The 288,358-nt window shown below is 44.6% G+C and overlaps 3 protein-coding genes, 1 long non-coding RNA gene and 3 pseudogenes across 5 annotated transcripts; 2 read left to right on the top strand and 5 right to left on the bottom strand.

The window, feature by feature from the left end:
* Positions 1-23,447: 23,447 nt before the first annotated feature.
* On the bottom strand, positions 23,448-184,242 carry Colec12 (collectin subfamily member 12). Its single transcript, XM_021659651.2, has 10 exons — positions 184,120-184,242; positions 167,183-167,233; positions 49,947-50,069; positions 40,794-40,892; positions 38,584-39,630; positions 33,328-33,816; positions 32,543-32,679; positions 31,849-31,958; positions 25,341-25,486; positions 23,448-24,014 (listed from the first exon to the last, which is right to left on the bottom strand). The coding sequence occupies exons 1-10, from the start codon at positions 184,124-184,126 to the stop codon at positions 23,995-23,997; spliced, it is 2,229 nt and encodes a 742-aa protein (XP_021515326.1). The 5' UTR covers positions 184,127-184,242; the 3' UTR covers positions 23,448-23,994.
* LOC110562772 (ER membrane protein complex subunit 8-like) lies at positions 54,051-54,501 on the bottom strand (annotated as a pseudogene).
* On the bottom strand, positions 125,247-128,741 carry LOC132652244 (disks large homolog 5-like; annotated as a pseudogene).
* On the bottom strand, positions 128,593-128,979 carry LOC110562775 (translation machinery-associated protein 7-like). Its single transcript, XM_060376911.1, has one exon. It carries the CDS (start codon positions 128,968-128,970, stop codon positions 128,764-128,766), a length of 207 nt encoding a protein of 68 aa, XP_060232894.1. The 5' UTR covers positions 128,971-128,979; the 3' UTR covers positions 128,593-128,763.
* A 312-nt stretch (positions 184,243-184,554) lies between the features above and the next one.
* On the top strand, positions 184,555-201,651 carry LOC132652387 (uncharacterized). Of its 2 annotated transcripts, none has more exons than XR_009589899.1 (4): positions 184,555-184,731; positions 185,143-185,338; positions 196,229-196,314; positions 201,372-201,651. It is a non-coding gene; the product is annotated as an uncharacterized LOC132652387 (long non-coding RNA). The 2 variants fall into 2 exon arrangements; XR_009589900.1 differs by having other exon boundaries at positions 201,407-201,651.
* A 25,941-nt stretch (positions 201,652-227,592) lies between these two features.
* LOC110562773 (large ribosomal subunit protein P2-like) lies at positions 227,593-229,301 on the bottom strand (annotated as a pseudogene).
* A 31,188-nt stretch (positions 229,302-260,489) lies between these two features.
* Positions 260,490-261,526, top strand: Cetn1 (centrin 1). The gene has a single exon (XM_021659649.2). The coding sequence runs from the start codon at positions 260,536-260,538 to the stop codon at positions 261,052-261,054; it is 519 nt and encodes a 172-aa protein (XP_021515324.1). The 5' UTR covers positions 260,490-260,535; the 3' UTR covers positions 261,055-261,526.
* Positions 261,527-288,358: the final 26,832 nt, after the last annotated feature.

Genomic DNA, 288,358 nt, shown 5'->3' on the forward strand with positions numbered 1-288,358 from the left:
CACCATCCAGAAGCTCACGGGATAACTAATCAGTTGCTATGTGGCCCAGTCCAGTATGTGACAATGAGCATATGACATGAGAGCCACATATTTGTCAGCTATCTGATCAGCCAGAAGGAGTGGGCCTCCTGGGAGAGAGGAAAGACTGCTGAAGGCTGGAATGGTAGCTCTGGGGCTCTGGAGTTGATGTTCGCCACTGTTTGTTTCTATGGCCAACTATAAGACCTAACTTAAGGACAAAAGATTATCTTGGCTCTTGGTTTTAGAACTTCCAACCAATAGCCCTTGACTGCACTGTTTTGGGGTCACGGTGAGAGAGAACGCCATGGTGGTAGTTGTGTGTGGAAGAGGCAGTTCATCTTGCGGCAGACAGAAAGCAGAGAGAGAGAGAGGCAGGGACCAGGACCACTGACAGACTTCCTCCTAAAATTCCCCCAAAACTCCCAAGCTAGCACCCCCAGCCAGGGGCCAAGTGTTCAACACACAAACCCATGGGGGAACATTCCATATTCAAACCACATACAAGTTCAGGTGCCGAGAGGTGAAAATAGAGTTGGACTCCTATAGGCATTGCTTCACCTTGTTGCCTTAGGTTCTGCCATATTATAATCCCGGTTTCTACAGGGAAAACCAGGCAATGACCACACTTGAAACCAGCTGCTGTGTGGTTATTTCAGACTATGCGTCAGTCAGAGTTACTAGTGTTGTGATGAATTACCATGATCCAAAGCAGCTTGGGGAAGAAAGGGTTTATTCATCCTATGCTTTCACATCACTGTTCGTCATCACATGAAACCAGGACAGGAACTCAAACGGCAAAAGCCTGAAGGCAGGGCGGATGCAGAGAGAATGGAGGCTTGCTTGCTGGCTTGCTTCTTATAGCTTGCTTTTATAGGACCACCCGCCCGGGGATGGCACCACCACAATGGGCTGTGCCCTTCCTCATCAATCTCTAATTAGGACAATGCCCTACAGACTTGTCTCTAGTCCAACCTCACAGAGGCGTTTCCTCCACTGAGGCCCCCTCCTCCCCAGCGAGTCTAACTTGTATCAAGTTACCATAAAAATATCCATCGTAGTCTATTGTGTCAGTGGACAATCTAGCAAGGAAAAAAATAACTATAAACCAAGTATGGTTGCACAGATGTGTGATTCTAGCTTTTGGGACATTTAAGTAGAAGGATGGTAAGTTTTGAGGCCAGTCTGGGCTACACAGTGAGGTTCTGTTTAAAAAAAAATTTTTTTTTAAAGCAGAAAAAATATAATGATAGATAGAAGTAACCCTCATATTAAGAGGAGCTGGAGTTGTTGCTAGATAATGGAGCACAAACACTTAAGCAACAGTAGGGGCTGGTGAGCCAAGCATCTGAGGACTCTGGGCTGAGGTTCTGGGTCTGGCACCAGGCAGGAGGCCTGAGGAAATCATGAGTGGTGGAGGGGGAATTCAGTACCTGACTTGGGCTATTCTGTCTCAGGAATCACAGGTGAGAGCAGGAGCCCCATGTGGAGATCCTCTGTTTTTGACCCCAGCAGTCTCTGAGGAATGAGTAAGTGAGCACTGTGGACTGTGCTCTGCAGGGAAGGTGCTTATGTTAGTGCCGAGGAGCCTCCGGGACCTGAGTTGACATGCTCGCTTCCAGGCCCTGACGCTGTAAAGTTTTCCACGTGTCCTTCCCACAGAACTAGGGCTCACACACAAATCTGGAAGGTCACCAAGACAACTTCACAAGCCACCGTGTCACCAGCAGAGGCTCATTTCTTCAAGTGGCGTGACAGAGAGAAATATAATCCCAAGTAAAACAGCCAAGTCACACACATGGCCACAATTTAGATGCAGTGTTGCTTTCACACTTCATTGCTCAAAGCACAAGCCAGTTGCATGTTTTTGTAAGTGATCAAATGAATTTGATTTAGAAATTATCCCGTGTACTTTATTCTGATTAATTACCAGATTAAAGCAGCAAGCATCGTATAATTATAGTGTTGACAGTGGTCCTAGGTTCATCAAGATGAAAATTTGTTTCCCTTCCACTCTTCATTTCTCCCCTGAGATGGTGTGTTGGAGCTCAGCACATGAGCTGTTCAGATGGAGTCCCAGGACTGAACAGGCCTGATGTGCTTTAGCCTAGTTCAGAGTGGTGAAAGCTTTGCAGAGAGGGATGGCTTTTTCAGCCTTTCACAATAGTCCATATATATATATGTATACATATATATATGTATACATATATATATATATTAGGATGATCCTGTATCTATTTATGTAGCTTTTTTCTAGTTAACTTATTTCTTTGAATATGTATTTTAAAAACAACTTCAGCTCCATAGGAAGATGGTACAGAAAGTTTCCTCTACGCCGCATTTGGTCCCTCCCGTCTACATTTGCCCTCCCAGCCCCACCTGTTTGTTTTTTGAGATACAGTCTTTGCAGACCATGCTGGTATGAACTCATTATATAGCTCAGGACGACCTCAACGTCATAACAATTCTCTTTACTGACCCTTCCAAGGCCTGGGATTATACACACAAGATTACACCCAACTAATTTCTCATGTTCTTAACATCTATTTATTACAGTTAGTGAACCAAAATGATCCAGCCGTTATTAAATGAAGTCTACATTTTATTCAGGTTTCCTTAGATTTGACCTAATGACCCTTCATGTGTCTGGATTCTATCCAGGGCACCACATCTACAGCCTATTTATTTTCTTAGGTTTCTCTTGGCTATTGCAGTTTCTCAGGGTTTGTTTTTGAGGATTTGATTCTTTTGAGGATCAGTATTGGTCAGGAATTCACAGGATATCCCTCCCCTGGAATTTCCCCAATATCTTGTGATTAGATAGAAGCACAGAGGCTAAATCCATTCTAAGAATACCAGATGCATATTGTCAGCAGCTTTCTAACTGTTAGTGCCGACCTCGATCTCCTGGCTGAGGTGGTATTTCTCCATAATAAAATCTCTCTTTTCCTCTAACTTTTCATTGTGTTCTCCTTGGAAGAGAATTATCAAGTGGGGAGTCAAGGATAGACTATGTGAAATTCTTTTCCTTCCGTCATTTATCATTTATTTATAGCAACATAAATTCCTGGTTTCTGGATACTGGGTTTACTTGGTCCTGAAGTATTCCTCTTAGGTTCTCAGCTGGTGCAACACAGAAAAAGATCTATCTGGGTTATATATGTGCATGCTTCTTTTTTTTATCTATCTATCTATCTATCTATCTATCTATCTATCTATCTATCTATTATTATTATTATTATTATTTTGAAACAGGTTCCTGCTATGTATTCTATGTAATCCTGGCTGTCCTGGAACTCAGAGATTGGCTTGCCTCTGCCTCTTAAGTGCTGGGATTAAAGGTATGCATCACCACATTTGGCCATGTTTTGCTTTATTGATATTTCTACATGGAGCTCTCTGTATATTGTCAACCATGAATTCATACTCCTGTCTCCAATGCTACCCAATTAATACGTAGATTATTCTGTCCTCCTTCTCTCCTTTATCTATAAAATCCCACTGGGGAAGGGATAAGAAACCCACCTCCAACAATCTGCCATATTGTATCTAATGATTCAGTTTCAGTGCACATGATTAATAGTGCAAGAACGGCTAAACTATTTCTCATAAAAATAAGGGCAGTGCTTAGATGTATGTTTTTTTTCTTCTTCAGTATTATATCCATACACATACTCTTCAACAAAACTGCTTCACATATTTAAAACACAGATACTTTTTAACTTCAACTGGTATTACCTTTTGATAAACCCATCACAAGTAGAAAATATAGTAAGTTAAAAATGTGTTCAATACACCAAAAATCCCAAACTATATAGCTTTATATAGCTCATCTTAAATATGTTTAGAACATTTAACATTTACCTATAGTTATGCAAAATTATGTACTATAAAACCTGTTTTATAATGAAGTCTTGATTGCCTCTTGTAATTGATTGAATTCTGTACTGAAAGTGAAAACCAGAATATTTGTATGAGTATAAATTGGCCTCATTGTAAAGTCAAAAATTGTAAGCTGAGCCATTGTAATCATCTGCATCTCTTCTAGAGATTCTTTGATTTAGAGTTTTGTGTTTTTTGTTTTTTTTTTTTAAATTTGTATATATTGTGGAATACTCCTTGCGTTGGAAGGTTCTAAGGATTTTGACAAATACATGTCATCTATCTACCAGGGTATCTGCATCATTTCCCAGAATCCCCTTATGTTCTGCCTACTCATCTTCTGCTCTTCTCTCTCTCTCCACATATAAATGACTGTTCTTGCTTAGCAATGGATAGTCAAGTCTCTTTCCTATCTTTTTATGCATTGGCAGCTCGTTTCTTTTTATTGTTATTTAACGTTCTGTTGTAGAGACACATCACTGCTTGGTTTTCTACTCAGCTATTGAAGGACATCTTGATTACTTCTAATTGGAAGCATTATAAGCATTTGTGTATCTTTAGTTTGGGGACTTTTTGAGACAAGAGTTTCATGATGTTGTCTCAGCTGGTTGCCTCAGTCACCATGCCTGGCAAGACGTATGGATAAGGCTCACATTCATGGCATGCTTTCCATACATAATATCTTGAGTATGTGAGGACTAGACACCCATGTCCTGTGCACCTGGAGATACTTTTTCCATCCTGTTACCTCCTGCTGAGTTGGGAGTGAGGATTAAAATCAATAAACTAACACACAACACACATGGGACTTTTCTGAGAGGCTCCAATGGAGAGATTAGACTCGACCAGCCAGCAGCCTGACTTTATTGCAGAGAGCTTTTAAGCCAGAGTAAAAACAGCTCAGAACAATGGGTTAAATTTACAAGGAGGTGAAACAAGAGGTGTGATCTTGACAAGCAAACCCACCTGCTGTCACAAACAGAAGGAGATGGACTTGCAAATTCTTCCCTGACTTCAGTGAAGGCCTGGTAAAAGCAGTCTTTCCACTGAGATTTAAATATCAAAGCAGCTGCCAGAGCAATGGCTCCCAACAGGTCTCCTTTTTTTATTTTTTTAAAATTGGCCATAACTTAAGAGTTATAGAGCAGAAGACTGTGCCTGTCTTAGGTTGTTTCTCTCGTAAGATATATTCTTACCTGTCATCGGTACATGAATTCCATCATTCATGCCCTGTCTTGGGTTGAATAAATCCCAGAGAAACATTACCCATCTCTGACTACCAAGCTCTGCTAGGGTAGACACTGGGGTTTGATTTTAAGCAGATCAGCTCAGCTTTAACATTCTAAAAGGCCTTCAGGCAGGTTTTAGTTGTTGCTGATAGGAGCGCATCTCCTATCACAAGCCAAGTCCAAAATAACACTCCATCAAGGTGACTTAACAAATGACTCCTTGTGTAAATTACCAAGTCTGAGAAACATTCACAGGAACCATAGTAAAAGGCTGTCGAGCAATCAGAACCATTTGAAACCTTACAAATACAGTTTGTTAGTTTACATTGAAGGCAAGAAACATTAAAGTTTGAACCTTGTTAACATTTCCAAACAACAAAACAAAATGAGAATTTACTTAGGCAGTTACAGGGCCTCCCAAGAGTTTCTGAAGCAAGCTTGTTTTCGTCTGCTGAAAACCAGAGTCAGACCAAAGTTTCACAGTTAGTCCTCTTTTTTCTTCTTTTTGATTTTGTTGAGAATTGTCCTTATAACAGAACAATCAAGTCCAGTCCATTGTATAAGAGGTTTCTCTGCATGATGTCTTCTCCCAGGAGCAGAATGAAACAAAAGGTGGGTCAGGAGCTTAAGTCTAATGCAGCTTTTCGGTCTCAGTCAGGACAGAATTTATGATTGTCTGCAGCCAGAACATCCTCCTTCTGGGGAACAACTCCTGCAAATCTTACCAGCCTTTCTGGGATCCACCTGGCTCCTTCTGCGTCCTGTGGAAAAACACAAACATGCCCTCTTCCCTATATTAATATGGGGTCGGGGCCCTGCCATATTCCAGTAATCGGATCTTTCCATTTTACTTGGGCATTATCTTTGGTATTAGGATGCCACAACCGATTTGCCGCATAATGGCCTTGTATATCCACGTTCAAAAAATGTAAAATAAAGAAAGCATGATTAATATTTGGGGATATGACTCCCCCCTTTTTTATTTTTTGCAAATGGTTCTTAAGAGATCCGTGGACTCCGTCCACAATTCCTTGGCCATGAGGATTATATCGAATGCCCGTTTTATGACTTATACTCATTTATGCACAAAAAACGCTGAAAAGTTAGACTCGTATATCCCGAGCCATTATCAGTTTTTATAATGGAAGGAATACCAATTGCAGCAAAACACTTTAAGCAATGACTTATAACATGTTTGGTGGCTTCTCCTGTTAAGGGAGTTGCCATGATAAATCCTGAAAAAGTGCCAATTGTTACATGAATATATTTTAGTTTCCCAAATTCTGGGACATGAATTATGTCCATTTGCCACAAATGATTGGGAGTCAAGCCTCTAGGATTGACACCATAATGAGGTACATTAAAATGTTCAGGACAAGAGGAACATGATCTTACAATTTGTCTAGCGGCTTCTCTGGTAATATTAAATTGTTTTCTTAAGCTCTTGCTATTTTGATGATGTAATGCATGAGAATTTTGAGCCAATTCTTGTTGAGTTGATCCAACCAAACATGTGGCTTGATCTGCTAAATCATTTCCTAAAGTTAAAGGCCCAGGAAGCCCTGAATGAGCTCTAATATGCCCTACATAACAAGGCTGCACACGGCTCCAAATACTTTGTTGAATCATTCTAAATAGATCTTGTATTTGTTTATTAGCTGTATTAACATGTGCTACAGTCTCTAGGACTTGCAAAGCTTTAGCTATATAATGGCTATCAGTGTACAAGTTGACAGAGGTAGAAGCCATATTTTTAAAGACTGCAGCAACAGCTCGTAATTCTACAAATTGAGCTGAGGCTGGCAATGTTTGCAAAACAAAAGTTTGTCCCTGCAGTACATATGCAGCTTTTCCATTTGAAGATCCATCTGTGAATACTGTTGGAACTTGAGGTAATGGCTTTTGTTTAATTATTTTAGGAAATACAAAAGCATGCTCATTGGCAAATTGAAGTAATTTATCTTTTGGATAATGATTGTCAATACGTCCTAAATAATGAGCAAAAGCTATGGCCCGACAATCTGCATTTTGAAATAACTGATCTACTTGCTGTTTGATAAAAGGGACTCCAATTAAGGAGGGCTCTCTACCAAAATACTTGCAAGATTCTGTGCGAGCCATTTGAACTAAACTAGCCACTGCTTCATAATATGGTGTCAGAACTCGAACAGGAAACACAGGCAAGTGCAACCATAATAATGGTTCTTCTTGCCACAATACAGTAGTTGGAATAGGAACAGTAGCCAAAACATATGCACCCCATTCTTTTGAATAATCAATATATTGAACATGCTGCTTTTCAATAGCTAATTCTATCTTTTGCAAAGCATCATGAGCTTCTTTGGTAAGTTCCCTTTTTGATGAAGGATCAGCCTCTTCTTTTAAAATGTCAAAAAGTGGTTTTAGCTCTCCTGTAGTTAATTTTAAATGGGGTCTTAGCCAATTAATATCACCTATCAACTTTTGAAAAATCATTTAAAGTTTTTAGGTTTTCTTTCCTTAATTGAATTTTTTGAGGCATAATGGTCTGAGGATATAATTTATGCCCCAAATACAAATAGGGTGGTTCTGTCTGCACCTTTTCTGGTGCAACCACTAAACCTAGATCCTTTAAAGCTTGTTGTAAGTGTGTAAAAGCACTTAATAAGATCCTTTCATTTTTATGAGCCAGTAAAATGTCATCCATATAATGAATAATATACACAGAAGAATATGCCTCTCTAGTTTTAAAAACAGCTTGAGCCACAAATTTTTGACATAAAGTCGGACTTTTTGCCATACCTTGAGGAAATACAAGCCAATGATACCTCTTCATAGGTTCTTTAAAATTTACTGATGGCACGCTAAAAGCAAATCTTTTACAATATTAAGGAGCAAGAGGAATGGAATGAAAACAATCTTTTAAATCTAGTATAATTTTAAAAGTATCTCTAGGTATAGCAGAAGGGGTAGGCAATCCAGGTTGTAAGGCTCCCATTAATTCCATGGTTTCATTTACTTTTCTGAGATCTTGTAAAAGTCTCTATTTTCCTGACTTCTTTTTTTATAACAAAAATAGGGGAGTTCCAAGGTGAGTTTGATGGAGCAATACTGCCGCTATCAAGCTGTTCCTGTACCAACTGCTCAGCGGCTTTAGTTTTCTCAAGGGAAAGAGGCCACTGATTCACCCACACAGGATCATCCGCTTTCCATGTTATTGGATCTGCATGGGGTACAGGTTGTTCAGTGATCTCCCCTAAAAATGACCTAACTGTTAGGAAATATAGAAAATGTGGAGGTTACACGCGGGTTCACGGATCACACCACGAGATCGTTCCACGTGGGAGATTTATTAGGGGAAGGGGGTAAGGGGTCGCAGGGAGAGGAGGCAGAGAAGAGAGAGAGAAGCGGGGCTCCTGTTCTCTTTATAGTGTGATTCAGAGCATGCGCGGGAGGTTCCAGGTGGTCAGCAGGTGGTCTGGGTGTCTTTCCAAATGCCTGATACCCGGTCTGTCAGGCCCCAGGGGCTGCCCGTAGAAGTGCCTGCTTGCTGATCCCAACATTCCTCCCTTTTTGTTTTATTAAAAAGTGAGGAGCCAAGAAGAAGTGATGGTGGGGGAAGGGCATAGGGACGACTTTTGCTCTTTAAGTTACTTCCTGCTGATTAGGGGCGTTGTCTATCTGGGGGTACAGCTGGTCCACACCATCAGAGTCATAGTCTTCTGGCTCTGTGGGCAGAGGTTGATAATCCTGTAAGAGTAACTGATTAATGGTTTGGTTAGAGATTTTTTGTATTTGTTGTTGGAAAAGTGTAGAGAGGAAGTTAATTAAGCAGGGTGCAAAAAGCAAAAGCAGAAAAACTAGCAAGAAAGGTGAGATAAGGGGCAGAATCCATTTTCATATGGGGTTTTGAAAGGCCCAAGAGCTAGACGCCTCCAGCTCTTCCTTTCATTTTTGTAAATCTGTTTCGAGTTGTTGGATTTTGTCCTTTACTATACCCGACTGGTTGACATAAAAACAGCCTTCCTCCTGGAGGAAGAGGCAGAGGCCACCTTCTTCAGCTGTGAGGAGATCCAATACGCGTCGGTTTTGAAATACTACTGCTGCCAGTGAGTCAATCTGTCCTTGCAGGGTTAGTATTGTCTGAGCCACCCTTTGAAGGTCCTGGATGAACTGGGAAGAAAGCTGATAATACAGAGTTAGTGAGGTGGCTAATCCTGCTGTTCCGGTCCCTAGTGCTGCCGTAATTCCTGTGGCAGCCAGCAGGGGTAGGATTTGAATTGCCCTCTTTTCCTGCCAGGCAGATTTTGAGTCCACAACCGGGATTGGTAGGAGCTCTCTGTCGCTTATTACCCCCAGCTCAGGGAAAAGGAGTACCAGAGCGCAAACTCCTGACCAACAAGCAGGCAGACGATGATAGACCTGAGTGCCACAAAGAATCGAAATATTATTTCCGGTAGGGCATTGGGGTTGAGGTGAGGTTTCAAGGATTACAGTTTCATTACAGTCTAAAGAATTTAGCATTCCTACAGAGTGTGTCCCAGATGCCTTGAAACAGCTTGCCACGCCAAAGAGGGTGATATGAGAAAGGTAGGGGGTTGTGGTAACAGTAGAGTCAGGGCAGTTAGTAAATGGTGAGGTGAGGATGCTTGACAGAGTCACTGCAGAGGCTGTCAGCGGTACCTCTGACTTGGTCTTCTGTGGTACACACAGCCAACAAGCTTCAAATGGCCTGGTTGGGTCACATTAAGGAGCTTGTAGGCTGAGGTCAGAGTCTGGAGTAGGAGATTAAATGACAGGTTTGTGTCATTTATAAGAGGGGATGTTAGAGAGGTAATGATCTTAGAGGAGTGTTTAATTATCTCTTCTACTTCTCCCATTCCCAAATTTTGGGTAATTGGAACATATTTTCTTTGGATATGGATATTACTTATCGGTAGACCGGGTGTGTAGTGGTGGTAGTTTTCCAACGACGCCTCCTTCCCATCTGGCATCCCACGGGTCTTGGATGTGTAAGTAGAGAGTTTTTTTATACAGGTGAAGAAATTTTTTCTGTGCTGGTAAGTGGATTTGGCAAGACCAGTATGGGCAGCCTCCATACATGTCTGGCCATTTTTTGCAATAATCCTTTGTTTGATCAAAGAGAAAGCAAACAAAAACTCTATCAAATAAGGGGGGAGGGATAGAAGTGGGGGTGATGGCTATCTCAATTGGCTCCCAACAGCCTCCTGTAGAGCAGTTTGTTGACCCTACTTGGAGAGATTTTTTATTATCAATGATAGTTTCTTGAACCTCAAATCTCCATACGAAGGGATTACCTTTAACAGAAATAGGCAAGAGGGAGAGGAGGAAAGATGCATATCTAATCCAGTGGAGTCGAACACTGCTCCTGTGGTGAGGCCTCATTCTTCTGGAACTGGAGACAGGGTGGTTGATCTTGGCATCCTTTGGAGCTTGAGGGAGCAAGGCCCTGTTGGGGTTGATATGTAGGAAGGGGCATTGTCTTGAGAGGGGGTGAAAGGCTTAAGGTGGGATAGATGAATCCAGTGAGGGAAACCCTCAAGTTTAGCAGCTGTGGGAGTCACAAGAATCACCTTGAAAGGACCCTGCCATTTAGGAGAAAGAGTTGGGGAACTTTGGTTTGGAGGGGAGAAAAGGACCTGGTCCCCAATGTTAATAGGAGATGGACAGGGGTTAGTGTATGGCCGTGGTAAACAGTGGTCAGTGAAGATCCTTAGAAGGGAACGGAGATGACAGAGTAAGGGGGTAAGCAGGTGGTCAGGGAGAGGAGAGGATTTAGCTGAAAGACCAGGAGTTAGGACCGGTCTCCCGTACATGAGTTTAAAAGGTGAAATAGACAAGGGTTTTTTGGGGAGAGCTCGCAGCCTGAAAAGAGCCAGGGGGAGGAGTTTTACCCAATCGAGGTGGAGCTCTTGTGATAGTTTAACGAGAATGTTCTTTAGGGATCAGTTAGTTCATTCTATCTTTCCTGAGGATTGGGGATGGTAGGGGATATGAAAATACCAAGGAATGTTAAGGGCTTTAGATAAGGTTTGGGAAATCTGAGAAGTGAACTCAGGGCCATTATCTGACTGAAGGGAAATAGGAATTCCAAAGCGTGGGATAATCTCACGGAGAAGGAGATTAGTAACTGTCTGAGCTCTCTTGTTGGTGGTGGGGAAAGCCTCCACCCATCCCGAGAATGTGTCCACCAGAACCAGGAGATACCAGACACATTTGACTGCTGGCATATGGGTAAAATCAAGTTGCCAGTCAGTCCCGGGGAGGGAGCCCCTAGCCTGGTGGGTAGGGAAAGGGGGGCTATGATATCCTGAGTTAGGATCTGAGGTCTGGCAGATCTTACAAGAAGCAGTAATGGTCTTTAGGAAGCGCAAGTCCTCAGAGGTAGGCTGCAGGTGAGCTCTAACAAAGTTAGACAAAGCTTGGCTGTTAGGATGGAAGAGCTGGTGTAGGTAAGACAGGATCTGACGGGTGTCAGGAGAGGGCGGAGGAGATGTGGGTTGTAGTGTGAGGATGTTTTGTGGTGGGAGGGAGGAGTCTAGGCCTTTTACCGCCGCAGCCTTAGCTGCCTCATCAGCCTGGCCATTTCCTTTGGAAACTATGGAATCGTCCGTCCAGTGAGACCGGCAGTGGACTACTCCAATTGCTGTGGGAAGGTGGGAGGCTTCCAGCATGGCCATAATTTGGCTTGCATTGGTTACCGATCCTCCCTTTGCTGTGAGCAAGCCACGCTCTCTCCAGATAGCAGCATGGGAGAGAAGAATATGAAAAGCATATTTAGAGTCTGTATAAATGTTGAGGGATTGTCCCTGGGCTAACTGAAAGGCTCGGGTAAGGGCTATTAATTCAGCCTGTTGGTTAGTGGTATAGGCAGGGAGGGCTTGTGCCTCATTCACCTCAGTATCCGACACTATGGCATAACCTGCTTTTCGAGCTCCCTCATGTACAAAGGAGCTGCCATCTGTATACCAGGTATAGGTAGCCTGAGGCAATGTGCCCTCCTGTATATGTGAGGGGTGGGGCAATAGTTCTTTTAAAGTTTCAGTGCAAGAGTGAGATGGGGAACAGTCAGAGTTAGGTCGGGGAAGGAGGTTTGAAATATTAAGGGGTGGGCATGGTTGGAAAGTGAGGGTAGAGTCCTCTATTAGCGCCACCTGGAGGGAAAGGACCCTGGAAGGAGGTAAGGTTTGTAAGCCTTTGTATGTTAAAAGGTGAGACAGATTGTGAGAAGAGAAGACAGTAATAGGTGACCCAAAAGTTAGTTTTTTTGACTCTCGAATAAGGAGCTCTGCAGCCGCCAGGGCACGAATACAGGGTGCCCATCCCTGGATTGTCAGGTCTAATTTTTTTGATAAATAGGCTACAGGTGCAAAAGAAGGTCCCAATTGGTGGCCCAAAGCCCCAAGGGCATATCCCTCTTTTTCTGTTACATAAAGGGAGAAGGGACGGATTAGGTCTGGAAGAAGTAAGGCCGGGACCTCAAGAAGAGCCTGTTGGAGCCTCCGGAAGGGCTTAGTAACAGGTTTTAGAAGGGGTTCCTGTAAGGGGCCTAAGGCTGCCTCATATAAGGGGCGAGCAAGAAGGGAAAAGGAGGGGACCCAGGACCGTAAGAAACCGGCCCTTCCCAGAAACGATAAGATTTCTTCTTTATTAGAGGGAACTGCCAGCGATCATATTAGTTCTTTCCTGTCTAGGGTAATACCCTTGTGAGTTTGATTTATTGTTAGTCCAAATAGGTGACCTCAGAAGTGGATAGCTGGACCTGGACCTTGGAGGGTGAGATCCGATAGCCCTTGCTGGATAGGAAATTTAGAAGAGCAGAAGTGTTACTTTGGCTAACTTTTAGGGAGGGGCTACAAAGGAGAAGGTCATCTACATATTGTGTAAGTTTAGACTTAGGGAGAGATAAGGAGAGTAGGTCAGAGGCTAGGGCCTGGCCAAAAAGGTGTGGACTGTCCCGGAACCCCTGGGGTAAAACAGTCCAGGTAAGCTGAGTAGAAACCAGGGTGTCAGGGTCAGTCCAGGTAAAGGCAAAGATATTTTGTGATTGGGGAATAGAGAAAAATGCATCCTTGAGATCTAGGACTGAGAAATGGGAAGTGCCTGAGGGGATGGTGGAAAGCAGGGTGTATGGGTTAGCTACCACAGGGTGGAGGGGAATGACTGCAGAGTTTAGTAGGCGAGATCCTGAACTAGGCGAAAGGTTCCATTGGGCTTTTTAACTGCCAGGATGGGGGTATTAAAAGGGGAAGAGGTAGGGTGGAGGAGTTTTTTCCTTAGAAGATCAGAGATAATAGGCTTAAGTCCCCTAAGGCTCTTAAGGGGAAGAGGGTATTGAGCCTGAACAATATAATGGGTGGGATCTCGCAGCCGAATGGTTACGGGGGCATGGTGGCTAGCCACAGAGGGGTTTTGGACATCCCAGACTTGGGGGTCCACTTGAGAGGCTGGTAAGGGAAGCGACATGTCAGAGCTGGTAGGTAAGGTGGCTAGGAGGAGGAGGAGAGAGGACGCTGGCGAGCTTGGGGTCAGGCGGATGGGCGGAGTGAAGGAAATAGAGGCCCCTACTTTGACTAAAAAGGCCCTTCCCATTAGGGGAACTGGACAGGCTGGCATTACTAAGAAGGAATGAGACAAGGGGACTCCCCTAAAAATACAATTAAGTGGTGGAGTCTGGCAGGGCTGGCAAGGCTGTCCCCCTACCCCGACAATAGAGGAACTACAAGTTAAAGTGGGACCCCAGTACTCCATTAGGACTGAGTAAGTGGCTCCGGTGTCCACAAAGAAGGAGATGGCTCGCCCTGATACCATGATAATTACCCGAGGCTCCCTATTTGTGATGGTAGTGGTCGGGTCAAGGGAACCCGGGCACCTTCAATGGTCTGTAGCCAGGCCTAGGATATCGGCCGGAGGGCGATCTGGGGGTGATGCCCCCATATCACAGGAGAAATGGTGGCAGTCAACACCCCAATGTCCCTCTTGGTGGCATTTTGGACATGGCCCCGGTGGCTTTTGGGGGTTAGGGCAAGCCTTGGCCCAGTGACCTTTTTGACCACATTTGAAACAGGGACCCGGTGGTACTCATCCCTTAGAGCGAAGGGAGCCCGGGTAGTGCCCGAGACCGGTCAGATAGCCTGGGCCAACATTTGGTATTTTTGTCTGCGGGCTTTTTCATCTCTCCCATTGAATACCTTAAAGGCCAGCACTAAGACTTCTGCCTGTGGAGTCAGAGGTCCCCTTTCCAAGGATTTAAGTTTTGCCCTGATGTCGGGGTAACTTTGGGAGAAAAAGTAGGTCATTAGGAGTTGTCTGCCCTCTATACTCTCGGGGTCTAGATTGGTATGTTGTAAGAGGGCCTGTGTAAGGCGCTCTAGGAACTGAGACGGATTTTCATTCTTGTCCTGAATGACCTCCTGAAGCTTTTGATAATTAACTGGCTTAAGAGCAGCCTTGCAAAAACTAGCCAGGAGGCAAGTTGTAAACTGATCCCTAGCTAGAATGCCCTCTGGGGTATTATAATTCCAATTTGGGTCCTGGTCTGGTACTGCCCCAGCCCCCACGGGGTGTGAGGCGTTTGTTTGGTGAACCTCATCTGCATACCGTCTAGCCTGTTCCCAAACTTGCCTGTGCTCCTCAGGTAATAGGTTATTGGTAAGGATCATATAAATGTCATGGAAGGTGAGATTATAAGATTGAGTGAGATACTGAAATTCTTTAATGAAGGTAGAAGGATTAGAGGTATAGGATCCTAATCTCTTTTCTACTTGAGAAAGTTCAGTTAATGAGAAGGGAACATGTACCCTAATTAAGCTGTCTATACCTGCTACTTCTCTTAAGGGAAGGATGGAGGCCGGCTTAGGTTGAGATATCAGATTTTGTTGAAGAGCGGGAACGGGTTGTGGGTGGGGTGAAAGTGGGTGCCAATGTGAGAGGAGTGGGATGGTCTGTTGATGAAGGAAGGAGCGAGGATTTTGGAGAGACCGAAGGAGGGGGGATAGGAGGGGGGGAAGGGCCCGAAGGTTGTGAGGATTTTAGAGAAGCAGGAGGAGGAGAGACTGGGACAGACTCTGGAGGTTGTGAAGATTTTGTAGAGGCCGGAGGTTGAGGGCGGCACGGTGGAGCTTCATCCGCTGGGAGCTCCTCAGATTGAGGCTTTGTTGTTAGGAGGAGTTGAGTAGGAGAACAGGAGGAGCAGAGGTGAGGTTTAGAACGAAGGAACAGGAAAGCTTGAATGTAGGGCACCTCCTTCCATTTTGCAGTTTGCTGACAGTGTTTAAGAAGGTCCCGTAAAATACTGGGATTTAACGTGCCGTTAATCTGCCAATTTGGACCCTTACCTAACGAATATGTAGGCCAAGTCTTATTACAGAGGTGTATGAGTTTGGAAGTCTTTAGCTGGGGATGTAGACCCAAAGTTTTAAAATTATGTAGAAGACATCCCAGCGGAGAACTTGGGGAATAGGCGGCGCATGGGTGTTACCCATTGAGAGCCGAAGGAGACGAAGCCTTGCAATGGCGTCCCAGAATAAGGCAAGTCTCTGGAGACAGTAATCCGGTCTGGCCAATCTCTCGTCAGAGTTTTGGCCAGGGATCAAAGGCTTGGTGCCCCGTGGGATGGCCGAAAGGACGCGCTTCTTTATTTGCCTAGCTAGGACTCTGTGCAGGAGCACGTAGAGAAGAAGCGCATGTAGAAGGCTCCCAAGGGGAACTGAGACCCTAGTGGAGATACGTTGACCCAAGGGGAAACTCACCAATGTAGCCGGTGATGGGCGACTTTGCAGTGAACTGTAGGCAGGAAAGTGGGGATCTCGGGCAGATCTGGAAAGAAATAGGTCCCCAGAAGCTCCGGCGCGTTCGGTAAAACTAATGGGGGTCACCTAATCCGGCCCTTGCACCAATGTTAGGAAATATAGAAAATGTGGAGGTTACACGCGGGTTCACAGATCACACCACGAGATCGTTCCACGTGGGAGGTTTATTAGGGGAAGGGAGTAAGGGGTCTCAGGGAGACAAGGCAGAGAAGGGGGGGCTCCTGTTCTCTTTATAGGGTGATCCAGAGCATGCGCGGGTGGTTCCAGGTGGTCAGCAGGTAATTTGGGTGTCTTTCCAAATGCCTGATACCGGGTCTGTCAGGCCCCAGGGGCTGCCCATAGAAGTGCCTGCTTGCTGATCCCAACACTAACCCCTTTTTAAAATTTCTTGGGGTAGGTATTAATTGCTGAGTTATGCCTTGTCCAGATTTTTCCAATCCTGAATTAAGCATCTGATTGATAACTGCATTGCTAGGACTATAAAGATATACTCCTATGTTACTCATCATATCTCTCCCCCACAGATTAACAGGAAGGCCAGGGATAATGTATGGTTTAAAAGTTCCCTTGTGTCCTTCCTCATCTTTCCAAGTTAACTCATCACTACTTTGTTCAGGACATTGGCTTTGTCCTATTCCTCATAACTGTGTACTAGAGAATTGTTTAGGCCACTGATCAGCAGTTAAGACAGAGACATCAGATCCTGTATCCAATAACCCTGTAAATTTTCTTCCATTAATTTGTAACACTAGCTCAGGCCGATTGGGACCGATAGCTTGTACCCAATAAGTATCAGAGGATCCAAAACCTGCATCTCATCTCCTATCCTTTTTACTTGCATTTTTTTGGTCTGAACTTGGGGGAGCAATATTAATTGAGCTAATCTTTGACCTTGATTTATTTCATAAATTCCATTTGGAGAGTGCGTCATAATTTTTATCTCCTCTCCAAAATCAGCATCAGTTACTCCAGGAGCTACTAAAATTCCCTGCAGAGTAGTACTACTTCCTAATAATAATCCCATAGTCCCTCTAGGTAATGGACCATAAACTCCTGTAGGTAGGGCCTGCATCCCTATTTCAGGAGTTAACACTGTGTAGGCAGAGGAACTGAGGTCCAGTGTTGCACTACCTGTGGTTGCTCTACAGAGGTCCTGAATGGATTTCCTTGCTGAGGGACCATGTTCTGTAGTGCCCCATAATATTGTTGTGGGGCTTGGGGCTGGCCCCCTTTCCAGTTTCCCTGTGTTAAAGGGTTTCCTGCAGCATCTCTTTTAGATTTACAGTCATTAGCCCAGTGCTTTCCTCTTTTACATCTTGGACATAGACCAGCTTCCTTTTGACTCCCTTCTTTTTTACTAGCATCAGGACAATTTTTTCTTTGATGTCCCATTTGCCCACAACCATAACAATTTCCAGATACTTTATTCTTTGGGCCTTTCTTTTGCTGAAATGATGTTTCTTTAATAGACTTCCCTTGTAGAGCTGCAGCCATAGCTACTCCTTGAGTATAAGATGGCCCAATGTCTGAACATAACCTGAAATAATCAGAAATATCTCCTTTCTTTCTAAAGGGTCTCAAAGCTGCTTGAAAAGCATTGTTAGCATTCTCATAAGCCAATTGTTATACTAATAATAATCCAGACTTTTCATCGCTTCTAAGTCTGTTTGCTGCTTGCATTAATCTTGCCACAAAAACTTGAAATAACTCATCAGGTCCCTGACAGATTTTAGACAAATCCTCCACCTGTCTACCTGCTCGTGGAAGTTTATTCCAGGCCCTCCGGGCAGCAATATTTACCTGAGCATAAATGGCCACATCAAAGTCCAACTGTTGTCCTATTTCCCTGTAGATTCCTTCTCCAGCAAGCATGTCATAAGTTATAGGAATTCCCTGAGCTCAATTAAGTTCAGCTGTAGCTTGACAATGCTCTGCAAATTCTGACTTCCATAATAAATTATCTCCTCCTGATAAGCATGCTCTTGTTAACTGTTTCCAGTCCCCTGGGCAGAGGGCTTCAGTAGACAAGGACTCCAACAGAGCCTGAGTGAAAGGCGCTGTAGGACCATATTGGGAGCATGCAGATTTTAATTCTTTTAATTGTTTAAAAGGTATAGGAGCATGGACTCTCACCATATTACCCTGTCCATCAGGTTGCTCCAGAATTGGAAAACCATAAAACTCAGTTATATCTTCTCCATTCTGCCTAGCTTCTTGTAAAGAAGCTTGCAAAGAGGATACAGTTGCCTGTACAGTGGACAAAGGAAAAGGTCCCCTTGTCTTTTGGGCCACTGCTACTGTAGCAGTCCCAGGAGGAGGGTCCAAACCTGCAATCAATGATGGAGTTGGAGTGGGGGATTGAGCCTCATTTTCCCTAGTAGTTAATTCTCCAATTTTCCTGTTTATTTCCTCCAAGCCCCATTCCAGTCTTTTAATTTCTTTTTGCCAAGGCTTATGCTTTTTAACATGCATAGCCTGAATTGGAGGGTATCTCTCAGAATAATACTGATCTGGTTCTTTCTCCAACTCTGCAACCTCATTAAGATGTACGTTTTCCTCAAAGTCTCCTTCTGGCAAGAAATTACTGTCATCAGGAGGGAAATACAACTCCGGAGGAGCTGATGGTATAATATCATTTTCTCTTGAAGCCTGCCATCTTTCTAACCTCCTTCTCTCTGAGCCTGAAAGTTTAACTTTCTCAGTTTCCTGCTGCTTATACAGACTATCTTTAATTAAGTTCCATACAAAAAACACTAGGCTAACGCGTTGTCCCATTTTTATTCTCAGAGTTACTCACCACGCCCTTTCTACTTAATGATTCAGCAAGCTTGCCAACAACTGAGGTGTCCTTCACTGATTCCCTGTATCTCAAGTCCCACGTCCGGGCACCAATCTGCCAGAGCCTGCCAGCAAGGTCGAACAGTTCTTGAGTTGGGAGTGAGGATTAAAATTAATAAACTAACACACAACACACATGGGACTTTCCTGAGAGGCTTCAGTGGAGAGATTAGACTCGACCAGCCAGCAGCAGCCTGACTTTATTGCAGAGAGCTTTTAAGCCAGAGTAAAAACAGCTCAGAACAATGGGTTAAATTTACAAGGAGGTGAAACAAGAGGTGTGATCTCCACAAGCTATCCCACCTGCTGTCACAAACAAAAGGAAATGGACTTGCAAATTCTTCCCTGACCTCAGTGAAGGCCTGGTAAAAGCAGTCTTTCCACTGAGATTTAAATATCAAAGCAGCTGCCAGAGCAATGGCTCCCAACAATTACTGACCCATGTTGTTATGGGCAGTGATCTCACAATAGCAGCTGTGGCAAGAACTATTTTGTTTTTAAAGTTCCTTAAGATGACTTTGGGTGCCTTGAGGAGTTATCAAGTCACATGGATTCCTAATTATTGTTGTAAGTTGATGTCATTATTTTTTAAAATTTGTTTAATTTTTTATTTTATGTATGAAGGTGTCATATCCTTTGGAATTGGCAGTACAGACAGTTGTGAGCTACCATGTGGGTGCTGGGAATTGAATCCGGGTCCTTTGGAAGAGCAGACAGTGCTCTTAACCACTGAGCCATCTCTCCAGCCCCAGTTGATGGCATTATTATAATTATTATTGTAAGGAGATTTTTGTCAGATAGACTAGAAGCAGGGCTGGTTGAAGGGGTCTGCTACTCAGCATCAAGTCTGTTAATATTGGGAGCTTCACCTCTTTTCATGAAGGATGAACTGTGATAGCCATATCTTAATACTACTTATTATCTTTATATGCATACTTAATTTCTTCATCTATATGGAATTGCATAGTCTAAAATAAATGAAAATATGTATATTTTTCTAAGCACTTTAGAGGAGCAGGCTTTAAGTTGATCCTGAAATTGGCAAACTTTGGTATAGACAGAATCGGATAGATTGTGGCTAATGTTAGCTTTGTGGGCTGTGGTCGCTTGTAACCCGCTCATCTCTACTGGGATGGTCCAAAAGCAGCCGCTACAAGCAGTGTGTTACTTTTCTGTCACTGTGACAGCACACTCAAATTAATGGAGTTGTAAGAAGAAAAAGATTGTTTTGGCTCATACTTTTACGTGGTTCAGAGGTCTCTTGTTCCTGAAACATCGCAGTGGGAATAATGTGGCATAAAGGGACTTTAGTCCAGCAACATGGCTACTCTATGGAATACAGACACCCCCTTGGTAAATAAACCTGTAAGTGAACCTGTGTTTTAATAAGTTTATTTGTAAAAACAGACTATAGGTCGTATTTTCTGATTCCTAGTCTAGTGTGAGCATGTACAATATAAACAACTCGCTACAGTTTTTCTCTTACTACCCCTGTGTGCCTGGGAAGGCATTCATTGATTTTCTCAGAGTATTAATTACCTGAATGGAAAGTCCCTAGGTGGGGCTCCAGCTATGATTATCAGCTTGGCGCTGACAAAGCAAGATTTCTTCCTTGCTTTCTACTCAAGGTCCCATCTTTTCTTGTCACAGAACCCATCCTGCTTTAATGGGAGCTACCGCTCTCTAAAACTGCCCATCCACTTGCCTGGGCCATGTCATTAGGTGTCTGGAATGACTTAAAACCTGTTATTTCCTCAGCTCAACCAGACACTTGAAAGGTCTCTAAAGAAAGGAAGGGACTAAAATCATGGCATGTGTCTCTGGAGCCAGACAGTGTAGCAGGCGATTTTTCCATATCACCCATTAAAGTTTGCAAATTTTTGTGAGACAGGTATTCATCTATCCAGTGAACTTTTGGCAAATTCAAACATCATCGTTAATATATTTGTTCTTTCCTGTTTTGTTCTTTCATTTTTATTTATTTTAATACATTGACAGCAGTTTCCCTTCCTCCACTCCTACCATTTCCTGACTCCCCACTGCCCCCCCATCCACTTCTCCATTTCCCTTCAGAAAAGAGTGGGTCTCCCAAGGACCGCCACCGAACAGGGCATAACAACATACAATAAGACTAGGCACAAACTCCTTTTTAAAAAGATTTAATTTTTACTTATATGTATGCGTATGTCAGTGTGGTGTATGACAGGTGTGTAGGTGCTCATGGACGCTAAAAGACGGCATCTGAGTCCCTTGGATCTGAAGTTACAGGAGGTTGAGGAGTCACCAACATGGGGGCTGAAGCTGAACTCAGATGCTCTGTAAGAGCAGTAAACCTTTTGAGATCTGGTTACAGTTGAGACTGAAGAACAACTGAATACAAACACATTTCATTGTTTTTGTGTGCTGTGTTAAAGGCTGAAGGTCTCTGTCGAGGTGGTTCACCTGTTCAATTTCTCCATTACGGTTTTTTGTTGTTGTTAAGTACGGCTTTGCCTTCAGATGACATACTTACCTTGTCCAGCATAAAAATTAATATCCAAAGAGGTTATGTACATCTTAGAACTTTAAATTCCTTTTCTTCTGGCTAACATGTTGCATCCCGGATTTCCAAGCTCACTTGAAACGACTATATTGTGACCATTTCTTTGGACACTTACGCTTCGTAATCGTAAGAGAAGAAAGCATGTAGGCGAGATGGGACAGCTGTGTGACAAACTTGCATCCTTTGCCTCAGCTGTAAACCAGCTGCGAAGGCTCAAAGGAAGCTGCTTTCAGCATTCTGGCGTGTAGTGTTAAGATGATTGTGTCTGTACTGGAAAGACTCAAGCTGTTCTTATTTAGCAGGTAAATGTTTCCCTGATGACTAAGAATGTGGAATACTTCTTAAAATGTTTACTGGTCATGTGTGTGTGTGCGTGCATGCGTGTGTATGTTTTGAGAGCTGTCTGTTCAGCTAATCAGCCCATTTACTGATGAAAAAATTTGGAGTTTTGTTTGTTTTGTATTTTACCTTTTGCAGATTTTTTTTTTTTTTAAACGATATTCTAGATTTTAGGCCCTTGTTTGGAGTCTGGGTGGAAATGATTTTCTCCCATTCTGGCAGGCTGTCTTTTCACTCTGCTGACTGTTTTTTCCAATTTACCTTTTTAATTTCCTGTATTCTTATGGGCCAGTGTTTGTGGTTAGAGCAGTATTACTATCATTCGACTCATGCATGATAGAAGCTGGCAGAGTTTTCCCAGTGATGGCATTTGATCCTTATTACAAGTCTCCTCCTTGCAGTGCTGGGGATGTGAGTCTTGTGTAGGTAAACTACTATTGAGCTACATTCCTGCCCCAGTAGACAAACCTTAATTAACACTTGAAAGGAAATGCATAGAGTTTAGTCTGTAAATGTTCTTGAACTTGAGGACTTCTTGGAAGTCCAGTGCCTGCCTTGAATTTCAGACCTCAGCAATTTAGGCTCAGATAACACTGGGGCCTGGCAGCTTGTCTAATCCAGTGTGATCTTCTGGGGCCATGGGTATGAGATTATACTCTGTGTATGCTCTATCATTTTACTTGGGTTCGGTAGGGACACTACGCAGGAAGACACTTGGGAGGTGAGATAACAGTAGCTGGATAGATCCTCGTTATAATGAGTTCTTCCCTTGATCGTGATCACAGTAGACTCAGGTGACAAGACAAGTAAGTGCAAGCAAGTTTCAGGCTCACAAGGGAGGACTGCTCAGTGCAACGAATGGCCAGAAGTTTATTTTTGCATTTCATTTAGACCATGTCTTGGAGTTATGTTTTAGGAACCCTACTTTTCAAGCTGTATGTAGGTGGCTCTGTCCTGCAAGCATCATTGCTACCTTTGACTGATAGGATGACGTTATAATCTCCTGTCCATTCTGGTGTGGGTGACATTATGCCTGTTCACACATCAGCTACAAACCAGGGCCTTCTAAACATCCAGATTGAGGTGCTCTGTCCACCCTCACAGATGTTTCTCCATCACCCCTGCTCCACAAAATTAGAACAAAAGCACATCCCGAGTCAACACTTCCTCTTATATTAAGGGCAGTGGCCGATGCTTGTGCTCATAGCACACCCCACATGAATGAGCCATCATGATGCTCACAGGCTTGAGCTTCATCTACCACCAAAATGTGCAAGGGTAATTCTAGATGCTTCATGTCATTTGCTATTCTGAAGAAATTTCTTTCTCTCTACCTTCTGCTCTCTCTCTCTCTCTTTCTCTCTCTCTCACACACACACACACACGAAGGTATAATGTGGTTGTAGCTGAGGGAGGAGGAATTCTGGTAGAGAGAGTGAACAGAGTGAAGAGCATGGGGAATTCTTCCCTGAGGAGGACAGACAATGAAACCTGAGCAGAGGTAACCAGCCACATGGCAGAACTTAGACTAGAATAAACGACATATTAGTTATGAGCAAGTCAGGGAACATGCCTAGCTATGTTGGCCTAGACTTTTGTAAATATATTTAAGATTCAGAGTTGTTATTTATGGGAATAAGGGCATGGGTAAAAAACCAGGGTTAAAGAAAATCCCTTTCACACACACACACACACTCCGAGCGCACATACACATGCATGCGTGCATATACATGCACACAAACACACTCACCACAAATGAAAAAATTCACTACAGCTGGACACATTAAGTCTGAAGAGAAACTCCATGAAATTTTATTAGTACCATTATTGTTTTCTTTGGTTTTATGTATTATATAGGTAAAATTTAAAAAAGAAAAATGATTGTAAAAGGCAAATATTTTGTACAAAAATACAATGTTTAAAGCTCTTTAGGTATATTTCATATTATTACTAAAAGGTGGCCTATATATCTGTATGTCTGCATATTCTTCCTACATTTGGGATTTTAGAAATGCACTGATAACATGGTGATAGTCTTTTTCTGATTGGAGCATTCCACATTTGGGAAGATATAATTTGCATAAATTGTATGGTTAATGGCTGAGAAAAATCTATATGATTCAGTCCATTTGCACACTGGAAATCAACAGATCAACTTGGGGGAACATTTTAACTCCCTAGTCCTTATGTTACAGTAGGTGTCCATTTGTTTTGAATAACTGCTTTTCAGGGCTTTTCTCATCTATGCTGGTGAGAAGTGATGGAATCAGAAAGGAGTCTCCTTCACCTTTCAGAGGCATCCAAAAATATGTTCCTGCCATTATATCACACTCTGTTATAATGTGGATGATGGTACTGAAAGAGACAAATAAGAATGGGCATTAGTTATGTTTAAGTAATAAAATTATTTACAATTTAAAACATGAAGAATTGCTGGGTGTGGTGCACGCCTGGAATCCCAGCAGTTGGGGAGGCGGATCTCTATGAGTTTGAGGCCAGCCTGGTCTACAAAGGGAATCCAGAACAGCCAAGGCTACACAGAGAAAACCCTGCCTCGAAAAACCAACAAAACAAAACAAACAAACAAAAAACCCCACCACCATCACCACCACAAAACCCAAGAAGCAGGCAATCTCTAAGAAAGAGTACAAAAGATAACATTCAAAGAAAAATGTTGGGAAGGTTTTCTTCAGATTAAGTAAAAGTTATATTTCATTTGAAGGGCCAGTTCTGGGGAATCCTGTTCCCTGCTTAACTCCCTCATGAGCAAACAAGGTGAACACATGATACCTGATTGTCACCATCAACTGTAATCCCATGTTTAGTGATCCATGTTTCTGTCTTTAGCTAGCCAGACTGTGTTCCTTATTTGTTTTGAGACCCCTAGCAGTCACACTACTATTTGACACATCAAAAGTATTCAGTAAATGTCTTGAATGTGTATGTGAGTAATTTGTGTTCTAAAAATAATGTGAACAAAGTATACTGGGTTTTTCTTTACCACTAATTAACCAAAATGGATTTACTGAACTCTAATTCACAGATCATGCAGATTATCCATGCAATTTTTTTTTTTAACTTCAGTGGGCCTTAGTACATGTCTTTCTTTTTAATTTTATTTACATAATGTGTGTGTGTGTTTTCCTGTATGTATGTCTGTGTGCTACAGGCCTAGTGCCTGCCGAAGCCAGGAGAGAGCGTAGTATATTTTCAAAGTTGTGCGATAGGGTCTAAAGATTGCCATTGTCTCCGAAAGAAACCCCATTCCTTCTGCAGTCTTCCACCTGCTACCACGAAAGAAAGATACCCTACTCTAAAGAGGGTCACATGGTATATGAAGATTTAGATCAACTTCCTGTCAAGTCAAAAGGAATCTCTACAGGAGTTTTTGACTTAAGCATTTTTAAGATATGCTGATTATAACCCGCTACCGTACTAGCACAGAGCCTGGCCTGTACTAAATGCTCACTTAAGTATATGTGGATTGGCTGGCTGAACTGGCTGCATGTGGATGGCCGTACTGCCCCAAAGACACCACAATGGTGCCGTATACTAAAGGACAATTATGGACAATATTAGAAATAGCTCAGGCTTGAGAGCCTGCACTCGGAGCCCTCCCTGCCTGCCCTCGTTTAACAGACTGTGCCCTGCAGCTCCCTAGTAAGCTGCGAGGCTGCTCACCTGCTTCCCTTTCTTTCTCGCAAATGAAGTTGTTGATTTCGTCACACTGGAAGTCGTTCCACTGCCCGGCGTAGATCAGTCCAGCACAGTCTTCTCCTGGCCCATGGCCGCTGCCCCAGTTATCTGGCTGTCCAGCTTTCCAGTTTCTTTTAACAAAACAGAAAAGGGATGTTATCCTTTTCCTTATCCACAGCATGCAGAGGTTCTCTTTGCCCGAGAACAATGGAGGAATGAAAGAACACCGAAGCATGCCATTTGTTGTGAAATGCTTCGTTTAGAAGCAGCGCACGCCTTCATTTGGCTGTTTGCAGAGAGGTCAGGACAGCCTGTCCTTGCAGCCTTGTTCTCTCTGCCATATGGGATCAACCAGTGAGCCTCCTTTTTACATTATGGATGGGACACAGTTGGGGGATTGGCTTTCAGTTGTGGCCTGCAATGGGGCCTTTTGGGCACATGTATAGAGTTGTGTACAGAAAATATGCACTCTTGGGATATCTCACACAATGTGCATGCATTTCTGCTTTTGCGAGAATGCACAGGGATCCATGGACATCAGTGTGTCCTGTTTATAACATGACAAAAGGTCAGGAAGAGAAAGGGAGAGTACCTTGATACACACTTACAAAAACCCATGATCACAAGCAACTAGTTGTGGCTCTGGCCAAGCTGTACATGGCTGACAGCTTCAGAAAATAGTAATTTAACCTTACTGAAAAGGACGCAAACATTTTTCTCCCTCTTCTGGAAAAAGAGCTTTTATTTTCGCGTGCACGCGTGCATTTGTGTGTGTAACCTACAGTGTGTGGAGGTCAGAGGACAACTGGAGAGAATCAAGTCTGTCCTTCTACCATGTGGGTCCCAGGTCATCAGGCTTGGTGGCTGAAGCCTTTACCCACTGAGCCATCAGCCATTCCGCTAGCCCAGAAGAGAAGATATTTATTTATTTTGAGACCTGGCTGGCCTCAAACTCAGAGAGATCTGCCTATCTCTCCTCCCAAATCCTGGGATTAAAGATATTCACCACCATGCCTGATGAGAAGAGGATTTTTTTTTTTAATTTTTTTAAAGACAGGGTCTCTCTATGTAGCCCTGGCTGTCCTAGAGCTCACTTTGTAGACCAGGCTGGCCTCAAACTCACAGAGATCCCCCTGCCTCTGCCTCCTAAGGGTGACACTGTGCTTGGCCAGAAAGATGATTCTTAAAACCAAATTTTATGAGGTTTTTTTTTTCCCCCAGTTTTTTTTCCCTCCAGGGGGAGTGTGTGTATGTGTGTTTCTGTGTGTGAAGGGGGGTTAGGCAGTCCTGAGAATTGAACAAAGACATTGTGCATGCTAGCACGAGTCCTCCTCTGCCTATATCCATGTCAAGGCTTCTTTTTACTTTTTGTTTTGAGACGAGGTCTCATTACATTGCCCAGTCTGGCGTTGAATTCATTCTGTAGTCCATGCTAGCCTTTACTTAACTTGTGATAATTTTCCCTCAGCTTCCTGAGCAGCTGTAATTCAAGCTGAGAAAGTTTTATTTAGGATGTGTTCACCTCAAGCCCCTTAACTTGGATGCTGCTGCTCCCAGCCGGACTTCCCCTGACTTTTATAGTTCTTGGTTCTGTTTCCATGCAGTAAGGTAGGTGTGACTCCAGACTCTATTCTGGAAGGTCCTTCTTAAGAGGCAAGTTCATGCTTGTGGTTTCTGCTTAAGAAGACAAACTCTTCTTAAAAAAGGTTCCCTAAAACTTCCAAGTATTCATTACCCCAGGAGCTACAGGGTGTCTGAGGGCCACCAGAAATGAGAACTCACATTACCTTCCATCTTTTGACGAGATCATCAAGACAGAGAGCGGTGGGAAAGAAGAGATGATTAAAGTTAAACAGTAGGATAGCAAAATATAAGTAATGCTCAGTTAACTGCAAACATGTGGGAACTTGACAAAAATCGTGACCCCAGTGAAAACTAATGATGCAAAGATAATTTCGAAGAAACCATCCACTGATGAGAGGAAGCTATAGGTAAGAATTAGAAAATATTCACTCAGTCCACTGATCCTCATAAACAATGTACTATGAACTGGGTCTAATTCGGGCAATGGCAACAGGAGCACAGAACAAAGTTTCCGTCCTCATGGGACTTACATAATGGACTTGAGGATGAATCAAGACTCAGTGTGTCAGTGGTACCAAAAAGAAGGCGGGCTTGGCAAGAAGAGCTTCCTTTCATGGATGCTCTCTTGTACATTCCTATCTGCCATGCAAACGGCAGGGTGCCCAAGTAGCTTGTTTTTAACAACATAAATTTTGTTTGTGTCTAACGGTAATGGTGAAAGGGAAGGATTCTGATTTTATTTCTATAATTCAATATCTCCGAATCCCAATGTATAATATGCATTTGATATTCTTGATTTCTCAGTTAATTGTAAAAACTGTATGTACACACACATACACAGAGCCATATATATTATACACACACACACACACACACGGTTTATTTAAATTCAGAGGGCCTGCTTAATATGATTCTTTTGCATTTTCTTTTAAGTCATTTAAAGTTATACAGTTAAGGACTTGCTGATTAAACAAAAAGTGAACCTTTTCCCAAGTCACTATAATTCTTGCTGCAGAGTACTCAAGGGTTTCCTGACTAAAGTCAGCACACACTCTGGTGCAGAGGTGACAAAGATAGCCAGCTTGGCCTGGAGTGAGGCTTGCAGAGTGAGAACCTGGATGTCAAAGCATCTCTGGAAAAGCTAAAATCCCGCAGAACAACTGTGGCAAACCCCTCTCTATGCTTGTAGCAGAGAACAGAACCTTGACTGCATTCACAGGTAGACTCAAGAAGGAATAGCTTAAGCTTGGCCATTTTATAACACATACATGACAGCAACACAGTGCTTCCGAGCACCCCAGGGACTGTGGGAACACTGAACAGACAGTTGTAGTGACTTGCAAACTCACAAAACATGAGCTATGGGGAGAAGAGCACCCCAGGATTCGGGGCTCATCCTAATGACAGCAGAGCACACACTATCTTGGGAATAGATCCTTCAAATATCACAACTTAATATGTTTTCATCAACCACAAGTCTAACCAAGAGTATAGCCAAGAAGCTTCTGTTTGTAACGGCCTGGCTTCCAAACAGGAAAATGTTACTGGCGGGAAATGTCTCTTGAAGCAAGATGTTCTCCACTACGAGGGCCTGTTGTGGAAGATTCCTCTCTTGTGGCCTGGGCCAGCGCCACCCTGGCAGGAACACCAAGTGTTGACTCGCATGGGCTATTGTGGAAGCAGTAGAAACTGAAGAGCCCCTTCTGGTCCCCAGAGACCCGAACAGGACAGCAACCCATTTTATCTTTGTAACATAAAAATAAGAGCAACTATGTGAAATGTGTTATCACATTTCTACCAACTGGTATCTGGTGGAAAGGAGAGAGGGGAAAAGAGAATATACAGGGGTTTTTGGCAGACTCGGAAGGCAACTTCGGCAGAGTGGGCAGAGCCTTGCTCCGTCCCGTATGAATCTGGTTTCCCCAGCAGCCTTGGCTTGGTAACAGTGACAACTGGCCAAATGCCACATCTGCAATTACTCCACTAAGAATTACTATGGCCCTGGCTTCTCCATCATTTCTGATGATTCCTATGTTGCTGCTTTCCTGGTTTTTTTGTTTGTTTGTTTTTGTTTTTGTTTTTGTTTTTTTCTATTCCCTTTCTTCTATTTATTCTTTGGTCTGAATCATTTAATTTTCAAATACTTTATAGATCTTTAATTATTACTTGTTGGGGCTGCAGGACATCTTTCTAATCCTAGTTCTTTAGAACTTATTGAGACTTGTTTTATAGTTTATTTGTTCGAGCAAGGAGAACACCCCTCACTCATACTCCTATCATCATGCCCCAGCTATCACTTCCCTGGGAACACCTCGGGATAATGCAGTCACTGCTGTCACGTGACTGTGGATGGATCCTGATCTAGTCAGGGTTTTGCTACCAGATATAAATGAGTCACAAGGTTGTGGTAACATGAGAGAAACAAAGGTGCTGTGTGTAAGGTAGGGGGTTGTCTTTGCTCTGAAAGGATTATATTATTTTAAAGCCGCGTCTTCCGCCGGCATGTCCAGGACTCTACGTAGTCCTCCAGTGTTTGTGTTGAAATCACACTGGTATCTAGGCTTATGCACATGAGGACCTGGCCATGGCCCCAGCCCAGGGCGTCTTACACACTCCCCTCCCTCGCTGGTCCTGACCTCCTTCAGTCTGGTGATGTGAACGGCTCTGTGAGTCAGTGTGTCTATGAAGAATACACCCGTCAGGTCTGACTGTGCCCTGAGTGGCTGGCATTGCTTCTCTTTCACCTCAGCTTTTTTTTTTTTTTTAAATCTGAATGAATCAGAGAGGCAGAGGAGGAGGCCTCAGAATCAAAAGAGGGCAAAGGTGATCTGAGAATCTGGGGAAATATTTTGGGGTCTCCATCTGGGAGGCCCCTGAGGTGATGAAGCCTGTTTCATCCCTAAGCCATGACAGAGAATATATTTGGCTTCTTCACCAACTTCTTGTAAGATTGTGTATGTGTCTCTAATTAAGATCCTACAAACTACAAATTCTGGGGAGTAATATTCCCCAACTCAGTATCATTTTACTGTGCTAACAGTCACAGTGGTGACAACAGTGATCACGCCAACACCCCAACCCGTGGGGTTTCCCCAGTGCTTCCTGGGGGACAAGCGCTACCCTGAGTCCCTTCTCTCTCTCCGCACGCACATGTGTAGAAGTAGTAACAGTCTTTTTGTTAACCTTATTTTACCTGACGGGGACATGGAGGTTTCATGTGACTGAGCAACACATAATGGCATCAGGTCCAGGCCTGGATCCAGTCCTCCTTCAAGTCTGAAGTCTGCACTCCGTCCCCTGGATGGTACTGGCTCTTTTTCTAGTTTGTGCAGTGCTTATTATGGTATGTCAAACTAAGTTAGCCATTGGCCATTGAGATCACATACAACGTCTACCTAATTTATTCTTGCTTTTAGAATGTGGTCCTGGGGAGTTTTCCATGTATCTGTCTCTCTTTGGGTAAAACACGAGACAACACGGTCTACGTGGTGGCTCAGGTGCAGGAGCCTAAGCTTACAGGGGCCTCCAGGGTGGCTGTGGCCAGTGACAAAAATCCCAGTAAGGTGTGTGATGTCACCCCTCTCAGGGACGAGGAACCAATTCTCCTACTTCCCTCCCCTGTCACACAATTCCTGGGTCCCAGGGAAAGGGGCAAAGTTCACCTTTGAGAGCTGGTATACTTAGTAACATTCCAGCTCAAGCAATCCCACGGGAGGCAAATAAAGGTTAAGACTGAGTTTTTAAGTCAAACCCAAAACTTTCTTTCCATTTACAGCAGCGAGAAAAGTGGGAGATGACATTTTCTTGGTTCCTCTTGACTCCCATATAGCTACCCTGGCTCTCTTGATTGACAGGCTTGCCTTTTCTTTACTAACCCTGCCTCCTTCCTCCAAATCACAGCTCCCGGCTTACAACCAATCCCCACAGCTGTGTGGAGTCTCATACCCCTGCCATCCGGGTGCTTCCCCGAGTCCCTCCCAGGCCAGTAAGGAAAGAGCAGATACAGCACTTGGCAGGCCAGGAGGCCAGCACGGTGTACCTACAGGGCTCCGGGGCAAAGCGAAGATCTTTCAGTATCTGTCCACAGTTGGTTTTTCCTCAGAGATGGCCTCCTGATTCTACCTACCTTCTCTCATCACGTTCTTCACGTGGAGGGTTTAAAAGTACAGAACTGCCCAGCACTGAAGGCAGAAGACTGAAAGTTCCGGGCCAGTGGGGATCACATATGTAGGGAAACCCGGTCTGGCGATTCTGTCCATCACCTGATTCTGTCCATCACCTCGGCCCCTGGGTGACTTGCGTCTTACCTCAGTGCCTGGAGACTACCTCAAACTGGAAACATCCCTCCCCCATGGGATAGCAGCTTCCTGTCATATGCTGCCGATGTGCCTGGCTTCTTTGTTGCTAGCAAACTGACGGTCCCTCAGAGGTGGGATTTAGAAGTTATCCACGTATTCTCCACAAGTCAGGGAGGGTTTGAGAAAAGAGGAGAAACTTGAGTTGGCAGAATTTACTCATCTTTTATGCTGAAGAGGATGGCTATTCTGGGACCCACTGTGCAGTACACTTGGATTTCCTGTGTATGAGATAATCCAAAACCTTGGCGCGCACAACTGGACTGCTCCTCAGACCAGTGTTGAGGGTGAACACTGACCACCTGGAGAGGCTCTGGGAATCCTTCCTCACGATACTTAAAGACCACGCTTTGGTCAGAAGTGACGTGCCTGACAGTACGTGACTGTCCACCACTGCTTCCCCACTGGAAAAGGCAACTAGTACCAGGAGCCTAAGCCCGCAGAAGGATGGTCTACGGCGCCAGGTTGTTACGGGAGAAGCTGGGAGGCAACCGGGCCAGACTGAGCATGCGCAACGGTGAGCGCACGCCCGCGGCCTGGACCACTCTACTCACTGGTAATCAACAGGAGTCCCGTCCAGCCACTTCCACTCGCTTTCGCGCTCGGAGTCTGTGAGGCCGATCCACTGGCTCTCTCTCCCCACCGTCTGCCTTTTTATCCATTGCTGGAAGGGAAGCCAGGAGGTGTGCTCATTATTAGCCCCCACAAAAGAGGTCCTGTTTGCTTCATAAAACCGACAAATGTCACTTCTCAGAGTTTTTGGGGGTCCGAGCTGTCCACTTTGTATTGCATGGACACTGGTTGTGGACACTGGTTCAGGGTCTTTGACCTTTTCGGCCGAGATTAAGAAATAATAGTAAAGTCCTTAGGAACGTCTGCTGTGGGCTCCGTTTCCCAGCAACCACGCATCCGTGAGCCTCTACCGGAAGCGATGTACCAAAGACTACCGCTTTGGTATGCTTCCTGCTCAGATACTACAGAACCAGATTTCAGGGTGAAGATCACCATCAGCCAGCTCTGCTGTGCTGCAATTCTCCAGAAAGCCACCAGGGAGCGCTATATATCCGTGGCCCTAAGCACGACAATTCATGTGCTGTAGTCCCAGGATAAAGCTTGGGTCTGAAAACTGCAGCCTTCCTTGTTTATGACACCATGCTTTTTTTAAAATCTCTTTGACGCCCCCAAAGTATGCAATTTCTAGGTATAACAGGTCTCTAAATTATAGTTTTCTCCAGCCAAGTACCATACCTGTTCCTCTCTTGAGTTTATGAACACGAGATGAGAAGATTTGTCTTCACAGAAAAGCTTGGCATCCTCAAAAATTTCTTTCTCCACCGAAAAATAGTAGCATTTGTCTGTGAAGTTCTTCCAGCGAGGTGGACAGCCTAGGAATGCAAAGTTTTTAAATGTTGATTAAAAAAACTAACAAACAAAAACCAGAAAACAACCTGCATTTCCTCAGCTGTGTTTAAGATACCAAAATGACAACCTTGCACCACTTTTATGCCAAAGGAAGCCCGCGTGTCCCTGTGCAGAACCTGGAAAGGTGTTCAAAGATGTGGTCTGCAGAGTACACAGCAGTAAAACCACACAACCTGGAGAGGTGTGACTGGGTTAGGGTCAGGCTTTGTCATGACAGAAGGAAGAAAGCGGAGTGGGCACTGATACTCACTGCTAGCCCTGGATCAGGAGCCTGTAAACAAGTGCTCCCTGGTGGAGTTAACTGACAGAACAGTCTGCTTCTAGGGAGAAAGCAGAGCGATGAGGAGGGATGGCTGGTCAGAGAGCAGCCGGTGCAGGGTGCCCTGAGGACGTGTTTGGGGGGAATGTGTCTTCTGAGGGCCTGGCTCAGCTAAATGAGACCTGATAATGTTTGAGCAGGAACACGGGGTCCTGAGTGACAGCACTGAGGCATCAGGGGGACACAGAGGCCCTCTGCTGCTAGTGTAACCAACACTCAGGGTTGGTTCAGCCAAGTGCACACACTGCCCTGTTTGTCCTCAGTTCTGGCTGAAAGGGCGATTTGGACTTACCGTTCATCTCTGATGCCGGGGTTGGCTCATTCTGCAGGGCTAATGGCTCCATTGCTCCCGAGGGTCCGGGGGGGCCGGGTGGTCCCTTGGGCCCGGGCATGCCTGGCACCCCTGGCAAGCCTGGCAGTCCGCGAGGCCCAGGTACTCCAGGCTCGCCCACAGTGCCCTGCAGTCCCTGGAAGCCAGGAGGGCCCTGAGGGCCAGGGAGTCCATCCTTGCCCGGTGGACCTGCTGGACCTGGGTCCCCACTAGGCCCTTGAGGGCCAGGCTTCCCTGGGGACCCACGGGATCCTTTGGGACCCTGTGAGCCTTTGGATCCTTTGCTGCCACGCTCTCCGGGGGGCCCTGCTGGCCCAACTGGGCCCCTCTCGCCCGCAGGGCCGGGTGGACCAGGCTCTCCCTTCTCTCCTTTTTGTCCCTTGTTGCCAGTTGGACCAGGTGGTCCCTGAGATCCTCTGTCACCTTTTGGACCCCTGGGGCCAGGAGGACCTAAAACATAAAAACATGTATGAAGTCTGTTGTGAGTGCCTATCTACTTATATAGCCTACAACTTAAAAACAAAACAAAACGAAAACCTAGCACACAAACATAGGCATTAGGGAGTGCTTACTATTTGTAATGCACTGCTGGCCTCAAGGAAAAAGAGTGAGTAGCACTTCACCCGACATCTTCCTCTGGCCTCCATGTGTGTACACGGCTATGCATGCCGCTCCTGCACACACGAATCACACACATGTGCCACCCACATGCCTACACAAACAAAAAGATCAGGACACGGAGGGAGAAACAGGTGGAGACACAAGGAGGAGATAGATCTCGGAAGAAATCAACCTGGCCAAGACCTTGACTTCTGAACTCCAGAGCTGAAAGGAAAGACATTTTGTTGTTTCAGCCGGTTTAAGTCTGTGCAAAGCAGTACAGGGATGTCTTGGTTTATTTTTCTGTTTAATAACCCTCCCTTTCCTGTCCACACTGGTCAGGAACTCAGTGGTGCTCACTGGTGGGGTCCAGGCTGACACCAGCACGGCTGTGTTGTCGCCAGCATTTCCCCTTTTGCTTGCTTGCTGAGACCACCTCAGCTTCGCCTGGCAGCTTTGTCTGGCAGCGTTACTCAGGAGTGTTTATCAAATGCATGTGCCTCACTGTCAAAAGCCTAGCACGGGACTCTAATGGCACTGAAGAATGGGTCCATTGGTCTCATCTGCAATCTGAGTTTTCTCTTTAATCTGAGGGAAAGCACTGTCCAACCCACGTCACTGAGGAACGAACGGGAAGACCTTCTATGCCATATGTGATCTCCTTGAAGTGAGTTAGTGCCTGTGTCACTGCAAAATGGTGTCTGTCATACAGGCTTATGGTGGGGAAGCTCCCATGACATCGCCCTGTGATGGGGGTATCATTCTGCAAAGCTCTGCTGAAACAGGCACATATTAAAAACATGTAACTTCTCAACTGTGTGCCTCATTCAGGGTATAGGTAGGCCTCAGGAAATCCATCAAAATAAAATCCGTTAGAAAATCCAGTCACGTTAGCACCTCTTAACCCTTACTCTCTAAACCTTCAGCTAACAATTAGCTTCTCACCTCATCACAGGGGGCGATGCTCTCCTGCAAGCTTCAGGAAGTGAGTTTATCTGTGAGGATGAACAGTGGCTCTGCAGCGCCTGTCTCCCCACTCAGACTCCCTGCTGCATTCTCGGGCCTCACACGCACACAGTTCCCCTCTCAGACCCAAATCTACCTCCCTCATTTAGGGTGGCAGCTTATTTCTGGGTAGGCTAGTTTTATAGGATCTAGCTGATCCTCACCCCAACTGGAACCGGCTGAATGTCCTCACCTGGTGCGCACCCAGGCACAGACAGACGCTGCCACTGAAGGCTGTGTGAGGGAGGGCATCAAACATGGGGGCAGAGGAAGCACGAAACACTAGCAGATGCTAACTTCTAAGTCACACAAGCTGAAGGGTAGGTATGGGGCGTGGTGCAAGCTTTTGCCTTTAATAAGAACCTAACTTTCAATGGATTTCCAGCTAGGGCAGTACAAAACCAAGCCTCTTCCTGTAAAGCTCTGCGCTTACCCACCATACAGCTTTACAGCAAGCTTAAGCTCAACATCTCTGACTATGCATAAACCGACAGGCATGTAATATTGATGTCCTCACTCATAGCTGCCTTCACCTTGCAAAAACCAAAAACCGCTTACAAGCAGGTGCTTGCTCCATCAAGATGCTGGGGCAGCAGGATTCATATGATGTACGCTGCTCACTAGAAGATGCGATTTTTACTTTTCTCTTTATTTAAAAAACTTTGATGGAAAGAGCCATGGCCATCTTAAAAGCCAGCCCTGGACTGACTCGGGGGATATTTTCCTCTTGGACCCAAGACTGTCATTGGTTAGCCTCTGGATTGTCTCAGGGCTTCTGGTCCTACTTGAGTCTTTTATTGGGTGGCTGCGAAGTAAAAATAAAATGAAACAAGGGGCCGGGGAGATGGCTCAGCAGATAAAGGTGCTAGCTGTGCAAGTCCGACGACCCAAGTGTGACCCCTGGAACTCATGTCAAAAGGCAGCTGCAGTGGCTCGCATCTGCGGTCAGAGCTTTCATGCAGTGAGCTCAGTGGCAGGGAGGCGGGCATATCACCTAGAGGCTTATTATCATGCAGGCCAGTCACAGCACAGCAGCAGCAGAAACAAGGGAAAGCCTCTCCACAGGACGGAGAGCAAGAAGGGGCTCCTGAAAGTCATTCCTCGACCTCCCCAAGTAAGCCGTGCCACACGTGTGCCTGTGTGCAGGCGCACACATACACACACAAACAAAAATTAAATGTTACCTATTCTTACCCTCCATGTAAGCTGGGAAAGTATGAGTATGTATTCAACAACCTGAAGCTAAAGTCAAGAACATCGTTCTGTGGAGCTATGTGGATGGTCATGCACAAGTGCAACTGAGATTTGCCTTCAGAATGATGGAAAGGCAGCTAAATGTCAAGGCGGAGTGGGGTTCTCAGCCTTGAGAGTCTAAGTTACCAAGGTCCCCATATGGCTGGTAAAGCCATCACAAGCTCCCAAAATGTACGCAACCATCAGCAAGACGCTGAGTGATAGCTTTACCAGCCATTCAAGGCTCCACCCTGGCCAGATAGACAGAGACAGGTGTCTTGCTGGCTTTGCAGAAACTGAGCCATTGTGACATGGCTGCCTGACCAAGAACTGAGCAGCCTCCGAGAGCTGAAGATATTCCTCAGATAAAAACCCTTAGGTTCCAGACAACGAACTGTGTGAAGAGCTTGAGGCAACATGAAAATATGGGAATATAAGCCTCCCCAGAACAGGTTCTGACGAACCCACAACTCCTTGGGAAACCGGCAGCTTCCTGAAGTCCCTGAACAGATGGCCCATCAGCACTGCACCAGGACTCTGGCTGACAGAAACCGAGATGAAATATGTGTTTGGTTTTACCTCATATAAGTATGTACCAGAAAACTATTACCATCGATGTATCCATCCCACTGTATTGCAATCCACCTTCTTCTTCTTCGTCTTCTTCTTCTTTTTTTTTTTACATTGTTCTTAATAGTATCAGTGTCCTATGGTTTGTGAACCCCAGACATGTTGTTTTCATTCTCCAAGGTTAACTAATCTAAGAGCTCTGTTGTTGTAAAGAAAGAAATTTAGGTTACCTGCCTCCTTTTTTGGCGAACTTGTTGTGACAGCAACTTTCCTGAAAGCTCACAAATTATCTCTCTCTAATCCCTTCTTAAAATGTTCCCAGGGTTGAAGACAAATCCCCCACTAAATACAGTGTGTTAACTCCACCTTTTATTTTCCTTCTGAAAATCAAGAATTATTACTTGTCCCCTATCTTTGGAGGCTTTAAAATTCTCTCAAGGTTAAATTACCAAAAGGTAACCATCTTTGTATATCCTGGATAGTGGAGCAGAGCATCCAGTAATTCCTGTGTCTTAAAACCTACCATGGCAGTTTTTTGTTGAAAGTAAATCTGAATCCAAGACAGTGTTTCAAGAGCACAGATGCTCCGGATGACGGTAAAGCTCACTTTCTATGCCAGTCATCTTCTCTGAACTCAGATATTGTGATGGCCAACTATCCTACTGGTAAAATGTGTAAATAGAAATCCCTTCGTGGTAACCTTACGACCTACATGAATTAACTGTGCTTTCACAGGATCTCAACATGCATAGGTATTGAAACAGCTCAGATACCGAGAAAATTTAAAACAAATCTTTAGTCAACAAACTATTTAATCACACAATTTTATACCATTCTTCAAGACGTGGAGCTTAGTTCTCCTCTTTCTGGTGACTTTTAACTCAAAAACGGAATATGATGGGATAGGCTGTCACGCAACCCAGGCTAGCTTCAACTTCTTCTTCTTTTTAAAGATTTATTTATTTATTTTGTGTATGAGTGCTCTAGCTGCATGTACACATGCATGCCAGAAGAGGGCATCAGATCACGTTATAAATGGTTGTGAGCCACTACGTAGTTGTTGAGAATTGAACTCAGGGCCTCTGGAAGAGCAGTCAGTGCTCTTAACTGCTTAGTCATCTCTCCAGCCCCTAGCTTCAACTTCTTTATGTGAACAAGAATTACGGACCTTCAACTCCTGATCTTCCTATCTTTGCCTCCTTAATGCTGGGATTACAGGCATCTGAATACATTTTTTCCTCCTTGACAAAGGGTCTTGCTATACAGCCCAGATTGACCTTGAACTTAAAGTCCTCCTGCTTGAGGATTTTATAGAATCTATAATCCAGATGACCACTACTGCTGAGAGTGTCACCTTTGAGGTGAAGTTACAAAGTGGTTTCCACTGTTCTCTCTTCTTTGGATCCCCTACTTTGGAGGCTGCCAGCTGCCCTGTTGTAACAATACTACGGAAGCTCACTTGGTAATGGCCAAGTGAGTAAGTCATGTTGGAAATGGATGTCCTACACCCATCAAGCCTTCAGATAACTGTAGCCTCAGCTAACATCCTATCTGCAACCACACACACAGACACAGACAGATACACACACAGACATAGACAGACAGACAGATACACCACACACACACACACACACACACACACACACACACACACGCCAGTAAGGACCCATCTATGAAACTGCTTCTGAATTCCCAAACCATAAAACCTATTATATAACACATATTTGCTTTAAATTGGCATATTTTAGAATGATTTGTTTTATAGCAATAGATAATCAATACAAATCCAAATACAGACTTTATGATTACCTTGTAGAATTGTAAAATTCTTGATGAGCTGACCATGCTTAGAGTCAACCAGCTTCATCTCTTCCATAATCACTGATAAATTGGCCACTTCAGTGTCTAACCTTGCTCTCATCATGTCTTGCTGCAGCCTGAGGGAAACAGAATCCAAACGGATGTTGACGAGTGTGTTATTCAAGGAAGTCAGGTCATCAGTGTGTCTGGTTAGCGTGTCTGTGCAAGCGGTCCTGACTTCATTCAGGTTGCTGGTCAGCGTCCTCAGGTGATGTGCTGTGTAGCTGATGTTGCTAATGATGTTCACAATATCTGTCTCAAAGACCTGGAAGCGTTCCTCTAGTTGGCTAAACTTGACTGCTGTCCTGTTTTCTGCATCCTTGTGTAAGTCCTGGAGGTCTTTCAGGCTCTGCTCATTGGCCTGTGAGACAGTGGTGATGTTGTCCATCTGACCTGTGAATGAGCTGAGCTGGCTACTCATATCCTCCAGCGTGTCATTGTTGGCTTTGGCCAGAGCAGAGTTGTTGGCAGCTAATGTCTGCAAGTTCTGTATTTTATCCTTTAGCCAATCGGTGTCCTTCTTGGCTTGAAGGAAAACCTGCTGCAGATTTTGGAAGTCATTCTTAATTCGCTGGATAGCCTGGCTCGTGTCATCCACAGACCTCTGCAGATTTGTGATAAGATTCCTCTGCTGAAGCTGGGTGAGGTTCAGGTTGTTGAGGCTCATGATAACCACGTTCTGGGAGTGCATTTGGCTCTGCAGATTGCCCTGGAGCGCACTGGTATCTTGTTGCAGATTTGTGACATAGCCGTTATATGCCTGCAGGGTTTTGTTGACAGCGGTGATGAGGAAAGAATTGTTCTGCAGAGTTTCTTTCAGTTGACTCTGCCTGTCCACCAGTGAATCCCCACTGGCCTGTAACTTCTCCAGCGTATCTTTGTTCCTGCTGGTTTTTTCTGTGATTTCCTGAAGTTGTTGACGGAGATCCAGTATATCTGATCTGAAGGTAGAAAGTTCTGAGTTGGTGCTTATAGCCTTCTTCCCAGTTTGGTCCCCTGGAATAAGAGATGTTTATTACTTAGACTGGATATATAGAGATGTTCAGGCCAGAGACCCAGATATGGGCCAGAGAGTAAATATGGGCTCAGTGAATAAAGACATTTACTGCCAGACCTGACAACCTGAGTTCAATTCCTGAACCTACACAGTGCAAGAAGAGAACATACTCTGATAAGCCATTTGTCCTCTGACCTCTATACACATGCTGTGGCTTGTATATACCTCCCCAGTGAATAAATAAAAACAAACAAACAAATAAATGTAATTTAAGAAAAGATCCCATATACTTCACTGGTAGTACTGTGTTTTAGATGTAAAGTTTGCGGTCCACGCAGCATAGGCGTGTACTATGAATCTATATCTATTTAAGATGGGCTCTGCAGAGTCAGCCGAGGCGTTCAGCAGAGGACTTACAAACTTGGGTGGACATTTTTTTTTTTGTTTTTTGTTTTTTTTAAGACAGAGGGGGATTTCCCAGATGCTAGGATACCAGGCAGGGTGTACTTTTAAGAAATTAACTTTACAAATTTATCAGAATTCATTTTTTTTACTGTCAATAAAAATGATGAACTATACTAAGGATTAAAACTGTCACAAAGTTCATCTTAAAAGATTTTGCAATGCAAAATTCGTTCACTCAGTGGGTATTTAATAATTTGAATGCTAGAAATTTCTGGCAATTTTCAAAAGCGGAATCATGTTCATAAATCTTAATATATCATTTGAACCAAAATTCACTTTTTAAGTAAGTGAAAACAAACACCAACAAGTTAAACAGGCTGGAAGCTTTAAAGTGAACTCTGCTGGGTAGAGAGGAACCCCAGCTTTCCGGAGGCAGAGGCAGGAGGATCTGAGTGTGAGGACTACCTGTTCTACACACGGAATGAACTCCCAGCCACGTGTCCATGCAATTTAAAAATAGTTCAAGTCAGAATCTACTGAGTGGTTGACCAAAGTGCCTTTGATAGAGGCTACTTACTGGTCCCGTTCAGTCACGAGTGGGGTGCAGGTTTTAAGGGGGGAGCATTTAAATTAAATGGCCAGGAAAGACACAGAATGCAACAGCTCCAAGTGCATGACCGTTCTGAAAAACTGTCAGAACAGAGGCTGCTGCAGGGGAGCTCCCTCCGCTCAGTGGCTCACTCCTGACGCAGCTTACCTAATTTTTTCAGGTCACTCTCCACTGCAGTGAGCTTGTCGTTGTAAGTCTGGCGAGACGTCTCCATGCCACCTGTGACATTGTCCATTTTCTCTACAACTAAGATTTGGGAAAATAATGCATCAGTCGGCTTATCTGTTTGTGTCTGGTTTTTGGTTTCAATATGCGTTAACTTCATTATAGAAGAAAGCAGATTTGAAATACCAAGGTGGGATCCAATATGGAGGAAGCTGTTCTTCAGAAAAATAACTGGTCAAAAGCCCAGCGATACAACCTACCTGGTAAAAAGAATCATTTATCTGTAACTGTTCTTTTGATCCCTTAGTATCTTAGGAGCTTTAACGTGTTTGGACTAATTTTGATGTGCTAGAGCCCTCTGTTCTGTATCAAACCCCCTGTGTAACCCCTCCGTCCATTTGACACGTGGAGACACACAGGTCTGTAATTACTCATCAAATTCTATAACTTTCCAGCCTCCCGACTGTCTCTGCAGGTGTGAACTCCACTGGCAGAACCAGCCCACTGGGTGTGGGGGCTCAATCCTCTAACCCGAGCACTCGGGAGGCAGAGGCAGGCAGAGCTCTGTGAGCTGGAGGCCAGCCTGGCGTACACAGCAAATTCCAGGGCAGCCAGGGCTACATATTGACAACATGTTTTCAGTAGATGAATAAGCGAGTAAACAAACGGATGAATGAATAAAAGAATACTGGGCTCAGATGTACACACAAAGATGGCTGAGACGGAAAGCCCAGCCCGCCAATCACATTTGCTACTAAGTTCTACCCCGAGGCCTAAAATCTATTTTCATTAACGACAATACTCTATAGCTTGTTAATTCCCAAGGAGATGTCTAGAGGATGATTCAATGATTTAGCGGGTTTGTTTGTTTGTCTGTTGTAACATTTGCTTGATTCCACAGCAGGGAAGTGATGCAGTTGAATGAGGCGTCACTTCTCAGTTCTCAGGAGACAGTCGTTCTTTATGCTCAGGATTCATATTTCTTTCTAAATGACTAACAGACTATTTCTCTAGAAGTGACTTCCACGACACCCACACACCTCATCCCCCATCAGCTTGGCATCAAGAGGTCTGGCTGCTATACGTGTGTGTGTGTAAGATGTAAGTTTGTTTTAGAGATGATGGCTCACTCTGTTGCCTGGACTGGTCATCAACTAAGCCGCACCTTGGAGAATTCCCTAAGACAGTAGTCTTCTCCTTATTCCAGGACCTACACACCGTGCTGGGTCATGGCTTGTTTACTAGGAGATTCTTCAGAGGTATTTAACTTATGATGGAACTATGTCCGATAAATCCTAAGTAAAAAGTGTAGTTAATACTTCTGCCTCAGCCTTCTGAGTCGCTGGAACTATGGGCATAAGTCAACATACTCAGGTTATGAGTGCCTTTTTTATCAGAGTAAATTCCAGGACAGCCAGAGCTACACAGAGAAACCCTGTCTCAAGAGAGGGAGGAGAGGAGAAAGACACACACATACACACACACACACACACACACACACACACACAGACAATGAGCGAGAAAAAGAGAGACAGAGACATACACAGAGAGAGAGAGACACACACAGAGACACACACAGAGAGAGAGAGACGCAGAGAGAGAGGCTGCTTTAGAAGCAGGTATGTTTTGTATACTACTTGTGAGCTCAATGGCCCAGGTCTTGCTACCTAAAATATGTTCTATCCATGCATCACTGTATGGGGATATTCTCCTGACTCCTCTCAAGAAGCACCCCATATGTGACCCCAAAACCGAACTGGCTCCTTGGATCTTGGAACTGACCCCTGGAGAAGCCTACACTGCTTTCCATCAAGTGTTTAAAATACACTGCCCTCAACACTCTTTCTCTTTTGAGCTTTTCCATGTGCTCTTCTTCACTGTGTTTGTTTTTGTTTTTAACTGATTTAAGTCATGGAGGAGCATAATATGCAACACTAGCCGGGGAACAAACAAAATTCAAAGGGTGTTTTTATTGGGTACATATTGCCTTACACTCTATAAGGTGACAAACTGGTAAACTGAAGAGCATCTGCAGCCACTTCTCCGGCTCTTAGCTCATTGTGTGGTGTGTAATATATAGTTATTATGACATTTATTTAAAAAAGTGAGAGTTTGCTGAGGTCTAGGAAACCTAGACGAGCTATAGGTTATAGAGGCCGATCTATAAACCAACCAGCCAGGGATGCCTCAGCATCGGCTCAGTATGACGTTTTGTTGAATTATTATTACTATTATTTCTAAAATTGCCACACAGGAGCTGGAGAGCTGGCTCAATTGTTAGGCCTGAGCCCTGCTCCTGCAGAGGACCAGGATTCAGAGCTCAGCACCTATGGTAAGTGGCTCACAGCTGCTTCTAACTTCAGCTCCGGGGAATCTGACACCCTCTTCTGGTCTCCATGGGTACTGCACACACGTGCACATAATCCACCCACCCATATACATATATATATATGTATATATATATATCTATATATCTATAATTAAAAACAAAAATTTACTATGTGGACACAGAGATCCAGTTCTAACTTGGACCCCGGGGCTGTGTGATAGGCACACATGCTCCTGATCCCTGGGAATTTTGTAGAACTAAATATATTTTATGCATTTACCAAGGCTAAATTAAAAAAACTGTTTACAAGCTTAGACTCAGTTTTGACTCTGAGATGAAAACATATGTCTCATTCTGTCCTCAAACCACACACAGCATCTCAAGTCCTGGCTCCTTCCTGGAAGCCAAAGAAATCTGAAATATGTTGACAGTTGGTTGTTTTCCACCCTCCCTCATTTTTCTTCCATTTTAGTTTATGAAAACACATAACTGTTGTGGACAGATAATTCCAGTGTTCATAGAATGAAAGGAATAATGCTCTCACTTTTAAAAAAGAAGAATAACAGAGCAACTGCTAGTTTTGCTTTCCACGAGGAAAGGAAATGATGTGTCTTGCCCACAAGTGTTAATGAACCAGCCCCATGCGTGTGTGTCTGTGTTTAAAAATAGCACCCTGGTAGAAAGCTGTAAACTGGAGGGCTGCGACGCTGGCAGTGTGCAAGTGTCTAAAAAACCTGAGCTGACAGGAATCCAGAACTAACACTGCACTAGCACACAGCATCCTCCTCAGTTTTCCCCTAATTTATAGCACAGATCTTCAACCAGAAGCATAATGGCCGAGCTTCCTGTCTCACAGGCAATTCCAAGCCTATACAGACCTGTTCCTAAACCATTCTCCTCAACAAAAACAAAGAGGCAGTGCAGAGCGGGCACCAGCATTCCAGCTATCCGTGAGGACCTTCAATTTGGAACTGTTTTCTGGTGTAGAATTCTTTTCATCAGAAAAAAAATTTCATCAGTAGGGTTTCAGTAAGTACCCCTGAAGACCCGCCCCTCTTCAGGCATCCAAGCACAGTTCCCTAAGAACAACTGAATGGGAGCACCGTTACACCTCGGCTCCATCCCTCGGCCGGACACTAACCTCCTCCTCACCTGTTTTGTTTCCACTCATTTCTTTCCTCTTTCTCTCTTTCCTTCTCCTTCCTTCTTCCTTTTCTTTTCCTTCCTTCCTTCCTTCCTTCCTTCCTTCCTTCCTTCCTTCCTTCCTTCCTTCCTTCCTACCTTTTTTTGGACACAGAGTTTCCCTGTGTATCCTTGGCTGTCCTGTACTCTCTTTGTAGACCAGGCTGGTCTCAAACTCACAGAGATCTGCCTGCCTCTGCCTCCCAGGGTGCTGGGATTACAGGTGTGTGCCACCATGCTTGGCTCCACTCATTTCTTCAGGTCCACCCCCTGGCATTAAGCATTGTCTCTCACCTGAGTCTGGAACACACCAACTGAATCTCTGAGTGACAATAACAACAGCCTCTTTGTTCTATGCTAGGAAATAATAAGAAAAATCCCTAGTTTGTGCTCTGCATACTGTACCAGCATTGCAGTTAGTTCCTATTACTCCTATTTTACAGAGGAGAAAAGTGAGTTTTAGGCTAGAAGTTGAAACTCTAAAATCCACGTCTTCTTCAACCCCACATAGATTTTTCTTTACTATTTCTTTTCTTCAATCTGATTTTCTCTAATTAAGGAAAATCCTTAAAGGGGGACATAGTCATGGCTTCATTCTATTTTCTTTAAAGTTACCATCAACAGATATTTATTATGTATCTGCCATAATAAAAAGACAGGTCATGGCGCCTCCCTGTGGGCAGGGAACAAGTCCAGAGATAGAGCTCCCACCTGCTGCTTAAAATGCTTGTGCCATACTGACAAAGACACAGGGAAAGGCTCTCTCTCACCAGTTCCTAGGAATTCTGCTATCAGCAGTTACACAACCTTGGAATGCATCAAAGACATCAAAGACATTTCTGCCATGAACACTATCTCAGGATTCATTACTGAGAAACAGTCTGGAGGGCGTCACTCCAAGTTCTCTCTCTTTTTTTTAAACAGCTTTTTTAAAAAAATATATTTATTTTATGTATACGAGTGTTCTACCTGCATTTATACCTGCATGCCAAAAGAGGGAATCAGTTCACATTACAGATGGTTGTGAGCCACCATGTGGTCACAGGGAACTTAACTCATGACCCCTAGAAGAGCAGACAGTGCTCTTAACTGCTGAGCCATCTCTCCAGCCCCGTCACTCCAAGTTCTAAAGGGCTTTGATGTGTCCCGGTATCCGCTGTTGTCCTCCCTATGCTGGCAATTTAGCAGCCAGGTGTCAGACAAAGGCCAAGACTTGCTGATTCCGATTGTGCCCTTCCTCACTCTACGCATATTAAGAAGGGCCTGCTGGGTGGGATTTTCATGGTTAGGGGATGTTCTGGGAGGAACAAGAAGAGCTTCATGTAGACTCACTGACTAATAAAAAGAAGAGTCTAGCATGGAGAATGTATCAAATTGCAACTGTCCAAAAACGTTTCCACAACCTGAGCAGCGTGTCTCGCGGTCACAGCCACTGTACAGACTGCGTCTGAGTGACTAAGTGATCCTCCAGCTTGCTCAGCATATTCCCTACATGAAACTTCGTTAGATTCTAACACATAGCTACGGAAGTAACATAAAAGGAGAAGCAAAGAACAATTTTGAGGAATATAGTGCAGACACAGCCTTTGCCAGCCCCGACTAAGAAGTTTTGTTTCCTTTCATCATCCTCAGAAAGATACCTTCTGGGACTATTTTCACTGTATATTTTTCTTCTTTCATTTAATGGAGAAGGGCTTTTCTAGCCATCCAAAGTGTGTGTGTGTGTGTGTGTGTGTGTGTGTGTGTGTGTGGCGAAAGGAGGACTGGGGCTTATCTCTCTGCCTCCTGCAACATTGGGGTCACCAGAGTCTTATCAGCAAGAAAGAGGAATCACATCCCATACAGAGAAAGTATATCTGGAAAATGTCAGCTTTGAGCTCACGAAGGCTGGGTTTGGGGACCAGAAGTACACACGGCATTACCTTCTTTTCATCAGCGGAAGCCCGAGGAGTGGAGGCACTGAGGAAGGGAAAAGAGTAGCAAGCTATGACCTACTCCCCAGATCTCTTCTCCCTTCACCCTGGTAAGATTATACCTCAGGGCAGGCTAAGTTGATCTCCAGGTTAGGTGTCTGGGAGAAGCCTGGGCACGTGTTCTTTATAGTCATAGAAACTAGTCCCAATCTACTAGTGGGAGATTTCCTAAGTCAAAGACAGTTTTCATAGACTCCTATAGTTTGGGTGTTAAGCCAAACAAGCCAGACGTATCTAGCTGTAAATGCATGGTTTATCAGGGGCTACAGTGAAGAACACTGAGAACAAGTAGGAGGCTCCACGCAGGAGCTTCCGGTGAGACACGATTCAGAAACATGACAGCTAAGGAGAGGCCCTTGAGGGACAACACAGTGCAGGGACCACAGGCCAGTGTCCAGCATGTGGACTTGCTAGAGCTGTGCCAGTGTGTAGGGAGGCGGGCTGAGAAGACAGCCACAGTCTGGGCTTTCAGAGGTAAAGTTAACAAAATGTATCCACTATGCCCCTCTGCTCTCTCTTCCAGCACTAAATTTTAATTCCCATGCTGTTCCTCTGTACTGAGCCCTGATACCCCTTACTGAATGACTGTTTTCAACCATCTTTCATTGCAGTAGGAAAAATCATGGTCCAGGAAAGAAGAGGTCAGAACTCTAGCCCTCATCATGATTCATTAGCCTTTCTTAACCGCAGTCTCTGTTTTGCTCCTTCATGAAAAAAATTAGGTCTCTACAGATTAAATACATTCGTCACAAATGAATAAAATGACCAGGCAATTTTCTAAATTCTCTTCACCCCAACTCATCAATCAAAGCACTCTTTATGATACATTTAATTTTCTTCAGGTAAATGGAAACACATATGTAGAGAAAAAGAAAAGAGCACCCATCAGTAGATCTCTGGGTGGGGGAATCATGTCTCTGCAGAGCCTGTGCATTGCTTAGTAAGTATAAATACAGTGAGCAATCAAGGAAAGAGAGATGCTGTAGCTTGACTCTAGATCAACATCTTTGCTCATCCCAACTACCTTGAAAAGCGGGTTGATGCCCCAGGTCCCGCCTCTGAGAAAAAGGTATCGGACGGGTCTGATGCTCTTTGGGTGGATGACACCTAAATGAACATCTGTACAAAGTCCCAATTTATTTCTAATATCAGAGATCAGACCTCTACTCTTGCCTGATGTGTCTAAAACAAAAAGGGGGAACTGTAGAGAGCTGCGGAATGCTATGCCTTAAAGATGGAGCTGGTTTCCGCCTTCCACCTTCCCGATGGTGAGTGCTCTCTGTCACGAACAACTCCACATTTGGCTAAGGCCGAGGATCTGGCTTGCTTCCATGTCTGTGGACCTATCTGCATTGCCCCCGTGGCACGCCTGGGTTGGCTACCCAGAGGCTATTTAAGCTGTGGGCTGGCTTTCCCCGGGGTCCGAGGAGGATTGTTCAATGTTCCTGAATAAACTGCATTGAAAAAAAAAAAAAAAAAAACATAATGAAATCTATACACCTAAAAAAGATAATCAATTGAGCGGACATGGGGTAAGATGATAAATCCTCATTTAGAAAGACAGATGGGATGTGCATTGAACGTATGACAGGAGTCTACTGAGCGCATCTGAAAGACTCTAACTAGTAGTGTTTTCAAAGCAAAGACTCATGACCAAACCTTTGGCAGAGTACAGGGAATCATAAGAAAGAAGGGGAGTTAGTCTGATGGGGAAAGGATAGGAGCTCCACAAGGACCAAATATATCTGGGCACAGGGTCTTTTCTGAGACTGACATTCAACCAAGGACCATGTATGGATATAACCTAGAACCTCCATTCAGATGTAGCCTGTGGTAGCTCAGTAACCAATTGGTTTCCCAAAGTGAGGGGAACAGGGACTATTTCTAACAGGAACTCAATGACTGGCTCTTTGGTCTCCCCACCCCGGAAGGGAGGAGCAGTCCTGTTAGGCCACAGAGGAGGGCTTTGCAGCCAGTCCTGAAAATACCTGATAAAACAGGATCAGATGAATGGGGAGGAGGTCCCCCCATCAGTGGACTTGGAAAGGGGCACGGTGGAGATGAGGGAGGGAGGGAGGGACTGGGAGGGAATGAGGGATGGTGACACGGCTGGGATACAGAGTAAATAAAATGTAACTGATTAAAAAAAAATTTAAAAAAAGAAAGTAAAAACAAAAAAAAAAGAAAAAGAAAAGTGGCATGATCATCATTTCTTTACAAAAATCACACAATCATCTGGACTGTGGCACTAAATAGGGCAGGGCTAACACAATGACTGGTACAGTGACAGACACTGGGCATTCATAATCATATTAAAATAGGTAGGATCATGATGAGTTTGGAGCATCTGTTTTCTAAGTCATTTTAAATTCAGATGCACTGTATTCTCCAGAAGCTACCTGGAGGGGATGCGAGGAATTACAGTAGGAGGGAATTCACTCTCAGACTTTTTCTTCCTCAACTGGCACCATGAGTTAAGGGGCAAGGTGCAGTAATTCCACTTGGTTAATCTGTTAGGTCTGAGGTCTGACAGCAGCCAGGGTGATTATCGACGAGAGAATGGTGGGGAGATGAGGTTGCCTCTGCTACAGCCAGGCACCGTGTCTGTTTTATGTAACTGTGATAGGGAAGGCTCCCATATTTGATTTCTGCACAAGGGCTTACATAGTTTGTGCTTCTGAATCATGACACCTACCTGTGGTGTCTAAGAGGAAACGGTAGAGCAGGGTGTATGTACGTGTGCGCGTGTGTGTGACAAGTTTAGCAAGTCTGGAAGTCTGGAGGACTCAGAGGGAAAATCTCCTTTATCTTAATCAAACGCAATCAGCCTAACATTTTATTAAGCAAATGGAGGAGCTGCTGCCACTGTGAGTTTAATTTTTATGGGGCAGTGTCCTGACGGAGACACATACGTAGAGGAAAAGAAAAGAGGACCAAGTAGTCGATCCCTGGGTGGGGAATCATGTCTCTGCAGAGCCTGTGTGCTGCTGAGTCTCCTCTGCCAGGAGCATTTTCCTGGCTGATAACTGCAGGTTTTTCACAGAATCTCTTAGAGTCAGAGATGAAAAGAAGAGAAAGAGGGAATGACTGGGAAAAGGTGGGGAAACAACAAAGAGGAGGAAGATCGTTCTAACTCATAAAGGGCTGACACGAGTATCAGGTGAATCAATGCCACGGCTAAGCTCTCGAACACAAAGATGGAGCTCATGAGGTTAGTCAATCTTATACTAGAACATCATAAATACAATTCAATTGTCCTTCCCAGGCTCCAGGTCCTCTCAAGGAAAATATCTGGGAAAAAAATGTATGTGTATTGAACACACATAACTTGTTTTTGTCATTATTTTCTAAATAATATAGTACAGCAACTGTCCACACAGCGTTTACCTTGGCTTAGGTACTATAAACCATTGGGAAATGAGATAAAGTCTACGGGAGGGTGCACGCAGGCTGCATGTGCGAGCCCTGCACGAAGGATGGTAGCATCCAAAGACTTCCGGGTCCCTGGAGGCACCCATGGCCCTAAAACTAATTGTCTACAGATTACAGTCAGCTGTTCTTTATGCTTCCAAAGATGATTTTTCTGTGTTTAGATTTCAACCCCCCTTGCTATTTGGAAGGAAAAAAAAAAACAACAATAACAGTGCTTACCTTTATATCCTAAAATGGCTACTGTGATGGTCAGCAAAGCACACAAAATGTATAATAAAATGATGGAAAACTTCAGCGCCCAGTTATTTTTACATTTGGTACACTGTGCTCCTTCCTGAATACCTGTAAGAGAAGTCAGAAGTTAACACTAGCGAACAAAAACACCATCTCAGACAGTACCTTTGCTAAAATAGATCTTATTTTTCTTGATGCTGCAAGAGGACACCCTGACAAAAAGCGGGCTAAGGAAGAGAAGGTTTCGTTTGGCTCTCAGTTTAGGACTACATTCCGCCATGGCGAGAGAGTCACTGAGGCAGCTGGTCCTCAGTCAGGCAGCAGAGAGCAACGCAGGTTCATACAGGAACGGCTCTTTTCCTCCTCTTTACACACTCCAGGGCCCCTGCCCAGGCCATCACCATCTGCTCTGAGGGTGGGTCTTCCCATTTCAATGAACTTGATCAGCATAGTCTCTCACAGGCTTGCCTGGAGGCTACGTGACTGTACACAAGCTGGTCCTGGAAGCCTGTCTCCCGGACGACTCCAGGTCAAGTTGATAATCAACCCTAACCAGGACAATGAGTTTGGATTTAAACCCCATAAGCAAGAAGAGTTTTATGCCTTCCTATACCATGAAAATATTTTGAAATTAAACAAACTCACCACAGCAATAAAGCCCATCTAATATTATATCATGTTGTCATAGTTATGATTTTAAAATAACATACAACTTCAAATCACATTTCGCTAGGATATTCAATTATTCTCCTCTTATACAATACTTGCTCAGCACAGCCTCTCCCCTCTCCACTCTTTCTGGTTTGCTCTCCCCGACCTCCCTTCCAGATTCACTGCTCTTCCATTTCCCTTCAGAAAAGAGCAGGCCTCATAGGGATTTCAGTCAAACATGGCACAACAAAGATGCAATAAGACTAGGCACAGACCCTCGTGCCAACGCTGGACGAGGCAACGCAGTGGGAGGAAAAAGGTCCCAAGAGCAGGCAAAAGAGTCGAAGATATACCCACTCCCACTGCTGGGAGCCCCACAGACACCCCAAGCTAAACAACCACAGTATGTATGCAGAGGGCCCAGAGCAGACCTGTCCACAATCGCTGCTTCACTCTCTGTGAGCACCGCTGAGTTGATTCTGTGGGCTGGTATTTTCAGTGTCCTTGACCTCTCTGGCTTCTACAATCCTTCCTCTCCTCCCACAGTTCCTCAAGCTCCACCTAATATTTGGGTGTGGGCCTCTGCATCCGCTCTGGGAGGACGCCTCTCTGATGAAGGATAATCAACCACTTAAAGATTACATTTTATTTACTTATCTGTATGCGCACGGACACACGTGCCACTCTGTGCATATGTAGGGGGGCCCTGGGGATTGCACACAGGTCATCAGGCTTGGTAATAACTGCCTTTTCCTGCTGAGCCACATAGCTGGCCTTATAGCTAGAATTTTAATAAACATCTCTATTATACAAAGACACTTAAAACAACCCCATCTTCTTGTTTCCGACATTATATTAAACAGAATTCTGAATAACACTACAGAAAAAAAAGTGGAAAAATGTTTATGAAAATAAACATTTTTGCAAAGGCTTTAAAAATAACATTTATTTTTAAATGTGCACACAGGGAGGTCAGAGGACAGCACGTACATTCCTAGCCTGAGGGTTCCAGGTACAAATTCAGGCTGCCAGGCTTGAAAGGTGCCTTTTTCTGCTGAGCCATTTTGCTGGTTCACTGAAGACCTTCCCAGAACTTCGAAGCTGCTTACTATGTCCTGGGCACTGGGCACACTCGGATTACGGAGACAGCCACACCCGCCTAAGCCAGGGCTCAGCTTTCCCTAAGCAGTGAACCACTTTGTTTTTAATGAGGCGACTGTCTGTTTTACTATATTAGTATCCTTTAGTATTATTTCCTGGGGTTGTTTTTTGTTTGTTTGTTTCTTGGTTTTTTTTTTGACAGGTGCTCATTCTAGCCTCACATCTTGGAACTCACAATGTAGCCCAGGCTGGCCTCCTCTTCTGGCAATTCTACTGTCTCAACCTGAGCTCTAGGATGCCTGGTCAGTATCCTGTTGTTTTTGTTTTTTGTGGTTTTTTGAGGAAGGGCTTCTCTATACAGCCCTGGATTTCCTGGAGCCGCGCTGGCCTGATCTAACATCTGCCTGCATATGCCTTTAGAGTGCTGAGATCAAAGACAAGCACTACCATGCCTGCCTGGCTTAGTATCCTTAATTCTTAAAGGCAATTCTAGAGGTGAAAAATTCCTTTAACCACAGCACCTAGGAAGCAAGGGTAGGTGGATCCTTTAGTTCAGGGCTAGCCTGGTCTACACATCAAGTTCCAGACCAGCCAAGACCAGTTAAAACAAGACAACGCCCCCCACCCCATACCTCAACCCCTCCCAAAAAACCCAAAACAATTACATGGAAAATTCACTGAAATTTTTTAAACTGATAAAAAAAAAATCCTATAATAGGCCCCATTTCAACACATGTGTAGTGTCTACCGCACATTTAGAGCAGGTGAGACAGGCCTATCTTTTCATCATTGCCTTATGGTGAAATCTTACAAATCCTATCTAAAGTTTTGGAATGTTTAAGAAAACTTTACATTAATAGTGTGTACTACAAGTACACTTTTTAGTGCTTCTGTTGTTATGCTAAAACACGGACCAAAATCAACGTGGAAATAAACAAGAGAGGAAAGGTTATGGCTTAACAGTGCCGTGTTTGCATGTCAAGTTGACAAAGGGTCAACTGTCTGATGGTGATGACTATTCTCAGTTGTCAGCTTGATTACACCTAGAACTTACCCCAAACTGCTGGGTACACCTAGGAGGGATGCTTCTCATTGTATCATTCGAGCTGGAAAAACCCACCTTGGCTCTAGGCCACACCTTGTGGTGGCAGCCTATATAAAGAACATGAAAGGAGGAAGCTTTGGCTTGTTGCTTGTTTACCCTTGCTCTCACCGGCCAGTTCACTCTTTCCATGGCATTAGAGCCTACTTTGTAATTTCAGCAAATACTTAAGACCAGCAGAGACATCCAGACTTGTGGACTAGATTCTTGGACTATCCATCATTAGACCATAACCTGTGACTAATAAATCCTGCTGTACACACACACACACACACACACACACACACACACACACACACACACAATCTCCCCTCCCCCATTCTATCAGTTTGGAGGACCCTAACACATTGCTGGTTCGTTTTTGTCAAGTTGACATAAACTAGTGTAGTCACCTGGGAAGAGGGAACATCACTTGAGGAACTGGTGCCATTAGATTATGGACGAGCACACTTGTGAGCAGTGCCACCCCAGGCAGGTGGTCCTGAGCCATGTGTGAAAGCAGGCTGAGCGAGCCATGGAGGAGAACAAGCCAGTAGGCAGCTCCTCCATGGCCTCTGCTTCGGTCCCTGCCCTTTGATCTGAGAGTTATAGGGTGAAATAAACCATTTCCTCCCTAAAGTAGTTTTGGTGCTTTATCAGAGCAACAAAAACTTAACCAGGACAGATGGGTAGATGCTGTAAGAGGTTAAAATGTCCACCAGAGGCTGGGAGGCACCTTAGTGGGGAGGCCCTGGCTGGGTTCTGCTCCCAGAGATGGAGTCCACCAGAACTATTTGCTAGCCATAGCTGTAAGGCAGGTGTCGCTCCCCATTCAGGTTTCGGAGCTAGGTAAGGATGCTTTGATGAGCAGTGTTTTCCAAAAGAGCTTTGATGGGCAGCACAGGACCAAGAACCAGAGCCTAGGCGGCCCATACCGCTCCACAGCCCTGCCCTGAGTGCTGCTGACTGGACCCCCTTCCAAAGGCACACAGCACAGACCAGCAGCTTCCCATCCGGCTAACCCGCTAGTCCCCTAAATTTAACAGGTTTTCCTCTTCTCTGTAGTGGAGTGGCCCTTGCCTAGCACTCGTGCAGAACTGCTTTGTTGATCCCAGGGTTTAGCCAGTCGTTCCGAAGGTCATCCAGGAGCGGCTGTCCAGGAGTGAAGCCAAGATCCTCTGGCCAGTCTTCACAGTAGTCGCTGCAGGGCAGGCAGGAAAAGCCAGCCTCACACCCAACCCAAGAGCACAAGGCTGCTAAGGGCAGAGCAGCTGTGCTGCATGGCATGGGTCTCCGCGTCGCCACCTGGTCTCATGGTGCTCGTACACATGGATCGTAGGTGCTATGCAGTCCTTCGTGGACTTGGCATTGTCTACCATGCTGAGTGCAGCGTCACTGAAGCCCTTGGTGATCCCGGAGGCCACCTTCACGCCACCTGGTTTGTGGGGTACCCTTCACACGCTCATTAGCTTGATAACAGCTGGGAATTTGCACCATGAGTCCATCAGGGTGAGTGCCACCTCCGTTCCGGCATGGGTGCCATGGCCACCTTGCCGTGGAAGGGCGGGATGCAGTCCACAAAAGTGTGGCTGCCTGAGCGTTGCGGATGCTCCTTTGAGGCCTCTGCTCCTTGGCCACCAGAAGCCTATTGACGGCACAGTGCGGGTACTTAGAGCTGTGTAGCATCATCTTGCAGTAGGCGGGTGGTCAGCTCCTTGACCGGAATGCCAAGCCTAGCTGGCTGGTCACGACAGATGCCCCACTATACAAAATGCAACCCCGCTGCATCCCGAGGCAGGATCCTGCCTCCAAAAGCCGAAAATAAAGTTTTCATAAATAATTTTAATGAAAAGAGGTAACTTTTTATTGCCTACAGTTCAACTCTTTGAGAACAACCTAGTTTAAATGAAAAAAAAAAAAAAATCAGCATCCGTGCTGCAAGAGACTCCAGAAACTGACTCACGGAGAGGAACTTTTCCATCTGACTGATTAGAAATGCAGAGGACAAGACTGTGGGTGTCTTAATGTGGAATTCACATCACACAGAGGGTCATGTATCCAGACAGTCCCCACTAGCCTACCCTGCTTCCCTGCGCTTTGCCTGGAGCCCCACAGGAGTGACAGCCCATACAGTGCCGATCTAGACCTGCACTCGTAACTCTTGCTGGGCGAGTCGTGAGGACCAGACTATAGTCGAAACCTCTCCTTTGCTTTGCCACTGTATGCAGTGCCTTTCTTCAGCGGACAGTTCTATAGCTGTGTCTACTGCAAAGTGAGGACACACAGTCTTGACAACGGCTGAAGCTTAACACTCGGACCAGTGTTCTGTGCCACAGGCAAGAGGTAGGCGGGAGCCCAGTCTATCTTTCCTGTCTCCCAGCAGGCTCCTCGAGCTTTGAGGGGCATGAGACTTACCTGAAGGGCTCATTACCGCAGGCTTTCTGACTTGGGAGACTGAGGAGGGGCTGGGGAGAGTGAATGTCTAACATCCAGGAGATCAACTTCTCAAACCTGAAAGGGCTTCAAGATCACAGTTTCAAAATGCAGATTCCAATCCAGTAAGTCTGAGCTAGGAGTCACATTTAGCAAGGCCTAGATGATACTTCATCTAAGGACCACAATTGGAGGAACAGAAGTTTTTGTTCAGAAGCTGATCGTGACCGTAAGCTGCCGATTTGCTGACAGTCTTTTGATGAAGCTGTAAACTCACACTCATGCATCAAACACACCTACAATAAAATCAGTTTTTTTTTGTCTAGGTGGGAAATGGTGTTGCCTAGAGACAGGGTCTCTCAGTAAACCTCACTGTTCAGTCAGGCTGGCTGGCTATAAGCTCTGAGGCTTTCCCTGTCTCTGCCCACAACATGCTGGGTTTTCAGGTACACCACCATGCCTAGCTTTTTTACATGGGTGCTAAAGATTCAACTCTGGTCCTCTTCTTGCAGAGCAACTACTCTTCTCCACCGAGCCATTTCCTCCGGTCCCCACCTCACTTCTTTAATAGCCATGTATTTATTTTCTGTGCTGCCTCATGCCCATTGCTGCCCCAATGACTACATCTGCAAAATACATCTCCAACTTCACTCAACCTACACACCACTGTCCAAACTGCTCAGGTGGTTAAACTCAAAAACACTGCGCATGTGCCTCGTCTACTTATTCTTCAATTTATGAGTCCCCACAGATCCTCCTAGAGGATATTTTCATCACTGTCATGATCACCTAGCTTCCTGAGGTTCAGTGGCTTCAGACAGAGTACCAAGTCCTGTGCCGAGTCCTTTACGGGTAACATCTGGAGCCCACAGAACAAGCTACAAGGAGGCTCAGTGGTGACAGCTTAAGCACCATCTTACACACAGCACAGCCGGGATTCTGACTTGAGTCAGCCTCTACAAGCCACCATCTCTGTACTACACCATGACCTCTGACCTGATCATCCTCTCCATTTTCGCTGCCACTGTCTCGGTGTGAGATCGCTACCCTGCAATGGAAGCTTTCTTTTCCATTCCCACCGGAATCCAGCCTCACCATCCAGTAAAATATTGCTGTCCTCATGACCTCTGCCAAGAAGGAAAAGACAAAAACTTTCAATGTTTTGCCCTTAACTAAAAGATGGACAAATGCATGGACATATACATATACAAACTCCAGCTCAAAGTTTCTAAAATCTGGAGGTTTAAGATAAAGTTGGGTTATTGAGATGGCTCAGCAGGTGAAGGCACCTGCAGGCGGACCTGGCTTTGATCTCATGGTAGGAGACCCAACTGTGACTCCCACAAATTGTCCCCTGACTTCAACTTGTGCACATGCACATGTGTGCACGAGGAAACACATACACACACACACAAATAAATAAGTAAAAATTAATCAATATAAAACAAAGCCTCTTATATTCAGAGGATATGAAAGTGCTATTAAAACCAGGAGAAAAAAAATCTAAGTAGATCTGCAAACATGTCATATTCCATGTTGAGAAAGAACACATGGTTTTGGTGGACACTGTCAGATAGGAGAAAAACAGACACATAGATATTGGGCCAATCTCCTGCAGAAAGATTAGATGCTACTGAGGCTGGGGGTGGGGGGGCCATTCCCTTGGGTTTGGGGGCTTGTTGCGTATAAGCTCTTCACACTTCTCCAGGGTGATTTCTTACCCTCTACAAGAAGACCCTTTGAAGATTTGGTTGGAGAGATTATGATGAACAATGGAATCTGCGAGTGTGAGGGTAATAAAGTAAAGTGAAGGGTCACTGTGCTACTGATGGGGACATGAGGCCCAGTGAGGTGAAACAAGACTAGAAGACACGTGTCCTGACTGTCACAGGCATCTGTCCTTCCTGTCCACCTCTGTGTGCTAGCACTGGGTTGCCACCGGGCATCTTTGCATGTGGGATGCACAAAGATCCGATCCCACACAGATGCAGCAGGCACACATTCCAAAAAATGGGGGTACTTCCTGGCAGTGTGAACTTCTCACTGCTGACTGTCAGCATTAATCAATATCAGACGGCACAGCCTGCCTCCCTTTCCACTTGACACACTTTCTCTGGCTTGTTGTTTTCTCCCTCAGGAGACTTATTTTTAATAAGAACTCTGTTTTATCTTTCCTTCTCTGACTTCCCCTGGGACAACATCTGGCCAAACATATAGATGCCTACCTCAAAGAGGCCCTGCAGGCGAACGTAGCCTCTCTCTCTCACACACACTCAAATATCTGAGAGAGATGTCCCCCTGTTACCAGCCTTTGTAGTGTGTGTTTACTTAGCATTACTTTCCAGAGACTAGGGACTTTGTTCTCATGGGGGCTGAGGGAGGTGGAAGAAGAGCACGGGGGACCAATCTTTACAATGCTGGGCATCAGAGCTTTCAGTTCAGGAAGCAGAGCGACAATGCCCCTTACCACCAAGAGATCTGGCTTCTTGAAAAACTTGCCCCAAACAGCACATGTGTAATGCAGCTGTCCACAAGCAGAAAGGGCCTTCAGGATCCATGCTTTCCCACTGGCTATCCTCTTGAACTACTTCCCACTCTGGCTCATTCTTGGCTCGTGGTTTGAATGTATTTTCCAGTGTCCAAGTCTTTATTATTCAAAAACCTTTGGGGGCCGCATAAAGCCAGAATCAGTCTGGTGAACTTGAACAGCCTACTAAAGTTAAGACTAGGCAGACAATTTGGTCTCCAGCGTCTACAGTCAAAAGTTCTCTCTGCTGCCCTGTTTCCAACAACACATGTTTTAAGTAAGGGTGGGATGGGATGAGGCCACCAACCAGGGGTGGTTAGCTGGCTGCAGGAATAACTGACATGCCCCAAGAATGCCAGTACAAAGGGCCAGAGGAATTCATCAGGAAAGAGAATTCCTTTTGGCTGTGGTTCTCCAGAAAGAGCCCTCCCAAGTACTGTGGTCCAGGCTTCAATCCACTCTGTTTTTCTAATCTTTCTGAGAAAGGGCAGGGGCCATTCCCTCCTCTGCTGTGTCTGCTTGCCATGTGTGTCACCAGAGATGGGCTTGTCCATTAAGAAGGGTACACACTGACTCAGCCTCTTCCTCGCTAGGTAAGGGTTGCACTGTGAACATAGTAGAACAACCTGGGTCATTTTAATCACCTCGAGTGTCTATTGCTGGTTGGTGTCATCATCAAGACCATGTGTCCAAAAAAAGAAGCACCACGAAGCTAGTAGATTGCAAAATCCCAAAGACCGCAGTTTTGATCTGAGATTTGAAGTGAACTTTTCCTGTGGCTTTTCTATAGTTACTAATCTATTGCCTGGTGGCATATATTCCCATAAGTCTAAGAGAATGGCTTGGCTTTAACAGTAAAACTGATGAGTCAAATAAATACCTACACATAATTAGAATTGTCCTCCACAGCAACAAAACAGAGCCCACATCCTGGCTAGCTGCTCAAATGTTATGAAATCGCAAAAGGTTACATGCCGAAACCCTTTCATCCCACAAACAGTTAGCTTGTCCTCATTACACAGGCCATTTAGTATGTGATACAATCTGGACTTTGTTAGTATAATTCTTTTTTATTATTTAGTGATCCAGTTTCCTAAATATACATCCCAGTGTTGGACACCTTAGCATGCCAAGTTTCCTGGTGTCATGAGGAATCACAAGAATGGAATCAGGACAAGAAGTGGTGATGAAGTCACATTCTGTACAAACAAGCAGTGAGTCTCTTAGCAATTCTATTCATGAACATTTATCCAAATCAGAAAAAGAGATTATCTTGAAGATAGCTCTGTGAGTAAACCCTTCCGTATTTATTAAGAATTTACTCTAACAGTCTATGCATTTACCAATAGTATAGTGCCTATTTATTTTTCCTACATATAAAAAGAACAGCAGTGGTTCTAGTTTGACTTTAATTTTTTAAGAGTAAGTATTATTTGTTTAAGATTTAAAGTTACTCCCTGACTTTTTATAAAGAATTGCTATAGGCAAAACCAGATGGAATGGTCCCACTCAGAATATAGAGTGTCTGCCAGAATGTGCAGCATCTCAAAACAACAACATTATTTTCTCTTTGTGGGTTTTACATAATAAGAATTCTTTATCAGATGAGCTGTCCACAAATGCTTACAGCTCTGAGCAGAGGACTCACTGTTGGCTGCAGAGGTCAAACATCACGTCTCCTCCATACACCCTTCCTGGCTGCTCCCCTCCCTCCTGGCTGCATTCCTGGTTGTTTCACTCTACAGCCCAGGGGGGATGGACGATGGATCCCAGCAGTCCTGACAGCTTCATTATCTGGTTCTACTACTATGCAGGGTTCTGCTGTGATTAAGCTCTGAATCTTTGCACAAGAAGAACTCTGGTGATTTAGCTCCAGCTTGGGCCCTGAGAGTCTGCCACAAAAGTAAGACAGACACACATCACGCACAGAGTCGGAGGGGCCACCAGCCATTTTCATGCCTGGTGCAGAGTTTGTGACAGGAGCATCTAACAATTATCGCTATTTCTGGGGACCCAACGTGGGCCAAATTATCCCTCCTTGCTGCTTACAATTCTTTTAATAACCCCTCAGAGCAGGAGGTCCCATGGTCGCTTTACGGACTTTAGAAAACTGGAGAGTCAAACAAGTCGAGTTCCCTAAACCCTGTTGCAGAACTGGGGCATGGGCACAGCTCTGTCACACACTCTTCAAGCTTATTTACTTTTAGGAAAACAAAACAAACAAACAAACAAACAAACAAACAAACAAAAAGGTTGCCTAGCTAGCTAAACTTGGGAGAGCTGGCGGTTGCCTAGCTAGCTAAACTTGGGAGGGTTGAGCGTGAATGACACATCAAGTCAGAGTAAAGCAGCACGGAACATTTTATATGATTAGAGCGAAGCTTTCTCAGATGCGAGCAATAAAATTTAGTCCCCATTAGCTATGACAGGCCCCAGGCTTCTGCAGGCTGGAATTCTTCCTTTCTATATCAACATACCTGAGCAGCAAGCAAGATGGTTCCACCCTGAATAAATGCTCATTATTCCATGAGAGGTCAGGCTCAGCTGTAGGTCTGTGGTCGGAAGGCCTGTTGGCCCCTCATGGAGGATAACTGCACCCCCTCCCTGCAGGGAAGGTGGGGTTCTGAGGACAGAGTCACTGGGCTGACAAGGCAACTGTGATTTCAAGGCAAACTATGGAGCCTAGAGGGGCCTCCTGCAGCTTAGCCTGGAAAGCAGATCAAGTCAGCTGCCTTTAGCGTTTCCTTCTATTACACTGATGTACCACACTGAGAGGGAAATATCAAAGATCAGCCTCCGAAGTCACTGACCGACAGACCTGAACGAATGCCGTGGTCAAGCTTGCCAGAACTAAGCACATACAATTAACGGACGGTAAAGACAAGGCTCACCAATGGCAATTAAAAGACAAACTGTCTGCAGTCTCTAAATCTGAAAAAATAAAAACCAAAAGTCCAGCTGGGGTACATTGTGAAACAATTTTTTTTCCTACAGAAGGTATCACAATCCCCTTTATTTAGAAATCTCAATAGTGTCTACTGTCAATGTATCCGTTCCTCTAGTGTAAGGAGGTTCTATGATTATTAGGCTGGTGCCTGATGCCCCACAGAACTCTTCAGACCCTAAATGTCACCATACCACTGTGCTCATCTCTCCCAACAGTCTTTACGATGAGCCGAGAGTATAAGAAGTTCTATTTGAGAAATAAGAACGGGGTGCATGCTATAGCAGGCAGCAGGGACGAGAGTCTGGGGTCCTGAAGCCTGTGTCCTCCTCATTTACTCTCTGGGCTTTGATACTATCCTTCTTTTCCTAAAGTGGCCTCTCCGTCTACCAAACAATTTCCTTCTGACTAGCCAACCTCCTTCCCGATGGCTCTCTTCCTCATCCGCCTTGCAGCCAGCCCAGCTGCGCCTGAGCCCTCAGTGTTGACTGCACTGTGCCCACTCATCTGTGTGTTCTCAAGTGACTTAAATGCTGTTTTCAGGACTCCTCCTTAGAGGAATGGGGATTTAATTTTTTTTTTCTGTAGTATGGCTTTTTCGTTTCTCCGAACAAACAAGCATTCTCTGGCATCTTGCATGCCATGGACTGCACTGAGTAAGACTGGAATGGAGACAGAGTACCAGAGAAAGAAAGGTGGCTCCCGCTCACTCTCCTTCACACTGAGGGGAAACAGCTCTCAGGGGCACGGGATAATCTCCTCTCCCACATCTGTGCCTGCCCTTGCAGACGAGGAGTGACAGAACGGCCTGGCTGTTCTGGCCAGGGTGTAGGCATCCTGGGAGAGGTGCATGAAAGTCAACACCCACATACTGAGCGAGCTGCTCCACCGGAAGGAAGCTGGCTGTCTGGTAGATGTCGGAGTGGCAGTGGAGTTGGGGAAGGCGTGTGAAACGCGCCTTGGGACCTCTCCTAGACAGTGTCAATGGCAGCAGGCCACTGCCACTTCGTCTTCTACATTCAGCACCCACACAGCTGAACTGCACAAGGCAGAGAGTGACATGAAAGCCCACGCCCCTCCCTCCCCCCCACTTGCCTCTAGTGTTGGTGTTTTAAAAAGTGTCACTTTGGGGCAACCGAAGGACTAACAAAATGACACAACTGAGCAGAATGAACCTCAGTTAATGACAGGTTGTCTGCTTTTGATGGCGGAAACAGTGTCCGGTGGGAAGATTATGGGTAATACAGGTGCTCACATCAAAGCCTCAACCTGTTCTCTCATATGCGCTCTTGCTTTCTGGTTTTCCGAGGTGTGTGTGTAAAGGTGTGTTTTAAGTGTTAAGGTGTGTGCACTTGGAGGCCACAGGAAGACACTGAGTAGCTTCCTCAATTCCAGCTCCCTGTTTCTCCTTAAGACAGGGTCTCTCCCTGACCTTGAGCTCAGTGTCAGCTGGCCAGGGATCTAGCATCATCCTGTCTTCAACCCACAGTGCTGGGATCCAGGCAGTCATGCCTGCCTTTGCTTGCACAGCCCATGTTCTTTCCCGCTGAACAGTTTCTCTAGCCCTACACTTGCTTTCTTGATATACCAAGGAAACTAGTATGCCAGTGAAGGGGGAGGCCCTTCAATTCGAACAAAAATAAAGTAAGCCCGATACACACTTCTCATTCTTCTATGGATGTATTTCCTCTTTCCTCAAGAGAAAGAACACTTACAATTGAGAGGAAAGGAGCCTAGACAGTGACAGACTCTATGCTAGTGTCCAGTCTATCTTGCACTGGACATATCTTGGTCTAGAACCTTAACAGGAAACAAGTCAGCCAACTTAAAATGACCCAAGTGAGAGATGGTAATTAACAATGGGAAAGTACAGCTTTGACTTTCAGAGGACGGCCATCGAGTTCATCAGCCACATACTTGTTATTGAAGCTGAAAAAAGGGCAGAGGGAAGGAAGAAGCTTTTCATGGGACGGAGAACTATGATTTTCAAGACAAAAGAATGACACTGGAAATTAAAAAGCCACAGAACAGAAACATCAGAAGGCACCCAGCCAGTTATAAATGAATGTCAAGTAAATGGGGACATCTTGACTTACTAAATTTTCCATACCAAAGAGCTCCTTCCCAACACAGTTAAAATTTAGAAACGTGCTGAAAAAGAACTAAGAACACACTTTTGTGCACACACACACATGACTTCCTTCAGATAGTAGCACGATGCAAATACAGGTTCCCCACTGGCTTCTCAGCAGTTTACCGTTCGTGTGTCTTCACAGCTCCGAGCTTCTGAACTTTGCACTCATACCTTGAAACTGGACATTCTGAGCCTATTTCTACCTTGGAGGTGGACATCCAGCTCACACAGGGCTTTTGCTTTCTGCAGAGCTCACTGTTAGGCATTTGCCAGCACACTACTCAGTCTGGAACAACTCACCAGTGTCAGAGAGACAGAGAGAGAGAGAGAGAGAGAGAGAGAGAGAGAGAGAGAGAGAGAGAGAGACCCTCCAATGGGGCTGGTGGGGACACATGAGCGTGAGGACCTGAGCTTGGTCCCCAGAACCAAGATGAAGAGAGTGTGGTAGTATGTGCTTGTGATCTCAGTGCTGGAGAGGCAGCTCCCCAGAGCGCGCGCGTACACACACACACACACACACACACACACACACACACACTCACTCACTCACTCAGTCACACCACACACAAAACAACACACACACTCACACCACACACTCACATACACACACTCTTTCACACAAATCCCATTAAAGAAGCCCTCGTTCTGAGAGGTCGGGGGCGGGAGGACCCTGGGTCGGGCTTGGGTTGACAGACCAGACCACGGGCAGATCTACGGGGGCTTGGCCAGGGCGCCTCCTGTCTGGGGAAGCCCAGCTACCCAACCCCACGGCTGGGAAGGGGGCTCGAGCTCATTCCTACTAATGTGGGGCCAGTTGTGTCCTCTTTACAAATACAAAGACAGCACATTTCAGCCTCTTGCTCCAACACGCTGTGCCCAGCCCTGAGGAGGAACTGAAAGAGAAGGGCTCAGTGATTCCTAACACTTCTATTCCTAATCAAGGGATAAAATTAGCCTGGACTTTACAGCTCTTGCTGCTATGCAATGTTCCTTCCTGTCGGAAGGCAGTTGTGTTAAAGTGGCGATGCTGGCCAAGACATTATGCAGAAATGCAGAAATGCGACCTACTGATTGTCTTACAGCAAACGACTCTAACGGTATTGGGGGAACCAGCACCCGATAAACAACACCTAGTGAAGATCATACCCCACTCCACACCGTTACTATGACAGTGCGTATAAACTTCAAGTGCTGCTTTTCTATGACAGACTGACTGTGAAACCACATGCTCACTGTGTTTTATCTGCACGGCTAATGCACGCAAGTTGAACGCTGTGGCTAGGAGCTTGGTGGAGCCTTCTACTCTCGCTTCATTCCCAGGAGCACAGCACAGCTAGGCACCAATCATGAAAGAAAAGTCTTTCTCCAAGCCCTGTTGGACTTTTGTTTAGGGAGGGGTCCTTCGCCTATACGAGTCCAGAGCAGGATGAAAGGGTCTACGGAGCAGAGACTGAAATGGTTTTTCTTTGAGAAAAGAACAGGATTGTGAATATACAGATTGAACTGGAAGAAAGGAACGCTGTGACACTGAGAGAGAGAAGCAGGATCACAGAAACCCCGGACTACTCCCCCAGCTGCTGGCACTCCATCCTTCACTCATTCATCCACTCATTCATGTGTTGGTATTCGCACATGGGGGCGTAGGTGCACGTTTCTATGTGTGAACATGCAGAGGCCAGAGGTCAACACTGTGGTCTCCCTGTCACTCTTCTGTTTTAATACCTTAAAATGGTTATTTATGTATGTGCTACATATTCGCAGTGACCAAGATCCCAGAAGAGGGCGTTGGACACATTTGGGACAGGCACAGGTGTGAGCCAATGAACACAGACACCGAGAACTCAACTCCAGGCCTCTGGAAGATCTTAACTGCCTGTTTCACCTCTTTTCTCAAAATTTATTTATGTATTTATTTATTTTTGTTTTTTCAAGACAGGGTTTCCCTGTGTAGCCTTGGCTATCCTGGAACTCACCGTGCAGACCAGACTGGACTCAAACTCACAGAGATCCGTCTGCCTCTGCCTCCTAAATGCTGGGATTAAAAGCGTGTGCCACCACTGCCTGGCACCTTTTATTTCTGAGACAGATTTCTGACTGGGCACTTCTCAGCTTGGTTAGACTGTTTGGCCGGAAGTGCCAGGGATCTTCCTGTTTCTCCCACGCCTGCCCTGTCAGTACAGACATATGCCACGATGCACAGCTCTCGAGTAGGTTCTGGGATCCGAACTCACACCCTCATCCTTGCATGGCAAGCACTTTGCCCACTGAGCCATCTCCCCAGCTCCCAACCGTACCTTTTTACCCGAGGAAGTCAGGAAACTATGCTTTGCTCAGTGGCACCAGTAGAAATGATGCCTACTATTTTTGAGCCAGTTTCCGAGAGGAAAAGAAGTGCGACCACAGTTGTGTAAAAATCCTTGGACATTCGAGGCAGAGTCAATCAGAGAAGTCAGGTGTGGAAATGAGCACTGCCCCAGGACCCCGTGGAGAGCCCGGAGCTTGTTCAGCGTGTGTGTGCGCTTGTATCTGCTGGGGACTGAAAGCAACTGCACTGTGCGCGTCGAACAAGCGCTCCTCTGCTGACCCAGAGCCCCAGCTCACACTAGGGTGTCTGTTACACTCGGATGGCCAGCAGGATGGAGCCCCTCTCTCACCATCGCCTCAGGCAGCTCCTGCGCACTAGGAGCCTTACACAGTGCGCTTCCCCTTTCCTTTCTGAAAGGAGCTGGGTTTGTGCACAACAGTATTCATCTGTGGAATAGTCATGGCCTAGGTCTTCTCCAGTCTTGACAATCTTCCCCCCACCTGCCTCCAAAAACAAACAAAAACACCCAGAAAATGCAACGAACGAAGAAAGCAAACAGATGCCATCAACCAATTCATTCATTCATCTGCTTACTGGCGGCGCAGAGGATCATCCCAACCCCAACCAGGGTGTCAGATATGCTAGCAAACATTCACACCCCCTGCCCCATGCCCTTCATTTCTACTGTGGAATACTTGTACAATACCTTTAATTGCATTTGCTTCCGTCAACCATCACAGTCCGAAATTCGCTTAGCCAAAGCTAGGAATGGATTATCTAAACCTTCCGAATTGGTGAAATGGAGGCGACCTGTTGGGAGGACGCTCTATTTGATGACACTGGACAATGCAATTAAGCCAACACAGCTCATTTGGTGATTCAGGGACATGCCTAGAATTTTCCTCCATGGGGCATTTAGTATTTAGTATTGTAACACTGCAGGTGTCACGCCACCCCACAAACTGGAGAGGAAGCATCACAGCAGTTCTCCTAGAATCAAAGCCACACAGGGGTGCAGGCTGACGACTGGGAGAACACACACAGTTTCCCTCCTTTCAAGTTTCCATCTTGATGAAAACTGAGAAATTCTATGCAGTTGAATTAATACAAATTCCTATGCCGTCCTGGTCATTTGAGCATATGTTACTTATCAAATGCAAGCTGTGTTTAATGTTTCTGATTTTCATCCTCTTCCTCCACTCAGTGACAAATTCTGAGGGTCAGGGGCATGCTGTGGCACCCTGATCCTTGTTTCTGTCCCTGGTGTGAAGAACAGGTATCTGCAGATAGTGTAGGCACAAGGGACCTGACTGGGTGGGCACAGAGGGAACTCCTGGCTGCACCGATGATGAGTTCTTTAATGGGGAGCCTGACATCAAGGCCCACTGCATGTCCTTTATAGCTTACTGTAGATAATTATGCACTATGACTGTGTGTGGTTTGCATTCCAGGGCACGGGATCAGTCATTCTCAGCAAATCCTTCTGCTGATGTCTGTAAGTCCTAGCTAAGAATCCCCTTAGAGGCTCATCTGAACCTCAGTAGAATGGGTTATTGTGACCCCCAATCCTGAGCCCAAGGAGTATAGCAGCCCCAGAACCCTGCCTCATATGCTCCATAGTATATCTGTAAGGTGACTGCCTGGCAGGCACACTGAATGCATAGCGTCCAGTACCAAGAGCTGACAACATACACCAACATACTGGTTTATTACCCCTTTTCTGAAATGCTTGAAACCAGAAGTATTTCAATTTTTCTTTTCAGATTTTAGAATATCACATATACTTAATGAGACATCTTAGGGATAGGACCCAAGTCTAAATACGCATACCTTTCATCCCGGCACCGAGGAAGGCAGAGGCAGGAGGATCATTGTGAGTTTGAGGCCAGCCTTGGTCTGCAAAGTGAGTCCAGGGAAGCCAAGAATACATAGAGAAATCCTGTCTTGAAAAACCAACCCTCAACCCCTGCCAAAGAAAAATCCCACACAACCACAAAATTCATTTATATCTGTTCATATAGTATATTTGGCATGACTGTATTTGGGCCCAGTCTATGAGGCCAGATGCAGAATGTCCCACTTGTGGCATCATGTCAGTGCTCAAAGTTTCAGAATTTGCAACATTTAGGATTTTAGGTTTTCAGATGAGGTGTTTGGCTTGGATTTTTGCCCGTGGTATTGCTATGAGATTTCTGAATGTCCCTGTTAAAATCTCTTGTCTTCGTTAGAGCTTGGAAAGCTTCTTGCATGTGGGCAATGAGGACCTGAAGGGGTTGGGGATTCCAAGTACCCAAGGCCCAGGTTGTTGTCTGAGACCACTTGGCTCGTGTGTGTTCTTATTCTAAAAGCAAGGAAGAGCCTGGCATGGAGGGTGGGTTCTCGGTGACTTTGAGTCACTGATCAAAGAGGCTAAGCAGTCCTCGGTATCTTCAAACACACACTGGATAACCTCTAGGAGATAAAGTTATCTTAGGAATACCATACATATTTTCCAAGTAGGAAGATCATGATTGCTCAATGTCAGGCAATGAAGAATCTCTTTAAACTCCATTTTCCAACTGGCAACTTTCCCTAGCTTTGAACAAAGGCTCGCATATCTGCTATTGCAAGTGGGACCTGTGACTGTGACTAAAATTACCCCGAACCCTAATCATGTGCTAGGATCTCATCTTAAAAAAATACCCACAGATAGGCATTTGGACTCAATGTCAGGAGAGTTCTAGGTACCACAGCCAACTAAGACTCAAGGGTCCGAACTGACTTCTCATGGAAGTTGCGGGTGGAGGGGTATGTGATTTCTTTCTCATCAGTATTTGCAGGTCCTAGGAGGCTTGCTGGTTGCAGTGACACTCTGGACATCCTACAGCCAAGGGGAATTCCTCTTGCAAGCATCTCTTCCTCCCTCCTTCCTTTCTCTTAGTTGCTTGGTCCAAGTGATACATAACTGTAAGTCCCTGCCACCAGTAACTCGTTTTAAACAAGCAGTATCTTAAACATAGCAGGTGTACACCACATTACTAACAATGCCAGTTAAGGGGCACAACAGAAACCATCCAGCCCGGAGCTGTAGCCAAAGACAGAACTAGCTAAAGAAAGGGAGGAATCTAGATGAAGACACAGGGGAAACGGGAGAAAGTCCATGTGCTGTTAAAATCAGAACATACAATTTGTTAGTGGAGGCCCAGATGGACCCTTGAGAAATATCCTACTTGAATGGTCTCAAAAAGTTGGCAACCATCCTGTGGGAACCAAAAGCAGGAACAGCCGCTGTATTGACCAAATGTGCAGTGTCCCTTCTCACATCTGGCATTATCTGGGTCACATCCATTTTTCCAGGACCTTCTCAATTTAGAGAGAAAATGCTGAGGTCCAGAAGGCTCCGAACTATCTACCCCAATCCTGACCTCACCTGCCCAGCCCTTCCGTTCCAGACAGAGCAGCTTCCTTGCTGTGCCTTAGACACACCAGGCCAGTGACCGTAAGATCTTTGCTGCTATAGGATCTTTTAGTTCCTATACACCTCCTATATGGGAACTATATACAGCTCATACCCTGGCTTTTTTCCCCCTTAAGGTTCTATTCCAGTGATATCTTCTCAGATAGGTATTTTCTGGTTACTCTTTTGAAGGCAGCAACCCTACTGCCTGTTTTCCCTCTTCCTCTCTCATGTTAGTTTTCTCCATAGCTCTTACATCCACTTAACACACTGGCTATTTTATGTATTAGTCTCCCTGATAGCATAAGGTCTGTGCAGGCAGGGATTCTTGTGTTGTGCTAACTCATGTACACCTAGAGAGAGGTTAGTGTGTGGTTAGAAAGTTCCAGTCTCGAATTGCTGTAGAGAAGATTAAATGAGTTTATAAACACACACACACCTCCCCCACCCACACAAAGAAGAGCACAGGGTATGTACTAAGTACCATGGAGTGTTTCTTTTTCACTTATTTGTATACCTATTTTTATTTTTGCATGCTGGTGTGTGTGTGTGTGTGTGTATATGTGTGTATGTGTATGTGTGTATGTATGTATGTGTGCCCACAGAAGCCAGAAGAGAGCTTCAGATCTTGTGGAGCTAAAGATACAGGCAGCTGTGATCAGCAAGCTCTCTCAGCTACTGATCCATCTTTCTGGCTTATGTTTCTTTTTATTTTGATTTTGTTTTAAACTTTGTGATAAGCCCAAGAGGTACTTATTACTACACCCACATGATAGATTAGGAGACTGAGGCCCAGAGTAAGTTATTTGAGAGTCCATATTCAAGGTTGGTAGTGCTAGGACTCCATCCCAGATCTGATTCCATGATTTGTGCACTCATTCTCCCAACTCTGCTTTGGAAGTCCTGGGATGGAACAGGGGCAGGCCCTCAACTGAGGAATGGATACAGAAATTGTGGTACATCTACACAATGGAATATTACTCAGCAATAAAAAAACAAGGAAAGCATGAAATTTGCAGGTAAATGGTGGGAACTAGAAAGATCATCCTGAGTGAGGTATCCCAGAAGCAGAAAGGCACACAGGATATATACTCACTCATAAGTGGGTATTAGACATATAATATAGGATAAACCTACTAAAATCTGTACACCTAAAGAAGATAATCAAGAAGGAGGACTCTGGCTAAAATGATCAATCCCCATTCAGAAAGGCAGTTAAGTGACCAAGTAGGTTTCATAGTAATGGGAACAAGAACTGTCTCTGACATGAACTGATTGGCCTGCTCTTTGATCACCTCCTCCTGAGCGGGGAGCAGCCTTACTAGATCACAGAGGAAGACAATGCGGCCACTCCTGATGAGACCTGATAGACTAGGGTCAGAAGGATGGAAAGGAAGACCTCTGCTATCAGTGCGCGTGGGGAGGGGCATGCGTGGAGAAGAGGGAGGGAGCAGAGAATTGGGAGGGGAGGAGGGAAGGAGCTACAGGGGGGATACAAAGTGAATAAAGTGTAATTAATAAAAATTAAAAAAAAAAAAGAACAGGGGCAGGTCTAGCCAAAGCAGTGGGAGGTGGGAATTAAAGTGGCCCGAATGGAGCCAGCACTCACTTATAGACCTGCATGAATCTGAAATGATGGGGGCATGCTGTTTATTTCCTAACTTGTCTGAAAAAAAAAATCTAATCAAGCCTGCCAATTAAAAAAAAATGTTTTCTTGACCCCAGAAAATCTGTGGATTAGAGACATTTACTTGAAACAGCCATTCCATCATAACAGGAAGGAGGCAGAGCAGGGGTTTATTATAACAGCTGCTTTCATACCCCAAACAAGGTTGGGCTGTTTTTGGCCAGTTGCACTGTAGTAAGAGCTGGCAAGAAGCTGACTTCATGAGTTTTCTTTCAACAGATAATTCTGCTTAAAAAAAAAAAAAAAATTAGTGTGCAAAAATGCTGCTTCCTCAGCGACTCCTCCTACCTTCTGGCCTACCCAGGTTTCAATAGGGACATTTGGAGAAGTAGAAAGAGCTTTGGAGTTACAAAGATCTCAGTTGGAACCCAGAATCTCCTTTAGTAGCTGCTTGAGTCTCCAAACCACAGTGCCTGCAATGCAGGGTTACTTGTTATAAGGACCAGGGGAAGGCACCCTGCAAGGGCAGAGCAATGTCAGGTCCATGGTCATTGCAATGAACGCAGAGACCTACAGCAGCGGTCCTGTCCCCCGTACACAGACTCCCCCCAGCTAATTCACGGTCTCGTATGCTTACAGCAGAGACATAAAGGGTATCCCTTCCCTGAGGAGATTTAAAGTTGTCATTTCCCAACAAACTCATAACCGGGATAAGACATGAATCAAGGACAGTGTCTTCATGCACGTGTCATTGCTCTTGGGGGTCCAATGAGAGGAGGAGTGGCTGGTGCTCTGCAGAGCTTTGCTAGAACTTTAATGGAAATCCTCCAAGAACTGAAGGCCCTTGGCTGCTTAGACCTGGCAGTGCCGGGCTGAGCCTCCCAGAAAACCAGGGCTCAGCAAGCGCTTGAAACCATTTCACTGCTTAATGGCTTCCAGATGGCAGAAGAGAAATCCATGAATGATATGTAGGATGCAATTGACATGCGCAAGCCCGAGAGGCTGGTGCCCATCGGCCACTGCGGCCGGTACTCGGAGCCCCTGTGAATGGGGACTGGAACACCTGCAAATTTCCATGCCACTGGCTGGACTAACAGCAGGAACTGAGTTATGGTAGGAATGTGAGTCCCAGAAGCTGCTCTCGGCCCCTCCAGCTATTTTTGCTCCTCAGTACCCAGGTCTGAGCTGGGCAGGGGCCTGAGGCCAAAAGGAGAGGAATCTCGCAGAGCACTGCTGGGGTTCTGGGCCCAAGCGGAGGAAATCCCAGGCGGCTACCCGCAGTTTTGAAAGACCTATTTGTTGATCTGAAAAAGCCTTTAATTCTCTGTTTCTTCAGAGCTGGATTCTGGAGCACTTGCCTTACAACCAGAGAAAAGAGGCTGGATAGTAGCCTAAGAAAGCCAGGCTAAGATTCAAGAGCGGCCCCCAGCCAGCTGGTAAACAGCAACACCCCTGGACTGCGCCTGGGAGAAGTCGAATGGGCGAAGATGAGTGAGTGGGAGATGGGCCTGCACCCCTTCCCCACCGGGAGGGCTGTGGTTTAATGCAAACGCTAACACAACCCCGATTATAAAGGCTGACTCAGCCAAAGGGAGGGTACAGGACTGTGCATGACTTCAGCTCTGGGTCCGGGGGTACTATCCCCCAAATCTAAAATGACCTTGTATAACACTGACTAAGTGTTACCCCATAGCACCCTCTAGACGAGTACTGGCCACGCGTGCCCCAATAGCCGGTAAACACAACACCATTGTCAGTTAGTGGGATATTCTGAAACAGCTAACTCTCCACTGATGACTCGGAGCTTTCACTGGACGGCGATTTTCCCAGAGGGCATCCTGCTCCAAATGGATCAGGCAGCACCGAGCTTCTGATCCATCAAGATATAGCCTTTAAGCCAAATTATGAATTGAAAACAAAAGTTATAAATGAAAGTAGATGAATGAATGGCTATTTATGTTGTTCCCCTCTTTAGAAAAAGTAGCTGCAAAAACAGGTCCTAAGGCTTAGAGAACGCTTCTTTCTACTTCCTAGAGGCAGTAGACAATGCCCAAGCATTCTGCAGTCGCTACTGGCCTTTTAGTCAACTGACCAACGGTGTACAGGGCACAAAGCAGAGGGAAGGAAGCAAGCAAAGGTGCACCCAGCTCCTACCCTCCAGGTGGCTGACAAGGCCTTTACAACTGAGTTACTGGCAATTATTAAAGGCCAAAGTCAAACCTTCTGTAGTCTGAACTGCTTTCCAGAGAGAAAATTTGAGTGTCAAAAGGTATACTAGAAGGGCAGTTGGAGAGATGGCTCGGCAGCATTAGCTTAGCAGAAGGAGCACTTGTTACTCTTTAGAATTTTTCTTTATTATTTATTACAATTTATTCACTTTGTATCCCAGCTGTAGCCCCCTCCCTCATCTCCTCCTGGTCCCATCCTCTCCCCCCACCCATGTCCCTTCTCTAGTCTACTGATACGGAAGGTCCTACTCCCCTACTATATGACCCTAGCCTATCAGGTCTCATCAGGACCTGTCTGGATCCTTTCTCTGTTGCCTAGTTAGGCCACAGGGGTTGGTGATCAAAGAGCCAGCCGATGTCAGAGTCAGCCTCTGCTCCCCTTACTAGGGAATGCACATTGAGACTAAGCTGCCCATGGGCTACATCTGAGCAGTGGGTCTAGGTCCTCTCCGTGCATGATCTTTGGTAGATTCATCAGTCTCTGCAGGACCCCCTGAGCCCAGATTTTTGGCTCTGTTGGTCTCCTTGTAGAGCTCCTGTCCCCTCCAGGTCTTTCTGTCTCCCCCTTCTCCCATAAGATTCCCTGCACTCTGCCCAAAGTTTGACTATGAGTCTCAATATCTGCTTTGATATCCTGATGGGTAGTCTTTCAGAGGCCCTCTGTGGTAGGCTCCTGTCCTATTCCCTGTCTTCTCCTACTTCCGATGTCTATCCTGTTTGCCGTTCTGAATGAGGATTAACCCTCTTCCCTAGGGTCCTCCTTGTTGTTTAACTTCTTTAGCACTATAGATTTTAGTGTATTTATCCTATATTATATGGTTAATATCCACTTATAAGTGAGTATATACCATGTGTGTCTTTCTGCTTCTAGGTCATCTCACTCAGGATGATCTTTTCTAGTTCCATCCATTTGCCTGCAAATTCATGATTTTTCTGGTTTTTAATTGCTGAGTAGAATTCCATTGTGTAAATATATCACAAATTCTTTATCCATTCTTCCATTGAGGGACATCTAGGTTCTTTCCAGATTCTGGCTATTATGAATAAAGCTGCTATGAACATAGCTGAGCAAATGTCCTGTTGTATGGTTGAATATCTTTTGGATATATGCTCAGGAGTGATATAGCTGCATCTTGAGGTAGCACTATTCCTAATTTTGAGAGTGCCAGATTGATTTCCAAGTGGTTGTACAAGTTTACATTCCCACCAGCAATGGAGGAGGGTTCCCCTTTCTCCACATCCTCTCCAGCATGTATTGTCCCTTGAGTTTTTGATTTTAGCCATTCTGATGAGTGTGAGGTGGAATCTCAGGGTTGTTTTGATTTGCATTCCCCGAATGACTAAGGACTTTGAGCATTTCTTTAAGTGTTTTTCTGCCATTCAATATTCCTCTACTGAGAATTCTGTTTAGCTCTGTAACTAATTTTTAATTGGATTGCTTGGTTTGTTGGTGTTTAACTTCTTGAGTTCTTTATATATTCTCGATATTAGCCCTCTGTCAGATGTAGGGTTGGTAAAGATCTTTTCCTATTCTGTAGGCTATGGTTTTGTTCTGATGACAGTGTCCTTAAAAGTTTTTCAGTTTCATGAAGTCCCATTTATTGATTGTTGATCTTAGAGCCTGTGCTGTTGGTGTTCTGTTCAGGAAGTTGTCTCCTGTACCAATGAGTTCAAGGCTCTTCCCTACTTTTTCTTCTAACAGGTTTAGTGTGTCTGGTTTTATGTTGAAATCTTTGATCCACTTGGACTTTAGTTTTATGCAGGCTGATAAGTATGGATCTATTTTCATTTTTCTACATGTAGACATCCAGTTAGACCAGCACCATTTGTTGAAGATGCTATCTTTTTCCCATTGTATGTTTTTGGATTCTTTGTAAAAAATGAAGAATTTGTAGGTGTGTGGGTTTATTTCTGGATCTTTGATTGATTCCATTGAACCACCAGTCTGTTTCTGTGCCAGTACCATGCCATTTTTATTACTGTTGTTTTATAGTACAGGTTGATATCAGGGATAGAGATATCTCCAGAAGATCTTTTATTGTACAGGATTGTCTTAGTTATTCTGGGTTTCTTGAAATCAAGAATTGTTCTTTCAAGGTCTGTAAAGAATTGTGTTGACATTTCAGTTGGAATTGCATTGAATCTGTAGATTGCTTTCGGTAAAATGGCCATTTTCACTGTTAATCCTACCAATCCATGAGCATGGGAGATCTTTCCATCTTCTGATTTCTTCTTCAATTTCTTTCTTCAGGGACTTGAAGTTGTTTTTTTTTTTTTTGTTTTGTTTTTGTTTTGTTTTGTTTTGTTTTTTTTCATACCAGTCTTTTACTTGCTTGGTTATAGTCACACCAAGGCACTTTGTTATTTGTAGCTATTGTGAAGGGTGTTGTTTCCCTAACTTCTTTTGCAGAGAATCTGAGAGTTCAGTTTCCAGCACTCATGTCAGGACGGCTCACAACTGCCTGTAAGTCTGGTTCCAGGGCTATATGATGGTCTCTTTGGGCACCTGCACATTTGTCTGTCTGTCTCCTTCTTCTCCCTCTCCCTCCCTTCCTTCCTCTCTGTCTCTCTGTCTCTCTCTCTGTCTCTCTCTCTCTCTCATACACACACACACACACACTTTTAAAAGACAAATAAATCTTCTTTTACAAATAGTGTACTAGGGGTTAGAGGTTCAGCTCAATGATAAATCACTTTGCTTAACATGCTTAAGGCCCTGAATTTGAGCCACAGCAGGAAAGAAAAAAAAATCCTAAGAAAATCTATTTCTGCTAAAATGGTGGTATATACCAATAACTCTAGCAACTGAGGGGCTGACACAGGGAGATTATAGCCCTGGCCCACCTGGGCTATAAAAGGAGACCCTTTCTCAAAGCTTCAGTTATGATATGAAAACCCAGTTCAGGGGTAACTTCCTAAAATATACAGTGAATCTGGTGAGGTGTCCTAAAAATGGGGAATTCAAAGTCCCAACGAGGCTTCCAGGAGTGGACTGGGTTGCATTCAATTGAGTTGTTGGCCAACAGGGTGCTGTGGAAATCCCCAGACAACCCTGGCTGTGTCTTAAGACAATGGATTGCTGTCTGCAAACTTATATCAGGGCTCCATTACCATGACAACACCCACACAACTCATTAAACATGGAGAAGTTGAGCTAATGCCTGCATCAGCTCTTCACCCCTTATGTTCCAGAGTCTTCGGTGTAGGAAGGTACTCTGCAGACTACCAAAAGAGAAATGTGGAACATCAACCCAGCCACAAAACCTCTGACCTACAATTTGTCCTGGCTGCAAGATGTGCTGGGGTAATGATGGCCCCGAACTTGTGGGAGTGGCCAATCCGTGTCTGATTTGACTTAAAGCCCACTCCAGGACATAGAACACATATCCAACACTGGGTAACTAAGAACCAGACACTAGATAGCCCAGAGACCTAGGATAAAATCAAACACTACTGCTCTTAAAAAAAAGTATTAATAAAATTACTTAGTGATACTCTGCTATATTCATAGACCAGTGACTTATTAAGGCATCATGAGAGAAGCTTCCTCTTGCAGCAGTTGGGAACAAGTGCAGAGAACCACAGCCAGACACTCCATGGAAACAGAGGTGAAATGGGATGTCTCCCCTCAGAGCCCAGGGAACCCCACCAAAGAGGATGTGGGAAGAGGGGATGGAGGAAAACAGAAAAACAAGGCCCTGTGAATCATCTAAGCAAGGTAGTCATGAACTCACAAAGACAGAAGCACAGGGCCTACAGGGTTATTAGCACCAGGTTATTAGCTATTATTATTATTATTATTTATTAGCTTAGTATTTTAAAGGGAATCCTGAGTGTGAGAACAAGTGGGTCTCTGATTCTTGAGTCTGCTTTTGATACTCTTTTCCTTCTATTGATTTGCCTTATCAACTTTAATATGATGGTCTCTGTTTTATTGTATTTTATTTTGTCATGCTTGGTTGTTATCTCTTAGAAGCAAGTTCTTTTCTAATGACAGACAGAAAGAAAGTGGATCTAGAGAGCAGGGGAGGTGGGAAGGATCTGGGAGGAGAAGAGGGAGGGGAAACTATTATCAGGGTATAGTGTAAAAAAATAATCTATTTTCAATAAAAGAAAAAATGAAAAAAAGTCTACTGTCTTGGGCTTTTGGCACCTTTTGCTATTACACCATCTGCTTAGTTCCAATTTATTTCCTCCCTCCTGCCCTATACGTTTCTGTACCCCTGCTCTCACCTGCCCTCCCTTTTCCCCCTGCTCACCTGTAGGCTCCCCATTCTCTGCACCTGTATTTTTTTCCTTCTGGCTTATTCTTTCTACCTCTCCCCCAAGAACATTACACCAAACTGCCAGAAATAACCATGATGGCCCTTAGTAGAGAATGGATGTGTGGAGAATTCCAAGGATGCCTGTCCTGACACAGGGTCACTGCATTTTAGTCTACAGCTGGACGGACCCACCAACCTTCCTTTGAGATGTATTAGGAGAAAAAGTCCAAATAAGCAGAAAGAGAAAGTCACTTACTAGTAGAAACAGGATCCATGAAACCCAAATTTTTCAAAAAAAAAAAAAAAAAAAAAAAAAGGTAAACAAATCAGATGAAAACCACCAAATGAGAAAAGGGAAAGGAACAAAAAGGAACAAAGGGCAGAAGAAAAAAGACCCAACCTCTGAGCGACCATGGTGGATTCAGGTCAAAGCTCAAAATACTAAAACTGTTTCTAATGTTCCACTAAGTGGCGGCCCCTTCATGCTTCTGACAAGTGATTTAGAGCAAAGTGCTTTGCTCCAGAGGGGGCCCAAGGATCACCATGTATGATGGTTCAAGCCAGAGAGCTGGGGGTTAGTTACTCAGTCAGGAGAGTGGTGGTGCAGAGGTCAGTCGGGCAGTGAGGAGGTCATCTGTCAGCCTGACGTGTGAGCGTGCCTGGACAGTGCACAGGACAAGAGACAGCTGGTCGCATCTCTTGCAATGCCATCTTACAATGGTGCTTGCACAAAAACACAAAGGTGAAGACAGAACTGCATTTCCATAGGCAAAAGCAGAGATTTCTCCTGAAGGCTGAGGTTAAGAGTTTTATCCTCATTTTTAAAAAAGATGATGAAACAAATCCTAATTTTCTCCAATTTGGGTTATTTTTAACATACATACCTCAGCATTGATGTCTGATACCTTTGGGCATGTCTTTTCTCAGCCTGACTATTTTTGACAGTTTCTGGTTGTTTATGGCAGGAAAAGAGTAGGGCACAGATACCTTCCTTACGGCATCCGCTTGGGTGCACCTTCACTCTCTTCTATGCCTCAGGCCAATTTCAGCATTCCTGGCTGCCAGAACACACGTTGCTGCCTCATGCTGTCCTGTCAAAGCTATCCCTGATGCCTGCTTGCTTAAATAAGCTGCACCCATCTTCCAGAGCGCATCTCAAAACCCCGACTCGTCTGTGAGGTCTGCTGTCCTTCTACACCACTATACCTGAACACCCACTCCACCAAGTGATCTATCTCTCACAGTAACAGACACTTGGAAGGAATATTTTCATCTGTCACTAGCACCTAACAGAGGAAGTGACCCAAATGAATGCTGGCTATTCCTAGGTACTTGTTAAAATCTGGGGCTGGAGAGATGGCTCATGATTAAGGAACACTGGGCTGTTCTTCCAAAGGACCCAGGTTCAATTCCCAGCACCCACATGGCAGCTCATGACTAACTGTAACACCAGGTCTAAGGGATCCGACATCCTCACACTGACACACATACAGGCAAAACACTAGTGCACGTAAAATAAAAATAAATTATTTTAAAATTTATGTGCATAACAACACACACATCACCACCACCACCATCACCACGACCAACATTTACATCTTGTGAGTTTTAGTTAAGTCGGTCCCTTGTTGCAAAGTTTCTGAACAAAATCGGGATAAATGCAATAAAATGACGTGACCTTGAGCTTACAAGTGAGTTTTGAAACTCAGAAATGGCTTTAAGTGCAAGCACTTTCAAACCTCATGTGTATTCACATCAGCTTTCAACTCAGGCAGTGATCCATGTTGGCGGAACAGAACACAGGAGGTGACTGTGAGTGGCTGCAGAAAGAGAGGGGCAGGGCCTCCTGCACGGGTCCTGTCAGTTCCCTGCTCCGCTGGGTAGCTCTGGGCGTCTCATGGGCGCTGCAGTACCGGGATAAACAGTGGAGCCCTTTATAAGTATCAAAGCCAGCAGAAAAAGTTCTAGGTGCGTCCATCAAAGACTTGCTTGCATAGTAGGTACAGAAAAGGGGAGAAGGAATATCCATTTCAGTTTTATTGAGATGTAATTTCCAAATCTCAGTTTCCGGTAAAGTGTCTGGGAGGAGAGGGATATCAAAACGTCAAGTGTTTGGTGGGTCTGAACGGTTTGTACAGCCCGTATTGAACGAAAACATTTCACCTTCATTCAGGAAAATAACTGCTCGATCTACAAATGCCAAGAATTCATTATTCAGGAGAATTAGACAAGCACAAAGGTTTATGATTCCCGGAAACTAAAAATAACAGCCCTTCTACCATGGTGAGCAGACACCTAAGAACCTAGGTTCACCTGTGAAATACCCACTCTGTGGGTGAGGTTGGCATTATGGATGACCAGAAGATCTGGTCACCTGATAATATAATAAAATATTGTTTATAGTGCAAAACAAATCTTTAAATGATCACCATTGGTTGTATCTCTTCTACATTAGTGAATACTTGTCAGATACACTAATTCTTTTAAAGCCCTCTTCTCCACTTTCTGGTGCACAAAGCCAAGAGCACAGGATCAGCTGGCCTCATGTGTGTGGTCTGAACTGCCGCTTCATACAGTAAATTGCCCTGAGACAGGGCAACTGTATCCTAAGTGTTCTGCATTTCATTGCACAGTGAGGAAGCTTCCCTATCCTAGTAAGCATGAGGCAGGAAAGCACGCACACAAAAGACTTGAAAAGAAGGAAAAGCTGAAGTAACTCTAGAATAATGAGATCTAACAGAGATGAAGCCCCTCCTTACAGAATAAAATGCCATAACAAAGAATGTGCCTCCATTTCCAACCCCAAATTTCGTCTCCTTTGAGCCCTGATCTCTTAGACATGCAGGCACCATTACAATCCTATGATAATGTAATCAATAGGTCAGACAGATTTACTCAAGGGTGAATGTGTTGGCCCAGTGGAGCCTAGTTTGCTTTATTTTCCTTTTAAGGGCACCCTCCCTTTAGCGGGGAGTGTGAGTGCAAACAGCGTGCATAAATTCTGATCTGTCCCACAATTCTCTTTCACAAAGGCACTCCTTACACATAAATGTTGTGGTTATAACCTGGCCGTGTGGCTATGCCTGTCTCATTCTTTAGTCAGGACTGGGAAGCTCACTGTTGGAGCACCCCTAAACTGTTAGACTAACCTTTAGTTACTGTTAAAGGCTAATTTTTAAATAAATGTGTAGTTGCTACAATACAAGATGGGGCAGTGCTTAGGAGCAGTGTCAGGGAGAAAGGTGTCCCAGCACAGCCAGTGTGAGTTAGAGAAACGGTGAGCTGAGTGCTGGGCCTCACAGCTGACAGGCTGAGAGTCAGGAGAACTGCCCAGAATTTGAGGCTGGCCAGGGCTATAAGAGTGTGGTCCTGTCTAAAGACAAAAAACTTGAGATGATCATGAGTTCACGATCAGTCTTGGCTAAACAGTTCCCACTCAAGCCTGGGCTACATGAAACCTTGTCTAAAAAAAAAAAAAAAAAAAAGAAAAAAAGAACCTTGATAAAATGCAAACCTAAAAACCTGAGCTTAGCTATCTCAGCTGTGGAACTAAAGTTATAGTACACTCCATGTTAAAGAAAGTCAAGATGAAAACTAAAAACCAGAAGACAGATAGATAAAGGTTTGTGCTGCTGGGGACTAGCTGTGGTTTCACTGCCACCGTCACTTCACCTCCACATGCCACGCACGCAGCACCCCACCTGTGCAGCCACCAGTGTCTGTGGCTGGGGAGGGACCTAGACCCAGCTACATGGGATACACTTTCTTGCATGTGAGCTGTGGGCTATGCTCCTGGCGAGGTAAGATCGGGTTGCTCTGCTTGTATCTGAAACCCAAACTTGAGGGAGGCTGGAGAGGCAGAAGAAGAAAGTTCTTTAAAGATGGTGGCCAGGAGCGTGAGGGGTCTGCTATCTGCCACAGGGTAACCAACAGAAGTCTTAGAGGCGCGCAGCTGCTTCTCTACAATTACTTACAGGACTGTTTGTGTGTGAGAAAAGCGTTTTCTTTTGGTTTTTAGGGCACAGGGTCTTGCTGTTGCTCAGACCTGATCCTTCTGCCCCAGACTCTGAAGTTCAAGGAGTACACGCAGGTGCCATGTCCCTGGTGAGAAAGTTATTTTCTTTGTATTGGTGGGAACTATAGGGAATTGGAGTTCAGCTTATCCATATAAGTTCAGCCCTCCACACACAAGTATTTGGTCTGTATGCATGCATGCATGCATGTATGTAATGTATGTATGTAGCTAGTGAGTGGTCATGGAACCTTTATTTCAGCAACTCCAACTCCTTCTCACATAGCTTGACTAAGTCTGGCTGCTTTTTAGACCTCTGGGAACTTAAGATTTAGTTGACTTTGATAGAATTACATCTCACGCACATAAATTCCAAGTTCTTAATACTCTGATCCTTCCTAGAAGAAGGCAGGGTTCCTCAGGTGGAGCCTGTGGATAAGGTGCACAGCACAACGGGGGAATGTCCTGGGCGGCTACTGAGCAGCACTCAGCTGGGAGGCGGTCAGCCTTCAAGTTGCCGGACTTGGCTAGCGAAGGCCCTGCCCTCACTGGAGGGCTTTCTTATAAGATTGCCATTCAGGGACATGAGGTGGGATGGAGAGGGCCAGAAACGCCCCACTGAATTCTACAAGCATGCTAGAGGAGAGCCTCACCAGGCAGAGGTTCTGCAGAGGTCAGGCACTGGACACAGGCCGCCAGGCTTAGTGACCTCTAGTGTCCCTCGGAACTCTGAGTCCAGGTGGTTTAATGGCTACTAATGGGCTAATCACCAAATTTGCAGAACAAAGGGAGAGATTTTAATTCAGGAAAGCAAATCCATAACAAATCTTATCAGTTGGATAAACATGATGGGTTAGGCCACAGGAAAAAAACCCAAGAAAACAGAAATGCCTGCTCTTTCCACAGCACTGTCGAGGTCGTTATAAAAATTCTAAACGAAGCAGTCAAGGTGGGGGTGGGGATCCCAGTAATGGGCTGGGCTGTGCGGGCTCTCCGGGAGGCTAGCTACCGATTTAAGGGACAGACACTCTGAAGGAGACTCCTGCTGTTTATGTGGTTGTCTGAGTTAATTATCCCAAACTTTCTGAATGAAGGGAACAGTACTCTGTGTATTTCAGTCAGATACTCAGAGCTGACTCTGTCCCTTGACAGTCATATGAAAATACAAAGTGTTGTCCTTTGGGGCATTATAAGCTACGGTCACATTAAAAAACAATATCACCTTCTTTATAGGCAGAATGTAGTAATACGCCTTTATTTCTAAAGCACTTTAATTAGACCCAACTCTAAACAAAAGGTTTAACATGGCATTTTTATAAGACAGAAAAAAGAAAGGCAGAATTTTTAACGGATGTTTCTTGCTTTATGATGCATCTGTCCTGACTATGGCATTTTCCCCACAGAAGGAGGTGGGGCTTCCTAGGAAGAGTAAGGGGCCACCGTTGGAAAATGAAGGGAACACCTATTACTACTATAACACCGAGGGCTAGAAGAGTAGAGAGAGAAGGCATATGTAAGTGTCTCAGGAGGGTGGATGGGATTTTATTTGGGGAAAAAAAAATTCTTTCAGAGAGTAAGGACCTCCTTCACAGTATTTTCCAGATGTCCTTCAAAGTTGATCTTATTTTAGACCACGCCAGTCTGAGTGAGCTGGAGATGGGGGTTTAGGAGAGAAAGGATTAACAAAAAATCAGACTGGGGAAATAGTCAGGAGCTGGCCTTTGAAGCTCATACAAAAGTGTATGATCTTGGGCAGGACAAGCTTTGCCGAGGCCATGTCTCTTCCAGACGCTTAATCTAGAGCAGGGTTCTCAACTTTCCTAATGCTGTGACCCTTTAGTACAGCTCCTCCTGTTGTAGTGAGGAACCATAAAATTATTTTCATTGCTACTTCATAAATGTAATTTTGCTACTGTTCTAAATCGTAATGCAAATATCTGTATTTCCCAATGGTCTTAGGGAATCCCTATGAAAGGTTGTTCAACCCCAAAAGGGTCATAGCCTACGGATTAAGAACTACTATGCTAGACTAACTAGGTCAAGGTATATACCATTACTGAGGGCCAAACGTGCTAGTCACCTAAATAAATACAGGTATAAGGGGCTTTCCAGAAGACTAAAGTTCAGTCAGAAGGGGACTGGTGCACAGCCTCGGTACTCACAAAGCTGTGGGTAGACCAGCACCATCTGCAGTCCCTACAGAGACTCTCATTAGCTGTACGAGCTCAGGCCCCTTCTGGGACAGGCCGCCGCTGCATCTCCACTGTGGCAAGACCCACTTTTCTGAAAGCTGAAGAGTAGTAAGATAAGAGGCATTCAAGTCTCTGACCTCTCATTTTTCAAATACAAAGTCAAGGCTCAACCAGGTCACTCAGTGAATTCTTAACAGCCACATCTGGAGCAGACGTTTCTTGGTGCTCCTGGCAAAAACACGTCATAGAAAAGCAACAGATATGGGAACCAAGGAAACGAAACGTGGACATTCCCTCCATTTCCTCAGGGGTGGAATATAAAGATGCCTATATTTCCTCAATAGTATGATTGTGCCACTTCAACAGGTATGTAAAGCTCCAGGGAGGGGTGCCCCAGAACTTTAATTTCCCACATTTTTATCCATTCTGTCTGGTACCTTCGAGGTACATATAGGTTCCAGAGCGGCCAGGTATACCCCTGATGGACCCAGAAGAATTCTCTACATAATGAGGTGGTTAGCTGGGCAGACTGAATAACTCTATGCACTGAAGGGGCCCCCACCACAGGGCTGCCCCGCACGTCCAGGACCGCTGTCTATGCTTTATATGGATTCCTGGATGTTTCTAGTCCTGTTTGCTTACATAGCGACATGCTCATTCCTGGCAGGTTAACTGGTATTGTTGTCAGCTTAGCTATCTTTATTGCCAATAAATTTCAGCTCCCTAATTATTTGTTATTTCTTTTTCCAAAGGGCTAACGTATGACCTGCTTTCAAAACATGTCTCTTGCATCCGGGCAAGAGAAGTTTCCTTGAAGGGACTGTCTCTGACATGAACTCAGTGGCTGGCTCTTTGATCACCTCCCTCTGAGGGGGGAGCAGCCTTACCAGGCCAGAGAGGAAGACAATGCAGCCAGTCCTGATGAGACATGATAGGCTAGGGTCAGAGGGAAGGGGAGGAGGACCTCCCTTATCAGTGGACTTGGGGAGGGGCATGGGAGGAGATGAGAGAGAGAAGATGGGATTGGGAGGAAATGAGGGAGAGGGCTACAGCAGGGATACAAAGTGAATAAACTGTAATTAATATAAAAAATTAAAATTAAAAGAAAAAAGTTTATACACTATATTTTTCCCTTCCCCAGTTCTCAGATCCTCCCACCTCGCTATCCACTCAACTTTATTTTCTTTTCTCTTTTTCTTTCTCTTTAAAAAACAAACAAGAAACAGGAAACATACACATAGAACAACCCCACAAAAACTCAAAAACAGAAACCAAAATATACAAGCAACAGACAGTAAGAAAATAATTAAAATACGGAGAGAAAGCAAAATGAGACAAAAAGTCTACAAAAATACCATTGAGTTCATTTTGTGTTAGTCAACTGCTCCTGTGTGTTTTTGATGCAACCTCACTACGCAGCCCAGGCTAGTCTTAAGCTCATGATATTTCCACATCAGCCTCCTGGGTGCTAGGACTGCAAGTGTGTGCCACCACTGGCTTCCGGCTCTACTTCTACTACCAAGATTTAGTCCAGTCAATTACAGACAGATCTAGAGGAAATAAGAAAAAAATTACCCCGCAGGAAAGAAAGGCCCCAGGCAATACTTTCAATTCCTTGCTCAAACAGTTTACTGGATTGGCTAGAAGGCAGGGACATTTTCTTTTTCTTTCTTTTTCTTCCCTTTTATTGAACGCACATTCTTTTCTTATACAATATAATCTGGGTATAGTTTTTTTCACCTCTGCTCCTCCCAGTTCCTCCCTCTCCCATCTGGATCCACTCTCTTTCTGTTTCTCATTAGAAAAGAACAGGCTTCTAGCAAAACACAACAAATAATATAATAAGGCAAAATGAAAACAATCATATTGAAGTTAGACAAGACTAGCCAAGAGAAAGATAAGAGTCCCAAGAGAAGACATAAGAATCAGAGACCCACTCAATTACACATTCAGAAGTCCCATTAAAGCCCTATACCGAGAGCGATAGCATATTTGGGGAGGACCTGTGCTGACCCTGTGCTTGCTTCTTTCGTCTCTGCGAGTTCACAGGAACTTTTCCCAGTTATTTACCGGGTCTTGCTCTTCTGGTGTCCTCCATCTGTCTCCCCACACGCCTTCTGCCTCCTTTTTTTTTTTTTTTTTTTTCTTTCCTTTGCGAGGTTCTCTAAGGGGAGGGATTTGATGGAGACTTCTTGTTTAGAGCTCTGTGTTTCTCTCTCTGCTTAAGTCTGGCTTTGACCCATGTCTTTTTCACTTCATTCATTCCTACCTTCTAGTGAAAGACTGACTAATGAACTGTAAAAAGCGGTCCCAACAAAACGAGAGGAAGGACGGGGAACAAAAAGAACATGGTGACAGGCCATGGATATAACTGGCCCTTTAAAGTATAAAATGAAGCGTAAATAGTGACTCTGCAGCCCATCAGGAGGCCCCCACTTCTCCAATGCCAAGACACGGTGAACTATGCACAGTGCTTTATTTGTCAAGCACAAGGCCTTAAGTACAGGCCTCGGGCTAGATTAGTGTTCCCTTCAGAGCAGCCTGTATAACCTTGATGAAAATCTGTCTGATCGGATCATCTGCAATGGCTCTTCTGCCATTTGTATTAATTACCATGGCCACCCTTCCTGCACTTCTTTACAGAGTCTGCAAGTAGCAGCTAACATTGGGTTTGCTGTAACGAGATTTGCTCACATGTTGGTACACGTATGGTCATGCCCACATGCCAAACACTCGAGTTTCCAGACCCCAGTCCTGATACACTAACGTAGTTTCCATCTGTAACACTGAACCCGTAGATGGTGTCTCAGAAATGGTAACATAGGGCTACTGCTGCAAGATGTCAAGATGCCAGCTTGCGGCATGCCAGCCAACGAATGTGGCAGTTAAGGAAGCCGTTACCACAAAGTTGCTCCCATGTGCTTAAATTCTCACCTACCATCTCTTTCTTTCAGGGCAAAAAACAGCTGGCAGAGTATCCATCTATCCTCCCCTGCCAGGGTCAGCTTCGCGACCCTCTCAACAAAGAACAGTGCCTATCTCTGTGCTCCAGCGTCCACCTCTGTACCATTCTTCACCTCCTGAACTAATTCCCCCATTCCGGCAAGGGCTCACGGTCCTGCCAGCCAACCAAAGCACTCCACATTATTCTCTTGTTCATACTCTGCTTTTGGTCCAGCCTACTTCCTCTTTAAACATCCTCCCACACCACATCTAAACCAGGAGAGGAAGTGATACAACTTGGTTGGATTACTCACAGTTCAGATGGAAGGTGCAACCACACAGCATGACTTTCCCAGGGGTCTGGAGGATTAAGAAGATGAGCTTATACCTTGATCAGTAGAGTCTTGCAGAGGCCCTCTGGGGTAGGCTCCTGTCCTGTTTCCTGTCTTCTCCTGCTTCCAGTGTCCATCATGTTTGTCCTTCTGAATGAGGACTGACATCTTCCCTAGGGCACTCCTTGTTGTCTTTAGGAGTACAGCTTTTAGTATGTTTATCCTATGTTATATGGTTAATATCCACTTACGAATGAGTATATTCCATGTGTGTCTTTCTCCTTCTGGGATACCTCACTCAAGATAATCTTTTCTAATTGCCACCATTTTTCTGCAACTTTCATGATTTCCTTGTTTTTAATTGCTGAGTAGTATTCCATTGTGTAAATGTACCACAATTTCTGTATCCATTCCTCTACTGAAGGACATCTGGGTTGTTTCCAGCTTCTAGCTATTCTGAATAGAGCTGCTATGAACACGATTGAGCAAATGTCCCTGCTGTTTAGTTGAGCATACTTTGGATATATGCCTAGGAGTGGTATAGCTGGATCTTGAGGTAGCACTATTCTTAATTTTCTGAGAAAGTGCCAAAGTGGTTGTACAAGTTTACATTCCCACCAACAATCGAGGAGGGTTCCCCTTTCTCCGGCTGATACTCCTAGCCAAACTTTGGGCAGAGGGCATAGAATTTTATGAAAGAAGGGGGAGACAGAAAGACCTGGAGAGGACAGGAGCTCCAAAAGGAGACCAACAGAGAAAAAACAAAAACAACCAACCAAACAAACAAAAAACAAAACAAAACTGAGCCCTGTGAGCCCTGTAGAGGACCTATGCATGGAGAGGACCTAAAACCCCTCCTCTGCTCCCCTTACTAGGGAAGCAGAGGCTGTCTCTAGCATGAACTCAATGACAAGGTCTCTGATCACCTCCCCCTGAGGGGTGCAACCTTGCCAGGTCACAGAGGAAGACAATGCAGCTACTCCTGATGAGACCTGATAGGCTAGGGTCAGATAGAAGGGGAGGAGGACCTCCCTATCAGTGGACTAGGGGAGGGGCATAGGGAGAGAAGAGGGAAGGAAGGCGGGATTGGGAGGAGACAAGAGAGGGGGCCACAGCCAGGATACAAATGGAATAAATTGTAATAAATGATAATTAAAAAGAAAAAGAAAAAAAAAAGATGAGCTTATGGATACCGTAGGGGGTGTATAACAGATAGACTCTCAGCCAGGGTAACTTTGCAAAAGAAGTTATTTCAGGGAGATCAGAAAAGAATGTGTGATTTTCAGGCAGAATTAGAGGAATGTTAGAAAAGCAGACAACAATAAGAGAATTAGCTCCTGTATCTGCTGGATTTGCATCCAAGGAGTCAACCAACTGAAGACTAAAAATATTTGGGAAAAAATGCATGTGTCTTGAACATATCCAGACTTTATCTGTCATTATTCTCTACACAATATTCAGATTGTTTACACTGCAGTAGGTATTATAAGCACTCTAGAGATAATTTAAACTATACATGGGATGCGTGTGGATTTTACACAAAGGGTATGCTATTTTATATAAGTAACTTGAACAATCACAGATTTGGACCTGTGAGGGGTCTTAAAAATAATCTCTCATAGATATTGAAGGACAACCATGTAAACTCTCTCTCCCTCTCTCTCATTCAATCAATCATAATATAGAATACTATGAAGAATTTATAAAAGGTCTATATATACAAAAATAGAAACTCCAGGTACTGTAATTGCTTATACACCCAAAAAGGGATGCCTTGTCTTCTACTAACTCAGAAAACCCCCTCAATATCCCCCACCCCCTGAGAATTAGGCTCAACCAATGACACCTACATATTGAAGGCGGAGGAGAGGTACTGGACACCCATCATAAGAAATAACACTTCTGAGGAGGCCACGAATATGGTCATTTCACCCATCACAGCATGCTCCCAGATCAGCTCTCATCAGTGCTAACCCTGAAACGTCACCTACAGCCTTCGAACGACGGCAGTTTGTTCTCCTGTTCTGCCAATCTAGGGCCCCAAATTAAGATGTTTCTGGGATTTAAAAAATTTTAATTTTAAAGTATCACATCAGAAATTATTTTCAGAAATCACAGATAAGCAAAGCAAAGCATTGAGCAAACACACTGTCCAGGTTATTTCCTGGGAAGTCATTTTCTCATTAGGGCTCTACCGCAATCTGTTGCCCCACGGCTGGTTGCTTCACTTCAGTATAGCATGAGCCTGGGCCTCTTCCTCTGAAAAAGAGGCAAAATGCTAAACCTGAATGAATTTCTTTCAAAGCAGAAATTGATCTGTGGGGATCACATTGTTTAAAATGATGATCTAGTAACCATTTCAATGCACAATGATCATTTAGCAAACAAGTAATGACTCCTTTTTTGACGGGCCTCTTTTCTAATGCCCTTCATGTAGATCTAGCAGGTCACAGAAGGCACTCGGGCCCACTGGTGGGCAACGTCCCAGAGGCAACAAACGGCAGTCTGTCGGGACATACCCATGCAGGGCTATGGGCAGCTGCCTGTCCCGAGGAAATAGCTCATTTTACTTTGGCTCTGTTTAAAGGCAGGATCTCATTCACTAAGCTATTACTCTACCTTCTTGCCTCAGCTTCCCAAGTAGCTGAGCCCAGCGAAGAAGCAACCATTTGTTTATTTTAAAGATGTAGTTAGGGTGCTGGATGTAGTGACACACACTTGTAATCCCGTCACTTGGGGATGTAGAGGCAGGTGGATCTCTGTGAGTTCGAGGCCAAAAGTGAGTCCAGGACAGCCAAGGCTACACACACAAACTTTGTCTCAAGAAAACAAAAAACCAAAAACAAAGATTTGCTTGCCTGCATATATTTTATTTATGTGTATTACATGTGTTCTTGGTGCTCATGGAGGTCAGAAGAGGACACTGGATCTCTGAAACTGGAGTTCCAGATGGTTCTGAGCTTTCATGTGGGTGCTGGGAACTGAACCCAGTCCTCTGGAAGAGCAATAATGCTCTTAACAGCTGAGCCATCTCTCCAGTGCACAGTATGTTTTCTTGCCTATGGTACTAACACTTTGGACCCCTTTTCCGGATATACACTGGGGTGGCGTTACCACTGAGTACCATGTGAGCACCCTAGTGACTTTAATGCACTTTGTTGACAGGAAGAAACAGCCTGTCTTTGGGGATATCTACAATGCAGCACACCGTGAAGTCAGAGGCAGCAATGCCCGTGGCTAGCCCCTACATTTGCACTGTCCCACCAATTTCCCACCAGGTCAAAGTAACAAGACACCGGCTTTCGAGCTTCCCAAGATTAATGAAGATGTAGGTGGGAAACGGCTTGTGTTATTCTCTCCTAACTACACGGACCTTTCCCTCGCTACAATGCTCATAATTTTTCAATAGCCTCGCAGCTGCTGAGCACATCTGTAAAGACTTTCAAAAACACTGTCTCTGTGTTGGGCTGTAATACAATCAAAATGTGACAATTCTGGTTTTTCAACATGACAATTGGCTCAAGCCACAGTTTTTCATCTGTATGGCATACTGGTGTGCCAGGGAGATAGCTCAGAGGGCAGGACTGCTTGCTGTGCGTGCCTGGCTACTAAAGTCCAATTCTCAGAATCCACAGTGGAAAGAACCAACACTCAAAAGTTGTCCTCTGACCTCAACATACAACCACACACTGATGCCCAACAGCATGTGTGTATAACACAGACACACACACACACACACACACACACACACTTACATACACTCACTCACACAGACAAACACAGACATACTAGGTGGGAGTAGCCAGAGTGTAGTTTATAAACCGAACTATTACATAATGTGAGACGATATGATATAGAGGGCCTGCTATTTGGGCCTGGCTAAATGTACTCATCTTTTCTGTGACAGCCAAAGATTTTTAATCAGAACAAAGGAGAACGCTGCAACACACACACACATCAGCATCACGTATCCTGGTTCCTGCTCACACAACGCTGTAGCTCACAGGAAAAAGACCAAATTTCAAAGTATAATTAGCCCACTGCTTTCTTTGTAAAAATGTGAGCGCTTTTACGTGCCCACCTTCATGCTATAGTTCACAACCAGAGGCAGACTGGCAGGTCAGTTTTCAGAACAGCTGAGCCCTGATGCCAAGCCAGTCTACCCTCAGCCCAGCGGCTGCGGTGTTAGTTCAACTTGATCAATCACTTCCCTTCCAAGATTAAACATCTCTGGAAAATATACTCTCTTACATAACCCAAGGTTCAAACTCCTTTGTTCCTGAGCTCTCTGCCAATGAGAAGAAGGTTCCCGTCCAGGTCCTGCTAATACATTTTAAGAGTTCTGTTGTGGGGAGCAGTATCCATGGACGATTGCCTAAAAGATGGGAAGGACATCTACTCCTCTTCGTACCCGCAGCTGTCTCCCCACACCAAGCCAAACCAGCGCCAAGCAGCTGGCATGGGCTGAAGTGCTCTGGCTTGAGTAGAGATGTTTTTACTGAATTACACTCTGGCAGAGGGCCATTGGCTTGCACTGAGGACATTACAAGGAACAGCCCTATAAAAATTGCTAGTGCAGGGATACTGTTGAAGATATTTCCACTGTATCCCCGTGGAGACCTTGATGAAAACCAGAGAACTCTCCCTAGCCTCTTCCTACCAACCAGAAAAAAACCTGCTTCCCTGGAGCAACTGGCTTTCATCATATAGGCACAGTGAACTTCCTATTTCCTTTTTGGTTTTGGTGTCCAGGAAGCTCAGGATCTAATTTTCCTCTCATCTCTAACAACTGTATGAACAACCACTCATGGTTTGACATTATTCTTCATCTCTTCTGTTTCTTACATTTCAAATGTCTTTTTAAAAACTGCCATTGTATATACTTGAGGTAGAAAACACACAAATTTCTTTACGAGGTGTATATTCCCTGGGATGTTTTGAAAGCACATTTGTTTAATTGCTGATATTACTGAGTGCTCTTGCAGATCCGTCAGTCTGCTTTTCCAGCCCTGTCTTCACTACTGTCTCTCCTGGATCTGTGATCCCATCACAGTGACACCCACAATTCCTAGACTACATCAGAGAAACTCATCATATGCTTTCATGCTGTTCTGTGTCTTTCTGTGAAATGTTCTCTGTCTCGAATATTGCCTACCTGCCTTCTAAAAGCCAAGGAAAATTCTGGCAGGATGCAGTGCCTAAGTCTATGCCTTTCTTTGTAGCTATGCTACCGGTGTCACGCAACACTGACTATATGCTGTAGTCTATATGCGTGTTTACATGCATGCCTGTGTCCTGTTAGAGGCTACATGCACACCCGTGTCCTCTTCTATAGGCTACATGCACACCTGTGTCCTAGCCTATAAGCTACATGCTCACCTGTGTCCTAGCCTATAAGCTACATGCACACATGTGTACCAGTCTATAGACTATATGCAGACCTGTGTTCTAGTCTATATGCTACGTGTCCTAATCTACATACTACAGCTACACCTGTGTCCTCTTCTATAGGCTACATGCTCACCTGTGTCCTCTTCTAGAAACTACATGCATGCTTATGTCCTAGTCTACATACTATATGCATTCCTATGCCCTTTGCTAGACAATGAACTCCTTTTAGGAAATACCAATTACATTTACTTTTTAGATCCTTAGTTCCAGGTCCATGGTAAGTACTCAGTGAATGTCTTTAAGTTAACAAGTAGATAATCCTGTAGCAGCACCAGAGACCTTAGAATGTCATCTCTAACTAACACCGAGAGCAAAATGCAGGTCAGCATCACAGAGGCTTTGAGACAGGGCTATTGGAGGTGTAAAGGGCAGGTGGAGAGGCTGGCTGAACCACAGCCAAATCACTCCTTCCTTAGACATGATTACAATCCTCCAACTGTCTTTGAGAGACAAGAGTCCCAGGATACTTAAACAAACAAACAAACAAACAAACAAATAACCCTTTTCTCTGTAGTATTGCACACTTCGCCAAATTCCAGCTGTTTGCTCACTGATGAGGCTAAGACCAGAACAACAATCAAAATAAAGCCAGTAATATTAACACATTTTGGTGATTTCGCAGGGCAAAAGGGAGAGGAGCTCAGAAAGGAATGGTATAACCTGGTCCTGAGGACATGCAGGGTGTTCAAAGGGAAATTAACACTAGCTGCCAATTAGTCTGTAGACTTCCCAGACCCTGAGGGTGGAAATGATGCTCTTACGGCCTCCCTTGTTCTTCCAGTGCCAGAAGGACTCTAAATTCAGCACTGAGAAGATGGCTCATCAGTGAAGTGCTGCTGAGGACCTGAGTTCAAATCCCAGTACTCATCTAAAACCTGCATGTTTATAGTACATGCTTTTAATCCCCATGCTGAGGAGATAGAGACAGGCAGATCCTCAGGCTCCACTGGCTACCCATTAACCTAAGTATTCTGTCCATGTCTCAAAGAAAGACTGTCCTTAAAAGCAAAATGCAGGCCCTGGGTCAGCACAGGCCTCCAAGAACATGAACTCCCTGCCAAGCACAGAGGGGCTCACCCTCGTAGAAATGAATGCAGCCAGAGCCCTGCAAGCGGTTTGGCACGGTGGACCAGCTTTACTGCTGCTGTACACGGCCCTGGCAGAGCACCAGTCCCCGTGTATGGAGAACAGGCAGTGCACAAGACCTCTGTGGCTGCTGGTGTGTGACAGCAAGCCTGCAGCATCAGGTACGCTCAGAGAGCTGCTGGAGCACCTTTTCTTAGAATCGTGAACAGCGAGGGAGCCAGGCTCTCCAAGTTGATTGTTCAGAAGGATTCTTATATGCTGCGAACGGGAACCGTTTCTCCAAAGAGTTCAGGAAAGCGAAATTGCTAATGAGCCTCTTTTCTGGGACTCTGAGAAGTGGCTGATGCTATCCATGTAGATAGCTGGCCCCATCCTAACTTAATTACAAGGCTTTGGTAAACAATGTTTGGTCTGGGATAAAGACAAAGATGATGATGACATAATAATTACTAGGCCTGGGCAGCTTCCTTCGAGAGGGGAGGTCCTGTGCGGCCACATTTCCCCACCTCCTCTCCTGCGGCTACTGCTGCACTGCCCTGGCATTGTCATCCCCTTCCCTGAGCATCTCTGGTCCTTAGTTCCCTGGAGTTCTTGTCCTGCTTCAGTGCTCCATCTACCCACTGCACAGGCCTTGACCCTGCTCTGAGGTGTATCTCTTGCTAATATGAACTGTGTTTTAGCTCCCGCCATCGTCCAGGCCCCTGTGAGGAGTGGTCAGACCCCTGCTGCTGCTGTTCACTGCACCACTGGCCTCTATCCTTCCAGAGACCCTGGCATCACCTCTTCATCACCCACTACACAGACTGACAGACCTGGGATGAGGCCAAGTCGGTAATGCCTGTATTGGCTGCACCTCTTCAGACTGTGATTTGGACAGTACACCAACACCTACAGGGGCCGGTCTTAACAGCCCGCCTGGTTCTCGCCATGCTTCCAGGGACTGGGTTCCTGCAGGAGCCTGATGCCCAGCAGCTAAGGTGCTGCTCCTTCTTTTTGTGTAAGCGTCAGTGTGCACAATACGTCTTTGTTGTTGTTCAAAACTGCAACAGTATCAGAGATGTGTACCTTTTAACAAGTAACACCAAAACATGAAACCGGCAAGTAATAAGATCAGGTACATTTGGCTCAGCTGCCTGGAAAAAGTACTGACATTATTTTAAAAAAACTTCAAGCACCTCAAAACTACAAAAAGAATCTTCTGCTAGGTGATGCAGTGGAACATGAGAACAGCGCTGCATTGTTTACAGAGCCCTGCATAAAAACAGCAGGAGAGAACAGCAGAGGGTGCTCCCGTCATCAGCGCAGTGTCTGCCTGGACTTTTCGCAGAGGATGCTCACACAGACAGCATAGCTCTCCGCACTGGATTTTGATCATTTGTGTTTCTTATTTTAGTGAGTTTTTTTTCCCCTTGAAATGTCACAGCAAAATTAATAGGGCTGTCGCTGTTTCAGCAGGAAGACAAAATCCAGATCTTCCCACTTCCAAATGGAGGAGCTGTGCCCGGTTAGACACCTTGACTTGCGAAAGGCCACACAGTGAGTTGGCAGCAGAATTAATGCATGGTCCCCAGCCACCCTTCTTCTCCCAGTGCCGTGACAAATGCATCCTGGTGATCATCAAACAAAATATACTCTAAATAACAGGAAACTTCTAGAAGAATAAACCAGTTTATTTGTTTCCACGTTGGTGCTACCAACTCAAGAGTAAAACAAACAAAAAGCAAAACAAATAAACATGCCTCATACAAAAGGCCTAACTGATTCCTCAAAGGTCTAAGCAGATGAGTAATGGGTACAGGGAGAGAGGCATCAGGCTTGCAAAGAGAACTTCCAGCTTCCAGCTTGGCATCTGGTATTTGCTTTACTCAACATGATGGGAGAGCCTGGAAGGCAGAAGCCATCTTGAAGCCACACCTCAGGCTCTGCTGAGGGAAATGTGTGTGTGTGTGAGTGTATGTATGTATATAACTTAACAGTGGGTAAGTGGTGTGCATCAGCAAACAGACATTCGGATTTTCTGTCTATGGCTGCTTAGAACTTTGAATGGGAGTCACGCATATTTTTGGAGTTGACAGGGGAAGGCACAAGACTCCCCAACAGTTCACTAGTTGGGAGTACCATAAGAAAGACAGTCCTTATGTTTAGTCTGAAACACTAGGCCTGAGCATTTGGTCGTTGTTTTTTAGCCAGTCAAGTATAGCCATGGTCTCCAAGCACGCACAACTCAAGGAGACAGTGGACCAGGCTCAGCCACTGGAGAGCATTCAGTGTTCTTGGGTTTATGGTTGCCTTTTTAAACAACAAGAAACATAGATAATAATCCTTCCCAGAAAAATGTGAGGTTAAAAGTTTAATCCGAGTTCACAGCACATGCATTCCAAAAGAGTACTGTACTCGGGGAAATTACTCACCTAGAGTTTATATAAAGTTTTGAGGCGATTAGAGTTGGCCGACAAATTGGAGCCAGAACACGTTTACATTTAAGGCTTAAAATGAGATTCCACTTATGGAAAGAAGAAGGAAGGGAGGAAATCACCCGCTCCTCAGTGTTTCTTGTTAAAGGAGCAGGCCCCATTAAGTGTCAGCCCATCCCCTCAAAGCATGTGGGAGATGCCAATCCCCCAGCTGTCCCTCCCGGTGCCCCTCCTGTCACTCTTGAAAAGCACATGTCACATCTGCTTGCGATCAGCATTTATCTCACAGCGTGAGTCTGACTCACTTGGAAAACTCAAAGCACATGTTTATTCCCAATGAGGAACCAGCCATTACTATGCAATTTACAGGCCCTCTGTGCCGCAGTGTTCGTGGTGTGACTGCAGAGAGAGGGTGAGGAGGGTTTGTGGCAATGTGGCTGGATCAGATTACTTTTCTGTCAGCGTTGTAGAAGGAGAAAGCATCTCTTCAGCCTCCAGTGGTGTCTCCTTGTCACCTCCCACCCAAATCACAACCAAGCCTCTCCCTACCTTGGTCTGGGACAGAGAGAAAAGTCCCAGCGTCCATGTGTTTGGGAAGGCAACAGGTTGGGGACAAGAGACACAAGCTCAATGCCCTTTGGAAACAAGTGGCCTCTGGGCAACAACGCAGCAAGCTCCGGTTACAGTACCAGGCAGGCGCGATCCTTTCTCCAGATCCCTGCAGTCAGGTGTGGGTCTGACTCGACATTTTTTTTTTTTTCTCTTACTGGGTTTCTCTCCGCAACCCAATGCGACCTCAAGTGGTTTCTTTAGCAATAGTGCCAACTTGTCCTGCTGATCTAGATCACTGCTTTAAAGATGCAAACCTGGCTTACTAAGGCTAGGTTCCGGGCTGGAAGGATAGAAGTCATCAGCCATAAAATTCAATTTTGTTTGTTTTGACTCTACTCTGCCTCAGTTGATGGCAGGTTCATGGTGGCCACCGCCGATCAGTGTAGGTGTCTGTGTGTAGATGTCCCCTTTCCAGTGACCTACACCACTCGGACTCTACTGTCACACTTGTAATACAGGCGGCTGTCTACTTGCGCAGTCTCAGTTTACTGCGGGCCAGAGCACGACGTGGGAAACTCTGCAAGTAAATGTTTCAAATCATGTTCTCTTTTAAGCAGCGAAATAAAACATTACATTGTCTACTTCGTTGTGCCTAAGACCTGGTTGTCCCTTTGTCCCCTGTGTCCACATTGTATATGCTACTCACTCATGTCACCTCTGTTATTAGGTCATCTGTCATAGCATGGCGGTGCTGTGCCCTCAAAGCACAAGATTCGAGGCTGATGTGCAGAAGCTCGGGTCATCTGGGAAGAGGGACTATCAAATGAGAAAACACATGCACAGGACTGGCCTGGAGGCGAGTCTGTGGAGCCTTTCCTCGATTCATGATGTATGTGCGGTGAGCGGTGCCACCCCAGGGAGGCGGGTCCTGAGCGTGTAAGAAAGCAACCTGAGCAAGCCATGGAGAGCAAGCAAGGAAGCAGCTGAAAGGAGAAACAAACTCTTCTCCAAGCTGATTTTGGTCGCAGTGTTTATCTCTCAACAGACAGTGAACAAGGACAGCTGGCAACTCAGATAAACTAAAGAGGAGCGGCAAAGCACCTCTTTTCATTGAAAACAAGACAATTTTATGGACAAATGGCTGCATATCTCTAAATTCTCTACCTATTAACTTATAAGTTAGCTGTAGAGCCAATGTCAGTGCACAAGCATACATTTAAGTGAAAATTATTAACTAACTTTAGATGTAAATGTTTATCCTTCTTTCCAAGTATACTTTTTTTAAGTGTTCTGAAGGTTGGATTATTTTTATTTTGCCAACTGTTCAACAAATTAAGATGTTGCTATTTCTGTCTTGTCAGAATACCTGGTACAGTGTTTGAGGCGGGAGAGTGGATGTATCACCTCTGCCAGTTTATCTGCTTGGGTTTCTAGGGTCCTCTACTTAGTGTCAAGTTTAAGCAACAGTTTCTGCCTTTTTTTTTTCCCCCTTAGAGTCAGGGTGAGGTAAAACAGGGTCTGACTATGTGGCTCAGCCTGGCCCGGTACTCACTATGTAGCCTAAACTGTCCTCAAACTCATGACCCTTCTGCCTCTACCTCCCATATCCTGGGGTTACAGGCATATGCCACCACACTGATTTCATAGAAGTCCTTTAAAGCCACATGGCATTTATTTATTTATTTGTTTGTTTGTTTGTTTATTTATTGCCTAAGTTATGGCCAAAATGCACCTGGCCAGTTCACTTAACCAACACTATATTCCACGCTCTGGAACTTCAGAGGTTGGAGATGAAAGCGTGAAGGGGCGCTAATACCATGTCACCTGGCCAGGAGAAAGCACAGTACGTCTTGGGGCTTTCAGGAAACAGCAGTGTCACAGTCAAGTATATATCCATACCTTTTCTGCTTTGGAATTACTTTGGTGGTGGTCAGGTCTCACTATGCAACCCTCGCTGGTCTGAACTTTTTGTGTAGAACAGGATGGCTTCAAACGCACAGAGATTCGCTTGTCTCTGGCTTCCCAGTGCTGGCATGAAAGATGTGTGCTACCACTATTTTGGACTTAGAATAGTTTTCAAAAGGAACAGAAAGGTCAATGTGATGACTCAGTTTGCTGAGGATGTTTATATACTGATTCTAAACATCCATGGACTTAAAAAGCACAAAAGGAAAGAAATAATTAAAAGCTGGTCTACATGCCATAATTCAGATGCAAATCCTAATCTAAACACATGCAAATTCCTCTGACCTTATCACTCACTTAATGCAATAGCATAGGTCCACGGCATTGTTGGACCACCCAAGTACACCAGGCTATTCTGTCAGCAACTAACAGCACTGATTAGAACTCAAAACCAGCCAGAAGAGAAGACAAAAAAAGCCCAAACTTAAACTTCTATCCAGAAAAAGGCCCAGTTGCTTCCAGGATGGGAAGGTTTTCTACCATGTCAGTCTTGCCTGCTATGTTGGACATAATGGATTGCTGGTCCAAAAGGCACAGATGACACAGGGCAGGCCTGCTGCATGAAAATCAGATAATCTAGTGGATAGCACACACTCTCTTTTCATCCCTCCCAAACAGCTCTGCTACACATGCTGTTCCAGCTAGTGGGCATCACTGCTTGTCAAACCAATCTAATGTGAGGCTATATTCTGCCTCCCCACATCATGTCAGTTACTAACTCACCCATTTAGCAAATATTTATTGATCTCCTTTGAAGTGTCAGACACTGGGAAATGGAACACACATGGTCTCCACCATTTCTTGAAGCTTTCTCTCGCCAAGTCTCCCTGGGAGGTTGTTTGCAAGAGTTTTAATTTGGGGTACAATGTAGCTATTTGGAGAGAAGAACTGTACTTTGTGGTGTTACCAGCTGTTAACATAGCAGGGCTGTTAACTATGAGTCAATGTTGAATACTTAGGGTAAATAGGTTCAGGCTCCCCGCTGACCATTAGCACAAGAGGGGGCCTTGGGACAGATGTGGGGTTAAGACTATTATGGAACATTTGGGAAATCTATTTCATCTGCTGTACAGTGCTTGGCAAAGGCCCAGCCTACAGCAGCCCTAGTATTTGGCTCAGTGTTCAGATTATCCTCCAGGATACGGGTGGTGACCGGAGGCATTCAGAATATATACTATATAAATGATTAATCCTTTTCTCTCCATCTGTCCCCCAGTGCCGCTCAGCTAGTGTGGCACTCAGCAAGGGAGAAACGAACCAAGATGCCAGGGATTAACGGGTATCGAGGAGACCGAGGGGTGAAGTAATTCTGGAATGGATAACCCTGGGGACTGTGTAACAAAGCACTAGTGTGCTCTTAACAAACAAACAAACACACACACACACAAACAAGACAGCTCAGCTGCTGCCAGCGGCATGGTCAGCAGGCCCTTCCAGGCTGTCAGAAGTTCATGCACCATGAATAACAACAACATCTACTTAAACATGGAATAAACCATAAGGGCAAGAAGGCGCAGGGTATGTGGGGAAATGAGCCATTACTGTCTGGCACGGAACGGCTGCTGTATTTCACGTATGATTTCACTATGCTTCGGGAAAGCTATTTCAGCTTTAAATGGCCCATTTCCTCTTTTAAAAATTAGGTTTCCTAAGGGTTGTTTTACCCCAGGTAGCTTCTCAGCCAATGTGCTCTTCCAGCTTAGTGGACACGGAGGGTTCTCGGGGACACCTGGTGTATTGCTGGAACCCTGCATTGCAGACTTGAATCTGTGATGGATGCTTATGACGGTGCAATGTCTTCAGTCATCACAGAAGCGACTGAGCACATGGCCGTAGATGACGCAATGCTAAAACATGACTGACTATTCTCTTTAAGATGGGCATGTTTGTCATTGTTATTTTTGTTCTGGTAACATTTGCTGTTTTGGAGGTTTATTTTTTTCTGTTTTAAGAAATAACAATTTGAGTGTATATTTTGTTTTCCCTTTTATTTGTTTATTTTTTTTTTTAAAGAAGTAACCCAACATCCTCTTCTCTGGGTTTGAGAAAAGCAACATCTGGAAACATGGTACAGCTTCCTGAACAATGAACTGTCTGTCCTCATTCTGTTAGGATGCCTTCTTTCTCCCTGCTGGAAACAAGTCCAAGCAATTAACGGACAGTCTACTTTCACCCAAAGCTGGGACTCATCTCCCCAAAACACCAGTCTCATCTATGCATGTCACTGGTGGCCTCTCATTACGGCATCACAGAACCACAGGACAGGGAAGCTGTGTGCACCACCACCATCTGGCTAAGATCCACTAATTCGTTTTTTCCTATTTATTTATTTATTTTTATTTTAATGTATTCAATTTGTATCCCAGCTGTAGCTCCACCCCTCATCTCTGCCCAGTCCTACCCACCCTCCTTCTTCTCCCCCCAATGTTCGTCCCCTAGTCTACTGATAGGGGAGGTCCTCTTCCCCTTCCACCTGACCCTAGTTTTTCAGGTCTGTATCATCTTCCTCTGTGGCCTGGGAAGGCTACCTTCCCCCCAGGGAGAAGTGATCAAAGAAACAGCTACTGAGTTCATATCAAGACAGCCCCTGATACCCTTATTAGGAGACCCACTTAGAAACTGCGCCTAACCCAGAAACAGAAACACACATATGGATATTAGCCATATAAGATAAACATACTAAAATCTATAGTCCTAAAGAAGCTAAACAACAAGGAGGAACCTAGGAAGGAGGCTGAAACCTCATTCAGAAGGGCAAACAGAATAGACATTGAAAGTAAGAGAAGACATGGAACAGGACAGGAGCCTTCCACAGGGGACCTCTGAAAGAATCTGCCCATCAGAGTATGGAAGGAGATTCTGAGACTCATAGCCAAACTTTGAGTTCCCGGCAGAGTGCAGGGAACCTTATGGAAGAAACAGGAGATAGAAAGCCCTGGAGGGGACAGGAGCTCCAGAAGGAGAACAACAGAGCCGAAAATCCTGGGCCCAGGGGCCCCTGCAGAGGCTGATACTCCAACCAAGGACCTTGCATGGACAGGACCTAGACCCCTTGCTCAGATAAAGCCCACTAATTCATACAATTATTTGTCTGCAGAGGCAACCTTTTTAGGATTTAGGTACCTAAAATTAATTATTCATGAGTGTAATCAAAGACTTTTATTTGTATCATATTATCTAGTGCTCAGTACTAGAGGAAAGTATCAGGGAAAGACGGCCAGCAGCACTGGCTTTACCACTCACCCTCCTGGCCTCTCAGCATTCTGATTTCTAGAGTTTGGCTACCACCATTTAGAGACACTGTAACAAATACCTTAAGGGACCATGCAGGGAAGCTCATCTTGGAGCGGCACTAATGAACCGATATTAAGCATGGCTGCCCTCACCCTTCCATCCCTTTTTCTTCAGGATGTAGGAACAGAAAAGCTAAAAATAGAGCTAGGTGAATTTCCACATGAAAATAGCTAGCTAGCAAGAGATAGATAGATAGATAGATAGATAGATAGATAGATAAATAGATAGATAGATAGATGAATGAAGCTGAATATTATTAAAACAGTATTAAAGTTATGTCTCCATTACCTAGCCAAAGTAAGGAAATGACTTAATTTGAGCAAAAGTAAGAAAAAATTATTCTTCCCCCAAATTATCCTTTATAGCATTGACTGTGAAATGTCAATGCTTTGTCCACAGCCAAGTTTCGGCTGGTCATTAGGCAGCCTTGAATCTCCTGTGGCCAAGTGCATGTTTGAGGGGGTAGGGGCTGCCTGTTTGTTCTCATGTATCCAAGTTATTAGAAAAGAGGCTGAGAGATGTTTTCTTTTGGCTGCTTAGGAACTACACAAATGTCAACATCCAAGCCAAAACATCTCCCTTTTTTCTCAAATGTATTCTTGGTTTAATTTAATTTTTAAGGCAAAATTAAGTTCACTAAAATCATCAGAAAATGAAGCATGAAATAGAACCCCTTTTCATCTTCAACCATGACACCATCTCCATGCGAGTGTGATCCAGTAACGAAAGGATTGTTACATGAACTTCCACAACATCTTTTGATCCCTTGAAATTTGTTTATTCTCTTCAACTGAACCAGTTCCTGTGGTTTTGTTTGTTTAGGAGAAACCATTTTTGGAAAGATGGAGCACAAATAAAATAAGAAAGCAAGGATTTCGTTTCTGTATCTGCATATAAGATAGTAGAAGCAACTGAAATTAGCAGTACAGAATTCCAAAGGGCTGTTTCATATGATTAAGATATTATCAATGTGGTAACAATTTAGTGCAAATTAGTTTAGGAGGTCAAAAAGGAAGGCTTTTTTTTTCATAATGTATTTTTCCCCTGTATTACTATGTAAATATGCAAAAGAAAAATGGAGCACACATGCATTTTAAGTGGGTCTAAAAACAGACCTATGTTAGTTGAATGAAAAATTAGTCATTTCAGCGCATGGCTTTCCAACTAGGGTGCTCTATCATGACCACTGGCTGACATCCATAAGTCACAAATATGCAGTGTAGAGTGTTCTGATTTGCCTCTCCAGCTCCAGCTCCTCTCAGCCTATTCTGTTCTCTTCTAGAACCGTCCATGAGGCTCCTGACCCTTTGACTTTGCCCCTTTTTTGTTTCATACTTGCTCCATAGACTGTTACCAGGGATGCACTTGCATAATCCCCCTCCCACCTAATCTGGCTCATCTTTCTCTTGCCTCTTACATAATTATCTCCTTATGCATTACTGGATCCCGATGCTTCTGGCTTGCATGATGAATCAACTCTAGGCACTGTGAGGGATGACTGGACAAAGTGAGCAAGCACGAGTGAGCTATACCAGTTGTGTTGACAGTCACGGGATGGTACCATTTTAGTAAGGCCGAGACTTGGTAGTAAGGTTGTAAGTCCTTTGATTTCACCGATGTGGTTCCACTCAGGCTCAAATTCGCAAAGGGAAGCATTAGGTGAGGATCTGAACTTCTTGAAGCTGAGCTATACCTACCCTGTCTCACGGTTGAGATGGGAACCTGAGTAAGATGGCTGTCCAAACTCTATTTTAAAGAAAGGAGCTTTGTTTGATGATGTCTTAGAGGATAAAAAGTATGAAAACTCTCAAGGACAGCAAAGATGTCCTGAAGACTTATAACAAGGAAGTAGATTGGTCAGGATCTCTGACAACAGAATCAATAGAACACAAATCTACAGAGAATGATTTTCACTGAGAACTGAAACATGATTTTCATGTAGTTACAGAGTCCTAACATCTACATTTGATAAGCTGAAGACTGGGACAATTGCTGATTTGAGTTCCAGCCTGAAAACCAATGGACTCAAGGCCCAAGAAGAGACAATGTTCAGTTTGAATCTAAAGATGGGGGAAAATCCACATAGAGTCATTCTTATGCACAATACATATCTCAAAAGAGAATACAGAAACATTCCATTTTAGGGCTAGGAGTCATGAGTACACTTAGGAGGCAGGAGGGTCTCCGTGAGTGTTAGATCCAGCTCATCCAGGCAGTAAACTCTAGACCAGCCAGGGCTGCACCGTGAGATTCCACATCAAAATTAAGTAAGACGAGATAGATGAAACAGAAAAATCTCACATTTAATGAAGAATGACAACCAACAGATGCCAACCAGAGAGGACAGAGACTGGGATTACCTCTACAGACAATGAAGCAACCATGATAGATCCCTTTGATGAGCAGATATAAATGTTTCCAACAAATACGAAAAGCAGAACACTTAAAACAAACAAACAAAAAAACCAACAAAATATCAGAAAAAAAAAATCTCAGAATAAATGACCCAAAGAAGAGGCAACTGCAAACTGGACCTTCCAAATATAATAAATGACGTCAAAGGCTGATATTAAGACAGATCTTTATATGGCAGCATCACTGAGGAGACACACTTGTCGATATATATGCCTTTAACAGTGTTTCCAGAAAGGCTTGACCAGATGTGAGGGTGATTGGCTGCGACATCTGTCATCCCACTGATTGCCAGGGTTGATTCGGCTGATCTGGCTGGCTAGGCGGGTGTCCCCTTCCTCCCTCACCATTCCATGTACGTCCCTCCTGAAGCTGGGCAGTGCTCAGCCCAAGATGGCGACCTTCCCCGGGGTAGAGGAGGACAGGACTTGGGTCAAGAGTATACAAGCAAACAAAGTGAATAAAGTGTAATTAAAAAAAAATTAAAATAAAAAAAAGAGTATACGAGCAGCTGTGCTCCCCTGCTAGAAGCTCCGGAAAAGTTCAAGGAGGCTTAACTGGGAAGCCAGGACTCAAGCTGAGTGTGAGCAGCAACATTCCGTGGACTGAGGACCCAGCCCGGATAAACAGAGGCGTGCAGCTTCCATGCGATCATCACTCACGACAGTGTGGGGCTTGGGGTAGCTCCCGCTCCTGTAGGTAACCTAGCGCTCATGCTCTCTCTGTAAGTAAGCCCAATAAAACCACTGTGTGCAGAAAGTACATTATATACAAAAGAAAAGAAGACAAACCACACATCTAAGCTTTGACTCAAGAACCTAGAGAAAGAAAACAAAAACCAAAGCCAGCACTCGAAGGGAAATAGCAAAGCAAAGAAATGGTAAAAACAAATAAAGAGAACAGTTAATCAGAGAACTTAATCCTTTCCAAAGATAACGAGGCAGATGAACCTTCAGTAAGAGTGACAGAGAGAAGGCCAGACAAGCCTGGGAGGTCTGATGTGGCGGTGTGCACCTGTAACTCAGCACTCCTGTGGGAGGACGGAAGGCAGAGTCAGGACAATAAGCTAACACTCGTGGGCCCACCCACTATGCAGTGACAGAAATGAGAGATTCCGCCTCAATGAGGTAGAAGTGCACACTGCTCCCAAAATTGTTTTGTGGCTTACACACATGCACTATGGCAGGCAACTCTCTCTCTCCTTTAAAGAAAAAGATGCGTTATTAATATCAGGAATAAAACATCCCTACACCAACTTCCATAAAGGATTAGGACAGGCCGGAGTGGGATGGCTCAGGGGCAGAGTGGTGGCCTTAGTTTGTGAGGGCTGGGTTCCACACCCAGCAGTGCAGGCAGGAAGACAGGGAGGCAGAGGTAAATACTAAGAGTAACTGTATGTAAAGCACTTTGAAAACAACAAATTCCTCAAAAGGACTACAACCCACTCAATATGGAATAAGAAAAAGACAAGGTACTAACACCAGCAACTAGCAGAACCTGGTATTAGTACCGTGTCTTTTTCTTATTCCATATTGAGTGGGAGGTGGAGATAAGGCATGGGGTGGCAGTTCAGGGCTAAAGAGCCATGGAATACATAGCTTCCCTGCTTTTCTGGATAAACGTGCTGTAACAGAGTTTATTCAGTTCCCTGGCCCAGTGACACACAAACTGAATTACATTGTAATTCACACCTATCTTTTTTCAGCTACTTGATATTCTGGCATCAAACAAGTTAGACGTCAAATACACTGGGAAAAAGTAACAGGAAATGGTCGTCAATAGCCCTGGCCAACCTTCAATTTTTCAAGCATAGATGCAGGTAAAACAATAACGGGGTAGGAAGATGACTTTTAAATCTTTCATCTGTGTAGCTCCCACTCCCCCCACCTTTTTTCTTCTTAAACCTAAAGTTGCACAGAACAGATAAAGTAAAAACCTGACATTTCACACGTCACCCCAGAATTCCACCTGGGAACTATCTCATCAAAGTGCAAGAGTAAATGGAAACAGTGAAGACTAGCCAGGAGTGCTGAGTGAAGCCGTGATCACCCACAAGCTGAGAATGCCCATCGGCACAGCTTTCTAAGCAATCAGATGCCACCACACCTCTAGTCCTGGGATAGAAACTCAACAATATATCCTGCTCCCATTTTCTTTTCTCAGAGACATGGAAGACTCCTTCAGTTCAAACGCAAAACTGGCCTTTCCAACCCTAAAGGCTTCATTGTAGGGATTATTTCATCAAAAGCACAATGAAAACAGTAAACACCAAACACTAGCTCAACCAGTTGAAAGGTTCCTGCCCTCACGGCCGGCCGCTGTGCAGCACGCTGAAGGCACTGCTATTCCAACACATTAGGCTAGTTAATGGCTTGAGTGGGAAGTAGATACGGCAGAGATGCTGAAAGAGGGGTGGGATACAGCAAGGTCCAGGGAACACTGGTCACTGCTGTAGCAGCTGATTCTTCATGCATCAGGAGGAAGCCTAGCAGTGTCAGCCTCCCTCGCTACAGAAAAACTTAAAACTGCCTCCCGTGATGCGCCTTTCGCCTTTCTCTAACAGCTCTGAGCGAGTCAGTCTTCAGAGTTTGCTGTTTTTGTCCCTAAGGAGGGTGGCCCTGCCCTGTACCATGTTTGTGCTACTCAAAGCCTTTGAAAGCCATGGCACGAGGGTAGGGAGGGGTGGAGACCAGGGTAAGAAATGGCAGAATTCAGAGTTAAGGTTGTGGCTTGGCCCCAAGTCTCTGCCAGCCTAACCCAGGTTTGCTTAACTTCTCTGAACCTGTTTCCTAACTCCAAAACAGTGTTAACATTTTTTTTTTCTCTTGCACAGCATGCAGAACACAGGAGACGGCATGTACGAAAAGATTTTGTAAGTGTGCAACCAAGAAGCCCAAACTATAGTAGGCTTCAGTCCTGCCAAGGTCAGTTAGAGGATAGAAGCCTCACTAAGCTGTATAAATCAACAGACTAACAAAGGCTAAACATCAACCACAGAAATACAACGGAGAAGAAAAACCCAAAACCTACCATCCTCAAAGGTCTGCTAAAAGTCTTTAAGAAGAAAGGGGTCTTGGGCACGGTGCAGAAGTGCGTTGCCTGGAGTTCACAGCCAACGTGGGCTGTATGGTGGGTTCCAGGCCAGCCTAAGACCGGGAGTAAGAAGCTGTGCCACGGGGAAGAAAAATCAAAACCAAACAAAACTTAGAAAAATGAGAGAGAAGTAGTAGCAGTTCCAGATTGCCTCCAGAGGTGGAGTTAAATGCATTAGTTAGTTCTTCGCAGATTGCATAATTTAGCAAATGGTAACTCCTTCGGAGGTGACGGAGGAAAGAGGGAGGTGCAGCTCCCGCTCATTTGAGCAGCACATAATTCTTACCTTCTGTATGTTCTAACGTTTTAACCCTTTTAGCTGGGGATAACCAATTCTTAAAGAGAGCAAAAGTCACCCTTGGCAGGATGCCTTTGCCATGCAAACTAACCACCAAAAAACCAGATCTCCTCTATCTGGCCCTTGTGACCCAGGAAGCAATAATCTCTCTGCCTTTTCTCACACCTCCATGAGGTACCAGGCAACTACATACCAGACCCACACTTTTGTGTTTGTAACAGTCACTTAGACTAGCTTGTCCTCCATTGATTGCCCTGCCTTGCATCTCTGCCTTTCTGTGAAAATCACCATCGAGTCGTGTGTTGTTATGGAAATGGAGCTTGTCTGTATAGCTGAATTATGAAAACTCCACAATAAGGCCACAAGCATATACTTGAATGAGATGAAGACGAACTGGAATCTTTCTGCCTAGTGATAAAAACCAAGGCTATTTCACTAATAGCCCACCTTGGCAGAGAGCAGATGGAAACAGAAGAAGGGTGTCCTCTGCTCTCCTGAAATGCTCTGCCGTCAGAGACTAGACGCTGGCGCTTTCGAGCCTTCAAACAGGTGCTTTTGCTTTTCACTGAGCTCCGTGAGCCCTTTTTAGGTCTTCCACTAGAGCTCGTTCTCAGTAAGTGCTCTTGTAGTTGACAGAGGTGAACGTGAAGGAGTCAAAGGAATTCGGGAGAAGGAGGGATGTGTAATTAGCAGAATTACACGCTGCCTTATGTGCCTTTAATTTAGGAGGTCACTGACTTCAGTCAGCCTCTTCCCGGTGCGAGGTGTGAGGCATCTGCGCCCCACGGCCACGTTTCGAAGGCCCCTGCCACCCGGACCGAAGCTAGGTAGCAAGCTCCTCGTTTGCTCAGAGGCTTAAGCGACTCCAGCAACTGACTGCTGACTGAGGCCGTCTAGACATTTCCTCCACTCTGCAAGCTGCCACTAAAGAATCTGCAAATGCTTCCAACTCCTTGACAAGACGAGGAGCCAAAATGATGTTCCACGTTTAGTTTGTGCTAGCCGAGTGGAGGCTGAGAGTTCTCGGCACCCCAGTGGGGTGCTTTCCGGGACAGACTGAGCTGTCCTAGGTGATACGGACACTGCACTGTTGCCCCCTTCCCAACACAGCCTGAACAACCCCCCAGTTCCCTGCACTGGACTCGACAACACGAGGCTTTTCTTTTTTAATTGTTATTGTTTATTATTTTATTATTTATTTCTGTGTTTGTGGATGCTTTGCCTGCATCTATGTCTGTGCACCGTTTGTACTCTGTACCCTTGGAGGCCAGAAGGGTGCTGGATCCCTTGGGGCTGGAATAACATACAGACCCTTGTTAACTGTCCCGTGGGTGCTGAGACTCAAACCTGGGTCTTCTGGAAGAACAGTCAACGCTCTTAAACGGAGCCGTCTTTCCAGCCCCCATAAGACCTTTCTAAATCAGGGCTTAGTCTAGCCCTACCAGGGGAGCAGGTCAACAGGGCTAGTGGCCTCCTTGTGAGGTGGCTGGCCTTTGTTCAGTCCACAGGTAAATCCATGGGGATGAAGGTGACCGTTGCTAGGACCATGCTCTTGGCCAACAGTAGCTTGGTAGCTAGCTTGGGGCACGTTTGGTTTTGCTGTGCGCATGCTATAGTATATGTGAGCCTTTGCTGTGAGTGTGCACACATGTGCATTTGGGTACATGAGCATGATGGGTGTGTGCAGAGGCCAAAGACTAGTTGACAATATCTCTCTGAACCTGGGGCTGATCAACTCAACTCAACTCAACTGGCCAGACAATGAGCTCCCAGCATCTCCCTGTCCTTACCTCCAGTAATGGAATCATAGATGCATGCCCCAATATTCTCAACTAACTTTTACATGAGTGCTACGGATTCAAACTCATGTCCTCATAGTTAAAGGAGCGAAGAGGGAAGGGAGGGACCCTCACCGATTCAGCCATATCCCTAGCCCCTTAGGACAGGTTTTTTGTCATTTAAATTTTTTTAATTTTATTTTAATCTGGGGGATATGTGTGGCATGACACGTATGTACATTTAATTCCCTCCTTTCACTTCGTGGGTCCCGGGCGGGGACTGAACTTTCAGGTGGGCAGGCTTACGGCAGTCACCTATGCTAAGAGAGCAGTCAGTCTGGGCAGCAATCATGATCTCTCTGGCCCAGGTGAGTTTTGAAGACAGAATATTTAGCTTACCTGCAGCAACCCAAACTCTTCCTTGGTTTCTGAGGGCCTCTCCCAGCACCACGCTCAGCTCCTACTCTCCTTTCTAAGCCCTCAGTTAGCTTTCCTCCTCGTCCATCGCTTAACTCCCCCTAAGTCAGATGTATGATTTAACTTTCTGCAGTCTCTGTGGGCAGAATCACCTATTTCACAGTGAATGTTTTATTAGTTGCCAAGCCATGTGCCAAGAACCAGAGCTAAACAACTGCATGTTCTTTCTGAGGAATTCAAACAACGAGAAATAAGTGATGAAAATACAAAAAAAAAAAAAAAAATCTCTTTACTTTTTCTAATTTTACTCTTGGGAAATAACTACTGCTAAAAATCTATTTTCTTACTGAGTGTCATAGTGTATGACTTTAATTACAGCATTGGGAGGCAGAGACAGGATGATCTCTGTGAATTCCTGGCCAGTGGGGACTGCATGGCAAGATCCTGTCTCAAAAAAAAAAAAAAAAAAAAAAAAAAAAGTCTATTTTCTATAGCTATTCAAAATATTTGTATGCATACAGAGATTCTATGCATTATATTCTATATATGCACACATGGAAATGCTGGGTGAGGTGTGCTTAGGTCCCAAAGAAGCATGGGACAAATGGCTAACTGAGGAACCTATTAACATATCAAAGAGGAAGAGGTTGGCTCTTTGATCACCTCTCCCTGAGGAAGGAGCAGTCTAACCAGGCCACAGAAGAAGACAATGCAGCCAGTCCTGATGTGACCTGATAGGCTAGGGTCAGATGGAAGGGGAGGAGGACCTCCCCTATCAGTGGACTGAGGGAGGGGCAAAGAAGAAGAAGAGGGAGGAAGGGTGGGATTGGGAGGGGCTACAGCTGGGATACAAAGTGAATAAACTGTAATTAATAAATAAATACAAATTAACTAATTAAAATTTCAAATGCTGATTTCTGTGTCCCCAAATCTGGTTGCAATCCTTGTTTTGAGAAACTCCTGTCTCAAATGTTATGTAAACATTGTTTTCCAATTGCTCCCTGATATGTCAATAAAGGGGCTTTGACAGTCAACAACTGGGCAGAATGGGGCTGGACTTCCTGCCAGCAAGGGGAGGAAAAGAGAGAGAAAGCAGGCGGGGATTGAGCCATGAGAAGTGGTCCAGAAAACATCGGGAAAGAGCAGCTGGAGCAGAGAGAGCCATAAAGCAAGTATCCCAGGGATTTCTGCTTGGGAGGAAGCCACATTATTTAGAGGGTTCTTGTTGCAAAGGTTGCCAGATAAAGACAGTAGTCCAGTCTCAATTATTTGGGTTATAACCGGATTAAGAGAGAAACTGCAATACAATTTTAAAGCAACCACTAACAAACGAGTGGTCTTGGAACACTAGACCTTAAGTGGGATGTCTCCATCAACGTGCATCCTCCCTCAGCACTCTGGGCTCCGGGAACGGTTGAGAAGAGAAGGCAGAAATATTGTAGAGGGATTAACGGTGATGGAAGCCACCAAGGAAACAAGGTCTTCTAGACACAACAGAGTCCATGAGTACATGAACTCACAGATTATGGCAGCATGCACGGGGCCCAAAGAGGTCCAAGCCAGATGGGGTCCCAGCACTGACAAAAGTAGACACAAGTTGCTATCCCTAACCCGAAACTATCTCCAATTGATAAATGTTCAGAAAGGAAAGATTAATTTCTCTAAAGGACTCTCATTGGGCATATAAACTGCACTTAAGGGTAGTCCCCATGTCCAGCAGTATATGGCCAAAAATAAACAAACCTAACGGTATTTTTGAAGTTAAAAAAAAAAAAAAAAGCATTATCAAAGGAATCTGGCCACCAGGTTCTCCCACCACCACTAGTACCTATTACAGAGCCCTGGCTCCTTGAAGCACTGCCCTCTATCCTAATCCTTCCCAGCCCATAAGCTGCCCTTCCCTTTCCCCAGCTTCTCTCTTCCTATCTGACCCAGCCATTTAGGCTGTGTGCTCTCGGTTCTCTCTCTGCCCCCCTGATTCTCTCTTGGCTCCACACTTGCTCTTCTCCCACTCCTGCCCCTCTCTCTGCTCCTCCTCTCTCACTCTCCGGCCCCTCTTCTCCTCTCATGGCCTGCTCTATTCTGCTGGACTCTTCCAGATGCTGCTGGCTGTTCCTTCCCTCGTATTTACAATAAAAAACTTTCTCTTCAACCATACCTAGGAGGGGTCATATCCTCATTTTCATTCACCCATGAGACAAAAGGTATGAATTACTGAAAATTAGAGTAAATGTTCTTTTTAAATTCTCATGCAGACAGTTTAAATTCATATAAATTTCTTGGAGTTTGCAGAAAGAAGGCATTACTGGCTCCAGAGCCAACTAGCCCAAAAGTTGTGTCCTGTAAATATTCTTGTAGCTCGGTTGTTGAAGCGGTATTTATTGAGAACCACATGCCTAGAACTATACTGCACTATCTACAAATACAACAATGAAGATGTGGCCTTCCCTGCAAATCCAGAATGCAAAGGGTTAAAACTGATATATAAGCCCAATTCCACCTTCCTATTCTTTCTCCAGTGTGTGTACGGTATGTATGTGTATGTGCACATGCGTGTTTCTGCATGTGTGTAGATACATGTTTGTGTGTGAGTGTTCACAAGCGTTGAGACTCATTCTCAATACTCTGCCCACATTCTTCACTAGGGCAGAAATCTCTCAACCCAGAGCTTGCCAAAATAGCTAGGTTTTTTGTTTTGTTTTGCTTTAGCTACCTTACTCTGGAAATCAGATCTCCACAATCTGAAATTGGAAGAACAGGAGCCATCACGCCCGCCTGCCTAGCCACTACATCCATGGTTTTCTGGATGCTGGAACTCCAGTCCTCACACTTGAACAGCAAGGCTCTCCCGCTGAGCCATTCTCCACCTCCACCCTCTTTTTCATTTAACAAAATACCCTCGAAAAATACATTCCAGTTAAAAACAGCACAGTGTCATTACTGTCCTAGCCTTCCCTGCCTGAGCATGTCTTCCCAGAAGAGTTTAGAAGTGATTTTCCCAAGTACAAATAGCAAGTAACTTGAAAAGCCGGCAGGTGAGATGTAGGGAACAGGCTGAACTCGTTGCAGCTCTGCCTTGGCCAGGCCAGGCCTGATAGGAACGCCGGCTTTTGGTCATTGCTTTGCCACTTACTAGCAAATGATTACTAGATCGGGAGGACAGAGCAATGCAGTCTTCCAGACATACAGTCTTCTTGGGAAAAAATGTCACAGCTAAGAGAGATGAAAAGGCTTTGTTGTTGCTGTTGTTTTTTGGTCAATGGTGTGTATGTCTGGGTGGGTGGAATGCAGGGACTCATGGGTAGCAGCACTGAGCTACATACCCAGACATGAAGAGTTTACCAAAGTAAAGTTTAACACCATCTCTTACAGAAGACTACCTCTTCCTCCAACCGATAGGAGTGAAAAGTAAGTGATTTTAGAATGGTACTTGCAGCTGCCACTTAACCAACATTCAGAACACCATCTTCTCATAAAAATGTATTATATAATGTCCCTGACCACTTTTCCGTGCAAAATGAAAGCCCCATGCTAAATTTCATGGAAGACTTAAATCGTGACATGACCTGCAAGTGACCTCTTTGCTTTATACAGCCCAGCCAGCCTGATGGCTCTCCCACCCCCATCACCACAGACATCCACGGGTTTGTAGTGGGACTTACGTCAGACACAGGCCGTCTCCATCCAGCCTTCTGTTCACATTAACACTGTGCAGTATATAATTTAGGAAGGGGGAAATGTGATCACAGTTCTTGCCCCCACACTGCTATGAAATTCCAACTTTTATGTGCAGGAAACCCTATGTTGATCTTGGCATCCCTATGGGTTAAAAATCTTGTTTAAATGTTGCAGCCTTAGAATAGATTTGACGTTTTTCCTATGTTGTTTTATAAAAGGCTTCTGCCTGATTATTTACAGATGCTGTTTCTGAGAAAGCTGAAAATAGTCTTACTACGAACACTGAAATTTGGGCTCAACCTTCCCTATTTTATGGCGCAGTTTATCGGAGTCAGGCCCCAGCGTTGGCCTGCTAAGCCGTTGCAACTGGAGTTTCTCAATGTCTTTGGCGTTGAGATTTTTGTTTACCAGTCAAGGAGTAACTCCTCAATATGCTCAGTCAGCAAATAAGGACTGTATCATATATGTCATGTCTGTGCCAGGCGATGGGGATAGGAAACCAAAGCCAAGGCTCAGTGGCTTACTTAAAGAGTGGCAATGGGTCTTACTTAAAGAGAAGGCAAGTAGGAAATATGTCGCATACGAACAAGACACGCTGGGAATCACCTCACAAGGGTGAGAGGAGAAGACAGACAAACTCCTGCAGCCTCACTCGCCTCTACTACCCGACATCCCTACTCACATGAACAGCATCAAACAAAATAAGCCTCTGTCTCAGGACAGGCATGGTTGGTCAGTATAGAGAGACCAACTTGTTCACTAGCTGAAGAGAAGAGAGACCTGCCCTTGTTTTTCAACATCTCCAAAAACCTTTGCAGAGCTTTAAGTGTGTAGAGCACAGCACAACCCAGAAAGTCCTCCTGTTTCCACAGCCCAAACCCTTCAGCTGAGACAGACATCCTGTTCTCTGGTGCAGGCCTTGGTGGGAACTGACCCGTGAGGGAAGCATCGCCTACGTAGAGCTGCCTTTTTCCAGCCGAAGACTCTCTCCATCTAGAGTCCCTCCTCCTCCTCCTCTCCCTGTCTGTCTCTGTCTCTCTGCCTGTTTCTCCTTTCTGTGTACTTAGAGTTGTGTCCTAGAATCACTGCAAGCTCTACTTAACCCCTCTCAGTGACAAAATCCATAACTGGACTACAAAAGGAGTATGTTATCCAAAGATTTTCCTTCCCAATTCTTAGAATTCTTGAACGTCCTTCTTCGAGACAAGCAGGAGACACCAGAGTGACAGCTTCTCTGGAGAGGCTGTGCAGAGTAAAATAGTCTACACAGCTTTAACTAGGGACACACGGCCTCTGTGGTCAGTGACATTCCCATTCCATGGCACCACTAACCTGTCTGGGGACATCAGAACACGTGGGTCAGCAGTGAAGATGAACGTCAGGACCAACAGTGGGGCCATAAATCACTGAGTTAAAGACTTTTTCCATATGATTTACAACTTGCAGTAGCTATGGCCTTGTGCATGCATTCGGGAGCTCATCACCTCACCTTACCTCTTATTCTATAGATTCTTGTTCTTAAAGAAAAATAAGCCCAAACCTAAAAAATTGGGTAGTTGCTTCTTAGAATAGCATTTTCATTTCCCAGAGCACTTCCCCATAGAGTCCTTCTTCTAGTTGTCATAACCCAGTGATGGCTAAGCAAAGAAAGGCACAAAGCTGTCAGGTCATTTGTCCCAGGTCACACAGAAAAGAGAAGAGGACCCAGATCTCTTTCTTGTATACTTCCCTACTCTTTGTAAAATACATCTTGTCTGCAAAAGCATGATTCACACACAGATAGTCCCTGGCTCACCAGTTATTCAATCCAAGATTGGTCAACTTCGTGATGATCCAGCCATTTTGTTTTGTGCTTTTGGTCCAGTACCCAATAGATTGCATGAGCTTCAACAATTGGTTATAGAATGGGCTTTGTGGCAGAGACTTCACCCAACTTCAGGCTAATGTTAGAGTTCTGTGCACATTTGACGTGGGTGGGGTGAGGCTATACTGTTTGTTAAATGGATTATATGCATCTCCAATTTATGATGGGCTTATCCCAGTGGAATGGCATTGTAAACAGAGGCACACCTACCCATTATTTTATTGGTCCCAAAACATTCCTAGGATATACTTTAAAAACTAGCAATAATACAGATTGCTTAAGAATAGCTGTGAAACTAACATTTTTAACATGGCATGGCCAGGGTAGTTATGGGGTGTTATAGACAGGGAAGCAGCTGTACCTTTTATATTCTTCAAAGTCCTTACTCTATGGGTCTGTGCACTTTGAAGGCTTCTGATTTTACAATTTTGTAAGTCTTAGCTCACTGAAAACAATGATATGCAAGTGAACTTTGGCCAGTGCTAGTGGTACTAAATTCTATTCTCTATCTATTCTCTTTGGTGTCTGTTAAGCAAACGCATGTCAGCATTCCTGACTGGCTGTCTACACCTGCTTTGGGATGTTCCTTTGATCACTTACAGCATCTTACTGATTTCTTCACTGATTAATGGGTAGGATTCCTTGATGCAGCCTGTATGATATTGCCACAACCACGATTTTACCTTTTAAAAGTAACCTCTTGATAATAGCTGGCTTTTATCAAAATTATAGTAGTATTTGATTGAACACTTAGTATAAAAGCCTTGAAAGACTTTTACATATGTTTAATTTGTTCTGCTATAGCCAACATTTTGTGGATGAAGAAACAGAATACGGGAATATCTTATGTCTTACCCAAGTAAGCAAGGGAAATGATCACCTCCCCTCTCTCCCTGACGCCATCACAATTTTCCTTTGAAGTTTGTGTTAGTCACTGTTCTAGGGCTGTGAAGAGATGTTATGATCGGGGTAATACTTATTATTATAGTTGCTTACAGTTTCAGGGGGTTAGTTCATTATCATAATGGCGGGGAACACAGAGGCAGGCATGGCACTGGAGTCGCAGCTAAGAGCTACATCTAGATCCATGGGCAGAGAAGGAGAGGCTGGGCCTGGCACACGCTTTTGAAACCTTAAAGGCCACCCCCAATGACACACTTCCTCCAACACATCCTAATCCTTCTAATCCTTTCATTTTAAATAGTGCCACTCCTCAATGACCAAGCAGTCAAATATATGAGCCTATGGGGGCCATTTTTATCCAAAGCAGCACAGAGTTTATCATATTTGGTGTTAATACTCCCTAAGACAGCTGTGGTCCCACAGTTGTGGATGGCAGCTTGCTGGTCATACATGTTGGAGTCGTAGCCATCTGCATTTCTAATATGGACTAACATTTCAGAGACAGACAATTTGGGATGCGTTCAAAGTCATCTGTCTCTCGCCCAGAGTGAGCTGAGGGGAGAAACAGATGAGAGGTCACAGAAAAATCCCTACCCTCCAAACCAGGAGACCAGCACTGTAGGCCAGCCTCAGGTGGGTCCTGAGCAAGCCATTGTCCTTCCTGGTGCTTGTCTGTAAAATGACAAACATGCAGTGAACACTAGGACAAAGAATACTTCTAACAAAGGTGAGTCGCATCAAGGCAGGTGGGCATCATACACTATGTGGGGTTCCTGCTTCTTGCATTATTAAACCTGAACCTTGAGGGTGAAAAATACTCAATTATACAGTATCTAATTAAAGAGCTATCTGAATTCTAAATTTTTTAAAGGGCTAAAATAAAATTAATAACAGTAAAAACTGTAACAATGAAGGAAATTTTTTAATGATCTTATTTTTATTTCATGTGCATCGGTGTTTTGCTTATATGTGTGTCTGTGTGAAAGTGTTGGGGTTCCTGGAACTGGAGTTACAGACAGTTTTGAACTGCCATGTGGGTTCTGGGAATTAAACCCGAGTCCTCTGGAAGAGAAGCCAGCGCTCTTAACCACTGAGCCATCATCTCTCCAGCTTTGAAATGTCAGATCAGTGGTTATTTATTTTTTTAATTTTGAAGCAGGGTTTCTCTGTGTAGTGCCGAGTGTCCTGGAACTCGCTCTGTAGGCCTTGAACTCAGAGATCTGCCTGCTTTTGCTTCCTGAGTCCTAGAATTAAAGGCATGTGCCACCACTGCCCAGCCAAAATTTCTGTAACACAGTGAACGGGGAAACAGTGGAACACACGGCTTTTGAGGAAGAAGGCTGAGGCCTAGGAATCATGACCAGCTCAGTCACTGACCAGGCCACAACGCCACATGTGCTGTGGCTCAGGCTCAACTTCCTTAACATGATAGTTGACGGATACGATTATAATCAGTTCTTCTATAGCTATACTTATTTTGAAAATACAAATTTGTTCCAACACAACTGATACATTAAATACAGTTTAAGCGTGTATGAAGTTTTCCTTTCTTCTACAGGAAGCTCACTGAACAACATGTGCACACAGGCATCTTAAAATCTACCAGCTGTCCAGGGTCAGTGGTGTCAGAGCTATGCCCACCTACATCTGCTGTTTAAACGAGCCACCTGACTTTGGGGGACCCTTTCCTATCTCCACAGACACTCAAAAGCTGCACCACCCCTAGTGCTCCTCTCTGGAAGCAACATTTTTAAAGTACTTTATTCACTGTAATGTTTATGCTGGTTTTTAGAATTACATTTATGTACTTGTGCATGCGGAAGGCATGTGTGTTAGAGAACACACAGGGAGACCAGAGGACAGCCTGCAGGAGACTGAGGGACCAAGCTCAGCTCATCAGACTCCAGGCCAAGCATTTTTACCTGCTGAGCTTTCTCACTAGTTCCTGTGGTAACTTTTAAAATCCTTTTTTAGTCCCTGGCAAAGGTAGTTTTGGGGTGCTGTTCCCCTTCTTCTACTTCTCTCATTAAGCCATGAGTTTTACTGTATGAATCTGTAACAGAATGGTGATTTTTCAGAAGGACAAGAAGTCTGTTATAGCAGCAGCAACTGTTCTGATTTCATTTTCAAATCAACGCTGATCTCTGTCTCACTTTGCCGTGCTGTTTCTAGATTAATTTTTTCCTTTTTAGAAGTTTTTAAAATGAAATTTAACACGCTAAACCACACCAACAGGGGGCTGAAAATAAATAATATTTATTTCAGCTTGGGGTTTGTTTTTTGCTCGCTTTTCCTATAAGGGAAAAAAAATGAAGCAAGCTACACCATCAAATTGAACATTATAAAGATGGTGATTCTTCTAAGCACAACGAAGAAAGAAGGGAGAAAAGAGAGAAAGGGCCAAGAAAGAAAGAAGGGTCAGACACGCTGAAAAGTCTACATGAAGTTCTCCATGAGAGACCAAGACTAAGTAATTAAGCAAATACAGGAATGTTTGTTTCAGCCACACACACACTAAAATTCATGGAGTGTTCTGTATTTTGAACTAGCCATGAAATGATCAAGCCCAACGATATACCTACAACACAGCCCCTATGCCTAAGGCTCAAAGAACAGCATGGAAGAAGAAGGTGCGAAGACTGTAAGGGCTAGAGGATCAGGATACCTGCTGCGAGGTAGTGTCTTCTATATATGACAGGAAAGCTGTAGCCACGAAATCTCAAAAGTATAGTGACCTATACAAGACCTGCACAACAATACCACCAGTTGACATGCTAGATGAAGAACATCAAGAAAAATGGCTGCTAAGAGATGAAAAGTCAGTTTTCAGGGACAAGCCAAGACCCCAGATAGGATATCTAATCCCCGGCGGTCAGCCCTAAATAAATACATACATAAGCAACAAGAAATGGACTCAGTAGGCTATATTTAAATACATCTATGAGTGGATGGATAGGTAGGTAGACAGAGACAGACAGACAGACAGATATAACACAAACTTAAGAGGTCATGAATTTGAAGGGAATTGGGTGGACAGAGAAGGGGTTGCAGCGGAAAGGGAAGGACAGAAATGGTATAAATACAGTTCATGCTTGAAAGTCTAAAAAGAATTTTTTAAACAAACCAACAAATAAAAATTTGTGAGGCCAGTCTTCCCACTCATAAAAATATATTACTACTAAAAAGTCTCCCCAGAATCACTAAGTTGTTTTCACCATGAAAAGGGAAAAGGGATTGTTAAAAATGTAGTTTTTCTACTGATAACAAGAGATGGTGAGAGAATCAGTTTCCAGGCATCTTTGGAGACACAGAAAGCAAATGAAGATACATACTATCCAAAATCACAGGGCTTTTCAATACTGACTGATAATTATCCCAAAGCTGAATGCGGCTCACAGCTTCTTCATGGCGACTCTCCACTCTGGGGTTACTGTGTTCTGCTTTCATAATTAACTATGACTTATGGCCCAGCCTGGAGTCCATGTTTACAGCACCTTACACTTTCTCAGCAGCCACACCTAGTCCATTCTTACTCTTCAGGACACTCCCTCAAAGGAAACCCTGGTTACTACCGTCTCTATCAGCTCTGCCTGTGGCAATCCCTGCCTGATATGACACAATAGTTGATGTCAAATCCCTTCTAGATACCTGTGGTTATTTGAATGACAGTCCCCCACAGACCCACCAAGTGGCACAACTAAGAAGTGCGGCTTTATTGGAGTAGGTGTGGTCTTGTTGGAAGAAGTCTGTCACCGGGGGACGGGCTCTGAGCTTTCAGACGCCCAAGCCAGGCCCAGTGTCACCCTCTCTCCCTGCTGCCTTCAGATCTGGACACAGAACTCTCAGCTGCCTCTCCAGCACAGCGCCGGATGCTGCCACACTGCCCGCCATAGACCATGGGCTAAACTGCTGACTGTAAGCCAGCCCCAACTAAATGCTTCTCTTTTTAAGAGTTGCTGTGGTTACAGTGTCTCTTCACAACCATAGAAATCCTAAGACGATACTACTTCCCTGACCACACCGACATCACAACAGCCTCACAAAGCACATATTTGAGGCTCACTCCCAACAGCTAAACACACACCAGCTACCTTAATCTTACACTCTCCTGTAATTTCTCACTATCACTAGCCACACATTTACTTACGCGGATACACTTGCCAACTCCACGAGTCAACTACCTGCCCTACTCCTCCTGCATGATGATCCCCTCATCTTACCTGTTGTCCAAATGTCTCCAACTTTGACTGTCAGCACTAGTGTGTTTATTTTATGTTTACTTTTTATATTACGATTCTCTTCACTTATACTGCCCTTGTTGGATTTCCTGTGCATGTGTTAATTTACATGCATGCAGGTGCAATTGTGTACATGTATGTGTGAACGTGCATGCGTTGAGGCTACAGGCCAACTTAGCTGTTCCCAGGATGACATCATCTACTCTTTATCAAAAAAGCAGGTTTGTGTATATGTGTGTGCGTGTGTGCGTGTGTTCCTCTATGGGTTAAACTCAGTTTCTCATATTTTTGAGGCCCAAATTTTACTGACTGAGGTATCTGCTCAGCTCTGGACTCTGATTTTCTTACAGATTTTAACACTAAGCTCACTCTCTTGAGGCTGGAGAGGTTTAGGAATGCTTATTGTTCTGTCAGGGGAGGAGTTCAGGTGACAGCAACTCATACCAGACAGTTGACAAATGTTTGTGACTCTAGTTTTAATGAATTCAGTGTGTCCTTACAGCCTTGGTGGGTACCTGTATGCACACACGTACCCACAACTAAAACTGTATAAAAGTCTTCTCTCTTGCCTATAATTCATGTTCTATTAACGGCAACTGAAATAAAATTGAACATAGAAAAAGGGGACAAGAAGCAAAATTCTTATTCTCATTCTCTCTCTGTCACACACACAAAGAATTTTTTTTTTATACATTGGCCTTTTCTAAGTATCAAGAAGTAAGTAAAGAAAGCATTCAGAATTTAGCCCACTTCTAAAAAAAAAAATCTTAGCACATTCAACATCTGGATCCTAGCATTATATTGAGCAGCTTTCCACATATAAAGTTTACGTCTTGTCAAGACACAAAAACTGTTGAAAGATAATGACAACTCTTTTTTGATGGGTCACCCTAAAGAATGTTCTGGAAATGCACTCTCATTTCTGAAAACACATGGCAGAAATTCAGAATGACATCTAGACTCTTCATCTTGTATGCAGCAGATGTCCATAGCAGTCTGTTTTCTGGCAGCCAGATATTCTTAACTATTCACCTCGTCCTTCCTTTTCCGTATGTCTGTGCTGTCTCTGGAGAGAATTTAAGTCAGAATCCCTGACTAATGTACATGGTATGTCAGCTACAATACAAGTAACATCTCGGCTATCAACTCTTGATCATAGCACTATTTCTTGGCCAAGTGATTTGGCCCTATTAAAGAACCCGGCTTACTGGTTAAGATTCTGTTCTGTGTCACCCATGTGATGTAGCATCCTGAGGCTTAAAGCAGGTTTGAGCACAATAGAATGGGACACCCTGATATGGAAGTGTATGAAATTTTGGGGAAGCTGCAAGAAGTGTACTTTGGCAAGGACGTTAAGGCTGAAGGCACAAAGCTAGGACTGGCAGGCACCAGAACATTGGCCAGAGGGTAGCACGTGGACAGTTCCAAGTCCTGTCTTTAAGGAACATCATATCCAAGGAGCTGAGGCAACAGCAAGTCCCAAGTCAATGACAGAGCAAACTCCACAATAAAAGAGGTATATCAAAGTTCGGTTATTCAGATCTACAAATTGAGAAATGGATCTACAATTGAGAATTGAGAATTTAACAGATCTACAATTGAGAATTGAGAATTTAAATCATCCCAGGTAAACAGCAGTTTGGGTGTTTATTGCTATGAGAATTATTATATGTTCAATATTGGAAGTTGTCAGTAAATTATTTTGGTTTGAGTGTTACTGTATATTACAATACATATACGTCCAATCAATAGAAGCACATTAAAATCTTAAAAAGATATGCTCAAATAGACCCTGCTCTGCATGTGCACTGGAGAAGAGGCTTTCTCAGGAAACAACCTGATCATTTTATAGGTAATAAATGAAAAGAGGGGCTTTCTGAAAACCAAACCCATAAATACAGGCTTAGTCTAGAGATTACATCTCTGTTCAACTGGTATTTCCAGGCTGTATGTCCACCCTGCCTAGGAGTCATCTGAACTAAAAGTCACGTAAGGACATCCCAAGAATTCATGCCATCTTCCTTTAGACAGCCATGGAAGACAACTGTATTGCTCTCTGATGATAATGGAGCATTGTCCTCTCATCCACAGCCAGGTGAAGTGTCTTGAGATAAAGGTTCATTCTTTCTACTTCCTTGTGTATTTCACATGGCAGTCACCAATTGAAATATGCAATAGGTACCTATGAATTGGTTGATTTTGCCATAGAAAAGATAAATAGCATCAGATCTGTGTTTTTCACACATTCCCAGATCATTATCTGGGACAAAAAAAATAAAATAAAAATCACACATGTTGCTAGATTTTAAGAAAAGAGGCAACTGACAAAAAGAAAAACTCAGAGATATAAGTGATAGAGGAATTGCGCAGAGAGAGGAAATACACTGAAGAGATAGCATGGGAGATAGCAGTATGTCTTGATCCAAACTGAGGCCTCTTTTTCTAGAACCCTCTCTATTTGTAGGCAACAGTTCTATTAAATATTGATGCTAAGACACTGAAGGGCCAGAATCAAAATTCTAATCCTGAATTCATTGTATGGGCTATGAAAAATAAAAACCAAGGTCTTCCATCTGAACCACAGCAGACATGTCCACAGCTGGAAGAGATCACAGATGACCCAAGATAAAATAGCTTCAGGGTGAGCACCTGCACAACCTCTCCCTTTCTCTAACAGTCCTCTGCACAGTTTGACCTGTCCCATGACTCTTGGCTTAAACTAGTATGTTTTTTCAAGTCTGTTCCCGAAGTCTTTTTTTCTCTTCACTTGAAGGTTGATTTTCACTGTGCTGGTGTGTCTCCACCTAGAAAATGAGGTTAGTGTAGTCATCTGCTCTGTGGATGGCTAGATTCTGAGAGCTGCAAGTCAAAGGAGGGAAGCGTTCTCTCTTTCTCCAACTAACAAAATAAACCCACAAGACAGGGCTTAAAGCGCTGACCTGTCAACACACAGTACACAGATATTTGAAGAAATACACCTTTAAGATTTTTCTATTATGTACACGTTACATGTATGTCATCAATTACAATTCAGTTCTGAGTTCCATGTCATATTCTGAGTTTTTAAAAGCTAGGAAAGGGGTAAATGACACATGTGCTGGGTTGTCATTTAAAAATCCACATTCAAAAACGTTTTAAAATAGTTTTTGGTTGTAGAGACAGACCCTAGGATATTTAAAGAGCAGCCATGAGTGATTTCAGATGTTGTAAGATTGCCAGCACAAACTCATGCTGTTACTCCTCAGGCTGATATATGAATTAATAATTCACTTTTCTGAATTCTCCTCTTCCAAGTTGGGAGTGCAACTTAAACATAAGTGGTACTATATCATAGAGTTGTAATTCATTCCAAATTTTAATACAGCCTGTATTTCTGCCAACTATTTATGATTTTTAAATACCTAAATCCAAAGTGAACATTTGCATTTTATGTTTTACCTCACAGATGTATATATCACATTAAGCTCACTTTATAAAAAGATTAGCCACAGAACTATAGGAAGATCACAAATTCTCACTGTGGAATCCCTGATGACCCCGTTCTATGTTCAATGGACCTTTCAGGAACCACAGACAGAACACAGGCCAGACCTGGTTAGGGGATGAGGCCCTTAGGAAGGGTGGGACCATAAGGCTGGAAATAGAAAGAATGAATAATTAGAAAGCAGTTAGGAATGGGTAACTATTGGCAGGAAATAGCTGCTTGCTATTTCTGCCTCACCTAGAAGACACAGTGGGAAGGGCCCTCAGCACCTTCTGCCTCTCCTGCCTCTGTTGGTGAGCTATAACATTCACAACAGTGCAGAATTCTCTGCCTACAGTTCCACAGTGGCCCTTTCCTTCTTGCCCATGTGTGTTACCACAGGAGGTGGAGGCCCATGGCTGTAATCCCAGACCTCAGGAGGCTGACACAGCAGCACCATGAGTTTGAGGTCAGCCTGGGCTATATATGGAGATCCCTGTGTGTTTCCTAAAAAGCGTGAATGCCTTAAGCTTTTCTTTGTTTCCTTCATGTTGTTCATGTGTTTGTTTCCTTCAGCTGTAGCAATTAATCCATTACCTTCAGTGCTTGCTATGCACCAGATGAGCTGAATGAACAAGCAACAGGAAACATGGCGCATAGAGACACACAAGCATGCACACACACACTCACGAGCTAGCACTCCTCCCAGATGCACCCAGGAGAAAGAGGCAGGAGCACAGTGAGTTTGAGGCCAGCCTGGGCTACACAGTAAGATATTATCTCAAAAATTAGTGGGCAGCAGCGGGGAGGGGGTGCTTCTATCAAACTTTCCTAAGGACTGCGACGAATTCTACTTTAGACAAAGATTTCGGAGTCAGAATCTAATATTATATCCTCTATACTAAGGACATGGGAGTCACCATATAATGTCAGAGAGAAGAGGTTACAAAGGTGTGACACTGACTTGGTAATTTCTTTCCTCCGTTGTGACTTTTTCATCTTCTCAGTGTTTACTTATGAGACAGGTCAACAATTCAGGTCTTCAATTACGATGTGTAGACGGGAGCATTTGAACCTTCCCCTCCCAAGCTCTTCTCAGATGCATCCAATTTTTGTGGCTAGCCATACCAATGACTTACACATACCTCTGAACACCCAAAAGTCCTTGGTCTGCCCAAAGCAGGCCTCTCCCCATGACTTCTAGTTTTCTAAATGTACCACTGTTGTCTCCATAAATGTGCTCCAAAGCAAACACATGCCTATCAAGAGTGTCCTCTGACCTCTTTCCTTCGTTTTCAGTCAGCTATGTGGTAACTCTCATCTCACTTTCTGATGTTGCCACCGCAGCCTCCGCAGCAAATAGGTCTCACCAGCTTCCCCTCGCACACGGCAGTAAGGACTGTGTCACAGGAATAGCAGGTTCTGACCTTCCTTTCTTGCTTTCACAGGGCAGTCATGCTAATGCTCCTCAGACAGAAGCTAGAGTTTGAGTATTCTTTATCTAAAATGCTTGGGACAGCAAGTGATTGGGATTAGGTTTATTTTTAGAATTTTAGAATATCTGTGGATGTTTAACATGTTATCCTAAGGATAGGTTCCACGTTCAAACAGAGTCTACTCATGCTACAGATGCGCTTACATACATAGCCTAAAGGCAATATTACATGAGAGTGTATGTTCTGATGGTGACTCCCCACCTGAGGTCAGATGTGGAATCTTCTCTGTGTGATGTCATGATGTGCTCAAGAAGTTTCTAATTTCTGAAGAGTCTTGCGTTTCAGATTTTTATTGAAGAGTTGGAAATTGCACTTTTAATCATAATAAAACTTTTTTTTTTCAAAATGGTCTTTAAAAGCGTAGTCAATAAAAAAGAGTGAGTAGTCTAACCAGATTTTGCAAAACAATAACGAGAATATAGAAAATCCAAATAAGAAAGGCAAAATAAAAACAACCAAAAACGACAACAACAACAAAGAAAAAAACAAAAACAAAACCCACACAGAAAATTATGCTCAGCAGCCTTCTCTTACTGCAGAATTAGCAGGACAGACCCACAGCCTGGAGCTGGTCTTGAATACTTAGTGACAAGGGAGAACCAGTTTTCTCAAGGAATGTTATCAGAAAGTAAATGGGAATCAGACCCAGAAGCAGCCTGGCTGGCTCACTGGCTAGAAAAAAATTAGGGCTTGTTCACACAAAGGAAACCCATTCTGAAGAAGACAATTCTGTGTTGGCTGGGGCTGGGGCTCGGCAGGTGGCTCCTGATGTGGCAGCAGCTCCTTCTGCAGGAGGCTCTCCTCATGGGCCGTGGCCAGCTCCAGTTCAAGGTGCTCCAGACCTCATCTGGAGCTCCTCAAGCTGATGCTGCAGCTTTAATGCTAAGTCCCTTTCCTGGATGGCCAGCTGCTTGTGCTTCCTCGCATTCTGCAGGGCTTTCTCCAGTCTTTCCTGCTCCTTGGACAGTTGCTGGCTCTGAAGGTCGATGGTCTCCTCCTCTTCGCCCTCACAGATCTGCTGCATGTCCCCCATCTGGTACTGCAGCAGGACCCAATCCTCTTGCACTTTCTTGTTCTCTGCCTCAGCATGGATACCTTCTTCTTCAGCTGGGTCTGCGCCATCAGGAGCCAGCTGTGGCGGCTGCGGTAGAAGCCAGTCTCCTTGTTGAGTTCCTTGAGGTTCTGTGAGGCTGCAGTGTGCTCATGCTCCAAGCTCTGCAGGCCCAATACCACCTGCCTATGCTTTGTCTTGAGTCTCTCATAGAAAGGATTTGGCCTGTGATAGGGCCTATTGTCCTCATCCTTCTGTGATGAGGATCAGGTGATCTCGAGGCTCATTTCTCTCTCTCTGACCATCAGCTGCAGCTGGGTGGTCAGCCTGTCCATTTCCTTCTTCACCTGATTCTTGGAGGGGAGCTTTGTGGGGGATGGTGCCCGCCCACTGGTCCTTTTAGTCACATCTTAGGTCTGGTTTGTCTCCCCTACATATTTGCGTGTATGTATGTATATGCAACATGACCCCTGTGCATGGTTCCTAGTCCTGTCCTGCTGACCTCTGCCATTTCAGATTTTTTGATTAGAGAGGCTTTGCTTGTGTTGGGTGACTGGATAGACCAATGTAATCTTTCACATCTCCAATGACCTTTCTAGCTACCCAACATGAGACACTAAAGCAAGGCAGACAGTCTGCCTACTGCCTACTTGGACAAATGCCTAAACTTGGCCTAAGGAAGCTGCTGGGGAAGTTAATAGGAAACCTCATGTTCATTTGTAACATCCACTTCAACACTCACCCTCAACATCGAAAGCTAGGCTATTAAGCTTGTGTGGTTTTGGTCCTTTGCTCTTCGCACAGACCCTGGGTCTATCTGAGTTCAAGTTTCATTGTGCTTGTGAAATTTGCAGCATTCCAGCCCAGAATGACCTCTACTCTCTGCAAACTCATGGACTGGGGCCTATCTATGAGTTCCTCTACAGGGGTTCTCAACCTTCCTAATGCTGTGACCCTTTAATACAGCTCCTGATGTTGTGGTGACCCCTAATCATAAAACTGTTTTGTTGCTACCTCATAACTGTAATTTTAATATGGGTTATGAATTGTAAATATCTGATATGCAAGATATCTGATATGTGATCCTATAGAAAGGCAGTTTGACCCCCAAAGGGCTCGCAACCCACAGATGAAGAACCACTTCTCTACATAGTCCTGGAGAGATAGACCTCAAAGGAAAGAGTTCCTGCAAGGGTCTTTTAATCTCAATACTGACAGAGATAGACCTCAAAGGAAAGAGTTCCTGCAAGGGTCTTTTAATCTCAACACTGACAGTATGCTGTTCACTAAGGAAGCAAGGTTGGCTCATGTACAATCTTGATTGTTCACAAATTCCTCCCAACATAGGAAATATTTGCGTGTATGTATGTATATGCAACATGACCTCTGTGCATGGTTTCCTCCCACCACTTTGAAGGTCCTTTGAAAGTAGAGTTGTGGTTGTTGTTTTTTCTGACTGTGAAAACACAGTGTGTACTTGATTACTTAACTGATTTTCATTATTGGCATTCAACTGATCAAAGCCTTCAAATCTGGAAAGATGGACACACCCATTTGCTGATAGTTGAAAAAAAATACAAAGGTCTAATATAAATGAAAGCAAACCATTTTCACATCTTTTGGCTAGCAAAGTGAAACAACTCTCACTTTTTGTTGCTGTTTAAATATTCTCTTGGGTGTTTTATTTACATTGTCGTGAGAGGAGCGCTCTGAATGTTTAGTTTTAGGGACACGTGTGTTCACTCATGAGCTCCGAGGTACTCTTGGCTTCAGATGCATGCCTGCATCTCCTCTGCCCAATGGTACAAGGTGGAGGAAGGGACAGCCAGTGGTCCACACACTGGCTGGTGTAGATAATGGCTATGGCGAGAAAGAGAAGCCGAAGAAGAAAGGACAGCGCTCTACAAACAAACTAATGACTGGGCATTCTTCAGAGCGTATTATTTCTTAAGTTGTACACAAACACTATGCACAGTAAACAACATTATGACCTAAATGTCTCTAAATGGTGGTAAACACATTATACTCCATTTGGGGGCTCACGGACAGAGTCTGGAATCCATAGCTAGAGGCTGGTCCAGCCACAGAGATAAATATGCTGATAGAGTTAAACCTAAAAGTAATGTGCCATCTGTAAAGTCAATGAAGCTATTCAAATAAAGTTTTAAGAGTCCAAATAACAACAATGGAAAATGCAAGAAGTCTTTGTTGAGGGGTCTGGAGAGATGGCTCAGCAGTGAAGCGTGCCTTTTGCTTTGGTAGAGGACCAGAGCTTAGTTCCCAGCACACTGATGCTGCCTGTAATAGCAGAGAAACATATACATACATATACATAGATAAAAATAAAAACCAAATATTTAAAAAAGTGTTTGTGAAATTAAATTTAATTTTGAGACATACTTCCAGGGATGATTTCCAATCATATGACTTTCAACTTTTTCTGAAGCAAAATGTTTGGAGGGAGTTACAGGAATGCAGGCAAGAGGGCAGGGAAAGAGACAGAAAGAGGAAAACAAACTTTTACCTAACTATGAAAACAAATTGGGGCTGGGTGTGATGGCGCAGCGCCTTTAATCCCAGCACTTAGGAGGCAGAGGCAGGCGAGTCTCTGGGTTCAGGGCCAACTACAGAGCTAGTCCCACAACAGTCAGGGCTGTATACAAACCAAGGTAAAAAAATTTTTTTTTTTTAATTTGAGGACTCTATCTATCTATCTATCTATCTATCTATCCACCTACCTACCAACCTGCCTACCTATCTCTCTATAGGCACAAATTTTCTTTAAAAGTTGAAATTTAGGGTTGTCAAAACCAACATCTCTGAATCATCCCATAGGGCCCGAAAGGTGTGTGGTGGGCTGCAGCTTTCTTAGGGTGTATGACATGTAAAAGGAATCGTGTGTATGTTGTATTTACTCAGCTTAAGCTACTTCTGCTTATTGAGCATAGTTTCTTTTGTGTTCTCTTTATATTTTTTATTATTAATTTTATTTTATTACTAAAGTTTATTACAATGTACAATAGGCTCCAGGATAACCCTTCATTCCAGCTGTAGGTGGCAAAGATGCTATGGCAAGGGATCCAGATGTTTAAATAGAAATAGAAGGGGGTCGCCATCACCTCAGATATGAGGAACAGCTTACTTTTTGCCAGATTTCTTAATTCTACCTGTGGCCAGGGGGTCCTTCCCTGTGGCCTTGGCTTTTAGCTCCTTGAGTTTCTTCTTCTCCTCTTTCTGCTCCTCTTTCTGTTTCCACTTGAAAGCCTTATCTTCGTCATCCATCTCCTTGGCCTGCTTCTTGGGCTGTTTCAGGGGCTCCTTTTTGCCACCTTCAGGGCCCGACATGGCGCCTTCAGTCCTAAGCCCTTGTGTTTTTTTAAATGGCGCTCAAATCTAACTCCATGGCCTATGACATTCACAGCTCATTATTACTCCTGAACATGGCTTTCCTGTATGGCATTTGGCACTCCCCGGCTGACAGAGAATAAAGTAATCAGACCTGAGCAGGGCAATGGTTTTCATATGCAGAGCAGTGTATGCCAGAGAGCATAATAACATGTACTTGTTCTCCCGATGTGGCATAACACACATGTGTTACAGAGTCACTGTGGGTCACAGACTCCCTGACCCTGGGGAGGGGAGGGAGCTGATCTCCCAGCAGCCTGAGGATGCGGTCCACTATGATTTGAGATCATTCATTTTTAGAGTTATGAAAGTCGTGCAGTGGGCCTGAAATTTGCCTTCTTTTGACTTAATAGTTTCATTCATATCTAACCCACACACCACACAACTGGTTTTACACACACATAAACTCAACAGTGTATATTCAGAGTACTAGAGCTAACACTGCCGTCAACTTCACACACTCACACCTCACAGGAGGAACCCTGTGCCTACCCGCAGACCTCAGACTTCAGTCAGCCACTAACCTACTTCTAGAGATCTGTCTGTCCAAGGCACCTCACGGAAACAGAACCACGTGACATGCGGTCTTTTGTGTCTGGCCACTTTTTTATTTAGCCTAACACTTGGTTGTTCCTGTGGCACTGCGGGTTCATCCGGGGCCTTTCCCACGGTAGGTAAGTCCTCCACCACTGACCTGCATTCCAGCTCTTGCATAATACCTTTAAGGCTTGTCGTACTACAGCATGTGCCAGAATTTCATTTTTTTTTTTTAATGACCAAGGAGAATTTCACCATATGGCTATGACACATTGTATTTATCACTTATAGCTAGTGGATAAATGGGTTGATAATTTTAGCTATTATGAATAATGTACACGTTTTTATGTGATACAAATTGTCATTTCTCTCTTGTGTATATCTTTAAGTAGAATCACTAGGTCGCATCTAAATCCCGTATTCAGGGGGTGGGGATGTGGCTCGGTTGTAGAGCACTCACCTAACCTGTGAGGCCCTGGATTCAGTCCCCTGCACTACAAAAAAAAAAAAAAAAAAAAAAAAAAAAAAAAAAATCTATATTCAACTTTAAGGAACTTCAAGACTACTATGACATTTATCTTTTTATTGCTGAATGAAAAAAAAATTAAAAGGATGAACAAGACTGCTCCTAGGTACAAAGGAGGAGAGAGCTTCTTGTAAATAAAAGGGAGAGCACAAACAGAGGCAGAGAGATCTGGAAAAGTCCAGAGTGGATGTGACCCTGAGGCATGTGAGGAGGGTGAAGGGAAGGGGAGAGGGGAACCAGGTACAGTGGCCAAGAGAGCAAAAGGTAAAAACAGAACAAACAAACAAAAACCCAAAATGTCTGGATTATATAGGGAAGAGTCTCTGGAGTAAGGGCAGCCCAGCCCCTGGGCTGGAGAGTTCAGGGCAGAGGGCGAGGTATGTCAGCCATACTCTGTAACAGGTAGTGAGAAAGCCATGCTGGGACAACTTAGTGGCCAGTACGCTTTGATATCCTTCCTTCCTTCCTTCCTTCCTTCCTTCCTTCCTTCCTTCCTTCCTTCCTTCCTTCCTTCCTTCCTTCCTTCCTTCCTTCCTTCCCTCCCTCCCTCCCTCCCTCCCTCCCTTCCTTTCTCCCTCCCTCCCTTTCTTTTCTTTTTCTTTCTTTTTGAGACAGGGTTTCTCTGTGTAGCCTTGGCTGTCCTGGACTTGCCTTGTAGACTAGGCCAGCCTTCAATTAACAGAGATCTGCCTGCCTGTGCTGGGAATGTAGGTGTCCACCTGTGCCTTGATATGTTAAACAGGCGCCTCAGCCATTTGTTCCAGGGTTTGAGACTTAACAACTGCATGTGCGAACATTTCTCTGTGTGTGTGAACGTAAACAAGAATGGGGGAAAATACTCTGATGTTTTCTAAAGCAACTGTAATTCTCCCTAAGTTCTAGTACTATTTGCATGACGTAGTTTGAAAATCACAAATGGTTGTTTCATCAGAGGAAACAGGCGGTTTTAACACGCCCTGCAACATTGTCAGCCATTCACTTATGCACTGGACACTCATGAAAATGAACAGAACGACATGTTTCATCCACGTTTCCCATCTGGCTTCTCCCTCATGAGCCCCTTTCTCCCATTTCTCCTTAGAATTTAGGGTCCTAAGGCACATATATCCGTCAAAAAGCTTTTGAGAACCATATGTACTTGACTACTGACAGTTTATCTGGGCTATAATTTAGATCTGGAATGTCCTCCACAGCCCATTCATGAAAAGCTTGATCCCCAGCCAATGACATTATCCAAAGTGGAGGCAGGGCCTAGGGGTCGCCAGCACATTTTCAAGGGGATATGGGGACTCCCTCTTCTATTCCTTCTGTTCTCCCTCTCAGCCTCCCTTCTTACTTCTTCCCTCTCTCTCTCTCCCCCTTCTCCCTCCCTCTCCCCTCTCCCCACTCTCTCCATATCTGTTTCTAGATTACCATGAGGTGAGCAAAGGGCTCACCATGAACTCCCTGCCATGCATTGTCTCACCACAGGCCCTAGACAACAAGGTCTACGGACCATGAAGTGAAACCTCTGGAGCTATAAGCCAACATGGACCTTTCTTCTTTGCAAGCAGATTTTTGCAGTTTATTTTGTTATACTACTGGGAAGCTGACCTACACAACTTTGGGTGTACGGTTACACCTTAATGATTGCTCCTAGCCATTATACTGCTTTTCCTCTCTGCTAATGGGCTCATTTTGGTTGAGCAATTGGAAATTTCACCCTATCTGTCCTTTAAATGAGACAGTCACACTCTGAATCACTTCTAAAAAATCTACTGTAAAGTATTCTGTACACTATTTTATTAGTTGAATCTCTTCCAGTGAAAGATTGTGCTGCTCAGACAGCACAAGCATCCAAGTACCTATTTTCCCTTTTCTATATGTAATTCAGAGTCAATTGGTTATACCATCAAAGAGTTGCTTATGTTGAAGCGACTCTGCCGTGGGTATGAGCTCATCAGAGCCAATCAGGGATCCCTGCCACCACTGCTACCCCCAACCTTGTGGCCCTCCTGTTTCTCAGGGCTGAAGGGAAACCAGAGTGATCCACCCTTCTGGAAACACTGAGCAGAGGCCACCCACAGGGGTGTCTTGAATAGACTCTGACTTCTTTGCCAGACCAAGGAAAACAGATCCACCAGAGAGACAAGAAAAACAGCAGTTCATAACCCCTTGTGCTAAGAACCTGGACTGCTCTTTGTGAACCACTGTAAAAAAAAAAAAAAAAAAAAAAAATATATATATATATATATATATATATATGGGATGGAAAATGCCCTGTTCTCCTTCATATACACTTGACCATCACAAGGACAGCCTGCTCTGGTGTTTGGATCTTTTTAGTAGTGCACAGCATACGTAAAGGCAGAGCTAAGCTAAAGGCCCTGTCCTCCCTTATTTTACTAAATATTAAATATAAAGCTCTGTTTTGTTTTGTTTTGTTTTTTTCCTACTCTAGCAAAATGTACCAAGAATCTAATCATATGGAAAGAAAAGCTACAATGGTCATTTTTATAATGGTCAGACGCTTTTAGCCTTCTTCAAAAGCAGCCAACCATCAAAGTAAACAGTAACATGATTTGATTTGATTGCCAAGAGGGTCTGGTTCTGGGAACAGTGGCATGAAAATATGCATCCAAAGGGCCTGTGGAGAAGTGTAGAGGTCCTGAGACTGCAATTCGGGTACTTTCCAACACCCAAGTATTGGCCACAAAGTTTGTCAGTGTCTCTCTTGGAAAGACTGCTTTTTCCCCTGTATTTCTTTATATATATTTGTAGCAATCTTTTTTAACCACTTTGTCTCATCATGGAATAAACATAATCCAAGTTTGCAAATGAAAAGCCAGGGAGGTAGTAGCAAAGAGATGCATAGGTTTGCTGCCCTCACTGCTGCGCTGGTGGGCACCACTGGAGCATCACTTGCCTGGGTGAACCATGTGCACAAGAGGCCCCGTGGCAGAAGACAGTCCGAGCATACTGACTCCCTGGAGCCAGCACTGGGTATGTGCTGGGCAGAGACTGGGATACAGTCTCCGCTTTGTAAAAGATCTCACAGGCATGTCTGTTCTCTCTTAACGCTTTCTGTGACAGACAGACAGCTCAACCCCAACCCCCCTGCTACAAACTTCACAGCTACTGTTCACTTTCCTCAGGAGTCCAAAGCGGAGGTATCTGAAAGGATCAACACCAGAGGGCTCTGAATAAAATGCTTGGAGGGTGGGGTCTATTAGACAATCAGTGGACAAAATAAGCCCTAATGATAACTGAGTAAGATTTATTTTTAACAGAATCTTTTCCATTATATAGGTGCAAAGACTTTTTAAACATCTTACTTGACTGCTAAGTCTCAGGGGAAATTTTTGTTTTGTTTTGTTTGTTTCATTTTGCTAAAGTACATGGCTGAGAGAATTTAACACCTTTATTTTAAAAGCTATCATCATATTATTACATTCAGTATACTCACAAGTCTTAAATGGGACTGCCTAGACTCTAGCAAAGACATTCAGTTCTCCTGTTCTAACCTGTTGCAAAGAAGTTGCAGTACCTCAATACTAAACCTGTCTTTTTGAAGAAGTACACCTTCAGACTGCAGAAAAATTTGAAAACAATACTGTTTATTGATGATGATGTTAATTTACGTTTTCCCTAGATGTTCTTATCACTTAAAAATGATTACGTGATTCATTTAATCCCTTTTTAGTGCCACTATTTGTATGCTACAAAATTATTAGAACAGTAATAAAGAAATTAAAAACAGGCTGCTGCATTTTTTTGTGTTTGTAGACATCTAGATTACATAAAGAGATAACAGTGACAGAGCAAAATTACTCATCCATAAAAACTTTCTGAAGAGGCTGTAAAAGGTGAGGATACATGGGCTGTGAAAGTAGGGTACAGAGGATACAGAGACTAAAAGTTTAAGTAGGGATGTAGGCTGGGGGATAGAGGAGAGGAGAGGTTGGAGGTGGGTTAGCCCAAACTAAGGATGTATAACAAACACTTATAGAAACTCACTCTTTGTAAGCTAACAATAATTATATATACATATTTTTAAAAAGTTTGAACATAGGTACCCTGCATGAGTAGACAATGGTTCCCTTCGAAGACATGGGTAAATAAATGAAAAATCTCAGTGTTGGGCACAGGATATCTCCTATGAGTTATTAGTCAGAGAGGTTCTAGACCTCTGTCCCTCGCCACAAGGTAAAACAGCACAAGCTATTGCCACTGTTACTGGTCACCCGTCAGAGCTACGAGGTATGAGACCTTCCTAGGGAAGATACAACAGGCTTTGGTTGCAGGACACAGGGAAATCAAGTTGGACCTGACCTGAAAGCATTTTCCTTGGTGACGAGCGTTCAGTGCTAGAGTATGCTATGAGGCCCTCGGAGGGAGAAAGGCCATTAGTGTTATTATCCTTGTATCCAGCCCTGCAGGCTGCAGTACTAACCTGCCAGCCAAAATGTATTCGCTGATGCAGCAGTGACATGAAGGTTATTAGCTGCCAGCTACCTTCTGACTGGATGTGGGGCTTGCTGCTCTACAGGAAGGAATTAGCGCCTGGAATAACAAACCTAATCAAAACCCATGGCTCAAGAGGTCAAAGGCCCTGGAGGGAGGCCCACTATGGTAGTTTTGCTAAATGGAAATGTTGTCAGACTGTTTTTTAAATGTTTATATCTAATGAGTACTGCTGTTCTCAACTCCTGTCAGAGATGCGTATTTCTACAGTAGGCAGCAGTTAAAGCAGATACTTTCAACGGATCAAAGTACTGAGAATAAGTGACCCCTGCATGCTGAGCCCTAACGGGACTTCTGTATCAGCAGCCCCTCAAGGCTCAGGTGGCATCACAGAAAAAGGGCGGAAAGAATGTGAGAGGGGGAACTGTGAATTGCTGTTTTTTTTGGCTATGGCAGCCTTGCACTCATGAACCCACTCCAACTGCAGTTACTTTGACAAGACCTACATAAAGTCAAGCTAACAAGATCACCATTCCAGCAGACAACTGGACTCAGTGGGCTACAAAAAATAATAACAAACGGAAAGGACATGAGAGTGGAAGGGGAACTGTTGGTGAGTGACCCTAAAGATGGGAGAGGAGAGCTGTAGGGTAAAGGAATATTGTCTACATGCATGAAACTGTCACAAGACCAAACAGAACAGATTTCTTAAAGAGAATGACTTGCTGTTTTAACAACACCCTCTCCTGATTCTCTTCCTTCGTGTACACTTGCTACAGTTTAAATATGTCCCCAGCCAAAGCTCACCCTGGAATTCAAGGTCCACAGTGAGGTAGTAAGGGCTGTGGTGTTTAGAGTGGAGCCTTAAAGGGTGATTAGGGGTAAACAGGGCCATTAGGGGTAAGCAGCTGGTAGAGCTGCCAACACTGAATATTTGCAGTATCCTAAGGAGAAGACCAGAAGACACACGCAGGTACGTGTGCTCTATTTACAGCCAAGTGAAACCCTGAGCTACTTTAGACCCTAAAAACAAGAAGGCCATCATCAGATCCTCCCCTTGTCCCCGTGCCTCCAAAACCGTGAGCCAGAATAAACTTTTCTTATAAAACTTTCCAGCCTTAGGCATTTTGTTACAGTATCAGAAAACTAGCATAAGGATTTTTTTTTTTTCAGTCATTTCAGTTAACTGCCTTCCTCTATCTGCCTCCTTCAGGTGCCTATTGACTCCTTCTTCTGTCTCTTGCCTATTCCCAAAAGATGATCAAATTCTTCCCTCAGTTTTCACCCTCATATACACTCCGACTGTTTTTCCCTCCTGCTCAGGTCAGAATCATCTTTCTGTCCACTGCCAGTTCAATTTATTTGTCAGAATACGGAGACGGGCTGGAGACAATCTACAGGAGATACCAGCTCCAATCCCTGGAACAAAAAAATGTTATACATTCAGAAAAAAGTGTCTCCGCAGATATCATAAAACTGAGGCTTGTGTGATGGAAGATCTTCCTGAATTATCTGGTAGACTGAAAGTGGACAAACAACTGTCCTTATGGGAGAAGAGGGAGGCGGTCTAGCAAACAGAGGGAAGGACAGTAGGTCCACAGAGGAAGCTACTGCGGTGAGGAGCAAGATCCTGAGAATGCTAGGAGCCACCAGATGCTCCAAGAGGCAAAGAACAGATTCTTCCTGAGGCTTCCAGAAGGATCAGACCTGCTGACTAGGAGTTTGGCCAAGAAACTGATTTTGTATTTCTGGCTTCCAGAACTATGAGTATAACACTTGAGCTTCTGGTAAATTTGTAACAAAAGCCATAATAAAATTATACAATGTGGTCCTTGCATCCTCTAAAAACAGTGACAAAGTATCACAAACAACAGAAAGCCACTCCCCAGCAGTCCTGGCAGCTATAACTGAAAGATGACGGTATTGGCAGGATTGAGCCTTTCTGGGCCTTGGAGCAGACAGCTTGTCCTATGATCCTTCCCCAGTTCCTAATGGTTTGTGGCAATCTTTGGCACAGTGGTTTCTCCAAACTTAACCAGCTCTCTGCCTTTATCTTCCCACATGTGCATGACTCTGAATCTTTCCCTTTATAAATCCAGTCATGCCCATACCTTCATTCCAATCTCAGCCCCTGCAAAGATTCTTTTTCCACAGCTGGGGTAATAGTTCAGTCAATAAAGCTCTTCCCTTGCAAGCATAAAGATCCAAATGTGATCCCAAAACAAAAAGCCAGGCATGGAGGTACACGCTCACAACCCAGTGTGGGGAGGCGGAAACAGGCAACAGCCTAGTCTACTGTTGGCTTCCAGGTTAGTAAGAGACCCTGTCTTTTAAAAAAAGATGGATGGCACCTATGGAGTGACAGACAAGGTCTGACCTCTCCACGCACAGACCTATACACACACAACACACACACACACACACACACACACACACAAATGTGCCTTTTGGGTACAAGGTCCAACCCAAGTGTTACTTTATTTTATAGACTTGTAATTAAAGAACAATTACAGAGAGAAGATATCACCTTGATCAGGTAACTCGTTTTCTTTTTCTCACCTAATCATTTATAATTTTTAGTACACCCAATTATTTTGCTATACAATAACTTATTCTTGCCTCTACCTTTTTTTTTTTAAGACGGTATTATCTTTAACCTAGAGTAAAAACTGACTGATTGGAGACAAAAGTCAAAGTCTCTTTAAATTCCCCAGCTCTGTATGAACAAGTATTAAGCAGAAAATAAACTGTTGGCATCAAAGATTATTTATGAACTGTTAGAAGAAACTTTGAATTATTACTGTTATGCTGAATATTTGTGATTTGAATTAAATAAGATCTTAGGTTCTGAAATCAGACAGACTTGGGTTTCCAGCTTCTACTCCCTGCTGGCCTGCATTTCTTCATCAATCAAATGGAACGCTTCCCCTAGTAGAGTATCCCTTGTACAGTATAGAAAGAGATAGCTGAGATGATAGGTAGAGTACCACAAAGTGCCTAAACTTGCACTAGCCAATGGCTATCACCATCGTGGGGGCAGGGGCACACATGCCTCAGTTCTCTCAGGAAGAGCCTTACAATGATTTGAAGCCCTCAGGTTCAAATACTGGCTAGACAGCAGGTTCTGCTTCCCCAATACTGAGTTACACGCATGCACTGCAGCACTGTGCTTTCTATGCTGGGGAACTGAATTCTGATCCTTGTATTTGTATGGTAAGTACTTTTTTGATTGACCCGAGTCCACGCTCCTTTTGTTATCATTTGTTTGTTTGTTTAACATTGGGTCTCATGGAGTCTCCGATGACTTCAAAATTTCTTTGAAGATGCGGCTGTCCTTAACTCCTGATCCTTCACCTTCCAAGTGCATGCACTATCATGATGGCTGTCATCATATTTTCATTCCCTTCAGCACTCTGGCTCTGTTTCTGTGAGACTCCTTAGCAACAGCATCTTCAATCTCACCATCAGCATCCAAGAATATTTCCCAAGGACAGTGGATGGGCTGCTTTCTGGTCCTGGCATCAGCAGCACTCTGACAGAGTACAAAACATTAGCAGTACAGTCCAAACAGAACCAAGAGTATTTCCAGTCAAAGTCAAAACCCAAACACAGCTGGTCTAGGACTGGCATGTTTATTATTGTAAGCTTCTATGTTCTTCCGGTACCTGTGGGTGTTTCATTTTCCATCTGTTCACCACCCTACATAAGCACCTAAGAACCCTGGCCACTTACACCTCCCAGTGGAGCTCAGGATACTAAAGAGACAAGTAAGGATACTTTGATCAATGGCTCTACTGAATGCAACAATGTCAGAGGGTCTTAACCCATGGGAATGTCAAGCTAATAGTTCACAAGCTGAAAGAATGTGGCAGAAATGTGCCTAGGATTAGAAGTGTCTCAGTTGTTTAAAAAACAAAAACAAAAACAGAAACAAAAAACACAAAAAGACCCACCAAACACTTGCCTAGCATTCACAGAGCCTTGCATTCAATTGTGAGGATCATGGAGAGGGGAAAAGGAAAGGGATACATCATCCTAGATGTCAATTATGTTTTCTGATACATAGAACTTCCAGACAACAAGGGGTTCCTGGGGTTTGGCTTCCTCTGAATTAACCTACCAACTTCCTCTACTAAGAGGTGACAATAACTTTAGAAAGCAAAAATTGTGAATTGCTGCTATATGTCCCTGAGCTCACTTTAGACACTGGCAATGACAAACAAGAGATGTGAGGACAGGACTCACTCTTCACCAACACAGGATCTCTAGAATTTCATACTCAATCATGAAAGAGAAGATCTCGGAAAAAGAAAGAGAAGAAAGAAACATGAAGCAAGTGAGAGTTGGGAAAAGCCACCAGCCTTTGCCTCCCTTGTCCCACAACACGCGGAGAGCAGAACAGGGCTGTTCTAGAAGTGGGTGGAATGGCTATGCGGGATTCTAGCTTCTCAGGGATGAACCTGTTACTGAGAAGAAGGCTAAGTTCTTTCCCGCCTCTGTAGGCTTTAATTACTACCCAGGGTGTGTGGGACTCTGCTGGTTAAGACTGAAGTCTGGTGTTTCTGGGTAGTCTCTGAGCTCAGTGGGGTGCCCTCTCTACCTGAACCCTAAAGCCTCTAAGGAACATAGCCCCCTGGGAAGATTACAGGCCAGGTCCTTTCCTGGTAAGAAACCCACTCAGCAAGCACCAGGAATTCCTGGAAATATCCAGCCTATGCTAATAAGATATCTCAGTGTCCTGGCTTTCCACTAATAACCTTCAATAGAACCTGGAGGTTTTCCCCCACCCATAGAATAATTAAGTAATGTGTTCTATTCTTGTGATAGGACTCTGCCACTGCATGTGAATGAGATATTGTACCACTCTATGTAAATCAAGTATCCCTAGCACCTCTAGCCCTTCCCCCTCGAGCCCCTCCCCCATGTTTACAAATCCCTGATTTCAAACAAAATAAAGGTTCTGTGCACTACCATCCACTTTCCACCATGGCTGCCGAAGATTCATCACTTACTCTAGGGAAGGAAAGTATTTCCTTTATACCACAAAGTGCCTAAACTTGCACTAGCCAATGGCTATCACCATCGTGGGGGCGGGGGCACACATGCCTCAGTTCTATGTTCTTCCGGTACCTGTGGGTGTTTCATTTTCCATCTGTTCACCACCCTACATAAGCACCTAAGAACCCTGGCCACTTACACCTCCCAGTGGAGCTCAGGATACTAAAGAGACAAGTAAGGATACTTTGATCAATGGCTCTACTGAATGCAACAATGTCAGAGGGTCTTAACCCATGGGAATGTCAAGCTAATAGTTCACAAGCTGAAAGGGAGGAGGCTCCCCTCCTCCCTGGAGATTCACAACTGAACTCCTGACAGCTGCACCAGCGAAGCACCCACCTGACCTGGACCAGCCCTCCAGCGCTAGGCCTGAGCTCAACCCTGTGTTTCCACTGCAAGCTGACCAGGCACAGGCTTTCGCCCATACCCCTGCCGTTAGGACAGCAGCTTAGCCGAAGGGCTGTGCACTTCAGCATCATCTGATACTGACAATTTCATCTAAACTCACTTTCACCTCTCCCGGGAGGGCCAGGAGCCTTGCCTATGGCACAGGCCTTGCCCTAAACTGCTCTAGTCGTTCCTGAGAGACCCAGAACCTTATGGGGTGCCATTCAGCCTGTCAAAAATAGGCAGCCCCTGTGTCATGCCTGGCATCTGTGGCTCAGAAGGGGGAGGGGAGCATCAGACAACAGCCATATCATGGGCACCACCCAGGCCCCTGCCACCCCACAACCACCCAGGCTCCTGCGAATGGATCACAGCACGGGCTCACCCCATCTTCTCCATCAAAACTCTCCCCTTATGCAGTCTCAGTCCCTGGATTCTGTGTTTATGGACTCAACTGTCGTCAGAAGCTATGCTCTCCCTGAGAAGCGGAGACTATCCGTTCTATATTTCACAGGTTGTATAAGCATCTCAAACTTCCTAACTCTGTTCCTCACTTAGACTCCACAATCCCAGTAAACACACACACACACACACACACACACACACACACACACACACATCACTGTTCACCAAGGTGTTCAAGTTTTGCTCCACTTTTCCTTACACTCACATTGGCAAGCTGGTAAGCTCTGCCTTTAAATAATACATCCCAAATCCCATCTCTCCCCGTCGTCAGACCTCTCCCCATCATCATCACCCCTCATCTACTCTTGTGTTGTGTCGGCAAATCTCTCTGCTTCTCTAACCTCCTCAGTCTGGCCATTCTCTACAGAGCAGGTGGGGCCGCTCGCATACATTAGACCCGCCATGCTTGTGATGTGGCTACCTGACCCCTGTGAAGATTTTTTAGATTACAAGGACTATCTCCTCCTACTCAGTAGTATCATCAGTTACACCCCTCCTTTCACTCTTTTATAGCAACATGGGGCTTAATTTTAGCCTTCAACACTCCTTTACATTTTCACATCACAGATTTCCTACTGCTCACACCCCAGAGCTAAAATGCACGTTCCCTACGACCCAAATCACAGCACGCTCCGTCCCAATCCTGTCCTCCTCTCTGGCCCATCATCTTGGAGAGCTCTTTCCTAAGCAGACCTAAACTATTCTTCTCCATCACAGCCTGTCTTGAGTTCTCTCCATAGCACGTAACTACTGTCTATTTCCCCATCTTCCATAATGGCAGGTATTTTTGTCTCACTGAATCCCCAGAGCCGAAACAGTCTGACAAGTGACAGTTATTTTATAAATATCTAAAAAATAAATGTTGAGCTATTAAGGTTGGCCAGAAAAAGCTTCCTTAATTCCACTTTGAGGTTTTTGTTGTTTTGTTTTTTAAGAGAAGGGCACAGAGTATGGAAGCACGATTGACAAACATTAATGTTCTTGACTTTATTGCTGTCTCAAGCTTTCCTGTTCCCTATTAGGACCATTTTCATAAGCACAGACCACACATCTTCCTTACGCTGGGACTTGTGAGCCAGACATTACTGGTTCCCATTCCATAACTGTGCCATAGCTGAATTGCAAACCACACTGAAGATAAGTAGAAACGAAAGGGAGGATCACGCTCCAACATTACAAAACAGCACAGTGTGGTTTATATTCTTCCTTCATATATTACATCCCAACCAGTTTCCCTTCCCTCCTCCCCTGACCTCCTTCCTCCCAGATCCACTCCTCTGTTTCCTTCAGAAAAGGGCAGGCCTCCCAGGAACATCAACCAAACATGGCCTGTCAAGTTGCAGTAAGACTAGGTACCTTCCCTCATAAGGACAAGGCAACCCAGTGTGAAGGGGGGGGGTGTTAAAAGCAGGCAAAAGAGTCCGAGACAAACCCCACTCCCACTGTCCCACAAGAAGATCAAGCTGCCCAACTCTAACATATGTGCAAAGGGCCTTGGTCAGACCCATACAGGCTCCCTGACTGTCAGGTCCGTCTCTGTGAGCCCCTGTGAGCCAAGGTTAAGTAGATTCTGGGTGTTCTTGTTGTGTCCTCAACCCGTCCCCTACAATCCTTCCTCCTCCTCTTCCACAGGACTCCCCAAGCTCTTCCTAACGTCTGGCTGTGGGTCTCTGCATCTGCTTCCATCAGTTCCTGGATGAAGCCTCTCTGAAGACCATTATGCTCCAGTCTATGAGTATAGCAAAGTATCAACAAGAATCATTTCATTCACTTTTTTTTTCTGGTCATGGTTGGCTCTATCCTAGTCTCTGGCTATCCAGCTCTGGTTCCTGTCCCTCCTAGCAGTGTCGGGGTGGGTTCCCTATCATGGCCTGGGTCTCAAGCTGGACCAGCCACTGGTTGGCCACTACCACAAGTACTGTGCTACCTTTACCAACCAGCACATCAGGCAGAACAAATTATAGGTCAAAAGTTTGGGGGCTGGGCTGATGTGCCAGGCCCTCCACTGAAGTCTTGCCTGGTTATAGAAGATGGCCAGTTTAGGCTCCATGTCCCCCATTGCTAGAAGTCTTAGCTAGGGTCACCCTCATAGATTTCTGACAGTTTCCATTGCACTAGGTTTCTCCTGGGCCCCAAAACAACCCCAATTTTAGTCATCTCTCCCAGTACTCTCTCCCTCCATCCTTCCCCCCATCCCTCCTGTCCCTGTTGCCCGCCACCCAGCCCCTTAGTCCACCCTTGATATCAATTCTATTAGCCCCTTCCCAGAGAGATTTGGGCATCTCTCCCATGAGCCCTCCTTGTTACTGAGTCACTCTGGGTCTATGGATTCTAGCATGGTTATCCTTAATCCATTAATATCTGCTTAAGTGAGTACATACCATTTTTGTCTTTCTTGGTCTGGGTTACCTCACTCTGAATAATTTTTTTTTTCTAGTTCTACTTATTTGCTTGCAAACTTCATGATGCTATTATTTTTAACAGCTGAGTAATACTCCATTGTATAAATGTACCACATTTACTTTATCCATTCTTCAGATGAAGGATGTCTAGTTGCTTCTAGTTTCTTATCATTATGAATAAAGCTGCTATGAACATAGTTGAGCCAATGCCCTGGTGGATCCACTGCATTCTTCTACATGCCAACATCCAATTAGACCGGTACCTTTTGTTGAAGATGCTTTCTTTTTTCCATTGTATATTTCTGGCTTCTTTGCAACATGGATGTGTAGATTTACGGCTGGGTCTTTGACTCAATTCCATTGATAAGTCTGTCTTTATACCAATACATATAGTTTTTATTACTACAGCTTTGTGGTAGAACTTGAAATCAGGGATGGTGATAGCTCCAGAAGATCTTTTTCTATACAGGATTATTTTAGCTGTTTTTGTTTTTCCATATAAAGTTGAGATTGTCTTTTCAAGATCTGCAAAGAACTGTGTTGAAATTTTGATGGGGACTGTGTTGAATCTATAGATTGCCTTTGGTAAGGTGGGTATTTTTACTGTGTCAATCCTACTGATCCATGAGCATGGAAGACCTTTCCATCTTCTGTTATCTTCTTCAGTTTCTTCAATAACTTGAAGTTATTGTCACATGGATCTTTCACTTGCTTGGTTAAAGTTACACTGTAACGGAAGTTGCAGTAAAGAAAGGCATCTCCCCTCACAGTAAGGCCAGACAAGGCAAGTCAGTGTGAAAAAGGGTCCTAAAAGCAGGCAAGTGAGTTATTAACCATAGCTTATTAGCCCTGGTTGAGTTTTTGGGATCACTTATAAATACTATTGATCTCCTTTAGTTGTCTTATTGCTCTAGCTAGAACTTCAAGTACTATGTTGAATAGATATGAAGAAGGCTGCTTTGTCCTGTTCTTAATATTAATGGAACTGCTTTGAGTTTCTCTCCATTTAATTTGATATTGGGTATAAGCTTGCTATAAATTGCATTCATTATATTTACAAATGTCCCTTGCATCCCTAATATCACCAAGACTTATCATGAAGGGGTGTTGGATTTTGTCAAAGGATTTTTCAGCATCTAATAAGATGACCATGTGGAATTTTTTCTTTCAGATTGTTTATATAATGGATTACATTGATGGATTTTTATATGTTGAACCATCCATGCATCCCTGGGATAACACCTCCTTGATCATGGTGTATGATCTTTTTGATCTGTTCTTGGATTTGGTTTGTGAGTATTTTGTTGAGCATTTTTATATCAATGCACAAGAGGGAAATTGGTCTAATTCTTTCTTTGTTAAATCTTTGTGTATTTTGGGTATGGGGTAACTATGGTCTCATAAAATAAATTTGGAAATGTTCCTTTTGTTTTTATTTTGTGGAATAATTTGAGGAGTGTTGGTATTAGCTCTTCTTTGAAAGTCTGGTAAAATTCTTCACTAAAACTGTCTAGCCCTAGGCTGCTACTGCTGCTGCTGCTTATTATTATTATTATTATTATTATTATTATTATTATTATTTTGATTGGGAAACTTTTAATGACTGCTTCTACATCCTTAGCAGTTACAGGTCTATTTAGATTGTTTATCTGACCTTGATTTAACTTTAGTAAGTGGTCTCTACCAAGAAAATTTTCCATTCTTTCTAGATTTTCCAGTTTTGTGGAGCACAGGAGTCTGAAGGAAGACTTAATGGTTCTCTGGATTTCCCTGCTGTCCCCCTTTTCATTTCTGATTTTTTAAATCTGTATATTCCCTTAGTGTCTTTTGGTTAATTTGTATAAAAGCTTGTCTACCTTGTTGATTTTTCTCTATGAACCAACTCTTTGTTTCATTGATTCTTTGTACTGTTCTCTATTTTGTCAATTTTAGCCCTCAGCGTGATTATTTCCAGTCCACTCTGCTGGGTGTGTTTGCTTCTTTTGCTCTAGCACTGTCAGTTGTGCTGTTGAGTTGCTAGCATGAGATCTCCACAATTTTCTTAATGTAGGCACTTAGTGCTATGGACTTTCCTCTTAGCGCGGCTTTCATCGTGTCCCATAAGTTTGGGTACGCTGTGCATTCACTTACACTGAATTCCACAATTTTTAATTTTTTTCTTCCCTGACCCAGGGGTCACTGAGTAGAGAGTTGTTCAGTTTCCATGAGTTTGTAGGCTTCTTGTCTCTGTGGAGTCCAGCTTTAATCTGTGGTGGTCTGATAGGATATAGAGGGTTATTTCAATTTTTTTGTGACTGTTGAGACTTACTTTATGACTGAGTATGTGGTCAACTTTGGAGGAAGTTCAATGAGGCAGCACAGAGTATTTTAAATGACAAAATACTTAAGCGTATCAGGCACATCTCAGGCAGAGCGTGAAATCAGGCCATATGTTGTTCCTCAGCTGGTACTATACAGCACGTGGCTGCAGGCTCGCTGGCTTAGGACCACCTTGCAAATCATTATATGGAGCATATCATTACATGTCTACATTGAACATAGGAGCTAAATTGAGAAAAACCATCCGATGTCTTGGGGAGGTATAAATGATAACATTAAGGTCTGACTGGCCACCACTGCACTGCCTGCTCTGGGGTCTGCCCCTCTCTGGTTTTTTGGGATATGGTGTCATGTAGTCTGAGCCAATCTTGAAGTTGCCTTGAACTTTTATCCTTTCCCCTACCTCCCAAATACTAAGCCCACAGGCATGCACTTCCCCACCCAGCTGCAGTTCTCGATGAAGCCTGGGAACAGTTTTTGGCATTTTGCTGTCTTTAAGGGTCTAAACAAAGCCAGGCATTGTGGTGCACACCTTTAATCCCAGCACTCAGGGAGGCAAAGGCAGGTGGATTGCTGTGAGTTCGAGGCCAGCCTGGTCAACAAAGCCCATCCAAGACAGCCAAGGCTACACAGAGAAACCCTGACTCAAAAAAACAAAAGAAAAACAAACGAACAAAAAGTGCCCAAATAATACAACATGCTGTTAATTTCCGGTCTGCACGCTGCTCAGTTCTTCCAACTTCACACAAAATCCAAACCTCTTGCTAGACTGGGTGCCAGAAAGCACCAAGGAGTTTGGGCCAATCATAAGAAGAGCTTGAGATCATAAATCAGGTCCATACAGAGGAAGAGCTTCACGTGGGGAGAGAAAAGCCCTGCACCATCCTCTAGAGAAGCCCACATCTGGCAGGCTCTCTCCCTTCTGTGCCAGGGCAGCGTGACTTCAGGGTTACCAGCAGCATGCTCTCTGCCCGCTATGGAGCCTCCTCAACACCTCTGTGAAGAGTTCACAAACCCGCCTTGGCTTGAACACTCTAAGAGCTTACTGGAAACACACTGCAAGCTGGTGCTGTTTTGTAGATAAACGATGTCATCTGCAAGGTTTCCAAAAGGCACGTTTTCTCCTCCGACAAGGACAGGGACTCCTTGCTGCTCTAAGTCTGGATCAAAAGTTGTTTGGAGGGCAAGGAGCTACCTGTCCTCAAAGCAAAAGTACGATACAAGTGGCAGCACAGAGCTGGACAGGCACAGCCATGCACCCACAGGCTCCGTCCCTGACCAAGCGCCCGCTTAGAGCTCCCTAGCTTCAAAGTCGGAGAGTGTGCTGCTTTCCTGCGGTGTTTTTCATAGCCGCTTGTTAGGACGGTGATTTGTTTGCATTCCTGTGAGATTTTGTCTTGGCAGAACCCCGCGCGGCTAGGTAACCACTCTCCCTCTTCATTCATCTTAATTAGATTACACGGAACCTCGCGGATGGCACGCAGAGGAAGACCTGCAGACGGGGAGCCGCTTGCACTGTAAACGAATAGGCCTAACTGGAGTGCTGGGAGCTGGCTATGTAAACGGGAGCCAACAGTCCTCCTTGGCCTGCTGACACAGCTGCACACAGTACCCGGCTGCTGGAGCTCCGAAAGATATCCAGTTACGGTGAAGAAACCATAACAAAGACAGGAAACAGATCAGCAGACTCTGGATTTAACACCCTCCCTGGGGAACTTGCTGATTCCTAGGCTGCAGATGTTTGTAACCCTGTCTTGAAGAATGTCCCTGTCACATGCTGGGGCAGATGAAAGAAAGGACTGTATCTAAGCAAGGCAAACTTATTTAGAAAATGGACCACAATTGTGTTAATCAGAGTCCTCTGTAAGAAAAGAGGTGGAAAGGGCAGGAGAGATCTCAGTGGTTAAGAGCCTGGGCTGTACTTGCAGAGAATTGGGTTTAGTTCCCAGCACCCATAGTAGGTGGCTCACAACTACCTCTCATCCAGCTCCAAAGAACTGAGGAATCTGATGCCCTCTTCTGGCCTCCATTCATGGTCTCCTAGGTACACACACACACACACACACACACACACTTGCACGCATGGTTCAAGGGAAATACAAATAAATCTTTTTATTTTTTGTAAACAAGTTCCCTATCTTATAAGCCCCCTTCTTGCTCAGCTGAAGTGAGGTGTGAATGGCCCCTCTTAGACTCTGTTAAGGAGCTGCTCAGTTGACTCCTTCATGACAGCCTCAGTATTCTCCTCTATGTGCATCAGGACAATCCTTCTTCATTGAGCATTGCTGAACATCACTGCCAACAAAAACTGCATCCTTCACTGCTCCCAGTGAAGGGGATGGCATATCTCATTGGCAGAACATGGATCTTTTTTCTTTAGTTACAGTAGGTTCACAAAATTGTAAGTTTATATTTTTTAATTCTTCTGACTGAGTTACATAAATGTGTCTAGTTCTACATAAAGCTGTGGTTTGCCAGAGGCATCATGCTTTCTTTGTGGCAGAAGAGCTGGTTGCCGGAGAAAAATGCAGGCAAATGGAAGGCCCTATGTTTTAGAGCAACCCCAAAGCCAAACTTTTAAAGAGAAATCCATTAGGCTTGTTGGTGATCTGTTGTCCCCGTCTGCAGTAATTTCACTATTTTGAGTCTCCATATCAACTGAATCGTTTTAATTTAAGAATGTCCTGGGAGGATCCGACCAAGAGCTAAATCTCATCACCAATTTCCCAGTTTGTTCCTGACCAGCCCGCTGAGGACATTCCATGTCTCCTGTGTGACCTTATCTGCTACTACTGAACTAAGCCTCCTGTTTGAATAGACACGGGCTTCTGGTAATTGTGAAGAATTCTTTCCCCAATGAGTGTGAGTGGGCTGAGGAGGGTGGCTGCCAGGAGTCATGGTAAAGCCTTCTCTTCTCCTGCCATGGGCACGGGACCCCACTATTCCTGCTAGTACACACTGTTTCCCAGGACTGGCCCTCACTGGTGAATCAGCACACCAGCCATGCCAGTGATGACAGATAGCCTCTACCTTTGCTGGACCTCCTGCTTCTTTCCTCGTGGACCTCCTCTGTCTCACAATTTTGTCTATCTGGTCACATCCCAAGGTTTCTCTCTCTCAGTTTCCACACTGTTCCACTACCATACCTGGTAACTGCCACTTGCTATGGAATACCTACCAGGTAGAACAGACTTCCCATACTCCAAGCAGGTATTCTGACTGATTCAGGACAGTGTGGCTCTTCAGTATGGACAGAGAAACTCTCCTTGTCTTAGTATTTTAAGGATATCAAGCTGTGAGTGGTGGCATAAGCCTGTAATCCCAGCCTCAGCTCCATCCTTATACTGTGTAAGACCTTACATCAAAAACAAACAAAAACTATCTGAAGGGTGCCAACAGGCTTTTTATGTCAATCAACCTGCTCTAAGTCTGACAGGACATTTGTCCTGTGTCCTTTAAAGGTGAACACTGCCCCAGGGCAAGTCCTCCTTGTGCACAAATGCCCATTTGGAAGCATCAGCATGTACAGAACCTGGCATTATCTCATGGATAGATTTTTATGTAAAAACAAGACATCTTTCCTCACTAGGAGAGTCTGAAGGAGGAAAGGCGCTGCATGCCTGGAAAGCACAGGGGGAATGCAGTTTGAAAATGTTTATCTGTGGTCAAAGTGTCTCTCCTGGAATTCCTGCATAGAAATAGACTCCCTCCAGTGAGATATGATGAGGGAGGAAACCGGTGGTTAAAGGATCCTAGGGGGTGATTAGAGCTAATTAACCTCATGGCAGGGGACAAGGGCAGGGCAGGGTAGTATTGAACCCTGAAAGCTGAGAAAAAGACGAGAAGCAGTAAACACATGAATGCATGTTCTGCCCATGTAATCGAGAGCCTTTGCCATCTCTGGACTCTGCAAGCAAGAAAGCTATCAACCTCAGACTTACAGAACTATACGCCAACATTAACCTTTTTTTTTTATAAGACACCCATCCTGAAGTCTTTCTTACACTAAACAAACAAAACAGTCAGAAAGAGAAAAGAGAGAATGACTTCAGCAAGATGTGTTCAAGGCCATTTTTCTCAAAACTCCACTAAGGCCTAGTTTATGTCAGATCTCAGCATATCTAAGCAAATAAATCCTTTGCATGCTCGAGTGTTATTATCTAACCCTTTTCTATCTTCCAAAGCTTCTATGATGGACACAGAGCCAAGGCCAGATATAATTTCCTGCCCTTCCCATGTGCCTTACCTCTAAAGTCTAAGTAGAACAGAGAAGAAAACAGGAATGCTACCTTCTCAAATGAGCATTATTGCTCCTAATATGGCCTGCAGTCAGCTGGAGAACTCAATAAAACATTTTCACATACATTAGCTTATTAAGATTGTCCTGTCATGTCAGAGACAGCCCCTGCTTAAAAAAAAAAAAAAAAAAGGTTGTCCTGTCTCTCAATTACCCCATTTCTAGTACACAATAATCTCTTGGGACTCCCCAGGGAGACTTCCCTGCTCCTCCTTTAAAATCTATCTATCTATCTATCTATCTATCTATCTATCTATCTATCTATCTATAATTTATTTTATTTTATTTTATTTTATTTTATTTTATTTTATTTTATGTGCATTAGTGTGAAGATGTCAGATCCCATGGAAATGGCATCACAGACAGTTGTGAGCTGCCATGTGGGTGCTAGGAACCGAGTTGGAGGCCTTTGGAAGAGCAGACAGTGCTCTTAACCACGAAACCATCTCTCCAGCCCCCTGCTTGCCAAGTTCTTGAGAACCCATCTAGAGAAAGTAGGGCAAGCTGGGAACACAGCTCCACAGCACCAGTGAGACCGGAGGAAGGCCCTGACAGAAGCATCTGCAGATGAGTTCCCTCTGCTGTCACCTGTGAGTAAAATGCTGGCTGCCTCACGTCTTCCTTTGTGGCCACTTGGGATAGGCCACAAGAGAGACCTAGAGTCTTTGTTTACTATATGCCTAGGGTTTCACGGGTTCATTTCACCTTGAAAGTCCCCTTATGTCCGACCACAGGTTTCAATTTATGTATCTGTGAACAGGCCCTAGCCAAGAGGAAGAGGTTGCCTTCCCAACTGAACAGAACTCAGGAATGTATCTGTCATAAGATCTTGAGTCAAGCTAAATTATGTTCCCTGGGGATGTTGCCAAAGAATGGGTCTGCTCTGTTTTCATCAAGCAACCACTGTGGACGCTTCATATCAAGATATTTAGGATTAAGCATACCAGCTCATAACATGTATCCTACAATAGACCACTGCCAAGTAAGAAAGACAGTCACCCTAATTTTTCACAACCCAAATATGGACCCTTCTCTGCTCAGCATGGTAAGCCACCCAGGGTCAAAGCAGCCTGTAAACAAGCAAGCTTCACATACTAGCTGAAGAATAGCACACTCAGCAAGCCTCCTGCATTCTCCTCAGTGTCCCGCCCATATAGGATCCCTCCCTGTCACTTCCTGGGTTATGCCACAGAGGGGATAGCAGCTTAAGCGGCTCTTATAGTAATCGATACGCAGGATTCTAGGGGGAAAAGAAGCATGAAGAACTGTATTCACCCGTCATAGGACCTTGTTTTACCATCTTGATAGGCATATTTCTATTTGATGAAACTTCTGTGCTGGCTAGTTTTATTTCAATTTGACAAAAGCTAGAGTAATTTTGAAAAAGGAAACCCCAATTGAGAAAGCGGCATCCTAAGACTGGTTTGTAGGCAAGCCCATGACGTATTTTCCTGATTGGTGTAGGAAGACTCAGCTTCCTACACGAAGAAGAAGTGGTGCCACTGCCAAGGCAACAGTCCTGGTTCTACAAGAAAGCAGGCTGAGCAGGCCATGAGGAGCAAGCCAGTAAGCAGCATCCTCCATGACCTCAGCATCACCTTCTGTGATGATGACTGTGATTAGAGAGTTGTATGCCAGAATAAGTCTTTTTTTCCCTAAGCGTTTTACAGTCATGGTGTTTGTCACTGCAACAGAAACCCTGACTAGAACAGCAGGCAGTAGGAAAGCGGACTGAATGAAGGGCTTGGGAGTCCAGCCAGACCACTGTACGACCAGCTTTCCATTTCTTTTCAAGGTTAACTCTTCCCCCCAAGAATAATGTATTTTTTTTTTATCTTTTTGTGTGCTTGAGTGCTTTGTCTACATGTGTCTGCACACAAGAGGAGGGCCTCAGATCCATAACAGGCGGTTGTGAGCCACCGTCTTAGGTGCCAGAAGTTGAACTCAGGACTTCTGCAAGACCAGCCAATGAACGTAACTGGCCAACTGCTAAGCCATCTCTAGACCAACCAGTAGCATTACCTGGATTCTCACGCAGGAGCAAACAGATTCCTGGCCTTTCTTTGGTAATAAAAAATAAAAAAATAAAACAAGACAAAACAAAATTTAAAAAGCTGACAATTATCTTGAGCTCGCACAAAGATAGTTAGGTTAACTATCTCTGCTCCCCCCTTTCCAGTAGTTCAAAATAGAAGTGTTAGGGCTGGAAAGACGGCTCATGGTTAAGAGCACTTACTACTCTTGTAGTTACCTGGGAAGAACTGCTCAACTACCAGCACCTATGTTAGGTGGCCCGCTGCCGCCTATAACTCTAACTCCGAGGGCTCCAATACCGTCTTTTGGCTTCTGTGGGTACTTAGACACACACACACACATAGCAAAAGCTTCCACTGTGGCTCTATTTTAGTTAACTTTCATCATTTCTGTACTGCAACAAAACACCTTTTAAAGGCATAAAGAGAATGGGTCACACAATTTAAAAACAAAGCACTGTGCCCACTCTGAAATATTCTGGAATTTCTTCAAGTGTAAACATAGTTATTACCCAACAGAGACACGCCACTCTAAGGTACCTACCCAGGAGAAATGAAAACATGCACTCACACAAAAACATATATGCAAGTGTCTGCAGTAATCACAAAAGTAAGAGGAACAACAATCCACATATCTCTCAGATGATAATAAGTGAAATGTGGTATATCCACACAGTAGAATATTATTTAGTAATTAAAAAAAAAAACAAATGAAGTTCTCATACATACTACAACATGAATAAACCTTAAAGATAATGAACTAGGTGAAATGAGCCAGACACATGGAGTCAGAAATCAATTCAGTGGTTCCCAAGAGTGAGGATTAAAGGAAGCTGAAGGGAAATTAGGGGATGGGGGCTGCTAGAGTCAGAAAAATATTCCGGATTGCTTATCGCAGTGACTGCATAAATCTGAGTATACTGAAGGGACTGACTAGCCAGGCTACAAAACGATGAAGCGTCCCACTGCCATCCGAGCTCCCTTCATACCTTATGTGTTCAGCTTATGGTACCACGAGGTTGGCCACGTGACAGATGACTATTTGGAGCTTGAAGCCTGCATGCTTCTTTGATACTAGAAGGCAAAGCAAAACAAAGCAACTCCCTCTTGATTTCTCCACCCATACTGAGCATTTCAGATGAAGCCCCTGCACAAACAACAAAGAGACAAGTCTTCCAACAGCTGTCTGTCAAGAGAGAGGGGGATGAGGAGAGGGCCCAAGGCCTGCAGGAGCCAGGTTCAAACTTAAAGGACTCCCTTGCTCCTGTCATCCTCACTGACCAGCAAGGCTCCTTCACCACATCTTCTTCCTCAGATTTGGAGGCCAAGCTGAGTCTCAAAGCAGCCTTGAGTGTCAGCTCTTCCACAGAGCAATTGATTTCGGCAGTTAGTTAGAAGTGGGGGCTTGGGGTGTCGCTCGGTGGCACAAAACTTGGTTCAGTACACGCACAGTCCCCAGCACCGTCAAAAAGCAAACGAAAAATGTTTCTTATATATACCCAAGCATAAATAACCACATTTAAGATATATTTGGCAACAACTGACCAAACCAAAAGACGTAGATTAAAATCAAGTAATAAAACCACATGCGGGAGAATGATCACCTCAGTAAAGTGAAGGTCACCACCGACAGGGACTGGGCTGAACTGACAGTACCTCGCTCCTTCTGCAGGGCCGGGAATCCCACTCTAACCCTAACCCTGCTACTGACCTAGGGGCTCAGAGGACAGACGGTGTCCATTACCGGGGAGCCACTGACATGGACAGCGTGGGATCACAGAGTAACAGACCCTGCAGCTGATATCCTTCATTCCTCTCACTTCGTTCCTGTTGTCACACATCCATCATCAGCTTGTTCATCACACTGTGTCACCGAGAGGCAGCTACAGCGCTCTCTCCCCACCAGCCCCCATTTCTACTCTCTTCTGGGGAGTAGAGTCGCCCTACATCTGTGGCCAGAGGTCATTTCCTAGAAGCCCCTTCAGGGTCTGTCACTTTAATGTCACTTCACTGTAATGGAATCAAAAGCCTTTCAGCCATCTTCCAGGTCCCCACACTGGTCCCTGTCCGGGGACTTCAGCTCCGACCCTGCACGCTGCCCAAGCTAACTCCTGCCTCCTTGGGCCTAACCAGCAAATGGGCTAGTGCAGCCTCTCCTTTCTCTTTTCTGATCTTCTCTTGTCTGAAATCACCTTCATTCCAGACCTCCACCGACAAAGTAACTTGCTTCATGTGAGCAACCTGAGTTTTCTGAGTATGGCTGGCCTAGTTTGTAGAATAAACTCACTACTCTGAACTCTGCACAACACCTCATACACAACTGCTGCCTACCAAGTGCAGCATGCCAGGTGATCACGTGATGTGTTTGTGGGGAGAGAATTACACGGCATGCATGTGAAGACGAGAGGACAAGTTGTGGGTTCTCTCCTTCCACCATGCCGGGCCCTGGCAATAAAACTCAGATCACTAGCCTAGCTGGCAAGTGCCTTTGCCGCTGAGCCATTTCACTGGTGCATTACAATGAAGGGTCTTACGCCACAGAAACCCAGTCCAGGACCCTACACAAGAACCAGGGCTTGCAGGTCCATTTTCCAACATAGTCAGTCTCTCATCAGGTCGGAGACGCAGTCACATGATAATCCACTTTTTATACCTGCTGAACATCCTTCATGGAACTGCCCTGAGGAGTCCCAGCAGGCTGCAGAGGCTCTTTGCCAAAACCTAGGGAAGCTCACTAAGGCTAGGGCTCTGGACACCCCGTCACTCTAAAGAGCAATCAGGGTAACACAAGTTTCTTCCAGGTTCACATTTGCCCTCAAGAACCTGTGAAAATAAAGCCTCACTTACCTGCAATCTGGGGAGAGCCTTCCAGGGAAGCAAGGCCCATTTGTCTTAATTAAACTTAAGCAAACAAAATCAAGTCCTATTTTAAAGCCAAAGGACTTTTGGTCTTTTGGAAGAGACCTACTGAGGATCTATTGAGCAACTGTTATTTCCTTTGTTTCCTGTCACACTGGAAATTCTCTGCCCCTCTGTCTACTTTCCCAGGCGCTTGTCTTCTCCTTTGACAGACCTACCCCTTAGGCTTCTCACTTTTCCTGCAGTCAGTATGCTGTGCCTCACTGTTTCAGAGTCTGCCTGCCCAGATGTCATACATGGTCTCAGCCCCACACAAACGCTTTCAGAGAGAGGCCCAGCAGATCATGAACTTTGTTAAGTCTTAAGAAAAAAAAATAAGTGAAGCATGTTGGCATCTGCCTGTAATTCCAGCATTCTGGAGGCAGAGGCAGGTGGATCTCTGTGAGTTTGAGGCCAGTCTGGTTTACATAGTGTATTCCAAGACAGCCAGAAATATGTAAAGAAACACTGCCTACAGGAAGGATGAAGGAGGAAAGAGGGAAGGAAAGAAGGAAGGAAGGAAAGAAGGAAGGAAGGAAGGAAGGAAGGAAGGAAGGAAAGAAGGAAGAAGGAGGGAAGAAGGAGGGAAGGAAGGAAGGAGATAGAAGACAGACAGATAGACAGACCAACCGACCAACCTCACTCCACAATGAGAACACTAAGACTCAGTGGAGTAAACTTACTTCTGGAGATCCCTGAAGCCTTCTGAAATCCCTGTTCACGGGCTTTAGTGTCACAGAGGTGCGCTCTGGTCTACCTTGGGTTGGCAAGACATCTTGGTAGGAAAGGTGCTTGCTTACTGCCAAGCCTCACGGCCTAAGTTCAATTCCACTTGGTGGAAGCGCAATCCAACCTTCGGATGGAAGCTGTCCTCCTACCTCTGCACATGCGCTGTGCCTTGACTCCACAATGACGCACACAGTAAAGAAATAAGTGTGGGGGTGTTTAAGTAAAACAAATAGCAAGGGTCTCTGAACCATGTTCAGACCTGCTTTCTGAACACAGCTCTTTCTGAACCAGTTCTGTGCCCTGAGAACTGGTTGCAGTCCAGAAGCAATCCAGCAATCCAGATGCAGTCGGGCAATCCAGATGCATTCCAGACATGGGCACTGTCATATTCATGGACCATGTAAACTTTGCTCACCAGTTATCTCTGATTGGATAATAAAGTTGCTGAGAGCCTATAGCTGGGCAAGAGAGGACGGGAGGCAGGACTTCCATTCCCAGTCCGGGGGTCTCAGGTAGGCCAAAATGAGGTAGAGAGAGAAGGGAGAAGAAAGAAGAGGTAGAGAAAGGACGTGGCCAGGGGACTGGCCTAATGCAGCAGGAACAGCCTCGGCAGGACCAATATGGCAAACAACTAAGTAGCTAGGCTAGCACAGAGAATTAGAATAGATCATATGTGCCCAGCTCTAGTGCCTTAAAGCTTACTAAAGAAATCTATAGGTCCCTGTGTCCTTTCTTCAGGAGTTAGAATGGGTAAATAGAAGAGGCCCCCAAATTACAACATTATAACATAAAATGCCCAGTCCCCCTTCTTTCATGTGGCTGGTGCGGGAAACATCATGGATAGTTAATAAGCATGACGTCATTTCTGCGCTGCACTCACTAAGGAAGCTGTCCCCAGGAGTCTCGCCTGCTTCCATGTCTCATGTCTCAAGTGCAGATGTTTTACCAAGAAAAGAGCCCTTCAAAGTCCCGTCTGCCTGTCTATCCCATTCCCATGAATGCCAGTCCCTTCTCCCTCCAGCCTTCTCTTGCTTTGACTTTGGCCCAACCCCACTTGTAGAACGTGTATATGAGCCTCTAATTCCCATTACTGTCACTTTCAACGTGATGGTAGCTCCCAACGCTCCACATAATTAGATTCCTTCTGGGGAAGCCTCTGGTGACCCATTATTGTAGCTGTTCTCTTTCATTCTTTCTTTCTTTTTTTTTTTTTTTTTTTTTTTGAGACAGGGTTCCCTGTGTAGTTCTGGCTGTCCCAGACTCACTTTGTAGACCAGGCTGGCACAGAACACAGAGAGATCCACCTGCCTCTGCCTCCCGAGTGCTGGGATTACAGGCATGCACCACCACACCCAGCTCTTCTATTTTCTGAGACAGAGATTCACTTTGTAGCCTTTAATATCAGCACTGCAGAGGCAGGAGCAGGGGGAGGAACAGGCAGAGCTCTGTGAGATAGGGGCCAACATGGCCTACACAGAAAGTTCCAGCTAGTGCCACTTAATGATACCCTGTCTCTAAAAAAAAAAAAAAAACTGGGGGTGGGGGGAGGCTGGAGAGATGGCTCAGAAATTAGAAGCACTGTCTGCTCTTCCTGAGTTCAATTCCTAGCAACCACTCGGTGGCTCACAACCATCTATAACTGGGATCTGATGCCCTCTTCTGGCATACAGGTGTACTTGCAGTCAAAGCACTCATATACTCAATGGCTGGCTCTTTGACCTCCCCACCCCCCAAGGGAGGAGCAGTCCTGTTAGGCCACAGAGGAGGACTTTGCAGCCAGTCCTGAAGATACCTGATAAAACAGGGTCAGATGAAAGGGGAGGAGGTCCTTCCCTATCAGTGGACTTGGAAAGGGGCATGGAGGAGATGAGGGAAGGAGGGGTTGGAAGGAAATGAGGGAGCAGGATACAGCTGGGATACAAAGTTAACAAAATGTAACTAATAAGAAAAAAAATAAAATAAAATAAAATAAAACAAAACAAAGCACTCATATATGTAAGATAAATAAATAGATCTTTTTTTAAAAGTGAGGATTTTCTTTTTTTTACACTAACTTTTGTTTATTGAGAAATAGAGACAAGGGGAATTCTTTATTTTTGTTTTATGTATATGAGTGTTTTGGTTTCATGTGTGTTTTGTGCACTATATGTTGCATGATGCCCTTAGAAGTCAGAAGGCAAAATTAATTAATTAATTAATTACAAAAATTACAAAAAAGAAGTCAGAACTTTTAAGGACTTCTGAGTCTCTCTCACTTTCCTGACAAGTCCAGAATCTTTTACCCTCTACAGCACATGAATGAATTGATCTTTCAATCAAAAGGGAGTCACGAAAAGTAATTATTCAAGTAAAAAAGGGAAGCTTGAATCAACCAGGGCCAAAAGTGTGTATTCAAAACTATACAAGGATAAAAATAAAGTATCAGAAGAAGCAGAAAGTGATGACTTGGGACAGGAGAACAATTTCATAATATTTCATGTGGCAAGAGTTGTATCCACAGATATTTAGTTCCTCTTCACACACTGAGACACATTCCTTAAAAAAAAAAATCTGCTTAAAAATCTAAATGACTCTGAGATTCCATCTAATACCAGTCACAATGGCTAAGATCAAAAACTCACTCAAATGACACCACAAGCTGGTGAGGCTGTGGAGCAAGGGAAACACCCTCCATTGTTGGGAGTGCAAACTTGTACAAACACTTTGGAAACCAATCTGGTGCTTTCTCAGAAAACTGGGAATACTCCTACCTCCAGACCCCATCTACACCACTCCTGGGCAAATACCCAAAAGATGCTCTACCATACCACAAGGACATTTGCTCAACTATGTTCATAGCAGGTTTATTTGTAATAGCCAGAAACTGGAAACAACCTACATGTTCCCTAACCAAAGAATGGAATTTACACAATGGAATTCTACTCCACTATTAAAAGCAAGGACATCATGAAATTTGCAGGAAAATGAATGGAACTAATAAATATTACCCCAAGTGAGGTAAACCAGACTCAGAAAGACACACATGGTATGTACTCACTTATAAGTAGATATTAGCCATATAGTACAGGATAACCATTCTACAATCCTTAGACCCAAAGAAGCTAAGTAACAAGGAGGGCCGAAGAGAGGATGCTTGAATCTCCCTCAGAAGGGGAACTAAAATGGATATCAGAAGTGAATGAAAAGAGAGAACTGGGTGGGAGAGGGGACTGGAAGGGAAACGAGGGTGCAGATCAGATGCGGGGGGGGGGGGGCTGGGTTGGGAGGTGAGAGGGATGGGAGAGAGAAGGAAACCGATGGGGGTGGGTAAATCTCTGGGACAAGCTGAAGACTAGTGACAGGGTAGGCTCCTGGGAGGATATGGGGGGGGCTCTAGCTGAGACTCCCAGCAGCGTGGGATATGGAGACTTGATGTGGCCATCCCCTACGGCCAGGCAGGACTTCCAGTGAAGGGAGGGGGACACCAACCCACCCACATGTACTTCCACCCAAAATTTACCCTGCCTATAAGGCTTTCAAAGACAAAGATGGAGACAAGACTGGCCCAGCTTGAGATCCACCCATGGGAGACAGCCAACCCCTGATTCTATTAAGGATACTCTGTTAGCATAACTGTCCTCTGAGAGGCTCCACTAAGCAGCAGATGAAAACAGATGCAGAGATCCACAGCCAAACATTAGGGGGAGCTCGGGGAGTCTGCTGCAGGAGTTGGGGGAATGATAGAGGGACTCAGAGGGGACAAGAACTCCACAAGAAGACCAACAGAGTCAACTAACTGAGGATCCTGGGGGCTCACAGAACCACCACCCAAAAAGCTTGTGTGGACTAGACCTAGGTCCCCTGCACCTACCTATGTAGCTGATGGGCAGCTCAGTCTTCGTGAGGGGCCCCTAGCAATTAAGAGTGGGGGCTGCCGCTGACATGGAGTCTGCTGCCTGCTTTTGGATCACTTTCCCCTAGCAGCACTGCCTTGTGGCCCTCAGGGGAAGAGGATGTGCTTAGTCCTGATGCTGTTCCACATGCTCTGGTCGGCCGGGGGGGGGGGGGGGTCTCCCCTTTTCTCAGAAGAAAAGATGGGGGCAGAGAGGGAACAGGATGGGAGGGTGGTACTAACAGAAGAGGCCAGCCTGGTCTACAAAGAGAGCCCAGGATAGCCAGGGTTCTAAGTACAGAGAAACCCTGTCTCAAAAAACAAAAACAAAAACAAAACAAAACAAAAAATATATTCAGGAAAGGCTATGTGACCCTTTCTTTCATATGAAAATGGTTTTTAAAATAGGCAAAATATAGGGAAAAGAAGAAAATTTACGTATTAATCACATGGAAATGCATTGACCAGCATTTACTTGTAAAAGAAAAGGCTAGGCAGGGATCTAGCCTGATCAATGAATCTTCTGCAGGAGGGAAGTGGTAATATTGGGGTACATCCTATTGGCAAATGAGGCTGTGAAAACCACTAATGGCACAAAAATGATGAAATCTCCTTAAATTATTTGAAAAAAGGCAATGGTCAGAAAACTCCCCTTGAGTTTTAGGGAACTCATCTGCCTGCCTGAAAGCGAAAGGGCCCAGATGAGCCATTCCCTTCTAAGAAAATTCAGCCTGGAAACCTGTTTGGCATCCATCTCTCCACATGCCATCTAACACCAAATTCTTATAAAATCAGAAACATGAATCAACGGCCCCTCCCACTAAGTGCTGCAAAAGGCTTTGAACATTTCAAAGCAGCCCTCCCTCCGAGGGCACCAACTCTCCCTTTACTTATCTCCCAGGGCTGGCCTTACTCCATATGTTGTCCCTTTTTTACCCGGAGATGTTTGGGAAAGGTGCAGCTCAAAGGACAGCTTCATGCTGGGTTCATTTAAATGCTCCCCACAGGAAGTGAGGACGGACTGGGATTCCTGACATTCCCATCACTGCCCAGCTAAACACTCCTAGGGTCAGTCTTCCCAAGGAAGGGGGTGGGGTAGGAGGGCACACGGCACACAGCACCCTCTGCAAATTAAAAAGGAATCCAAGCTTCTAGGAAGAATCCCAAATGAGGAGAAACAGCCCAAGCAGCCAAAGACGAGACACCCAAGTGTTCATTCTGAGCAACTTTACAAAGACAGTTCAGTGTTCTCCTGGCAAAACCTAAAGGAGCTCTCTGCATTGGACTGCAAGCATGGCTGATGAGAGGGCTTTGGTCAGTCCCCAGAAATACATCCAGACACACACTCCCAGACACACAGACAGAGAGAGACTTTTTGCAGTGAAAGTGGAAACTCAGCAAGGGCTCACAGTTAATATTTCTTTTCAGGTGTGTAGCCAAGCACATATTTGTGGTGATCTCCCAGAAGTCTAAGTGGTCCTCTATGCTTTTATTTATTTATTTTTAAAGTAATATTTATTTTATTTTCTGTAACAGTGTTTGGAGCATGCATACATGTATGCCTACATACCATATGCATGCAGAGCTCAGAAAGGCCAGAAGAGGGTGACAGATCCCTGGCTGGGAGCCGCTGTATGGGTGCTGGGATCCAAGCCCTGGTCTTCGGCCACACTCTTAACTGCGGAGCCGCGTTTCCAGCCCCTGCTCTATGCTTTTTCAGTTCTGAAGCCAGATGTCGTGACACGCCTCTAACTCCAGCCCTGTGGAGGCTGGGAAAGCAGGATCATGAGTTCGACGCCCATAGCAAGACTATCCCAAAACAAAGAGACGAAACAAACATTTCATTTCTGTAAACCCCTTATCTAAAAGCAGCTCAAAGTTGAAGTTTATGCCTTTGGAGGATGGCCTCAGAGGAGGGGCTGGTGACGAGGAAAGTGAGGAGGGCGTTCAGATCAGGGCTTGGTTCTAGTCAGCCCCTACTTCTCAAGTGGCTTCCAACTGTGGGATTCTCGCTGAGAAGAGTGTGGTGGATGGCACTCACCTTTAGTCCTGGCCACACCAAAAGCCTGAGAGGTCTCTTAGACCTAGGAGTTCAAAGGTTAGCCTGGGCAATACAGTAAGGCCTCAGCACTCATAAGAAAAGGGTTAGTAATAACAATAGTTCAATCCATAAATCTTTTTCTTTTTTTTTTTAATTTTGTTTTGTTTGTTTTGAGACAGTTTCTCTGTGTAGCTCTAGCTGTCCTAGAACTCGCTCTGTAGACCAGGCTGGCCACAAATGCCTAAAGTTCTGCCTACTTCTGCCTCCTAAGTGCTAGGATTTAAGGGTATGCACCACCACTGCCTAGCTCATAATTATTTTTCAAAGGAAAGAAAAAGCCAGGCTTATTTTGAAACTATAGTTGTAAGAGACACATGCAGTTGTAGATAATGATAATGATTCAAGGACATTCTTCATGCTGCCTTCAACTGCACCCCTCTTTTAGACTGTCAGCCTGTAACCCCTGAGTTTTTTTAGGGGTTCCTTTGGACTATTTTCATTCTATATTTACCAAGCCCTCTAGTTCCCTTTCATTTTATTTTTGTGATTTTTCATTTTTTCATACTCATTAATAACATTCCTCCCTACACCTCCCCCCCAAAGCAATTTTTGTCCAAGTTTGGTTGGTTTGTTAAACACAAACAGCAAATGTTTCCAGCTGCACATAGTTACTCACTATAAACCCTGAAATCTGCCCTCACTCTTCATAGGCTGAACCACATAGCTTACGTCCCTTCATCATTCCAATGTGGACATGTATTACCAAACCAGGCCACCATCCAAAAATAACAAGAAGAACCCACCGCAAGAAATCAATGAGACTGATTTTTGACTAATTTGATCTCCTGATCTCCCCCAACAGGCAGGTGGCAAGCAGGCCGGGGGTGGGAGGTGTGATGGGGAGCATCTCTGATATCCAGGGTGACATAAGGGGTCCCAGAGCCATGGGAAAGCTTTCTTTGTTTCTTAATTACTGTTTTATGATGCTAGGGACAGAACCCTAGGACTTGGCAAACACTGATGAGGCAAGTTCTCCACCACTGAGTTATATCACCAGCCTTTTCACAGACGATTTTATTTAAAGAAAGTAGAGAGCTGGGCGGTGGTGACACACGCCTTTAATCCCAGCATTAAGGAGGCAGAGGCAGTCCGATTTCCGTGAGTTTGAGGCCAGCCTGGTTTACATAGCTAGATCCAGGACAGCCAAAGCTACACAAAGAAACCCTAACTGGAAAAGCTAGAAAACAAAAACAAAAAACAAAAAGAAAGAAAGAATGTGAGAGACAGACAGAAAGAAAGACTGGGGAATAAATAGAAAGGTCTCATTAGAGTAAATAGCATAAATAGAGAGGACCAGTGGCAACAATTTATTTCTGTAATCCCAGCAAATAAGAAATAAAAGCAGGAAGAGCCACAAGCTTGAGGTAAACCTGGGCTACACAATGAGACTCTACACACATACACACACACACACACACAATGGGCTGGCACCTCATGTCTCAGAAAAGACCCTCTGTCAAGCTGTAACCATAGTTACATCTCAATTAGCTCTGCAGACTAAGGCCAAGAGATGCTGACCCACAAAGCCTTATTAAAACCTGAGAACTCTCACTTAATTAACTCTTCAAAGATTCCTCTTGTTGAAGTTTTTTTTTGTTGTGTAACAAATCAGTTGCAAAGTTGTCAGGCTTCACTCTGTCTCATTTTTAGACACCTTTCAGAACTTTCAGAATGGGGTTTGACATACAGAAAGCCTAAAGGAAAACAGACCTGGTGAAGACTAAAGAAGTCTCTAAAAAAACAAGGAACGCCTGCAACCAAAAAATTAATACAATATATACTAGACCAAAGATCAGACATTTTTGCATACTATAATCTGTTGAATCTGGAAAATGGTTAGTATTATGATACAAATATTATCAGCAAATGTTTCTGGATAACCATGAATGAATAACTTTGGAAAAGCCTACTCAGAAATGTTTTGCTCCAACAATGGCCCCTTTGTTTTGAGAATAATGAACTCCTGGCTCATCTCAAATTCAAGTTGTTTTTATATAAGTAAGGCATCTCTAATATTAGACAATAACAAAACTCTCAATGGTATCCAGTTTCCTTTTGCAAAAATAAAAGCCAACACAACAGCCATGTTTGGGGGCATAGTCACACCATCCCGACTGCTTAGGAATGAGGATTCACACTCTGACATTCTGAAATGGCTGTACAAAAATGCCAACCCTGAATATCACTAGGGTGAAATACAGCACAGTGCCTACTCGGCGCCTACCCGGGGCCCCTCTCAGCTGCCCTTTGATAGATAAACTGTGTGGTACTTACTCTTCCTTGCTGGTGTCAACAGCTTATGGGACACAGGTAGAATGCTGAGGCTCATAAGTGTCTTCCAGTAATGCGGACACCAGGGGCAAGGCCCAGCAGCCAGCCTGGTAGACAGACATTTTCTACCTTTTAGACTACTATCAACTGACTGCAAAGGGACTATTCAAGCTTACTCACACCTAAAGAAACAGGTCTATGGCTCTGCTGCATTCAGGGACTGGACTGAAAACCTATTTACCTTCTTAAGAAGTTCTACAACCTGTAAAAAGTCCCCAGTTCTCATCAGTGGGCTTAGAGAGAGAGGCTAGACCCACATTAGGATTCCTGAGCTTCAGGGTGCTGTTCTCAGGCACGGAAGTTGAGAGGTCACCTCAATCTAATGTAAGATCCGATCCCAAGATACTAGCCTAACAGTTAGAAAACTCAGAATCTTCTAACCCCAGATCCAGTTAATTCACTTGACTAAGGACCAAATCTACCCATGTCTCATCTTCTGTATCTGTGCAATTAAAGGCAGATTTCTACTCTAGCCCTGTGCAAGAAGGCGGTTTTCTTTGAAACAATCCAAAGCCTCCCAAAAGCGGGATCATCTTTTTTTTCCCTCTTTTGTTTGTTTGTTTGTTTGTTTTAAGATAGGGTCTTATAGAGCTGGCCTAAAAGTCAATATGTAGCTGAGGATGACCTTGAACTCTTGGTCCTCCTGCCTCCACCTTCTAAGTGGTGGGATAACAGGCCAGTGCCACGGAGCCAGGCTCAGGAACTCCAGGGTTTCTCAGCTCAGCCTCAGCCTAATTTTCTGTCCGCACTGCCTGGTACCATTCATTCTCTCCCTCCTCTCTGTTTGTGTTCTCTGGATATTTCTCAGTTCATTACATGAGAAGACCCTGAGTCACCAGTTGGCAATTCCCATGTCTAATTTAACCCCATAAACTAAAATCCTTTTCAAAATGTGCTATTTTTTATTTTTGTACCAGCTCCCTCCCCACCTAACTAGAATGCGGTCATAAATTAACAGATGTTTTCTGTGTCATGTTTTTAATTCTGCCTCAGTTTTTGTGTATTTAATGTATTTCTTTAGTAGTACTGGGGCATGGAGCCAGGTCTTCATGCTGCTAGCCAAGGGTTCTAATACTCAACTATGTCCCTATACCTTTCTAAGGTCTCACTAAGGTCTCACATGTCCAGGCCATGAACTTGTGATCTGCCTGCCTCACCTCAGCAACTGTTAGAATTACAGGCATGCACCACCACACCCAACTTGGGTCACTTTTTTTAAAGAAATGTTTTCTCAGCCAGGCACATTGGCACACACCAGTACTTGGGAGGTCGAGGCAGGAAGATCAAATATGCACTCAGCTATAAAGCAAGTTTAAGGCCAGCCTGGGCTACAGGAGACCTTCCCAAAACCTCTTTCACTTCTTCACATGTCTACTGATTTCCAAAATATACACAGCCATCACAATATTTATTTTCCAGTGTTTTCTGGTCCATGTGTTTTGTGGTCCTTTGTAATTCTTGGTTTCATCTTCAGTTCTACTACTCTCCTTCCTAGTGTCTCCCCCCAGGGAAATCAGAACAACACACAGTATGGATCCAGAAACCTGCTGCTGTGTGGAGGGGTGGCAGGCCAGGGCCCAGGCTGTTCTGCCAGGACATGGATGGAGAATTATGGGCCTCCTGTGGCTGCATTCCCATATTAAAGCCCCAGTTCTTTTCCCAGAAAGAAACATAGAAGTATGTTGGTTCCAGACAGGAAAAAAAAAAAAAAAAAAACGCTACAACAGCAGCTGGGGGCTGTTAACTTTCATCAAAGTTCAGCCAGAATGCTTCAAGTAATAGGAAGTAGAGTTAGTCTCTTTATATTCAGAAATACACACACCCCACCCAAGCGTCTCTATTTCTTATGACCAAGGCACAAAAACAAGTTGTTCTCCATTGCCTTTTACTGTGGGTTGGAGCAGCAATGCTTTACTGATGTTTCTCAGCCACACTGGAAAGCCTGAGATGCTGGGTCAGAGCATAGTTCAAGTACTGTAGCCAGGTAGGTGGAGGGTGGAGTGTTAGCTCCCTGTGGCTGCTGAACAGCTCACGGCACACACCACACATTTCTCCCCTTTGAAGTCGAGCTGGGGACAGTGTTCTTTGTGAAAACTTAGCACTTGGGTTGAAGAAGCAGGAGGATTTTAAACTTGAGGACAGCCTAAGCTTCATGGCAAAATTCTGTATCATGCCAACAAGATGGAGTTGCCTGTGTCAGCCCTCCCAAAACTAAGAGTGAAGAGGCCGTGAAAATGGGTTCTTACGCATGGGCACCCGGCACTAACTATATCTGTTCTGACCCTGGTTTCTACCTGTGTTCTGTTTATTATATCCTGTTGCCAAAAAGACACCGTCCACCCCAAGATGGAAGTACTAAAATAGAAAGTGAGGGACTTTAACTGGCCTGGCAGAAATGAAGATATTCTAAAGCTCTCTCAGTCGATCAGATTATTAAAATCATTAAGCCCAAATATATGGAAATTTTTCCAGAACCCTCATACTGGAAGAAGGAAAGGACACCTGCCAGAGGAAAGGAAAGAGATTTCACATGGCTCTAATAACTTGCCAGACCCCTAACAGGATGAGACAGAAGCCCAAAGCGTGATGGGTCAGTGGCGGGTGGGACCATGTTTTGGCTGGGGCTGCTTAGACGCATATAACCTTGGCTTTCTATTTAAGTATGGTCGCACTTCAGGACACTAAAGGAGGGCTTAGGGGAGTTAGGGATTCTCTGCATGTCTTTGTCCCTAATGTGGCTGCACTGAAGAGATCTTTCTCTGCTTTCTACTTTCAGTTTGACCCTGGCTTATTAAGAATGGGTGGCTGGACCTGGCTTGAGGCACATAGTGACCCTCAAGCTCTATAGCAGGAACAGAGATCACAGTGCAGCAGCGGAAAGACACAGTGAGTGGCTGCTGTAAAAGGTCCCCACAAACAGGGAGATTTAAACACAATTTATTTCTCCCCTTACTGTCTTGGAGGGCCAAAGTCTGAAGTCAGCTTCAGCTGCCTTATATAAAAGGGTCTGATAGACTGTTCTCCCTCTGGGAGTTCCAGAGGAAGAATCCATTCCCTTGTTTTCATAAGCATCTAGAAGCTACCAGAATTCCTTGACCTGAGGACCCTTCCGATCGTGCTTCAGTCAGTGGGATAAGCATGTTTGGCATCAAGTTTCCCCGTGCCTTCATTTCATAAGGACACTTTGTGGTAGTTGGGGATCCAGTGAGTAAGTAACCCAGAATAATCCCACATTCTTCAATGATGGCTTGTCTTTTTTGCCATGTAACAATCAGGTTCTAGCGCTACAGTTGCCAATACCTTTGAGGGGCCATTACCCACACTTCCACAGTGCTCTTACTCAGTTGGGCTCCTGGAAAAAGTCTCCCTCTTATTTATCTAATATAATTTACGAGCATAAGGCCTGGAAATAGGGAAGACACAGGCTTGTGACTGGCATCGGAGGAACTTCCTGAGTGTTCTGTTCCTTCCCGGCTACAGACCCCCCTTCCCAAGGTATTGCAGCTGAGCTGTCTGTGGTCTGTACTCAGCACACGCATCGCTTCCCTTGGCTTGCCTGCAGCTCTTGTCCCACAAACCCTCAGAGTTGTACAATCATCCACCTGTCACAGAGAAGCTCCATTCTGAACCACAACTGGACTTCAAAGGACCAAATGTTCACTTGTGTCAAAGTCTCACTACATTCCTGCCACTAAGATTCTGTTGCTGTGACCTAGGCTGAGTGACGGGAAAGAACGAGCTTGGCCACGACTCACCAAACCTCTTGTAACCGAAGGACTGCACCTCCTCTTCCTCCGCAAAGTCGTCTGTAGATAGAAACACACAGTGTTAGTCCTGGCAGGGGCACAGCAGCACAGACTGGGGTGATGCAACGGCCCTGACCCTAGCCACCAACACCCTCCCCTTCCCTTACGATGCCTATCCCAATGGCTTTCTTTCTGCTCCTGGATGTCTCCCGAGGCATCTGAGGAGGATCATTACCCTCTGCATGGGCTAGAGTGCTCTTCCTCCTCAATAATTCCTTCCAATCTTCTTAGCTAACTGTGACTCCTTAAAGATGCGTTCCTGGAACATCCAACCTCTTTCTATCATACGCATTCATCTCAGCATTACTCTTTGGCGTCATCCTCATTTGGTTACATACGTATACAACATGTGTAGATGTATGCTCATTGTTGTCATTGTACTTCCTATCTAAACTGACACAAGTAAACCCACATTGCTTAGAACGGTGCTTGTTGAAGAGCAGAGACTTAATGAAATGTTAGTGAATGAATTAACCAACTGTCTAAGCCGTTATCTGTTCAAGCCGTCCCCTTTAGATACTGCCATCGACTACTGCAGCATCGCAGAACCCCCTGATTGCTCTTGAAATGACAATTAGATTCTTCCCCACTCCTCCTGTCTTGAAAAACCAAAAGGACAACTGAGGTAAACAGATGGTCCCCAGCCTGTCAACAGACAGTGCTTCTGTGGAGTTACATCAGCCAGGCCTCCTACCAAAAGCCATCAAGTTATCTGAACTCAGACATGACAAGATTCCTAGCCCCGGGCCAAGTGCTCACTGTGTGTTTCCCCAAGACACTGTCAGGCCAGGCCCTTCCCACAGCCCCTGATCAAATACACACTCCTCCATTTACAACCAGCAAAGCTATATCCCAGTGAACTCACCATGTGATAAAAGTATTCTAACTTTAGGATATCCTATGTTGGATATAGTCAGAAGGAAGCAACCAGACATCATAGCTTAAAAATACAGTAGGCAGCTAGGAACTTCCTCAGCAGTTAGGAGGATTTAGCATTCTTATAGACCAAGTTTAATTCACAGCCCCCACACTAGAGGCTTACAAGTACCCTTAACTCATAGACTGCATTGACTGTTTTCCTTGTGAAGGCAAGGCTGATGGCTCAAAAAAAGCCAATAGATAGATAGATGAGAGATAGATAGATGGATGGATGGATGATGGATAGACTGATAGATAAAATTAAAATACAGTTTCTAGGGCCAGAAAGATAGCAAGGTTGGTGAAGTGCTTGCCCTACAAGCATGAAGACTGAGTTCAATACCCAAAACCCACATTAAAGGGAAAGGAAAAAAAAAAAAACCATTTGGAATCCCCATCCATGTACTATTGAAGAATAGGTGGGTGGATCCTTTGGGCTCACTGGCCAGCTAGCCTAATCTAATCACTGAGCTCTAAGATAGAGACATTACACAAAAGGGTCGGAAGCAGCTGAGGAACAACACCCAAGGTGACCTCTGGCCTCCAAATGTATGCATACACACATACACACAAACACACACACACACACACACACACCTATATGCTGTACACACAAAATAAATAGATAAATTTAAAGCATAGTTTCTGTTGAATATGTATCTCCTCTTCACCACCGTCAAGTCCAACAATTTCTGTTCTTGACTTGGCAGTGTCATTGCTCCACAGAGGCATTCTCCCTGCGGGCAGCCAAGCTCAAGGCAGCAACTGCAGCACCAACCTTAGACCAAGTCATCATCCTTCTTTCAAGATGGTGACTGGCTTTCAAGGCGTCTCATGAGGGAAGAGATAAGACTTCTGTGACTGTCTTCTTCAGCCCCAGCAAGGCTGTATAAAACGAGGATGTGCCGGAGAGCTACAGAATTACTGAGAACCTGAAATACAGTTTAATCCAACACAACTGAGTCAACTCAGAGAAATGCTATGCCACAGTGTGTCTGCAGATACCTAGGTGGGACGGCATTTGAACAGACTACTGCTGCCCACTTGCCACCTAGGATGGGGAGCTTGATTTGGTATCTAGAAGCCAGGTAGTGATAACCAAAGGGATCTTCTCACTTCAAGGCTCAGCACTTCAGTTCTCTCCTCACAGGCTGTCAACAAACAGCTTAAGGTCTTTGTCCCTGAGCCACGACTGGACATTTGGTCAAGCCCATACCAAGACTTTACTAGTCTTGACTCAGCAATCTTTCACATCAACCTCCAAAGTCTGTTCCCTTCTCAAAGAGAAAACCTTATCTACCGTTTCCATTCAGAAATAAATTCATTAATGTGTTCATTCAATAAGGTTGTTCCCAGGGATATCCAGTGATAGATGTCTGTAATTCCAGCACTTGGAAGGTGAGAGCTGAAGAATTGGTAAGTCAGGGATAGCCTGGACTACCTAAGAGCCTGTCTCAAAACAGACAGATAGAAAACAGATAGGCAGACAGGCTAGAGGCCAGATAAGAGCACGTGTTGCTCTTCCAGGACTCAGGTTCAGTTCCCAGCGTCCTCACTGTGGCTCACAACCATCTGTAGCTCCAGTTCTAGGAAATCAGAACTTTCTTCCTGTCTCTGAGACACCAGGCATGAACACAGTACACATGCATACATGTATGTAGGCAGGTACTCAATACACATCAAATAAAATAAATCATAAAAAGTCAGCATCCTCTGTGTATCTATGACTCTTTTCTATAAAATGGTACAGAATTTACATCTAACCTTCACACATCCTCAAACTCTTCAAATCCTCTCTAGATGACTTTAATTTCTAATGCTTATGCAAATGTAAATGTTGCCTACAGCTTAGGGAGTGAGTGGTGATGAGAGAAGTCAGAATCTGTTCCAAACAGATACTTTTGTCTAGTATTTCAATCTACCCTCGGCTGAAACCAACAATGCAGAACGTGAGGCTATGAAAGGCTGACTGTGCATGTCTATATCATAGCCAAGTGGTTAGGATGTAATAATGATGTCAGTTAGCCATTAGCTTTCACGGCCAGCTGCAGCCTTTCGGCCACAAGATCTACTCTGCATTAACACTCAAACACTGGAGATCAAGGAAATGTAAGTTAAGATTTCATAGTGAAAAAGCAGCTACAGGTTGACACTGCCCCTACCCCAACATTAAACAGCTTCAGTCTTCCAAATGAACCTTTCCCCCACCACAGCTTTTCAGGTCTACCAGTAGCCTGTCTGTTGTTCCTTGTCTGATTTTCCCATGCATTAGAAATAGTCCTGTTTTAGCAAGACTCCTCTTTCCTGAAATCTCCCTGAGAACCTCAATTTTTCACTATTTTTGTTACCAAAATGTTCATCTCCCTCCAGGTTAATGTGCTAAAAGGAACAGCAAATGCAGTGAGGGGGTGAAAGATTACAGAGAGGTCATGAAGGAAGCAGTGAGGAGGCCAAAGGAATCATTGAGGGGCTGAAGGATTCAGTGAGGAGCTAACAGAGAAATAGTGAGGCACTGAAGGAAGCAATGAGAAGGTAAAGGACACAGTGAGGAAGGAGCCAAAGAAATTACTAAGGGGCTGAAGGAATCATCGAGGGACTGAAGGACACTGTGAGGGACTGAGAGATACAGTGAGGATCTAGGGGAATCGCTGAGGAGCTGAAGGATGCAGTGAGGAGCAGAAAGATGAAATGAGGAGCTGAAGGATGCAGTGAGGAGATGAAGGATGCATGAGGAGCTGAAGGATGCAGTGAGGGGCTAGAGGAAATAAGACCCACTCACATTTCAGCTCAAAGAGGATATTCTGCTCCTGGTCTTAACTCTCATCCCAAAAGGATTACCCATTCTTCCAATAATTGTTTACAGCATCAAACTCTGAATGTCAAAAGAATCTTATGAGTCATGAAGATTCTCATAAAGTACCGTAATAACTTCTGACTAGGATTATCAAGAAAAATCTTCTTACGGAAGTGTCTTAAATCAGTCTTTTTCCAAGTTTTTTCTTTGTGAGGGTAAAGGGTTTGGAAAAGGACACCTACTAGATCCCAAGGCTGGGGCCTGAGGTGGGACACAGGAGACTGTTTAATTTTGTCTCCCTTAAACATTCTTAAAAGTTGACTCTAGAATCCTCCTTTCCTACCCTTCAAAGTCAGTTAAGCATTTGCTTTTGCCTAAGACCTGAGTGTGCTTCCCTGCTCTCACAGTAGATGAGTCATAACTACCTGTAACTCCAGCCTTCTTCTGGCTTCTTCAGTAACTGCATTTATGTGCACAAACCCACACACAGACATACAAACACATAATTTAAAACACATAAATTAAAAACAAAAACAAAAGGAAGGAAGGAAGGAAGGAAGGAAGGAAGGAAGGAAGGAAGGAAGGAAGGAAGGAAGGAAGGAAGACAGGTGTGGTGACACACGCCTATAATCCCAGAACTCTGGGAGGCAGAGGCAGAGGCAGAGGCAGACCGATCACTTTGAGTTCAAGGCCAGCCTGGTCTACGTAGAGAGTTCCAAGCTGGCCAGAGCTGCAGCAGTCTCAGGGGTTCAGAGGTTCTACAGTCTTTAACTGGCCCTGGGTAGCAAGACACACATCATAGCTACAGGGGGTTAGCTGCAGGAAAGCAACGCTGCTCCCTTCAGGTACAGAAAGTGAGAGGATAAAACAAACACATTTCAGAGTGCCAGCTGCTAAAGAGATTCGGCTGCAAAGAGATTCCAGCTTTTGTGAATCGCCTTGATTGGCACCATCCTATAAGGACAACCTAGGACAAATAGCGTGCCTTGTATAGAGTGAGAAAAAGGTTCTGAGAACAGAACAGAATGTTACATAATATTGGCTGTTTGTGGTCCTGGGAATCCAACCCAAACCCAGTGTGTGCTAAGTAAGCACTCTTCCTCCAAGCTATATCTCCTGCCTGCTTTTCACTTTTTACTTTCAGACAAGGTTTTACTGAGTTACACAAGCTGACCTTGAACTCACTCTGTAGGCAGGTCTTGAACATGGGATCCTCCTGCCTCAACCTCCTGAGACGATGGAAATACAGGCCAGGTCAAGTTGGACTAGTTATCTTAATTGAAACTTTAGCAATTTAGAACTTCATCCTACCTTTCTGACCTCTAGCATGTCCCACTGCTAGGGATATAAACTACTCATTCTCTTTCCTATGGCTTTTGTACCCTACTCTAGTTTGTCCAACAGTTGCAAGTCCCTTTAGCCTTTGCATTTTTCTTTTTCCTCACGTTCTTGGATGCCCAGCCCGGTCACAAGCCTGACCCTCTTTGCTAACTGAGCAGCTGGGAAAATGTATCAATAGGCTCTGTAGGAAGACAATAGTTAAGGAACTTGAGAGGTGGAGGGAGGAGGATTCAAGGTCATTCTTGGGTACATAGTGAGTCTGGGGCCACCTTAGGTGACGGGAAACCCTGCCTCCAAAAACCAACCAACGAAACAAACAGCAGTATCTGGAGGTGCTACACAAGCAGCCAAGAGAGAAAAACAATCAGCTGACCCACACCTACTGTTCAGCCTACAAATCACAACAAAGATACGGCCAGCAAGAGCTGGCCAACGGTGCAATAATGGCATTTTATCTTGTGGGTAACCAATGACTGTCTAGGGGACCTGGGGTCCTCTCGATAGGAGAAAATCCATGCCTGCTCCTGTAAATCTAACGACATGGCTGGGATGTTGAAGGACCTCAAAGAAGCGCCTACTAGTGCCATTTTCCTAAACCAGTATAATTTCTAACTACATTCTAAATACTTAGCTTTGGACCCACATATAATTGTAGCTTTCACCTCTCCAAGAAGCTTCTTTTTGTGGCAATGGGGACAATTATTGAGATCCACGACTGGTCAAAATGCGGAGAATGAAGTGACTATGGGGAGCCCAACCCCAGTCAGTGCTCCATATATAGCACAGACCCCACATCCAAAAACATCACAGAAGAGGAGGTGGAAAGAGTCTGTGTGTCAAAGGACCAGGATACCTGCCCTAAGACAGTGTCTTTTAGACATAACAGGAATGCTAAACCCATGAAATCTCAACAATATAGCTGTTTAAACGAGACCTGAACAGTGACACCCCCCAGATGCAATGCGTAGATGCGAAAATTTTCACAGGGCCCCATCCCTAGTTGAAGAGCTGTGGAAGGCATCTCTTGTGTCTGTATGGAAGCATTACCTGTCAATAAAAGCTGATGGCCTGCCTATTAGCTGAGGCTGGAAATAGTAGGTGGGAGTTATAGCAAATGAACTCTGGGATGGAGTGAGAGGGGGAGGTTGACTCCAGACTCAGAGAAAGATGGACGCATGAAACCGGAAGAGAGGTAACCAGCCACATGGCATATGTAAGATAAACAGGTAATTAAGTTACGAGCTAGTTGAGAGAACAAAGCCAAAGCTTATGGACTAGGCCATAAATACAGGGCCTCATGGTCATCCCAGGAGCTGGGGTGCAAGAGGAAATGGACACAGTTACTAAGAGCTACAGTCAGCCAATGGATTGAGAAATAGAAAATCAGTTCTTTCCAGGCAGGAGCCCCTTGATAGGAGACCAAATCCCAAGCCGCCAGACCTAAACACATTTCCATATGAGCAACACTAAACGGAGGTGTGTGTGTGTGTGTGTGTGTGTGTGTGTGTGTGTGTGTGTGAGAAACATGATTTTAAAAGATGCTATGAATTTGAGAGGGAGTAGGAGGACATGGGAGAAGTTGGAGGGGAAAGAGGGAAGACGGAAATGATGTAAATGTTCGTGTATGAAATTCTCAAAAAAAAAATTTTTTTAAAGAGTACGGCTTGCCAAAAGAATTTTTGTTTTGAAATTAAAGTTTAGATTATTTTAAGTTATATTAAAGCAATAGTCTATAAATAATTACCAAGGCTGATGAGACTTTGGGGGGGGCATGCTTGTAATTCCTCTTAGGACCACATATGTGCTTGGCAAGAACTCTACCAGTGGGATGGTAGCTCACCCCTTTTCACTAAGTTGCCCAGAACAGCCTTGAACTCCTCCCTTAGCCAAGCAGTTGGAATTTAAATGCTTGTACCACCAGGACCTGGGAGGACTTTGAATTTGCTCCCCTATGCCTAGAATATTACATTTGATTTCACAGTAGCCCAGTTTCGTCTTCTGTTTTTCTTTCAAGACATGTTTCTTCAATGGCATTGTATTAGCTGCTTTTCTCATCAAAAGTTTAAGGAAAGTAGCCTAGCGGCACACCCCTTTGGGTGCCAAGCCGCACTTGGGAGGCAGAAGTATGGGGCCCAATTGGTCTACAGAGTGAGTCCAGAACAGCCAGGGCTGCTCAGAAAAAAAACAAAAACAAAACAAAACCCTGTCCTTAAAAAAGAGGAGAGAACAGCCAGGGCTACACAGAAAAACTCTGTCCTGAAAACAAACAAAGCTTTGAGGGTATAGTTCAGCAGGTGGGGAGGCGTGGTCCCACAAGTTACCAGCCAGGAAACACCAAGAGGTGAAAGCTGGCACACAGTGTGATTTCACCTTTTTTGTTTTTTGGTTGTTTTGTTTGGTTGGTTGGTTTTTGTTTTGTTTTGTTCTGTTTTTTGAGACAGGATCTAAGTAGCCCTGGCTGTCCGGGACCTCACTAGTAGACCTCACTAGTAGACCTCACTAGTAGGGAGGGCCTTGAACTAACAGTGATTCACTTGCTTCTACTTCCCAAGTGCTGGGATTAAAGGTGTGTGTGCTACCATGCCCAGCTTTTCTTCTTTTATTCAGTTCCGCTCCCCAGCCCATAAAACAGTGCCAGCATATTCGGGGTAGCTTTTCTACTCCAGTCCAACCTCTCCGGAAAGTTCCTCACAAATTCACCCAACATGGAATCTTATGAGTAATTCCAAATCCTGTCAAGTTCCAGACCAACTAACAGAGATACCCTAATAGAATAATATAACCTGAAATATAATAGAATTCAAGATAATAAATCAGTTCAAATCTTTCCTCCAAAAGAAAATATTTCTCTCCCTAACTTGACTACTTAATCCTCACCTCAGGCATGTTCCACCTGCTACCCATAATTCCAGTTGCTCATGCATTGTCTCAGTTTTGCCCTCCTGCCTGCAAGTTCTCTGGGGACAAACTTTATTCAAGTTATAGATTTCAACACTGATTTATATTCTAAGCACATACCAAGTATTTGTATGCAGGCAAAAGACTGGGGCCAGGAGGGTAGCTCAGTAGCAGAGCATTTGTCTAGTGTATATAGGCTCTTCAGTTTGATCCCAAGTACCACCAGCAAAAACTGAAAACCAGTTAGAACTTGGTAGCCCAAATATAAATAATAAATAGAAAAATGACAGTTCAACGGATAATTAACACTACTAATGAAACAGACACGATGTCACATTGTTAAAAACTTGTTAGACATAGTTATACCTGTCCTGATACTAACAAATGAGTTTCATGTTGTGATTTTTTTGGAAGTCACATCCTTACTACTGTAAAAGAATAACCTGACAGCAGCAACTTGAGGAAGATGTGGTGTTTGAATGAAAATGGCCACCATAGGCTCATATATTTAAATACTTAGTCCCTAGTTGTTAGAACTGCTTTGAAAGGATTAGGAGGCCTGACCTTGTTGAAGGCGGTGTGTCTCTTGGGGTTAGTTTTGGGTTTCAGAAGCCTAGTACCACTCCAGTGTTCACTCTGCCTCCTGCTTGTAGATCAAGATGTGAGCTCTCAGCTGTACCTGTCACCATACCCTTGCTCTGCCTTGACAGCCATGGAGTGTAATCTTCTGAAACTATAAGACCAATTAAATCCTCCCTTCCTTTCTTCCTTCCTCCTTTATTCTCCCCCTCCACCCCCACCCCAAGACAGGGTTTCTTCTCCGTGTAGCCCGGGCTATCCTGGAACTCGATTTGTAGACCAGGCTGGCCTTGAACCCAGAGATGATGTACCTGTCTCTGTCTCCCAAGTAAATGTTTTCTTTTATCATTTGCCTTGGTTGTGATGCTTTGTCACGGCAATAGAAAGGTAACAAAGACTTATGGGATAAAACTGGACATTGGAGCAAGGTGGTGGTAGAAAAACATTTTTAATCCCAGCACTAGGGAAGCAGGGGCATTCAGATCTTTGTGAGTTTGAGGCCAGCATGATCTACAGAGCTAGCTCAGGACAGCCAGTGATACACAGCAAAACCCTGTCTGGAAAAAACAAAAAACAACCAATAAAACTAAAACCAAAACAAACAAAAAGCTGAATGCTGGACACTGGATTTGAGATACATATTTTTTAAAACTCCTAACATCAGGTCAATGGAACTAAGTGGATAAAGTCATGTATTATCGAGCCAGACAACCTGAATTCTAAACTTGTCAGGTTCAAATCTTGGGTTCACTAAGCTCTGTCCAGACTATAGAGAGAACTGAATCTTACAAGTTGCCCTCTGATTTTGTGCCATGGCCTGCATGTTATATACAAACACACACACTCGGGGAGAGAGAGAGAGAGAGAGAGAGAGAGAGAGAGAGAGAGAGAGAGACAGACAGAGAGACAGAGAGACAGAGAGACAGGAAAAGAAAGAACACTTAAACTTTTAAAATATATATATATTCCATCATCATCATCATCAAACCCATGAAAACTTTTTGTTCTTGGGTAAATTAAATGTATTTTCCACCACTATTTTGTCAAAGAGAAATCGTGCCGTCATTGCAATGACAGGTTTCTTATATGACCCTGCTTTCTGAGAAGGGCTGATTCTGATACCATCGAAAGAATGACAGTGAAAAAAGCTACAGCACCAGACCAGGGCACAGCGTCAGCGCGGTTCCCCACAGAAAGCTCACTCCTGCCCCAGGGCAGTTTCAACACATCTGTAAATTGAAAATTACTTTAATTGCAAAAACTGAGGACTTGCCTTCAAGGTGCTAACTGTACCACTTGATTAAATTAATATAAATGTTTCATAACCAGGTAGTAAATTACTGTCTAAAGATTACAATAATAAGATCTTATATTACAGTGACTGTAAGAGCAAATTCTAAACACTAGTCACTGTTCTGAGCGACTGATCTACACTGACATACTTCATCCTCAAAACAGCTCTCCTGGATAGACAGCCACTACTGTTCTCGTCACAGGGAAACTGAGGCCTGGATGGTTAAATACTTTTCATGTAGTCACCAGGCACTCTGGTTTGTGAGCCCACACGAAAACTGTCAGGTTCAACTCTTGGGTTCACTCAGCATAATTACATTTTCTGAGCTGGTAAGCTCTTAAAGCATATATCATCTACTTTCAGGCTGGTTGGCTTGACCCTCAAATAACAAACTGTTTATAAACATCAGCCAGTTTCCCAACAGCACTGCCCTGAGGAAAGAGGGCTCACGCCTGTAATCCCAGCACTTGGGGAGGCAGAGGCAAGCAGATTGCTGTACATCAAGCCCAAGTCTACAAAGAGAGTCCAGGACAGCCAAAGCTACACAGAGAAACCCTGTCTCGAAAAACCAATCAACCAACCAACCAACCAAATAACAAACAAAACAACAAAAGTCCAGTAAGTATGCTTAATTTAAAACCTCCCTCCATGTTGAATACCACAATTTTATTTTTAAGAATAGTAACTGAATATTTTTATGATAAATTCTGGGGTTAAAAGTCCCCAGGACCATTGAGATCTTAAACACGGAATTACTAATTTCTACTTACCTTGGCTTTCACTGCTATGTAATTAAGAACGTCCCTTGGGCAATCACCAGAGTCTTTTCAACAAACTGTATTGGTTTGGGCTCTGCAAATGACACCTGTTTAAGTAGAAGTCAAATCACTGCCTGACTGAAAGGGTTGGGTGGATGGTGTGGTTAGGAACTGTCTTGTGTGCAAGAAAGAACGAAGCCCGTGCTGGAGAGCCGACTCAGCAGTTAAGAGCACTGGCTGCTCTTCCAAAGGTCCTGAGTTCAATTCCCAGCAACCACATGGTGGCTCACAACCATCTATAATGAAATCTGGTGCTCTCTTCTGGCCTGCTGGCTCACATGCAGGCAGAATAGTGTATAAATAATAAATAAATAAATCTTTAAAACATTTTTAGACGCTTCCTATACAGAGCGTCTAAAGCTCCTTTCTAAACCTGCCCTTTCAGGGGCCACTGAGACAGCTCAGTGGGATGGCCGCTGAGTCTGTCAACCGGAGTTCAATGCTTGAGATCCGTAAAGTAGAAGCAAAAAACTGACCAATATAATATTTTGACTCTGCTGATTGCTTAAGGGATGTTCTTAATTACATACCAGTGAAAGCAAAGGTAAGCAGAAATTAGCAATTCCACGTTTAAGATCTCAAGAGTCCTGAGGACTCTCTTAGCCCCAGAATTTATGATAAAAATAGCCGGGCAGTGGTGCTGCACACTGTTCATCCCAGCCTGGTCTACAGAATGAGTTCCAGCCAAAGCTACGCAGAGAGACCATCTCGAAAAAAAATATCACTACTCTTAAGCGCCCTTGCGTATGCATGCTCCCCAACAATAACAGATACAATGAAATGCTAAAATCAATAAAAAATAAAATCTATCCTTGAAAACGATGCTTTTGAGCTGGGTGTGTTGGCACTGCACAGGCCTATAATCCCAGCTGCTCGAGAGGCTGAGGCAGGAGGATCACAAGTGTAAGACCAGCCCTGGCAACTTAGCAAAACGCTAAGAAATAAGGAGATATAGAGTACTAGATAACAGGTATAAGGCCCTAGGTTTGATGCTCAGCCCCCGCCACCCCCCCACCCACCCACCCACACACACACACAAAGAAAGAAGAGGAGGGAAACAGAACCAGGAAGACTTTTGATGGCATCCCTAGGCTTAAAGGTGTACTGAGGATATATGGCTTCTGCAATCAGACTGTGAGTTTGAATACTGATTCCCACTGACTGCCTAGGGCCCTTGAGCTCAAAGGGCCATCTCTCCAAGCTTGTCTGCCTATCTGCATATGAGAATAGTTATTAACCTACCAATATTAAATAACAAGTAACAATGACTGGCACGGTAGGAGCCCAAGAAACAATAGGTATTACTAAAGGGGAAAAATAAAAGCCAGGCAGTGTTTTAGTACATCTTTAATCCCAGCACTCTGGGAGGCAGAGACAAGTGATCTCTGAGTTTGAGCCCAGCCTGGTCTACAGAGCAAGTTTCAGGACAGCAAAGGCTACACAGTGAAATTCTGCCTAATAATAAAAAAAAAAAAAAAAAAAAACCTAAAGAATGAGGAAAGGAAGGAAAGAGGGAAAGAAGGAGGGACGGAGAAAGGGAGGGAGGGAGGGAGGAAGGGAGGGAGGAACTGAGGGCTATTACATGGTCCATCAGAAATGTACAAGAATGGGCATCATCCTTGGCATTTGTTTTCCAACCAAGGACCTTGATCCCTGTCCTCCTGTATTTTAGCCACAGCCAAGTCTCTGGCAACTAAGATAGCCCATGTTTTGTGATGACAAACGTTGCCTGGCAGGAAAGCTGGTTTGCTCTGCACTTCCTCTCCAGGGACCTCACTCCTTCCTCCAAGCCTTGTGTAAGATTTGCCTCCAAGAGGGACGAGCCACGTGCTAGGTTTACCCAAGGCCAAATATACTTTTTCTATCACTAAACTTGAATCTCTGTCTTCCCACCTGAAGGCTAATACTTCAGGTATCAGCTTTAAGGCTATATAAATACCCTGGCTTCAGAGGTTTAGAAGTATTTTCATTAGAATAAGCATCTGTTAGAAAAGCGGCCATCCAGGTACAGCATGGCTAGAAAGCTACCATGTGCCTGCTTTTCCTGACACACCGTCCTGGGTGATGAGCCCCGTGGCGAAGGGGTGGCGGCCTGGGGCAAGGAAAGCACGGAAATCTTGGGAAATTGTATGGTAGATCACAGGGAAGATCCACACTTAACAATAATTAAACCAAAGCTTAAGAATGCCAAGTAACTCTAAGCTAATGAAAAGTCAAAAGCATAATTGGCTTGTAAATTAGCTCTGCAAAGTAGGGGCAGCTCAGATGCCCAACTAGCAAAAGCAAAGAGGACTCGCTGCATTTTCACTTTCCTGAAGAAAATAGGGTCACGAGGTGATGATATATTACACAGGGTTCACCCTTACAGGCTGCTTTGCTTATCCCTCTCAGCGCAAGTACCTTCGAGATTGACTGAGAAAGCAAGCTGACTGGGTTTGGGAGAAAGCAGACGGTGGCAGAAATGAAGCTCTGACCGTGCACAGTTAAAGTATTATTGCCAAGCAGTGTTTCACAAATGTTTATATACAGAGAGAGATCAGCTGCTAAACTTTGTGCTGCCCTTTTTTTTTTTTTTAAAGACAAGAGCTCAGTAGCCCAAGCTGGCCCCAGACTGGCTACATACCTTAGGGTGAGCTTGAACTTCCAATCTTTCTACCTCTACCTTGGGAACCATCATATACCTAGTTTTGCCTTGCAGGAGACTGAAAGGTTTTCGTGCATTCTAAGCAAACATTCTACCGGCTAGGCTCCATCCCAGCCCCTGGACACTCATTTGACTGCACCAACCTCCCTGGGATGAATAAGAATCATGGCTTGGACCTCTGCAGTCCCATGTGGTGCTGGCTGTTTTCACTCATCTCTTAGGCAACAGGGATGCTGCTCTGAAACTCACCAAAACTCTCAACATTGAGAACCAGGAATGTGATTTAGTAATGAGTCGCCTAACTAAAGGAGTCAGATTCCTTCCTTAATGAATGTGACTATACAAAGTCATGAGATTTATGGCATCATGAGATGATTGGAAATAAACTAAAACAAATTATTTCATTCAGCTTGGGAGATGGCAAGCATGGAATAAAAGACTTTCTTTTGGAAATATAGAATGATTTCATTATTTTGGTACTTGGGACTCCCAGGATGGAAGCAAGAGAGCAAAGACAGATGCTTGCTGAATGCAACAGAAAGGTGTTGTTCTGAGTCAGAATAGACTGGGACAATTCTTCCATGGGGTTACTGAAGAAGCCATGAGGTTTAAGCATCGAAATTTAAAAAACTGAATGTTCTAAAAATGCTTGCTTCAGAAAGAGAAGCTCTGGGATTGTGACGGTACCCAGAGTTTGTTTAACTAAAGAATGCTAAAGATGAGTTCCTCAGTAGGCAGACATTGGTTCCAAACAACCAAACCCCACACATCATCAAATTACAGGGTGTTCATGCTCAAGCAAAATGGTTCCAGGATGTGGCTGTAGCTCAATAACGGAGAACATATGGGAGGTGCTGGGTTCAAGTCTTACCACCACAATAAATAAATAACACACCAGGCATTGTGGTGTATTATTCTTTTTCTGCACTTCTAATCCTAGCCTTCTCAGTGCTGAGGTGGGAGGATCATTCTGAGTATGAGAAAAGGCACAGTACTGTGTGTAACTGATATGTATCCTTCACATGCCTGAACCAGCTTTAAATGACTTACAAGATCAATGTGTGTACATGGTTGCCACACTGTGCCATTGAGGACATGACAAAGATAAAAGACTGGACATGTTCAACACAGACATGTTTTTTCAGTTGTTTTCAATCCTCAGCTGAGTCCTCAGACGTGGAACCTGTGACTACCGAAGGCTGACGACAGCGTGTAAGCATGAAAGTCTTACTACTTTCATCACTTAGAATTTTTTAAAAGAAAAAAAAAAAAAAGTAGTCTTGACCAGCAAAGTTCTCACTGACATTTCTACCAATCCTCCTGCCTCAGCCTTCGGAGTCGGAAAGTCAAATTCCAAGGAAAGTGAAATGAATTAAGAATGAATGACATAATCAGGATCCCAAGGGCTCTACTGTTAGGTTTACCTATGGCTAGGTGTCAGATAATTACACTGTGTGTGGAGAGGCTGAGTTCACTCCTCAGCACTGCCAAAAAGTAAAACGTCAGCACTTTAGCGGGGTCTAGTGTCTCAGGCACAGTACCTGTATCCCCAGAATTCAGGAGGTGAATGTAGGTTGACTCTAACGTACAGCACCCTGGGCTACAGAAGACCCTGTTGTTATTAATTAAATGAGGTCTTCAAGTTGGGTGTGGTGGCACACAACTGTTATCTTAGCGCTAGAGGTTAGGAAAAAAAGAATCAGGAGCCAGCTTAGGCTATAGAGAGAGATCTCTATATTAATTAATCCACTAATCAATTAAAACAAAACAGGCCTTCAAAATGGCTAGCCTACACATGAATTCACCAGTCCTTGGATCCAGTCTCCTTGGCGGGAAGCAGAAAGTGATGGGGTCTAGTGGGCGCGGACCACAGGAGGTAAATCATGAGCCTTCTCTAAGGCTTCCAACCCGGTCCCCCAGTGACTCATTAATTCTCACCCAAAATGCGTTTAGAACCTGTAGTTGTGTCTTGCATTCCAGAGCTGAGCCTGCTGAGAAGGACCTAAAACTGCAATTACTACGCCAAGCTGGAGTTAAAGAAAGAGCGCTGGTGTGGAGATGAGGTTTGCCTTGCCGGGAATTGAGAAATTAACCGCTGCCAAGATTGCCTTGGAGTCAGTCATCGGACACTCCTGCTACTGGAGGCTGAGGCAGGAGGTTCTCAAGTTCAGGTCCGCACTCGCAGGCTCTAGACCAGCCTGAACTTAGGGAGACCCTGTATTTCTCAAACTGAAAAGCAGAGAGGAGTAACGGAGGCGGCTCAGTGGCCGAGGGTCTAATTTCAATCGCGCTTGGGGGCAGGGGAACCCCGGCTAAGAAACATGCGTGCTTTCTGCGTTGTAAATAAGGCAGGAGAAACGAGGGCAGAACAAGAAAGCATGTTACAGCTTTTTCAGACTCTCGGGGGAGAAAGTCAGAGCCTGATCTGCGTGTCCTTCCCTTGGTCTGAGCCTCTTAGCACCTGGCATACAGTCCTGCTCCTTGCCGGGGTCCCAAGTCCCCTCCAGTGAAGACGCAAGAGTCTCTGGAAGGCGACTGAATCCACAGCACCGGGATCTCCACGTACGAGCAGGAACTTCATTTCACAGAAATCCTCGGGGGCAAAGTGACTCTCCGAGTTCCTGGAGCTCCCGGGGAGCCCCAGTCAGCCAAAGCGAGCGCAGCGCGCGGTCTGGAGACTCCGGGAGGCATTTCTCACTCGGCCCGCGAGCGCTGGGAATGAACCGTGTTCCCGCAGCCCCAACCGGGAACTCCGGCCCTGCGTAAACACCGCGCCCGCCCATTCTTTAACGACCCCTCTCGGAGGGCCCGACGGCAACTATTCATCTCCCACATAAATCAGGGTTCCGCTGACAAACCCGCGTGTTACCACTGCACCGAGGGCTGGCCCCGACCCCCATCCACCCCCACCCCCAAGGCGTCCTCTCTCCAGATTCTTCCAGAGGCGAGATAAAAATCTGACACTTCCACAAACCCGCCTGCAGAGGACACCACCTAGGGGGCCAATCACAGCGAGATTTGTGGCACCCCCTGGGCACACGGAGGGACACCCATCCCCTGGACAGGCCCGGGGAAGGGACGCGGAACGGGGAGCAGTTATTTTTCCAGTCAGTGGATCCAACGGAGGAAGATGCCAAACGCGCTCTCCGAGCCAGCTGAGCTCCTCGGGCACCTAATCATTGCCAGATGCGTGGCGCGCGCACGGAGGACATCTCGAGTCCCGGGGAAAACAGCCGGCCCGTGGCCCTGCGACGGCTGGGACGGCGGGAGGGTCGGCGGGCGCGGGCTCGGGGGCTCGGACGAGCGCGGCCAACCCACCCGGAAGGACGACGGTGCCTCCCTCTCCCCCGCACGTTTTTCCAATTACAAAGTTGGGAACCGAAATCCGTAAACAACGATCTGGGGCTTCCAGAACCACCGCGGACACCGACGACGCGGAGGAGAGCGCCCGAGCGCCTCCCCACCTCCAGCCTCCGGGGACCCAGCCGCGCCGCGCCCCGGGGTCCGCGCGCTCGGCGCCCCGGGGCCCCCGGGCTCTCCCCGGCCGCGCGCCCGCCGCCCTCCCGCGGAAGCCGCCCGCGAGCCGGCTGCCGCCCTCACCTTTCATGGTGACCGAGGACGCGCGCCGCCCGGAGAAGTCGCAGCAGCAGCGTCGCTCACTGCACGCCCATGGCCCGGCCGTGGCGCCCCGCTCCGCACTCTGCCGCCGCGGGGCCGCCGCGCGCCGCTCCCCCCCCACCCCCCCCGGCGGGAGGCGCCGCTCCCCCTGGCGCCCCTCCCCCTGGCCGCCCGGCCGGCCGCGCCCACGCCCCTCGGCAACCTCCGCCCCGCCCTCGGCCGCTCCCCGGGCCCTCGGCGCCCGCCCCGCGCCCTCCCGGGTCAGGCTTCCCCGACCCGCGCCCCGGCGGGATCCGGGGAGCAGCCCGCGCTCCGCGCTCCGCGCGCGGGGGCGCTGCTCGCTGGGCACGGTTCTGGGACGCGGGCCGTCGGCGGTGGGCAGAGTTGGGGGGCAGCGAGGCCGCAGGGCGGGCGGGCGGGGGGCGGCTGGCCTCTGGTCGGATGGCACCGGGGGCGGGGGCGGCGGTTCTCGGAGTCTGAAGCTTGCCAGCGCCCGTGTAAGGTGGGGTTGGCTAAGGACCGCAGACCCCTGCGGGACAGGCGCTGTCTCTGCTGGACGAGATTACAGCTCTAAAACCTTAGGAGCTCCTGGAGGTGGGTTGCTGTTGGGTTTAATTTTTCTAAAAACAGCACCTCCTTGGGGCTGGAAAAGTTACTCTACCCCGTCCCCTCTCCTAGCTACCAGGTTTATTCCTGTCTTAAAACCGCGAAGGGAGGCCTAGATGAGAGACTCCGCGAATCCGTTAACAGTCGCCAGTCACGCATGCTCCCCGGTGTGTGGGGAGCGAAGGGCAGAGGGACCCCCCTCAGCCGTTCCTACTGAAAAGCCACAAACGCTGACGGGGCAGGGACTGCAGGTATTCAGACCTGTAGCTCTGGGTAGCCGACCCGAGTTCTTTAGGAGTAGGGGTGGCCTTGCTCTAATAAAAAGGCCAGCAATGAGAGAAGCGCAAAAAAAGTGCAGAGTTACTCTTCATTCTAAACGCTTTCTTTTTCTAACACAAGGGGAAGGCGTGCACATTTCTAAGAAAGAAGAAACACGCATTCTTTGAAGGCCGTCCACACCTCACCAGCCTGGTCTACGTGCAGGGCAAGCAACAGTCCGGGAAGGAACCCGTCTCCCTCCTCTTTAATACAACCTTTAATACAACCCCTCAGGTTGCAGTGAACCCAACCATAAATTTGTTTTCTTCGCTACTTCGTAAGTATAATTTTGCGACTGTTATGAATTGTAAGGCAAATATCTGTGTTTTCCGATGGCTGTCGGCGGCCCCTGTGAAAGGATTGTTTGGATCCGAGTGTGCCGTGACCCACAGTGGAGAGCCACTCGTCTGACGTTTAGTGCTTGACTGAGTGAGTTCACCAGCTTCTTTGCTTAATTGATGTCCAGGTGTAAAATGAGCTTCTTGGCTCTGGTTTCAATTAATTATTTTCACTTAATAAGCTGTTTTTAAATTTTAAGTTATGGGGGTTGGGGGTTTAGCTCAGTGGTAGGCGCTTGCCTAGCAAGGGCAAGGCCCTGGGTCCGGTCTTCAGCTCCGGAAAAAAAAAATTTTTTTTAAGTTATGACCATAATACTAAAAAGCACAGTGAACACAAGAGAAAATTTGATGAACTGTACTTAAAAGTTAACTTGTGTGCCCCAAAGGATGCTACCAGCAGTTCAGAGGTGGCCGGCTGACTCGTCTCAGTCACTAGGCTGTTCTGTGATGGACTAGTACTCACACAGGAGACGCGGTAACTTCCCCGTCAACTCAGCTACAGAAACCAGTTCAAGGCTGCCTGAGACCCTGTTTCAAAAAAAAAACAAAAAAGAAAAAGTGTGCAAACCACATATCTGAATGGATTAATATCCAGAATATATGAAGAACTCTTGTCAAAGCTGGAGAGATGGCTCAGTGGTTAAAGCAAATACTGTTTTTGCCGAGGATGGAGTTTGGCTCACAGCATCACTACTGAGCTCCGGGGGACCCAGCTCCTCTGGCTCTGGCAGACACCCACATTCCAGTGTATATACCACGTAGAAAAACCTGCATACACATAATTAAAAATAAGCTAAATCTTTAAAGAAGACAACATGAACAGAAAAGAATTCTGGAGGGCCCAGGGGCACGGGCCTGCAATCACAATTACTTTGGAGGCTGGGGCTAAGGCAGGAGGTTTGGAAGTTCAAGTGCAGCCTGGCCAGCATAGTAAAACTCTGTCTTAAACTAAAATCGAGAAAGAGAGAGAGGGAGGGAGGAAGGAAAGAAAGAAGGAATCACTCAGGAAACTGAGGGAGGAGGATTGTCATGAGTTCAAGACCGGCCTGAGCTACAGAATGAGACCTGTCTCTTCAAAGCAGAAGCTGAGAAGATGGAGAGGCGCACTGGTTAAGAGAGCTGGCTGCTCTTGCAGAGGGCCCAGGTTAGGTTTCCAGCACCCACAGCAGGTGCCTCACAACTCTCAGGAACTCCCGTTCCGGGGCACACAGACAGTGCACTTACAAAGACACACCAGAACAGATGTTAGAAAACTAGACTGAGCCGCTGGGGATGTGGGCGGCCGAGTTACCCCTGGCATGGGGGAGGCGCCATTTCACTACTTTACACTGGGAAGGAGGTAAAAAGACTGGAACCGATGTCTCTAAGGAAGCTGTATCTAATAATCCAGGAGTTTCTGGACTATCCCGCAAAGGAGCTGAAAGCAGACACTGAGGTAACCGTAGGCCCGTGCTCACAGCAGCTTTGTCGACAGTAGTCTAAGGACAGCACTAGGCTGGCAAGATGGCTCGGCAAGTAAAAGCCCTCGTCATTAAACTTTAAATCCAAGTTAAACACCTCAAACCCACATGGAGGTTGAGGGAGACGATCGAGTCCCGCAAGCGCCGATCGGACCCCCTCATGTGCACCATGTATGTGTGCATGTGGCGTGCGGAGCCTTCGCACACGCGTGCGCACAATTGTAACTGACACACTTTAAAAGGTAGCACAGTCTTCTGAGACTCTCCACTGTTCCCACACGGCACCCTCTTTAAAGTTTCCTTACTATTGAAAATTAAGACAGAGCCATCGATGAGTGAATGGATAAACAAAATTTGGTGTACACGGATAGTGGGATATTATTCATTCTTAAAAAGGAAGAATTCTGACACATGCTATGCCGTTGATGGGCCTTGATGGCATTCTGCTAAATGCTGTTTGCCCAATCCATAAAAACAAAGAGGAGTTGCATGGGGCTCAGGGGCAGATGAGCTGTTCTGTAATGAACACACAGTCTCTATTTGGCAGCATGAAGAATTATAATGATATAAAAACCTAAGAAGGTCAGTTTTACCGTAAGTGGTAGCCCAGGCCTACAGTCCCAGTACTCAGAGGGCATCACCATGAATTTGAAACCAGCCTGGGCTACAGACTGAGGCCATGTCTAAAAAAAAAAAAAAAAAAACGAAAGAAAAGAAAATTCATTATCTATATATTTTTACACATACATTCTAAACCCAGACCAGGTGACTCATGCCTATAATCCCAGTACTCTAGAGACAGAGGCAAGAGGCACGAAGTCTACTAGCTTGCGACTCACCTAGGTTACATGATGAATTTAAAGCCAGCTCGGACCACAGAATGAGAACGCTGTGTTTTAAAAAAAAATTTTTAAAAGAAGAATTTCAAGGTTACAGCCAGTCAAACAGTGATGGTGATAAGCAAACAGGCTCAGCAACTCTCCAAAGGATGACGTCCTCCCCAGTCTCATGGCTTTGCTGTGCAATGAGTTGGGCCCAAAGTAGGGACTTGAGACTCCTCCGACTTCACCCAGATGGGTTCAAGGACTAAAGACTGCGATCAAACGCAGAATTGTCTGCCGATCAAATTTCTTTTGTCAAGAGCTCTGGGAAGGAGGGGAAGCTGCGGACTGAGTTGGGGCTCAGGGACAGAGGGGAAAGGGTTGGAGAGAACAGTGATTGGAACGGATGGGAAGAGCAGCGGAGGATGTCTTGAAGTCCTCAGAGGAAGTGTGCTCCAGGTTCACAAGCGTCCCCTCCAGCAGCGACAGCCAAGCCCTGCAGTCACTCTGCATCCCTGGAGCCTGAAGAAGGCTGTCCTCTAGCTCTCGCTCTACCCTGTGCTGCTGTTTTCTCTTTTTTTTTAACTTGTTAAAGTTTTATATATATATTATTTATACACTATACTGCCTGCACATGTGTCTGCAGGCCAGAAGAGGGCGCCAGATCTCATTATAGATGGTTATGAGCCACCATGTGATTCCTGGGAATTGAATTCAGGACCTTTGGGAGAACAGCCAGTGCTTTTTAACCTCTGAGCTATTTCTCCAGCCTGCTGTTTTCCTTTTACAGCTGAAAAAGCTGTAAAAAGCTGAAAAAGTCACTGGTCAGTCCTCCCTTTCCTTCAGGCTTTACATCCCCACCTGGCTTTGCTTCTACCTTTAAAGTGCATCTCAGGTTGCTGGGTGAGATGGTTCACACCTGGAATCCCAGTGGAAGGCTTTACAGTTTGAAGCAACCTCCACAAGAGTGAATCTGAGCTGGGCTCAGTGGCCCAGGCCTGTGATCCCAGAACTCGGAGAGGCAGAGGCAGGTGGAGCTTTGTGAGTTTGAGGCCATCCCGGTCTACAGAGTGAGTCCAGGACACCCTGTCTCAAAAAAAAAAAAAAAAGTGAATCTGAGAGTAGCCTGTAAGAGTTTGTTCATAAATTCATATTCATTTCAAAATGCCCATCTTTCCCCCAGGTCCTTCTACCACCCGAAAGGCCACTACAGCACATGCAGATTGTAGCAATAACCCTACAAATGGTCTCCCCAGGTACCCGGGTACCTGCTTTTCAGCCCAGTGTTGTAAATAAAAAATGAGTGTTGGGCTATATAATGTTTAGTATTTGCCCTAAGATTATCACAGCGCCATTACTTAACCCGCCATCACAAATAACAAGGCACAGACACCTGTTAGAATTATAATCATCTTATTTACCAGGCAGATATTCTACTTACACTGTCTCTGTATCCTCACCACCCATCTCCCAGCCCCCATCCAATGTCATCCTCCTTAACCATCCTATCTTCCATTTATAATCTTAAAAATACTTGCTTTTATTCTTCATCTGGACTTTTTCACACCTTTATTAGAGTCCTTCACTCTGGCCCCATGTATTTTCTTCTCCAGGCTAACCCATCCTGGCATCCTCCTTCCTTTCTTCCTGTCTGTCTGTCCCATGATTCTCTCTGTCCTCTCCAAGCCAGGGAACCTTAGCATGCTTACCCCATTCTGCCCTCCTTAGGTAGAGGCCATTTAATAAACCAATCAGTTATAATGCTTTAGGCAGGTTTACACAAACAAAGATAGGTGTGTCTATCCGGGCAGTAACCAGATCTTGAGGGTCAGTAATTAGTGTTAGACCAACCTCCAACACCCCAGGCTCTGCAGAGGGCAGATAAGAAACCAGAAAACTGAATGCTGTGCCTCCCCATCTTACTGTGAGGCTGAAGCTGCAGCCTCCCGTGAAGAGGAGCCCTCTGATAGAATCTCTCTCTAGAGTGGAGAAGCGGAGAGCCCAGGCCAGGAAGCGGGGTAGAGTGCTAGAAGAGAGAGTGCGAGCAGGGATCACTGGCGCCTTCTCCAACTCTGGCAACCCCTGCTTCCCTTCCAGCTGGTGGTCAGAGTGAGCGGCGACTGTTATGGTTGCCACCAGCTCCCGTTCACCACTCATTTCTCTTCTCTCCTTATGCAGCACTTTTCCCTCTATTTCAAGCCAGGCAGTTTAGATCTCCTCACACATTTCCATATATGGAGCTTTGAGCCCAGCATTCCACCTTCCGGAGCAGCTTCCTATCTCCACATTAGTACATTTATCTGTGTCTGCTTGAACGTTTTTGAAAAAGACCCCTTTGTTCCGCAAACATGGCTTGTATGATTCCTATTAGTATACTCAAGACACTGGGTTGTGTGCTGTACAGAGACAAAGCTGGGTCAAATAGGGTAGCTATATCCAGAAATCTGGAAGGTTAGACAGGGCCTTCTAGCAAGAATCTGCAGGACGAGACACATAGAAGGTGGTCGCTGTGCTGAGAGAGGCACAGATAGTGTGCTGGAGAGGACATAAAACAGAATGGATGATGGAGAGCACAGCACTGAGGCAAAGCGGAAAGCACCCTTGGGACTAGGCCCTTCAGGGCGGCTAAGATGCAAAGGGACATGAACAGAGCCTGCGAGATGGTCCAGCGGGTAAAGAGATTACTGCAGGAGCACGAGGTGACCAGCACCCACATAAATGCCAGGTGAGGCACATGTTCTGTGAACAGAGCCGGAGTACCAGGGGCCAGAGTAGAGACAGGCAGATCTTAGGGCTGCAGGGACTCATTGGCCAGCCAGTCAGCCAAAATAACAAGGTTCGGCAAGACACTCTCCCTTTAAAAAAAAAAAAAAATTTATTAGTTACAATTTATTCACCTTGTATCCCAGCTGCAGCCCCCTCCCTCATCCCCTTCCAATCCCAACCTCCCTCCCTCTTCTTCTCCTATGCCCCTCCCACAGTCCACTGATAGTGGAGGTCCTCCTCCCCTTCCCTCTGACCCTAGCCTATCAGGTCTCATCAGGACTGGCTGCATTGTCTTCCTCTGTGGCCTGGCAAGGCTGCTCCCCTCTCAGAGGGAGGTGATCAAAGAGCCAGCCCCTGAGTTGAAAGACACTCTCTCTAAAAAAGGTGGAGAAAGATAAAGGATATTTAATATTCATCTCTGACCTCCACAAGCGCACACACACACACACACACACACAAGCAAGGACACTAACTTACATGTGTACATGCATGCATAAACCACACACACAGGATGGGGGAAGACACATGAGAAATGGTTGCTATCTGTCTGTCTATCTATCATCTACCTATCATCTATCATTGAGCTAAGAATAGGCTCCTGTAAGGCCCCCTCATCCTGGCCCTGCAAAGCTAGGGATATGCCTCAGTGATGAAGTACCCTGTGTGTCCAAGGTCCTGGGCTTGGTCCCCAGCACTCAGGAAATAAAGCGCAGATGCCCATGTCTTACTTCTGGCTTCTAACCCGGAAGCTTTCAGGAGAATCGTGTGTTCTGCTTTGTTTCACTCCCCACATGGTCTCCTTCTCAGTCATTACACCCATGAGAATTTTCTGGAGGCCAGCCTCTGTTTCATCTTTCTTGTTTTTGTTTTTAGTTTTGATGTATTCGAATCAAGGTGTTCCTGTGTAACCCTGGCAGTCCTGGTTTTTATTATGTCTCCCAAGATAGCTGTGAACCACAGCATCTCACATTGATCTCCAACTGAGACTACAAACGGGTGCTATCACAGCAGGCCTTTATCTTCCTGATAAGAGCTCCTAACAATTGGCATTCAATTCAAAACTGTACAGGGGGGAGGTAAGGGAAGCAAGAGAGGGAAATGCCCAGATTATGCAGAGCAGAGAAAGCCAAATATGTAGAATGCACTTTGAGAAATTTCACTGCGACTCACTGAGAGGCTCTGTTTCTGTCTTAACTAGATGATTAAATTATAGTCTCTAAAGATCAAACATTTGGGTATGGTAGGAACATAAAGTTTGCTTTCTGAAAAGGATATTGCCTCCTGAAGGTTGGCCACCTAAATCATTCCATATTTTCTCTCATATGTGAGAAAGATGAACCTTGGTGTGGTAGCCACCATGTTGGCCAGCAATCTCACTAAAATGTGACAGATCTTGCAGAAGGACAAGGGGTGTTAGCTTGGACAACAGGTGCTGTCTCCAAATGCTGAGATGTGATTATGCTTAGGAACTGTGTAAAAGACTTTTTGGATAAAGAAAAAGATTTCTCTAAGTCTTTGGAAGCTAATGGATTTTTTTTTCCCTTCTGGGTCACTTAGCACTTCTATTTATCTGAGCACTAGAATTATATGAGTGCACCGTTACACTCATCTTCCCTGTTCATTCTTCGTTCCTTTCTCTCTTTATCTCCATGGGCTGGCTTCTTCCTTCCTTCCTTCCTTCCTTCCTTCCTTCCTTCCTTCCTTCCTTCCTTCTTATACAGGGTCTCATTTAGACAGGCTGGCCTTGAACTCACAGCAATCCATGAGTCTCTGCCTCGATGAGTGCTGGGAACAAAGGCGTGCGCCACCACACCCAGCTTATTGGTTATTTTTCTATTGCTGTAGTAAGCACCATGAAAAAAAATCAACTTACAGAAGAAAGAGTTTATTTTGACTCCCAAAGCGGGAGTCCATACGTTAAGGAAGGCAGAGCAGCAGATGGTCAGAGTAGGAAGTTGAGAGTTCGTACCTCCATCCACGTGCAGGAAGCAGAAGGACTGACCTTTGCAAAGCCCACCCCTACAGGAAGGCTCCTAAAAGTTCCAGAACCTCCCCAAACAGCTGGGGACCAAGTATACCACTATATGGGGAACAGAAGTATACAACTTATGGGGAACACAAATACGGCCACAGCAGTAAAGGGCGACGAAGCCTCAGAATGACACTCCTGCCTCTGACCTGCTCTGAGTGCCGAGTACTGTGACTTATAGATTTATGTGTTTTCTGGGAGTTTGTGCGTACGAGCTAGGCAAACTGTCCAGCAACTACACTGCAACCTAAGCCATCCCCAGTTTTAAATTCTCTCTAAGTTACTCATAATGCCTAATTCATGATTCCTACAAATTCAGTACTCTTCCTGGCAAACCCAAGTTTTGATTTCTGGAAATCTTTTTCAGAATACTGTTGCTCTGTGGCTGGTTAACCCTCCAGGGAGAGGGACTGTGGATGTGGAGAGCTGTCTGTACTTTATTCTACATGCAGAGTCCTAGTTCAGAGAAGCCATGTGAAGGAGCTTTTCTAGCCCACTGCAGGGCTACCAACAGCTTTTAGGACTGCTGTAAGAGAGCCTTTGTTTATGTTCGATGAGAAGGAATTGGCCGGTGAAAACAGAAATGGTGCCCTCAATTGTTAGGTTGAAGATGTAGGCCTCTCCTTTGCTACCTCTGACCACAACTTTCTCCCATGACAGAGTACTCACAGTGTAGACAGTAGGAAAGTTTGTTTTAACTCCAAAATGTTCACGATCGTTTCAGCTTTATCACCCCCCGGACACTTCAGGGCAATGACCTACACACATCAGGCTTATAGAGTTTGGCTTTGCTTTTAATGTGTGTCTTTTGCAGTGACACAGACGTGGGCAGATTTACTTTGACATCCCCTTTCATTTGATCTTGTCATTCATTTGTCCTAGGGAGATGACTCAGGTAGACACAATCTGGTATTCAGTAGAATTTATCTTTGGGCCCTGCACTCTCAAGTACCCCTCCCCTGCAGGGCAGGCCTCTCATGGCTAGGCATAAGTGTTCCCACTTGCAACTACACATGCATGACCTTTCAAGGTCATTTGCAGATCAAACAGTCCAACACCAAATCCATATAAGCATTATGTGAGTACAAAATAAACACAGAAAATGTGATAGTTGGAAATCCAGGCACGTTTTGGACTATGTAGTCAATCAGTTCTCTGAATCCGAGGGTGCTACCTCTGAAGACTTCATCAACCTAGAATCAAAATTTTCTTTCCTTCTTTTTTCCCCTAAAACATAATCTCAAGCACTTCAGGCTGCCCTGACCCCAAACTCAATATGTTATTGGGGATGACCTTAAATTTCTGATCCTCTCTTGAAAAACAACCACAACCACCTCTGATCCTCTTGCTTCTACCTCTGGGTTTTGAGGATATACAGGTGTGTGTACCCAAACCTGGTTTATGTGATGCTGGATTCCCACAGTTAGACAACCCAGGACTATTTTTTGACTGTTTGGCAACAAACTCTCTGCCAACTGGGCTACATCCCTCCCCATCCTTTGCTTTGTTTATTTTGTTGTTGTTGAGAGAGGGCCTGTAGCCAAGGCTGACCTTGAACTCATAGCAATCTTCCGATTTTATTTTCTTTCTTCAACCCAAATCCAGGGTTCCTCATAAGTTAGGCAGTTCTACCACTGAGGTATGTTACCAGTACTGAACATCATTTTTCAAAAAACAAAAAGTAGGGCTGGAGAGATGGCTCAGTGGCTGTGAGCATTTGTTGTTCTTGCAGAAGACCCATGTTTGATTTCTAGCACCCACAGTAGCTCAACTATCCATAACTCTGTAACTTCTAGGAGACCTGACACTCTCTTCTGACCCCTAAGGGCACCAGGAATGCATGCGGTACACAGATGTACATGCAAGCAAAGCACTCAAATAGACATAAAATAAAAATAAATAAATCTAAAAAAAATTAAAAACAAAAAGTAAACATCTCTGGGTACATTGAACATCTACAAACTACCTGTCAGTTTTCCAAACAGCATAGCATCATAAGTATTTACATAGCATTTATATTGGGTGTTAGTAAGAGCCCAGAGAGGGCTTAAGGTATACCAGAGAATGTTTGTGGGTTCAATCAAATATCAAGGAAGCCTCTACAAAGAGTCTCAGCACCTGTAGATTTGGGTATCCAAGGATGTCTTGGCAACCTATTTCCCCGGGATGTATAAAATCAATTGTAGGGGCAGTGGTGGAGCTCAGGAGAGCACATTCTTACTATGCAAGAAGTTCTGGATTGCATATCCAGCACTGAAAAAAAAAAAATGTCATTTTTGTAGTTAGTCACTTGTAGCAGTACTGCACTGGCTCTCGGTACGCATTTGTGGCATGGCCCCATTGGTATCCTCCTGCAAAATGAGCACCCAAGTGTTGAAAGAACATGAATGCATATGTAATGAAAACATATCCAAAACAGAGAAGTGACGTTTTCTGTCCACTGGTTCCCACTAACGTAGGAAGTGAGCCTCTTCCTTACGGTGGCTGGAGTAGGTGGCTGCAGCTGATGTTTACTGTCAGTTACGTTATGGAGCTTGGGAAAAGACCACAGACTTAATTCAATTATAAGTAAAGGGGCTGGAGAGATGGCTCAAAGGTTAAGAACACTCGCTGTTCTTCCAAAGGTCCTGAGCTCAATTCCCAGTCAACCACATGGTGGCTCACAACCATCTATAGTAAGATCTGGTGTGCAGACAGAATGTTGTATAAATAATAAATAAATCTTTAAAAAATTATAAGTAAAAGATTTATTGATTAGCAGAATGAGAACCTTAATGCCAAATCTCAAGTTTATTGTGAAGGAGGGGTATGGGGAAGGGCTTTTAAAGGAGAAAACTACAAGAAGGCCTTCAGGATCTATACAAACAAGCAAAAACTGATCTGTTCTGCCAAGTTAAGTGGTTAAAGCTTGAAACAATCATTGAGTATCTACATAAGCAAATTACAGAAGCCAAAAGAGCAGTTAGTCACATCATAACAAGTAGATGGTCACAGCTGTACATTTTTGGGTGGGGCTTATTGAGTCAGAGTTACTTGGAACTTACCCTCCAGGGACTATAATCAGAGACAAATGGATAGTGGGTACCAAGATAGACGCTTGGCATAAAATGGAGTTTCTTTAGCCACTACCCTTACATTTCTATGTTTTGGACTATATTATCTTATTTATTTATTATCTTATTTATTTTGGACTATATTATCTTATTTATCAGATTCAATAAATACTTGGGGAGGTAGTTCAGTGGCTAACGTGCTTGCTGTACAAGCATGAGGACTCAAGTTCCATCCACAGCACTCACATTAAAAAAAAAAAAAAAAAAAAAAAGCCAGGCCTGGTCACATGCACCCATAATCCCAGCATTGTGAAAGCAGAGGTAGGAGAACTCCAGGGGCTTCCTGGCCAGCCAGAGGAGCTAACCAGGGAGGTCCAGGCTGAGTGAGAGATTGTTGCAGAAAACCCCGAGCAGAGTGACAGAGGAAGACATATGACCTTGGCCTCCAGCTGAACACAAACGTATACATGAGCATCACTCTGGTCCAGTTCCCTATCTGGGAAATGAGGAAAACATTTGTTTCGAACAGCTGGGCTGTTGTCAGATTGAGATGGGTTTGCTTTGTTATGGAGTCCTGCAAATTGAGCCTCAGACTTCACCCGTGCTAGTCAAGTATTCTCCCACTAAGCTATATTCTCAGACCCAGATATAAATTTTTGTTGTTTTGTTTTGTTCTCAGACAGAATTTCGTATATTCCAGGTTGTCCGAAAGCTTGGTCTGGAGCCAAGGAAGACCCCTGAACTTCTGATTCTCCCGTCTTCAGCTCCTAAGTGCTGAGATTACAGGTGTGCCCTGACGGCCTGAAATTCCTCCCCTGTTGCCTGTCCCTTGTAACTCTATTCTGCTCCCCTTTTTTCCTTTCTTTCTCAAGATAGTGTCATGCTGTAGCCAGGTTGATCTAGAACTCCCTTTATCCTTACATCTCTCCCAAGTGCTAAGATTACAGGCACTGACGCTACCACACCCAGCTAATTTAACTATTTCTATTGCAATTTGTCATCTTCTGTTTTGCACTGTAAAATAAAACAGAAGACAAATTAAACTAACATAAAATAGCTTTGTCTTATATGAAATAACATTTTGGTTGCATACGAGCCTAGTAAAATTAATTTAATTCTGAATGATAGAATATCTTTGCAAGTTCAGTTTTATTTTAAAATCAAGCAACAATAAAAATAGTGGAGCTGCTAAAGAAAACTTTAAGATTAAGACGTTTATGAGTCATATGTAAATTGTTACTAAGTATGGTATGCTCAGGATATCAGAACATAATTTATTCTCGAAAGTAATTTAAACAGTAACTTTATGGATATAGTTTATACTATTGTTTGATTAATAGCAGTGAAAAGATAAACTTTTACTAAGCTTTGGCCAGACTGTCTCAAATTTCAAATGAGCCCATCAAGACTGGCGAGGTCACAGTGATGTTTTCCTCTGCGTGGAATTATCTATTGGCCGTGAATCCTTGGACAACTGGGGAACCTGTACCGTGCCGGTTACGTCTTATAAAAAATGGGAAATTTTCACTGGAGCTTTTGATCCTAAAAATAGCATAATTTTACATTTTTTTAGTTTGAGACCAGGATCAAATACTTTTTTCACTTTATAATTTCCATTGAAACAATCCAACACACTTTAAGCTTGAATTTTTTCTTTTTGAGACAGAGTCTTTCTTTGTGATGCAGCTCCAGCCGTCCTGGAACTCCTGTGTAGACCAGGCTGGCCTCAGACAGGTGTCTACTTCTGCCTCCCAAGTGCTGGGATTAAAGGTGTGCACCATCACACCTGCATATATTTTTCTTTTTTTTCAAAATACTTAAACAACTTTTTACTTATTCTTGCGTGTGCGCGTGTGTGTGTGTGTGTGTATATGTGGCATGTGCCACAGAGCACACACACAGAGGTCAGAGGACAGCTTTGTGGAGACAGAAGATTCTGTCCTTTCACCTTGGGTTGAGTTCAGTCCTTAGAATCTATACAATGGAGGAGAGAACCACTTCCAGCAAATTGTCCTCTGACCTTCGTGGGTGTGCTGTGGCGTATGTGTATATGTATAATACACATGCACACGCACACACACACACGCACATGCACGCATGCACGCACACAAATCTAAAAACTAAACTTAAAAAAATAAAAAATCCTTGTGATACAAGCGTAGAGGTCAGGGGACAGGAGGCAGCCCGCTCCTTCCACCATGTGGACGTTGTCAAGCTTGGTTACAAGTGCCTTTACCCACTGCGCTATTTTTTAAAGATGTTATTTATTTTTATTCTACGTGCATAAGTGTTTTGTGTGCATGCATGTATGTGTACCATGTGCGTGCCTAGAAGGTCAGAACCCCTGGAACTGGAGTTCTACAGACAGGAACTGTAGTGTGGAGAGCGGGAACTGAACCTGAGTCCTTTGAGAAGGGCAGCAAGTGCTCTTAACCGCTGAGCCATCTCTCCAGCCTTTTTTTTTTTTTTTAAGACAGATCTGGGAATGTATTTCATTCTCAAGTAGAGGAGGAAAAGCCCCCCACTCTCTCACTCCCAGCAATGGCCTCATCTCTCCTTATCTGGCAGGAATCCCCTTCTCCATTCTACCGAAGTCTCTCTCCCCTGGCCTGCAACTTCCTATTGTCTTCAAAGGGAGAGCCTCTTGTCTCCTTCAAGGCTCTCCCTCCTGTGGTATCTCCTCTCTCCCCACTGTGTGTTCCTCTCTCCCCACTGTGTGCTCCTCTCCTCTCTGTGACATGTTTCCTTCCCATGCCCAGCAGACCCCACGAGTTTCTCCATCCTCTGATGTGGTTCCCATGTTGCTCTTACTCTAATACGGACCCTCAACACTTAACTCTAAGAGGTTTCTGTTATTCTTGATTCCTTTTATTTGTAAATCTGTGTTTTATGTCTGTGCCTGGGCACCATGTGCACACAGTGCCCGCTGAGGTTGGGAAAGGGCGCTGGGTTCCCTGCAACAGGAGTTATAGAGGTTGTGAGCCGCCATGTGTGTGCTGAGCCGCCGTGTGTGTGCTGAGCCGCCGTGTGTGTGCTGAGCCGCCGTGTGTGTGCTGAGCCGCCGTGTGTGTGCTGAGCCGCCGTGTGTGTGCTGAGCCGCCGTGTGTGTGCTGAGCCGCCGTGTGTGTGTGCTGGGAACGGAAGTGCTTTCAACCACTGCCTGTCCTTCCAGTGCCGTCTTGTCTTTCCTTTCTTTCCTTTCCTTTTTTCAGAAGGTATTTTCGCGGGGCTGGAGAGATGGCTCAGTGGTTAAGAAGTTTTTTGCCTTGTAACTGTGGACATCTCCCTTCTTCAGCCTGCCGGGTGCTGGGCTCGCAGCGTGCATCTCCACGCCCTGCTCATTCCTCTTCCTTTGGCCTCCTCTTTGGCTGCCTTGCTTCTATGTGATGAATATTTCAGGGCAGGGTGGTAGCTCTGTGATGATAAGAGTTCTTGCCTAGTGTGTGTGCTAGGCCCTCCCTGTGTCCTATTGGCAGCACTAGACAAGCAAAAAGTGGATAATAACAAAAATATTAAACCTCTGGGGTTTTCATAAGTGTTCATTCCTCATTACGTTGGTTTCCTACCTAGAATCTACTGAGCTTCAGGTGCAAATATCCAATTGCTTTTTACACCATTCTAACCTTTCCCCTTTCATCTAGTTTTCTCCAGTTCGCTGGCATGGCGACAAAGTATCAACCTCACCAGCAGACACGCAGGGCCCGTGGCCTTATGCAGCCTGCCATCTGCTCACTTCACTATTCCAAAGAGTTTAGGCTCTGCGCTTCCCTGCAGTTTTAGATCACTTCCTATACTCTGCTCCGTCTTAGCTGTCATGCTTTCTTCTTTCTTTCTTGGTTTTCTCTGTTGTCTTTGGAGGTTTTGTGAGATACTCGCCTATGAGTTTCTTCCTTTTTATTGTTGATGGGGTGAAGGATAGCAGTGGACATTTGGTTTTGGGTTGAGGTGTCTGGCATCCAGAGTCCAGTTTTGTTTAGAGCATTCCTCACCATGTGAGACTTGCTCCTCCTGGAGAAGCAGACAAGCCAGACATTTGCTGTCTTCTTCTGTTAAAATGCTTAATTCTAAGTTGATGCTAATTGTATCCAGTTTTATCTCCTTGCATTGTGTTTTGAGTATATGCCTCAATCTTTTTTTTTTGCGGGGGGTGGGGGGGGTGGGGGTGGGGGGTTTCTCTCTATGTAGCTCAGGCTGTCCTGGACTTGCTTTTGTTGTTGTTTTCAAGACAGTTTTTCTGTGTAGCATTGGTTGTCTTGAACTATCGTTGTAGACCAGGCTGGCCCCCAACTCACAGACATCTGCCTGCCTCTGCCTCCCCGTGTGCCAGAATTACATGGCTGTGCTCCCCAGCCAGGCTAAGTTTTTGTTTCAACTCAGGTTTTCTTCCTGTAACAGTCCTGGCTGTCCTGGACTGTCTCTGTAGACCAGGCTGGCGTCAAACTCAAAGGGATCCACCTGCCTCTGCCTCCCTGAGTGCTGGGATTAAAGGCCTTCTCCACCTCCCCCAGCTTGTCAATTTGATCTCCAATGTGTCATCTCAACCTAGATTTTCCTTCTTTTATCAAATTTTTCAAAATTGCACTGACTATCTCTTTGAGATTCCTATTTTTTCAAATTCATCTATTCTTGCTTTATGTCTATATATTTATTTACAATGTTTCATTCTGTCAGGCATTTTATATGCCTTTAATCCCAGCACTCAGGAGGCAGAGACAGGCAAGACCTCTATGAGTTTTAGGTCAGCCTAGTTTATGGAGTGAGTTCTAGGACAGCCAAAGCTACACAGAGAAACCTTGTATCAAAAAACCAAAAAGAACAAAATAAAACAAAAACAACAACCCTTCCCCCAAAACCCATCACCCAAAGCAATGTTTCACTTTTACAATGTTTCACTTTTTTCATAGTTATTATTTCTTTATCTTTTTAAATACTTTAAGGCATTTTTAAAAGATTTATTTATTCATGTATTTTATGTATATGAGTGCTCTGTCTTCATGCACACCAAAACAATGAATTGGATCCCACTACAGATGGTTGTGAGCCACCATGTGGTTGCTGGGAATTGAACTCAGGACCTCTGAAAATGCAGTTAAGATGGCTCTTAACTGCTGAGCCACCTCAGCAGCCCTCTAAGGCATTTTTAAAAAAAAAAAAATAAATGATTATTTTTTATGTGTATGCCTGTATGTTTGTGCACATGGCCTCTATGGAGGCCATAAGAGAGCAACAGGTCTCCTGTGGTTGAAGTTCTATATGGTTGTGAGCCACCACGTGGGGCTAAGAATTGACTCCAGCTCCTCTGGAAGAGCAGCCAGTGCTCTTAAGCCACTGAGCCATCTCTCCAGCCCCTCTACACTCCATTTAAAGATTTATGGTTACTAATTTTACTTATTTGTATTTCTGTTGATCTATGCGCGTGTACGTGAGTGTCCACAGGCCAGAGTTATCAAACACTCCCAGAGCTGGGGTCACGGGTGGTTGTGGGCTGACACACATGGGTACTAGGAGCTGAACCTGGGTCTTCTGAAAGAGCAGCACTGAGCCATCTGTCTAGCCCCCTTAAGCTACTTTTAAAAATATTTAAAATAGCTGGGCATGGTGGCACAGGCCTGTTTTGGGGAGGCAGGGGCAGGCAGATCTCTGTGAGTTCGAGGCCATCCTGGTTAACAAAGCCAGTTAGGACAGCCAAGGCTACATAGAGAAACCCTGGTTCAAAAAACCAAAAATAAATAAATAAATGAATCAAAATAGAACATATTTTATTTTAGTATTTTGTGTGTATGAGTGTTTTGCTTATTCGTACAACTGCTGTGGATGTAAACATGCTTTTGTTTTGATTCCAGGTGTAGGAATCAAATTGTCTTTTTGCCTCATACAGGCTCTGCGAGGGGCCCTTTGCCAGCTGCTGATAGTTTAGATCTGAGAACTCTGAGAGAGAATAAATGCCAGGGCCCAGAAAGAGAACAGAGCTCCAAGAAAGAAGAAGGCTGCTGGTGCTCCCCGCTACTGCTTATGATTGCTGTTGATGTAGTTTGATGAGAAGCTGAGGATATCCTGAAATGAAGATTGGACTTTCCACAAGGAACCATACAATCCGAACCAGTAAAAAGTAGCTAACAAAAATTATACTCCATCTCTCTACTAACGTTCCTTCCCTCCTACCTGGTTTTGGGGTATTGGAAGGGATTGGGGTGGAGCAGGGAGGAAGAAGCATAAGAAACCAAAATAAAGTAGAGCTAAAAAGTAACACTAACAGGTGCCCCAGATATAGAGTTTAGAATAGAGACATGAAGAAACCAAAATAATATAAAAAGTAACAATAACAAGTGACCCCAAGCCTTGGGCTTAGAATAATGGCTAATGCATTAGAGGAGATAGCAGGGTAGAAGAAAGGAATATACTGTTTCAGGATGTAAGGAAAAGGTTTACTGTGGCTGCTACTGCTGGTTTCTCTGCCACTTTACTCCCAGAGGAGATTTTCTAGTTTTGCTTCTTTGTTTTCCTCCATTCCATTTTAAAGAAGGCTGTGAGAACTCATGTTCATAGCAGCTCTATTTGTGATAGCCAGAAGCTGGAAATAACCTAGATGACCTTCAGTGGAGGAATGGATACAGAAACTGTGGTACATTTACACAATGGAATACTAATCAGCAACTTAAAACAAGGAAATCATGAAAGTTGCAAGCAAATGGCAGGAACTAGAAAAGATCATCTTGAGTGAAGCAACCCAGAAGCAGAAAGACACACCTGGTATATACTCACTTATAAGTGGATATTAGACATATAATATAGGATAAACATACTAAAATCTATAGTGCTAAAGAAGCTAAACAACAAGGAGGACCCTAGGGAAGGTGCTCAATCCTCATTCAGCAGGACAAACATGATAGACAGGGAGAAGACAGGGAACAGGACAGGAGCCTACCACAGAGGGGCATTGAAAGACTCTACTGATCCGAGGTATCGAAGCAGAGGCTGAGACTCATAGCCAAACTTTGGGCAGAGGGCATGGAATTTTATGAAAGGAGGGGGAGGTAGAAAGAGCTGGAGGAGACAGGAGCTCCAAAAGGAGACCAACAGAGCCAAAAATACTGAGCCCTGGGAGCCCTGCAGAGACCAATACCCCAACCAAGGGCAATGCATGGAGAGGACCTAAAACCCCAGCTCAGATGTAGCCCATAGACCCAGTCTCCAAGGGGAGCAGGGACTTTCTCTGGAATGAATTCAATGGCAGGCTCTCTGATCACCATCCCCTGGGGGGGGGGGGGTGCAGCCTTGCCAGGCCACAGAGGAAGATAATGCAACCAGTCCTGATAAGACCTGATTGGCTAGGGTCAAATAGAAGGGGAGGAAGAACTCCACTATCAGTGGAGGGGCATAGAGGGAGAGGAGGGAGGGAGGGGGCCACAGCCAGGATACAAATTGAATAAATTGTAATAAATGATAATAAAAAAAAAGAAATCACAAAAAAGGGGTTTGAGAAACAACAAAAAAATGGATGAAATTTTTTAAAAATCAGAAGATTCACTCATTTTAGAAAGGATCACAGAGTTGGTAGTGCAACTAGAAAATTTTCAGGTAGAGGCTGAAATGCTTGGAAAAAAGGGAGAACATTTGGTAACTAAGAGCCAGAGTTTCCACAGTTGCCATTCAGCTCTGCTCCAAGCACTTTTGTTGTTAAGTTCCCACAGTCCCTGCATGAGGCGAGGGGCTGGGAGGAGCAGAAGACTGTATGGGGCAAAAAGGTTTAAGGGAAAAAGCCCATTTCAAGAAAAAAGCTTAATCTTGAGCAAATTGAGCTACCAGAGGAGCAGCCTTGGGCTAAGAGATTACCACCATTAGCTTTCTCAGTAGCCACTAAAGCCTTAGGATAGCAAAATGTTCGCTGCTTCAATTGCAGTAAATTGGGTCACTTGAAAAGAAATTGTGACCAAGGTGCTAAAATCCTCAGAGCTCAAAATGGCCGGTGTGTTAAATCTGAGAAATACGGTACAATCTGACAGAGAATGGGTTCTTGGCAAGAACGTTTAAGTTTCCCAGGGGTTGTAGACCATGTGATAAAAGGGGTCATTCGGTTGTTGAATGCATATCCAAGAGAGATACATGAGGAAACTTCTTGCCATTAGGAAATGGCTTTGGAGTCCTAGCTGGAGGCTCAACAACAAAAATACAAGCCCTTCCTAGACAAAAGCAACTGAGAGTTATCAGATTATAAAATAAACTATTGATCCAAAAAAGGGTTTGGTTTCTTGATCATCTCCTTTTAAAAAAGCAATAGCGAGTCTCATTCATATGAAAAGAAAAGCCTTTTTTTTTTTTTTTCCAAACAGAGAGGGGAAACGTTTTTGTTTTGATTCCAGGTGTGGGATGTGGGACTGATTCAGACAGTCCACAGCAGCAGACTATTTGCCTCATTGGGGCTCTGAGAGGGGCCCTTTGCCAACTGCAGATAGTTTAAATCTGAGGACTCTGAGAGGGAATAAATTCCAGAGCCTGGAGAGAGAAAGGGGGCTCCAGGAAGAAGACGGCTTCTGGTGCTTCCCTCTGCTTCTCCTGGTTGCCATTGTTGCAGTGTGAGGAGAGGTTGGAGGTCTCCTAAAAGGATTGGACTTGCCCTAAGTAACCACGACCCTAACCAGCAGGAAGTATCCTAAGAGAACTCTGGCCCCTGTCCCCACTAACTACCTTTATCTCTTACTTGGTGTTGGGGTGTTGGAAGGGATTGGGGTAGAGTAGAGAGAAAGAGATATAAGAAACTAAAATAAAATAGATATTAAAAGTACGGGAACATATGGGTACCTGGTACCCAGGGAAACCAGAAGAAGCATTGGATCCCTGGAACTAGATTACAGACAATTGTGAGCGACCATGTGGAAGCTGGGAAAAGAGCTCTAACCTCTGGAAAAGCAGCCAGGTTCTTAACCTCTGAGCCTTTCTCTAGGCCCTAAAAAAGATTTTTTTAAGGTGTTAGTATTTATTTAAAAATGATGCCAAGCACACAGCAGGTATTATATAAAAGAGATTTATTGGATGGAGGTGGAGAGAGAGAGTGGAAAAGGAAAGAGAGAGACATGGTGGGAGGGGGGCACCCCAACAGAGAAAGGAAGAGCAAGAGTGCAAGAGGGAAGCAAAGTGGCAGGAAGGTTCTTTTATGGAGCAACTGAACTGCTCATGCCAGGTGTGTCAACCTGGTGGGTGACACACGATGACATCATAGATTGCTAGGCAACCCAGAAGCAGCTGCCTAAGTACTAACAGCTCAACTGGTAGACAAAGCCCTGGGTTCCCTCCCAGCACACCATAAACCAGGTACAGTGCTACATGCCTGTAATAACAGAAATCCAGGAGACAGAGGCAGAAAAGTCAGAAGTTTAAGGCAATCCCCAGCAACATACAAACTTGATGCCTGCCTGGAGTAGGTAAGAGCCTGATTCAAGTCATTTAATTTCACCTGAATAGCATCTTGGATTGAAAGTTTAGGTTTTGTCTGTTGTCTTTATATATTCTCCACTTTCTTTCAATAGAATTTTATGCTCACATATTTGCCTATGATGGGTGGAGTCATTTCTTGTTTTAGCCCTGTGACAATGGAGCCTGTATCTAGTCTTCATCTGTTTCTGGGCTTCTCAAATATTGAACTCTAAAGAAAATTGGGTAACCTTGTATGCCAATGATGTGATTCTTCTAACAGGTTAGGTTCTCCTGGATAGCCTTAGGCTTGGGAGTGTCACTAGGAAGAATGAAGCTTGATTAAAACCAAGACTTTCAACCTGCCCCTCAGCCTTCAAAAAAGGGCTAATGAAGATTAAGTGGGTCACCAATAACCAAATATTTAATCAATCACCACTATGTATTGAAGTTTTAATACAAACTCAGAGAGATGGTCTGGAAAGCTTCTGGGTGGCTGGACCCATGGACCTCCCTCTAGAGCATTCCCAGAGAGGGCACCATTGCTCTGAACCAGACCCCCCATGCCTAATTCTGTGTATGTCTTCCGTAGCTCCTCATCTAGAGCCTTGTATTGATGGTAAACAGTAGTCAAGTGTTTCCTTGAGTCTTGTCAACCGCCATGCCAAGGACAGAGAGACAGGAACCCCAACTTACAGCCTGTGTTAGTCAGCAGTGCAGACTGCAACCTGGGGCTCAAAGGTGGCATTTGACCAGGGAATCAATTTTTGGGACTGAAACCAGCCTGTGGGATCTGTCACTATCCATATGGAGGCCATGTTAGTATTTAGGCAGCCTGCTTCTGGGTTTTCTAGGAACCTCTGACGACATCATGTGTATCCTCCCACACACACAGCTAGCCACACCTGGCAGGCACGGTTAAGTCTTTAAAGGGATCAACTCACCACTTTGTATCTCTCTTGCCCTCTCCTCTCTTGCCCTCTCACCTTTCTCTGTTGGGACGCCCCACCTCTCCTCCCTATCGTGTCTCACTCTCTCCTCTCTCACCCTTCATCTCCATCTAATAAACCTCTTCCATATACAATCTATGTGCATCATCTTCATTGGTCCTAACATTGGTGCATTGGCTGGGAATGGAACCCGCATCAACTGCTTGGAAGGCAGCTATGCTCACCACTATACCACCAATTCATCAATATTAGGACCAATGAAAATGATGATGCGCACAGCAGATTTTATATGAAAGAGGCTTATTAGATGGAGATGAAGAGAGAAAGAAGGAGAGAGTGAGACATGATAGGGAGAAGGGGGGGTGACGACCTGACAGAGAAAGGTGAGAGGGCAAGAGAGAGTCAAAGTGGTGGGCTGATCCTTTTTAAAGACTTAACCAAGCCTACCAGGTGTGGCTACCTGGCAGGCGATATGATTACATCAGAAGTTGCCAGGCAACCCAGAAGCAGGCTGCCTGAATACTAGCAGGCAGTGCCAGAACTGGACGAAAGAACAGTTAGCTAGTGTATGATCAAGTATGATTTAAAGGGTGTGGATACATAAAATTAGTTGGGTGCCATTTGTTGATGAGTATTAATATTAATTATTAGTCATATAATTAGTAAAACTGTTTTTTATTCATTAATAATAACCTCCCCCAAACAACATAATAACTATTATCCCACTATCAAATTATCTTCCTCCCATCCAAGGTCCCAGGTACTAGCATTATTATCTTCTCTGGACTCCGCCCATTCTCCTCCTCTCCTACACCTCATCCTTTACCTTTCCTGTCTTCCTTTCCTCCCCTCCTTGTGGTCCCTCCACCTCCAGCCTCACAGCCTCAAAACTCCACCCCCTTCTCTTCTGCTGAATCCCCAGCTTCAGCATTTTTTTATTAACCAATCAATTTTGAATCAGGTGGAACAAGGTGTACACAACTAAGGCAGGGATACATGAGAATGTGCTCATCTGAGCCAGTTCAAGATCTTGGGGGCTGATAATTAGCATAATACACAACCATCAGACTAACCCCCAACAACTGGAGAAATGATTGCTTAATTGTGCTGAAGGAAGGACTGTGAGATGACCCGGCAAGTAACTGCACTTGCCACCAAGCATGGGATCTGAGCTCCAGTCCTGAAACCCACAGTATAGAAGGAGAAAACAACGGACTCCAGCAAATTGTCCTCTGGCTGCCACACGTGTGGTACAGAGCACACACGTACTACTACGATAATAAAACAGTGTACCGGCTGGTTTTGTGTGTCAACTTCACACAAGCTGGAGTCATTAGGGAGAAAGGAGCCTCAGTTCACAAAGTGCCTCCATGAGAGCCAGCTGTAAGACATTTTTTCAATTAGTGATCGATAGGGGAGGGTCCAGCCCACTGTGGATGGTACCATCCCTGGGCAGGCAGTCCTGGATTCTATAAGAAAGCAGGCTGAGCAAGGCATGAGGAGCAAGCCAGTAAGCAGCACCATGGCCTCTGCATCAGCTTCTGCTTCCAGAATCCTTTCCTGTCTGTGTTCCTGTCCTGACTTCCTTCAGTGGTGAACAGCAATGTGGACAGTTAAGCCAAATAAACCCTTCCTCCCCAACTTGTTTTTTAGTCATGATGTTTTCATAGAAAGAGAAACTCTCATTAAGACAAATGGTAAGAGTAATAATAAAAATTATCAAATACACACTTTTCTAGGAGCTTGATCCCGGGGGAGGAAAAGATCTAGTTAGTATTTTCTGATTAGGTATTAAAAGCAAACACTTTCCTGACTGCTGGTTGAGCATGGTTGTTCCTGTGTCCCTTTGTACTGAGGAGGAAACTGAAGCTCTGAGTTCAGTGAGTTGTTAAAGATTCCACAGACAATCAGGGTCAGAACAATGCACAACTGAGCCCAGATAGTCTTAACAATGTCTGTGGGTCTAAGAGGCAGAGTAATGTAGGGTTTGTAAGCAGCAGGCAGGGAGACTTCCGTAGCTCACAGAATAACTTCCTTGTTTTTTTGCTTGTGTTTTTATTGTTTGTTTATTTCTAAGATATGATCTTACTTCAGGACCAGGCTGGCTACATAAAGTCACGGCAATCCTCCTGTCTCAGCCTCCTGAATGATAATGTGAGGACTAAGGTTATTTTTTAAGTTTTAATTACTGCAGTAAGAAATTTATAAAAATAAAAATGCCTATAACCTGCAAGCCTCATCTCCAAGCTCCGCTTGCCCAAGGACCAACAGCTTCCTGGAATGCTAGGGGCTGTTCATGTGAGATAACAAGCCAAGTGTTTTCAGTTCAGTAAACAAGGCTGGTTGCCCCAACTGCACAGCATGTGCTTGATCACGCTTGGTGGGAACATAGACAGGAAGTGTGTCAGGATGTATGCGTGTTCCTGATTGGGCAAAGACAGGAAGTATGCAACCTTGTGGGGTTTGCCTTTATAGTAAATCAGGTCCATCCTCTGGGATCCCATTATGGACCTGGTCAGTGTCCATCATGCTGGCCAGAAATGAATGAAGCTTGCTTCAAATTTGGCTCAAAAATTGTGGTGGTAGTCTTATTCTCAGCCGGTGAGATTAACAGTAGGATTATAGACATGAGCCACCTTACCTGGGTTAGAATAGATTGTTTTGTCCTTTTGTATCTATTGTTCTCAAACCCCTTTGAGATTTGATTCATTTTATGGTGAAATTCTGACTTTTCTCTTTCAAAAGAGTTGCACCGGGATGGGGAGATGACACGGCGGTTAGGACCTCTGCTCCTCCAGAAGACTCAGATTCAAACTTCAGCCCTGTGTGGCAGTTCACAACCACGTCTAACTCCATGTGTCTGACCCCCTCTCTTGTCTTCCATGGGCCCCTGGAAGTTGTCCTTGGAAGACATGTGGTATAGAGCTATAAATGTAGATAAAAGTGCCTAAATTCTTGAAAGACTAAAGATTTTGGAAGAGTCATAGTGGAAATGGTAGTACTCTGTGGATCCTCATAGATATGCACAGAATTTCTCCTAAAAAAGTGAAGTGCCAGGTGACCTCATCACTATCCCCAAGGAAAACTGCAGTGCACACTGGGTAACATCGTACACCAGTAATCTGATGTCTTTTAGTTCCACTTGTAACTCATATTTTAAAATCATAATTTAAAAAAAATGTTGTGCCAGATGGGGCGTATGTTTTTTATCCTAGCAGAGGCAGGCAGATCTCTGTGAGCTGAAGGACAGCTTGGTCTACATACTGAGACCCTGTCTGGAAAAAATCATTTGTGAAAGAGAAAGAGAGGAAAAGACAAAGATTTCTCATTGAATTTCCCCCTTTTCTTTGAGGCAGGCTCTTACATTGCCGCTTAGGCTGGCCAGGAACTCACTATATAGTCAAGATTGGCATCCAACTTGCAGAGGGTCCTCCTGCCTCGTCCTTTCCAGTAGTTGAGATGAAGGTATAATCTGTCATGACCAAGACCAGATTAGATGTTTATATATATATATATTTTTAAATATTTAAATATATATTTAAAATATATATAATATACATAACTTCTTTGTTGGGTTATATATATATTTTTAATCACCAGACCCAAATAAATGTATGCATAATTTTAATTAATTAATTAATTTTATATTAATTACTTTTATATAATTAATTTTAATTATTTATTTATTTTTATATACACTAGTGTTTTGCTTGCATGATGTTTGTATGAGAGTGTTGGATCCCCTGGAACTGGAGTTACAGTTGTGAGCTGCCGTGTGGGTGCTGGGAATCGAATTCAGATCCTCTCAAGAGTAGCCTGAACTCTTAACTGTGAGCCATCTGTCCAGCACCCATGAGTGGATATTTTAAAATTCTTTCCTTCTTTCTTTCTTTCTTTCTTTCTTTCTTTCTTTCTTTCTTTCTTTCTTTCTTCCTTTCTTCTTTCTTCTTTCTTTCTTCGTTCTTTCTTTTTCTTCCTCTTTCTTTCTTTCTTTCTTTCTTTCTTTCCCTTCCTCCTTCCTTCCTTCCTTCTTTCTTTCTTTCTTTCTTCCTTTCTTTATTTATTTGGTTTTTTGAGGCAGGGTTTCTCTGTATATCCTTGGCTGTCCTGGACTCGCTTTGTTGACCAGGCTGGCCTTGAACTCACAGAGATCACCTGCCTCTTGCCAGTGTGCCTGGTGTTATAGTTATTATTATTAGTAGTAGTAGTAATGTGGATGAGTGAGTTACATGTGTGGGTGTGCAATGTCGTGGCGCATGTGTTGGGGGCAGAGGACTGTTTACTTCAGTCAGTTCTTTCCTTCCATCAGGTAGGTCCAGGAGGAAGAACTCCAGTCAGGCTTGGTGGCAAATGCTTTACCCAATGATCCACCTTATCTTGTTGGTCCTGAACAAATTTTAACTCTGAAAATTTCGCTGACCTTCTCAGCACCCTAAAGACTTTTTCTTCTTTCTTTCATTACTTACACTATTTTATGTTAGTTTCAAAAAATTGTTACTAAAATTGTATTGAACATTTTCAGCCACTTCAACAGTATTTCAACAGAACCCCAATCTTCAGGGCAGTGGTGGCACAAGCCTTTCATCCTAGCACTTGGGAGGCAGAGACAGACAGATCTTTTGAGCTGGAGGTCAGCCTGGTTTACAGAGAGAGTTTTAAGACAGGCAGGGCTACACAGAGAAACTCTGTCCCACCCCACCCCCCAAAAAGGGGGGGGGGACATTACACTGGCTTTTAAGAAAATATACCACGCAGGTACTATTTCAGGAATGTGTAAACACTGCAATCTTATTTCCTCACCTCCTTAAAAGAATGAAGAGCCATTAAGTTGATATTAGAATCCAAAGAAACCCAGGACAACAGACCCAGTCAGTTCCTGTGGCTCCCCCCAGCACTTCTCATCCCAGCCCCTATCCTAATCATCTTCAGCCCAGGGCTTCCCTTCCCCCAGCTTCTCTTTCCTGTATAAATCTGCCATTTCAGCGGTGTGGTCTCTTGGTCCGCTTGCCCTCTCTCCTCTTTCTCCTTTCCCTTTCTTGCCAGGCCCCCTCAACCCTCATGGTCTGGTTCCGTCTGAACCCTTCCAGATGCCTCTGGCTGAACGTTTTCTCATATCGAAATAAAACGTTTCTCCTCCACCGTGACTGAGCAGTCATGTCCTCATTTTCGTTCAGTTGAAATCTCCTCTGGAGACCAACCCTTGAGAAGATACTGGATCTTCTATCACTCGACAGGATTTCCTTGGTTCGTCCAGCACTTGGAGGACTATAAAGGTAGTTATCAGTGTTCCCATGTTTGCCAGACACTAATGACCATAAACGTGGGTGTGGTACATTCAAAACAATTGCAACACAGTCACAATATCTCCTCTTGGCTGTCAGCCTATGGAGTTGCTATTTAATTAAATCTGTACTTTTGCCCTAATACCGCCTTTCAGTTTGGTCAGGAACAAATCCTTCACAGGGTATGGCATTGCACACCAATACTTCAGTGTTTGGAAGGTGGAGGCTAGAGGAGCAAGTTCTCCTTGGCTACAATCCAGCTCAAGGCTGCCTACATGAGATCCTGTCGAAGCAACCGAAGTACAGCCCTCTCTGAGAAACGGCTTCCATCGGTGCTGGATTGACAGGAGTCCCTGCAGGGTACCACACGTGCTTACCAGCTCAAGCTCTACCTAAAAGTCATGTTCCATCACTGGCTCCTCAGTGAAGATCTGGTAGAGGTTAAGATGAAAAAAAGCTTTGAAGTCAGGCATACCCAAATCTGAATCCCAGTTAGCTGTATGACATGTGGCAAGTTGCTCAGCCCCTCCACACATCACATTTCTTCAGTGTAAAAGCAGGATGGTAAAGGGTCCTTCATAGAACTAGGACAAGGCTAGACACGTGCACATGCCCAGGCTGGCCTTGAGCTCACTATATAGTCAGGCTGGCCTTGAGCTCAAAGCAACCTCACTGCTTAGGTCTCCCAAGTGGTGGGGTGATAGGCCTGAGCCTCCATACCCAGCCAGCTTGTGTACCCTTTCCTACTCAGCACTGGCACTAGGCAGGGATGATTAGGTGGCCTTTGTGACTTCTTTCGTGCTGAGCACCTAGACTTGCCCGCTTATGCCCACAGCATGTCCCGAACAGTGCAGTTCCTTTTGCACCAATCTGCTCAGAGATACAAACTGATTTTCACCAAATCTGGGCATTCTCATGTAAGTTTCTCGGCCTGTTGTCATAACCCTCTGTTTTCTGACCCTGTACTGACATGCATCCCGCCTTGCAGCTAGAAGGTCAATGTAGGAATGGCTTGATAGTTGTAATTACCACAAGCCAGAAACAAACACATGGGTCATACCATGAAAGGTAACCGAAGAGAAGGCTAGAAATCCCATTGCTGGCAATTTGGAATGGAGAAATCCTGATTCATTAACATAAACTGCGTATTGCAAAAGGATGACCCCTGATGATGTTTATTCAATAGTTGGCTACAGTTCATCAAGATGAAACCTTAGCTATCTGATTAAAGGTTTGTCTAGGCAAAGCTTCAAATGGTATCATTATTTTACTCACAGGTCTTAGATCAAATTAGAGACAAAACAAAGACTGCTAGGCAAATGTCATAATAGAATAGATTTTATCAGATAATGGTTAAGAGCCACTCATCATACCCTTCTTGACTTTATTTTTTAGGGCAGATGGGTTCCGGACTTGCCAAAGCACCTGGGGGATTTTTCATCTGTGGTAGAGCCTGGCAAGAAACCAAGATTTTCAAGTCAGTCCATACAATAAAGGGATGGGGCTATGTTTCTATTTGGTTAGTTTTTGTTTCAGAGAAGGTCTCATGTAGCCCAGGTTGACCTTGAACTCACTGTGTAGCTGATGTTGTCCTTGAGTTTCTGATCCTCCTGCTTTCACCTCCCAATTGCATGGTGTACCACCATGCTTAGCTAGAAGTGAGGTTTATAAGAAGCCATGAAGAGTGGAGGAAGGAGGAGGATAGTTTCCCTGTGACATTTAGAAATCTCTGCGGAGAAGACACTGTTAGTACTTATTTTAAAATGATGCCACACACACAACAGATATTATATGAAAGAGATTTATTGGATGGAGGTGGAGAGATAGAGAGGAAAAAGAGAGAGAGATGGTGGGGCCCCAGGAAAGAAAGCGAGGCAGAGAGAGCAAGAGAGGAGAGTAAGAGAGACAAAGTGGCAGGTTGGTCCTTCTATAGCTTGTGCATGCGCAGCTGAACCATGCCTGCCACACACCTGGTGGGCGACATATGATGACATCATAGGTTACTAGGCAACCCAGAAGCAGGCTGCCTATGTGCTAACATTCCTCCCTTTTTCCATGGTTAAAAAGGAGGATGTTGGATGCTTCTCATGTAAGGCAGGTTAAAGTGTACAAATGTAGGTTCATTGGAAGCAGCTCCTGGTCACCACACAAGAGGATAGATAAGAGAGAGAGAGAGACGAAAAAGTAAGAGCTCCAACATGTCCAGATTTCATGGGGAGGAGGAGGGGAAGCCCCTGCCCTGGAAAGTTGAGGCTAGAGCTGGAGTTGCCAGCCATGCCCAGCAGCAGACAGGGACTGAGGAATGCTAGGAGAACCTGGAGCTGTTGGTCCTGGGCCTGAAGCACACCTTTCAGCCTTTTGTTGATAAGTGGATCATGGGCAAAGAAATCATCATCTTTAGCTACTTCCTGCTGACACTGGGGCCGCTGTAGGGAGGTCAAAAGGCTGAAACACCAGCCAAGTTCAGGAAAGCAGGCTGTTTTGATGCTATCCAGGACCTGTGAGAACATCTGTTGGTGGGATGAAAGTGTAGGTCTGGCTTGATGCAGTCTGCGAGGTTAGACAGGAGCACCTGTTTTGGCCATGTCTTGCATGTAAGAAACACATGGGTATGGCAGGATACTGTATACCTAGGCAGAAGACAAAGTTAAGTAGGTTATGGAGGAAAAAAAATAGGATGTACATTACTTTTAGGTGTACATTTGAAACTGTTTGGGAGAATGAACAGAGACAGAAGAGACTTGAACATAAGAACCTCGATTTACCTGATTGCTTTTTATCAATTAAAAAGGTTTTGTTTTGGATCTGTCATCTAAAGAATACTTAGGCCAAATTTGGTTGCAGAAGCATGTAAGCCTAGAGGCCCTTAAAGCAGGCGATAGGTGTACGAATCTAAAATTATATAGAAGGCATCTTAGAGGAGAGCCTGGGTGTATGGTGGAAGGCATGATTCCATGGGTGAAGAGAGAAAAGTCTGTTCTGCCAGTTTTTAGGGCATCCCCACACAAAGTACAGGAGAACCAGACATACCAGGGCACAAACTGGCAAAGCAGGCCATCGCAAGCAGTGCCAGGAAAGACTCCCGGAAGACAGCCTCACCTAGAGCTAGGGTTTTCTGACATGAGAAGAAAGGAAAAGCTGAGAGACTGTGTTGATAAAAAGATTAGTCACTCAAGGGAAGGCGTCTTATCTAAGGACTGATGCGGCCAGGTTTGGTTGCAGAGGCGTGTGAGCTTAGAGGCCCTGAAAGCGGGCGCGAGGTGAAGGGACGTGAAATTATCTGGAAGAATGGTAAAAGGCGCAATTCCCACGGGTGAAGAGAGAAAAGGAAATCCGTCTGCCAGACTTCGGGGCGTCCCCACAAAGCACAGGAGAACCAGAGGTTCAGGCGCATAAGCTCGCAAAGCGGATCGTCACAAGCTTAGCAAGTGCAAGGCCCTGAGTGGACCCCTAGTGCGGGGTGGAGGCCGAGGGGTAGAGAGGACCAACTGAGAGATGTGCTGCTTCCTGGCTTCCACAGAGACAAACTGAATGCTTCCAGGGAGCTCCTAGCCCCTCTAGTCTTGTGTATTCCCAGGAGTGAGCTCGGGGACCTTGCCTTTCTCCAACGTTTTCAATTCTATTCTTCCAGAGCCTCCAGCGTTCTCCATTCTACATCCTGAGAAATCCTTCAGAGTGACACGTTTTCTGAATTTAGTTTTGGCATGCTATTTCCATTCTTAGAACATGCACCTAAGGAAACATGATAAACTAGAGAACAAATTAATTGTCCAAAATAGTCATTCGGGATCTACCAAAATGAGCTAGCAAGTCTATTTATTGTCTTTTGCAAGAATACGCTGGCATGATTGACCTTCTCTAACCAGGAATTCAATCCTGGCTGTCCTCTTGGCCTTTCCCTGTGCAGACCTGGCTAGCTGTGAATCATATCAACCACTGTCCAAAGATATTCATAGCAACACAAGGCCTCTGGCAACCACAAAGAGAAAATCCAACCTTTGAAGCTGAGTCCCAGAAGGCAGAATCCTAATTGGGAACAGCAGAAAGAACCCAATTTCCATAGAAAACTGTCCATAGTTCAGTGTAGGCTTGCCGGTGCTAACTACTCCCAAGGGCTCTTTCACTCATCAAAGTTGCTGTATCCAAAATCGATAAGGGTCATTTTCTTCTTAGACAAAATAAAAAAGCAAAAAGCTACACTATAATGCTGACTAAGGGTAGCATGGTATAGTGGGGGCATCTGTTGGGCTAATGGTAGATGGGGTGAAGTCTGATGATTCACTCACAACCAGAGCAGGACAAGGGATAAGCACTGCCCCCTCCCCAAACATGGGGTTCCTGGTTCACTGGTTCTGGGTGGTCTGCTTTCCCAAGCTATGATGCCTTGTTGGAAGAAGGTCCAACCATGTTTTCTTTTTTCCTTTTTAATAAGTTTCTGGGTTTTTTTTTCTTTATTAATTACACTTTATTCACTTTGTATAGCCTCTGTGGTTCCCTCTATCCTCCCATCCCAATCCCTCCCTTCCTCCACCCTCTGCACGCATGCCCCTCCCCAAGTCCACTGATAGGGGAGAACTTCTTTTCCTTCCTTCTGATCCTAGTCAATTAGGTCTCCTCAGGAGTGGCTGCATTGTCTTCTTCTGTGGCCTGGTAATGCTGCTTTCCCCTCAGGGGGAGGTAATTAAAGAGCAGGCCAATCAGTTAATGTCAGAGACAACCCCTCTTCCTATTACAATGGAACCCACTTGGATACTGAACTGCCATGGGCTACATCTGTGCAGGGGTCTTAGGTTATCTCCATGCATAGTCCTTGGTTGGAATATCAGTCTTAGGAAAGACCCCTGTGCTCAGATTTTTTGGTTCTGTTGCTCTCCTTGTGGAGTTCCTGTCCTCTCCAGATCTTACTGTTTCCCACTTCTTTCATAAGATTCCCTGCACTCTGCCCAAAAGTTGCCCATAAGTCTCAGCATCTACATTGATAGTCTGCAGGGCAGAGCCTTTCAGAGGTCCTCTGTGTCAGGCTCCTGACTTGTTTCCTCTTTTCTCCTTCTTCTGATGTCCAGCCTCTTTGCCTTTCTGGATAGGAATTGAGCATTTTAGCAAGAGTCCTCCCTCTTGATTAGTTTCTTTAGGTGTACAGATTTTAATAGGTTTATCCTATATTATATGTCTATATGAGTGAGTATATACCATGTGCATCTTTCTGCTTCTGGGATAGCTCACTCAGGATGATCTTTTCCAGATCCCACCATTTACCTGCAAATTTCATGATTTCCTTGTTTTTTATTGCTGAGTAATATTCCATTGTGTAGATATACCACAATTTGTGCATCCATTCTTCCACTGAGGGGCATCTGGGCTGTTTCCAGCTTCTGGCTATTACAAATAAGGCTGCTACAAACATGGTTGAGCAAATGTCCTTATTGTGTACTTGAGAATCTTTTGGGTATATGCCTAGGAGTGGTTTAGCTGGATCTTGAGGAAGCACTATTCCTAGTTGTCTGAGAAAAGCGCCAGATTGATTTCCAGAGTGGTTGTACAAGTTTACATTCCCACCAGCAGTGGAGGAGGGTTCCCCTTTCTCCACAACCTCTCCAGCATGTGTTGTCTCTTGAGTTTTTGATCTTAGCCATTCGGATGGGTGTAAGGTGAAATCTTACACCCATCATGCAACTTTGATTTGCATTTCCCTGATGGCTAATGAGGCTGAGTATTTCTTTAAGTGTTTCTCTGCCATTCGATATTCCTTTGCAGAAAATTCTCTGTTTAGCTCTGTACCCCATTTTTTAATTGGATTACTTGATTTTTTTGCTGTTTAACTTCTTTAGTTCTTTATATTAGCCCTGGATATTAGCCCTTTGTCAGATATAGAGTTGGTAAAGATCCTTTCCCAATCTGTAGGCTGTTGTTTTGTTCTGAGGACAGTGTCCTTTGCTTTACAGAAGTTTTTCAGTTTCATGAGGTCCCATTTTTTGATTGTTGCTCTTAGAGCCTGTGCTGTTGGTGTTCTGTTCAGGAAGCTGTCTCCTGTGCCAATGAGTTCAAGGATATTCCCCACTTTTTCTTCTAAGTGGTTTAGTGTGTCTGGTTTTATGTTGGGGTCTTTGATCCACTTGGACTTTAGTTTTGTGCAGGGTGATAAGTATGGATATATTTGCATTTTTCTACATGTAGACTTCCAGTTAGACCAGCACCATTTGTTGAAGATGCTGTCTTTTTTCCATTGAATGGATTTGGCATCTTTGTAAAAAATCAGGTGTCCATAAGTGTGTGGATTTATGTCAGGGTCTTCTATTCGATTCCATTGATCCACCAGTCTGTTTCTATGCCAGTACCATGCAGTTTTTAGTGTTGTTGCTCTATAGTACAGCTTGAGATCAGGGATGGAGATACCACCTGAAGATCTTTTACTGTAGAGAATTGTTTTAGCAATTCTGGATTTCTTGTTGTTCCATATGAAGGTGAGAATTTTTCTTTCAAGGTCTGTAAAGAATTGTGTTGGTAATTTGATGGGAATTGCATTGAATCTGTAGATTGCTTTTGGTAAGATGGCCATTTTTACTATATTAATCCTGCCTAGCCATGAGCATGGGAGATCTTTCCATCTTCTGATATCTTTTTCTAATTCTTTCTTCAGAGACTGGAAATTTTTTTCATACAAGTCTTTGACTTGCTTGGTTAGGTTCACACAAAGGTACTTTATGTTCTTTCTGGCTATTGTGAAGGGTGTTGTTTCCCTAATTTCTTTCTCGGCCCTTTTGTCTTTTGTATACAGGAAGGCTACTGATTTTTTTTTTTTTTTTTAGTTAATTTTGTGTCCAGCCACTTTGCTGAAGGTGTTAATCAGCTGTAGGAGTTCTCTGGTAGAGTTTTTGGGGTCACTCAGGTATACTATCATATCATCTGCAAACAGTGATACTTTGACTTCTTCCTTTCCAATTTGTATCCCCTTGATCTCCTTCAATTATATTATTGCTCTAGCTAGGACTTGAAGAACAATGTTGAAGAGATATGGAGAGAGTGGGCATCCTTGCCTTGTCCCTGATTTCAGTGGGATTGATTTAAGTTTCTCTCCATTGAGTTTGATGTTGGCTATAGGCTTGCTGTATATCGCCTTTACTATGTTCAGGTATGGGCCTTGTATCCCTGATCTCTCCAATACTTTAAACATGAATGGATGTTGGATTTTGTCAAATGCCTTTTCAGCATCTAAGGAGATGATCATGTGGTTTTTCTCCTTCAGTTTGTTTATGTGGTGGATCACAATGATGGATTTCCATATATTGAACCACCTCTGCATGCCTGGGATAAGGCCTACTTGGTCATAGTGCATGATGTCTTTGATGTGTTCTTGGATTCGATTTGCAAGTATTTTGTTGAGTATTTTTGCATCAATGTTCATGAGGGAGATTGGCCTGAAATTCTCTTTATTTGTTGGATCTTTGTGAGGTTTAGGTACCAAGGTGACTGTGGCTTCATAGAATGAGTTTGGTAGTGTTCCTTCTGTTTCTATCTTGTGGAATAGTTTGAAGAGTATTGGTGTTAGCTCTTCTTTGAAGGTCTGGTAGAATTCAGCGCTGAAACCATCTGGCCCTGGGCTTTTTTTGCATGGTAGACTTTTGATGACAGCTTCTATTTCCTTAGGGGATATAGGACTATTTAATTGGTTTACCTGGTCTTGACTCAGCTTTGGCATGTAGAATCGGTCAAGAAAATTGTCCATTTCATTTAGATTTTCAAATTTTGTGGCATATAGACTTTGGAAGTAAAACCTAATTATCGTTTGGATTTCTTCAGTGTCTGTGGTTATGTCCCCCTTTTTGTTTCTGATTTTGTTGATTTGGATAGTTTCTCTCTGCCTTTTAGTTAGCTTGGCTAAGGGTTTGTCGACCTTGTTGATTTTCTCAAAGAACCAGCTCTTGGTTTCATTGATTCTTTGAATTGTTTGATTCGTTTCTAATTTATTGATTTCAGCCCTGAGTTTGATCATTTCCAGCCGTCTACTCCTCTTTGGTGTGTCTGCTTCTTTTTTTTTCTAGGGCTTTTAAGTGAGCCATTAAGTTGCTTGCATGAGATGTTTCGAATTTCTTTTTGAAGGCACTTAGTGCTATAAACTTTCCTCTTAGCACTGCTTTCATTGTGTCCCATAAGTTTGGGTATGTTGTGCCTTCATTTTCATTGAATTCTAGGAAGTCTCTAATTTATTTCTTTATTTCTTCTCTGACCCAGCTGTCATTTAGAAGCAAGTTGTTCAGTTTCCATGTGTGTGTAGGCCTTTTGCTATTTTTGTCATTAAGGTCCAGTTTTAGTCCATGGTGATCAGATAGGATACAAGGGATTATTTCAATCTTCTTGTATCTGTTGAGGCTTGCTTTGTGACCAACTATATTGTCTATTTGGGAGAAGGTTCCATGAGGTGCTGAGAAGAAGGTAAATTCTTTTGAGTTTGGGTGAAAGGTTCTGTAGATGTCTGTGAGGTCCATTTGATTCATGACCTCTGTCAGAGTTATTGTTTCTTTGTTTAATTTCTGTTTTGTTGACCTGTCCTTTGTTGAGAGTGGGGTGTTGAAGTCTCCCACTATTAATGTGTGGGAGTCTATGTGTGGTTTAAGTTTTATTAAAGTTTCTTTTACAAATGTGGGTGCCCTTGCATTTGGGGCATAGATGTTCAGGATTGTGATATCTTCCTGGTGAATTTTTCCCTTGATGAGTATGAAGTGTCCTTCTCTATCTCTTTTGATTGATTTTGGTTGAAAATCTACTTTATTAGATATTAGAATGGCTGCTCCTGCTTGCTTCTTGGGTCCATTTGCTTGGAAAACTGTCTTCCAGCCCTTTACTCTCAGGTAATGTTTATCTTTGTGATTTAGGTGTGTTTCTTATATGCAACAGATGGTTGGGTCTTGTTTATGCATCCATTCTGTTAGTCTGTGTCTTTTTATTGGAGAATTGAGTCCATTGATGTTGAGGGAGATTAATGACCAGTGGCTGTTAGATCCTTTGATACTGATGTTGGCCATGGTAGTGTGTTTGTGTGTTTGACTACTTTTTGTTTTGCTGTAATGAGGTTATTTATTTCCTGAAATATATTTCTTGAAAGCAGTTAGTTTTTTTTGGGTTGTATTTTTCCTTCTAGTATCTTCTGTAACACTGGATTTGTGTGTAGGTATTGTTGAAATTTGTTTTTGTCGTTGAATATCTTGTTTTCTCCGTCTATGAGGACTGAGAGTTTTGCTGGGTACAGTAGCCTAGGCTGACATCTGTGTTCTCTTAGGGTCTGCATGATAGCCGTCTAGGCTCTTCTGGCTTTCATAGTTTCTGTTGAGAAGTCAGGTGTGATTCTGATGGGTTTGCCATTATACATTTCTTGGCCTTTTTCTCTTGCAGCTTTTAGTATTTTTTCTTTGTTCTGTATACTTACTGTTTTGATTATTATGTGACGGGAGGATTTTCTTTTCTGGTCTAATTTATTAGGTGTTCTGTAGGGCTCTTGTATTCTTATAGGCCTCCTCTTTAAGTTGGGGAAATTTTCTTCAATGATTTTGTTGAAAATATTTTCTGGGCCTTAGAGGAGGGAATCTTCTTTTTCCTCTATTCCTATTATTCTTAGGTTTTGTCTTTTTATGTTATCTTAGATTTCTTGGATGGTTTGTGTCAGGAATTTTTTAGATTTATTATTTTCTTTGACGGATACATCTATTTCTCCCATTGTATCTTCCACACCTGAGATTCTTTCTTCCATCTCTTGTAGTCTGTTGGTTATGCTTACCTCTGTAGTTCCTGTTTTCTTTCCTAGGTTCTCCCTCTCCATGATTTCTTCCATTTGTGTTTTCTTTAATTCTTCCAATTCTATCTTCAGATCTTGAACCGTTTCGTTGATTTCCTTCACTTGTCTGACTGTATTTTCCTGTTTTTCCTTCAATTCCTTCAGCTGTTTGTTTGAACGTTCCTGTGTTTCTTTTATTTCTTTCAGTGACACAAACTGTTTGGCTGCATCTTCCTGTATTTCTTTATGGATGACCATAATCTGTTTTATTATATCTTCCCCTAATTCTTTACGCATTTTATTTACTTCCTCCATTAACCTCTTCATAAGCATAGATGTAAGGTCATCTTCTTGAATTTCACTTATGTTAGGGTGTCCAGGGCTACTTGCCCCTGGATAACTGGGTTCTGGGGATGCCATATTGTTTTGCCTTTTGTTGGTTGTGCTTTTTCGCTGGCCTCTACCCATCTCTCTGTCTCAGGTGTTGTCTGTTAATTTCTGGTGCCTGCTGAGTCCTGGGGCAGGGAGAATCCACTTGGCGGGGTTCTGAAGTTCTCCTCTGCTTTTTGGGTATGGTCAACTGAATAGTGGTGCTTCTCAGGAATTGTCACAGTTCACTTCAGGTGCATGGACCTGTATGGTAACTGTGGTGTTCAGGAAGGCTCTCCTCTCATCAGGAGAGGCCCTGGTGATGGCTGCCCTGCTGCTGGGTTTTTTGCTTTGAATTTAGTGAGCAGCAGCTATTGCTCTTAAGGTGTAATTTTTGGATGCAGCCCTCTTGAAGAACCAGGGATTCCCACAGTTTTGTCAGTCTAGCTAGGGATAACTGCTTGATCCTTGGCACAGTATCTGAGGGCTGCTATAATGGCTCTTTGGCTTTTGTAGGTTTGAGAATGCAGCTGTGTGCCCCAGTGCCCTAGCGGTACTCAATAATAGCGGATGAGCACAGCGCTCCTGCCTGCAGTAGAAGGCTAGAGCCTAGAGTCTGCGTGAATCCAGAAAGTCTTTTGGAGCTGGGTGTCCTGAGCGTTGGACCAGATGATCCCCCACCCCCCACCCCGCTGTGGGGTTTCCTCCTGACAGGGACACCCAGTCTTTGCTTTGGGAATAGCCTTTCTGTCTGTGATGGCGAGTAGAACCTGCAGGCACAGACTTAACGTGGCTCCGCCTTTCTGCCTTTCTAGGGATTGGGTGCCTGGGCGTCTGCCGAAACTGGGTAACTTTTCTGGAGACCTTTTTGGGGTGGTGGTATCAGCTGAGTGCTCTGAGATCAGACCAGCCGTTCCCCTCCCTGTGGGTTTGTACCCGACAGTCTCTGGTGCCCTGGTGCCCACAGTTCTATCTGGGGCAGCGAATCAGGTGCGCAGGCAGGGCTCCATGTCAGCGCCTGGGTCACGTGCTCTGGCTCCAGGCTGGCTCCTGGGAGCCCGTGGAACCCAAATCTTTTCCAGGGGATGTCTGGGTGACCTAAGGTCGGTCCCAATCATTTCCTGCACTGTGGGGTTATCTCTGGAAATCTCAGTCTCTGATGTTGTGGGGCCCACAGTTCAGTCTGGGACAGTGACCAAAGCATGTTAGCATATGGCTCTCGGCTGGCGACCAAGCGCCTGGCGGAACTGGGATCTCTTCCTTGGTTTAGCCGGATGAGTTAGAGCTGATTGAATCCCCCACCGTGGGGTATCCTCTCACCTGGGAAACACAATCACTTGTGTTTTATGGCCTCGAGTTCTGACTGCTGGTCACTGTGCTGATCCTGCTGTGCTGCTGGTCAGAACGAGAGTCGTCCTGGCGCTGCCATCTTGCCCTCCCAACCTAGTTTTCAAATGCTGATTTCCGTGTCTTGAGATCTGGTTACTGCTCTGCCATGGGCATTCTTATGAATGTGGAATTATCTCCTGTGCTCATGTAAAGAGAAGGAATGTTCCCCAGTTATCCTGGATTGGATGATTAAAAAGCCTATACCTGGGCAGGACAAAAGGTGGTAGGCGTGTCTGAGGTTCAAGGGCTTTGAGGACAGAAGGCTAACGGGAGAGAGAAAAAGGAAGAGGAGGAAAAAGGAGGAGAGAGCCACTGTGGGTTAAAGTGGGAGAAGTACATGACTGCTGTGGATGGAGGAAGCGGACCAGAGGAAGAATAAGCAAGTATTTATGGAATTAGGGATGGGAGGGAGTCTCGGATGGGCTGGGAGGTAAAGGTAATTTAGAGGATTAATATCTGCCCTGTCCCAGGTAAGATAAGGGTGTTCTAAAGTCTATCGGGTGTCTGGGTCTTTTTTTTTTAATTATAATAGCGGGTTAGATAATAACACAGTAATAATTATAGCGCTAATAATAAACGTTATTAGACCATACCTTTACGTTAACCTCAACAATGCCTGTTGTATTATCTTATTTTGTTTCCCCTTCTAGTCACCTCTTCTCCCTCCCACATTTCCCTTTTGCTCACCCCTCTCCAATGTTCTCTGGGCACATAAACTCTTTTTCAAATAATGACTCACTAAACCAAATTCAATCTTTCATTCAATAATTTAAAAAAAACAAACCCAAGAATGAAACTTCAAAGTTTATTCTTGAAAACACTAGAAGTTTCAGGTTTGAAATGTCTTCAGAAGGTCCCTAGACAAATACACACTTTGACATTAAGTCAGCTTGAGGGATGATCTCCAGCGGTAAACATCTGAAGCAGAGATTAAAACTCTCTTCTAGATCAGTCTGACCCTTAACTTATAGACATCCACTTACCTCTGCCTCCAGAGTTCCAGGAATAAAGGCGTGTGCTCCAATGCCCTGTTCAGCATCCACAGTCTTGATTAAACTCAGTTGGTAGCTGTTTGGGAGCAGGTGGCATCCGCTCCATCTTTCCACTGAGTGCTATGTCATGGATGTTCTCACTGCTAAGAAAAGCATTTCTATAAGCAAACTTGTAACCATGCTTAGAATCCTGATTTATAGTTTGCCCTATATCATCTGTAGTCAATTCTGGGTGGTTGAATGAAGGTTGACTGAGATTTCTGCAACAACAAAAAAATATGGGTAGCATGTAGGTTATTTGTGCTTATGCTAGGAAAAAGAACGTAGGAAGCTAGGCTGATGGAATCTAATGTTAGACATGTCTCTAAAACACGTCTTCTTAACTATTCACCTTCTTGGCTGCTGTCATCTAAAGAGAGCAGGTATTTAAGAGAAAGAGAGACCTGTTATGAATGAATGATTCAGGAGCAGTCATTCATTCAAACCCTTGCAAAATATTTGTTACACATTAATAAATGTCTACTATGGCAGACACATGCTAGTCAAAGCAGGTTTTAAACAGACTCATGTCGTGGTCAAAGCTTCCAGTCTGCTGAGGAAGAGCTAATGGGCTCCTCAGTCTTCTTTCATGGTGATGATCTATTTGGAGAAATGGATGGAGTCCACCTCTTCTCTGTTTACACAATCCCTTCCCCAGTGATGTCCACCACATGTTACAGAGGGAATTTGATGTCTAACAAATGGCTGGAGTCATGGTACTTTTCCTTTTCTTTTTTTAATTAATTAAGTACTTAATTAATCCACTCTATATTCCAATTATAGCCCCCTCCCGTCTCTCCTCCCAGGTCCCTCCCTCCATCCCTCATGGTATTTTTCAAAAAGAAAGAACCCAGGGTTGTATGAGAAGGATCTTGGTTTCTTCCTGCTCTAGAAGAGAAGAGACAGTTTGAGGTTTCAAGGGAAACTGTGAGAGGTGTTTTTTTTTCTTTTTACTCACTTACTCCCTTTATTATCTGACCTGCCTCTTGTACACTCGTGACATTAGCTATTAGCTACTTGTCCCCTTGCTATTACTTATAAGGACTATAGCCTAGGGGTAATAATACAGTGGTCTACCATGCATGAGACCCTGGGTTCAATTCCCAGAGATAAAAACAACAACAAACAAACAAACAAACAAACCCCTGGAAATGGAGGTTTTGGTGAGCGGTAGTGCTATGGCACACATGCACAGCGTCGAAAGAAATTAAAAAAGAAGAAATCATTACTAAAATCAACAAAAATCTTGGCAAATGCCAAAAATGGCTACCAAGCTGTTGGCTAGTGCTGGGATGTAGGATGAGTAGGGCATTTACTGGGTGTGTTAATTCAGTCTTCTTGAGTAAAAAAATTTTATAGTTGGTCAGCTGAAAGTTAAGCAGCTGTTTGGTATTTTTCATTAACTTACATGTTTTATTTTCATATTTGTTATCAGAGTCTCACTCTGTTGTCCGGGGCAGCTTGGAATTCACTGTGTAGTAGAAGCTGGCTTGAAACGCAGTGGTTCTTCTGCCTCAGCCTCTTGAGAACTGGTGTGACCAGGATGAGCCACCATGCCCAGGTCATTGACATCTTTATTTCTGAAATGGTCTTGCCATGTAGTTCAGGTGGCCACTGAACTCATGATCCCTCTGCCTCAGCCTCTGTGACATTACACCAGCTACATTCTGAACAACTTCCTCGGGAGTAATCTTACAAGACATTTTTATTTTAATTTACAGTGAAAAGCACCAGCCTTTAACTCTGTCTGCAAGTAATTGTGTGAAGCTGCTATAAATAACAAAATTTATTAGTACTCAAACAAAATAATTAAAACCAGAGATTTATTTATTTATTTAGATCTTTTACACCCTAGGCTGTCCTTGAACTCACTATATGGCTACAGCTGTCCCTGAACTTCTGATCCTCCTGCCTCCAGCTTCCACATGCTAGGAGCAGAGCCCTGTGCTACTTCACAGGGTCTATGCAGTGCTGGGGCTCAGGGCTACTAGGCAAGCAGTCTTCCCAATGGGCTCTATCTGTAGTCCTTTATTTTCTCCCAGGATACACAGAAAGGCTTTATTTGTGGGGCAGTCCAAGATGGCGGCGGCCAGCGCGCCTCATATCTGAGGGGCACAGAATCCGAAACTCTGAAATTGGTGAGTGGAGGGGCAGCTGAAGCCAGAACATCCACACTGAGGCTTTCTGGGCGAGAGGGAACAACCTGGGAGCTGAGACAGTTTGGTTCCAGGTCACCGTGGAAGTCTCTGGAGACTGAGATTGGTGAATATTCAGCCCCCTGCACTTCCCCTTGCCCCAAGCAGAGCCGCTAGTAGTAGCCTCTACCTCAAGCATGGGCCTCCCTGCTTGGCTGGGGCGCAGTGGTTAGCACAGGGCTGCGGCTAGTCCAAGCAGGAACACAGGCAGCCGCTCCAAGTACAGGCTCCCTGCCCCGTGGCCGAACAGTGGACACCGCTGAGCTGATCAATCTCCTACACTCTCATTTGCCCCTGTGGGCTCAGATCTGAGGGTAGAGAACAGGGGAACCCTGTGCTTTCCTATTAGGCCTGCCAATGAGTGAGTGCGCCTTTAAGTGAGTGCTTGCAGAGCCCCAGATCCAGGGTCCCTCTACACTAGCAGCCACACCCTTCCACCCACACCCCCACTGTGGCCAACACAGGGATCCTTGGGACAGCGTTGTCAACACTGAAGCCCCTGCTCTGTGGGTCTCCCAGTGGAGTCCAGGCAAACAACTCCTGGAGCCCAGACAGAGCGAAATACCAGGGGGACAGTACAACAGGCCTGTAGGCCACTGAGGTATTCAGGGAACCTGCACATGTGCACTGGGCCCCTGAACACCTGCACCCCTCCTGCACTTAAGCTCCACCCTTCCAGGCATCTACACCCTCCAGCACCCTGTCATCAAGGCACACTGCCACACACGTGCCCACGCTTGCGCACATGCGCCTGCGACCTTCCTCCCTAGGCTACAGCTGAAGCACCAACATCCACTCTTGAACCTGTGGACCTCTCTCATCTTCCTGAGGAATACTCCAGACACCAGAGACAGACAGCCCCAGTCTGAAGTACAGACTCCAGGATCAAACAGTGAAGGTAAGCTAGAGGAGGCGTAAGAACACATTCAACCAAAATCAGGACACAGGGCTTCACCAGCAACCCCCAAAATCAATGGATATTTTAATTCACTGGAAACACAGGAAAATGACTTTAAAGCTATGCTTATCTAGTCATTAGAGGCACATAAAGAGGAAATGAACAAAGCTCTCAAAGAAGCACAGGCAAATACAGCCAAACAAGTAGAGACACAGGTAGAGGCACAAGTAGATGCACAAGTAGTGGCATATAGAGAGGAAACGAAGAAAAACTAGAGGCCATCATGGAAAGACAGGAATCCACATTCAAACAGATGAAGGAAATGGTGCAAGACATGAAAACAGAATTAGAATCAATAAAGAAAACATAGAGAAAACCCTGGAGCTGGAGAACTTACAGAAAAGATCAGGAACCACAAAGGTAAGCATCACCAGCAGAATATAAGAGATGGAGAATTTCAGGCGCTGAAGATACATTTACAGAAATTGATATATCTCTCAAAGGAAAAGTAAAATCAGAAAAGTTCCAAACATAAAACATCCAAGAAATCAAGGATGCCATGAAAAGACAAAAACTAAGAATAATAGGAATAGACAAAGAAGAAGATTCCAGGCTCCAAGGTCCAAAAAATATTTTCAAGAATATCATAGAAGAAAAATTTCCCAACTAAAAGAAAGAGGGTTCCATTAACATACAAGAGGCCTACAGAACACCAAATAGACTAGACCAAAAAAGAAACTCTTCACAAAAGGCTTTATTTGCAAGGGTACAGGAATTTAATCAAACAAGCCAAATCATATGTCATCATCTGACTCCTTGAATTCCTCCTCCTTCTCATCTTCCCTCTCCTCTGCTATAGCTAGAGCTGCAGAGCCAGGCGCAGCAGAAACAGCCAAAGCCCCAACAGCAGGCACACTGGCGAGCTTGCCGACACCCAGAGTAATGCCATCCTCAATGGTTTTTTGTCCATTCAGCTCACTGATGACCTTGTTGAACCAGTCATTGTCCACCTCACTGCCCATGCTGTCTAGTATCTTCTTGGTATCTTTGGCACTAGGAAAGGAGTTACCATCAGAGGCGGCCACCCTCAGGGGCAGCCAGCGGATAGAGGCCACTTAATGCATTCTGAATGGGATGCAGGGAAGGTATGGTGGTGGCATTACCCCAGAGGCCTTCAGCTTCCCCCTCCACTTTAGCCACCAAGTGAGACCACATGAGGCCCAAGGCCTTCACCAATGGAAAGCTATGTACCTCTTGACTTCTGGTCACTGCCCACGCCTCAGTCCTGACCCCTGTCTGAGGTGCAGCAGCCCAGCCTACTCTTAAAGTTAGGAAAGCCTTTGAAATAACACAAGCCTCCCTACAGGTGCATGTTAAAACTCAGGCACTAATAAAACTGGGCTTTTGCTAGGGGAGGAGAGAATGGGTCCAGTGAATTGATACATAGTCCTGGCAGAGATAAGAACAGGCATGCACAGAGTCCTATCAGTAGACTCCAGAGAAGGCACTAGCCATAGAGGTTAATGAGAGGGGAGGGTAAAGGCTGTATGAGTTGTGGAGCCTGGTGGAGAACGCAGTGAAACTCCTCTCCAAATTCGGGAACTTTAGGACCAGAGATGGAGCTGGGCGTTCCCCAACCTTCAAGCCCTGTGAGGCTAAGAGCTGCCTTGCCACAGGTGCTGCGGCTCTTCCTGAATGCACAACCCTTCATTTTCCAGTGCTCATGAGTGTAACAGGCTTTACAGGGCAACCATGGACACTATTCAAACCAGGCTCAGTGGGTTACACCTAGAATTCCAGCATCCAGGAGTCTGAAGTATCAGACCAGTCTAGGCTACATTGTAGAGTGCAATCCTATCTCAAAAATAAAACAAATAAGGGCCATCAAGATAAAGGCGTGTGTTGCCAGCCCTGATCACCTGATCCTCGGAACCAACATGATGGAAAGAACCAGCTCCCATAACTTGCCCCCTGAGTTCCACACATGCTCCATGACATGGGAGTATTTGTGCATGGATGCATGAACACATACACGTACACATGCAAACACGCATACACACACACACACACACACACACACACACACACATTTTAATTTTAAGAATAAAATAAAAGACTCAGAAAATGAGTGCTGTCATAGGCCCACAAGCCACCTTGATGGGAAGTCTGTTTTCTGTGGTCCCTTTCTCTGAGCGGTTTGGAGTTTGTTTAAGGACCTACCTTCAGGCAACAATAAAAACTGTGCATGCCTGTTTCTCCCAAATTCTTCATAGCAGAAAATGTGCAGTTTAATAATTCTGGGCACTGCCTGAGAAGTCCCAGATGCCCATCTACCCAGCCATACTTGGGCTTCAGAGTTCTCTCTGAAATATTTAGCCTTGCCCTTTCAGACTGCCTTTGAAAGAAGGCACAGAAGTGCACAGTACAGGGTGGTAAGGAGAGTATCCATGTTTACCCGTGCTGAGGACAGAGCCCGGAACCCCATGCCCACTATGAAAGTGTCCCTGCCCCATTGAGCTCTTCCCCCAGGGCAGACATTGCTTTCTTGACTTAATGCTGTCTCTTTTTAGCTGTGTGTTTGGCTGAGTTGCAGATCTAAGTTTTCAGTGACCTGGTATATTCCATGAGTTTGGACTATATCAGCTTTTGAGTCTTTTCCTATGGAAGAGAAAATCTAAGTACATTTAAGGGTGGGGGCTGAGGGAAGATAGCATTAGAAAAAAAGGAAAGAGTAAGAGAGCATGTTTGGGAGACAAAGGTTTTGCTCACTGACATAAACAATGGAATACCCAGGGAGAATGAAATCATGTCCAGGAAACCAGAAAAGACAAGACAAAGTACTAATATTTAGAGACTGAGATAATTTGCTGCAAAGCATGTTGGGGTGGTGGGCTGGGCTGGGGAATTGAAGTGTGTTCAAGGCCAAGTTCTTGGCTTCGTGTATTATGTAAAAGAGAGAGAGAGAGAGAGAGAGAGAGAGAGAGAAAGAAAAAAAAGAAGGCTGGATGGGATACAGATTATAATTTTAAGCTTCTAAGAGGTTATTATTAACAACTGGGAAGAAAGTTGTTTCCAATTTTATGTGTTCTCTTGTTGGCAGTGGTCAGCGTTCCCTATAAATACCACTCATATCCTCCTTATGAAATGGATCTATGCCGTGTGATGCGTAAGGAGAAGAGATGAAGAAGAAAATGTGTCTAGAGAAGCTCTGAGCACTGAGTAAGCGGGGGCAGGCAAATTCCTTCCTCTTCTTTTTAGAACTGATGGCAGAAAGCCTTTTGGATAGCTCATCTTATTAACCCACACCTTTGCCTCACTAGTAGTTCAAGTGTTTCAGGTAGCATTTTAACTCCCGCTTTAATTAATACCAAGTAGTTTCATTCAGACCACCGTTTCACACTGATGACACATGAACAGAATGTGGTGTGGAGCTGAGCTTTGAAGCCAGAGTGACTGGGGTGCAGATGCCTCCTCCCGCTTGCTGGGCCACCGCAGGCGTGTTATCAGAAGCCAGGTCACTTCAAATGCATCTTCTTCATGTTAAGAATTGATGTCTTCCTCCTTGCTTAGCTTCTTTAGGTGCACAGATTTTACTATGTTTATCCTATATTATATGTCTAATATCCACTTATAAGTGAGTATATACCATGTGTGTCTTTCTGCTTCTGGGATAACTCACTCAGAATGATCTTTTCTAGTTTTCACCATTTGCCTGAAAATTTCTTGATTTCCTTGTTTTTAATTGTTGGGTAGTATTCCATTGTGTAAATATACCACAATTTCTGTATCCATTTCTCAACTGAGGGACATCTGGGTTGTTTCCAGATTCTGTCTATAACAAATAAAGCTGCTGCGAACATGGTTGAGCAAATGTACTTGTTGTTTTGGATATGTGCCTAGGAGTGCTGTAGTTGGATCTTGAGGTAGCTCTATTCCTAATTGTCTGAGAAAGCACCAGATTGATTTCCAAAGTGGTTGTACAAGTTTATACTCAAACCAGCAATGGGTAAGATGATCAGCCGTCATGCAGAAAAGCAAAGGGGATGGACATTGGAAGAGGGAGAAAACAGGCAACAGGACAGGAGCCTACCACAGAGAGCCATTGAAAGACTCTACCCAGCAGGGTATCAAAGCAGATGTTGAGACCCATAGCCAATCTTTGAGCAGAGTGCAGAGAATCTTATGAAAGAAGGGGGAGATAGAAAGACCTAGAGGGGACAGGAACTCCACAAGGAGACCAACAGAGCCAAATATTCTGGGCACAGGGGTCTTTTCTGAGACTGATACTCCAACCAAGGTCCATGCATAGAGATAACCTAGAACCCCTGCACAGATGTAGCCCATGGCAGCTCAGTTTCCAAGTGGGTTGCCTAGTAAGGGGAACAGGAACTGTCTCTGACATGAACTCAGTGGCTGGCTCTTTGATCACCTTTCCCTGATGGGGGAGCAGAGGAAAACAATGCAGCCAGTCCTGATGAGACCTGATGGGCTAGAGTCAGGAGGAGGACCTCCCCTATCAGTGGACTTGAGGAGGGGCATGGGAGTAAATGAGGGAGGGAGGGTGGGATTGGGAAGAAATGAGGGAGGGGGCTACAGCAGGGATACAAAGTAAATGAACTGTAATTTATAAAAATAAGACCATGCCTGGAGATAACCTAAGACCCCTGCACAGATGTAGCCCATGGCAGTTCAGTATCCAAGTGGGTTCCATAGTAATAGGAACAGGGACTGTCTCTGACATGAACTGATTGGCCTGTTCTTTAATTACCTCCCCCTGAGGGGGGAGCAACATTACCAGGCCACAGAAGAAGACAATGCAGCCACTCCTGAGGAGACCTAATTGACTAGGATCAGAAGGAAGGAAAAGAAGTCCTCCCCTATCAATGAACTTGGGGAGGGGCATGCATGCAGAGGGTGGAGGAAGGGAGGGATTGGGACGGGAGGAGGGAGGGAACCACAGGGGGGATACAAAGTGAATAAAGTGTAATTAATAAAGAATTAAAAATAAATTAATTAATTAATTAAAAAATATTGGTGTAATGATTAAATGAGAAAAACCATTAAAAAAAACAAAACACTTAAGGGTAGGGTTTTTATAAACACAAACACAAGCAATTCTCTTTCCTCACCTCCCTCTCTCCGAGGAGGCAAGAGAAGCATGTGACTTAGGTCTGAACTGTTTGTCTTGACACTCATGACAGTTCTGCTTTAAAGGAAATTAAAAGTATTGTGTTGTTTTGAAGCCGGATCTCACATGGCCTGGAAGTTATGCTGCTGAGGATTACTTTGAACTTCCCATCCTTCTTCTGAGTGCTGGGTTAGCGGTAAATCACATCACACTTGGCTTATGTGGTGCTGGGAATTGACTCAAGGGCTTTGTCACGCTAGGTAAGCCCTCTACCAATGGAACAACTTCCACAACCCCTAAAAATTAAAAGTGGTTTATTCAGAGCCAAATGTAAGTGACTATGGACCTGGATACGTAGATCAGGGGTGTGGTGGTTTGCATGAGGTGTCTCCGTTAATCGCAGACTATTTGATTCCCAGTTGGTGGTGCTGTTTGGACAGTTGCTGAAGGAGTCTGTCCTTGGGGGCAGGCTTTGCTAGCTCACTCTTTCTGCTTTCTATAGGTACAAAAAGATGGGATCACTCACCTTTCTTTGGCTGCCTGCCACCGCGACTCTTCCACCAAGACAAACTCTTCCTTCTTACTTTTGGTCAGGGCATTTTATCACAGCAACAGGAAAATAACTAATTCAAGTGCTAAGCCTGCTTTCACACTCATCCCTGCTGGACACTAACACAGCCACTTTCGATGGTACCTGCAGCTGTGCACATTCTAATAAACCCTCACTTGCAGCACTGCGCTGCAAGCATCTTTCTGCTGGCCTTTCTTCTATGCTCTGTGTGACCTGAGGACAGCACTGTGCCGCCTGGGATATGCCTAGCACACACCACCCACAGAGACAAAGAATCAAAATTATCTTACTTAAAGTATCTTTTCTCTCAAGTTTTATATCATCTTTGCTTTCTGTTTTAGATCTGAACCAGTTCTTCTAGAAGTACTCTCTGAAGTCCTCAGCAAAGATTTTTCTCGTGTTCTAATATTCCAAACAGGATCAGGTAAAACTCCTCCCTGGCCTGGAATGGTGGCTGAAATTATGTCTCTAAATATCGCTGGGAATAACATATAGGCAGATAATCCCAGTATGCAGGAGGCTAAAGTAGGAGGGTTGTTACAAGGTCAAAGTCCTGAGCCAGGAGACCTGCTACAAATTTGGACCAGCCTGGATTACAAAGTAGGATTCTATCTGAAAAGTGGGTGTGTGGGACACACATATCTGCATTTGTTGGATGTTTAAATTAAACTTTGGGATAGGTCCACAGTAAATGGAAATGGATGCCCTGCTGGCTCGAATAGGTATTGCCCCTACAGACTCATGTGTTTGAATACTTGGGCCATAGGGAGTGGCAGTATTAGGAAATGTGGCCCTGTTGGAAGAAGTGTGTCACTGTAACAGCTGGCTTTGAGGTCTCCTGTGCTCCAGCCACACCCAGCATGACACACGGTCTCCTCTGCTGCCCACAGATCAAGATGGAGAACTCTCAGCTCCATCTCCAGCACCATGTCTGCCTTCATGCTGCTGTATTTCCAACCATGAGGATAACAGACTAAAACTCTGAAACTGTAAGCCACCCCAATGTTTTCTTTTATAAGAGCTGCCTTGGTCATGGCATCTCTTCACAGCAATAGAACCCCAGCTGAGGCAGATGTGTGAAGATAGCCATGGTACCCAGAACATCCACGGGCAGGGCTACCTGGGAGTGATGCATTTTCAGTTCCATGTTAAAATGTTGTTGCTTTATTTCAGTGCTTGATACAGCACATTTCTACCATTTTTGTCTGGTCTTGATCTATGAAGCTAAAACTGAGGGACCCAAACCAATGGTCTGGTGCCAAGATATTAGGAGTACTGGCTTCAGACCTGATTTGAGATGTGAAACTAAAGACCGAACATTCCTGAAGGGTCGCTGCAAATGTAAACATGGGAAAAAGAACAGCAGTGAGCTTAGGCCTCCTCTGTATCACTTTTCACATGGATGGGAAGCTGATCTGACAATAGACTCACAAACACACATTACGGAGCCAAAACAAATATTTTGCCACACTGCTTTATAAACTTAAACACCATCTGAATAATACCTGGCACCATGGAAGTAAGGGTCTTCATTTCAGAGTGCTTTCTATTCATGAAGCTCAGCTAAGAAGAGAAATAAATTTTTACTTCTGCCCCCAAAACATCTGTTTAAAATACAAATTCCCTGGGAAGCTGCACTGTGGTTCCAACGGGCCTCATTGTTGGCCTATCCACGCCCAACATGCCAGTTCAATGATCACATGCTGCTCTTCCTTTGTCACTCTTTATCCTAACCATGACAGCTAACCATTATGAGTGAGCAAGCATAGGGCTCAATTATGCAAGCATTCTAACGCTGGTCTACATCCCAGCCTATTTATTTGTTTGTTTATTCAAATTTTGAGACAAGTTCTCTGTACCAGCTAGTTTTATGTCAACACGAGCTAAACTCATCTGAGAGAAGAGAACTAAGAAAAATGCCTTCATAGAGGATGGGACTGTATGCCGGCATATAGGGCGTTTTCTGAATTAATGATTGATGGGGGAGGGCCAAACCCATCCTTGGTGGGACCATCCCTGGGCAGATGGTCCTGGGTTCTGTAAGAAAGCAGGCTGAGCAAGCCATGAGGAGCAGGCCAGTAAGCAGCATCCCTCCATGACCTCTGCATCAGCTCCTGCCGCCAGGCTCCTGTCCTGATGAAAAATGACGTGCAAGTGTAAATCAGATCAATTCTCTCCTCCCCAAGCTGCTTTTTATCATGGTGTTTCATCACAGTCATAGCAATCCTAAAACCCATTCAATTTCTCAGGCTGATCTTGAACTTGCTCTGTAGTTCAAGTAGGCCTTGACTTTGTGATCTTTCTGCCCCAGCCTTTCAACATCTCAGTAGCTGAGATGACAAGTCTGAGCCACCAGGCCCTCCTCAACCATTCTTTCTTCCATGTCACAGCACACATGCCCTTCCTCCTGAAAACCTCCCTAACTGTGCAGCCTCGGCTGCCCTCTCCTCCTTTGGAATCCCCCACTTCCTGCTGTATTTGGTGCTTCATGTACAAGAGGCAAGCCCCCTGCCGTAGCTAAATACTGTTCCTCCATTACTACAAATTACCTTTCTCGTGGAAAAATGGGAATGTTGTCTTCATAGAGACAGTAACAGTTTTGAAACACTGCTTTATGCTTGAGAAAAGCTGGCAAGAACGGATTTTGTGAACCCACATAGCATTTTACCATTGAGCATGTGGTTAACACACGGCCATAGTCCCAGAACTTGGGAAGCCAAGACAGAAGACTCATTTACTTAAGCTGGCCTGAGTCAAGAAAACTCTATCTCAAAAAAAAAAAAAAAAAAAAAAAATTACTCTGTTGAAGCGTGCTTTAAGCAGAGAGGTCCCAACTTATAGTCCGCTTTACTTCATGGTTTTTTTTTCCTTTTAAGATATTGAAAGATATATATTCTTCATTACAACCATGAATGTCTGTGTGTGGGGCACAGTGCTGTTTTTGGGGTAGAGGAAATGAAGTGCCAAGACCATGTCTCGATTAACTGGAAAACTCTTCTAGCCCCTTTACCTTTTTATATGCCCCACTTCTTTCTGTTCTATTTGAACTGGCATGGAAATATGGTGTTTCTGCCAAATGAGTATGTTGAAATGAGAAATTTAACTTTTTTTCCCAGCCAGAAGAGTGTCGATGTTGATCTGCGGAGAAATCAATGCTGAGAGGTATCCCATTGGGCCCTATCACAAGGAAAGCACAGAGAGAGGGGGCGAGGATGCATTGCCTGACAGCTCCAACAAATGTGCTTTACTTGAAACCATCGCAAAATGATTGTCTTCTCAAATGAAGCAAGTGCATGTCTGGGAGCCTAACAGTACAGCAAGTTCTGAGACTGTTCTAAACCCCATATCTATCCAAAGACATGGGCAGAGATACTCACACAGACACAGCCACCACACACACACACACAGAGAGAGAGAGAGAGAGAGGAGAGAAAATAAAGACACACAACACCACATATAGCTCAGGCTGAGGGGGCAGATTAGTTGCTGACCACTTGCCTGGCATTCGAAGTGTTGGTTTTGATCCCTGTCACCTCATAAACCAGGTGTGATGGAGGGAAGTGGAGACAGGGGATCAGAAGTTCAAGATCATCCTCAGCTACACAGTAATTTCCAGAAAATCCTGCCTTAAAAAAAGAAAAAGAAAAAGAAAAAGGAGCAAGAAACCAAAAAACAAAACAAAACCTCTGTGGCCAGTAAGACGACACATGAGCACATCAAGCAATGGAGCTCGCTACCAAGCCCGGTGACCCTAGTTTGGTGCGGCGCAAAAGAGCCAACTCTCTTAAGTTGTCCTTTGACAAATGTGCCCCCCACCACAAATAAAGAAATATAATTTAAAAATAAAACAAAACTTGGAAACCAAGTTTGGTGGCTCACAATGTAAGCCTGGCTCTTTGGGAGACTAAAGGGGTGAGGCAGGATTTTTTCAGATCTGAGGTCTGGCTGGAGCACCAAGTGAGACTCATAATTGAGACTGTCTTCTCAGATGACTCTAGACTGTGTTGTGCTTACAATTAACAGGAACCATCATAACTAAAGATCGGGTATCACAAGCTAGTCCAGCCACTGAATCAGTCATTCTGTTATTTGTTGGTTTTGTTTATATTGTTTTTTAAGGACTGGAGTTCACATAGCCCAGTCTGGTGTTAAATTCCCTAGGGTGTCAAAATCCCAGTCTCTGTTTTCTGAGCACTGGGATTATAGGAATACATAACCATGCCTGGCTGGGTCTGATTATTTTTCTTTTAAAAAAAAATAGTTTTTATGGTGCTGGAGAGATGGCTCAGTGGTTAAGAGCATTTGCTGCTCTTCCAGAGGACCCTATTCAGTTCCCAGAACCCACATCAGGTGGCTCACAACTGCTTATGACTTCAGCTCCAGAGCATTCGGCGACCTCTTTCGGCCTCCACAGGCACCAACACACATGCAGTACACACACACACACACACACATAGTCACATAAATAAGAATAAAAAATTTTTCAGCATTGTCCATTAAAAGCCAAGTGTCATATGGGTCATGTGTTAAGTATACATGTATGAGTTAGTCTAAAAGCAATGACATCTAAATAGCCAGAAACACACCAGTGCTGGGAACATGGCCTCTAAATATTGTCCAATAAAAGAGACTATGACTCCAAGGAGCAATGACTAACACAGGACTACAGTCTGAAAATACAAGGTGGGCCTCAAGCATCTTACAATTCCAGCAAGGAAATAAAGCAGATAGAATTGCTAGAAAGTGAGAGCTAGTCAAAGCACATGGGAATGAATAAAAAAGAAATCACACTGACCAATGCTGGGATTTTTACAAAGAGAAAAGATAGCATTGGATTATAACACAAATTATAAAATAAATACACATGACCGGATGTTAATATGATTCTTTTCTTTCTTTTTGAGACTGGCCTTGTGTGTTCTATGTTATTTGCTATGCATCTGAGGCTGGTCTTGCCCTTCAGATCCTCCTGCCTCTACCTGCCCAGAGCTGGGATTACAGGCGTGAGCCACCTCATCCATTAACTAGCTTTCCTTACAGATTTCCAAACCCTAGGCAGATACTTTTTGTTGTTTGTTTGTTGTGACAGGGTCTCATGTAGTCTCATCTAGGCTGGTCTCGAATTCCGGATCCTCCTGTCTCTGCTCTTGGAATGTTGGGATTAAAGGCTGCACCACTGTGCCTGGTGTAAACAGATAAGTCCTCTCCAGAAGTCCCAGGTTGATTCCCAAACCCTTTTCCTCTGCCTTGAGAAGGGCTAGACACAGGCACTTGTGTCCAAAGAGCAGGTTAGAGAAAGGAGAAGATAGTGGTTCAACCACAATGGAAGACCCTGTCCCACGTTCAGCTTACTAACGTCTCACTCCCTGTCAGGAGACTACCACATGGCCTCTGGGATCTTACTGAACCCCAGGCTAGTGACGAGAGAAATATCAGACAAACAGATGTACGGGCATTTTTGCAGGCAATTCGTCTAACACTTCTCGGGACTCATAACAGGTAAGAGCAGACAAAGGCCAACATGGCAAACAGATGCAACTGTGAGGCTCCTGGTGACAGGGGAGGGGGAACATAACAGGAAAAAGACAGTGGAATACAAATATATCTAGAATTTGTTTAGCAAAAATCCACCCGTGTCAACTTCTTGGTTCCAAACATGACTCTATCTTATAAGATATTAACAAAGGGAAGAACTGTGTGAGCAGGAGAGCCGATTCTGTATCTTCACTATGGCTTGTTTGTAGCTCAGGCTGAACCTACCTGAGGCTATCTGCAAACTTAGAATTCTCTTGTGTCAGCTTCCCAGGGCATCGCACTCCCGGCTGGCTTTCTTTGCAGTATCTTATAGATATGAAACTATTAAAAAAACAAACAATAGTATCAAAATGCATTGAACTTAGAACCAAACTTTATTTTTATTTTTGAGGCAGACTCTTCTCTGTAGCTCAGGCTGACCTAGAATTCGCTATGTCGTCCACATTAGCTCTTAACTTGCAGTGCTCCTGCTTCAGATCCCTGCAGCAGCCACGAGTCAACAAAACTAACATTTTCATAAACACTGAATTTTAAAACTCTTAAATTATGATTAATAACTTCATGAAGACTAAAACCAGGTTAAGTAAGTCTGACCTAATCCAGTCTGGGCTACGATATGGGTACTCTGTCTTAATAAAAAAGAAAAAAAAAAAAAAAACTGGAGAGATGGCTGAGCAGTTAAGAGTGCATACTGCTTTTGCAGAGTGCCTGGTTTTAGTTGCCAGCACCATGTTGGATGTCTCACAACTACAGAGAAACCAATGCCTTTGCTAACAGTGACGCTACAGAAGCCACTGGCTTTTCTGAGCCTCAGTCTTTCATGTGTAAAATGAGGATAGGGCGCTATTGGCTCAAACTCACACTCTTTGGCCAAGCTTTAGCAGGAGTGAGAAAAGCCTTTCCCCGTGTAAAGGCTCACAACCACTTCTGACAACACTAGTTCTGGAGTCGATGCTCTCTCCTTGCCTCGGCCGATGCCCACGCATTGGACATACATATACTCCTAAAATAAAATAAATAAATATATTTTAAAAATTCTTCCAGGGCTGGAAAGATGGCTCAGTGGTTAGGAACGCATACTGCTCTTCCAGAGGACTTAAATTCACATCCTGGCACCCACGTCAGGTGGCTTGCAATCACCTGTAATCTAGCCCCAGGGGAACCAACACCTCCGGTGTCTTTTCACACATGTACATACGTACAGACATATGCATGAGGAAAAGTAAATCTTAAAAATTACACATTTTAATATAACACGATTCAAAGAGTTGCTAATTTGATGCACACTGAGAAATGACAGCAGGAAAAATAGGAAAGTCTTTGTTCTCTGTAATTAAGACATTTCTTTCCCCGAGACACATTTCTTTAAGAACAGAAAAATTGCACATGAACAGTTAAAAACTGCAGTTCACACCACACTGAGGCCTGGCTTCGGAGGTGCTGAGGCGCGTCCGTCCGCTGGCCCAAGTGTGCGATCCCGAGGCTGCAGGGATCAACCCACGCCGCTGCCAGAATCACGTTTGATGGTGAGTTCCTGTGCGGCGGTTGTGAGGTCAGAGACCTTTCACCGTTGCCGAAGCTTTTTCCACCTTTACCTTCAGCTCTGGTACCTCCACGTGACGCCCCGAGCTGCCCTTTTTATTAGCTGTGCTCTAGGGAACCAACGTCTAAAACTGGAATCCCTGCAAGGGGAGACGCAGGGTGCAGGCCCGACGGCACGGTAGTGTTAACACGCGACCCTGACTCTCCCCGGACTTACGATGTGGATGGAAGCCAGCACCTCCACCCTCCCCGCCAGCGGGGACCTTCTCCGCCGCTGAGGTCAAGGAGTCACTGAGGCCTGGGAGGGAGGGGGTCAGATTTTATCTTTAGATTTAATTAACTCATTCAGGAGTGTTGGAGCCTGGGGAAATACATTAGCCAGACTTGGAAATCAATTTAGGAAGTCCCCAAAGTGTTTGCTGCGCGAGAGCACAACTGGCTCCCTCCCCGGGGATGTCATTAAGATGACTCTTCTGCTGGCCACAGAGTTCCTTATCCTCGGCTTCCTAGAAACTGCCTTTTTCCTTCTGTTGTCATGACAGCTCCACTACGTCTCCGTAGCGTCCAAACTTCAGCGTGGGTGAAAATCTAGGAAGGAAACGTTAACGGAGAAGGGGCCCGCGGCTTTGGACGAGCACAGAAAGCATGCTAATCTCCTCGGAAGCGCGCTAACTCCACGGTGGGAGGGGGGAAGGGCTTGCATTCCTAAGGACTTCAGCCCTTTGGGTCTGTGGGGGTGAATTTCAATACGTCCATCTCAGAAGCTACCGATGTTGTGGAGGTTTTCACTGGAAAAAGAAAAATTGCTCAGAGCTTATCATTTTTGTGTCCCTTTGAGGAGCTCTTCACAGGCTGTTTGCTTTTCTTCCACAGTGAGGAAGGCACAGTGATCTTGGTAACCATGCGTGCATCACACTCAGGCCTGCTGTTTCCCTCTCTACTGATCTTCAGAGATTTGAGCCTGAAACTCGCTGCCGAAACTTCCTGCCCAATGACTTCCCGTGTAAACAAAAACAGCTCATCCAGATCCAAGTGAAAACCACAAACATCTCCAACAGCCTATACCATTCATTCTTTCTGAAGGGACAGTTGAAATATTCCCATCAGACTCTGAACCTCCTAATCTATGATTCTTAAAATTCTTATCATATAAGCTTTTGAACCAAGTTTAGCCTCATTTAAAAAAAAGACTGAAGAAGAAAGAAAAAGGCTGTTGGGGCCACACAAACACAACCGTCTCTTTCATCTACGTGCTTTGAAGGAAAAGTTACAGACGTTATGGATTCCACAGTCAGAAGGAGCCACCTTTGATAGTGGAATGTTTTTAATTATTTAAAATACTTTCACAGCAAGAGCTCACAGTGGGATGGTTTCTCAAAGTATTACTGGAATCTCCCTGCAGGTAACCATGTCACTGTGTGAAAGCCATTGATTAAACAACCTGGCATGAGGTAAAATGTGTGCTCCCCAGGGAGGAGGCCGCCCTGAGTCGTCAAAGCCTCCCTCACTTTCACTGCTGAGAAAGTGAAGTGCTCCAACATCCACCCCAGCCTCGCCACAGCGCTTCCAGGGTCAAGGAGAGAGGTACATACCCCAGGCACAAAGCTGCATTTTTATCTTTTAAAAAGACAGTTAAAGAGTAATATTTTCCAGCTGACAATTAGGAGTAGCTTCAAAAACTTCATGGAAATACAATGCACAATTTCTCCTCTCCCTTGGAAAACCGTTTTCGCGTATAGATAGGCAACTGCTATCCTAGGACTCTTTTTTTTTTTTCTTTTTGTTTTTGACTGCACTCATTTAAAAAAAATAAATAAGAAAGCAAAGGCTTAAAATAAGGTCAAAGTTGAGAGCTGGCCAAGCTCACCAGGCATTCCTTTCAATTTAGATACTGGATAAGAGCACAAACAACTCTGTGTTTGTTCTTTCTGCCTGCCCCCCCCCCCTTCTTTCTTCCTTCTTGCCTGACATATTTAGCAATACTATGTGCAAGATTTATATTAAATCCTTGGGATAGTTCTTCAGATCAGTCTGTGGAAAAGGACAAGCAATTAACTTGCTCACTTATTCGTTCACTGAGGGTGAAGTACCTCCACGTGCGCCCTGCATTGTAACTACAAAAACCCTGTAGCTACCATGGGCCCTAGGAGCACGCTGGTGCTGTGGCGCCAAATAAAAAGGGGATGATAGTCTTGTCCTCCGTTTCTTTGTTTGCCTATGATTTGAAATACATAGTGATAGTAAATAAAACTGTGTTTAAATGATCTCTGCCATCCTTGTGAAGTACTCATAAGGTATTTCCGAATTTTCATCCTTCTGCTGTAATAAAATATTTTGACCAGAGCTAAATTTGGTAGGAATGGTTTGTTTTTGCGGGAATGTTTTACTTTGGCTTACAATTCCAGGTTACGGTCTGTTACTGTGAAGAAGTCAAGGCTGGAACTTAAACTGCCGCATCTTCAGTTAAGAGCAAAGAAAGAATAAATGCGCCTTTGCTTGCTTTTATCCAGTTTCTTCTTCCATGACTTGTTAGGGAATGGTGCTGCCCACAGTGGGCTGGGTCTGCCTAGGTGGAGTAGTAAGACAATTTCCCTTCCCTACGCATGCTTACAGGCCAGCCTGATGGAGGCATTTCCTCAACTAAGGCCTCTCCTCAAGTCAATACAGGAATTGTCCAATTGTCAGTCAGAACCAACCAGCATGGGCACTGCAGATTATCAACTAAATGACATGAAACACTCCACTAATGTTTTATGTCAAAGACAAGAAATTCTGAAAGTTTCACAGAGAATATTTAGAAATATTTCTATTATTATGTAACTTTCTTGCCTGAAAGATATCCTGTTATAATCCCCACCTTCGCCTACTTACACATGAAAAGATTAGTTTTTAACTCGTCTAAGTGCTGAATGTAAGAGGGTTTTGTCACAAGTATATAAGAAAAGCTGGAGAGCGGCTCAGGGGGGTACATAGAATAAAGCTTATCATGCTCAAGGCCCTCGTTTTGCTTGTTTGTTTAGTGTTTCTCGTTGTTTGTTTTTTGAAACAGTTACAGAACTCACCATGTAGCCCAGACAGGCCTCCAACTCATGACTCCTGCTGCCTTTATTTCTGGTGCTAGAATCACAGGTCTGAACCACCACGCCCAGCCACCATCTTTTTAATTTTTTTATTTTGTTTTGTGGGATATATCTTTTTCTGTTATGCTAGCCATTCAAATCAAGTACCAAAATTAATTGGTAGAACAAGACTCACAAAGATTTAATTTATTTTGCTTCTCAATGCTTCCTCTTACCCAATGGTCCTTCAGTCCTAAACCAAGACTTGAAAGTTTGATGAAATATTTAATGTCTCAGTAAAGTAAGAAGAAATATTTTTAAAAATAATGGTTTAAATTATTAAATGTTAATGACTTTAATATTTAATAATTTAATAATTACAAAAATTTATAGCCATCAATACTCATAGTGTTGAAGAATAACAGCTGAAATTTGTGAGTTAAAGATGTTGCTTAAGAAACTAAGTTATGGGAAGTGAGATAAAGAAGAAAAATAATGATAGCAGCATTTTCTCTGAAGATAGCAGAAATGAGCAGGGAAAAAATGTGTTAATAAAAATGATCAACAAAAATGAACTGTTTGCTAACATTAGAATCATTAACTCTCTGACAAGCATAACCAAGAAAACTAACACCAGGACAGACAATGAGGCATAGCAAGCATTGAGATGTAGCTTAGTTGATGAAGTACTTAGCATTCACTAAGTCTTGGGTTGATCCCAGTATAACACACACATACATACACACACACACATACACACACAACTGTAACCCCCACACTGGGGAGGTGGAGGCTGGAGGATTGGGAGCTGAAAGTTATTCTTGCCCTTGCCTGTATGGAAAATACAGGTAGGCAGATCTATGAGTTCAAAGCCAGCTTCATCTACACAGTGAGTCCCTATCTTTTTTTTAAGATTTATTTATATATTATTTATACAGTATTCTGCCTGCATTTGTGTCTGCAGGCCAGAAGAGGGCACCAGATCTCATAGATGGTTTTGATCCAGTACGTGGTTGCTGGGAATTGAACTCAGGATCTTTGGAAGAATAGCCAGTGCCTTTAACCTTTGAGCCATCTCTCCAGCCCATGAGTCCCTATCTAAAAAATAAAAGTAGAAAAATTTAAAAAAAAAACATGATTTAATAGCATTATGTAAAATTTTATGATGATAAATTTCAGTTTCTAAGTGAAACATGCACATTACCAAATGAAAGTGACTAAAACTAGTTCCAAATGCAACAGGAAATCCTAATAGGTTAGCAAGGCATGGTGGATTATATCTAAATCCAGCACTGGGCAGGCCAAGGAGAAGGATTGCCAAAAGCTGAAGGCCCACCTGGACTACACAGTGAGTTCTAGGACAGCCGAGTCTTCAAAGTGAGATTCTATTCAGAGAAAAAAGACAAAACAACAACAACAAAAAATCTCAACTATTTTATATAAATTAAAGAAACTGAATCAGAAAGACATTAAAAATGAAATCATAAAAGCCGAATTCACAAAATAAATTGAAGTAATTCAATGTCTTTTCTCAAAAATACCCCCTCCTTTTTTTTTTTTTTACTGTGAATGAATACCAAACATTCAAGGCTTAAATAACTTCAAGTTTTGTAACAATTTTGAACTATATACAAAGAATATACTTGGATTCATATTATGATACTTACTCAATACCAAAATTTGACTAGGACATTAGAAGAAAAGTACAGGTAAACTGTGAATATGGATGTAAGAACCTTAAACAACATTTAGCAAACTATTTTCAGTAATGAACATGAGACAGATAATCACCAAATTAAAGTTATTCCTTGTATCCTTCTCTTTATTACTCTTTCTCTCACACACATATGAACATATGTGTGGTCCACATGTATGTGTCTGTGTGTGGAGGCCAGAGGTTGACATTGGGTGTTTTCCCCAGTCACTCTCCTCCTTATTATTATTTTGTTGTTGTCAAAATTTTTCATTACATTTATTTGTGTATATGAGGACAGGCACATATATAGATGTTATAGGATAATTTCCATAAATCAGTTTTCTCCTTCCGCCAAGGGTGGGCGCTCATGCCTATAATCTCAGCACAGAAGGAGGCTGAGGCAGGAGCACTGCTTTAAGTTCAAGGCCAGCCTAGGCCACGGTGTGAGACTCTGTCTTCTGTTTCAAAAAAGGCTAGTAACGAGACTCAGTGGACAAAAGTACTTGCTGCCAAGCCTGAAGAGCTGAATTTAATTCCTGGAAACTATGAGGTAGAGAGCAGCAACTCCCTAAAGTCCTCCTCTGATATTCACACATACATTAGAGACATACATCTTACCTTCCCCACATACAGAGCAAATCACTAGCACAAATGTCAGGACAACAATCTGGAGTGGAGAAAAACAGATGAAAAAACAAAGGATTTCCTCTCTTTCTCTGTCTCTCTCTCAGTTCGGGGTTTCTGTGTGAAGGCCTTACTGTCCTGGAACTCTATAGACCAGGCTGACTTCAAACTCAGAGATCTGCCTGCCTCTGCCTGCTGAGCGCTGGGATTAAAGGCGTGGGCCACCACTGCGGTGAACGTTCTTTCTCAAACTCAGTGGTGGTTACATAGGCATCTGTTCTAATGCTTTTCTAGTATTTTTACTTCCATCCCAGCCATTCTTTAATTTTTTTAAATTTTTTTTAACGTGGTGGCGTTTTGCCTGTATGTATGTATGTATGTGCGTATATTACATATGTACAGTGCCCAAAGAGGCCAGAAGAAACATCAGATCTCATGGAACTGGCATCACAGTTTGTTAGGTTCTGCTGAGGACTGTGCCTTTTGGGCAGAGTAACTATAGCCATTTGTTTCAGTCACATCAGCTCAGCTTGATGCTGATATAGGGAAAAGCAAGGTCAGGCTGACCGAAAACTGTGTTTATGCTCTGCATACTCTATGGCCTTTGCTACTCCTAGAAATTCCCCAACTATAAGCACAGCTGGCCTTAACTGTAAACTCCGCTTGGCACCTATAAAATTAAAGGTCAGCTAGAACTGCTTTGTCTAATTAGCAAAAGTAACTTGAGTTAGAGGTGACTATGCTGTTCCACTGTCCCGCTGCCCCCAATGTGAGCTATTGCAGTTTTTGCCTTTATAAGCTAACTCTGAAAGACAATGTCACAGTTTGGCTCCCAAGTCCGATCTGTGACATGGTCAGTTTCAATCAACCATCCATATCTGAGATCAGTGTCTGAACGGTTTGTGCAGCTTCCTCTGGACCCCAGAGGAAGTGGGCAGTCCATGTGGGCACTGTGAATCCAACCCAAGTCTTCTGAAAAAGCAGCCAGTGCTCTTAACCACTGACCCATCAGTCCCTTATCATGGCTACTTAATCCGCCTGCCAGACCGGATTGCCATGGGGCCTCCTCCAGGAAGAGTGACTGCCTCCAAGACCAAGCAGAGCTCTTCCTTTGTGCACCATCTTAAGTGACAACATTATCAGCACCCTGTCTGACTTTTTCTACCCTGTTGAGTTTTCTTTCTGCTAAGCCCTGGAAACCCCTCTAGAGGAACCTAAAGCTGGTTCTTCAGCTCGGCCCTGGAAACCAAATGGCCGGAAGATGAAGGAAACTGTTCTGTAGCCATAACTGTTGAACCTGTTTTACGGTCTGTGTCTTTAAGATCACTGTCATACATCAAGTCTCAAACAGTGTGCCTTTGCTCCTTACAAAACTGGAGACCCACTCTGCATGGTGATGGATAACTACAATCCCAGTGCTTAGGAGGCAGGGGCAGGAGGAGGCAAGGGTGAAGTTAGCCTGTGTTACAAAGCAAGACCCTGTCTCAAACAACAACAACCACCCAACGTTTTGATAAAAACACAGGCATCAGATGGAGGTGAGGGTTGTTATAAGCATCTTTTAATCTTCTGTCCTTATAAGCTACTCCAATTTGGCAGTAGTTAACATAGAAAAATGTATAGAGAAAGAAGAACTGTAGATGATGCTTCTCTCACTTGTGTATTTGTTGCTAATTCACATTGAATGATCAGTGTGCAAGCCAGTCCAACTCCCCAGTGACCATGCAGGAGGTAGAAGAGAGGAAGTTACTATCTACAGATGCCCCTTTTACAAAGAACAGAAGGGATGGCTTGGTGTCTGAGTTAAGTCCCTGTGACCCAAACGGTGGAAGGACAGAACTGATTCCCAAAAGTTGTCCTCTGACTTCCACACATGTATCATGGAACCCCTGGACCCCCACACCCATGCAACAAATAAACGTGGTTTAAAAAGATCTGGCTTGGGCTGGAGAGATGGCTCAACAGTAAAAAGCAAGCCGCCCTTGCGGAGGACTTGAGTTCAGACCCAGCCTCCACGTGGTGTGGCTCACAGCCTGTAACTCCATTTCCCGGGGGATTCAAAACCTCTGACCTCTAGGAACAGCAGCACTCATGTGCACATATCAACACACATGCACATAACTAGAAAATAAATCTTTAAGAAGATATTTGGTTCATTAAATAATACTGTATTATCAAAAAAGTAGCCATGTCTGGTGTCACATACCTGTAATTCCAAAATGCAGAAGCTGAGGCAGGAGAATCATTTTGAGTTCAAATCCAGCCTGGAAAAATAGTTCTAGGCCAACCTGAGCTACAGTATGAAACTCTATCTCAAAAAACAGGAAAAAGTAAAAAATCACCATGAAAGTCAAGCAGGTTCTGGTCTGGCTGTTTGGATGTTTGTTCCAGGTTAGAACTTCACGTTTATTTGCCCTGGGAGAAGAACGAAGCTAGCTAGAGCCAAGCTCGGCAGTTTCAGGGTCTGTCCTATCCATGGTGTCTGTTTTCATTTATTTAGGAGTGCTAGTTGTACATTTTATCCAGTACTGCCTTCACTTGAGGACGTGTGCAGTGTTTATGGTCCTAGTTATGGTGCAAAGGGTGATCGTTTTCATTTATGGAATGACCCGTTGTCACTCCCCCCAAGTGACAAAGGAATTTTTCAATATCCTCAAGATAAGTGCCTCCCCCTGGAGCAGGGGACATAATATGACGGTGTGTCAACCCCAGATTTGTCTCAAGATCACGCACTTACAATTCAGCAAAAGTGCTGGCCCACGGAAATGCTCTGTCAGCAAAAGTCGAAGGATTTGAAGTTGCTGGGAGAAAGAGAGGAAACAGCCATGGTTGAGAATGCAAAGAATGTAGTTTTCCCAAATGCCTCAGCATTACAAGATGCTCTAGAAGTAGTGAATTTGCTCTTTAAAGTAGCCCTGGGAGGTTGCTTAACTATTTCTACACAGTTGAAAGTTTAAGTTACTGGTGGGGAGAGAGAATATTCTTTTGTCTCTTGGACTCTTGTGAGAATCAAGGAGAATCAAGTATATGTCAATCACAGGATCAACTTCTTTTTCTTTTCTTTCTTTCTTTTTCTTTTTTTTAAATTTATTTATTTATTGTTTTTTTAAAGAGTGGGTCTCACTGTGTGTCCCTAGCTGGCCTAAAACTTGCTATGTAGACCAGGCTGGCCTTGAACTCACAGAAATACCCTTTCTCTGTCTCTGGAATACTGGGATTAAAGGGCATGCGCCATCATACCCAGGTCAATCACAGAATTATTTTTATACAAAATCTACATTGCCACAGTTTCGTTTGTAAATTCAGCTTCTCCCCCCACCCCAAAAGGTCAAAGTTCCCTGTGTCCTCTCCTCCTTGCTCTTCATCTTTCTCAGTTACTTGTACGTTGGAAGCAGACTTCTGAGGACATGGTTGAGAAGGGCTGTGGAGGGGCAGTCCTAACCCCGGCTGCCTGTCCCTTCACTGCACTTAGCACAGGTCTTTGTGAACGGCCTGAAAGGCTTTACCTAGATCAGCCCCACTGCCAGGAACAGAGGCTTTACAGGGACAGAGGAATCCAGGAAGAAAGGACACAAAGATGCAGAGGAGAGGGTGGGCTCCTCTCTCTTCAAGCTGCTTCAAAGGTGCTTTCAAGGGTGAAAACCAAATAGAGAAATTTCTGAGTCTGCATAGGTCACTTTCCCCTTTGGACTGGCCCCAGTACGGCCTACCTTTTAATGAAGATATTTATGAGCAATGAAGGGTCTAGGCACACATACACTTTAAGCTAATTTCCCTGTCGATAGCCTTGTTTCTGTGGCTAATTGAACCACAGCAGAAGTTAGCATCCCAAAGATGGGGTACTCACGCTCAGGACCAATTCAGCCTGCCCCGTTTTCCTGTCTGCATAGTGCTTTCTTCTGTGTTTTTTTAAATTTGGATTTTCAGTGTCTTTAAAAAGGTCACACACTCCCCAGGTTACTGCTAATCCCTAAAAATGTCTTTATCAGCAGCCGACAGGGTTTTTTCTGTTACCTGACTCCCCCCGTGGGCCTCTGACCTTTAAACTTCTGTTGACTGAAAATTCTCCTCTGCTAAGTCAGGCTTCCAAGTTGAAGCTCTTGGAGAATGAAAGCAGGTACATTACAACAGTTCATCATAAACAAAACAAAACAAAACAAAAAACCAACGTAGGCACTCCTGGGCCTTTCGTTATCTTGTCAGTTGCCTGCATCTGGCGAGGCCACTGAGAACTGCGGAATCAGATAGAGTGTCTGTGCTGAGCTGATAGCAGCATTGATCCTGTTTTGTTTTCTTCAGAGTCTTCCCACCAAAGCAATGCCTAGTTTGGGCTGATCTGAGATTTCAAGCTCAAGAATTGAAGAGGAAGGGCTGGGTGTGGTGGCCCATTAGTCCCAGTGCTCAGGAAGCAGAGGCAGGGCACTGATGCAAAAAACACATCTCTCACCTCAAAGGGAGCAAGAGCTAGTTTATTTTGGAGTCAAATTTGAGTCCAGGAAATGTGGAGGCTCCAGTGTAGAAGGGCAAAGGAAGTCATAAATCAAGGCATTAAAATATATATATTGGTGGAAATATCAGAGATCTGGGTCACAGCAAGATGGGAGAATCTGTCCTATAGGCCTTAGATGGTGTCTGATGACATCCTTAGCTTTGGAGTTGTGAAACTTAGGAGCTTGTTTAAAGATTCCAAAGTGCTGTTAAACTGCTCGTCAGAGGATGCAAGTTCTAACCCAGAACTTTACAAGGAATGGCTCTTCAGGGATCTAACGCTGGTGATAAAGCCTAGACCAACAACATGGCAACCTCTCCACATCACTGAGTTCTAATCAGCCACTCTGTCTTTGTAGCCACATCTGCTTTCTAGGAATTTTTGTTCTCGAAGTTTCAGGTGAGCCAGGGTTATAGAGCAAGGTTCAGAAAAAAAAGAAAAGAAAGGAAAAGAAAACAGGTTAGACACATTTAATTGATGATTGATTTGATTTGATTTGATTTTTCTATTTTTTGAGACAAGTTTTCCTATAGAGCCCAAGCTGGTTTGAAACTTGCAATCCTGCCCTGCCTGAGCTTCTAAATGTTTCAATGTCAGGCATGTACCCCCGTACCCATCAGCCACATTCAAAATGCGTTGGATCATCACTCATCTTTCTCCTTCTCCCTTTTTTGTTAACTCACAAGCCCAAATGATGTATGAAGTGGATATATTGGTTGGTAGATTTGTATTGTAGATCAGGCTGCACATTAAATACCGATCTGTGGCTACATGTTTGCTGAAACTTACAAGTTTCCAAACAGACAAGAGGAAGGGACCCTGGCCATCTCAAGCCTTGTGAACATGGCTCTTGCAGGCCTTCCGCTTCTCCCCATTCCCTCTGCCTTGCTCAAAACCGTTAGATTACATTCCTAAAGCCAGCCACCAAGGTCTATTCCCTTATTTGGTCACTTCCTCCTCCTGAGGCTGACTACCAAGATACAGTGCTATGCCCAGATCTTAAAGGTTCCCACAGACCACCAGAAGCTGGACCACATATGCAAGAGCAAAGAGCTATATTTGGTCTTAAGCTCAGTCTCTCCACCATCACCAAGGCAGTAGATCAGAGAGGAGAGTCCCAAAGGTTTTTATTGGGGTTTGAGCAAGAACAGGGAATTTTCAGCTTAGCAGCAGTTAGACTGGATGACATTCAGCAAGGGCAAGCTTGTTACAAAGTGATTGGCTAACTAACATTGAATGAGCTATCTATAGACCTCAGGAATGTTAGGTGTTTTCTGTGCCATGAAATGTTCTATAAGGTCAGTAGGCTGCCCAGCACAGGTGTCCCACCCTGAGATAAGATACCTTCCCATTCTTGTGGCTATCCTCAGGCTGGGTAAGAAACTCTACGGCCTTCTTCCTGGAAGGTATTAGGTGACCCATAGCCTAGTTCCTGGGACTGATGACTTGTGTCGGGGGGGTCACTAGTGTTACGACCCAATAAAATGACGATGCGCACAGCAGATTTTATAGATGAAGATGAACAAAAAGAGAGGAGAGAATGAGACATAAAAGGGGGAAGGAGGGAGTGCCCCAACAGAGAACAGGGAGAGGGCAAGAGAGAGACAAAGTAGCAGGTCAAACCTTTTAAGGAAAAACTTAACCATGCCTGCCAGGTGTGGCTACCTGGCAGGCGACACATGATGACATCATAGGTTGCTAGGCAACCCAGAAGCAGGCTGCCTAAATACTAACATTCCTCCCTTTTTCTATAATTAAAAAATGAGTTGCTTGGACTGCTTCTCATGTAAGGCAACTTAAAGTATATAAATGTAGGTTCATTGGAAGCAGCTCTTGGTTGCCATGCAAGGGGGTAAGAGAGAGAGAGAAAAAAAAAAACAACAGCAACAAAATGTCCGATTACATGATCAAGAGGAGGAGGGGAAGCTCCTGCCCTGGAAATTTCAGGGTAGAGGGTTGCCAGTAGAGTTGCTAGCCACGCAAGGCAGCAGGTAGGGACTGAGGAATGCTGGGAGAAACTGGAGCTACTTGTCCTGGGCATGAAGCACAGCATTCCAGCCTTTTGTTAATAATAAGTGAGTGACAGGCATAGATTCTCTTCTGGCTACTTCCTGCTGACACTGAGGCCACTGTAGGGAGGTCAAAAGGCTGAAATTTTGGCCAATCCAGGAAGAACAGGCTGTTTTGATGCTGTCCAGGGTCTGTGAGAATATCCACGGCTGGGAGGGAAAGTGCAGGTCCAGCTTGATGGAATCTGTGAGGTTAGACTGGAGCACTTGTGGTAGCTGCTTTGGCGCTGTTGTGAATATAGGAAATGTGTGTCTGGCAGGATACTGAAACATATATAGATATAGGCAGAGACAAAGTTAAATAGGTTATGGAGAAATTTTCTTTAGGTGTACATTTTAAACTTTTGGGAGAACAAACAGGGGTGAAAGGTTTGGATCAAAGAGACTTAAACATGGGAACCCCATTCATCTGAGAGAACCTCCATTTACCCAATCATTGGCAGCAATTAAAAAGGCTTTGCTCTGGATCTGTCATCTAAGGAAATTGAGGCCAAGTTTGATCATAGAAATTTGTAAGCCTAGAGGCCCTTAATGCGGGCACTAGGTATAGAAATCTGAAATTCTCCAGAAGACACCCCAGAGGAGAATCTGGAGGAATGGACAAATGGATTATCCCCATTGGGCAGGTAGGAGTCAGTGACCTGTCAAGGCATCTCAAGAGCAAGGTTTGACTCAGTAGAGTAGTATGGTACAATCTGTCCAACAGCTCATCAGTGTTGTCCAGAGACCAAGGGCACAGTTGCATGTAGCAGACACTGTTAGTATTTTGGAACACAACCTGCTCCTGGGTTACCTCCTAATAAACTCCCTCCTAATAAACTTTTTGCAGAGAATATCGGTTGTCACCAGCCTCATGCTTTTTAATAAATAGTAACAGTGGTGCCGAAACCCGGGAAGGGCTCACCTAGCTTTGCTAGGGTCCCTTTTGGACTCCTGTAATCTAACAGGACGGTTACAACCGATTTTCTCCTAAAACATATTTGAGAGATGTCTTAAGGTTAATAAATATAAGTTATACATATTTGAGAGTCTAAAAATGTGTCTTAAGGTTGGTGATGCAACTTATAAATGTTTGAGGGTCTAAAAAATGTTTTAAGGTTGGTAAATGCAAGTTATAAAGGTTACAAGGTCTAAGGTGATTTAAGGTATCTTAAATAGGTAAAAGGCTTAATATTTCCTCCTGCTGTTATGCTACTGTTGTATTGACTGTCCAGAGTTTTGACCTTTATCAATAGAGCTCTAATTTATTAATCTGCTTCTGATAAAAAAAAAAAACATTCCACTATACCATGTACTATTATGGTTCTAAGCTCAAGATTGCAAGCCTCCATAATGTGTATGCTTATACTAAAAGTTAAGATCAAGTGAGTTTCCCTTTTACTTCATAAAAGGCTTTTGCCTTTTCAGAGCTCACCTTAAAAATTACTTATGCTATTAACACAAATATGTGTGTCTACTGCCTCTTTCTACAATGCAGAGTACAATTGTGATACTAACATGTCTAAAGTTTTATCTCCTTAAAACTTAAAAGTAATTCTTGTAAGCTGTGGAAAGTCCACCTAAATCCACCTCTCAGGTCAATTGGACTCCAGATAAGTACTGCACTTATTGCCTATCTCAAAAGGTAGGACTCCTCCCCTTTCCCTGGTTTTGGGACTTCCTTTCCTGGCTACCAGACTGCTATTTACTGCATGCAGCACTGGCTGGATTGGTGAGTTCTCCTTATTGACCAGCCACTAGACTGGTGAGTTCACTCTATTTTCCCAGCATAAACGCCTCTCTTGGTAGGGAAGCTTGACCACAGAGCTCCGGCAACTTCGTACTATTTTTTGAGATGGAGGGATCCCCCCTCAGCCGTAGCCTCAACTGTCTAGGTTTGACCCTCTCTGCTGACCTCCATTTTAGGGCCTCACTCTCGGGCAGTACGTCCCCTCTCGCACACGGTTCCTTCTCCCCCTCTCTCGCTGGCTGGTGGGAAGACCAAGCACTAGGCGAACCGTCGTGCCCCACTGGGCACCGCGCCCCTGTCTCTGGCCAAAAGCTGATGAGTTATTGGACCAGGTAGCACCCCTCTTGCTCGGAGTCACACCTTGCCATTGGGACGCCTCTGGAAGGTCGGTGACTTCTCTGCCCCCAATGGGAGAAGCCCAGACCCCCGTCCCTCCAGACAGGATGCCCTCTGGAGAATTTTAAGTTTCTACACCTAGGCTCAGGGAGGCAGAGCTTTTAAAGGGAAAAACTGCAAGCAGGGAATTCCAAGCCTTGCAGTTACAGAGAAGGGAAAGTTTTGGGTGGAGGGGTTCAGCAAACGAGATGACCTTTAGACTAATTGTTCCAAGCCACCTGGCCAAACCGACAGATGTCTAAGATATCTGTACGACAGCCTGCTGGGTGGAGTGGAGATCCACTAACACGTTCTGTGGTAGTTATGAGAACCTGTGGGGTGGAGGCCTGATTATAGTTATCTACACATTCTGTGGTATGTATCCACGACAACCTGCAGGCTGGAGGGCCATGTGGCCCTTCTTGGAACCCAAAGTTGGGGGTCAAGTCACTCCAAGGTCAACTTAAGATAGAGTCTGAGAAGCAAAATGGAGCCACCCCTGCCATCCTCAGTTCCTTCAGTTGCTGGTTTGTTTCAGGGGAGGGATGTGTATTGTAGATGCGTGTTTTTTGTGAGGGAATTAAGTTTACTCAAAAATTAGTTACTTAAAATCATAATAAAGGATTTTGAGGATTTCTGAGCCTCGGGGATCGGTGAAGTCAGTCATCTCTGATAGCCAATTATTTGTGCTCAGTCTATGATAGACTACCGTTACTCAGCAAGGTTTTAAATGTAGCCCCTGACCTGGTGACCCCAGGTCTTATAAGGTGTGTCACATAGCCCTCAGGGCAGGTTACAGGCCAGACCCTTTCCTGATAAGGAAACTGCTCTAGCAAGCATCTAGGAATTCCTAGAAATGCCCCACCTTGCTAAAGATCTTAGCGCACCAGTGACCTTCAATTGTTCTTGGAGATCTCTTCCTAACCCCACAGGATAATTAAGTACTGTATTTTCCTACTTGTGATCGAACCATTAAGTATCCTTGATCCCCTGACCTCAGCCCTCAGCGAATCAAACACATTCATCCTCAAAATCCCTCCGCTGCCCAGGGTTTATATTGCCCTTGATTTCACATGAATAAAGATAAACTGGTCAGTTCCTTCTCACTTCAAGACCATCTGAGATTTGTCATTTATATTCCGCTGGCTCTCGTTTCATAGGGCCTGCCTATGACTTGTTTCATAGTCCCATTCAAGATACCTGCTAGGCCTGGGCCTCACTGAACCTGGGCCTCATGGGGATTGTGTTTTGGCTGCAAGCCAACCAGTCATGGGCCTTGGCTCGAACCTCTGCTGTGCTCAGCACAGCAGCTTGACCAAGAGCTGTAACACTTTGGTATCTCCATAGGCTTTGAAATGCCCAAGCTTCCGTTGCCACATGCAACCTCATGCTAAAAGAACAAGTAATTGGCTATTCAGAGACTACGGACTTCAACCTTCTGCAGAAGAACCCCACCACTCCAGTATTGAAAGTGGAGCTGAAAGAAGTCACAATAGAGCCAGCAAAACATTCTGTGAATTACAGAGTAAATTATGGTTTTGAAGAAACAAAACAAAACAGAGTATGGGAAAAACATTTCATGCTTCTGTAGGCTTCTTCTACCTCTTCCCTGGTTTCCAGGGAACTGACTGCTCTAATGCTCTCTTTTGCTTTGGGAATATTTGGGTGAAAGCTAAAGGAACCGTGAAACTCTGGCAAATTCTTTTTATGAAATACAGTCTGGTTTTGTATCTGACAGGAGTTCTTCTTTATTCCTGGGGTTCACAGAAGGAGAACTCATGCAGCCCTTGGCTGGACACTAAATTCTGTCCCTGAGCTTGCCAAAAGGACTGAGGTTGAGTCACTGGACTTGACTTCATAGTCCCTTTCAAGACACCACGGGGACTGTAAAGGCTTGCTGCTGGGTCAGTTTCTTGTGAATAGCTCCACACAGTTTAGTTTGGCACTGCTGATTTCGGAGTGCGTCCTCAGGGACCCAGAGCAGTCATTCCGCTTGTTTTTGGAGCAGCTCCAGCCTGGGCTTATGTGAAAGTGAGCGGGAAACCCTAGGCACTTCACTGTGTATGTCTTCTGCCTCGGGTGGCACTGGGATTCACTCAATCTGTTGAGAGTAACTTCAGTTTTCTCATGCCATGCAAATCCACCCTTAGCCAAATAGTCAAGGGGGACAGGATGCATGGCTCCTTGAACTTGGCCTCAATTGACTCTAGACCCCGTGGTTGAAGTCTAATGGTTCTTTTCTCTTAAATTTTAAATTTAAGATTTAAATTTAAATCATCTCTTAAATAGCCATGGTTAGATTTAAACAATCATCTCCTTTCCTCCTCTCAGAGAATCCACAACGTATCACCTAGGACATTCCTGAGCACACAGACACACACACACACACAAGGCCATAACCTCAGAATACATTTACTGGCTGTATACTACTATGCATTACAGACCTCTTCTATGCCTTCCTTTTTTTTTTTTTTTCCCATCTGCGAGATGGGAAATAAATGCAAGGTTCAAATGAGGTAACGAATGGGAGGCCAAGACCCAAGACTAGACACATAATTAATGTCTCCTTTTCAAGTCAGGGTTGAGACTATGAACATAGACTGTTCATCAAGAACTGACATTGAGGGCACTGTTTTCTATGAGGAGAGCTCTTAGTTGCCCTCTGTTGTGACTGCTGATTGCACATATCTGGAAACTATGGCAACCAGTTTGCTCTCTGTATGGCAGCTTTTAGCCTTTAGTTTTCCTCAACACATCATAGCTTATCTTAAGTTAGTCAGAGGGGTGGCTATTGAAGGAAATGCAAGTCTGGGAGAAACTGAGGTCTGACTGGTTATTATCCAGTCCTGTATAGTCCCATCAGACAATTGTCCCGGGAGTTTTGGGTGTTTTTTAATTTAAAAATGCATTAGAGAATTTTAGTATGGATACTTCAAATGAGAGAGGAGGATGTCATGGAGAGAGTTGACTTCCCCAAATTCATAAAGATAAGATGTAGAATTGGAAGAAGATGCAATATGTGCAGGAAACAAAAGAGGGAAGGACCATATAAGCTTCTTTTGCCTTTCCAAAACCCTATGCCTGAAATCTGTGTCCACTGTCCCTGGGGCAGGTAGTTAAGAGGTTGGTTGAGGTTCACAGGAGAGTACTTTCACAGCATGGGTGAAGTCCTAGATTTGATTCCAGGAAATCAAATAACTAAACAAATTTTCCAAACACTCCATATAATCAATATTGAACCACTGTTTAAAAAAAGAACACAGTTTTGTGAAATACTCTTTTTTTTTTTTTGAGTCACCTCCTTTCATCTGAATACTTAGGTATTTTAGTATCAACATTAATTGTCCAGCATTAAATCAATGGATATCAGTATCCCTTCAATGTGTCAAGTACATGTTCTGGGTGCCTGGGATAAACTTTGGAACAATAACTCCCCCAGGTGTCATCTGGTATACAGACCAAGTACTGGTAAGTATAGAATTTTGGGGAGAGGGGCAAAGAATGCTAACTTTTTCTCTGTGTAGCCATGGCTGTCCTGGAACTCACTCTGTAGATCAGGCTGGCCTTGAACTCACAGAGACCCACCTGCCTCTGCCTCCTAAGTGCTGGGATTTAAGGTATGGGCCACCACTGCTTGGCGAGAATGCTAAAAATTAAAAGCTGGCTATCTGTATTTGCTTACTGAGTAACTTTTCTGTTTTCTTTTTTTTTTCCCCCACCTGAAAAGCTTCCACTTTTCTCTTGTTTTTTGGTTCACCGAAAGACACCTTTCTTTCTAAAACACAATTTTAGGTCCCCTCATGTGCGCCATCATTACCTCTCATGTCTGCAAAGAAGGACCACAGTAACTGAATGCAATGGTTTCTCTTCTAAATGAGTGTGAAATCAACTAGGATGACCAGATGAAAGTGTGCAGAAAGATTTATTACTTGCAGCACTGTTGGCATAATGTTCTTGTGGACTGTGAACACTTTATCCTTGTTCACAAATGTTGATTTCTCTACCCCACTATCTGATTTCAAGCCAGATATTGCACTGTGGTGTTTATTCTAAGCATCTTCTGTCTCAAGTTTGTGTAAACATGCCACCGTTTGTTCTCTGTATTGTCAATAAAAGCCAACTATCCAATGCTGATTGATACAGAGACTAGGGTGTGACATCCTGGTCTGGTGAGGTCTGGTGAGAGAGGAGAGAGAAGAGGAAGTGGAAGATGGATCCATGAGAAGAGGATCAGGAAACATCAGGTGAAATGAATCAGACCTAGGATATGATTAAAAAGCAAGTATAATTAGGAATCCTGCATGGGAAGAAGCTATACTAGCTTGGAGATTTAGAGTGGAGCAATTGTTGTGCAGCAGTGTGCTCTATGCTAATTCAACAAACTCTAGTCTCTCTGTGTGGTTATTTGGTTATACGGCTGGTTAGGGAGTAACTGCTGCTTTACTAAAAGATAAATCAATATTAAATATTAATAATCGTTCAATTATCTGCAAAACAACACTTTCATCAAATAAAGTATGAGAGCTTTATTTCAGAATCTTATACACACTCATGTAAGAAAAAAGACACTGGAGGCACTTCTGAGATTGCTCTGTGTAAGGTGTCCACAACTGGGCATGTTCAATTTAAGGTCATGTATCCCAGACTTAAAAGGAAAGATGGTGGATATGAAACTTTCAGGCATTTGTGTTAAGAGCAAAGTTACCTTTAGGTGACCTTTCTCCTATGAATTTTCAGGTGGACCTAAAAGGAAGATTTCTCCCTTGTAAATACAGCTTGCCCTGAAAGGTAACTTCCTTCTCGGTGTTTTTTACTACCGAAATGTGGGGTTCTGTACAGCCCTTAGTGAATGATCAGCAGTGAGCGTCAACACTGTAAGGATTTCTTAAGAATACATGCCAGAACACTATAAAGCGATACTGAAGCCTTCATCTGTTCAAGCCAAAGCCTAGTGAAGGAAATTACACCAAATACTTCACGCCCAGGTACTAGAAGTGAATCACTGGATATTGCATGTTCTATTCAAGAAACTGCCAGAAAACTTTTCCTACAGTCGAACAGAATGCAAGGAGACAAACTTCCTCAAAGTTTGCACCTGTGTGCTTCCCGTTTTCTAGGTATGTCTGCTAGAACACATGGTGTAACCTTTAGTGGTCTTCCTTCCTTCTTTTTTGAATTTAATACCCAGTGGTCAAACTCGATCGAGATTACCCTACATTTGCTCTTTGGTGGCCTCAGAGTAAATAAGTTCTTTTAATTAGCATGGAAAAGGAGCACAGGCTTCTCAAATGAATGTACAAAACGTGCTGCAGATGCGAACCAGTGGCCTGGAGAGAACTGCATGTTCAGAAGAATGATAGAGATGACACTCACCAGATGGACAGGGATGATAGTTGCGCCTCCAAGGACAATTTATAAAAACCGAATATTCAGCCTTAAAATACAATGCGGACCTAAATCCCCCCATCTGTAATATTTATAACAGAAGTCAGTATGAGTGAGGTGAGCAGTTCAAATGGAGTGGTGGATCCATGAGCCACGGCAGTGCTGGCCAAGTGGCAGAATTCCCACAGCATCGAAGTCATCCTGCAGGAACTTCGACGCTTGATGATGTCAAAAGAGAACATGAGGCTGCCACAGCCGCCGGAAGGACAGTGTGACAGCATTGAGTCACCAGGGCCCTGGCCTCCCCTCCCCCTCCAACCTGTCTTCATTTTCTCAAAGTTCTGGGAGGAAGCTCCACTCAGACTTCATCCTGAGACACTGTTCTGATACTAATTTCTTGTCCATTTGAAATATTAAGTTGTGCTGTGTAACATCTTCTGCCGCGTGTACCCGCTGCCTGCCTGGCTGAACTGGGATCAGGAGGGTGTGTGGAAATCCGTTTCCGTCGGGAGCGGTGGCACAGCTGACGCAGCTGTGAACAGGCCCGTCGCACACTAACCTGCTGCTGGCCCTTGGCCTGGGTCTGCCTCTGCCCGCCCCACCCCCCCACCACAGCTGCGTGGTGCCCTTAGAGTAGATGGGAAGCTTCAGATAGCCGCCGTGGGGTGACTGCTGGGCTCGGGGGCGCTCTGGCTGCACCCCTGCTTTCATGAGTCTTGGGTGATGCCCCATCCAAGCCATCATCCCCCTCCTCGACTCCCACCCTCCCCACCCTCTGAAACTGGCCGTGGGTGGGTGGGGAACTCGGGCTTCCCCTCTCCCCACCTTTATCAAGGGCTGCTGCTTTCCCCTCCTCAGCTCCCTGGCTGCCCATCACCACCCAGCGCTTGCTGTGGCCGAGAGCCATCAGATGAGGTTGGAAGCAGCTGGCCTCCCTCACTTAGCTCCGGACCACATTTGCCTCCAGCCTGGGAAGGCGGGCCGGGTCCTCGGCCCTGCAGCCACCGTCAGCCCAGGAGCTCAGGTCTCGAGGTGAGCAGACAGTCACGGGGCCACTCAGACCGGCCAGCACTCAGGGTCATTGGCTGTTCCGCCTAGCGAAGGGCCGTGCAGGGTCCTGGGTGCACACGGTCTGCGTCCGTTCCTTTGCCCAGAACCGCTTTGCTTTACGCATTGAAGGGGTTTGAACAGGGCTCTCGGATCACCCTGGCCTCCGTCGGGTCTGATGTGGAGCCTGACAGCTGGAACAGCGGCCCTGACCCTGCGGACTCAGGTTTCAGCGTTGCTCCTCGGACCCTCAGCAGGGCCCCGGGGGAGGCCACGTTCCCCACTCTGTTCAAGACCACTAAACGTTGGAAATGTGGATGCATCCTGAAATAAAGGCAATTCGTAAAAAAAGATAAAAAGATCTGCCGGATGGCTTGGCAGGAGGCCCACTGGACCTGGCGCAGGCGCAGTCGCAGGGGCGCCTCACGCGTGGGGTCAGGGCACCGTTAAGGACCCAACCGCGGTGGAAGATGGCGTCCAACCTCAGGAAGTTAAACTTGGCCTCCACCAGTTACAAGAGAAAGGTGGGTCCTAAGCCTGAACTCACCGAAGACCAAAAGCAAGAAGTTCGGGAAGCCTTTGACCTCTTCGATTCTGACGGGAGCGGGACCATTGACGTGAAGGAGCTGAAAGTGGCCATGAGGGCGCTGGGCTTTGAACCCCGGAAGGAAGAGATGAAGAAAATGATTTCAGAAGTGGACAAAGAGGCCACGGGAAAGATCAGCTTCAACGACTTCTTGGCTGTGATGACTCAGAAGATGGCGGAGAAGGATACTAAAGAAGAAATCTTGAAGGCTTTCAGGTTGTTTGATGATGACGAAACCGGGAAAATCTCGTTCAAAAACCTCAAGCGTGTGGCCAACGAGCTGGGGGAAAGCCTCACAGACGAGGAGCTGCAGGAAATGATCGATGAAGCTGACCGCGATGGTGACGGAGAAGTGAACGAGGAAGAGTTTCTTAAGATCATGAAAAAGACCAACCTTTATTAAAGGACTGGCGGGGATCTGCGCCTCTGCTTTTGTGAAAGTGTAACAGGACAGCTGCTCCCTTTTCCTGCCTCCTTTGTCTTGGTAGTCTTACAAGCCTCTAGATCAATTATAGATTTTAAAGATACTATGTGAGATCTGCTGTTTAATTCTCAAGAGCAAACCTCGATTAAAGGTCTTTGAGTCTGGAGTGCCCTCGCTGCTTGCCATTTATTAAACTGAACACAGGATATCTCCTTCGGTCGAACAAAACTGTGGTCCTCTGGTCATTTTAATGATTTTTAAATAACATGCACACACGGGTAATTCCTTTATTTCAAGTCTGTGTACGAGCATGGTGAGTTAGAATTTGCCAGGAGGTCATTCAAGCAATTGCTTTTCACTTAAGTGGATACTGGTCTGAAGGATAATAATGTGGCTACTTAAAAACTATTTAAGTTGAGGGCAGACACTCAAGAAAGCCTTGCTTGCTCTTTAAAAAGATAGGTGGAGTTTGTTGAGTGTGTTGACACACGCTCTAACTCCAGCACTTGGGGGGCAATGTGTAAAACCAGCCTAGGCCCAGCTCATCTGGAGACTACAGAATGAGACCCGTCTCAAAAACCGAAAGGGTGTTGGGGACATAGCACACTTGGCAGAGCGCCTGCTGTGCAAACGTGGAAACCTGAGTTTGGATCCCCACCATTCCTGAAAAGTCCCTGGTTATTCCCAAAGCTTAGAGACGGAGAGCGGATTAGACAGAGATTTCTAGAGCTCCTTGGCTATCCAGCTTTAGCTTTAGCTCTCCAGTCCTAGAGTCAGTGAGAAACCCTGTCTCAGTATATGGGCTGTGTGTGGTGGCAGGTGCCTTTAACTCCATCGCTAGGGAGGCAGATGCTGGTGCATTTGTGAATTGAAGGATAGTCTGGTTTATATATTGAGTTCCAGGCCAGCCAGGGCTGCATAGTGAGACCCCTCCTCAAAAACAGGGACGGGCACTATTTAAACACATGTATGCTGGTACACACATCCACATAAGCATACATGTTGTACGCACACATAACTGGAGCTTTAGCTCATTACTAGATTAACTGTATAGCAATTGTAAGGCCTTTGTACAAGGAAATGTATATAGGCCTGCCTTTGGAGGGGTTAGCTGCAACGGTGATTTTTCCAGCTTTATTGCATGCCCATGTGTTTTCTTCTTAATGGGTCTAAATTATCTACTGAGGGGTATGGAGAGAGGCTATGCAGACCTAGCACAGGATAAAAATGTAATTTGTGGCCTAAGCAACGTATAACGTTTAAAAGAAATTAAGCTAACTAGTCCCTTTGTTAGGACGGGTACTTTTTGTCCCTAACTGGTCCCATACTCAATATATAGCCAAAGATGTCCTTGAATTTCTAATTTTCCTGCCTCTACCTCCCAAGAGCTGGGATTATAGGAGTATCACACCAGTTTATAGAGTGCTGGGGATGGAACCCGGGGCCTTCCTCATGCTAGGTGAGCCCTGTACCAGCTGAGCCATAAACCCCTGGGCTTGTTGAGACAAGGTTTCCTCTGTGTCCCAGTCTAGCCTCAGACTTCTGCCTCAGCCATCCTAGAGCTGGGGACCACCTGTGTTCACCAACATGTTCCGTTTAAATGAATATTTCCAAACACACAATCTTAGTTGTTTTAAAAACATATCTGAGGACTGATGCTATTAAACAAACATATCTAAGGGCTGAGGACATGGATTATTGGGTAAGCTGCTCAATCATGAGGACTCGAGTCTGCATCCGCAGAACCCTCCTAAGAAAAAAACTAAGGATGCCTCTTTAGCTCCAGTGCTAGGAGTTGGGGAGGATATGGAAGAGGCATATCACAAGCTTGCTGGCTGACCAGTGCAGCCAATTAGCAAGTGAATGAGCCTGTCTCAAATAAGTATGATAGAAATAGAGGCAGTCACTCTAGACACCCTGTTCTTCACATGTATGCATACACACAAACCACACATGTACAGATACGTTTTAAGCTACTCATTCTTAGAAATAGCAATGGCAATTTTAGCTACTAAAATGTGCGTGTGTTATTAGTTTTTGGCTACCAGCTACTGTCTGCTAATTCTTACAAATTCTTACAAAGCACTTGGCTTTGTTCTCTTGTGATATGTAGTTAATGTTAGAGTCTCTGGGATATAAATACTCTTTCATTTTTCAAATCCCAGTAAGCTAGTTCACTGTGACACGAGTATGTCATACTACTCGGATTGTTGCACTTGTGCCCACTACAATGGTCCTCTTGAAGGCTCTGAATGTCAAGTGTTGGTGTTTGCCGCCTGTGAGTGCTCCTTCTTTCTTCCAGCTCCTTCATCAAAGCCTTTCTTATGGCAATCTTCAGGTATTACTGTGACTTTAAACATGTGTTGGGGGTTGGTAGGATTGTTTGTATTTTGATGTTAATTACTGGCCCTCAGGATCTGGTTACTGGCTGGATACAGTAACCTTGTTATGTAAACCTGCCTAAGACATTCCTAATTGGTTGATTAAAAGGCCTAAACCTGGGCGGGGCAGAATGGGGTAGGCGTGGCTAAGCTTCCCGGGCTTTGGGAACAGGAGAATCATGGGATATGGATGAACAGACGACAGGAAATGAGGAGGAAGGAGGATGTCACGATTGGTTAGCATGGAGAAGGAACCATGTGGGCCGGGAAGAAGGACTCCAATAACGGTTTGGAAAGGCCCAGATGAAGAATACAAGCATTTATAAGATTATGGATGGAAGGTAACTATGATTAATGTGGATGGCATTGGATGGGGTCTGGGAGGTGGATGTTGAGGTTACTGAGAAAATGTAGGTAAAATATCTGCCCAGCCTAAGGTAAATAATGCAATTATAAAATTTAACAGGTGTCTGTCTTATTAATTGTAATAGCGGGTTAAATAATGCCGCCGCAATAATTATACAACTAATAATAATGTATAGCCCAATACAAATTTTGTTTACAACAGACAAGTTAGTCCCTGTTGTGGGAATTAAGTCCAGAAGGCCAGTTACCCTCTTTAGTGACAGCCACCATCAGCCAGAAAAACCAGTGAAAAAATTACCAGAATTGAAGCATTTAACAAACAGCTTTATGTGAAGATTTCACGTAGGTTTACTTACAATCACAATATTTACCTTTCTTTTACTGGTATTTGCCATTAGCTTTCAAAACTTCCATCTCAGCAGGAGCATATTTGAATTTTCTCTAATTTGAGATTTACAAATCTTCAAGGACAGCATCGTTTTTCATTCTAGAACAAGGAAGGTTTAATTTACAACACACATACGTAAATAAAAATACTTTTAAAGAAAGGATAAAAGGAGAAAAAAAAAAAGCTGAGTGCCACCAACATTTCTTTCTCTCTGCTTCCTGACCATAAACAAAATGATGAGTTGCTTTATTCTCCTGCCACCATGCCTTCCCACCACCACAGACATCGACCTCAATCAATGAGTCGGAAACAAATGCTTTCTTCCTTGAGCTGCTTTTGACAGATGTGAGGAAAGTGAAATGAGAACTGAGACTTTCTCATGAAAACAGAATGCTCTGGAGGCACGTGAGTCCAAAGAATTAGGACCCGTGCCACTGGGTTCCACGAGAAAAAGACAGGGATTGGGAATTCCAGGAAGACGTCTCAAGTGTCAGGCAACCATACATACCCATAAATAAAGAATAAAAAGAACTCTTACCAAACAAGACTTCTCAGCAGCCAAACATTCCTGAGGAAGGCCGTGCTGCCTCAGGATTGCAGTCAGGGTACAGAGGCACACGTTGAAGACTTCTCCAGGTGCCACAGACGTTCCAAGAAGCCATTACTGTTTTGATGATCTGTTTGGCATCTCCACTTCAGTATGTGTTTCCAGAATGTAACATGAAGTGAAATATCTAGGCATAAAAATCTACAGGCTCACCAATTATCAGTTATTATGTTATTAATGTGTATCTACGCAGCTACATACGTACTGTGCATGTGGGGTTCAGAGAACAGCTTTCAGGAGCTGACTCTTCTCTTCTACCACGGGGTCTGGGATCAAACTCAGGTGTGCTGGGCAAGCATGTTTACCCACTGAGCCATCTCCCTAGCCATGCGATTTTCATTTTGATATTAATGACCATTGAAAATTAATTTTCCTACATAACACTACTATTGATGACGACAACCTTAGGAATATGTATCTGCCTTATAGTGGACCCTGTCTGATTTGTTTGTAACTAAAGGTAATATTAAGTGATATATGTGATCATTACTTACTAAAATCAACTTACTTTGTACTAGAGTACTTAATATAGTATATGAACAATAGAACTCAATATAGCTCTTGAAATAGCATGTGCCCTGTATTAGACACCAACTAGAATCTTCTGCATATTTCATTATTATACCCATTACCAAACTAAAACAAAAACATGGAGAGATTAAGCAGCTTGTTCAAAATTATGCAGCTAGTAGTGCTAAAGGAAGGACCATAGCCCACTTACTCTGACTCTAGACTTTTGGACACAAAACTAACATCCTACCCTAACTCTATTGCATTTAACTCCTTTGCCTGTCTGTCTAGGACAGCAGATGCCTCTAAAGTCACAGGCTTAACAGTGCTGTTGGATTTAGAACAGTTTTTGAACTCCCCATTTGGAGACAACCTAAAAAGTTGCAGAAATTTCTTCTGAACGTTATGAAGAGACAACTCCTTTCTGAGGAAGCGAATACCTTGAAGAGAAGAGTGCTGCCACCACCTGTGGTGTGAAACAGTAAATGCGATTGAACTGGAGAGTCTAATTGCTTTCAATGTCTATGAACTGGCTTTGAAGGACTTCTAAAACAGCAGCACCAGAAAGGGCGAGGCTGACCACAGCGTCTTTGGGACAAGTGTCTGATCATCAAGGAAACCTAGTGTTTTAAAGGAATGATAGTCACGTAATCTTCATAAGTGGTGATGCTCTGTTCTTTCTACCCTTCTTGGGGGAGAGGGCAGTTTGGGGTTTGGTTTTGAAATAGGGTCGCATGTAGCTCAGGCTGTCCTGTGACTTAAGGGTAACCTTACCTCCTCGTTGTTTTGCCCGGCCTCTGCCGTGCTGGGGCTGCAGGTGTGTTCCACCTTGCCTGGGTGGTGGTGCCACTTTTTAAGTTCTACACATACGTGGCATTTGCTGTGGAGAACAACTGCAACTGCATTTCCGAAGAAGTGACCCGGGGCAGAGAGAAGCCAGGAGGAGATTCTCCTGCATTAAATGGCCGGCATAAGCCCTCGATTAGTAAAGGCACAGACTTTGCCAGCACAGCTACAACAGTGAACCACTTTGAGGGGAAAAAAAAGATTAAAAATAACAATAAGTGGATTGTAGCAAAAAGGAGAAGACTGGAGAATAAGCACGTCTCCCACAGAGCACAGTAGGCTCAGGACAGCACTATTCAAAGTAAACACGCCCCTTCACTCACATCCACCAACACTTGACGGTAAGCGCACTGCCACACCTGCATGCAGTCATTCTCAGTAAGGAAAGAGGTTTGGAACCCAGTGGGAGAGATGTTTAAAGTATTTGGCTGGTTAGCGATGGGCTTGCAGTTTCTCCTGACCTCCCATCTCCTAAGCTGTCTCTTCCATCATGCCGAGTTTGTGAGACTGAGGCCCAGAGATAAAATCTATCTTGTACAGAACCACTTGGCAGCTACATCAGGGCTACAGCTGAGTAGGTGTGTTTATGTGGTATGTGCAGCCAAACCACAAACAGAGGCTGAAATCTTCTCATGAGTGTAAATGTCACTTTCATTTCCTCAGATAAAGGGATGAGATGCTAGTCATACATAAGTTGTGTGAGTACACAGCTTGGGCTGGCCCAGAGCATTTCTCTGTTCTAACTATCCATAGGCGTAGGCATGGAAGCTTTAAGCTTCTGTACAATCTGATCTTCCAAGCTGATTGATTCAATCTGGCTTCTGTTGGCTTCTGACTGAATTGCTCTGTTTGACCCCATTCTAACTTTGTTAATATGTTGTAATCTTCTGGCTCATTTTCACTCTCTGGCTTTGTTCTGTCTTCACCTGTGTCAAGCCTGTCTTTGTAAAACTGTCCTGATAAGACTGCCACATACACATATCACCACCCCTTTCTCTCTCTGTGCTGCTCTTAAGTAGCATCTCTTTCCTGTACTGTTCTTGTGAGAGTTGGGCATATTTTATCTCTGGTTCATTCTGTCAAATCTTTCCCCAATTTATCACTTTATCTGCCCCTCAATTAGATGTCACTTTTTAACATAGCTGCTGCATTCTACAGACTAACCTTACCTTTACTGTTAGAAATTAAAGGTATATACTAAGGGAATGTCTGTATTCCAGCCAGATCTTACTGTAATCCAGGGCATGTCTGCATTTCAGCAGTGTTCCATAGACCTAGAAAATTCATCTACACATGAGTCCTGCCTAAGGTTTCACTTAGGACATGGGCACCCACTGCTCCCAAGCGCCCTGCTTTCTCTGCCCAGATAGGTATTTTCCCCTAAGCATTATTCAATTTTCTGAAGGTTTTGCCATCACAGTCTCATATGTTCTCTTCTTTTATTTTTTATCTAAATTTTGAGGTGTTGAGGGACTGAACCTCAGGAACCTCACACATGCTAGACAAGTGCTGTCCCACTGTGCTTCATCCCAAGCCCTGTTTTTCTTTTTAAAATTGAGTTTGGTCAATTTTAAAATTAGTCACCTTTGAGTTACTACAATCGAACACCTGAGGAAGGCAACTGAGACAATGTTTATTTAGCTCAGAGATGGAAGCTGAAGGGTATATAAGTGGCATCAACTCCATTCTTAGTTGTACCACATCAGGAAGAGCAGTGATGTCATTTGGGAGCTGCAAGATAAGGAATAAACAGAGGTAGAGTTCCTCAATCTCTTTTGTAGGCTGTCAGCAATGGTTTGAGGCCCCATCCTCCTGGCTCACTAAACTTCATCCCAGTGTTTCACCACAAACAGCTCCATCCTGAGGACCAACTTCAACACAAGAGCAGTTGGGGAATGTTCCTCCAGATCATAGCAGACTGCCAATTTCACATAAACACCTATATTTCTGGCTTCACAACAACGACTGGATATTGCATTGCTGAGATAGAACAACAGGTAAAGGTGCTTGCAGCCAAGGATGACCATGTGAGTTCTAGCCCCCAAACCTCCATGTGGTGGCAGGAGGGAACTGATTTTGGCAAGTTGTCTTCTGACCTCCATGTATCACACCATGTGTGTGCGCATACATACAAAACAAATGAATAAATAAATAAATGGACATTTCTTCCCAAACAGATCTGGAGTCCTTCCTGGTTTTGCTCTTGGCCGGAGAGAAACTACGTCTCCTGGCTTTCGACTCAGAGCACAGGAGATGTGCTCCTTCTCACTCTGGCCACTGTGCAACCCTCCAACTCTCCCATGCACAGTGCCGTTAGCTAGCAGCAGAGGACGTCATGCACCGAGGGAGCAGCGCTCCGCCCCATCAGCCCAGTGATAAGTGAAGGAGAATCTTCCCTAACAAAAATATCTCTCCTTCTTTCTGCTGTCCATTTCTCCCAGGAGAAAGATGCTCTCAAGTCAGGGAGGTGTACTCCCTGGATGTCCCACTTCCCCGGAGGTGGGGGGAACTCCATGCTTTTTGCTGGGGAAAAATCCAAATGACGCTTGAATGCTTCAGAGGCTGCAGGCAAGATTCAAGCAACTAGTCGGGCTATTCCTATGCATGTGTTTGCTTTCTCAGAGGAGCTAGAGGAGGCTGATGCAAAAAGACACACTGTTCGTAGAAAACCATTGACAGTATTCACACAGTCAAAGAATAAACAGTATGTTCAAATAAAAACATGGCTCATGGGGGAATTCTCAGCTCAGCCTCCCTCCTTGATGCCAGTTCCTGCTTGTGTCCTGACAGGACCTGAATACCTGATGCCCTTAGCCTTAGCCTACTTCTGATACTCAGTGCTTACTGGTGCCCAACAGCGGTGCTCTCTAAACATTGATAACCCTCTCCGTCCCTGACAGTGATGGTTGGGAAAGTTTCCAGAAAGATTCGGCATCAGAGTTACCAAGAAGAAACAGACATTGTTGCCTAATAAAAATGCCTTAAGTGCAGAATGATAAACTACATGGGAAATGGGCCAACGGGGAGGGACACTTGGGAATGTGGAAGAGTAAAATTAATTTCAACTTTGAAGAAGTTAGAGTGATTATTTTCCCAGGTCCCTCAACTGAAAAATTGAGTTATGGCTATGTCCCAAGTCTTCCTATGGGCTGATCCAAAGTCAGTATCCAGCTCCGCTGTCATCCTCTCTGGGTCAGCCTGGGGGAGTGTGGAGGCCTCCTGGGGGGAGTGTGGAGGCCTCCTTTCCAGGTTCCTGTACCTGCAGCACTCTTCTTGGAATATCAGGAATGAGGCAATTTCAGTTCAGTAAGTCACCTTCTCGGTGGTGGCGGGTACAGGAATGCCTCTCTGTGAGAATTCCAAACAGTGGGAAGCATAGGGTCAGATCACCCAGGGGTGATGTTCACTGAAAACACGGCTGTGACAGAGAGTTCCTGGCTGGTTTTCCACAGCTGCTCCCAATTTTCTCTGGGCTCACCTTTAAATTAAAAGAATCTCTGCATTTTCAAGAATTTGAAAACAAAGCTATGTTTGCGAATATCAGACTCACTTTTATGTCCTCGCAAGCAATTGGTTGTGTTCCTTTTTCTGCACTTAAAAACCAAACAAAAACCAACCAACCAAACAAACAAACAATCAAAAAACCCAAAAACTTTTTTCCCACCCCACCCCAGAATGCCATATATGTAAATTATTCCAAATTAATCTTTAGCATGTGCCCATGTTGTTTCAATTTACTACACTTTAAATATATCCATTGTTCTTTTATAAAAGCTTTTGGCTATTATTTTAGAATTTGAAATGTATTAGAAAAAAAATGAGTACAATTACCAAGTACCATTCAACAAGTGTTAATGCATAAATATCCCAACAATATACAAATAACACCGTTAAAGGCTTTGTGATAATGCATCAAAGTTTCTTATTTATCTGTGTGTGTGTGTGTGTGTGTGTGTGTGTGTGTGTGTGTGTGGTGTATCCGTGGATGATGTCTTCTCTTACATGTAGGAATATAGCATTGTTTGTGCACATACTTGGAGAGGATGGGAGGGGACTGTCAGCGTGTTTCTGTCTCATCCGTTGTCCTTTGAGACAGGGTTCATTTCTGAAGCTGGAGTGAGGCCGGCATTCAGCAAGCTCCAGCAATCCTGCCTCCAGCTCCCTCAGTGCTTTAGGCTCGCAGGGCAATGCCCGGCTTTTTATGTAGGCTGAGAGATCCAGGCTCGCGAGCGCTCTTTCCCACTGAGCCATCTTTCTATCCGTCTCTGCAGTCTTTGTCTATATTCACTGTGCACCGTTATGCTGTGCTGGCAATTCAACTGGCCTGCCTTTAGGGTCCTACCAACTTCCGGTGTCAGTACCTGTGTCCTGTGACATCAGCTGAGCCACATACTTAGTGGGGGGTCTGCTACGCCCTCTGTCTCTCCCCTCCCTCAGCATCTCTGCTCTCTCTCCTCTTTCCTCTCTGTCCCTCCAATACATACCTTTCACAACACATCCGTCATACGCGTGGCACATTTTTAAATGTACCCAGCGTTTGGTGCTGCGACTCGGATACAGGCTTCTCCGGCTGCCGCGCAGGAGTGACCCACCACCTGTCCCTCTGCCGGGGTTGCTCCGAGCAGCCCGACGCCGCTGCCACGCGTTCCTGGCACCGGGGACCAGGCCGGAAGCTCGGACGCTGGGGCTTCGCCCTGAGTTTGCGGGCAAAGGCTGAGATGCTGCTTTACCACCTCCGCCAACAGGGCAAAGCCGGCAAACCACGCACTTGCCTCAGCTGCCCTTAGGGTCTGTGGAGCCGCGGGCTCATGGCCGCCCACCCCTCCCCCATTCCTGCCCCAAGCGCGCTCGCTCCTCTCCCCTCCCCACTTCTGCACCGGCTCTGCTGAAGTCGCCAAGCAAGCCAGCATTCCCTCATTTCTTTTTCTCCTTTAAAAAAAATCTTACAATTAAACAGTAAACCTTGGGATGACCACATAGTACAAAACAACAGTTTTAAAGCCTTTTATTTACAATTAAACACTATTTTATCTTTTAGACTAAAACCAACAAGTTCATTTTAAATTGATATGGATTTTTACATAAATTTCAAGTTATATCTTTACAACATGCTGTATATATGATTCAACCCTGGTTCAGAATTATTTTTGTATGAAATTTAAAGGTTATAAAGGTCTATTCAAATTAAGCTAATTTAAAATGTATGTCTAACTGCTTATGTCTTTATCAGTTCCTGAATGAATGCTGTTTTTCCTGCCTCAAGCTGCCTGTGATCTGGATGCACTATTAGGCTTTCTGACTAATAGATTTGGTAAAATAAATTCAAATGTAATTTTAAAACTATTTCATACTTTTCTACTGTATTATTGGTTCTAAAACTCATGACTCATGCAATGTGATAGGACCAGCAGGATCACCAGTCAATAAACTGTATCTGTAATTAAAAGTTTTGCTTTGATACTAGTTCAAAAATTTATTTATAGTCATGCTAAAAAAAATTAAGCTTTACTTGGTCTCATGTTTTTTGTTTTCAAGGTTAAGCCTAAGATGGCTATCTATACAATCAAAGTCTGTTTGGCTCAGCTATACTTAATAGATCATGGTCCTCAAACCTGTCAGAAAATCTGCAGAAAGTACATTAAATGCTTAATAAAAATAGCTTAATGTGACAGAAACCTCAGCTTCTAGTGGTGACCTCAAGGCCTCCAGGAAAATTTGGGCAAGACTGCCCCAACTAGCCACTGCCAAGGCCCTGCCTGAACTGTGGACAAATATAACACCCAGAGTGACTGCCCCATTTTGCCTAGACAAAATAAGGTTAGTCATTCTCCCAAATTCCTGTTCCATGAAAAGACCTCTCAGATTTGCTGGGCCAAGCACCAGAAGATGATGCTGTGATGCTGCCCTAGGACCTGTGCCCATAAAGGCCACTGGCACCACAGGAGCCTAATGGGAAGGCCATCTGGATAATGGGTGAGCCTCTGTCATATTAATCAACACATAGGCTGTTGGGCCATGCATTCTGAGGTAATTTACCCTCAGGTCTCTGATGGGCTTGAAGACCGGAGTAACAGCAAAAAGCAAGGCTCCCCTACCCTCTCAAAAGGTCTGAGCTTCTGAAAAAGTGTGTGAGGGTCTAAGAAGATGTTTTAAGGTCGAGAGATGCAAGTTATGAAGATTGCAAGGTCTAAGGTGATTGAAGGTATCCTAAATAGGTAAAAATGCTTCATATTTCCTCCTGTTGCTATGCTGCTGTTGTGTTAACTGCCCAGAGCTTTGACTTTGATCACTAGATCTCTGATTTATTAATCTAACTCTGATAAAAACATTCTACTATATGATCTACTATCATAGTTCAAAGTTCAAGATTTTAAATCTTTGGTTTGTCTTTTAAGTGTAAACTTGACACGAGGACTTACATACCTCCAGTCTTCTAGGTAGAGAAAAGAAGAATCTTCCATGATGTGTAATCACAATGAAAGATAAGATCAAGTGAGCTTTTGCCCCTTGAACTTCAGGAAAGGCTTCTGCCTTTCCAGAGCTCACTTTAAAGAATGTTTATGATGTTAGCACAAAGGTGAGTGTCCACTGCCTTTCCTACAATGTATACTTCACTACAGATTACAATGGTGATGCTAACATGTCTAGAGTTTTATCTCCTTTGTATAATTTAAAAGGGATTCTTGTAAACTGCAGAAAATCCACCTCTCACGTCAATCGGGCTCCAGATAAGTACTGCACCTCTTGTCTATCTCAAAAAATGAGATTCCTCTCCCTTACCCTGGTTTTGGAACTCCTCTTTCCTGGCTACCCCATCGCTACATCCATCCATATAACCTGTGGATTGGTAAGTTCCCTTCCATGGTTAACGTAAACGTTCGCCTTTGTCTGAAAGACTGACCAGTGCCTCTCTGGTTCGTTGGAAATGGAGGTACCCTCCCACCACTTAGTCACCCTCTGAACCAGTCCCACACCCCACACCTGGGACCCAAGCAAAAACATGTTTATAGCCACAACAATTTTTAATCACCACAATCATCTTAACTTCAGCTAACAACCTCTTCCAACTATTTATCGGCTAAGTAGGAATTATATTGTTCCTTCTTATTGGCTGATGGTATGGCCGAGCTGACGCAAACACTGCCGCCCTTCAAGCAGTCTTATATAACCATATTGGAGATATTGGGTTTATAACATGATTCTGCCTAAATACAAACTCCTGAGGACTTCAACAAATCTTTTCAGTTAATAATAACCCTAACATATTCCCACTTTTTAATGGCAGCCACAGGAAAATCAGCACAATTTGGTTTACAGCCCTGACTTCCATCAGCTATAAAAGGTCCAGCTCCAGTCCCAGCCTTACTTCACTCAAGCACAATACTTGCGGCAGGGATTTTTCTAATAATCCAATTCTTTCCCCTGACTTCGAATAACAACTTACTCTGAACACTAATATTGTGACGGCACCGTGGAGAACGTTACATTGACCCACTGGGGAGGACTTCACAGTCTTCCAAGTGGGGAGGGTGCCACGCTGACTTCCCAGGTGTGTAGGTTACACTGATCCCACCGAGGTGGGCATTTCTGTGACCACACTTGGGATGGCATCACGGAAACCCCACCAGGGAGGACGTTAGAGTGACCCCACTAGGTATGATGTTACAGTGACCCTGCTGGCGAGGACCTACTGGAACCCCATTGAGGAAAAAATTAAGGTTATGGTACTGGAGAGGACGTCGCAGTGAACTCACTGGGGAGAACATTAGGGTGGCTCCACTGGGCTGGGTTGTCACAGTGATGCTACCAGGGATGACATGCAATGAACCCACTTGAAAGGACTCCACTGTGGGGTCCATCACAGCGACCTCACTGGAAGGACTTTACAGTGGCCCACTGGGGAGGTCGCTACACTCATCATACTGGGGAGGATTTTACACTGTCTCCACTGGAAGGGACACTACAATGACCACATCTTAGGAGGACACACAGTGACCCCCCTGGGGACAATGTTACAGTTAGCTCACTGAGAAGGATGTTACAGTCACACGACTAGGGATGATGGTGCTGTGACCCCAGTGGGGAAGACATAACGAAGAACTCACTGTGTGCACATCACAGTGACCCCGCTGTGGGGACATTGCCGCGACTGCCCATGAAAAGACATCATGGTCACTCCACTAGGGAGGACAGTATAGTGACCCCACTGTAGAGAATGTTATAGCTAACCCAGAGGAGGAAGTTACGATTACCTCATCAAGGAGGATGCTCACTATGCAGAGAATATCATAAGGATACGTCACACTGACCCCTTGGGATGACGTTAGAGTAGAACTTATGCACAAGATGTTCAGCGCCCCACTGGGGAGGATGATCAACGAGCCCATCTAAAGAGGACACAGTGACCACACTGGAGGGGACTTTACTGTGACTTCACTGTAGAGGATATCATGATGGGCACAGTGGGAAGGGCATTAAATTGACCCCACTGTGTAGAATATTACAGTGACCCAACTGGGGAGGGAGGATGATACAGTGACCCCCACTGGAAAGGCCATTATGGTGAACGCACTAAGGAGGACATTCTTGGGGAGGAAGCTACATTTATCTCACTGGAGAGGATGTTCGTGGGACCCCACTGAGGAGGACTTACTGTGACGCCACTGGGGAGGCAAGCACAGTGAACTCACTAATTGCACGTTACCGTGGGTCCTCTGAGGAGAGCACTCCAGTGACCCCACTGAAAAAAAAAACAAAACAATAGTGACCCCACTGGGGAGGATGTTGCAGAGACACAAAGAGGAAGGACCCTAGAGTCATTTCTTTGGGGAGGTCATTACACTGACCCGACTAGGGAAGACATCGCAGTGACATTGCAGTGAATACATTGAGGAGGACGTTACAGTGACCAAACTGTGGAGGACACTGCAGTGAGCCAATGGGGGTGGGGGTTAGGGTGACCCCCTGTGGGGGACAGTCACAGTGGCCCTATTGGAAAGGAGTTACAGGACCCCACTGAAGAGGAAGTTATGATGACCCTACTGGAGGGGATGACAGTGACCCGCTGGGGAGGTTGTTATCGTGACCTCACCGGGGAGAACAGTACAGTGACCCGATAGAGAGGATGTTGCAGTGACCCCATCGTGGAGGACGCACAATGACCCCAATTGGGAGAGCGCTACAGTGGCCCACTGTGGAGTATATTGCACTGACCTCTGGGAAGCACTTCACGGTCCCCCATGGGGAGGACGTTACAGTGAGCCCGTGAGTGAGTTCATCACACTGACCCCTAGATAACCCCAACTAAGGGGACGTACCGTGACCCCTCTGGGAAGGAGGTTACAGTGACCTCGTTTGGGAGGACATCGTGATGGCCACATTATGGAGGGTCATAAAGTGAACTCACTGCATGCACCCTACAGTGACCCCACTGGGAAGGTTCTCACGTCCACCCCACTGGGGAGGACGTTACAGTGACCCCCCTGGAGAGTACCTTACAGTAACCCGACCGAGGAGGATATTATGAAGATCCCACTTGGGAGTACGCTACAGTAACCCCACCGGGAAGGGCTTTACAGTGAACAATTGGAGATGACACCACTATGAACTCATCTGGGAGAATGTTACTGTGGCCTCACTGGGAAGCTATTACAATGGCCCCATTAAGGAAGATATTAAGGGGACCCCACTGTGGAGTACATTTCTGTGACCCCATTTTGGTGGATATTTCATTACCCCAATAGGGGGGACAATACAGTGACTGCACAGAGTAGGATACAAAATGGCCCTACTAGGGAGGAAGTTCCAGCTACCTCACTGGGGAAAACACTACAGTGACCCCACTGGGGAAGATGTTACAGTGACCCTAGTGTGGAGGACACCACAGCGATCTCACTGGGGAGGACATCACGGTGACCACACGAGGAGACGTTACAGTGACCTCGCCAGGGAGGAAGATAAGGCATTTGTGGTCGGGAGGATATTACAGAGACCCCACTGAGGAGGTCATTACACTGACCTAACTGGGGAGGACATCACAGTGACCTCACCAGGGAGGATGTTATCGTGACACCACTGGAGAGGACGTTAACTGTCTCCCCTGTGGAGAACTTTACAGTTACCCCACTGGAAAGGACATTGAATTGACCCCACTAGGGAAGACATGACAGTGACTCCACTGGAGAGAACATTACTGTGACCAACTCAGGGGGATGTTACAGTGACCCCACTTGGGATGATATCACAGGGAACTCACGGCTTGAGAGTTACAGTTATCTCACTGGGGAGAACGTTACAGCGACTCCCCTAATGAGGACATTACAGTGACCCCACTGGAAAAGACATTACAGAGTCCCCCTTCCTTGGGAAGGACGTTACAGTGACACCACCATGCAGGAGGTGATGGGGACTGCATTGTGAAGGACATCACAGTGCCTCACCAGGGAGGACGTCAGAATGAAATCACTGTGTACAAGTTAAAGTGACTCCACTGGGAAGCACATCACAGTGACCCCACTGCAAAGGATGTTAAAATGACCACCTGGAGACAACGTTACAGTAATCCCGCCGGGGAGGATGAGACAGTTACCATACCGGGGAGGATGTTACAGGGACCCCACTAGGGAGGACATTCCAGTGAACCCACAGGGGACCAGACACAGCGCCCATACTGGGAAAGACATTACAGTGACCCCATCGGGGAGGACGTAACAGCAAGCCCATTGGCGAAAACGATAGCGATACACCACTGTCAAGAACGAGCAATGACCCCGCTGGGAATTACATCATGGCGACCCCTCAGGGGAGGACATTAATATAACCTCACTGGGGAGGAGGACACAGTGACTGCACCGAGGAGGACTTCACAGTCACCTCACCGGGGAGGACGTCACAGTGACTCCACGGGAGGGGACTCTACTGACCCTACTGGACAGGACGTTACAGTGAACCCACTGGGGAGGACCTTAGGGTGACCCCACTGGGGAGTTTGTTACAGTGACCACTGTATTAGGACCACTTGTTAGGACATTTCAGTGACCCCACTGGGGACGACGTTACAGTGACTCCATTGAGTGGGTGTTACAATGACAACACTAGAAAGGACATTACAGTGACCCCACTGAAAAGAACATCACAGTGACCTCACTGGAGAGGACAATAAAGTGACCCCATTAAGGAGGACTTACAGTGACTCCACTGGGGAGAACATTACAGAAACCCCCCAGGAAGGAGTGTCACAGTGACCCCACCAGAGAGGACGATACTTTTAACCCACTGTGCAGAATGTTACTTTGACCTCACTGGGTGAGACATGGTGACTGCCATGGGGAGGACATTACAGTGACTCACTAGGGAGGATGTCACAGCGACTGCACTGAGGAGGAATTTGCACTGACCTCATAAGGGAGGATGTTAAGTGACCCCACTAGGGTGAGCGTCACGATGATCTCACTAGAAAGAATGCTACAGTGACCCCACTGGGAAGAACGTTGCGCTGACACAACTGCAGAGGAAGTTTTAGGGAAGGACATCAGTAAGAACTCACTGCCTACAGGTTAAAGTGACTCTGGGGAGGACAGGGATGTCCCTGGGAAGAACATCACTGGCCCCACTTAAATGGACATAAACATGACCCTAAACAGGTAGATGATACAGTGACCCCACTGGGGAGGATGTTACCATGCTGGGGAGGACAGTACGGTGACCCACTGGGGAGGACAGTACGGTGACCCACTGAAGAAGATGTTACAGTCATCCCATTGGACCTAACTGGAGAGAACATCACAGTGACCCCACCGCCGAGGCCATTAGAGTGACGGCACTGGAGAGAAATTTACACTGATCTCACAAGGTGCGTGTTCCCCACACTGGGGAAGACATTAATTTCACCCACTATGGAGGACGCTACAGTAACGCCACTGGAAAGGATGTTGCAGTGTCCCCACTGAGGACGACGTTACTGTGACCGCACTGTAGAGTATGTTCCGGTGACTCCACTTGGATGGATGACACACAGCTCACTGTATGCTGGTTATAGTGGTTTCCTGGGAGGAGCTTACAATGAGCCTACTGGAGAGGACATCAGAGTGGCTCCGCTCTGGAGGAAGTTCCACCGGCCAGACTGGGAAGGATATCACAGTGACCACACTGAGAGGACATGCTTGCCACTACTGGGAAGACATTTGGGGAGATTGCTACAGTGACCCCACTTGGGGGAACACAACAGTTACACCATTGCGGAGGACATTACTGGGAAGGACATCACGGTGACCCCACTGGGGAGGACATTGAAGTGATCCCACTAGTGAGGACATACAGTGGCCCTACTGAGGACAACATTACAGTTACCTCACTTAGAAAAAATGATATAGTTACCCCATTGAGGAGAATATTATAGTGACCTAAGTTGGAGGAGTTTACTGTGACGTCACCAGAATCCCCTCCCTGGGGAAGAAGTTACATTGACACAAGTGAGGAGGACATTTCGGTGACCACACTGGGGAGTACATTCAGGGCCACACTGGGAAAGACATTACAGCGGACCCATTGGAAAGGACATTCCACTGAGCCCACTGGGAGGACATTGTAGTGACTGGGGAGGATGTTACTGGGACCTCACTGAGGAACACTGACAGAAGCCACACTTGCAAGGATGTTACAGTGCCTCCCTAGGGAGGATGCTAAAGTGAGCCCACTGGGTAAAATACTACAGTTCCTTCACTGGGGAGGAAATGACAGCGACCGCACTGGGGAGGACGTTATGGTGACCAAACGGAGAAGAGCATATAGTAATCCACCTTGGTAATCCACCAGTGTCCCCACTGGGAGGATATCACTGCGTCCTCACGGGAGTGGGCATGTTACAGTCACCCTACTGGGGAGGACATCGCTGTGACCACACTAGGGAGTGGATGAAGGAGACCCCTCTGGGAAGTTCCTGCCACCCACTGCGAGGACAGTACAGTTACTCCAGCAGTAAGGACTGTACTGGAACCCCACTGGGGAGCTTCCAGTACATTTTCTACTAGCAGCTGAGCAACTTCACCGTTCCCTTGTGTTAGAGGGCCTGGTGGACCCATATGGAATCTGATATGGGTTATATACAATGGATGATAGCTATTTCTGATCACTTGCGGTTGAATAGACAGTGAAGTTAATTCTGAATCATCCTGAATACGTTCAGCAGTTTCCATATGCAAAACAACTCTTTCTGCATAATGAGAGTCAGTTATTGCATTAAGAGATTTAGAAAAAAACAAACAAACAAACAAATAATACCATGAGGACGGCATACAGCTTTGATTTTTTAAACTGAATCATAAGGGCTCTGAGCCATTTGTTTGTTTTTTTTTTTTTCTGACTTATAACCTGCTTTTCCTGATTTTTTGCATCACTATAAAATGTAAGGGCTCCAGAAATTAGCATCCTTTTTACTATATGAGAGAGGATCCAATTAGTTCTTTTTATAACCTGAAGTCTCTTAGATTGGGGGTATTTGTTGTTAATTTCTCCCAAAAAAGTACTGCAAGCCCTTTGCCAGTGTTCATTTTCTGCCCATGATGAGGCAGTCTCAGCATCAGTAAAAAGGCTTCTTTTTTACCCCTGCTGGCTCTACTCCTGTTAATTGATGAAGTCTCATTTTTCATCTCACAATCAATTCAGAAACCTTTTATATATAGGTTTTTAAGTTCTTACTTTGTGTGCTAAAAATATTCATTCTAGGATATAATCTTCTCTCTGCATAAGAAATTTTTTGTGGAAGTATGAGTAGAAAATAAAATAACTAAAATACAGTCTAGCTTTAGATCAAATGATCTTTGTGTGCTTCTGGTATTTTCTTTTCTACCAGAGCCAACTCCTTTTCAGCTTCAGCTGAAAACTTTCTTGGACCATTTAAGTCATTGTCACCTTATAAAGTCTGAAATAAATTACTTAGCTCTTGAGTACTCAATCCAATTGTAGACCTTAGCCAATTAATATCTCCCAACAATTTTTGAAAATCATTAAGAATTCTTAATTGGCCTCCTCTGATTTGTGCCTTCTGTGGTCGAATTTCATGAAACTTATCTTATATCCTAGATCATTTAGAGTCTCCTCTTTGTATTTTTTCTGAAGCAATTTTTAATCCCCAGCAAGGAAAAGTTTTCTTTACACTCTGAAACATATTTTCTAATGTATCACTATTAGAATCAGCCAGCAAACTATCATTCATATAGTGGTAGATTATGAGTTGAAGAAATTGCTTACGCATTATTTCTAATGGATGTTGTGCAAAATATTGACACAAGGTGGGACTATTCGACATTCCTTGTGGCAAGACTCTTCAGTGGTTCTTTGGCTGGCACAGAGTGAATGTGGGCATGTGAAAGCAAATCTTCCTCTATCGTGTTCTTGTAAAGAGGTTGTGAAAAGACAATCTTAATCGCTAGGATGGGCCATTCCTTAGGTAACAAGGAGGGCAATGGGATTCCAGGCTGTAAGAGCCCGTGGCTGCGTGTGTAGTAATTGCTCTTAGGTCTCTCAACATCCTCCACTTGCCATCATCCTCTTTGCAGTGACAAAGGCAGGAGCATCCCAAGGGCTGGCGGACTCTTCCGTATGTTGAACCTCCAGTTGCTCTTGGACCAGCTGTTCTGGTGGCTGTAACTTTCTTTTGTCATAGGCCATTTCTCAACCCAACCACCTTCCGGCTAGGCAGTTGGTCTTTTATCAGCAGTGTTTCCAAAAGAAAGTTGAAGAGTCAGCCCCTGACATACTGCTTATGGACAGCTTGCGCAGCCTGCAACTGCCTTTGATAACATCCTTGAATTTTAAACCGGGAGCATCACCTATTTGGCTTGTCCCGGAAGCTGGAGGGATCCTAATCTGCACTTCCCATTGTTCTAACACGTCTCTTCCCCATAAGTTTATGGCTATATCAGCTACATGTGGCCTTCACTTTCCTATTTGACCTTCTGGCCCTGTCCAGTGAAGCCATTTAATACTTTGTTTTACCTGGGATAAAGTTCAAACTCCTGGAAACTGGATATCTACTCCCTAAGAGGCCAATCTGGATGCCAAGACAGTGGAGAGACCATAGTTAGCTCTGATCCAGTGTCTTCCATTCCTTCTGATCGAGTGGATCTGATATCGTCTATCTACGGCTGAAGTCACTCTTTGTAAAGAGTCAGTGAATATTTCTTTTGGATCTTGGATAATCTCAGCGAATGGTTCCTGTTTCTTCAACCTTGTCCCTGGCATTTAAGGCTGCCAGGTGACATACTGCCAAAGTTTCAAGTCATATATGGCTTGAATCTGTACCTCAGCATATTGGCCTTCACCCGGCAGCTGATCCTGAGAACTATTGATACCTCTGGCCCTAGTTCTCTGTGCTCTCTCCTTAGCCTCTTCTGTCCACCATGAAGGCCACTGTAACTGCAGACTAGGCTCTTACTATATCTTTCCAGGCTTGGGGGATCTTTTTGATATTTTTCATCACCCAAGGAGCTAAGATTTGTTTTGTGAATGGTGAACACATTCCAAAGTTAGTGGTGCTTGCCTTAAACAGGCTCAGATCCAGCACATGCACAGGGGGCCCCCACATTCCTCAGACCTGTGGTGTCCAGCGTCTGCTGGCATCTGTTGTGCACTGACCAGATAAGCTAAGCTTTATTTTCTAACAAGCTTTGGTTGGCTCTCTCCATTTCCATCTATCTTAATATTTTATCTTTATTTAGTAACAGTTTGCACCTTTTTTAAAGCCTGTGTCCATTTCTCATACCACCCTTGTGTTTGCATCTCTGCCACCCTAGCATTTTGTTCATTCTGATGTATAATTTTGTAATTTCTCCTCTAAGGCTTGTCTCCATGTTTTATTTTTCTCTCTCTACTGTTTATTCTGATCTATAAATTTTTGTACCTTCTGCTCTAAGCCTTGCCTTCATATTTCATTTTCCCTTTGCTTGTAACTGATATTTTAGCATTTTTTTCATTTTGATTTATTATTTTTTGTCATTTCGCCTCTAAACCTTTTCTCCCTCTGCAGTTTCTGTAAAGCCCTCCTCTTTGAGAAGTCATAGCAAGTCAATATGGTTATTAAGGCAGAAGTAATTATCAGTGTAATAATAATCTCAGTCAGTAATGTGTCAATTTCAGTTAGGTCATTTATCCCTTTTCCTTTCGTTCCTATCTTTGACCCACTTAAAAGAGCATTACAGGAAGTATAAAAGCTTTGTTATTTTGTTCCTTCGATTTATATGCTTTATTTTTTAATTATCAATTTCAAAGTATTTGTATCTATCTATGAATTTTTTATACTCAGTTCCTTTTCCTCTGTAAGATTAAAACATAATTTCAACCCCTTTTTCCCTGTTGAGAAATGGTGGTGTGCTTTAGACTTCTGTGTGTTTCTGTCTCCCTCTGGTGTTCATTTCAGGGCACTCCAGTGATGTGATTCTTGGTTCACAGGGAGGGGCGGGGATTGCAGAACCACTGGTTCAGCGCGTTGGCACTTGGGGCACGGACTGCCGTGACCTCTCCCTTCTCTGGGCAGGTGGCGCCAGTCCAGCCCTGACCCGCAGTTTGCCCGGGATCGAGGTCTCAAGGGATGCCGGACTCCAGCCCCACGGCGGACTCAGTTGTCGTTCCCACCCCGAAAGCTTTCCTTAGGGAGGCACTGCGGTTCTGGGCACAGGCTCGGTCTCAAAGGCCGCGCCCGGCTGCTGATGCTTGCGGGAACTCAGTCTGCACTGTTCCTGCCTCCGTCCGCGATCAGGGTTCGCTTGCCCAGCCTGGCTGCCCGGAGAATTGCGGGTCCTCTGCCTAGGAGAGCCCGGCTGGCTGGAGCTGCATTTCAGCGGCAGAGCCTCCTGCAGCTGCGGGAAGCTGCGGCTCCGAACCCCAAAAGCAGCAGTTTCAAAGGCACCACCTGTGTACTCAGTCTCCTTTCTTAAAGAGACAGTGCGCCTTTTACCCAGACTCAGTCTAGGCTTGGATTCTAACTTCTTGTCTAAGGGTGGTACGCTAACCATTGCAAAAGTTTAGTAATTCTATAGGGCTTTTCTAACCTGGCTAGCTCCCAAATGATCAACAGAGTGACCTATTGGTTTATTTAACAAGCTTAAGCACCCTAACTGGTCAAGTAAGGTTTATACTCATTTTCTAGGCTAGTCCGGCTACTCCCCAGCTACCTTCCCCATTTTATTTGCCAATATTTCCTGTCTGGGCTGAATCTGCTCCATCAGCCCACGTTCCTTCTCAACATCTTCTTCCTTTCTTCCTCTCCTCTCATGGTTCCTACCTGAGACCCCCAAGCCGCCAAACAGAAGCCCTACCCACTTCTCTCCTTCCCAGCTACAGGCTGTTCAGCCTTTCTTTTTTAACCAATCAGTATGAAAGATATTTTTATAGAACTGTGTTTCTCAGTTTCTCTCTTAACCCAGCTATGGACCAAATAATTGAGACTCTTATATTATTTTAACAAGCTTCACAGCACAATAACTGAGCAGTTATTACTCTACTCTTAACCCTCTAAGCTAATCTGGAGTCCTCCCAGTGTAAATCCTGAGATACTTGCACTTTAGGGCTTTCTCCACTCAGCTGAATCTCTCCTGCTATCTCCTGGACATGTGCCCTTGGCTGAATCCCCTACTTCTTTCTCTAACTCCTTCTCCCTGGCTGTCCATCCCTATTCTCTCTGCTGCTCAGCAACTGGCTGTAAACTGTTTTACTGGCATATTAGGGGACAATTGGGGAGCAGTGCTTACACAACTCTGAGAGAGGAGATTGCAACCAAGTATTGGGGATACAGAAATCAGCATTTGAATTACACAATAACCTTATGCCTACAAATCAGAGATAACTGGGGAGCAAAGTTTACACATTTTTTTGCTGTACATGAGAATGCACTCATCTGGACTACAATTCTATCCTGGTGCCCAGAATTTAGCACCTGAATACATATAGCACCAGACCAAGCCCCAACAAAATCGAAGTTGGAAAACCCCATGAAATAATAACAACTGAGTAGTTTCCTTATTGTTGATGAGTACTGCTTATTTCTAAAAGGGACATAATCAGCCATTAATGAAACTTCATGGAAGAAAAATAGTATCAAAGACAAATGAGTTCCCATGACTGTCACTAAGCTGCTGAGTTCTCAAAACTAATCAACGATTCTAGCACAATACTGCAGAAACTGCTCTCTTTCTTCCTCTTTTAGGGTGTGACTTTCTCTTTACAAATGTTTTAAAATCGTATTTAGTGTGTGTGCATACGTTCGATGCATGTACAATGACATGCAGGTGACGATCAGAGGGCAACTTGCAACAGTCAGCTCACTGCTAGCATACGGCTTCCTAGGATTGAACTCAGCTCGTCACATCTGCCAGCAAGGGCCTTTACCTGCTGAGCCACCTCACAGACCAAGATAATATTTTTCTGTACAACTTATTTAAAAGTTGTGTTCATGGTAGCTGAAGAGATAACTCAAAGGCTAAAAGATTTACTGCTCTTACAGAGGATACCCAAGATAGCTAACTCCAGTTCCAGGAGATCCCAGACCTCTTTTGACCTCCTTGAACTCTTTAATGCACACAATACACTCAGGCGCACACATTCAAATTAAAATAAAATAAGCATATTTTAATTAAAATGTAAAATAAAATTGTATTTACTGAGGTAGTTAAGATTAGCAAGTCAAGGGGCTGGAGAGATGGCTCAGAGGTTAAGAGCACTGACTGCTCTTCCAGAGGTCCTGGGTTCAATTCCCAGCCACCACATAGTGGCTCACAACCACTATGTAAGCTATGATCTGGTGCCCTCTTCTGATGTGAAGGCATGCATGAAGATATCATATACATAAATAAAAAAATTTTAAAAAGATTAGCAAGCCAGACAGTGGTGGCCCATGCCTTTAATCCCAGCAGAGGGCAGCAAGGCAGGCGGATCTCAGCATCTGAGGCTAGCCTGGTCTACAAACAAGTTCCAGGACAGCCATAGCTACACAGTGAAACCCTGGAAGAATAAAAATAAGAAGAGGAGGAAGAGGAAAAGGAGGAGAAGAGAAGGAAAAGAAGGAGGAGGGGGAAGAGGAAGAGAGAAAAAGAAAATATATTAGAACAGCATTGACACTAGGTAGGAAAATATTGAAAACCTTTGTGTGTGTTTAGCGCTTGCTTATCTTGCTCAGCATTTCTGAACAGACCGCCAAGTAGGTATTTCCATGCCAATGCTGCCCTCTAGTGGTAGGAACAAAAAAAACCCATTCCATTGGAGAGAGACAAGCTAAAAACACTTTAAACAAAACCCCACCTTATCCACAAAATGCTTTTTCTCAGCAACCCTCAGAACTTCCTATTTTTCATATGTGGCCTTCTCATTAAATCTGTTTCTCAATGGGCATGTTGCTGTAAACCGTTAATCTGAGCACTTGGGAGGGAGAGGAAGGTCTAGTCCACAGAGTGAGTTATAGGACAGCCAGAGCTACGCAAAGAAACCCCGTTTCGAACACAAAACAAAGCAAAGCCCCCTCCCCCAAACAAAGACTTTTGCTAAGCAGTGGTGACACACACTTTTTTAAACTTTATTTATTTTATGTATATGGACACTGTTTTCATGCACAGCAGAAGAGGGAATCAGATTACATTACAGATGATTGAAAGCCACCATGTGGGTGCTGGGAATTGAACTCACGTCCTCTGGAAGAAGAGCCAGTGTGCTTAACCTCTGAGCCTTCTCTCCAGCCCCAAGTGACACACACTTTCAATCCCAATACTTGAGAGGCCAGTGAGTTCAAGGCCAGCCTGGGCTACAGAGTAAATTCCCAGATAGACTGAGTTACATGAAGAAACTGTCTCAAAAAAAAAAAAAATCTGTTTCTCAATGTCCATTCAAATGCTCTCATGTGATTGCAGTACATCTGCCACATCCTAGGGTTTTTCTTTTCTTCTCTTTTTAATTAATTTTGCCTGAGGGTATGCCGGCTTGTACGTATAACACATGCATGCAAGTGCCTGCCGAGGCCAGAAGAGGGCATCAGATCCCGTGAACGTGGAGTTGTAAGCAGTTGTGAGCCTCCGTGTGGGTGCTGGGACCTGAGCCTGAGCATGCGCAAAAGCACCCAGCTCGCTTAACCTCGGACCCATCTCTCCAGTCACCAGAATCTGCTTTTTCTGTACAGAGTAGCTCGCTTTCATTTAAATTTTTTCATAAAGTATAATTGGGCCGTGTTTTTCCCTCCTCCAGCTCCTCCAATATCCTTTCCACCTCCTTACCACCCAACTTCATATTCTCTCCAAAATAAAAACAAAAACAGGACAAACAACAACATCATCAGACAAACAAAAAGCCATAAAGGCATAAAATACCAAAATAAAACAAAGCAAAGTCCGCAAACAAACACGGGCCCTACCCAGTGTGGCCGATCCACTGGGGCTTTTCCACTTCCCAGCAATCCCAATCACAAATAGCTTCCCGGTTAGGGTGGGACTCCGTGCCCGCTTCCCCTTCTCAGCGCTGCTGCTCTGTCTGGTCGAACCTGACAGTCTTCTGCCCAATGTCACCGTCTCTGTGGGTTCGTCCGTGTGTGTAGCTTCCTGGAGTCACACGCCACTTCCGGCTCTTACAGTCTTTGCACCTCTCTTCCACATCGCTCCCTGAGCTCGAGCGGAGGTGTTTGGTGAATACAGCCCACTTAGTGCACCAAAGCCTCTCACCTGCACACTGTCCAGTGTGGGTCTCTGTGTTGATTTCCATCACGGCAAGAAGCTTCCTTGATGACGGTTGAGCCATTTTGTTATGTTCCTTTGGCAGAATACCGTGAGCAGCTTTGCCCCAGGCCCAGGACCTTCTAGGACCTTGGCTACTTTAACAGTGTGCGGCGCAGATGTCACTCATGGAGCAGGCCTCAAGCAAAGACGCCCATGACACTCGCGCCACGCTTGCACTGGTTTATCTCCAGACACATCCTGTTAGAGGCTTCAGGGTTGGCGGCTGGGCACACGATTACTCTTCTCTGCAGGAAGCATGCAGACAACCTGCTCACTCATAAACACCTGTCAGCGAGGTGAGGCTCTTAGTTGGGCACCGGCTCTATTATTGTGTTCAGTTACATACGAACGTCATTTCCTCCGTGAGTTACAAATGTTCTAAACGATATGTAGAAATGTAAATCCTCTCCATAATGTTTTCAATTTTCTTTCCCAAGATACAACAGAGGAATCAGCATGCACAGAAAATAGATCTTTCCAAAATGCACGTTTTCAATAATGTGACTTGAAAGTTGAAGTTGTTTCTTGATCCACAGGCTACAGAACGGCGCTGTTAGCAGGTATGAAAATATCAACTTCATTGCATAGCTCCACCAAAGGTCTTGACTGACAAGGTATACCACTTACGGGTAAGATGAGGAAGGAATTCGTTACTGTTATTCAGATTTTTTTCCCCATTTACAGAGCCCAAGCACAGTGTTAGGTCCTGAAGGACTCTGAGGTTTTGAGAATGGTAGATGAGCAATTAGAAGGCATCAGCTATGTTAACCCCTCACAGGAAAGTCTCTCTATCCTTAGCTGTCAAGAATTGTCTTATCTCTAGCTAGGAAAGCCCTGGAGAGGGCCGTCTGCCAGCACAAGAGTTTCCTCCCCATAACAATTCATTGTGGGGTGGAGCCACTTCACCAATTATCTTAGCCAAAAGGCCTGGACAGTTTCTGCACTTCTACCTAGGCACTTGCCATTTTGCCTTTCACTCCGTGTTCAAAGCTTCTCTCCTGAACCGTCAGTAAGCAGTGTCTGCTAACTTCACTCTCTTCCTCTTCCACTCACCTCTCAGACCTCACAGAACTTAAGTTGGGACCATCTGTGATTAGGCTCTGACTTAAAGTATTGCGGCTGATACAAAATTCTTTATAGACCTTAAACTTTGTCTCTCTCAACAATAAATAACCCCATCTCACCTTCTACCATGTATGTTCTCTGGAACAATACTGTTCCCCTCAACAATTTTTCATTTGCATCCATAACTTGTCTAGATGGACTTCGGGCCAATCTCAAATTTTGGCATGCTTTCCTCAGTAGGCTGAGTCATTCCTACCTTCTCATTTAAGCCTTAAAGTAAGAGATGTTATCCTCTACTGCTTTGAACATTTAAGATGTCATTACTTACCTAATTTCAATATTGCTGTGTTAAAGAGTATATGGTGTGTGGAGC

The sequence above is a fragment of the Meriones unguiculatus genome, chromosome 2 (genome assembly GCF_030254825.1).
Source record: "Meriones unguiculatus strain TT.TT164.6M chromosome 2, Bangor_MerUng_6.1, whole genome shotgun sequence".
In the NCBI taxonomy this organism is placed as follows: domain Eukaryota; kingdom Metazoa; phylum Chordata; class Mammalia; order Rodentia; family Muridae; genus Meriones; species Meriones unguiculatus.

Coding starts and splice junctions, on each gene's coding strand:
- LOC110562775 (XM_060376911.1), bottom strand. CDS start 128,970: ATGTCGGGCCCTGAAGGTGGCAAAAAGGAGCCCCTGAAACAGCCCAAG.
- Colec12 (XM_021659651.2), bottom strand. Junction 40,893..49,946: donor AGCCATTTTAGGATATAAAG/GTAAGCACTGTT, acceptor CCCAAATCTTAG/TTGTAGAGAAAATGGACAAT. Junction 39,631..40,793: donor GAGTGACCTGAAAAAATTAG/GTAAGCTGCGTC, acceptor CTCTTATTCCAG/GGGACCAAACTGGGAAGAAG.
- Cetn1 (XM_021659649.2), top strand. CDS start 260,536: ATGGCGTCCAACCTCAGGAAGTTAAACTTGGCCTCCACCAGTTACAAG.